Source organism: Cotesia glomerata, linkage group LG9 (genome assembly GCF_020080835.1).
Source record: "Cotesia glomerata isolate CgM1 linkage group LG9, MPM_Cglom_v2.3, whole genome shotgun sequence".
NCBI classification, from domain to species: Eukaryota; Metazoa; Arthropoda; class Insecta; order Hymenoptera; family Braconidae; genus Cotesia; species Cotesia glomerata.
The window spans coordinates 12,955,370-13,243,727 of record NC_058166.1 but is presented as its reverse complement, the minus strand read 5'-3'; the positions used below and the strand labels follow the sequence as shown (position 1 = coordinate 13,243,727).

Sequence of the window (288,358 nt, the reverse complement as noted above, 5' to 3'; positions counted from 1 at the left end):
GTTTTAGGTTTAAGATGAATCTTATGGCAATATTTATCAATCTTTGAAGTTTTTTTTTTTTTTTTTTTTTTTTTTTAATTTGTTTAAAGTCGCATAAACTACTAAGGTCATGAGCGACTACGGTAGGGGATAAACTTTTGAGATTGGAACTCGTTTTTATTTTTTGGGCTGAGCAGAATAATACACTTAAATATTGAAAATATTCATTGGTGTACGCCGGACTCGAACCCGGTCCAATGCTTTGGTAAGCAAGGCCGGATCCGATAGGGCTACTGCGCGCCTCTTGAAGTTTATTATCAAGCTTTTTTGATGAATGAAGTAGAACAAGACAACAATAGTCAATTATTGGTAAGATTGTGGAAGTGACCAACTTGCGTGCGTTGGTTGATAGGATGTTTTTCCTATGTTTTAGGCTACTTAGAACACTAAACACTTTCCGTGAAAGTTGTACGACATGATCATTCCAGGTAAAGTTGTTTGATAGATTAATTCCTACACAGTAAAAAATTTTGCATCAGAGCGTCAAAAAACTTAGTGTTAAAAATTTTTGTGTTAAATATTTAACACTTGTATGTGTAAATTTAACATTTATTCTGTTAAATCAACACAAAAAAGTGTTAAATATTTAACATAAAAATTTCTAACACAAAATCTTTTAACGCAATGATGTAAAATTTTTTACTGTGTAGATGTTTCGTTGAGTTTACGTATGGAATGATATTTTCATCAGTTATTATTGGCGGTAGGTCAAAATTTTCAAGAATTTTTAACTTTCTTTTGCTACTAAGAATCATGACTTTTGTTTTCTTGAAGTTTATCTCAATGTTGAGCTCTTTTTAAAATTTTAGAAGAAACTTGAGAAATTAAAAAATTTTATGATCAAATTTAAGAAGAAAAATTCTGAATTAAATATAAAAAATACAGAAAAATGATAAGAAAATTTGATTCTCTGTAAAAAAAAGGTGCTTATAAATTTTTTCATATTTTCAATATTTTAATTAAAATATCAGAAAAAACTAGTGAAACTGTATGTTTAAATTTTAATATCAAAATATTATTATAATTATTTTGTTAAAAAAATAAAAGTTGATTAATTAATATTAATAATAATATTTATGATAAAAATAGCAATAAAAAATTATATCAATAACAATTCAATCGTCTACAAAAGAAAAAACGCTATAAAATTTTTAAATTCCTTGATGTCAACCCAACATAAGAAATAAAAATTTTCAGCGATAATTGATAATTGGTAATTGTAGAAAAATAATAAACTCAAAAATTTTCCCTGGTAATTAAGTTCGATAAAAGGAATAATATAAGAAATAAGAAGGAAGAAAGAGAAATTACTCGATCAATGACAAGTTTTAAGAGATAATTCAAAGGATTCAGCCACGTGCCGTCTCTCTCGAAGCATCTCGCTCTCGTTATCTCGTATCTCGACAGCTTTTGAGTGCTCATGAGCGAGAAGAATAACTCTGGCCGTCGATGTGAACAAGAGAGACACACTTGCACCTGTCTGTCGCGGGCAAGGTGTCTGCAGACATCGGGGCTCTTACTCTACTGCACATTGCACACGCACGCGCCTCTATCTATATAAATATACCTCCGATCTGATATCCCAAGATCCATCAAGTGACTTACTGTATTATTTTCATAAATTACCCACCAAGACCCCATTTTCTTCATTTTTTCTAGGTTTCCTATTTCTTTAATCCGGGGGCCGACTTTTTTACGACTCAAATAATAATAAAAAGCATAAGAGTGTTCTACGATCGAAAAAAAAATTTTAAACTGATATTTCAATCATGATTAATGTTGCAATTTTCAAAAATTTATTTATTTAAGTGTTTAAGAAAAATTTCATTTTTTGATTATTTTTGAGAAATAATATTTTGAAAAGTATTTAAGTCATGTAACTTTGAAATTTGGAAACTCATTATTGTTGTTCAAACTGTCATAACTTTTGAACTATTGAAGATAAAAAATTGGGCCAAAATTTTTTGAATAGATTAGGTCATTAGCTTCAAATTTATTTTTGTAATCATCAACTTTCGACCAATAGTTCCTAAGATATAAAATTTTTAAAAATGATCTCCGCAAAAGTGAAAAATTTTTGGAAACTCATAATTAATCTTCAAATGATCGTAGCCTTTGAATCATTAAAAATAAAAAATTTATCCAAATTTTAAATTTTATCTAAACTTTAAATGTTTAAGAATAATTTCATATTTAAAAAAAAATTTTTTTATTATTAATTTTTGAGAAATAACATTTTGAAAAGTATCTAAGTCATGAAACTTTGAAATTTGGAAACTCATTATTGTTGTTCAAATTGTTATAACTTTTGAACTATTGAAGATAAAAAATTAGGCTAAACTTTTTTGGATAGATTAGGTCTTTCGCTTTAATTTCATATTTATAATAATCAATTTTCGACCAAAAGTTTTCGAGTTAGAAAATTTTTAAAAATGCCCTTCCTAAAACATAATTACAAGTTTTTGAAAACTAATTATTAATCTTTAAATAGTCATAACTTTTGAACCATCAAAGATAAAAAATTGAACCGAATTTTGTACGATAGATTATGCTTTTAGCTTTAATTTCATTTGTTTAATGATCAACTTTCGACCTATAGTTTTCGAGATATAGAATTTTTAAAAATATCCAAATGATAAAACTTGGAATTTTTGTAAACTTATTATTAATCTTTAAATAGCCATATCTCTTGAACTATCGGAGATAAAAAATTGGTTCAATTTTTTTTTGAACAGATTCGTCTTGTAACTTTAATTTCATTTTTGTCATGATCAACTTTCAATGAAGAGTTTTCGAGTTAAAAAATTTTTAACAATTCCCTTCCTAAAAAATAATCTAAATTTTTGGAAACTAATTATTAATATTTAAATAGTCATAACTTTTGAACCATTACAGATAAAAAATTGAACCGAATTTTGTACGGTAGTTTAGGCTTTTAGCTTCAATTTCATTTTTGTAATGATCAACTTTTGACCAATAGTTTTCGAAGTATAGAATTTTAAAATATATCCAAATGGTAGAACTTTGAATTTTTGGAAACTTATTATTATTAATCTTTAAATATCCATATCTCTTGAACTATCAAAGATGAAAAATTGATTGAATTTTTTTTGAACAGATTCATCTTGTAACTATAATTTCATTTTTGTATGGATCAACTTTCCACCAGTAGTCTTCAAGATATCAAATTTTTAAAAATAATCTTTATGAAAACTCATTAAAAATTTTTGGAAATTCATTAATAATCTTTGAATAGTTTTAACTTTTGAACCATTCTAAATTTATTTTCCAACATAATCGCTCCCGAATTAAAAAAAAACAATAATTACTTCTCACAATTCGGGATTTAATAAAAAAAAAGACAAAGTAAAAAAAATAAAAATTATAAATAAATAATTACGAATAAAAAAAAAGTTTTATTACTCGGCGAAAAGAACGAGAAGGGGTTTAGTGGCTCGCGCGGCGATAATAAGAATAAGCTCCAGCACACGCGACGTACGTGCTCTAAAATAAGTAACTCACTCTTATTTTTCAGTTTTCAGCCACGCCGCTCGTTTTTTATCCTTCCGAAATATAATTGGCGGTAAGATGCACCTGTCTCCCCTATCCCACTCCCAACTCGCGCTCAGGTACCGATCGAGGAGAAACCGCCACTGCATCAGACAGTTCTATTTTCCGAAAACAATAACAACGATAATAACAACAACAACAGTATCGAACTGAATGAATAAAAAATCGGCGACCCGACGCGTGCCATTCTACACTGAGAGACAATTTTATTTAATAGTAATAAAAAAGTTTATTTGGACTTGAAAAGAAAACTTAATTAATATTAATAAAATTATATTTCACATATTAATAAAATTTTATTAGTATTTAATAAAATTTTTTTAAATACTATATATGTTTATTAAAGTAGCCACGAGCATCGCTTTCATTTTCTGTCATATATAAATATATTAAGTCATTAAAACAAATCTAATCTCAAAAAAAATAAATATTCATCAATTAATGACATCCTAACCTAACCTACTTGTTTACTTCCCCTTCCCCTTTATTAGCCAAATAAACGTTTTATTAATCAGTAATAAAATTTTATTACTATTAAATAAAATTGTCTCTCAGTGTACCAGCTTTATTTGTTATTTTATATTCAACATTTAACATTTACCATTTTAGATTATTTCCTTATCGGCAGGCTATCTTGGTGTTTTCTCTTTATGCACTCACCCTGCGAAAGGCTGAGGGAAAAACAGGTGAAAGTATTATGCGCTCCCTATAAGACGTGAGTTATTTGTCTCAAGGTCTCTTCAAAAAAATGTAAATGTCTTTTTAACTGTCACTTATTGATCTTCCCAATTTGGGATCGATAGATTTTACGTCAAAAAATTTTTTAATGATCATTAACGATTTTAATCGAAGAGAAAAAAACGAATAAATTTTTAAAAGCAATAAGGTAAAAGCCCCTATTATGTAATGATAGGGCCTCCACTATTGACATCCTATTTAATTTTATTATTTCATTATTAAAATCTATTAATAATCACAATTTTTGATATTTCATGATTTTTTAAAATTAAAAAATAGTAAAATTTAATTTCAAGGTATAAACTATTTACCGCAAAAAAATTTCATTTTTTCAAGTAGACCAAAACTGCTTATACGTTTGTAATTTCTTAACAATATTGTTAAGAAAGACTATATTTTCAAATCCAGATTTCTCAATGTTATTTTTATGTAATCCCTAGCGGTTTCACCGCCACGGTTATAATATGGTCAATTCACGGTCAAACATTAGTCAAACATTAGTCTATATGAAGTGATTTGACGGTTTACATTAGGTTTCATTGTGAAAAATTTTGACGATTGATTTACCGACTGTAAATCCGAGAAATACCTCTTTCTGCGGGTGAACTTACGGTGATCTGACCGACAATTGACCATCAATTCACAATTCACCCGCATATAACTGACAAACAACTAGCTCATTACGGTCGATTCACCGTGTCATCGTAGGAATCCGATGAAAGAAAATAGGTGCATTCACCCAGAATAATCGATATTAAGCTCGTATAATGTTTGCGTATACGAAAAATTAAAAAAAAAAAAAAATGCAATGTAAAATCACTTCGCCCAGACCGGGGATCGAACTCGGATCATCTGATTGACAGTCAAGGGATTTTCCTGTAATGCTATCCCAGACGTGCATTAAAGATGCATTTTAATCACCATCTATTTTACGGATACTTAATTTAGTTTTGATAATTATTTCTATTCCATGAATTCTAAATAATAAATCATTCTGTGAATTTATCACCCAAAATAAATGCATTAAATTTTATTAATAAAAAAAAAAAATTTTTTTTAATTTCATGAAGCTATGTTGAATTTAAAATTTCATAAAAAAAAAATCCTGAAATTTCACAAAAATTTATAAAAGGTGTTTTTTTTTATAATATCAAAAATTATAGTGACTGAATCCTTTTTCAAATTATTTTTATTAACTATTTATTTATATTTTATTAGCCTCATATATTATTTTATGAAATTTTTTTACATTTACAAATAAAACTTCACCCAGCAATTTTTCAATGGATCGCTGGTATAAAATTTCTTCTTTACCGTTACTATCTTCTTAACCGCCATTTGACCTGAAATTCGCTCGCAGACTACCGTGGATTCACCACCGAAATAGTCTTTATTCATCGAATTTTTACTAGTCATTCACCGTTATATTTATGTCTGAAAACAATCAAGGGGTCGGAAAATCATAGTCATTGAGTAGGAAAAAAATGGAGAAAATCTTGTGAATGTTCATTGTATGAACCATGCAATCACCGTCAGAACATTTCACAACTTCACTTATTTTTCACCGTCGAACGACGGTTGTTCGACCACAAATAGACTTTCTTTCATCGGTAAAGTGAATTCACGGTGAATTCACCGTCGTTTGACCGTAGTTTGGCCGTCACCAGGAATCCACTAGGGATTGCATTGTTTAAAATTATTTTAGATTATTTATAGTCTAAATAACCATATAATCATTTATTCATACTTTATCGAGTTAAAATTAATTTTAAAATAGCGGATGTCAATGATGGGGACACAAAAATTAAATTGCGTCAATTAACGACATAGGCTATAATGTAAGGTAACCTAACCCCCTCAACATACATATCAACGTATTGATGTTTACATACTGTCATGTGATTTTATAAGAATCAAAGTATTTGAGACTGGAAAAAATTGCTAAAAAAAACCTGGTAAAAAATATAGAAAAGCTAGGTCTTAAACGAATTTCAAAATAATAAAAATTATTGATAGTTTTGCTTTAGTTAGTAAAAATGATTATTGTTGATATAAATTTAACTGTAATAAAAGGCCTGTCAATAATAGGGTCAATGGTATGTCAATAATCGGCTCTTTGAATTTTTTGCACTGCCAATAATACATACATTCGACCTGTTGGTTTTAAGTTGATGTAATAATTATTAAATTTATTGCTATTAAAGTTAATTCATTAAATTATATAAGTAAAAACAATGATTAAGGTGTCCTATAAGAAAAAAAGTTGACAATATTGATTTGAAACACGATAAAAAAATTCAAATATTCATTATCACTCTTATAGTGTCAATAATAGGGGCTTTTTACCTTATAAAAAAATTTTTGAGTCAAATTTTAATTTTTTAAAATTTATTATTATTATTATTTTCTTTAAAAAAAATTTAATTATTAATTTTAACGATTAAAAAATTGTAGATTTAACTTGCAAAATTTCTGACTAATATTTTTAAAAATTATATTTAATTCTCCCCACTAATAAAAATAAAAAATAAAATAAAAATATTTTGATTTATGGTTACGTCAACGAATTTTAGATTTGACCTACCGATAATATTTTGTCTTGTCTTGAATTTTGTGTTTGTTAGAAATGAAATATATATAAGCCGTTGATCAAATATTTTACTTTATCCAAAGAGTATTTTCTCAACGGATCCTAGTATTGTTCCCAAGGTATTCGTCACATTATCCTTTCAACATACTTACATTTCTTCTTAAGTTACAGTTACACCGATATTTCATTTTTTATTTTATAAATCAGGCGCTATGATAAATATTTTTCGGTATCGAATTTTGTTATTTTTAAGCGGTAAATTTTTCGACAAATAAAAATTTATTTCAATTTTAAATAAATGTTTGATAAATTTTCTTTGTAATGAAAAATATTTCCTGATCCTTAATTTAAAAAAAAAAAAAAAACGGAACCATAATTTAAAAAAATTTCATTAATTTTTTTTGAAAATCACATAAAGAATGACTGTTTAGTCATCCTTTCCAAACATCGATTAATTATTCCCGTAAATATACCTTGTCCCTTAGCGAGCCAAAAAAACTGAGGACGAAAACTTGTTTCACAAAAAATAAAACTTCCTCTGCCGGAAGTCAAAAACTTATTAACAAATAATTGAAACCAGCGGCAATCTAAAGCAAAAAAAGTCACAAGTAAAGTTTTTAAACTTTTAAGAAGTAAATGATTGAAGGAAAAGAATAATGCGGGTCTCTTTGAAATAATGATCCAGTCGTCGAAAGTAATATTACGAGGCCGACGACACCGACAAAACGTCAATGTGCCGAGAGAATCGAACGGATCGTATGTACATAACATATAACATTATATGGGGTAGGTCTACACACACAAAACACACAAAGAAAATATACAAAAATTGTTCTTTATTCTATCCGTCATTCGTCATAAGAAAACGCAGGATTCGAGACGGTCCCCGTGCCACTGTTCTCAGGTTATGGGCCGGGCTCGCGTCTTTTCCTTCGGCTTTAAGTTATTAAACTTCAGCTTTGGCTTGAATTTTTTATTTTATTTTATTATTATCCCGAGATTGTAAGAAATCATCGGTCCTTTCAATTCATTCACGTGTTTCATTCTTTGAATTTTTAAAAATCTAATAATAAAAAAAAAATAAGATATGGAGATTTATTTTCTGTGGCTCAAGATACTCTCTAGCAGGAGCAAGTGAATATAAAAATCCTTATGAATAAGATCAAGAAGATCCAGAAGTAAAGAGAAGAAAGAATTATTTTATTGTGAAGAATTGATCGTCATGAAGATCTAGGATTTTTATTATTCTTCGTCCTACACTCCGGTGATTTTTTATTGAATTTTTTTATCAGGTTGCGGTTTTGGAGACGAAGATTTAGACAAGGATCTTCTTTAAGTCTTAATAGGGGAGGGAAACTCATATGTGTCGTATGACCCTTCTTTTTAACTTATCATCCCTTTCTTTGTTTGTGACTTTAGTTTAATATTTTTTTTTTTTTGTTTAATATATTTACGCACATATTTTTTTTGGTTCAAGATTTCTTTTGTACAATCAAATTAATTTTTTATACGCACGAATTTTAATTAAAATTTTAACACTCTGTTCCATTGACACGCTTAAAAAATTTAGGAAGTCAAATTTTGTGGTAAAAATTGGAAAAATTTTGAATAGACTGTGAGTCCTTAGAGGTCACAGTACTTAGAATTTTCATAACAAACAGGAATTATTAAAAAATAGCCTTAGCCACAAAGCGCTCGAGGAATTCAGAGGACAAATGACAGTGACAAAGGAGTATGATTTATGAAATAGTAAAATAGAAGGATCCGGAATTTAAAGCAGAGCAGTCTATAAGCACGTGTACTATAATATAAATTCCTGCCTAATGCTCAAGTACTCATATTCATACTTATGCTCACGCGCCTATAGTTATAGTTATAGTTATAGCTGTGTATTTGTATTATAATGATAATAACAACAACAATGGCCGTAGTTATTATGGGTATAGCAGTAATAATTTATTCGCTGCATGTGACATGTCAAATGCGTAAGCACGCACACTACCCGAAAGCTAATCCTAATTTGCATTTGCTGTATGAATTAAATGCGTATAAGTATGAGCGTGATTATGATTATGATTATGATTGTAATAGCGAGGTTTATGTCGTAGAACAGTGTGGTAGAGACCTTTACCTTTTAATAAAATCTTACGTATGAATACACATATGCATACAGATGAGCAAAAGTGATATGTGTGAGAGAGAAAATTTAAAGTTTTCTATATCCGAACAAAACAGTTTCACTGTAAAAAGTCGCACCAAGTCCACGTTCATAAGACTATTAGGAAAAAAATTTTTTCTTTACAAAAGATACAAAATAAAAAATAAAAAATCCGAGTAACCGATATGATTGTTTATGATTTTCGGAAATTAAAAAAAATTTTTTTGTAAATTTAAAAATTAAAAAAAAATTTTAGAACGTATTTAGTGTGCGCGGTTGCAAAATATTTTACTTTTAATAAAATTCGTAAAATCTATTTACTAGGACTTTAAAAAAATTGAAATACACAATGACGCACACCAAGTACGTTCTAAAAATTTTTTAATTTTAAATTTACAAAATTTTTAATTTCCGAAAATCATAAACAATCATATTGGTTACTTGGATTTTTTAATTTTTTTATTTTGTATGTTTTTGTAAAGAAAAAAAAATTTTTTTTTTTCCTAATAGTCTTATGAACGTGGACTTGGTGCGACTTTTTTACAGTGAAACTGTTTTTGTTCGGATTTTAGTATTTTTTGTAATTATAATGAAAATTTACAATTGATAACAACTTAAATCTCGTGTTGACTGCATTTTTTACTGCAAACTATCCCCTTAAAGCTACAGTTTATGTAGATGTAATTCCAGTGCACCCTGGCGGCCATAGATGCAAGCTATGAATCACTTTTTACTGTAGTTGCGTGTCTATAGGAAGGATTACTACACATTTTTATTTTATCTAGTCTGTGGCGCTGATATTCCCCATCGAAAAAAAGTCAGGATCGAAATTTCTGGGCTTACTATAGTTTGTGCTGATAAAATTTAATAATTTTAAGTGAATTAAGTGTTATAATTGATTATAATTAATTAATATCAGTAAAATAAAGTATAAATTACTTTTATAATATATTATTTTGGAAAAGGAGAACCATATAATTAAATAAAATTTTGCAACCTCGAAATACCGTTCTGCTTACAGTAAACACAGTCGGTGGTCTGGCGCTCCGTTTACAACGGATTTGAAAGGAACTTGGCGCCAGATTCTACCGAATCTGTGGATGCATTCATGTTCACATGTGTAAATTTATTTATATGTATATGTTTCGTATGTGTTACGCGGTATCATGTGTTATATGTGTCATAAATGCTCATATGTGATTAGATATATCATATCATATATGATCATTAGGGTGATCCAAAAAAAAAAATTTTTTTTTCAAACAGGCTCAAAAGTTTCTTTTGGGTGTAAAAAAATTTCTGTGAAAAGATGAGCCCTTAATATTAATATTAAGATTGTCCTCATCGCATTTTTTTAATTCCCATAAAAATAACATGGAAAAAATTTTTTTTGCTTCTTCTGATTTTTGTACCGTTAAAACGACTGGTTGACTGATAAATCGCTGTTCCAATCTTTATGCTGAATTTATAACCATTATATCTTGATTTTGATCATCTTGTTGTGTTACAGTGTTATTATCAATAAATCCGAATCGATTTTTTTATCTTTGCCCGGCCAAGAACAACTTTTTCTCTTCATCAATGTATTTATCGACGTTCAGTTTGGCGATATCAAATAAATTTTTTAATTTTTGAGAAAAATTTGATTCTTTCTTCTTTTGTGCTACTGATTTTTTGCGCTTTCAATTCCTCTGTATCTTTTTGACTTCATCTAATAAATTTGAAAGTTTTTTTCGCGCAAATTGCTCGCCACACGTTGGAATACCAGCTTCGGACCACTTTTCTTGAACTTTTGTTATTGTCAAATTGATACTGTGTTTATGTTGAAATTTTAAAACTTTTTTCTGGTAGAAAAATACCGACATAACCTCTACCGAACTAGGAAGTTTGCGTCCACTAAAATTTTCAATTGGATCACTCACAATACGACTCAAGTAAACCATGGTCAACTTGAAATTAAGCTTAAATAATTTTTTAAATTAATATCATGTAATAGATAATAAGAACTGCAAATAACTCTGACTTTGTTAAAATAAAAATTCTAAGGACAAAAATTTTTGGTTCAGTATGTTTATCATAATAATAACATAGCTCTGAAGCTCTGAGCTCCATCTATTGGAAAATAATTTTTTTATCGACGGAGCAAGAAAATAATAGTGTTTATTGACTGAAAATTTAAAAGAACAAATTGGCCATTTGTATCTGAAATTACAAAAATTTTTTTAAAGATATTTATTTATTTATTTTCCATCTTATAGCAATGGAATAAATACTATTATTATTATTATTTTTTTTTTTCAGTCTATTTTTTCCGATGACCGCATGTATCAGAAGTCTAATTTATGTTTAACAAAAAATTTGATTTGTATTTTAACACTGAAACCAACAGTTTTGGTGTAATTTATAAAATTCGATCAAATTTTTGAAAAATTGAACTTGAATAACTTTTGAACGCGTGGACAAATCAAACAATGTTATCAGACCTTTTTTGTAGAGCGTTCAATTTTCTATAAAGATTAAAACAGCGATTTATAAGTCAATCAGTCGTTTGAACGGTACAAAAATCAGAAGAAGCGAAAAAAATTTTTCCCATGTTATTCTTATGGGAATTAAAAAAATGTGATGAAGACAATCTTAATATTAATATTAAGAGCTCATCTTTTCACAGTAATTTTTTTACACCCAAACGAAACTTTTGAGCCTGTTTGGAAAAAAAAAATTTTTTTTTTTGATCACCCTAATGATCATATGGGTCATAAATGCTCATATGTGATCAGATATGTCATATCATATAAGATCATATGTTTCATATGTGATCAGGTTTCATATATGATCATATGTTTCATATGTGACCATATGTTTCATATATGATCATATGTTTCTTATATGATCATATGTTTCTTATATGATCATATGTTTAATATGTGATCATATGTTTCATATGTGATCATATGTTTCATATATGATCATATGTGTTATATGTGCTTACATGTGATCAGATGTGGCATATGTGATCATATGTGTCATAAATGCTCATATGTGATCAGATATGTCATATGTGATCAGATGTAACATATGTGTTATATATGGACTCTGTTATGCAATAGTGTGTTAAGTACATAGGATTTCTATCGCACTGAACACATCAATACATAACTGTATCCATATGATCATATGTGTTATATGTAATCATATATGTCATATGTAACCATAATTCATCTTTCATCATAGGTTTCACATGTGATCATACGAGTCATGTGTTGTTATATGTGATCTTATGTATCATAGGTGTCACATCTGACCATTGAATATATGTGTCACGTTCGATCATATGTAACATAGGTGTCATATATGACCATTGATTCGGTGTCATATTCGATCATATACTTCATTGGTGTCACATGGATCATTTATCATATGTGCCATATGTGATCACCTGCATCATGCGTGTTCAGATATACTTTACATGTGTTTATGTGTATCACATATATTATCATAGGTGTCATGTGTCATGATATGTGATCATTCATATCATATATAATCATATGTGTTCATATAGATAGATAGATAGATAAAAAATTTATTCGGCTCTGGAACTTAAGCTCCCTCAAAGCCATCAATATTTAAATTACATTGGTTTACATAGGTTACAAGATTACATATAATTATATAAGGTATCAATATGTGTTCGTATGTCATGTTTGATCATATTATATGTGTCAAAAGTGATCACATGTAATCATATATCTTCAAGAATACAAATGAATTCATAGATCTTCGTATACATCATATGTGATCATATGTTTACATATACATTCATATGTGTCATATGTATTTATGTATGTTCATAAAAAAAGTATTTTTCTATGCATTCGTATGTGTTTTATATGATCATATGTTTATACCTGTGAATTTAGATGTATCCATGTGTGTAGACGTTTTCATACGTGTAAATATGTTCGTATGTGTTTTTATGTACACATATGTGAGACCAAAAAACCTGACTAAGGCCGGCGGGTTTTTTGGGCATTCAGGTGGCATATGTCGAGCCGCTCAACGTATGTCGAGGGGGTATAGAGGGTTTTGAGTACTACTACAGCTACTACTACTTTATAACCGTAGAGTGGAGAGCGGAGGTTCTGAGTAGATATAGAGTGTTGAGAGTAAAGTTGAGGGAACACCGACCCCAAGACCGGGGTCCTGAGAGTCGTTTTTGAACCCTCGGGTCCTGATCCGTAGTGTGTAGTGGGGAACCCACTGATTTTCAATGATAATGATAATCGGACAGTGGTTGTCATTTTTAATCGCGATTTTTATTGAATATATTCAATTTACAAAGTCAATTTCTGTTTTCGATTTGGTGGATTACGATCTGCAGGGGCGCAATTTGCGGGATTCAATGGAAGTAAAATGAATTAAAAATAGAGCAGGGTTGATTTTGAAATCTAAATCCAGTGCATCTGCAGTTTTAGTTTTTGTTTGCAAAGTAGGATGAAAGATTTAAAATAAGGACGAATTGTTTATTTGCGAAATGGGGATGGAGATTTAGAGATAGTTTGATTTTAGATTAGGGTTCATGTCTAGTATTTGTTCGTGAGCTATTGGGATTAAAGGGTGAAAATAATTGATTTTGAACTTTAGAAATTAAACTTTTAAAGATATGATTAACAAGTTTCGATCAATAGTTATTGAAATGTAAAATTTTTTAATTTCATCTTTTTGAAACATAATTATGAATTTTTATAAAATCGTTATTAAACTTTGGATAGCCATAACTTTTAAATTATCAAAGATAAAGAATTGGGCCAAATTTTATTCTACAGATTAGTTTTTTATCTTTAATTTCATTGTTGTAATCATCAACTTTCGACCAATAATTTCCAAGATATAAAATTTTGAAAAATGATCTCCGCAAAAATAAAAAAATTTTGGAAACTCATAATTAATCTTCAAATGGTCGTAACTTTTGAACCATTAAAAATAAAAAATTTATCTAAATGTTTTCGGATAGATTAGTCTCTTACCTTCAGTTTCATTTTTATAATCATCAACTTTTAATCAATATTTTTTGAACCAAGATAAAAAATTGTTCTAAATTTTGTTTAAAAGATTAGTCCTTTATCTTTAATTTCATTTTTGTGATGATCGACTTTCGACTAATAGTTTCTAAGATATAAAAATCTGAAGAAAATAAAATTTCCAAAAAATTATTTCAATAATTAAAAAAAAAATTGAGAGTCACCGTGTTACAGCAAAGGTAGTCGTATTTAAAATCCGAGAAGGTGAAATGGGCCGTTCTAGCTCGAGGGTAGGGGGAGGGGGAGAGTAGGCACCCTCGGTCGCACGAGCCTGCACATATGTGATATGTGGTACGTGTTATGTGTAAGAGCAAGAACTTGCTGCGCTCTAACTCTGCCCGGAACAATAGAAACGCCGTACAGTGGAGGAACGAGAAACTAGGGTGCGCTGGTGCGTGGAGGAGCCACGGGTCTTAGTTGTATGGGTAAGGGGACAATAGAATATCGTCGCATGCCACGTTAGGTTCCCTTCACCCTGCGATCCCCAAATAAATTTTCCTACGTTATGCTTGACGAGATTTGCGCAAGGTTACTACCTACACCTATATCCACATTCTACCTTCTACCTTTCTCATTTCTTTCTCTATTGTTGTTACTTTCAATACGCAGTCTAGTCTCAGTCCCCGAATTTATATCATTCAATGTACTCTATTCAAGTAATTTTGCATTTATTCACCCAATTTATATTTATATTTATTTCTATATCTATATACACCTCTATCAGATATACATTTCATTTTAGGATTTTTTTTTTATTTCTTTCAATTGATAATTTATTTATTTTATTGATGCGATGATTTTGATTTATACTCAAGTGTATATTTTAATATTTAATATATTTTTTATTAAATTTCCATATTATATAATGCAATATAACCGTATATACAACCTGATTTGGTCACATATAATTTTTTCACTAAAATAGTTCTTGAAACATCCAATAGATGGCGCATGGCCGCTGAATCTTTTCCTTACAAGAGAGTTAATTTTCAGAAATTAAATTATAAAATAAAAATTATTTTTTTTGCTCTATTACTCGACGACAAACTTACATTTACTAGTCATATTATAAAAGTTTGTCAAAAAACAAATCAAATCAAAGGTATCTTATACCCGCTGATCTCATCAACTCAAAGTAAATTAAGTATTAAAAATAAACTTATTTTACATAAAATGTTGATTAAACCTGTATTACTTTATGGATCTCCGATATGGAGGAACACAATTAAGACTAACATTAATAAAATAAGACTGTTGAAAATAAAATTTTAAGAATGATAAGCAATGTAAGCTCGGACATATCGAATAAAACTATAAGAGAAAATCTTAATATTAATGAAATTTATGGTGATATATTTAATCAAACTAAAATATTCTCTATCTATAACTAAAAAACTTTGGAATGTATAATAAAAACACCGCTTCATTTAAATTTAAGTATAAATTACCTCACAGTTTACTCTTAGATTAAGACAAAACCATCATAACTTTGTTAACATTGTATATTTTGTATATATTGTTAACTAGTCTTAAGTTTAGCTTGCAAGCAAGCCTCTGGCTTTAAAAATTCAAGTGGTTTTTTAAACTTTTCCCACAAATCCAAGTACAAATCATCTAAAAATACAAAAACATATTTTAATGATACAAACATTTGTTAGAATCTATGGATAGAAACAAGTATTTTTTAAGCTATTCTCATGTAACTTACTCATGTATTACAAATTCGTAAATAAAGATATTTTTAAATGCAAAAAAAAATGCATTTTTTTACTCTTTCAAGAACGTTATCTGACATTGATATTTAGTTTATTAATTATTTAATTAATTTTTACTAACAAAAACATGTTAATCAACGTACAAATTTATTTCTTTGTCATAATGAATAAAATAAATAAAATAATAAAATTATTGTTTCATTAGTATACATAGCCTAATGGGACCATACATGACCTTGTATAGCCATGTATAATGTAATATGGCCACATAGAAGCATAATCTGATCATATATAATTTTTTGAACAAATTTAGTTTTGAAAATTTCCAACAGGTGGTGCATGAGTATTGAATCTTCTCGCTACAGGAAAGTTAATTTTGAGATGATAAGATATGAAATAAAAATCCTGTTTTGTCGCTCTTAACGAGCTCGTCTGAAACTTATTTTCAGTTTAATCAATTATTTAGCCAACTTTTATTAAATATGACATATGACATATTAATTAACGTGAAAGTTTCTATAAAAAATAATAAATTAAAAGAAATGCTATTTTTTTCTGGTCATGCATAAGCTAATATGGCCATATTAGAAAAATTTTGTAGAAAAAATACAATATAGTTTTTGAATTCTTGTTCAATATAAAATTCCAAAAATTTAATACTTTTTTATTAATATATTTATTGTTCAAAAACTATGAGCGTTTCTCTAGTTTTTTTTTTTTTTTTTTTTAAATAAAATTTCAGTAATTAATAAAATACTAAACATAAATTAGAAAAAAATTTTGTCGAAAATAAAAGAATATTTTTCTCCCGTCAATAAATCCACGTGTTGAATCAAAAGCAACAGTTTTATGAAGAAAGTGCCGATAAAAGGAAGTTAAAAAAGGCAACAAGTGGTTGAGGGTGCTTTCAAGATATTTTAGGGGAAAAGTGGGTCTTGAAATATATTTTGGTCCATGCATAACATGTGTGTGTAGAGTTATGTGAAAAGAGAGTGAGAGAGAGAGAGAAAAGTGAGCCCTGAGGTTTTCGGGATGGATAGTGTGGGGTAAGAGCGGTACAGTATAGAGTGTACAGTTTATAGTACGAGCCAGTAGGGGAATGGGATTAAGGGTACGAATGAGTGAGGGGGGCAGGGGGTTGGAACCATCTGCCCGCATACGTTATCCCCCACGAGCGACACGGGCATCGCGTTGTAGATATAGATAAAGTGTATGGCCACAGACTTGTACATGTACCGTAAGTAAAGGGAACTGAGTATATATATATATATATATGGATAATGTTCGGGCGAAATTTTTATTTAGTTTATCGAGAAGGAAAGGGAACAGGGAACTGTTTTTAGACAGAGTCGGAAATGAACCTCGGGGCGGAACAACCACTGTCTGATATTGCTCTGACCATTGCCCCGTAAAAAAAAAAAAAAAATATGTAGCAAGTACAATTCGAATTTAATTATATATGACGGGTTTTTTATGTGTCATTAAATATAATTGATTTTTTCTAATAAAAATAATCATTTTTTTTTTAGTTGTTTTCAATTTTTTTTTCGTTTTAGTTTCTTAAACAAAATTTTTTTTATTTTTACTGAAAAATCTTAGTTTCTCTCGATTTTTCCTCAAAAATTTTTCATTCTAATTTTTCTAGAAATTTTCAATTTTCTAAAAAGAAATTTTTTCAAAATTTTCAATTATAAATTATAACCAAAATTTTAAAAAGTTTTTCGATTTTCCCTTAAAAATTTTTTCTCAAATTTTCTTCAGAAAATTAAATTTTTTTAATCAAAATTTCAATAATTTTCTCTTAAAGATTTTTCATTTTCTTGAAAAAAATTTTCTTTCGAGTTTTTCCTTTAAAATTTCAAGTTTCTTTACAAAATTTTCTCTTGATTTTTCTTCAATAATTTTTCATTTTCCCAATTAAATTTTAACTCGAGTTTATCCTAAAAAATTGTCTATTTTCTAATCAAAATAATAAAAAATTTTCAAATTTCTCAAAGAAATCTTTTCTATAATTGCACGCCTCATAGCGCGAAGCGCGTGAGGTTGTGCTTTATACTCGACTCGTCAAGGTCAAGCAATTTTGTGATCTTTAAATGCCTCTATCATAACCATATTACACTTATGCAATGATATAAGTAGATGTACACCGAAAAAACACTTAAATTAAACCATCTTTTACTTTCTAAAATCATTTCATGTTGCTATTTTGAAAACAAAAACGTTTTAAAAAAAATTTTACGTGGACGTCCGGATGTCACCCCATTTTGGATGTACCAACGATTACTCCCGAAAAAATTGATATTTCAAGACCGGACTTTTTTTATTAGTTTAAGAATTCGATGAACTGGGTCTGTATTTCATATCCGTGGCCTACTTTACGTATTTTTTTTTTTAATTAAATTTTTATTAAAATTCACTACGATACAACCGTACAAAGCCAAATGAACTTTTCTTATTTGTCACGTGAAAACTATGGCACCACTTGATCAAACTAGATTTTTTTAGACTGCGTGCGCATATAACTACAAAAAAGGGCGCCGATATTTAAAAAAAATAAAAAAATAAAAAAATACTCTAAGAAATTACTTAATTATAATTTTTTGTTTTTTTAATCAATCACACAATTAATTTTTTTGCTCGACGGGCAGAAAGCGTCAACTTTCGGCCCACTACGCTAAACGAAAGTGCCGCTTTCTTCCTTTGTCGAGCAAAAAAGTAGTATACACTCCACGGGAAGTAAATAAGAAAGCCTCAGATCACATGTTTGTCAACCTCGGCTTCGCCTCGGCCGACAATTACATGTGATCTGAGACATTTCTTACTTTACTTCCCTAGGTGTGTAATATACCATTTTTCTTAAAAAATGAATGAGTGTTACGAGGCATGCACTTTTGGATTTTCCAAACTTTTTTTTTATTTTCAAGCCAAAGATTTAAAAAGTTTCTTCTAAATTATTTAATTAAAAAAATTTTTTTAAATTTACAAGTGTCAAAAATCAAAAATGAAATTGTCAACACTTATCCAAACAAAGGATTGACAATTACCGTATTGTCGTTAGGAAGCAAGTAGATACCCGATTTCATTAGATCATCCAAACAAACGTACCATGAGAGATAGAAAAAGAAGCATAGACTATAACTGTGTACATAAGTACACATATGAGTATTTTTCGAAAAGGACCGACATAGATATATAATAGAATAGAAGACAAAACTGGTGAGTGCGTGAAAGGGGCAGTATCGGCAGCTGTTAAGCTCCTGCTCCTGCATCAGTTGCTCCGGGCACGCTTACACTTTCTTTCTCTCTCCCTCTCTTTATCTCATCAATCCCCTCTGCATCACATAGCATACATAAGAATAAGTATGAGTATGAGTAGTGGCCTCTTTCTCTGACAGACGCGTGCGCAAGGCACCTTATAACCATCACAAGGCATCCTCGATGGTAGATGGTAGATGGTAGATGGTATATGTACACTCGATACTGGTACTGGTCCTGTTGGTTGCTTATTCGCCTCACCTGTCCCTGTCCTCGTTCATCGCCGCTTTACTTCTATACATCTCGACAATAAGCACAACAGAGACGACACTTGGTCACGCTTTGGCCACGCGACTATCCCCAATCTGTATGTATGGATATGTTATGTATATGTTATGTATTTATTCTTTACTTCCGATTCATATTCATTATTCGTCGGAAAACTAGTTTTCATTAATTTTTAACCTTCATTAGCTTACGCGCTTTTTTACTCCTTTTTTCTGGCAAATTCTTGGTATTTTTTATGGAAATTTATTTTCATGCCTGATTGTAATCTCATTAGTTTTTAATTGCAAAATTTTAATTTAAAATAAAAATTTAAAATTTATTTTCATTTTTGAAAAAAGAAATTTTTCAATTTTATATCAAATTCTTACCTATTCACTTTAAAAATATCCATAACTTCAAAAATATCAATTTTATCAAAATCATAAAAAGCTAAAATTGTAGCCTAGAAAATTTCCTACAAAAAATATTTTTATACTATGGAGCTATCTTCAATATTTTAGGAGATGTAGCAACTCAAAATAGTGCTACTATAATAAAGAATAAAAAATCATTACCCATGTTTCAATAATGATAATCAGCTTATGTTGTTCTTGTAAATAAAATTTTAAAAAATTCTTGAAAATTAAGTAAACTTAACACATGTATTTGTAAAATAGTAGTCGCTAATAACCTTATGTAGTTGATGCGACTTTAAATAAATTAAAATAAAAAAAAAAAAAAAATCATTATCTAGTCATTGTAAAAATGATTATAACTCCTAAAATAATAATTTTTTGGAAAAATCATAAGCAGAGACCAAATTTGTAACTTATAACATTTTTTACAAAAAATATCTTTACACTATGAGGCTATCTTCAATATTTTAGGAGGTATAGTAATTTCAATAGTACTCAAATAGTTGAGAATAAAAAATCATTATTTAGTCATTTTAAAAATGATCATAACTCCTAAAATAATGATTTTTAGGAAAAATCATAAGAGACTAAAATTGTAACCTATAAAATTTTCTACAAAAATTATTCTTATACTATGGGGCTATCTTTAATATTTTAGGAAATATAGTAATTTAAATAACGCTAAAATAGTTAAGATTGAAAAACCCCGTGTAAAAATCATCTGATATGATGAGATTCATTATGAATATCATAATGAATCTCATAATTTGACACAAATATGAGATTCATATAAAAGCCATATTAATGTACATTTGATACCCGTAATAAGTAAAATATTTATAGGAACAAATTTTTTTTTTAACTAGATTATAAAATGTTTATTTTTCCTGTTAGAGAAAGATAATTTCTAGTAATTTAATAATGAAATCATTATGATATTAACATAAATTCATAATAAAGTGATGGTCATATCTGCATAAAATCATAATGATATCATAGTGATATTTTTAGCCTTTTTAAATCGTGATATAAAATTATTGAGATATAAATATATACAGGAAATAATGCAAATTAATTAAATTAAAGAAATTTTTAGGAGGATTTAAATTGTTTTGAAAATAAAAAATAATTATCTTGAGACAAAAAACTTTTTGTCAGTCAAAAATTTTTTCTAAAACAAAATAGTGTTTTTTGTAAAGATTCTTCTAAGTTAAGAAAATCAAGAAAGAAATTAAAGTAGTTCAACAGTATAGTGCATGATAAATATACTGCTTTTCTCAATTATTATACTTTTCCTCTGATTAGCAGAAAAAATGAAAATTTTACTAATCTACTTAAAAAAAATTCGTTCACATAAGTATTTTACTTATTACGATGATAAACCTCATCATGATATCAGATGATTTTTACACGGGATCATTATCTAGTCATTATAAAAATGGTCATAACTCCTAAAATAATTATTTTTGAGAAAAATAATAAGAATCAAAATTTTTAGCTTATAAAATTTCCTACTAAGAATATTTTTATACTATGGGGCTATCTTTAATATGTTAGAAGATATAGAAACTTAAGCAGTGCTCATTATTATCTAGCTCCTATAAAAAAACCATAACTAAAATATTTATTTAAGAGAAAAATATTATCAACATCATAATATAATAATATTAAAATTAATAACAAAATTCTTAATAGCGAACATCATTCCTAAAATACCAAAACAGTTTTTTACATTGAATATTTTAAGTAGCATCCGGTAAGGTCATTTTCTTTTTTCGGTGACGAAAAATAAATAAGTGATATGATATTAAAATAAGAACATGTGCTGGGTTCTTAAGTATATTATAGCAATAATAATCATAAGATTGATAGAGAGGAGAGGAAAAGATGATTCGACTAGTCATCGGCATTCTTTGTGGATTCGTTCATCCACGAACTCGATTTTTTTGGATTATCAAAGGCGCTGCATTGATTAATCGCGCTCGAGTTTAATTTACCAGAACTTTGAGCTTGTAATTTACTTACAAACTTTCTCAATAATAAAAAAAAAAAAAAAAAATTATATGACAGAAAAATAATTAAAAATTTTTTTTTTTTTTTTCAAAAGTAAAGTATCAATAAACTCTAAGAAAAATCCTGACACTTGAATAGACGGAAGAAGCCTTAAAAAAACTTGAAAAGTTTACTCAACACTTAGCTTCCTTTTGAGTAAATTTACCCGATCTGAGTAAAGTTTCGAGTTACTAAAAACTAGAGTACGTTTTATAAAATAAAATAAAATAATGTGAGCGTGTGACAAGATCTGGATCTCGAATGTGATGCAGACAGCAGACATATAGATTGTGAGATGACATTTAGATAGAGATATCGGAAGAAAGTTATCGATGCACCGAGTGAAGCGCATGTGGACGCAATACTTGAGCCAAATGTCCAGCACGTGGCATTACTTAAACTCAAAAAGTATTCTCATATATCTGGAATATGTATGTGTATTAAAAATTAAGTATAACGCCTCGAGTGATTTATTAAATCTTTGTAGAGATCACACGTGTTTTTAGACTCCTCACCGCCTTCCATCGTCTCCATCCGCTGTCTGTCTCATTACCGCTTTTCACTCCTCAATGTCTTTCACACTTTCTTTTATAACGCCAGTAATTAAAAAGTTTCCATTTTTATTTTATTTATTTTTATTAACTTTTTAATTAACATACATTTTTAAGAGATCTTTATCGATCTTTAGAGATCTCGTTTTTATTTATGTCGAGCTTAATACTCTGAATTATATAACTTCGATACATGAACAGAACACTGAAAAAAATAAAAAAAATTATTCGATTCAAGAAAAAGATTTTTTTTTTTATTTTGAGATATTTAGAGTGAATTATTTTTTTTTACAATTTTACTAATTCAATGAACGTAGTAATTATAGTTGATCTTTAATAAAGATCAACTAGATTTCAGCCAACTCAAGATATTTCCAACTTGTTAAAAAAATTGAAACAACCTTCCTATTTCTCTTATTTTTTATTCTGTCCGAAAATTTTGTTAAAAGTAGACGAAAAAAAGAAAAAATTTAATTACATTCATGAAACGGTACTAATTACGACACTGAAAAAAAAAATTAACTTGAATCAAACAAAATTTACTTAAACCAAGAAAAATTTCTTAGTTTATGAATTTTTCAACTCAAACCAAGAAGATGAAATTTTTCAAAATTATTTACTTGATTCAAGTAATCACACGACCAATGAAACGAAGCATCAGAGAGTGCTTTACGATCGAAAAATTTTTTTCGCCGAATTTCGGCAACTATTTTTATTATTATAGTCTTGTTAGTTCACGTAACCAATATATTTTAAAAAAAATGTTCTTGAATTAAGTATATAATTTTGAAGAACTTAATATTCTTGATTTAAGTAGAAAAATGTTTGATTTAAGGAAATTTTACTTGATTCAAGAATTTTTCTCTTGAATCAAGTTAATTTTATTTTCAGTGTACTATTGTCAAGATAATTAAATGGAGATTAATTTGACACTTTTCAAAATTTGACTTAGTGCAATAGAAATGGAAAAAATCATCAAAATAGGTCAAAAAATTTTCCTGTCGGTCATGTATACAGTAATTAGTATATTACAACCCAAGGCCAGAAAGTTGGATTTCCTGGCGTATGGGATATGATGGCCGAGGCGTAGCCTCGGCCATCATATCACATACGTCAGAGCATCCAACATTCTGGACGTGGGTTGTATACTATTTTTCTTGCACTCCAGTCGAAAGTACGTTACCCCGGGGAAGGGGTTTTGCTGGGGGTGAGGGGGGCGCCGCCCGACTTTTGCAAAGCCGAGGCGAAGCCGAGGTTTTGCTGGTCGGGGCGGGCATAACAAAAAAGTAAAAATTAATAAATAATAAAAACGCCATTCGGCCATACCCAAAATGGAAGGTAGATTTCACTGAATGAAATTCTTGATAGAATAACGTACATAAGTCGGTTGTACTACACATTGCCTAAAAATTGTTCAATTGCACTCTTAAATTTGAAAAAATAACTAAAAATGGTCAAAATGTCAATGTTATTAACGTCAAATTGAAGGCAATCTTATGAGCTTTCACATGAATTTATCAAAAATTAGCAATCTCTTTTCAATCGAAAGTTATACAACAATGAAGTCACCGAAAACGTGATTTTCACTATTTTGATAATTTTGAGAAGCTACCATTTCTAAACTTATTGACGAATTTCGCTCATTTTAGGGCTCATGCAAGCTAATTGTCCAAGGAATCTATACACTAAATTTCGTTAGGATCTGTTAAGAATTCTCGATAGAATAACATTCATAAGTCGGTTGTGCTACACATTGCCTGAAAATGGCTCAGTTGCACTCTTAACTTTGATAAAATAACTAAAAATGGTCAAAATGTCAATGTTATATACGTCAAATTAAAGGTAATTTTATGAGCTATCATATGAATTTATCAAAAATTAGCTATCTCTGTTCAATCAAAAGTTATACATCAATGAAGTAACCAAAAACGTGATTTTCACTATTTTGAAAATTTTAAATGGCTGCCATTTCTAAACTAATTGATCGATTTTGCTCATCTTCGAACTCGTTCAAGGTAATTACCCAAAGAATATGTGTACCGAGTTTCATCTAAATCCGTTGAGAATTGTAGACGCTATCGTGTCCACAAGCCGCGTTATATACATAAATATATAAACTTTTGAACCAATGCTAATTTTGAGCTTGACAAAATTCCATGTGAATTCCAACACAAGGACCAATGCAATAGATAGATTTCTACGAAATCTATCTAAAAAAAAAAAATAAGTTATTTTAAAGTTTACTAACAAATGCTCTGATTAAGAGAGATAACATGCACAGAACTCGTCACAAATATTTAAACCCGATTTAATAACAGAATTAATTTTTTTAAGTTTATTAAAAATTAGTTTTTAATTAGACGGCTAAGAAAGATTTAAATTAAATTATTAGAAGCTTGTAGAGTACATGGATTGTTTTATAAATATTGCTTTACTAGCTGTCAAAATATAAAAGAAAGCAAATAAAATCTACAAAACTTTTATATTTTATTTTCTAAAATTTTTATATAAATTATTTGTGCAATATTATTATTAAATAGTTCATTAACAATAATCTAGTTAGAAATTATTTTTATTTATTTGACATTTTTTGGTTAGTTTATGTGTTGACATGTTACATACAGACGATGTTGTGACTGTTATATATACAGTTGAAACTCGCTGTATAGGCCGGTCGCGCCACGAAAATACGAAAGAAAGCGAGGTTCTGTGCTGCCGGCCAGAAAATATGCGTAGCGTGCATGCGTTAGAACAAGCTATAAAAGTTGCTCTTCCTGGAGTAAAGTGCGTCCCGGAAGAGCGTACTTTCGGCTAGGAGAACAAGAAATAGTATATTACAACCCTAGGCCAGAAAGTTGGATTTCCTGGCGTATGGGATATGATGGCCGAGGCGTAGCCAAGGCCATCATATCGCATACGCCAGGGTATCCAACATTCTGATCGTGGGTTGTATACTATTTCTCTTGCTCTCCAGCCGAAAGTACGCAACTCCGCTGAAGGGGTTTTGCCGGGCGCGAGGGGGGCGCCGCCCAACTTTTGCAAAGCTGAGGCGAAGCCGAGGCTTTACTAGTCTGGGCGGACATAAAAAAAAAAGTAAAAATTATTAAATTAAAAAAAAAAGATAAGTTATTTTAAAGTTTACTAACAACTGTTCTAATTAAGAGTTATAAAATTCACAGAACTTGGCACAAATATTTAAACTCGTTCTAATAACAGAATTTATTTTTTTGAGTTGATTAAAAACTAATTTTTAATTAGTAATCGACGGCTAAGAAAGATTGAAATTAAATTATTAGGAGTTTGTAGAGTACATGTACTTATTGTTTTATAAACATTGCTTGACTAGCTGTCAAAATATAAAAGAAAGCAAATAAAGTCCACAAAACTTTTATATTTTATTTTGTATTTGTGTTATTATTAAATAGTTCATTAATAATAATCTAGTTATAAATTATTTTTCATTACTTTGACATTTTCTGGTTAGTTTATACGCTGACATGTCACATACAGACGATGTTGTGACTGTTAGACAGTTGAAACTCGCGCCACGAAAATATGAAAAAAAGCGAGGTTCTGTGCTTTTCTGGCCAGAAAATATGCGTAGCGCGCATGCGCTAAAACAAGCCACAAATGTTGCTCTTTCTGAAGTAAAATGCGTCCAGAAAGAGCGTACTTTCAGCTAGGAGAGGAAGAAAAAAATTTTTTATTAAAAAACATCATTTTGAAGAGCTTCATTTTTTTTAGTATGTATAAAAAAAGTTTCAGAAAAACATATTTCATTTTTTTGGTATTGTTAATAAAAAAATTGTTTCTTGAACCAACGACATAAAATTCTTGAAGAAAAACAAAATTATTGTCAATTTTCAAAAATAGTATTTGTCGATGTCGAATTTGATCGTAAAATCAACTTTTCAAAAACTTCTATTTTCAATTATCCCAAAATTTCCAAAACTTTGAGCGTCTAAAAATTTCTATCGCTTGCAGTGATCACCCAAACGTGTCTACTGACCGTAAAAGCGCTATGGCTCGTATAGTACCAAAAAAGTTCCTAAATCATGCTTCACGTTGAGTACAATTGTACATTTATGTAAAGATAATAATGACTATTTGACTAAGGTAAAGTCGGGTGTTACAAAAAAAATAACAATAATAATAATGATAACAATATACAGTAGGATATTTTAATAATACCTTCGGTAGTGAGTAGTGAGTTGGAAAAATGTAAGTGTACAATAAAAGAATCAGTAATCAGCAGATATGCCATAATCGATGATAGACATTTATATACATATATATAGGGGTGAATGACGTTGAATGTTTAATATCTAAAAGGGGAACGGGGAGAGACAGAGAAAGCAAATTTAGGAGTAGAGGGGGCGTAGGGTTCTTTGTCAAGGCGCGTGCCCGTGCACGTGTGCAAGTCCAATGCCTACGCACATATATTTATATATATATCTTTGTCTAGTGTTCTAAAACTCATATACTTTTTATTATTATTATTATTATTATTATTATTATTATGATTATTATTATTATTATATATGTTTGGTAGCTATACGACCTGTCTCAAACTAAGTTGGTCTTACGTCAATGCCGACGTAGGTGCCCGCTTTCAATTCAAAAAGGTAATTCAACTCGGAACATTGGACCCCACACTTTTTCTTTTTCCCTCTCAGTTTATATTTATGTAGAGAGTGGAGACTCAATAACGTTCATTATGCCAGGTCGCAAGAACGGAGACCGAATCCGGGGGTGGCTTTTATATACAATGTACTAAATTATACGCGATCGCGAGTGGAGGCTTTCAACGCTCCATTGCGCCGGAATTTTGTTATTTTTTTTTATCGACTGCACGTGTGTAAACTTAAATGTAGTTAGTAGTTAACTATAACGTTGCGGGGTGTATGCAATTATTTTTTCAAGGGGAGTATATAGTATATAATATAACAAGTTGGGCTACTTCGTTATAAATTGAAAATTATAAATCCGCGGTCGATATTTGGAAAAAAGTAAGGGAACATTAATTTTTATAAAAAATTAAACAAAAATTTTTTTCAGTAAATAAATGTTTTTAACCAATAATATTAACCGGTAATATTTAAAAAAAAAAAAAATTTACACAGTAAAAAATTTTGTATCAAAAATTTATTAAAAATATTTATTCTGTTAAATTTTTAACAATAAATTTTTTGATGCAATGACGCAAAGTTTTTTACTATGTGACCGAGTAAATGAAGCTTGTGCACAGAAAAAAATTTTCTTTAAAAATTACCGTTAAATTTACTGTAATCGTGGGACATAATGCGGCCTTTTTTTATTTTATCATTTTTGAACTAATAACACCGGCACACAAAAAAAAAAAAGTTGTCTGTACTTGGGACGCGCCACATATATTCCCATGTAATTTGACCCGCTGAACCCGAATTTGAGGTCCGTTTGGCCCCTACACCCTAGGATTTTGAGAAAACTGTAAAACCAACAGGAAAATTGGGGGTTTTGGTGATTGAAAAATTTTTTTTTTAGATTCTAATTCATGCATGATTTTCATGTATTTCGATCTGCTTTATACTGTATCTGAAGGTGTACCTTGGTACCAGCAGCCATTAAAGTCTAAGTAAATCCCGAAAACCCATGAAAAATTGCGAAAAAACAAAAATTCCCAATAGTTGTGATAAAAAAATGTATTGAGGCTAAATATATGATGATTTTTCATGTGGGGGTTTATCGACGACATATAAATCTCCAACTTTTATAACTCAGACGTCTCGAAACATCAAACAAATGCAAAAACCCCTGAAAATTGGAAAAAAAATCAAATGTAATATAATAAAAATCGAGTTATTATTCAAAAATAAATAAAAAATCAAGTATCATTCGATCTGTGGTGCATAAAAAAAGTATTTCGTCTTAAGACTTACCATTAATTTCGAAAATATCATCAAAACCCTTTGAGTTTGAATTTTGAATTCGTTCTCCGCTTATATCTCACCCTTTTTATCTTCAAAACGTCTGCATAAAGGGTTTCTCTTTCTGTTTCCTCTCTTCGGTAATCTCTTCAGAGGTCCAACAATGATCTACCATCATATTGACATCCACTTCATGTTTTGATGGAATGTTTCTTCTCTTTTTCTTCACTGAAATTACCAAGATTTTCAGGAAGAGTGTGTGAAAGATGAGATTGTAAATAGTGCAATTTTGTATTCACATTCCCTAAAAAATTTCGAGATACCTCCTTAAAACTTTTTCAAGCTGCTCTCTCAATCTTGTGCATCTCATACTCAAGATTAGCATCCCTTGAATTGAGTCCGAATTTGGGGTACATAAAAAATTCCTTCTTTCAATTTATTGTCACTTATAGTTGGAAATTTTTTCGTCCAAGTATTTAACACAGTTGCCATTTTTATCGAGATGAGCTTTGACAAAAATGCTTTCATAAGGTCAAGCTTCTGATATAAAGTGGTGGCAGCAAGTACTTGTAAGTGATTAATGAGAGAGATTCTCGCATAACGTTGTGAGTAGAACCATGATTCAAATTCTTTCTTGTTGGCCGTTCTTTTTCTACTGGTAGGGAATTTTCCGATCGTGACTATCCCACAAACATACAAGAAGGGGATATATTGTGAAACCAGATTGTTGGCTTAACTAGTGTAGCAATTTTCAGATCACCACAAACTTTTTTCAATGATTTTTGGTCAAATGAGTTACTGGAGTCGGTGCTTGAGACTTCGCTTAGACAAAGCAATGAAAAACTTTCACTCCTCGTCCTGAAAGAGGTGTTCGGCTTTTTAACTCATCAATCAAACTTCTTACATCTGAACAGTCCAATGAATTTTTTCGCCGTTTTAAAATGTTATCAGATTTTTTTTTCCCCTATCACGATAAAAAATAAGCTGTTGTATTTTTTAGTTAATAGAATTTTTTTTTCTTTTAAGCTGATGTTTCAGGGTTTTCACTTCTAGGAACTTTTTGGGCTCAGAATCGATTTCTTGCTTTAAATGCTTGTGCCTGTAACCAGGGCACCTCCACGTGTTGACGGCGGGCAACAGGACCGTCTGGCCTAGTCCCTGGGTTAACGGCAGCCCGAATGCCGTCATGGCAGGCACAAGTAATAAGTGTTTTTACGATGCAGGGACCCGGAATCCCCAGTATCGGCGTCTGGTCAGAGTGAGAAAGCAGGCTCGCAGGCGTCGTCATCATGCGACTGCAGCTCTTCATTAGTGGGTGACTTGGCTTCTGGAAGCGTTTAATATGACAAGAATTAATCTCCCTCACATATGTAACAAAAAACTCCAATTGCTTCTGTTACATATGTGGAGAATTTGAAGTAACGAAAGTCGTAGATCTTTTCAAACAAATTGAAAAAATGTCGTTCACGAAACCCTGCTTCGGCAGTATCCAGATTACGAACTGGGAAGCAACTTGATACCACATTCACTTTGCAATCGGTGTCACACGATGTTACTCGTTGGGAGCAGACGAAAAGTAAACAGTGCTTGAAATTTTCAAAACCTGTGATTTGGTCTGCTCCAACGAGTCAAAAACTGTTATTTTTGCACGACGGAGTTTTGAAGCCAGGTTTTTCTTCGACAACCAAACATAAAATTCAATATGCCAACGTAACATCAGTTGTGCCAGCAGAAAAAAGTTTTTGAATGTCGAAGAACCTGCAGCTCCCCTGGTTTAGAACCAGTGAATGAACATGAAGAGATGGAAGTTGAAGATAACTTTGAAGAAATCGATCCTGAACCCGAAGAGATCCATTCTGAGGATGAAGAATACATCCCGAGTGGTGTTCCTAGAAGTAAAGACCCTGAAGTCTTCGATCAACTTGAATTGAATAACCTTGTACGAGACTTAGGACTATCTAAGGTAAAAGCTGAACATTTAGCCTCAGCTTTAAGGAAAAAAAATTTATTAGCTAAAAATACAACGGCTTTATTTTTTATCGTGATAGGGAAAAAGAGTTCTGGAAGTATTTTACAAAAGACAGCGAAAATTCATTTGTGTACTGTTCAGATGTAAAAGGACTGATCGATGAGTTGAAGCCAAACACTTACAAAGACGAAGAATTGAGGCTTTTATTGACTCCTCTAGGCGAGAGTCTTAAAGCTGTGCTTCTTCATAATGGAAACTTATTGGCACCGATTCCAGTAGCTCATTCTGGACTAAACTAAAGGAGACTTATGACAATTTACAGGTTGTATTAGATAAATAAACTATTCAGTGAACATCAATGGAAGGTTTGTGGTGATCTGAAAATACTGTAACAATACCTTTCTGTATTGTTAGGGGGCCAACAATCAGGGTTCACAAAGTACCCCTGCTTCTTATGTTTGTGGGATAGCCGAGACCGAAAGAATCATTACATTCAAAAAGAATGGCCAACAAGAACAAATTTGAATCCTGGTTCTCACAATGTTACGCGACAATCTCTAATTGATCCTTCCAAGTACTTGCTGCCCCCACTTCATATCAAGCTTGGCCTTATGAAGCAATTTGTCAAAGCTCTGGATAAAGATGGAAACCGTTTTAAGTACTTAAGGCGAAAAAATTTCAGCTATAAGTGACGCTAAATTAAAAGAAGGAATTTTGATGGACCCCAAATTCGGACTCTATTCCAGGATGCTAATCTTGAATATGAGATGAACGTGATTGAGGGAGCCGCTTGGGGAAGTTTTAAGGAAGTATCACAGCAATTTTTAGGAATACGAAAAGTGATAACTACGCAACTTTAGTTGACGAGTTGTTATACAACTATAATACTTTTTAGGTTGCTTAATGAATACAAAATTGCACTATTTACATTCTCATCTTTCACACTTTCCCTGAAAATCTTGGTGATTTTAGTGAAGAGCAGAGAGATTCCATCAAGACATTAGTGTGATGGAAAAACGATATCAAGGAACGTGGGATGTAAATATGATGGCAGATCATTGTTGGACTCTGAAGAGAGATTTACCCGAAGAAGAGAGGAAACGAAAGAGAAACCCTTATGGAGGACGTTTGAAGATAAAAGGGTGAGATATAAGCGGAGAACGAATTAAAATTCAAAACCAAAGGGTTTTTGATGATATTTTCCGAAAAATTAATTTTTTTAAGTCTTAGGACGAAATACTTTTTTTTTATGCACCACAGATCGAATGATATGATTTTTTTTATTTATTTTGAATAATAACTCGATTTTTATTATATTACATTTGATTTTTTTTCCAATTTTCGGGGTTTTTTGCACATTTGTTTGATGTTTTCGAGACGTCTGAGTTATAAAAGTTGGAGATTTATATGTCGTCGATAAACCTACATGAAAATCATCATATATTTAGATTAATACATTTTTTTTTATCAGAATATTGGGAATTGTTTGTGTTTTTTCGCAATTTTCATGGGTTTTTCGGGATTTACTTAGACTTTTAATGGCTGCTGGTCTGAGTACACTTCAGATAAGTATAAAGCAGATCGAAATACATGAAAATCATGCATAGTTAGAATCTAAAAAATTTTTTCAATCCACCAAAACCCCCTTAATTTTCCCGTTTTTTCGGTTTTTTACAGTTTTCTCAAAATCCTAGGGTGTAGGGGCCAAACGGACCTCAAATTCGGGTTCAGCGGGTCAAATTACATGGGAATATATGTGGCGCGTCCCAAGTACAGACAACTTTTTTTTTTTTGTGTGCCGGTGTAATTAAGGAAAAATTCATTTATTTTATGGTAGACTTAATAAAATAAACTATGGTAAAATTTTTTGAAAAAACAAGTTAAAAATTATTTCACTTACAGACAAATGATTGTCGTGCCATCCGTTCTACGATTGCCATGAATTTAACGATAATTTTTAAAGAAAATTTATTTCAGTGTGGCTATGGAAGTGTTGGCGCAACGAGCAGAGAGTGTGTTCCGATACACTAGTACCAAAAAACTTATTCACTGAGTTGATACATAAGCAAATTTAATTAGTTAACGTAATGAATATAGTATTTCGTAAAATATTGGGATCAAAAAAATAATTCATTTAAAAAAAAAAAAAATTAGAAAATCCAAAAGTGCACGACTCATAATGCTCATTTAATGATTAAATATTAATAAAATAAAGTGAATGTGAAGAAAAATATCAAACAACTGAAATATGATGATAATCCTGTAGTGGCACCTTTAGTGGGATAAATGTATTAAATATATATAGATATACAGTCTTTTGAATTTTTTTTAATTTAATTAATTACAAATAAACGACTAAGTTACTTAGCCATTCGCATTCGGTGACCCAAATTCTTTCAATTGATTAAAAAAAAGAATTTGACTCAATCAATGGATTTTTTCGCAAGTTACAGTGTTTTCAGGGTTTCATATATGATGGACAGGAAAATTTTTTAAACTATTTTGATGTTTTTTCCGTTTTTATTCCACTTAATAAATTTTTGAAAAGTATGGAATTAATCTCCATTAAATTATCTTGACAATAATATGGAAATAATAATATCTTGATTCCGTGAACTAGCAAGAGTATAATAATAAAAATGGTTGCCGAAATGAAGCGAAAAAAATATTAGTTTTATTTAAATATTATAAAATTTAACTATTTAATCACGAAATTTTACAAAGTATTCGGCTAGTTAACCTGCCGATCACACTGATAAAAAAATTACCTTTATTCAATAAAAAAAAATCTTTTATCAAGAACATCACTATGAAGATTTTTTTTTTAATCAACCGGAAAATTTTTAAACTCGGAAATTATTCTTTGCTCAAGTAAAGAATTTTACTCTATTTAACCCTAGACTGGTCAACGTATGAGCGTGACGCCGCGCTCAATTATATTTTTTTTATTACATCTTCAATATTTACTAAAATTATTCAAAAAAATTTGACTTTGTTCCTTGAACATTTTAGAATATTTTAATAATTTTCTCAAACATCTTCGAAAATGTTAAATTGTTGAAAAAAAATTTCTTAAAAAAATTTGTAACAATTCGCGGGGCTTTCCTCATCACTTGGCAAGAGCGGTAAGTAGTATTTGTCCACAGCGTTGCCGAAAACACCTTTAGTCTTTGCCTGTCAAACGTATATGAACTGGCAACGCTGTACGCTCAAAAAGCATTGCGGCAAATCCCTCATCACTTGACCAAAGCCGTTAGGTCGCATTTGTTGACCAGTCTATGGTTAAAAATTATTCTGCTTGATTTAAGCCAACAATTCTTCAAAATTTTCTTGGGTCAAAAATTTTTAACTTCCCGCTAAGAAAATCAAAGATTTTCAAAAATCGGGAAGTTATTGTTTTCACCCCGTTTTGCAAAAATCGAGTTTTCATCAGATCTCGACGTTCAAAAGTCATAGGAAGCTTCCCTGACTACTCCCGTGAGGTTGTCACGGTGTCTGTATGTGTGTATGTATGTATGTGTGTGTGTGTGTGTGTGTGTGTGTGTGTGTGTGTGTGTGTGTGTGTGTGTGTGTGTGTGTGTGTGTGTGTGTGTGTGTGTGTGTGTGTGAAAGTATGTGAACTGCTTATAACTTTTGAACGGCTCATCCGATTTTATCGCGGTTGGTGCCATTTGAAAGAACTTAGCCAAACTTAGATTTTGAGTACAATTTGGACCGATTCGGATCAGTAGATTTTGAGAAATCTTAAAAAAACTAAGAAAAAAAATTGTTTCAAATGTGGTTTTTTTTTGATAACTTTTAAACGGCTCCACCGATCAATTTCAAAAACTAATCAGCTCTAGACAATGAAAAACCACGTTGATCGCCACCAAGCTGGTCGAAATCGGTTAATTCGTTCGAGAGATATCGTGAACGAAAGAAAACCGAAAAAAGTGTTTTTTCGAAATCTCCGAAATTTTTGGTTCGATCAATTAAACTCTGAAAATATTCTATAAGGCTAATAAAACTGCGTCGAATGCCGCCAACCGCGTGAAAATCGGTTGATCCATTCAAAAGTTATTGCGGTTTGAAAATTCCAAAAGTAGTGTTCTATGAAACTTCTATCAGACTTTTGAGCTCGAAGAGCTCAAATGCTTAGAAATACTATCTCTTTGAGCTCAGCGAGCTCAAAATATCACATAAATTATATTTTGAGCTCAAAAATCTCATAAACGTCATAAGTACAATTTTAAGCGCCCAGGTATGGAATTAGCGGGAAGTTGCAGGGATGGCCTTTAGGGTGAACCGTTTTACTAATTTTTTTCTTAGATTTTTTTATCAGTGCAAAATTAAGTCAAACTGGATATTTCGAATTAAAGCTTGAATGAAATTTTAAAGAGAATATTTTTCTACTCAACATGTAATTTTTTTCAGTGCCCTAATTGCGAGGTACAAAAAATGAATTTATATTCGGGTCGAGTATGAAAGGTTTATGAATTATGAATCACGACTATGATTGATCCAGGTGGTGAATCGATGCAATTGAAATCGAATTTATTGGGAGTACATTATTATTTATTATTTTTTTTTTTTTGGGAAAGAATCGCGAGCAAGAGACATCCGGCGGTATCTTCCCGTCTTTTATTTTATTATTTAACATGATCTGAGAAGAGTATGGCAGAGCAATATGAAATTGGTGATGGGATATGAGGGATGGGGATGGGCGGGAGGAATTCGGTTCGCCACGGAAGTCTCGTGTTACGGGGCGGAGATACACCTCTCGTGAAACTCAAAAGTTCCGGTCTTCAGCTACTTCATCTACCATCACCATCTCCATGCAAACATCACTGTCTACACAACACGGAGTTTATAATATTTTATTTTACACACATGAGACTATTTATTCTCCACGTGTATTATTCCTCGGTGTTTAGGTTCCCAGCGGGATTTTAAATTTATGTTTTCGTATGTGTTGCAAAACAACGATAGTTAATGGGATTTTTATATACATATGTGGTCACGTCTGCTTAATATATTGGAAAAGTCTATTATAGGCGGAGATTATGTTTGAGTTTTTGTTGAGAGGTGAGAAAAATATGGATTTCACGGGGCTTAATGAGATGCTTTTTATTTATTTATTTACTTGTTAATTTATGTATTGTGTTTTCTTCAAATGTAATATATGGTTTTTATACATCAGAGAAATTTTTTTTATGATTTTATTTATGACACCGATTCGTCTAATATCTGTAAATTTGTAAAATTTAAGATATAATTATATTGAATTTATAATTCACTGGAAATAATGCGCGAACGCAAATCCCGACTAGAATTTTAGTGAGGCATGCCGAAAAATCAGTTCGGGGCGAAGTTGGCTTTCCGAACTTAGGCTAGCCCAATTCGGATCTTATTTGTTTTAAATTAGGCAAGCCGAACATTGGTATGCCAAAAGAATTTCACATTCGATGTAATCTCGTAATAGTTTGGCACTGCCTAAGTTCGGCATGTCATGGATTGCCTAATTAGTACGAAATAACGGTAACCAAAGGCTTACCGAAGTTTAGTTCAGCAAGCTCGGGCTTACTTAGGCAAACCTGTGGAAATGCCTAAGTTCGATATATCATGGATTGCCAAACTGTTATGAAATAACAGTAACCAAAGGCTTACCGAAGTTTGGTTCACCAAGTTCGGGCTCACTTCGGAAAACCTATGGCAATGCCTAAGTTCAGCATTTCATGGGTTGCCAAACTGTTATGAAATAACGGTAACCAAAGGTTTACCGAAACTTGGCATACCACGATCGAGCTTCTTTAGGCAAAACTGTGGAAATGCCTAAGTTCGGTATGTCATGGATTGCCAAACTGTTATGAAATAACGGCAACCAAAGAGGCTTATCAAAGTTTGATTCTCCGAGCTCGGGTTCATTTAGACAAAACTGTGGCAATGCCTAAGTTCGGTACGCCATGAATTGCCAAATTGATACGAGATAACGGTAACCAAAAGCTTACCGAACAGTAACTAAAGGTATTCTGAAGCTTGGTCTATCAAAATTAAACTTGACTAGGTAAGTCTGTGGCAAGTTCTCACTTAGGTATAATATCGGAATTCCTAACTCGACCGTTGCAACGGTAACCGAATGTTTGCTGAAGTGTCGGGCTTATAAGTATCTTGAGGCAAGAGGTCGCTCATTATCGGCGTAGCGTCGCGGTATGGTATAGGGCTCTCGTGCGTCGGGTACAGTGTTCGAGTCTCGCGTTCGACATGTAAAATTTTTAATAATTAATAATTATTAATTATAATTATTCTTAAGGCGAGTGTGAGGTAAATTTAAGTGTTGTGTGTGACTAATGTATCTAACTCCATCATCTCCTTCCCCCTTGACCCATAAAATCGACCAATCAAAAAAAACTTCTTCATAGCAAGAAAAACCCTAAAAAGCGAAAAAAATGACAGAAAATATAAAAAAAAATAATACTAAATAAAAAAAAAAAACTTTTTTATTTATTTAATATTTAAAAAATTTTGTCCTAAAGTCGATATTTATATTTAAAAATTAAAAAGTAAATTAAAAAAAATAAGCATTCATTATTGTTAATTTTTGCTTTATAATAAAAATAGCTAAAAACAAAAAAAGGATTCAATTTGGATTCTTCCGTGCGAATTTAGTTTCTGAATTGCTACCTAGTTAGGTAGCCAAATTAGGACCGTATGAGGCTTGGCTAGTCACCACTAAGTGTGGTTTCCAAACCACCGCCTAAGTCGGAAGCCAAGTTAGGCCCAAACTCGCGACTGCGTTACTTCCGGGACGTGGGCCAACTTTGGCTTCCTGGTTCGGCGCGAACTTGGAATTCGGCATGCCTAATTCGAAACGAACCACCGCTGAACTTAAATTTCTGGTCGAGATCAAATTTAATGAAATTTTTACGTAATGTCTTTATCTGAAATTTGTGTTAAAGTTTCATAGAAATTTTTTTGAATTTTCTTCATCTTTAGATGAAGAAATTTTTATTCAAATTTTAACACCTTTTTTTGAAGCCCTTCACCTGCATGTAAAGAAATTATGATTTTAATATCATAATTTTTCTACTAAGTATCTTTATTTCCAGATGTACAAATTTTCATAGATATGTCCTAAATATCCTCATCTGCAGAAGAAGGAATTCTTGTTCAAGATTTATAACCTTTTTCTGAACATCCTTATTTGCAAATGAAGAAATTTTTATTCATTTCACGGATGTTTCAACTAGCGATGAGCAAAACAAAATCAAGACAGTCTTGGTATCGGTCTAGGTCTTACTTATCCAGTCTCAGTCTTGGTCTTGCTCAAATACTTGTAGTCTTGGTCTTGGTCTCGGTTTTGTATATTCAGTCTCGGTCTTGGTCTTGCATATTCAGTCTTGGTCTTGGACTTGCTCAAATAGTCTGCTATTTACTACTTACTTCGATTAGGAAATTTCTCAAGGCTTCTTATAGGTATAAATTATAAATGATAAACAATAACTATCTTGTTAGAAATAACTACTCAGGTATTGTTTAATTATTGTTTATTGATACAAAAGGAAAAATAAGTATATTAATTAATATTAAATTAGTTACACACTGAATTTAACTAAACAAACAATATTAAACGAGGTTAAACTGACAGAAAAAATAATGTTAAATTATTTGCAATAAAGTGACTCTAAATCTGGACAATTGACACTTGATGGTGAAAGAGTTCAGCTCGACTAACTATAACAGAAAAATTATTAGTTACATCTAGCACTCTCAGTACTCAGTATACTCCCACTACTTCATTAAGGGTCAAGGGGTAGTGGAAACATTACCAGGTATACAGGACTTTACAGTGAACTGTATACTATACAGACATGTATACATATCTAGGTATACTAAGTACAGTGACGTTGTCCTGTACAACTTTTCTCTAAAATAAATCTAAATATTAATTCTAACATATCTATAATTAATTAAGTTTTATTTTACATTAATCAAAAAATTTTACCTGAAAAATATCGTCCTAAGAAAATGGTAAGAATAGTTGTGAGAGTTACGAAAACTCGATCATTTATAACAATATCTTCATTTGCAAATAATAAAAATTTTTTTTTGCAAGTTTAATGACCTTTTTATATAACCTGCATTGAAAATGCGAGTTTCAATGCCTGTTGAGCCAACCGAAACTAGTCTATTTCCGACCAACGCGACTGTTGCCGGGCAGAAAATGACGATTTTCTGCCCGCGAGATGAAGTTGCAGCTTTATTTTCAATCCTATCAGAGTATCTTTTGTTTATTTTATACCTTTATAATTGTCATTCTAACCGTTAACTGTACTGACATATTAAAATTCTGTTACTAAGCATAAATAATAATGACAAAAGAAAACTATTCAATTTACGAATAATATTTAATAAAAAATAAACCATTACTTTCTTGAATTGTAGTTTTTAATTTTCTTAATAAGTTTTATAATAAAATAGTATTTTCGCTACTCGCCTGAAACTCTTTAGTTCTGGTTGGCTCCCAACATTAAAACTAGCATTTTAATGCAACTTATATAAAAAATATAATGTGTGACGCGGGATGAAACACGATTTCAGACCGAGTGATGCCAACTTCACTCGGGTCTGAAATCGTTTTGTTTCATCCCTAGTCACACAATATACTATTATCTTTTCAAGCTCTTTATCTACAAATGAAAAATTTTTTTTTCAAATTTCATTACCTTTTTCCTGAAAATCTTCATTTGCAGATAAAGAAATTTTTGTTCTAAATTCATTAACTTTTTCCTTAAGTTCCTTATTTGCAAATAAAGAATTTTTTTTTTTTTCACTTTTGGCCTTTTTCCTGAAAATCTTTATTGGTCAATAAAGAAATTTTCGTTCGAATTTTATAAATTTTTTTTTCTTATCAGCAAATGTAGAAATTATTGTTCAAATTTTATGAACTTCTTTTTAAAAACCCTCATATCCTTATTTTAAGATCCCCAAATTTCCTATAAATTTTCCTAGTCTTTTATCTTTATACTTTCATTTGCATTCTAAAAAATTCTTAATAAATTTGCATACCAAGAAATTCCAAAAAAATTTGCGTACAGACCCAAAATTATCTATTTAAATTTCCCAGCCTTTCTCCCCCAAACAACTAACCCAAATCTCCAGCACATAAACTAAGAACTACGCTCTGAATTCGAAATTTTCCAATAAAGAATTCCCAATGAACATAATGTAAAATTGATGCACTAGACAAGAGTCCGGTTATGATCTTGGGGTTTAAAAATATCCGGTGAGTTATTCTCCGGCACCCCGGATGTACTTATACCCATACTCCATATATTTAAAATTATTATTATTATAAATTCAGTCGAGCCCTACTTAAATATTGTATATTATATTTTATATTATATTATATTATACATGTTCCATATATATATAGGTGGTAGTCGGGTTAGGGCTTACGGTGAATTTAGCCGGGCTTAGGAACAAAACAGGATCCACTGGAACGAAAAGTTGGGCCCGGTCGTTGTCCTATCGGATCCATCCCTCTCATCTCTTTTTGGCATCATCTGAAATCCGTTTTCTAATGTTAATCACTGGGGTGAGATTTTGATTTATACGCGAGCATACCTACCCCGTCTACCTAGATTTTTTAATATTATTATTATTCTTATTTTTATACCGGCGACACAGGCTCTGATCTAATTAAAAAAAGAGGGAACAATAATATAAAAAAAATAAAAAAAGCTGAGATATGATAAAAAGAGGGTAAGAGACCGCATTATCGGGGTGCTAGTGAATAAATTTAAGTTTTAACCAGTCGCCGGTGAATGTGCCTTATATTCCTTTTTGATCATCCAAACTCGTTCATTCTCTTCTTTATAGTTGTTATATAAATTTTTTACGGACATTATTGTTATTATCCTGGAGGTTGTTTGCATCAATTCTTTTTCTTAAATATTCGCTTGAATTATTTTTACTTTTTCCCCTCAAGAGCCCTTTAAGATTAATTTTTTAAGTTTTGCAACGAATAGGTCTTGTCTGGCTATTTTTATTGTCATTTTTATTTTGTTCAATTATTTCATTTTTTATATTTATTCTTTTTTTTACAACAGACGGTTACTGAATTTTAAAGGGAGCTTTTTTTTGAGAAATTTAGTTTGAGGTTTGACGAGAGAAAATCTTACCCTGCTGTATCATCATTTTTCAAATTTTTTCCCGCCCACAGTTTCAACCCAATTTAGAGAGGGAAAAATGAAAATTCTAATATTAACTATTCATCAAACTGACAGGAAATTTTGGATTTACTTAAATCGGTAAACATTTCAGTGTCTACCGTAACATCTGTGACTACGACAAAAGCGCTTAGCTCCCGGGATTTAATTCATGAAATTTTGAAAGCAAAATGAAGTATGCTCATCTTCGGGCCTTATTTTGTTATATTTTATACGAAAGCGACTAATCGGATGTAATAATATAAATTTATGTTTTTTTTTTTTGCGATGAAACTAACCGAAAAAATATGAAAACTCCGAAGTTTTTAAAATATTAAAAATAAAATTTTGGCTAAATGGTAAGAGATAAGATAAAATCGATAAAGATTTTTTTTGTTGAGTATCAAATTTCCTACAAAAAAGGTAGAAACATACTTGCTTCAAACTACCAAATTATACAACTACTTACTCAGAGAAATCATTTCTGGTTTCGGTCATAAAATGTGGGAAAAACTACCAAGTGAAATTGTAAATTCAAGCAGCTTGGAAGTGTTTAAAAACAAAGTCTTCGACTATTTGTTAAACTTGGACTATTAATATAAATTGTCTGATAGTGCTCAGCTTAAAATCATCGATTATTAAATTATCATGTCATATTTTCATATTTTTAATTTCCCGCTAAGAAAATTGAAAATTTTCAAAAATCGGGAAGTTATTGTTTTCACCCCGTTTTTCGAAAATCGAGTTTTCATCAGATCTCGACGTTTTGAGGTCCTAGGAAGCTTCCCTGACTATTTCCGCGATGGTGTCTGTATGTATGTGTGTGTGTGTGTGTGTGTGTATGTATGTATGTATCTCTCATAACTTTTGAACGGCTTTACCGATTTGATCGCGGTTGGCGCCATTCGAAAGGGTTTGACTAAACTTAGATTTTGAATACAAGTTTGACTGATTCGGACCGATAAATTTTGAGAAATCTTAAAAAAACTGCGAAAAAAAATTTTTCAAATGTGGTTTTTTTTTAATAACTTTCAAACGGCTTGACCGATCAATTCCAAAAACTAATCAGCTTTAAACATCGAAAAACTACATCGATTGCCACCAAGCCGGTCAAAATCGGTTGATTCGTTCGTGAGTTATCGTTGACGAAAGAAATCGAAAAAAAAGTGTTTTTTTCGAATTACACCGAAATTTCTGGTCTGATCAATTTGTGTTTAGAAATATATCATAGAATTTGAAAAATTGCGTCGAATGCTGCTAACCGCGTGAAAATCGGTCCATTCATTCAAAAGTTATTGCGGTTTGAAAATTCAAAAAATAGTGTTTTATTAAACTGTCATCAGACTTTTGAGCTCGGAGAGCTCAAAACTACACGAAAATTATATTTTTAGAGCTCGAAGAGCTCAAAAACGCAATAAGTGCAATTTTGAGCACTTACTTACGAAAGTAGCGGGAAGTTGTAGGGATGGCCTTCAGGGTCAACCGTTTTCCTAATTTGTATTTTTTCTTGCTATTATAAAAGTGCTTAGGAATTTTTGTTAATTATAGTATCATTAATTTATTGAAAAATTATAACAGAGTAAATAATTAGTTAGATCTTTTGTATAGTGAAAGGAGTTTAGAGTTGAATCTATCGTATATTTTATTCTATACTTTATAATTATATTCATTATTATGTACTCTCATTTTTTAATTAGTATTTAATTTAAAAAATATTGTATACTTGTACCACGTACTTAAAATTTGCCATTTGGCCTGTGCCTTGGCATAATAAAACATTAATATAATCTAATCTAATCTACAAAAAAGGTTTCTTATTATTTTTTTGTTTCTTCAATATATTGGCCGAAATTAAAGTCAAAATTTTGAAAACAATATTGTTTATTGATTAAGAAAATTTTCTGACTTTAAAATTAAAATTCTAACTAAATTATAAGAGATAGTATAAAATTGATAAAGACCTTTTTTGTAGAGTAATAAATTTCCTACATAAAAGGTTTTTTATCATTTTTTTCTTATCTTCAATGTATTGGCTGAAATTAAAGTTAAAATTTTGAAAGCAAGACTGTTTATCAATTTAATAAATTTTACGGCTTTAAAGTTAAAATTATGGCTAATTGGTTAAAAATAGAGTAAAATTCACAGACATTTTTTGTAGAGAATCAAATTTCCTTCAAAAAAGATTCAATGTAATTTTTTTTATCTTCAATATTTTTCCTAGAAATTCAATTTTCAAGCTACGCATTGTCATCTTCATTATAATATTTCAAACTTTATACTTTAGTAGATTTATAAAAAAAAAAAGTTTTTATTATAATAAACTTTAATAACTTAAAACTTGATTTTTTCTTTTAATTTATGGTAAAAAAAAATTTACTTCAATCCTTAAAACCATAATCAAATTCCTTTTCAATTAAAAAATTTTAAATTTCTTAAATTAATTCCAAATAAATATCTCAAATCACAATTTTCAAGATAATATTTTTCTCAAACCAACAATTTTTTTTCCAGCTAAAAATAAAATTAAAAATTAGCCGATCTTTTTCTAAACTAACAAAACCCTCGTATACTTCCTCGAGTATCATCGACTAAATAAAAAAAAAAAATAATCTCCGTGTCAATTTAATTACCTTTCCCACCAAGTAAAAAAAGAAGAAAATTGTTCCGAAAAAACTGACATTACCCACGAAACTCGAAATAAAACGAACTCACCGACACAACCCTCCCATGTCTTGGTAAAAATACGTTGTACCATATGGTTTGCGCTCAACAACAATCAACCATCGGACACAAACACATACAACCCCAATACCGGAAAGAACAAGTAAGTATTATATGTTATATCCGACGTGCGACGCACATACACACTTTGGTCCCTTAGAATATAATACATAATATATAATATATATAATATATAAGAATATAGAAGGGCGAATACGCGGCGCGTGCTCCAAATCCCCTCTCCAGTCTCTCTTCCCCTAAGTGCTTCCTCTGTTCATGGATATACTTACACTTATTACACACACACAGACACATGCTTCTATAAATTCATATGTACGATGTACGTATAATTCGATGTGCATGGCGAAACCTAAACCATCTCTCTAGAGCTCACTCCGAATGTGGACGGCATGCGGCGCGTAGCACGCGACTATTTTTATATTTTTTATAAAACTTTGTGTTAGTGTTTTTTCATTTTTGTATTTTAAGTGTCAAGTGTTCCTGCATTTTCATTTCATTCAATATTTTTATAGTTTACTAAATTTATTTATCAACCGATGGATTAATTAAGTTTGTGCTTGATCAAACGGAAATTCTAAAAAGTGCACACCTTTAAATAAAATTAAAAATCAGTGACATAACTTTATAAAACATTTTTTTTTTAATTATTTGAAAATAAAAAAACTGATGTACGATAAGGTGAAATTTTTATTTTAAAAAATTTTTTAAGAATTTCAAAAAAGCACACCGTAAGAAAAATTTTTTTAAAATTATTAATGAAAAATAAGTGACTAGTAAATTCAGTAAAAATTTATAATATTGAATGAATTTTTAAGTTGTCAAAATTAGGAAAAATTTTAATTAGAAAATATTTTTGTAAAGCACACCAAAAGGAAAAAATTATCAAAAATTAATAGCAAGTCGTTTTAATTAATAGCAAGTGATTAATTTAATTAATCATATAAACATAATCAAATTTTACTATTGAAAAAATTTTAAAATGCACACCTCGAAATAAATTATTTAAATTATTATTAAAATACATGATAAGAATAAGAAAATGATTAATCGAAATTATATCAAAATTTTGATTTAAAACAAGAATTTTCAAAAGTGCTTGAAGAAATTATTGGTAATAATAAAAATAAAAACAAAGTGAAAGTTAAAATTTAAATGACAACTGGATAATACAAGTTTAAAATGGAGCGAATTATTCCCTGACACTTCTTGACATTAGTTTGGGACAGTCGCGAGTAAAAACAAAGAATTTAAATTGACAATTGATTTTGGTGCTCGAAAGCATTGACTGGTTAATATTTAAATAAATAATAAGCCATGACAACGATGGGCGTGACAGTGTACTGCAACAGAGTGCAGATAAACGGGGACCAGGAGCAGCTGATGCTGCTGAGAACCCTCCAGGACAACGAGAGCAACATCCTGGGAAGTTCGCCGCATCTGATCGTCCAGAAAGGTCTTAACATGAACATGAAGCTGAATCATGGAAGCAGCAACAACAACATCGTTCTCCCGCCTTACGACCCGACCAGACTAAAGAAACACGGGAAAAATGGTCAGCCTCCGCCAGTCGCGGTCGCAAAGAGGAATGCCCGCGAGAGGAACAGGGTGAAGCAAGTTAACAACGGGTTCGCGACACTCAGACAACACATTCCTAATTATATTGCTGCGGGGTATGGAGACCGCGGGAAGAAATTGTCAAAGGTTGAAACTCTCAGGATGGCTGTCGAGTATATTCGCGGGCTCCAGAGACTACTTGCGGAGGCCGATGGTGTGGAGTTTGATAGTGGAAGTCACAATATTCCGTCACCCAGTAGCAGTATTTCTGGGCACAATGGGGCGGGGGAGAGGGTCGTTTTTGAGGATGAAGGGAACAATGATGAGGAGGAACAACACCAAGATGAGGAGGATGAGAGAGTTACTAGGTATTATTTTTTATTTTTTATTTTTATCAAAATTTTAACACATGTGACCATATATGACCATGGTGATCATATGTGATCATACGTGACTTACATATATTCAAACAATTGATCATATGTGGCCACATATGACCATATGTATCTATGTGTAACCCATGTATGTAATCAATAGATCGTATATGACCATGTGTGATCATACGTGATTTACATATATACGAATAATTGATCATATGTAACCACATATGACCATATGGATCCATGTGTGACCCATATGACAATATCTATCCACGTGTGATCCATATATGTAATCAATGGATCATATATGACCACTAATGACCATATGTGATCAATGGATCATATATGATCACTAATGACCATGTGTGACCCATATATGTGATCAATGGATCATACATGACCACTTATGACCATGCGTGATCATACATGATTTACATATACACGAACAACCCGTGCAAAAAAAATTCTGATTCAAAATGAATTTAAGATTGAAACTCATATTTTGACAAAAAGTTTTGAGATCAATCCAAATTTCAGATTGATTTGTAAATAGCAATTCGTACGCCTGTAAAACTTTCGATCCTGATGCTTCAGAATTTTTGAAAAGACTTAAGAATATTTTATACATAAAATTTATCCTAAATATTCTTGTTTTTATTAAAATTCTGAAGCAGGATCGAAAGTTCTCCCGCCGTACGAATTTCTATCTACAAATCAGTATCAAATTTGGATCGATCTCAAAACTAATTCATATTTGTGTCAAAATATGAATTTCAGTCTTAAATTCATTTTAAATCAGAATTTTTTTTGCACGGGAATTGATCATATGTAACCACATATGACCATATGTATCCATATATGACCACACATAACCATATGGATCTATGTGTGTCTTATATGACCATTTCTATCCATGTTTGACCCATAAAAGTGATCAATGAATCATATATGACCACTAATGACCATGTGTGATCATACTTGACTTACATAATTACGAAAAATTGATCATTTGTGACCACATATATATCTATATGTGACCCATATATGTGATTAATAGATTATATATGATATGACCATAAATGATCATATGTGACCATGTGTGACTACATAAATCTGTGATCAATTGATCATATATGAGCACGGGTGACCATATTTAAATACATATGACCATGTGTGACTATGTGTGTGATGAATTTATCATATATGAGCACATGTGACCATTTTTGAACACATATGATAATGTGTGACCATATGTGATTCATTTTTCCAAGCTCACATTTATGGTAAAATAAAATTGTAGATATAATTAAAATTTATGTACTCAAAAATCATATATAATAATGTTTGTTTACATATGTGATGCATTAATATTATTTACACATATGTTGATCATGTGTGATTTTAAAAATATGAACGTAACATAAAACCATGGACATAAAAATATAATAATATGTGAACTATAATTTTAAAATAAAAGCAATAAAATATTGCTCTAAATAATGAAATATTTTTGTACAATTATCAATCACACATAAACACACATGGTTAGATATCATTAACTCAAATTACTTTTCGGATCTTATCAAAGCTTTGCATCAATTCAAGGCCATACATTTTTTTATTTTTTGTCTTTGACTCAATACATTTAAAATTTTTTATGGTCACTTCATCAAATAATTCTCTTACAATGAAGAAATCAAATTTTTCTATCTGTTATTTGTTTTCATTTTTACAACCAGACGATTTCTATTTTAAGGTCAAAGTATAAACCCCAACACGTAATTTTTTTTTTTTAACGGTTGTATATATTTTTATATTGTTACTGAAATTAATTCACCGATTCAAGTCTGTCCGGCTCGGGATTTAACAATGAAAAGAATCCTACCATCCCTTATATTAAGGGAATAACGCGCGAATAATATAAAGAAACTCCCCTATAAAATGATCGTATTTTCTCAGGATTTATTTTTATTTTATTTTCGGCCATAATTTAAATTTAAACTCACAAAAGCCCTGGGAGTTTAAAACTTAAACTTTGACTAATTATTTTCATAAAATTGCAGACTATCACCGGCAGCCGCGACGTCGCCGAAAAATTTGTACCCCGCGGGGGATGAAGAAAACTTGGAGCCCGCGATACCTGTGCAAAACTTTGCAAGGCTGTCCCCAAGTCTGGCGTCGCCTGCGACGGAGTACTACCAAAATGAGGAGAACCTGGAGCCGCAAATCCTCTCCCCGTACAGCGGAGCCGGGGATAGCGAGGAGGGTGGAACTATTTACGCGGCCAGTCCCGAGGGATTCGGAACCATTTACTACAAGCAAGAGATCTCCGACACCGGGGAGTTCATGGACGTCGTGAGCTGGTGGGAACAGGAACAGGGAAGACTAGTACACACTCAACCCCATACGCAACGGCTCACCCATGTGTAATTTTAATGTGTATAAAAACTGCCCGATAAAATAAACCGGTAAGTTCTCTATTTTTTTTATTTATTACGATGGGAGCTTTTTTCGCTTACTGATGTGCGAAAAAAAATTTCTTTAATTTTTAAAATAAAAAAAAATATTTAAACTTTAAATGAAAATTTTTATAATGGATAAAAAATATTTAAACTTTCAATGAAAATTTTTATAATGGATAAAAAATATTCAAATTTAAATAACGCCCGGACTTATAAATTTTTTATTATACTGTAATAAATCGGGGGTAAATTTAAGATTAAAGTACCGAAGTAAATTAACAAAATTTTTCATCAAGTATAATCTAAGTAACTATTAAAAAATAGTTATTTCTTATATTTCTTATCAATATAATTAGTCAATTAATTTATCGAAAAAATAAATTTAGAATCTTAATTACTATTCAAATATTTAAACTCTGTTTTTATACATACAATTTTTTTGAATTTTGTTAGTAATTAAAAAAAAACAATGTCCTAAAAGGTGAATAAGCTTTTGACAAATTTAAATAAAATTATTTCAATTTTGTAATTATTTATTCTGATAATTAATCTCAACAATTAATTAGATCACTCATTAGAGTCGTTTTCATTCTTATTGCCGGACTAAAAAAATTATTGATTAAAAATTATATAGTTACACCAATAATATTCGAAGAAATATCCGATGTTTTAATCTATACTTAATATTCTAAAGAGGAAAGATTTGATTGTTTGTTTACATTGAATTAGCTCCGAAGCTACTGAACCGATTTGAAAAATTCTTTTACTGTTGAGAAGCTACATAATCCCCGGGTGACATAGATTATATTATAATGAATTTTGAAATTTTTGTTAAGTACCCGTGCGAAGTCAGGGCGGACTGTTATAGTCATAAATAAAATATTTTGCAAACAATATTGAAAAAATTAAAAACACTAGCAACCTTGCAGTTATTATGTGACTGCCATGGCTTGTGAACTATGAATAAATAAAATTTTGCTTTATTAAATAATGAATTTTGTTAAATTGCACAGTATTTTTTTAACTATTAATATTTTTAAAGATATAAGCTCATCCCGATGTTACATGCATCAGGAGCTTTCATTTGAGTATCCACATGTATTTTGATATATTTTTCATTTATATAATATATATAAATATATGAAAAATTGATGTGGGTACTCAAATGAAAGGTCTTGATGAGTGTAATATCGGGATGAGCTTATATCTTGAAAAATGTCAATAGTTCACAAGATACAAAAGGTCATTTCTTAATTATGTATCTAGAGATAGAGCATTTTCGAATGCAGTCTAAATACTTATCATCATAAATTGACGGTGAGAATGATATGAAACCATGAAAAGGCACAACTCCAGGTCAAGACTTTTCCAACGATACCAAATTTAATCATAAAAACCCATTTTACCATATAAATACACTAGCCACAAAATTGTGCTTATTCTCTTAATAATAAAGATTCAATTTTTTCTATAAAAAATTTTTCTGCACTGAGAAAAAAAAATTTTTATTAAAAAAATTTTCTTGATACAAGAATTTATGTTCTTGAAAATTTTCAAGAATACTTATTCTTACCTCAAGAAATTGTTAAATTGATTGAAATAATTTTTACTTAATTTAAATAAAGCTATTCTTTTGTTTATCTATTATTCAACGATAAATATTGATGTTCTTCTCTTCAGAAATTAATAATTAATAATAATAAAATATTTGATCGTCAGCGAGTTTCTTGAGCCAAGAAATTGTTAACTGAGCAAAAGTATTTTTTTTTCTCCGTGTGACATAAGACTTGATATTAGGTCTAATATAGTCATATATACCAGGATATAATTTAATTACTAAATTTAGTTTCGAAAATTTCTAACAGGTGGCGTCTAATCGTTTAACCTTCTCGCTTTTAAACAGTTAATTTTTACGAACTAAGATAAAAAATAAAATATTCAATTTTAAATTCATTTAAAGAATTGCATCATACTTTGAATGGTTCCGATCGATATTTACTTCACTGTCTTTTAAAAAATATTCATTGTAGGCATTAATTAACAACCTTCAACTCAGTAAATATATGTACACGTGGCGGATGCGAGGAAGCCCCGCAAGTGGAAACTTGTGTTCTCAAAAAGTACACGTGGTTAAAGTGCCGTACACTTGTATGCATACATGTTAAAATAAACTCGAGATACTAAGACCACTTGCAGCTAGACACTGTAATGTTAAAAGCTAAATAAAGGGGTGAAACACCCTTCACTATTACTCACTATTACTCACTAAAGTTCCGTTTACACTTTCCGGGTCCAAATGAACCCAACCCTGTACTTTATGATCATCATACTGAATATTAAATACAATACAAATCTTCTACGACGTGCCAAAAGCTTCATCATTCTATCTCGATTCTATTTAAGATAGATCCTACACCCTTGTGCTCACCCTCGTCCGGATCCGGATCTCGATTTTGAATTTGAATTAAGCCAGAGGCAATTGTTTGAAGAACAACTGATTCGCGAATTGTAGGAGCACGTCGCTCAAAGGTAACCTTGAAGTCCTTTTCCTTTCCTTTAGTCCTAGCGAATAATATAAATAGCGACCGCGAACGGAAGAGGACTCCTACTGCCATGTGTCCGGAAACAAACGTCGAGATGTCTCTTGGTCTCTCGGTCGCCAGTATATTCACTTTGTTTTTTTATTTTATATTTCATTTTATGTGCATACGTATATCGGTGGTATTTGTAGTAGGCATTTGTTTGACCCTAAAAAATCATGCGGTTTTACTTCTTCCTTCTTTAGTTTCTATTATTCTTCTTCCGTTCGTATTCCGGCGAACAACTGCCCGTGAGACTGTGTAATGCTTCATTTTTTCAATCCGCCCGAAAATTAATTCGGAATTTTTGCGAGACTTGGAGGTAGAATGTCTTAAGTCGTCGGTTCAAGTGAAATTTAAAGTAATAGGTGAGGGATGTTTGGGATAAAATTAGAAATATTTTATTTAATTGACAAGTTTTAAAGTTAATCATTATAATGATTAAAGTTAATCATTAAAAATTTTTAATAATTTAAATAATTTAATAATTTAAACAAAAATTAAATTAAACATTTTAAAAATTGAAACAATTAGGGCTTATTTTGGTATAGTCGGATGATAAAAGGCCTACTTTAACAGAATTAAATAGTTTGTATTACAGTTTAGACATCTTTAGTATTTAAAGTAACTGTCATGGTACAATATTGTCAGAAAATTAGAGATTATACGCGTAGCAAAAGTATATGAGCTTGTAGCTAAGTAATCCATTGTTTTTACGCAAGACTGTACCCGTGGAGACGCAACCCATACAATTGTTTCTGTCCGACTCCGTAGATATATACTTTTTCATAAATTTTTGAACTTCAATCCGTTATTTATAAATAATTAGATGGTCAAAAATTTTTTTTTATTTTTTTATTAAACTCACAACAAATACATTGAAAGACTGTCAGTTTTTTGAAAGTTTCTGACAGTTAGTTTTTTTTTTTATAACTAAGAAACTGGTACAGAACTGCAGAGAGCGTATGCGATCAATGTTAAATAACCAATTTTTAATTAAATTTATCTCGGGTTATAGGTGGTTAATCGACTTCAAATTTAAAGGGTAATTGTATTATCATGTCTCTAATAAGTATACAAAATTTTAGAATTTTCTAACGCTATGGTTTAACCACGACAACTACCTTAAGATCAATAATCAGAGTATTGTTTCTACAATTAACATTATTATTCACCTCAAATACCAAAAGTATATTGACTATAATTGAATTATTTAAGTAATTATGCTAAACTCTTCGGTCTTATTACCTTGCTACACTTTAAATCTTTAATTTTGTTTTTGTTTACAGTAAAAATAACCATTTTGTTGTAAATATTTTTTATAAAATGTCATTAAAATTATTTAATGACTAATATCTAAATTTATGGGTAGTTTTATTTTAATTATAAATATCTGTTAAATAGGGCTTATTACCCGACAGGCGTTATTACTCGCGAGTACTTTAATTCTCTTATCAAGAACTTTAACTAAAATTACATCAATTTTCCTTAACTATTATTTTTCATAAATATATTTAGCAACAACTTTCATTAAACATTTCTGTTACTGTAAAAAATAATAAAAATGATTGGTACAATAAAATAATTTAATATTGATAAATAAACATCAGTTTTTTCTTAAAATCTCTGATTTGATCTTAATTTTTATCTAATTAAATCCATTTTTTGTATAAATTTTTTTTTAAATAGTCTATTATCCACTAATGCAGTAAAAATAATTTTCATAAATTTTTTCAAATAAACTAATGATAAAAAAAATATTTTTCATTAGGCTTGAGTTTTAAAGATATTAAAAAATTTTTTCTATCAATACGTAACAAATATCTCTTAATTAGGCTTTATTACCTAGCAATTTTTTCTCAATTAAAATTTTAATAATTAAAAATCATTTCAATACTTTTCAATTTCCTAATTTTTAAAAAACAATTAAATCCACAATTGTTTCCCTATTTTAAAAACAAACCCAAAAAGTAAAAGTACTTTTACTTTCTGAAAAATTTTTACCACATGCTTCGCAAACAATCGGTGGTTTTATTATTTCTGGATCCCCATATAAATATAATACTCTCATATATTTATTATATTTATAAAATATACACATACGCAATAAATACAACAACAGCAGAATAAAAGTTAGGATGAGTCGACTCTTGCTCTGGTCTTTAGTTTTGTCTGGGTGAATATAACATATACATATGTATATGTAGTTTAACTTGAACTTAACTCGAGAACCACATAACAGAATAACAGAGACGTGCCATATGGGCAGCAATGTGATCGAGCAAGTCCAAGTTGGTGCTTACCATATGCTCGCCCGCTCAGCAGACGGACCGATTTTCGTCTTTATTCTCCTCCACTCAATATCTATCTGTGAGAAACTTGCATCTTCTCTGCTGAGTACCGATTCTTCTTCTAAAAAAAAAAGAAAAAAAAATTAATTATAATTATAGGACGGTGTAATCTAATAACAACAATGACCGATAGAATACGTGCTATATCCAGCGAAAAACAGAATCTTAACGAACTAAAATGTCAGTTAGTTACTTACAGTTGTCTATTTTTATTTTTTATTTTTTTTTTGTTTTGCATTTCAAGTAATAAGGATAAATTTTAAGTACTTGCGCTTATGCTGGTAATGTTTATTGATAAGATACGCGTGGATCGTGTGCTAACGCCTTATGCGGGCGCGCCACCGTCATCATTAATATCTTTGTTTCCTTTCTAGGTTTAATAATTGTCTTTGCTGTTATTATTATTATTTTATTATTATTAAATTTCAATGTCACTTTTACAATTCGTGTATTTTATTTTTAAAACAAAAATTTATTTTTTTGCACGCCTCATAAGCGAAGCGTTACATAAAATATATTTCAATAACAATTATTTTGTTTAACATAGTAAATAATTCAACATTATTCGAAGATCGGTGATTTTAATTATTAAATAGTATTTATTATTTTAAGCCAACTTACCCGTTCCGATTTGATGGTAGACTATTCAATTTTTATTTATTAATTATTCTCATCACAACATTTGTTCGGTATGAGCACTCATACCACTCAGTAAACAATTAAATCTTTACACAATTTATCTTAAAATCAAAAATAAAAATTTTTAATTATTATTTATTCACCCGAAGATGGTATGAGTGCTCATACCGAAAAAATGCTGTGAAAATAATTAATAAATAAAAATTAAATATTTTACCATCAAATCGGGAAAGTTAGCTTAAAATAATAAATGCTCTTTAATAGTAAATAAAAACATTAAAAATAATCTTTCCTGAACGTCCGTGTATCTGTGTTTATAAATCCATGTATGTGGCAGGGAAATTGATCGAAAAATAATCCTACCGGAATAATTTTTTTTTTATTATCTATAAAGTAACACACTAAGGATTTTCTTAATTAATATGACCGTTCAATTCACTGTCGGTTTAATTATTATTTATAAAAAACTAATGTACGACTGTGTATTTGTATATCTATAGATACATTTTATTATAGTTTTTTTTATCTTAAATATTAACCTTAGAATTATGGCGCCACTAAACCATAGGAGAGTTTTCTGTTTTTTATTTTTTTGTTTTTTATTTTAATTAATTTTATTGTTGAAAATTATATTATGAGGCATGTCTTTTTGGATTTTCCAAACTTTTTTTTCAATTAGTCCATTTTTTCCATAAAATTAAAAATTTTTTTTTATATATTTTAGATTCTAATCCTCAATAATTAGTGACTAGATAAGTTACACAAGAAAAAAATGTGATCTTTCAGCAAAAATTACCCACAAAATTTTATTAAAATTCTAAGTTTTTTTTTTTTTAAACAGGATAACATGAAAAATTTCCAATAATAAGTTCTTAGTTTTGAAAAAATTTTTTTAAGGATTCATTAAGAAAAAATCAACAATTGTATACTGAAAATTAAAGCTTGAGAAAGGACTAATCGAAAAATTTTTGAATCATGAATCCAGAGTAATTATTTTTCAAGCCACAGCATTTTAAAAAAAAGGCCATTCGGCAGCCGAAATGGAAGTAGATTTTTCAAATAAAAAAAATTGATTTTTAATAAAATAATATAATAACACTGATAATGTATAACTTAATTCATGAATTAAAAACAAAATTCAATAATAAATTTAAAACTATTTACAACAAATTTTGGAAAAAAAATTATCTTGTGAATAAATATAAGATTTGAATTATAAATGTCAAAATTTTAAGTAACTGCTTAGAAACAACAGTTTTCAAGTTAATCAGAATGTTGCAACCGGATAAAATTTTAGTTGAAGAAAACAATGGTTAGAACTAATTTGTGACATATTTACTGACAACCTACCCGAAAACATTACACGAAAGACTGATCAATATCGTAATTATTGAATTTACATCATGATTAAGCTATGATGTAGACAATAATTCTAAAACGGCTGCAAAAGTAAAACTGTTTCATTAAACGAACTCTAAAAGGAGTAATATTGAGGCTACTATCACTTCTAAGTAGTGAAAATTGAAGCTTATTAAAAGAGCTTTACAATGCATTTTACCGAATTTCAATATCTTGTCTAGTTCAGTAATTATACCAAGTTGAAGTAGTAAAAACATCAATTTTTACGATTTTCAAAATTTCAAAATCCTGTCATTTCCAAATTACTCGCCCGATTAAGCTCATCTTCGAACTTAACCTTGGTCTTGATCGATAGATAAAGTATGCTGAGTTTGAGAAGAATCGGTCATAAATTGAAAACGCTATCATGCTGACAAGCCGCGTTATATCGTATATATATATATATATATATGTATATATATATATATATATATATATATATATATATATATATATATATATATATATATATGGTGCTGCTCCCATACATATATAAACTTTTGAACTATATATATTTTCTGACTCAGCTCGACAAACTAAGTCAGAAAATGGCTAAATTTTTTAAAAGTTGCGCCACGAGGACGGCTGCAATAGTTAGATTTTTATAAAATCTACTAACAAGACCTAATTTTAGTAAACTTTGAGGCGCTGAAAAAGGGTTATTGTTAAAATTTTGTATCTAAAAACCTATTGGTCGCAAGTTGACAGATATATAATGAAATTTTTAGATGAAGAGATAAGCTTTCGAAAAAAATTAGATTGAAGTCTCTGCTTTAAATTTTTTAGAGGCTATGACTTTTTAAAACTAAAAAACTGAAATTTTTGTTATCTGTTGGAAAAGAACAAAATTTTATCAATTAGTTCTCGGTTTTAAAAGTTTATTTCCGGAGATTTGTAAAAGAAAAATCAACAGTTGTATAGTGGAAATTAAAGTTTGAAAAAGGACTACTCAAAAAAATTTTAGATCTTGAATCTAGTGTAATTATTTTTCAATCTACAGCTTTTCTAAAATAATACCAAAATCTAGTAACTTTAAGGTGCTATAAAAGGGTTATTTTGAAAATTTTATATCTAAGAACCTATTGGTCGAAAGTTGACATTTATATGATGAAATTTTTAGCTGAAGAAATAAGCTTTCGAACAAAATTAAATTGAAGTTTCTAACTCGATTATTTTTAAAGTTATCACTTTTTAAAGGAAAAAACTCAAATTTTTGTCTTCTGTGGGAAAAGAACCAATTCGTAAAATAAATTTTTCCTAAAAAAAAAAAATGAAAATTTCTCAAAAAAAAAGGTGAAAATCATTAAAATTGACTCTTATGGTCACAAAAACTCGGTTAGTAAGAAAACAAGCGGACAAAATAATTTAAGAAATCCAAATTTGAAAGATTCCCACGATTCTTTCCCTGCGAAAAATTTGAAGATTTAATTTTTTCTAGTTCAGGTAAAAAAAAAAAAAAAAAAAAAAAAAACTTATAGTGACATGAATCATCGCTTTTAAACTGAGCTACTGTTCTTGATGGTACCTTGCTACCGGGTACTGTTATGTGTACACAGTGTAAATATATATCAAGCATTGTGGGACTTATATAACCGTGCTCGGGACAAAGGGCCTTGGACAATGAAAAAAGTATAAAAAGAGGATACAAAAGTATCTTTACCCTCCTATGGATATATCCGTGCAGTATCTACTCAGAAAGACACGCTCCACGTGCATCCCGATCAGATCCCCAGGGTCAGGGATATCGATCAGATCCTACCAAATAATTCGGAAGTACTTTTTTCGTACACATAAGTCTGTCTTAAGCCTCTAACGGTTTTGATCGATTCGCGCTTAAAAATTTTTTTTATAAAAAAATTTTAAAATAAAAAAAAATATTAGAGATGAGTACAGTCGACGCTCTCTGTATTGGACCTCTCTGTATTTGACCGCTCTCTGTATTTGACCACATTCTTCCTCTGTATTTGACGATTTTACACAGCTCTTATGGACAAGGACGAGTCAAATACAGAGAATGGTCCTGTACGGACGAGTCAAATACAAAGAGCATTGACTGTATGAGAAAAAATTGTTTTTATTTTATTTTAATAAATTAATTTATTAGGGCTTAGTTTAATTTGAGGCTTAAGTAGTTGGCTGGTGTATGGAGTAACTGACAGAAAGTCAAGAAAGGAATTTATTAAATTAATTTGCCGCGACGACGCATCTCATCGTAAAGTTTGTGGATGACCTCACTTTATAATTGTCATGAATTGCTGGGTATACTTACACAAACAACCAGTCAAGTCTATAAGTCTACTTATGTGTTATAAATTATATATTATTTAGTTTTATATTTGTTCTATTATATTTATAGACTTTTGTACTCTTCTTTTTTTCATTTTCATTAAGGAAGTCTTTTCCAAATGTATCTCCAGATGTAAGATACTAAAATGAGAACTGAAAAATATTAATCTTGATGTCTGTCCTCTGATATAATCTTTATTTAATATTATCACTGGATTCTACTGGGGCACTTGAGTTTTATCTAACGATTAAAATTTATTCCGACTTTACGGCATTCACGTGTCGCTTAGTTTTTTAAAGATATTTTTTTTATCTTTTAATTTTTAATTTGATTTAATATATAACTACACAAAAAAAAAGGTTCGCTTGAGCCAAGAAAATATTTTTCTTCCTAATTATTTTCTTGAGCGAAAAAAAATGTTTTTTTGACACAAGAAATTTGACTTATTCCAACAAAATTAATTCTCTTGCTTTGAGAAATACGTGTTTTGATCCAAGAAAATTTATTTAAGTCAAAAAAATCTTGTTGTTTTGAGAAAATTTAGCCTCTTGCTCCAAAAAATTTAGTTCTTGATAGAAATAAATTTTCTTGTCTTGCGAAAATTTCTCTCTTGCTCCAAAAAATTAAATATCTTGATAGAAGTAAATTTTCATTAATATTTTTATTGATTAACATATCAAATGAGAAGATCAAATAATATTGAATCATTTTTTTTTCATTTAATATGTATAATTGTACGCTAAAATAATATAAAATGGGAATCAAATATTCAAGAGAAAAATTTTCACAATGTAAGAAAATTTTTTTCTCAGCTAAAGTAGGTGGAGCTGCTTCCCTAAAGTATCTAAAATTTTGATCAAATATAAAAATTTATTGTATCAAGTAAATACTTGTCATAAATATGATAATTGGAATTAAGAAAAAATTACTTCCACCAAGAATAGAATTTCAAGAAAAATTTTTATTTCGGCCAACACAACTTCGGTCTTCCTTCAGGCACCCGAAAATTTTTTTGAGCCAAGAATTTTGTTCTCCAGTCAAGAAATTTTTCTTTCTGTGTTGAATTTCAGGGAAAAATTATTTTATGAGTTTGGATGATAGTTGTGCTTGAAGGGTGAAAGATACGGTAAAAATGAAGACCCTTTTTGTAGTAAATTAAATTTCCTCCCAAATACGTCCCCTATAATTTTGTCTAACTATTGACATTTTAACGAAAATTTGGATTTTTAACTTTTTTCAATTTGTTCAATTGCAAAAAAAAAAATTATTTTAGAAACTTTTGGTCCAAATTCTGTCAAAAATATGAGAAATACAGAAAAATTAATAAAATTTTTTTTTTAGAAAAAATAATTTCCTACAAAAAAAGGCTCTTATGATTTTTTGAAATTTTTGATATTTCACCAAAAAATTTGAGTCTCGCTTTATTAAATTTGTCCGACTGCAAAAAAAAATAATTTTCGAAACTTTAAGATCAAATTTTGTCTGACATATAAGAGATAGAAAAAATTTAACAGGAACTACGTAGTGGAAGTATCGATATCAACTAAAAAAAAAAACTAAACTCACTGTCGATAGCATAGAAAATTTTTCTACAAAAAAAAATAATTAAAAATTTTTTAATTTATAATTTTTAGTTATTTGTTTCTAATAAATTTTTTTTTGTTACAGATTCAGGTACATGTATACGAAGATTAAACAGACCAAGGGGACCAAAATGGATACTTAAAAGTCAATGACTTACTGAACAACAGATTTTTAAGAAAAAAATGAGAAGAAAAAGGCCATCAGTGTCTTTGAAGCAAAGAAATAATATAATAATCATGTGTCATATTCATAAGGTGCCTCGGAATAAATTTTCGCCAACATAAATTATTTATATATTTTATTATGAATTAAAAATTGATAATAATTAAATATTAATAATAATTGATAAGTAAAAGCCAAATGATATTAAATTTAAAAGCGTCTTTGTTGTCGCGTGATCTAATCAGGTAATTTAGTGCCTTTGATTAATGAAAAATTATATTTTATTATTAAAATTTTTAATTAATAATAATAGAAATTAATTAAATCCGTTTATATGAAGACAGTTTTTGATTAAATTTTTATTAAAAATAAGGCTTGAAAATTTTTAAAGAAGAAAAAATAATTCACGATTTTTTAATAAATTACTTTAAAAATTTTTTTTTATTATTAGTACCATGTATACTTAATATTATTATTCTTTATTATTAACCTTATTATTATTATTATTATTATTATTATTATTATTATATACTATATAAAATATACTTACAGTAAATTAGAGTACTTAAACTTGCTCAAGTTTTATTGTAATTCCATTTGTATTATACTTTTATAATTATTTTTTATCTAACGTTAATGAAAAAAGTATTTTATTAATTAAAAAAATTATTCCATGTATATTATTATTATTATTAATTGTAAGGTATAAAAAAGTGAAGAATTTACTAATTTAAATAATTCACTGAAAAAAAAAAATCAAAATTGTACATAAGACAGTGCCTTAAATAATATTCTAATAATATATTATAAATTTATTTATAATAAAAAAAAACCATGATAATTAATTATTAAGTGTATAGTAGTTAAAATAATCTAATTATTTTTGTAAGTACTGCGATACTATTTTTTGTACTTGTAATTTTTATTAGTATATTAAATACATTTGATATTTATGCTTAAAAATGTTTTCTTCTTTGTTACATTTAATATAATTAATATTTTTATTATTATTGTGTAATGATTAATGAAAAATGATAATTATAAATGTTAACAATATCTACTAGCTCACATAGTTAAAAATAGCTGTTTGCATCAACGCAAACATAATTCACTGCACAAAAAAACGCATGTGTAATCATACACTCTTCATTATTTAATCGTACGATGCAGAATATAAAATGGCCGCGGAAAACTAAAGAAAGTGCGAATGAAAATAATAACCGATGAGGCTCGAAGTTTGGCGGTAATCACCGAAGTTGATCGTCTTTGTTCAATGCTAAGTTGTATGACTTCACTAAAATTGTTATTGAATCATTTAAAATTATCATGACAATTATTTTTTATTGTTGTTGTGATTCATAATTAATTTGTAAGAAAGAAATTTAAAAACTGTAAATATTAAATTTATTAAGAGAAATTTTAATTGTTGACAATTATAAATGTAGTAAAAATAATTTTGCAGTATCTTTTTATTAAGGTAAATGTACCAGTGGTTGACCGATTAAGGATTTTTGGCATTTCAATAGATCGTAGTTTAATTATTATATCGACATTCTAATTAGCAAATTGTCTTACACCATCTTAGAGAATTTTCCATTTGTACGAAAATACAATTAATTCGAAACTTACTATCACTTTAAAAAACCATTAATATTTAAGGGACACAACCAGTGTGACAGCCTAAAAAAAGGCGATTTTTAGGAATTAAAATAAAAAAAACTTCTGTATGAATTGTTTGAAAATTTTAAGGGTATATTAATACATATTTTAAGAATATACAGTAAAATTTTTGAAAAAAAAAAATTAAATATTTTCCGAGTTACACGCGATCTCCGACGGCGCTAAAAAAAAAGGTCCTCCACTGTTGGAGTGATTCTGGCCTTCTCCATGGATGAAACCGAAAAAAAAAAATTCTCGTTAAACTAGAAGATTTTGTCCGTACAATGCCCCCCGGTCGAAAAAAATATCAAAAATTGACCAAATGGCGGCGTTTTAAAAAAAAAAAGTTTAATTTTACCTCAAATTTTGGTCGTTTTTGGCCTGCCTAAATTCGATTTTTGATCAGATCAAAAAACTGGAGGGTCATTATATGGAGAATTATATACAGAACATGCAAAAAAAAAATTGGTAGTAATCGGATCATTTGTCTTTGAGTAATCAGCCCAACAAATTTGAAAAATGCTGTTTCGTGAAAAACGCGTTTAAAGATAAAACCATCCTATTCTAACTGCCGAGCGGCTACTCTTTAAATGGCTGTAACTCAAAAACTATTTGAGATATCGATTTGAAAGTTTTTTGAAAATTCCACACTGGTTGTGCCCCTTAATAGAGGTATAATATTTTGGTTAGAAGCATTTAAATAATTTATAATTGGACTATTACTACATCAAACTGTTAAAAAAAAAAAACACCCTCTAAAAAATAAGGAGTTAGACCAATTGCTAATTAGACCGCCGATATGTTAGAATAAAATAATTCAAAGATTATTTAAGCTTCATATATTTAAGTTTTTAATATGTAATGTTATTTATTTGAATTATTAATAAAATTACATATAAATTATCATTTAAATGCAGGTAAGATGAAAACACCAGTAGTTAACCGGTTTGATCTAGTAAATTGACCGGAATGTTCCAGTAGTTGACCGATTATCGATACATTGGTTATTTTTTAAACTTTAATTAGTTTTGGTAATTATTTACAAGTGGGGTCAACCCCAAAAAAATATATCTATAAAATCAAATAGAAATTTCGGTTAAATAAATGAAAACTAAAATGATTGACCCCACTTGTAAATATTTACCTTAGTTTTTTATGTTTAATGCATAATGTTTTTATATTTATTTATTTAAATTAAATTTGTATTATTAGTAAACAAAATTCGTTTAGTTTAGAACAAAATTAATGATAGTAAAAACGTAATAGATTAGTAAATTAAACTTAGATTCAATAATGACAAGGGCAAAACATTTTGTTGAGGTGCATGCAATTATTATTAAAAATAATAACTATTATTTCAAATCAACAATTAATTACAGTAAATTTATGGCTATTATTTCCAATGTCAACAAAAAAATTTATATTTAAACTTGTCACAAATATAAACTTGACTCAGCAATCATATTATTTGAAACACATATAAATTTTTTTAAGTTTGTAAAAAAAAAATATTGTTAATAATTTATTATAAATTTTTTAAAATTATTTCTTATAATGCAGAAATGGATAATTTTTAATGCAGTAAAAAAAAAATTTATCGGTTAGTTTTAAATTTAAAATTTTAAGTTCTTTATAACACTCTGAATAAATTGAAAATTGAATTAAAAAATTGTGGAGTAAAAATTATTAATTAAAAAAAAAATAAACAATTAGTTAAATTTCTATTGTCTGATGTAGACATAAGTATAATGACAATAAACTGTTGAATAATTGGAATTTTCTCGAGCATTCTTTTACTAAAATTTTTTGATTAAAAAAGAATGACAATAATAATATGACTAATAAAATAATAACAGTGTTACAAAATAAAAAAATTCCATAACATCTCGACCCGATGAGCTTTATAATAATAATACCGGACGTTAATGTGTAAATATGCTTAAAATGAATTATTTATAATTGGTCGTAAAATAACACACAACTACTGACCTCATTATTGTTACGTGGTCACTCTTTTTCCGATTTATTCAAAATTTGTTCTATTTAGACGAAGCTAATCACTACACTAACATTTTTAGTGTTGATCTTGAACTTGTTTCGCGAAACGCCTTAAGTGGGTGGGCGTTTGAATTTTTTCCCGGTGATTTCTTCAGCAATGAGCAAGTGAGCCAACTGATGGCTTTTTTAAAGCAAAATTGAAGTATAAAATGAAAATTATAATTAAATAAATAATTAAGTTTATTGTTATTGTTATTGTGAGTAAGATAAGTTCGTCTAGCCGAAAGTGAATTAAAATTTCAGCAAAGTAACAGAAAGTTGGCTGATTTGAAATGCAAAACGTCGAGGGCAAGGTCTTATGCATTTCGATTAATAAAACCCCCAGAAATTTATATTTTTATTTTAATGAGCCGCGGTTATAAAAGTACCTGTGGAACTTTATTTGCTTACACTGGATGCACAACTTGTGACTTAAGTGCTGTTATTTTTTTTTTATAAAAACAAAAATATCTGTTTGTTTTTTTTTTCTTTTTTACAAGTTGTTTGATTATTAATTATTGGATTATTGATTACCTGGAAAATAAATTTTTTGAGTGATAAAAATGGACGTGGTACCAATTCCAACGTCTTCGTCTTACCTGCCGACGGGGTTTTTCTACCCGCTCGTCTTCATAGCAGCGACACTGGCGTTAGTTCATTTTTACATGGAAAATATGAGGATTGTTAAAATGGGAAATAAAATACCAGGTTAATTAATTAATCACTTTAAAAAATTAACAATTTTTAAATAATAATTAAGTTAGCCGACATTTTTGATTTTGCTTCATTTAATAAATTAGAACTAAAAAATATTGTTTTTACCGTTCTTACATATGATTTTTTTTTTTAATTTTTATGTAAGAATTTTTTTATAAAAAAAATTCTCAAAATTTTTTGATGTGGGCTAACTTTATTTCCATAATTTTTAATCATTACTTTAAACTTTAAATTTTATTGGATAATTACTTAATTATTGAATTTTTAAAACTGACCTTAAATTTTTACCTGACCTATTTTCGGTGTTTGATCAGGCCCCAAGACAGTGCCATTTTTTGGAAACGCCTTGATCGCGTTAGGAGTGCACCCGAAAGATGTTCTCAATACAGTTTTGCAATACTTGCATCACGGAAGAGTAATCAGAGCATTTCTGGGTACCAAACTTATCATTTTTATAATGGACCCACATGATGTAGAAATTATTTTGAGCAGCAATGTTCATATTGACAAATCACCGGAGTATAGGTAAATTTTATTTATTGCAAATTAATTATCAAAAAGAAAAAGAAATGAAACTAAATTAGCAAACGTCTATCATTTTTTAGATTTTTACAACAAATAAATTACTAAGAATACATTTTTAAAAAAATTGCAACAATAACTTTTTGACACATCTACAAGTGAAATTTTTCAATATAAAAAAAAATTTATTTTTTAATTTGCACATGTGTTTCTTTTAAATTTTTACGTGTGAAATTTTTTTTATTAAAATTTTTATGACACTAAAATTAGCAAACATATAACTATTTTTATGATTCTTTTTTTTGAAAAAATGATTACAAGAATATAAAAATAAAAATTCCACTTGTAAAAAATTAAAAAAACTATAAATACAATTTTTAAAAAATATTTTTTCAGTTCTAATTAAATTAATGAAAAAAATCTAAAAAATTTTTAAACGTCTGCTTATATCATTATTAGAAAATTTTTTCGTGAAAATTAAGTCAGCCGAAATAAAAAAATAAAAAAAAATTTTTTTTATTGAAAAAATTTTCACAAAAAAAATAAAAAAAAAATTTTCATTTGTAAAAAACTTGAAAAACTATTAGTGCAATTTTTAAAAAATATTTTTTCAGTTCTAATATAATTAATGAAAAAATCCAAAAAATTGACAGGTGTCTATAAATTTATATTAATAAAGTGAGCTGTCATTTTTGATTTTTTAATTTTAGTTAATTTATTAAATTAGAACTAAAAAACAATTTTAAAAAATTGCGCTTACAATTTTTGAAGTTTTTTAGAAATGAAAAAATTTTTTTTAATAAAAAAAATTATAAAAATTTTTAGATGTCGGCTAACTTCATTAATTTTCATATAAATTTCCTTATAATTTTTTACTACTCTAATTAAGATTTTTCAAACCATGGTTGGGTGAAGGATTGTTAATAAGTGGGGGTGAAAAATGGCGAACTCACCGTAAAATAATAGCCCCAACATTCCACTTGAACGTGCTGAAGACATTCGTTCCGCTGTTCTACGAAAACAGCATCGATTTGGTGAAAAGATTGAAATCTGAAGTGGGAAAGGAGTTTGACGTCCACGATTACTTGTCAGCTGTGACAGTAGACATTTTGATCAACACTGCGATGGGAGTTAGGGGCAAGAAAAGGGAAAACACTGGCTTTGACTATGCAATGGCTGTCATGGAGTAGGTTTAATTTTTATTTTTCTATCAGCATTGATTCTAGATCATTGATTATTAATTATTGATCAATGATTGAATTTTCCAGCTTATGCAACATCGTTCACCAGCGACAGTACAACATAATGCTTCGCATTGACCAATTGTTCAAATTCTCAAAATACGCTAGCCAGCAAGAAAAGCTTCTCAACACAATCCACACACTGACAGGCGGAGTTATCAAGAAAAAGAAGCAAGAGTACGCAGAAAAAGGGGAACTTGCGTACCCTGAAGAATTCCGTAAGATTTCAAACAACAACACTAGCAACAAAACATCAAAAGTTGAAATCGAAAAGATAAACGAATCAAAAATGCGATACGCTCGCGACGATTTGGACGAAATTGATGAAAATGATGTTGGTGAGTTTTCTTTTAATCAATGAAAAGATAAATTACGGGGTTAAGGTAGTTGTCGTAGTTAAGATATACTGTCAGAAAATTCCAAATTTTTGTATACTTATTAAGGACATGATGATACAATTACCCTTAAGGAGGTATTGCGGCAAGAAAAAGACACCAATAGGTTATGGCAATTTATTTCTGTCTCACACACTAGAGCTGCCACTCTTTACAGACTATCGCTCACTTACTTCTACTCACGTAAAATATCGGAAGTCACTAACTTCAAACATTTCTTATTAAAAAATGAATACCGCTCGTTTGTGTTATTTTTGATCAAAAATACTTGTTATAGCTTCAATTAAATATTCTCAGTTTTTCAAAAAAATCCTAAGAAAAGTATGATTGTTATTCAATAAAATGTTCACTCTAACTATACGGTCAAGATAAGGAATACATGTTAAATGTACGATTTTTAATTGCTAATATTTCGAAAATTAGCACCGCAAGGACTATTAAAAAAAATTTATTCGTTTAGAGGACACTTACACGGAAAAAAATTTATTGTTGCTACAACAGGAGGCAGTCATGTTGCAGCAACAGGAAAAAATCCTGTTGCAGCAACAGGATTTTCCTGTAGCTGCAACAGGAGGCAGCCATGTTGCAACAACAGGAAAAAATCCTGTTGTAGCAACAGGATTACTACTGTTGTTGCGACTTGATAGTAAAATATAGCTGGGTCAATCCATGTCAAGTCGACCAATAGTTGGAATCGACCCCTTTCGATTTGGATAAATTTTGGTCAGAAGTTTTCTTTTATCATACAACAAACTGCTGCCAAAGGAAAAAAATAAAAAAATTTTTTTCAAAAGATATGCAAATTCAAAATTTCGCGATTTTTCCAGTTTTTCAATTTTGTTTTTGTTATATCTCGAACGCTATTATAAATACAGAAATGGCCTTTCGTTTGTTTGAAAGGGGGCTATTGAAAAAAAGATATTTTGAAGAATGCCAAATTTGTTAAATTTTGAATTTTTGAAAATCGAAAAATGACGATCTATATCAAAATTTTGGCTCAATTTTTTTTTGTATAATACGTTGTACTGATCTTAAAAAATCCTGAAATTTTTAGAACTGTAATTTTTTTTTTCACTTTACTTCATTGAAAGTTGTCGACGCCACTTATCGTCTTATTAACATGGAAATGATTTGAAATTTGAGATTGAGCAACATTAATATGCAGAAATTTGTAAGTAAACAAGTACTCAAAAGAACGAAAAAAAATTGATATTCTCACCACATTATTTCTGATTGTTATTGGAAATTAACATTTGTTTGAGTTATTTGACGTTAAAAACTGTTATTGAAGTGAAAAAACGGACAAAATATATCATGCGTTAAAAAAATAAGAAATTACATCATGTGTTAAGCCTGACTTTAAGATTACGTTCAAAAAATAGAAAAAAAAGTTGAAATTAATTTATTATTTAATATTTCCACGTCGTGCATTTAACTTTTTAATGCTCAAAATTACAATACTATGTATCTGCATAACTTTACATTATTTAGAAGTTGCGAAAAACAAAAGAAAATTTTTTTTTGAAATTGAAAAATTCATATTTAAAAAAAAAACACATTTCTAAAAATTTCAGGATCTTTTAAGATCAGTACAAGATATTATACAATAAAAAATTGAGCCAAAATTTTAATATAGATCGTCATTTTTGACGATTTTCAAAAATTCAAAATTTAACAAATTTGGCATTTTTCAAAATATTTTTTTTTTCAATAGCCCCAAGTGTCCCCTTTCAACCAAACGAAAGGCCATTTCTGTATCTATAATAGCGTTAGAGATATAACAAAAACAAAATTGAAAAACTGGAAAAATCTCAAAATTTTGAATTTGCATATCTTTTGAAAAAAATTTTTTTATTTTTTTCCTTTGGCAGAAGTTCGTTGTATGATAAAAGAAAACTTTTGACCAAAATTTATCCAAATCGAAAGGGGTCGATTCCAACAATTGGTCGAGTTGACATGGATTGACCCAACTATATTTTACTATCAAGTCGCAACAACAGTAGTAATCCTGTTGCTATACAACAGAATTTTTTCCTGTCGTTGCAACATGGCTGCCTCCTGTTGCAGTTGCAGGAAAATCCTGTTGCTGCAACAGGATTTTTTCCTGTTGCAGCAACAATAAATTTTTTTCCGTGTAGAAGTACGCGTATTCAAAAAGTGAAGAATATTGTAAGAAAAGTGATTTTGCACAGTACCTCCTTAAAATTTGAAGTCGATTGACCACCTATAACCCGAGATGAATTCTCTTTATATCTTTAAAAATATTTAGAATTAAGAAATTACACTATCTCGTCACATAATGATATTTTAAAAGATATAATCTCATCATGATGTTATCCTTATCGAGACCTTTCATTTAAATACCCACATGAATTTTTTATATATTTTATATACTTTACAAATATCAGAAATATCATATATATAAAATATACAAAAAATTCATGTGAGTACTCAAATGAAAGGTCTCGATGAGGGTGACATCAGGATGAGCTTATATCTTTAAAAATAATAATAATAATTTAACAATTACATTGTATCTTGTCACCTAATGATAATATTAAAGATTTAAGGTAGTTGTCGTGGTTAAGGTATAGCGTCAGAAAATTCCAAATTTTTGTATACTTATTAAGGACATGATGATACAACTACCCTTAAAATTTGAAGTCGATTGACCACCTGTAACCCGAAATGAATTTAATTAAAATTGGATATTTGATATTGATTACATACGCTCTCTACAGTTCTGTACCAGTTTCTAAGTTATAAAAAAAAAACTAACTGTCAGAAACTTTTAAAAAACTGAAAGTCTTTCAATGTATCTGTTGTGAGTTTAAAAAAAAATTTTGACCATCTAATTATTAATAAATAACGAATTAAAGTTCAACAATTCATGAAAAAGTATATATCTACGGAGTCGAACAGAAACAATTGTATGAGTTGCGTCTCCACGGGTACAGTCTTGCGTAAAAATGATGGATTACTTGGCTACAAGCTCAGATACTTTTACGGCGCGTATAATCTCTAATTTTTTGACAATATTGTACCACGACAACTACCTTAATTAAATTGAATCATTAGAATAATTTGAACCTGAAAAATTTTAGGGGAAAAAAGAAGACTAGCGTTTTTGGACCTGCTTCTTGAATTGAACAGGAACGGGTCAACGCTAACTGAAGAAGAAGTCCGTGAAGAAGTCGACACAATTATGTTTGAGGTGTTAATTTATTTATTTATAATAATGCAATTTTGATTAAGACATTCTCATTTAAATAGTGATTATCAATTCATCAACTAAAGTAGCTCTCAAGATTATAATAGATGCAAATTATTCCAGGGTCACGATACCACTGCCGCTGGTTCTAGCTTCACGTTATGCGTCTTGGGAGTCCACAAAGACATTCAAGTATGATTGATTTGAATTAGATGTTAACTAATACGGGTTTGTTTGATTAATTGAGCATTTATGATGAAATGTTTAATGTTTTTGCAGGATAGAGTTTATGAAGAGTTGAACGAGATTTTCAAGGGCTCTGACCGGCCATGCACGTTTCAAGATACTTTGGAGATGAAGTATCTTGAAAGGGTGATCATGGAGTCGCTGAGAATGTTCCCGCCTGTTCCTGCTATTGCTAGGGAGCTAAAACAAGATGTTAAGATTGGTAATTGACAATCATAGAGTAAAATTTGAGGATCTTTTTAAGTTTTTTTAATTTGGTAAATTTGTTTGTATAGCCACTGGAGGTTATGTTTTACCACGTGGAAGTACGGTAATTGTGCCACCATACCAGATTCACCGTTTAGAGGAGTATTATCCAAACCCAGAAGTGTTTAACCCAGACAGATTTTTACCTGAACATACTCAAAATCGGCATTACTATGCCTACGTACCTTTCAGTGCTGGCCCAAGGTAATTTTCATTCATTTTTCGCGGTCAAGTAGTTCAATCTAGTTCAAGATGGAAGTATTTGAATAAACTAACCTTAAAACTGAATATTTACAGGTCATGCGTCGGAAGAAAGTACGCGATGTTGAAATTAAAAGTTTTAATATCAACAATAATCCGAAATTACCGGATTCATTCGAATTTGACGGAGAAAGATTTCAAACTGCAATTAGACATAATATTGAAGCGGACAGATGGCTTCAAAATTGAAATTGAGCCGAGAAATAAGTCGACCGTAACTGCATAATTATAACGCACTCATACTTTCATTCACAGTTCACTATTGCAATACAGCCCATGTACTACTCATAAGATATTTTTAAATAAAAATAAAGACCAAAGAAAATATTACAAAAATTATCAACTATTTTAATGTACATCCGATTAAGCTATCACATGATTGTCGGCATTTATGTTGCCGGTAGTATTAACAACTTTGTTTCTTCTTTTCTGCCGATAGTCCACCAGAAACTCCAACGCCCAGGGTACGATGAATGCGCAATTTAGCCCTACTAGAACGAGTTGTCCCACCTGGAAGCTGTCCGTTGCGTCTTTGATTATTCCTACGGACACCAATAATAAATTAGCCGATAAAGTGTTGTTTTTTTGTAAACTACATTTTTAATTGATTTTTCGGGGTCGATTAAGCGCTGAAATAAGTTTGTTTTTATTACCAACTAGTGGCCCAATAACGATCATAATAATTCCACTGATCAGAGCGAAAATTCCGTAGCAAGCCGCGTACATTTCAACGGGGTGATTTTCCACGACTACCAGCGGCTGCGGGACTATCAAAAATGTCCTTACGATTCCCATTGCCGCTGTGCAGATATATATCCCCATTAATGTGCTCTCGAAGTAGAGGTAAGCTGAAAAATAGATAATTAGTACCTGAAATCCTAAACTAGTTTCCTGACGATTTAAAGTGAAGTTGGTACCAAATCTGGCGAAGCCCATCACAATCATCGCCCCGAAGAAAACAAATCTAGCCCGACAATTTACTACCATAGTGAAGAGCAGGTAGAAAATCCTTGAGCCCAATTCTGCAGCAGCGGTTATGCTTATCGTACCAGCCGTTTCTGTGTTTGTGTACCCATCTTCCAGCATCGCCAGAGGAACTAGAGAAACGAATGTCGAGTCAGCTACAAAGACAAACGAAATTCCTAGGGTCATTATCATGAACCTCCTGTCTTTCAGAAGCGATAAGTCGAACAAGTCCGACAACTTGTGCCTGCAATAAAAAATTTCTCAATTTTTTTTTTAACTAAAATTATCAACAAAAATATTCACCATAAAGAGGAGTCTTCTTGACTGGTTACAGACTTCCTTTTAATGACAATTTTCTTCCCTTCAATTTTTTCATTACTATCCTCAGAATTGAGCGAAAGAAGAGGCTCCTGAACGGGACTGTCTTTGGAACTACCTTTCAATTTTCGTCTCTCCTCCAGAACTTCTTTTGGATCTCTCAGGTGCCACTCCACCGGGTGCAACAACATCATCCCCGGAATTGTGTTCAGACTGAGAGCAGCAATCAACGACACCATTCCTTTTAATTCACGCACCTTCGATCATTTCATTTTGAGTTTGAGAAAAAAGAAAATTATGTTGAGTTACTCACCTCGAAATCCGTAAATTTCCATCAGCGCATCGATTATCATCGGATATACTATTCCTCCTATGCCGATCAGTACTTGGGTCCCACTTACTACCTGTATTAGAAATTATTGTCTTTAATTTTTATGTTAAATGTTGTTAATTTTTGGGGTTTTGATGATTCAATCGAAATCCATTATTAAAAAGTTGATGTGACGTTTTCATTGTTATAGTTTTTCGTTGCTATAGTAACCACTTTGGCAACGGTTAAATATTAATGAATCGAATTTGTAAAAATATTGATTAATGAAATAAAATTGTCGATAATAAATATTTTGACAGAAGCGCGCTCGATTTTCTAGTATATGGGTGATTCTCTGTAAGGACGTCCTAAATCTGTACAAAATTGTCCGACCAAATTATTTTTGATTTTATTAGAAAAAAAATTAACAAGGACTATAAAACTATCAGCTTAATTATAATAAATAAACAGCCGAATTAATTTTTGCTTTTTCGATATTTGTGCATCTTTTGCCATATAACATAACAGGGGACTGCTTGCCAGGGGACTGTTTTTTTTTATCAAATTGAGAAAAATCAAGCAAACTATTTCAATGCATTCAACTTTTCGACTTCTCAATTAATGTTTACATTAATTAGAATAATATTAAGACTTATGGATCCAATTTTATAAATAAAAATAGCTGCCAGGGGACTGAGTTTTGAAGTGGCCCAGACACATATTTCCAGCACAAACGGTGCTTTGACACTAAATAAAACTGGCGATAAAGCGCTAACAGCCCTATGGTTATTAACTCAAGGCTAATTAGATCTTTATAAACCTGACAAAAGGTAAAATAACACGCTGGATTTTTTTTTTGGCTTTGAACTTCTGGCAGGGGACTGATCTTAAAATGCCTGGCACAAACTTTGGTTAATGAATTTAATGAAACAAATTAATTTTCAGTACTTTTTATTGAAGAAGATTGTTAGTTAACTAATTAAGATTATAAACATTATGGACCAAATTATATATTATTGACGAATAACTTAAAATTTAATCATAAAGTTTTAATTTTGGGAATGGGACAGCCCAGGGGACTGACATTTCGGTGGTTTACGAATTTATAGCAAAAAAAACAAAATTTATTTCATTTTAGTTTTCAATGCTCCAAATAGAAATGTTTTTTTACTTTCGTAATAAATTTTTTTAGTAACAAAATAACAATTTTTCTAATAAAAAAATGCCTGGGACAGAAAAAAAAATCCTTACAGAGAATCACCCATATGAAAAAATTTATGTGCGTACTCGAATAAAAGGTTTCAATGAGCGTAACATCAGGATGAGCTTATATCTCTAAAAATGTCAATAATTAAGATATGACGTTGTATTTTGTCCACTGATGATATTTTTAACGATATAAGCTCATTCTGGTGTTACACTAATGGAGACCTTTCATTCGAATCCGCACATGAATTTTTTCATATATCTTAAATATATATATGATACTTCTCATATTTGTGAAATATACAAAATATAAAAAAATTTTCGTGTGGGTATTCAAATAAAAGGTCTCGATAAGTGTAACACCAGGCTGAGCTAATATTGTTAAAAATATCATTAGTGGACAAAATACGTCATTTTTTAATTATTGATAGTTTCCAAGATATAAGTTCATCCTGATGTTACGCTTATCGAGACCTTTTATTTGAGTACGCACATGATGATTTCATATATTTCATATTTATGATATTTCTCGTATTTGTGAAATATAAAAAATATAAAAAAAATTCGTGTGGGTATTCAAATGAAAGGTCTCGATATGTGTAACTCCAGAATGAGCTTATATCGTTAAAAATATCATCAGTAAACAAAATACAACGTCATTTCTTAATTATTGACATTTTTCAAGATATAAGCTCATTCTGATGTTACGCTTATCGAGACCTTTTATTTGAGTACGCACATGATATTTTCATATATTTTATATTTATGATATTTCTCATACTTGTGAAATATAAAAAATATATAAAAAATTCGTGTGGGTATTCAAATGAAAGGTCTCGATAAGTGTAACACCAAGATGAGCTTATATTGTTAAAAATACTATAAGCGGACAAAATACGACCGCGACTATATATTGTTAGTTTTTAGTTTGAAGTTACCTTTAATTTTAAAGCCGAAAAACAACAATAAAAAAAAAAATTGATATTTTTTTGAAAATTTCAATAAAAGAAATATTATTAAATAATGAAAAGATTATTTTAAATAATAAATAAAAATAATCTTGAATAAAATTTTTAACTAAAAAAAAAATCCTAATCTGTAATTTTTTTCACTCACATAAAATTTACTAAAATTAAATTTCTTATCGTTTAATTATCTTTAAATTCTTTCAACATGTACAAGCAAAAGTGTAATAGTAATTAAACTAACTGGTAAGTTAACATTCTTATCTGTGAGGTCACAAGCACTATCATAAATCCAGTTTGTATTAAAATTTTCTCGATGATTTGCTCATAAATCATTGACTATCAAGTGTTCAGGTTATATCTAGACAGCATTGAAAGATAAAATTTGAAAATTAACTTCGTTAGTGCTGATAAAATTTATAAAATTAACACCGTATATATTTCATAAAGAGTAATCTGTTAATTATTATTATCAAAAAGATTCTTTCGAATCAAATAAATAAAATCACTGTTACGCTGTCAGTACACAAAGTAAGATGAATCACGCGCGATCATACATACAATTTACAGACTATTAATTCTGACCTAGTGTCCTAATTTTTCGCGAGTAACTTCTCCTTCCGAAGCTATTACTTTTAAAATAAACTCATCATTCAATTGCATACAATGATTTTATTCGTAAAGCCCAAACATAAAAGAAGAATTTCTTCTCCTTGAGAAGAAATAAGCTTTTACTTTAGGAAAATTTAATGATATATTTTAGGATATATATTTTCCATAAACAATGCGAAGCTCATAAAAATTATCTAAATACCTTGGCCCGGTTCTTAACAAAATACGCGTTGAGATTCGCACTGAGGATAGTGTCCATTAATCCAGCGCCAGTTCCTTGGATGAAGAAAATAATTCCCAGCTGATAAACATGTGTGGCGAACGCACACGACAAATTAGGGAGCACACAGAGAAGGGCCGCGGTGACGCTGACCAATCTTAAGGAATATTTCTTCAGCAGCGCGTTGGTCATAACACCTAAAGAAAAAAAAAACAATAGGTGCATTGTCTCAATAAATTCCAAAGATAAGACTTATATAACTGGGAAAAGAAAAAATGTCAACCTGCCAGCGAAAAACTTATCATATAAACGGAAGTTAGGATCGTCATCGCGGATCCTGACTGTCCTGTCGCTTCGAAGAAGTCCCCGAAGACTATCGAGAAGGAATTCCCCGGGACGAACGCCGTCACCTGTAATTAATTATTTAATGACACACTCAGCTGCTTAACATTTAACATAATTATAATAACTGGTAGCAATCCGCTCCTGCATAAATTCCTTATCAATTTATCAACCGGTCTAGATAATTATCTTAAATTATCTCTTGCATTAAATATCGACGGATCGCCTTCGACAGCCGACGAACCGGTGAATTTTAAAAGTCAACAATAAATAGTTGGTGCGTACTTACGTAAACAATAATCATAGCGAGGGCGCTCATCCACCCCCATCCGCCATCCGGCGCCAAATCTTCCAGCGTAAGTTCTTCATTTTGGTCACTAAAATAATTGGTTACTTCTTTGGAAGTAATCTTTGAGTTTTTTCGGTCCTCGGCACTCGGTCTATCACAGTCACTCATTGTTAACAACAAACTGACACTTTTAACGGTGATTTAATGCCGGCTTGGAGATAATTAAATACTCGTGGAAATTTGAAGACAACAACTGTGATAAGAAGATAAATTCAGCCGCTACTCGGATGTAGAGATCGCCATTGACTGAGACATTGATACTATCCTTGAAAATGCGAGATTGGCACGGCCACAGATGTCATCATATCAAACGCGCGTTGGTGCGATAATTATTGAGGGGGATCGTAAATATTGTAAGCACTAAAATTAATCCATTTTTTAAATTTAACAATAAATTTTAAAAGCTTTGATAATTAAAATACTATCAATATTTATAACTAGCATGCATGACTGGATGAATTTAACGCTTCTAGCTTGGTCTCATTTAAAATTCATAGTAGTATGAATTCATTATTCTTTTTATCTTTTTATTAAAGTTGACTTTGTAACACTTTATTACGGTTTTCATTGTACTCGTTGACTAGTTAATTGGTTAATTAATTAATTGTGTAGTTAGATAATAGAAAAATTGAATTGTTGCTTTTTTTAATTTGGTAAATTTGTTTGTATAGCAACTGGAGGTTAAATTTTGCCACGTGGAAGTACGGAAATTGTGCCGCCATACCAGATTCACCGCCTAGAGGAGTATTATCCAGACCCAAAAGTGTTTAACCCAGACAGATTTTTACCTGAGTATACTCAAAATCGGCATTACTATGCCTACGTACCTTTCAGTGCTGGCCTAAGGTAATTTTCATCCATTTTTCGCGTTTAAGTGGTTCAATCTAGTTCAAGATGGAAGTATTTGAATAAACCAACCTTAAAACTGAATAATTGCCGGTCATACGTCGGAAGAAAGTACGCGATGTTGAAATTAAAAGTTTTAATGTCAACAATAATCCGAAATTACCGGATCCACTCGAATTTGACGGAGAAAGATTTCAAACTGCAATTAGACATGATACTAAAGCGGACAGATGGCTTCAAAATTGAAATTGAGCCGAGAAATAAGTCGACCGCAACTGCATAATTATAACGCACTCATACTTTCATTCACTGTTCACTATTGCAATACAGCCCATGTACTACTCATAAGATATTTTTAAATAAAAATAAAGACCAAAGAAAATATTACAAAAATTATCAACTATTTAAATGTACATTCGATTAAGCTATCACGTGATTTTCGGCATTTATGTTGCCGGTAGTATTAACAACTCTGTTTCTTCTTTTCTGCCGAAAGTCCACCAGAAACTCCAACGCCCAGGGTACGATGAATGCGCAATTTAGCGCTACTAGAACGAGTTGTGCCACCTCGAAGCTGTTCGTTACGTCTTTGATTATTCCTACGGACACCAATAATAAATTAGCCGATAGAGTGTTGTTTTTTTGTAAGCTACAGTTTTAATTGATTTTTCGGGCTCGATTAAGAGCTGAGATAAGTTTGTTTTTATTACCGACTAGTGGCCCAATAACGACCATAACAATTCCATTGACTAGAGTAAAAATTCCATAGCAAGCCGCGTACATTTCAACGGGGTAATTTTCCACCACTACCAGCGGCTGCGGAACCATCATAAATGTCCTGACGATTCCTATTCCCGCTGTGCAGATGTATATCCCCATTAATGTGTTGCCGAAATAGAAGAAAGCTGAAAAATAGATAATTAGTACCTGAACCCTAAACTAGTTCCCTGATAATTTAAAGTGAACTTGGTACCTAATTTGGCGAAGCCCATTACGATCATTGCGAAGAAGAAAACAAATTTAGCTCGACAATTTACAAACAGAGTGAAGATCAAGTACAAAATTCTCGAAGCTAGTTCTGCAGCTGCGGCTACTGTTATTGTAACAGCAGCTTGAGAGTTTGTGTATCCATCATGCATCATCGCCAGAGGAACCAACGAAATGAATGTAAAGTCACTTACGAAGACAAACGAAATCCCAAAGCTCATTATCACGAAGGTCCGGTCTTTTAGGAGTGACAGTTCAAACAAATCAGATAATTGTTGCCTGTAAATATTTAAAAATTTTATAAATCCTTGAACTTCTTCATTTGCAATCAAGCATGAATGCATACCAAAAGTCAGGTTCTTCTTTTTGACTGATAATCGACTTCCTCTTGATGACCACATTTTTATTTTCATCGTGATGATCACTCTTGTTATGACCATTAATACTATGACCGACAGGTGTGTTTAATTCCTTCAGTTCATCAAGTGAAGCTTTAGTGATCAAATCCCGTCGATGTTGAGCTTCTACCAAGGCCCCGGTGATGTTTCCGATGCTGGAAGCCGGCAGCAAAGACAGACTATTCGCTAGCTGCATCTTCATCGAAATCGACTTGGACCTAGGTCTCATGTCGGGGTCGAGGTCCACACTGATTGCTTCTACTGTCTGAAAGAAGAAATGTTCAGAATAGTAGAAACAGATAAAATGTTTATTATATTACTTCAATGCTGATAAAAAATTAGGAAAACGGTTGACCCTAAAGGCCATCTCTGCAACTTCACGCTGATTCCGTTAATACATGGCCGTTTTTTTTGAGCTTTTCGAGCTCAAAAATACAATCTGTGTGTTGTTTCGAGCTCAAAATGATACCTTTTCAATGCTTTTGAGCTTTTGAGCTAAAAAATCTGACAGAAGTTTCATAGAACACTATTTTTTGAATTTTCAAACCGCAATAACTTTTGAATGAATGAACCGATTTTTACACGGTTGGCGGAATTCTACGCAGTTTTTAAGCCTCGTGAAGAATTTCTAAGTTTCAATTGGTCAAACTAAAAATTTCGGAGTAACTCCGAAAAAACACTTTTTTCGGTTTTCTTTCGTTCACGATATCTCTCGAACGAATCAACCGATTTTGACCGGATTGGAGGCGATCGACGTGGGTTTTCAAGGTTGAGAGCTGATTAGTTTTTGAAATCGATCGGTAGAGCCGTTTAAAAGATATTCCAAAAAAACTACTTCTGAAAAAATTTGTTTTCCTATTTTTTTTTTAGATTTCTCCAAATTTCTCAAAATCTATCGGTCCGAATCGGTTCAAATTTTTGGGAAATCTAAGTTTGGCGAAGCCCTTTCGAATGGCACCAACCGCGATGAAATAGGTTGAACCGTTCAAAAGTTATAAGAGGTTTACATACTTACACACACACACACACACACACACACACACACACACAGTCATAGTGACGCCCTCGCGGGAATAGTCAGGGAAGCTTCCTAGGAGCTCAAAACGTCGAGATCTGATGAAAACTCGTTTTTCGAAAAACGGGGTAAAACCAATAACTTCCCGATTTTTGAAAATTTTCAATTTTCTTAGCGGGAAGTTAAAAATTAACTTGATTTAAAAGAAGAAATCTTAAGCCAAAAAAATTACTTTAAAAAATTTGATTTATTTGAATCAAGAAAAAAAAATTTTTAAATAAAAAGTTGTTTTTAGCTCAAATAAATTTAACTTTATTACAGAATTTTTATGTTTAATCCAAGATAGTTAAATTTTTTTAAATTATTATTTTTAATAATAAAATGTGTGATTATGGTAGAAGTACCATTTTTGGCTACCTTAGCACCGTTTTTGGCCAGTTAACATTTGAATAAATTTATAAAAAAATTATAATATTATAACCATATTTTTGTTGAGTTTTAAAAAATTTATATTAAAACAAATTAAGTTCGTAATGGTTTATTAATATAAATTCATTTCTATCGTTTATTTAAACAATAAATGGCCATAAACGGTACAGTGGCCACAAACGGTACTTCTACCCTATCTATTGAATTTAGATACTTAATGCGTTATATTTCTTCTGGTTATTTCAATCTGATTAAATTTAATCATTTCTTTATTTTATTAAAATTAATTAATATTCATAAAAAGTTTGGAAAATCCAAAAGTGCACGCCTTATGATCTTATTTTCCACAATAAAATTGATTAAAATAAAATCCAAAAAACAAAATAATAAAAAACAGAAAACTCTACTATGGCTTAATCGCGCCATAATTCTAAGGTGAGGAAAAAAATACTATAATAAAATGTACATGAAGATAGACAAATATACAGTCGTATTTTAGTTTTTTATAAATAATAATTCAACGACAGTGAATTGAACGCTCATATTCATTGAGAAAGTCCGCAGTGTGTTACTTTAGATGATAAAAAAAAATTATTTTGGTATGAAAATTTTTAGACCAATTTTCCTTGCCACATACACGGATCCATAAACACAGACACACAGAGGTCCAGGAAAGATTATTTTTAATGTTATTATTTACTATGTTAAGCAAAGTAATTGTTATTGAAATATATTTTATGCGCCTGACAGATTATTTGACTTGATATAGTTGCACTCATATTATCCTGTAAGTGCGATATAAGTAAAAAAAAAATTAATTTCAGTTTCGAGAAAACTGCTTTTTTGACATGTCGAGAATAGAGCACTACCTCAACGCTTCGCTTATGAGGCGTGCAATTAAGCTATTGAACAAAATGATTGAAAATAATTTCACGTGTTATACCCCCATAAGAAATACGATTTACATTATTTGATAGGATTAAAAATGATTAAAAAATTAATCATAAAATTATTTTGTCCAAACAGAGTTACTTATAAGTGTTTGAAAAATTTTTGTACACAGTTATATCACTGTCAAAATTACTTTACCTTTATAATTATTATATATTATATAATATATATATAATTTGCGATTTGGCCAATTGGCCTTGACTTAAATAAATTATCTATTTAAAAATGATCTTCTTGCTTTAAAAAATTTTCTTTTGAATCAAGTTAATTTTTTTTTTTATCAGCGAAGACTTACTTTGGAGTTGATAAAAAAAAGAGGTTCCTGACATCCAGGATTGTCCTTAATATTACACAAACTACTCCACCTAGTAGGCTCCATGAAATCTTGGGTGCAATGGATCGTCGACCGGCGGTCACTCGAACTAAGTATTTTAACTTTGTTGAGTGCAGAGTGGTTGCGTTCGGATTGGGGCTGCGGGCCCTTTAGTTGTCTTCTTTCTTCCAGCACCTCATTTGGGTCTCTCAGATGCCATTCTACCGGGTGCATCATCATCATTCCTGCTATCGCGTTCAGACTCAGTGCGCCGATTATCGCTGCTGTTCCTTTTTTTCAAAAAACATTTTTACCATCAATTTTTTTTTTTTCTTGGAAATTATTAAAATTTATCAATTACTTTTAGAAGAAACTCACCTCGAAATCCGTATATGTCCATCATTTTTTCAATTATCATCGGGTATACTATTCCTCCCAATCCAATTATCACTTGCGCTGCACTCATTACCTTCAATAAAATTTTTTATATAATTTTAAATCCTTTTTTTTTTTATTTACACCTCAATTTTTTTCAAAATTTGACGGAGTAAGAACTCGATTTTTAATTTATGACTTCTTTTGATTTTAAGAGGGTATTCTGGTTTAGAAATTTCAAAAAATTAATTTTTTTTATACTTTCAAAGCTTAACTCTTCCCGTTATATATAAATACATATATATGATGTGTATCATAAATACATATATATGATGAGGATCATTTTAATGTGAGTTTATAGAATATGCGAGAAAAAATTATTAGATAGCTCGGACTGGGATTCGAACCCAGAACCTTCCGAAGACATGTCGGCTACTCTACCATTTGAGCTATCCGGTCTATACTAAATTTCCTTTCGCTTATTTTATATACATTAAGCCACACCGTCCATCTTACGGCAAGCATTTTTACAAATATAAATAATGCTGTGAAGCGGGAAAGAATGTCTTTAGGAGTATTTTAGAAAATTCGAATCATTTTCGAAGATATGGCTGTTTTGCTGGCGCAGCCGGAACTAATCTGCGAGAAACTTTACGCGAAGCTGTAATCGTGTTTTTCTTGAAACTGTCTTTTTTAAAACAATACCCACGATTTCTCAAGTTCTACTGAACCGAATTACTTGAAATTTGATGTAAGTATTCTTTATAGACTTCTCTGAAATTTGCGGATGAGAATAGTTCATGTGATAATGTTTATTATTTTTAAAAAATTCGGAAAACTCAAGAAAAGTGGTGCAAAAATTAATTTTTAACTTCCCGCTAAGAAACTGGAAAATTTTCTAATAAAGGGAAGTTATTGATTTCGATCCGATTTTCGGAAGTCGAGTTTTCATCGGATCTCCACGTTTTGAGGTCCTAGGAAGCCATTCTGACTACGGAAGCCGGGTTGACTCATTGGTGACTGGTAGACTAGTGGCACCGCACACGGGCACGCGTGCACATGTTGGAAGTGCCCGTGTGCGGTGCCACTAGTCTACCAGTCACCAATGAGCCAACCCGGCTTCCGTATCTGACTATTCCCGCCAAGATGTCTGGCCGTGTGTGTGTGTGTGTATGTGTAAATAAATTTTTGTGGTATGGTTTCTTAAAAACGAATTAACCGATAGAACTCTACGACACGTCGTTCGAAAGGATTTGCCAAAAATTAGATCTGATTAGATTTGAGAGATAATCCATCGAGCCATTCCGAAGAAATTAAAAAAAAAATTTGAATTTTTATGTTTTTTTAAAATAACTTTAAAGCGTGCGAAAAAATCATAATAAAACCATGCATATAGTTGTTTAAAAATTCACAAAATTTTATTTTTCGGTATTTTTTTAAGATATCTTCCAGATTTCTTAACCAATCAATATAAACCTCGAAGAGCTTAAAAAGCTCAAATATTAACCAAAAAACACATTTTAAGGCGCTTCAAATTCATACTTAGTGGGAAGTACTGGGGTTGGCCTGCGCGGTCAACCGATTTCCAGATTTTTTTTTTAGGCAGTTGCCATTTTCTAAAAAAATTTTTTTTCAACTTTTATTTCATTACAACGGTAGCGGCATGACTCTAAATTAATAATCTTTTTTTTCCCAGATTGCTAGGAGAGTTGGAATCGTGGGTATGGTCACGTGCCAATTTTTTGAAACCCTCCACTTCATCAACTACTAACTTTTTGAATTTTGAATTATTTCACTTTTTTTTTATGTATTATTTAAATATTAATAAATATCTTATAAAAAAAAATGAATAGTAAAAATATTGATTCCCTTTTTTTTACGACGCTTCAAAAATTACCTTAAATTCAAGCTTCTAGACCAGAATACACCCTTAAAAATCATCTACTGATTAAAAAAATAATAATAATTTATTAACAAGAAAATTATTTTGAGGAAGACTAGTCGTGGTTTTAAGAATTTTTTAGGTTTGCAAATCTGATTAAAAACTTTGAATATCTCATCGGTAACAAAGATTTTATTTAAAACTACGTCACTTTAAATGAAAATAATTAAATTCTTCAATTAAAAGTTCTCTAGTTAAAAATAACTTCATTTCTTTTTTTAAGAAAAATCTAGCCACAATGAATTACAGTTAAATTTTGTAAAATTGTGAAAATTTGGATAACAATTATTATTATTATTATTATTCTGTAAAAGTTTCCGGATTTCTTTTTTAAAAAAAATTGCACTTTTCAAATTAAAAATTCAAAACTCGACAAAAGTTTTTTTTTTTTTTTTAATGATCCGAAACTCTCTCAAACTTTTATTTTTATATTAAATCATTCAAGAAAAAAAAGTTATAAACTAAAAGAAAAAAAAATTATAAACAATAAAGTTATATATCGAATGTTTAAATTTCTTCCTTAATTAATTAATAGATTATTTTAAAAAGTGTTAATCTTTGTAAATGGATCATCAATAAAGATTAAACATCTTTCATATCAGAATAACAAAGGAAAATTTTCAATAGTGACTTAGAGGTTCAATAGACTCCCCAAAGTACCTTTGCCCGTTTCTTAACAAAAAACGCGTTGAAACTGGCGCTGCTGATGGTATTCATCAGCCCGGCGCCGATTCCTTGAATGAAGAAAATAACCGCGAGTTCATAAACATGCGTAACAAACGCGGACCAAATGTTAGGTATCGCAAAGAGCAGCGCCGCGCTGACGCTGACCAATCTCAAGGAGTATTTCTTCAAGAGTGCATTTGTCACAACACCTGAAAACAAACACCCAATAAGTAAATTCAAAGATAAGACTTAAATAACTCAGCGACAAAAATTGTTTACCTGATAGCGAAAAACTTATCATAAAAACGGAGTTGAGGAGCGTCATCGCGGATCCTGATTGGCCTTTCTCCTCGAAGAAGGCCCCGAAGACTATTGCGAAGGAAGCTCCCGCGCAGAATGTCGTCACCTGTAATTAATTATTTAATGACACACCCAGCTGCTTAACATTTAACATAATTATAATAACTGGTAGCAATCCATTCCTGCATAAAATCCTTATCAATTTATCAACCGGTCTAGATAATTATCTTAAATTATCTCTGTTTGCATTAAATATCGACGGATCGCCTTCGACAGCCGACGAACCGGTAAATTTTAAAAGTCAACAATAAATAGTTGGTGCGTACTTACGAAAACAATAATCATAGCGAGGGCAATCATCCACCCCCATCCGCCATCCGGCGCCAAATCTTCCAGCGTAAGTTCTTTATTTTGGTCACTAAAATAATTGGTTACTTCTTTGGAAGTAATCTTTGAGTTTTTTCGGTCCTCGGCACTCGGTTTATCACAGTCACTCATTGTTAACAACAAACTGACACTTTTAGCGGTGATTTACTGCCGGCTTGAAGATAATTAAATGCTCGTGGAAATTTGAAGACAACAACTGTGATAAGAAGATAAATTCAGCCGCTACTCGGATGTAGAGATCGACATCGACTGAGAGATTGATTCTATCTCTGTAAATAATGCGACATTGTAACAGCACCTAACACTAGATTTTATAAATATAAATAAAGAACGCGCTTATCTTACGATATTATTTTGGATGTCATATCGCACGTGTCGCCTTGTCATTCTAATTATTGTTGTAAATTATATTTTATTATTATATTACACTTCAAATACGGAAAATTAATATTTAAGCTCTATAAATATTTATTAGTTCAATGCAACTGTAATTTTAACTAAACATGACTTGGAACATTTTAATTAAAACTCTTGATCTTTTAAGTTTTAGTCTTAAGTAGTTTTTTTTTCTTTTGTTATTATTGTTAATTAATTATTATTTATTTTTCTTTTCTTTTCTTCCATTAGACAGAAATAGACTAATAACCAGATTGGGTCCAGACTATTTTCAGTCGAAATATTATTTCGTAACAGACAAATTTTATCTTCACTTCCAATTAATTACTTACAAAGATAATGGTAATAATAACATAAATAAAACAATCAAAGAATTATTTTTTAATGTTGCATAATTTATAGCCGTGGAAAATAACCGCGGTTGGTCTCTAGTTGTTGACTCGAAGATTTGGTTTTGTATTTATTGTATTTTTAACAAGTATACCTCTGTTACATTATTGTTAATTACTGAAGAATCAAACTGAGACTGAAGTTGAGTTTTTTTCGAGGCGTACCTGTTTTTGTTTTTCGATTTAATATTAAAAACGAAGGTTGTGTATGTTAATTAAGTTATTGATTTAAAAAAGATAATGAGATACGTTATCTGCTAACTATTTGAGAAAAATAAAAAGATAAGTGTCGAAAGAGTGTAAGTGTTCGACGTTTTCAGTGTTGGGTTTAGGCGTGAGTTTGAAGGTAGAATTTTTTTATTAATAGTTATCTTAATCATCATTATATTAATAATAATAAAAATTATTGTTATAAAGATAGTAATAGAAAGGAAAAATTATAAAGGGAAATTTAAAATGTCGAAGAAGAGTCAGGAAAATGGTGATCGGCCTAAAGCGCCTGATGGTGGCTGGGGATGGTTTGCTTGTCTTGGCAGCAGTTTTATTACGGTAATTTTTTTTATTACTTAATTATTAAGTAATATAAAATTATAACTTTTTTTATTTTTGCACACATTACATAACCTTTTTTTATTCATTCAGAAAATTTTTTATACTGACAATTAATTAATTAATTATGAAACTGAATTTAGAACACATGTGATAATTTTTTTTTTATTTTTATTAAAAACGAATCATAAAAAATTATTAATGTTTTATTATTTAAGTAATATCAAAATAAAATTTTTTTATTTCCTGCAAATTTTATAACTTTATTTTTAACCTTAAAAAATATATTTTAAATCCATTTAGAATTTTTTACTACTACCCGTGTAAAAAAAAAATTTCCTGAAAAGTTCCGGAATAGTTCCTAGTCCGGAACGTTCCTATGATAAGACAATCCGGAACATCCCCGGAATACTTCTGCAATGTTCTCGAAATAGTTCTGGAACATCCGTGGAACACTTCTGGAACATTTCCGAAAAATCTCCGGCAGATTTATAGAACATCGCTGGAATACTTCCAGAATAAATTAGAAATACTTCCGGAACATCTCCGGTACACTCCTGGAATATTCCCGAAATACTTCTGGAACAAATCGGGAATAGTTACAAAATATATCGGGAATACATCGGGGATATGTTTAAAATATTCCTGGAAAAATCCTCGAATACTTCTGAAACATTTCCGGTAAACGTTTGGATTATGTTCCGGAAGTATTCCTAATTTATTCTCGAAGTATTCCAGCGATGTTTTATAAGTCTGTCGGAGATTTTCCGGAAATGTTCCGGAAGTGTTCCATGAATGATCCAGAACTATTTCGAGAACATTGCAAAAGTATTCCGGGGATGTTCCGGATTGTCTTATCATAGGAACGTTCCGGACCAGGAACTATTCCGGAAACTTTTTTTTTACACGGGTAGCAATTAATTATGAAACTGAAATCAGAAGACATGTGACCATTTTTTTTTATTTTTTTAAAAAACCAATCATAAAAAATTAGTAATTATTTTTTTTATTATTTAAGTAATATAAATTAAAATTTTTTATTTTTATGCAACTTTTATAACTTTACTTACAACCTTAAAGAAAATTTATTTTAAATTCATTTAGAAATTTTTAGTACTAACAATTAATTATGAAACTAAAATCAGAAGACATGTGACAATTTTTATTATTTTTATTACAAATCAATCATAAAAAAAAAAATATCTTAAAAAGTAAGTAATTTTTTTTTAATATCTAGATGTGAAATTTTTTTATAAAAATTTTTACATAGTAAAAAAAATTATAAAAAAAATTATTACATATGTACTTTGTTGATTGTTACTTAATTGTTTATTCAGAGTTTAAAAAATTTGTGTTAAGATCACATTCAATATTTACTTTAATTTATTTATTATGAAATTATAATATATTACATTATATTTAACAGAGTTTTATCGGCTTTATACTGTCTGAAAAAATTAATCTCAAAAATTTCATGAACAAGTTTGAAACTACTTACATAACTTTGTAAATTTTTTAATTTTAATTTCTAGTTTACATTTACCGTTATCAATTTTGCTTTCTCAAAAAATCTTTTTTTTCAATTTCATTTAATAATTTATCATAAAAATGTTTAAAAAAATTTCAATTACTTCTAAAACTTTCAATGTAAATTTTTTTGTTGCAAAAATTTTTCTAAATGAAAAATCAAAATTAAAAAAAAACAATTTCTTTATTGCAAAAATTTATTTTAATGAAAAATTGACATTTAAAAAAAAATTATTCTATTTTTAATGAAATTTAAAAAAAATGTGATTGTCAAAAAAAAATTCTAAATAACAAAAAAATTATTACTATTAATTTTATTTTATAAATAATTAAATCATTAATCTGAATTTTAGTTGTCACTAAGATCGCTGGAGCCATCCTTTGGGTTGATCTTCCATGATCTACTGACAGATTTAAAAATCGACTCAACAAGGATGTCGACATTCCCAAGTGTTTTCGATGCATGTTCAAATTTCTCAGGTACTCAAAATTATTAAAAAAAAACTTTAATTTTTTTTACAATTATAAATACTAAAAAATAATTTGTTATTTTTCCAGGAATATTAGTCGGACCACTGCTGAATAAATTTTCCTACAGAAAAGTTGCAGTTTTTGGATCCTTGCTATGTTGCACTGGACTGACACTCACAGCGTTTGCAAAGAGCGCCACGCATATTATTTTAACCTACAGTATTTTAAACGGTAAATATTTAAAATTTAAAAAAGTAATTACTACCGATTAATTACATTTATAACTACTATTAATTTCAGGTATCGGCAACGGTTTAGCACTAGCTTCAGCTTTCATAGCATTAAACACATACTTTGATAAAAAACGCGGCCAGGCTGTCAGTTACTCATCAGCGGGCACTGCAATTGCAATGATGATTGTCCCCCAGGTAATTTAAAATAAAAAGCGCCATTCGGCCAATCCTGACATGGATAGCTAGATTTATTTAACGAATATGAAATAGTTGATAATAAAGATGAAAGTATTTTTCAAATTTTCAAAGCCACGAAAGAAATTAAAAAAAAATTCAAAAATCAACGAATTGTAGTAGCTTAAATTAAAGATAATTATATAAATTTGACGAGTAATTTAATAGATTTTAGCTTTTTTATGCGGCTGACACGATGTAAGACGATAAAAGCCAAAAACATGTTTATTAATGAACTAGCTGTTACTCGTCCGCTCCGCTGGGCGCATTATAGAATTTCATTTTTAGATCTAGACTTGAAATTTAATTAAAGTATTGTTTTGACATGCACAAATTCCCAATTCTATCGAATTGGCATGCACCTTACAGTAAAAAAATTTACACCTACAATAAAAAAATTTTCGTCAAATTTAACACAAATATTTGTGTTACTGACTGTTTTTACACAAACTAATGTTAATTCTACATTCTAGTGTGTTAAATCAACATATGAGAATGTAAAATTCTACACACTAGAGTGTAATTTGCTACACAAAAATTTTTACACTTTACACATTGATGAAAAATTTTTTACTGTGCAATAATTTTTATCGTCATTGTGCATCATAATAATTTTTTTTTCACATCTAAAATTGTTTTTTCTGAATTTTTAAGTTCTCACTACAAATAAATGATTTAAAAAAAAAAAGTCGGGAAGTCATTGGTTCCATGCCACTTTTCGAAAATCAAGTTCTAATCTGATCTCCACATTTTTAAGGTCCTAGGAAGTAGCTCTTAATATTCCTACGAGGATTTCTATCAGGGTGTGTGTGTGTGTGTGTGCGTGTGTGTGTGGATGTATGTAAACCTCTCATAACTTTTGAATAGCTTGACCGATTTGATCGCGGTTGGTGCCATTCGAAAGGGCTTGACCAAACTTAAATTTTAAATATATTTTGGAACGATTCGGACCGGTAGATTTTGAGAAATCACCAAAAATTTACAAAAAAAAATTTTTTCAAAAGTGGTTTTTTTAGAATAACTTTTAAACGGCTTTACCGCTCAATTCCAAAAACTAATCAGCTCTTAACTTTAAAAAACCACGTCGATCGCTACCAGTCCGGTCAAAATCGGTTGATTCGTTTGTGAGTTATCGTTGACGAAAGAAAACCGAAAAAAGTGTTTTTTCGGAATTACTCCGAAATTTTTCGCTCTATCAATTTAAACTTGAAGATTCTATATGAAACTTGAAAAACTGCGTCGAATGCTACCAACCGCGTGAAAATCGGTTCATTCATTCAAAAGTTATTGCGATTTGAAAATTTAAAAAATAGTGTTTTATCAAAATTCTATCAAACTTTTGAGCTCAAAGAGCTCAAAAGCATACAAAAGCTATTTTTTGAGCTTGGAGAGCTCTAAATAATACACAAATTGTATTTATGAGCTCGAAGGGCTCAACAACGTCATAAGTGCAATTTCAAGCGTTTAGGTATAAAATTGGCGGGAAGTTGCAGGGATGGCCTTCAGGGTCAACCGTTTTCCTAATTTTTTTTTTTAATCGAAATAAAATTGCAAATGTCAATAAATAGGCCTTTTACCTTATATTTGACAGTAAAAATATTGTTTCGATAAAATTCACAAAACTAAAAGTTTTCAAATTCCCACAACTCTGAAATTGACTGGCTGATTATGCTCATCTTTGAACTTAACCTCCGTACTGATCCATAGAATAAGCTCACAAAGTTTCATAAAGATCGATGAAGAACTGTGAGCATAATCCTGCTGACATGGCGCATTATATCACATTGAGGCAATGCTATTTTTCGGCATAACTAGACAAAATAAAACATATGACTAAATTTCCTTTAAATTCTAACATGAGACCGGCTACAATAGTTAGATTTATAAATAAATCTACATAAAAAATTATAAATTTTAATTAAAAATTATGACATTTATGTAACAGTAACTTGATAATTTTTTAATTTTATTTAACAAATAAATTTGTTAAATAAAATTATTTTTAAAAAATTGCACTTTTAATTACTAAAAATTTTTACATGTCAATTTTTTTTGCTATATGATTTATTTGTTAAAAATATTTTTTTAATTATCAAATATCTGCTTAATTAATTTTAATTTAAAAATAAAATTTTTTAACAAGGCAAGTCACTTTTTACTTGGTCGCTACGGCTTCCAAGGCACCATGATGATAATCGGCGCCTGGACGATGCATTCTATTGTCGGAGCCTGTTTACTTCGGCCACTCAAATTTCCTAAAAAGATTATCGAAGTAAGTCAAAAATTTTCTAATAATAAATCTTTGATTTAATATTTATTTATTTCTTACAGACAGAAATGAAGAGCAAAGTTTCCGATGAAACAGAACTGCCGCTGATGGAAAAGACACTGAATGAATCTCCGAGTAAATTAGACTCAAAACCTGAAAACGAGTGTCTGAATTTTCTCAAATCATTTACGGACATATTTAACTTAGATTTACTTAAAAATTTTTCGTACTTAAATGTCATCTTCGGGCTGAGTCTCTTTGCCGTTTCTGAGGTTAACTTCAAGTTGGTTACGCCATTTTTTTTGCGTAACAGTATTGGTATTCCTTAATACAAATTTAAAACACATTATTATCTGAAATATAATAATAATAATAATTAACTAATTAATACTTTTTTAACAGGAATGACTGAAGGTGAAGTTGCGTTTTGTTTATCATTGACAGCATTTACCGACATCTTTTCGAGATTAATGCTACCGGTTATTTATGATAAGTTTGGGTTTAAAAAGCGACGTATTTTTTGGGTTAATGCGCTTTGCCTCGCAATTGGAAGATCTAGTAAATTTTTTATTATTATTATTTTTCTTCTTTTACATTGTTGATACTGAAATTAGCTGACGACTAGTGATATGAAATGACCGTCATTTCGAGTTTTGGTCACAAGACGGTCTGCTGACGGTCTTATGACTGACGGACTTTAATGACCGCCTTTTTCAAAGGTGAAATGACCGTCACACAGTTTTTGGCCAATGTCCGTCATTTCATGATCGTCAGATATTTTTTTGTCACAAATTTGGTCATTCACATTTAGCTAAATGAACTAGATAACAATTTGTGACCGTCACGGAATTTTCGTCACAAATTTCAGCTTGGTCACAAATTTGGTCAGTCACATCTAGCTAGATGATTCCTGGCGGTTTTTTTGAAAAAAAAAAAAGTTTTGCCATTTAGAAATTTAACTATTGAATTAGACAGTTGAATGAAAATTTTATGAATAAAAATTAAGAATCATTAAAATGAAACATCTTAATGTAGTTAACGCTTTACGTCTAGTATAGTTAGCGCTTTACTCCAAAATCAGAAGATATCGCCACAATTGTGACGGTCCGTCATTTATGAAACGGTCAGTAGACAGTCTTATGACCGTGACGTGACGGTCAAAAAAGGACCTGACGATCAGGCTCACATCACTACTGACGACTATCAATTTTTTAATTTTTCTAACGAATCAATTTCAATAAAAAATGTTAAATAATTTTGGTGGCAAATAAATTATAGCAAAAAACATTGACTTGTAAAAATTAAAAAAAAATTAAAAATGCGATTTTTTAAAAATAATTTTTTCGAACAAATTTGCTCATTAAAAAAAATAAAAAAATAGTCAAGTGACTACTAATTTTATTGTCATTCAATTTTCATATGTAGAATTTTTTAATAATAATTTCATTTTTATAAAATTCTAAAAAAATTTCTGTCAGTTAACTTCGGTGTCTTTATTGGAACGCATACTTGGTTCAAGTAACGACCGTGTCTCTAAAAATTATAAAATAAATTTCTGCTTGCAGTTTTTGCGGAACAAACAAAAGGAATGTGGTTGTTTGCAATCCTGTTAGTAAATGGATTTATTCGGGGAGCAGTCATCCAAAATTTGAATCTCTCTGTCTCAGAAACATGTTCTTTGAAAAGTTTACCTCACGCTTATGGATTTTTTATGGTGTTCAAAGGAGTATCTTCGCTTTTATTAAGTCCAATTGTTGGTAAGTAATTTTCGGCTATTTTTATGAAAATATAATTAGCAGACATCTGACAATTTAAAAAATTTTTCTTATTAAATGTGATACTGAAATTAGCAGACATCTGATGAATTTTAAAATTTTTATAACCATTCAAGTATTAGAAAAAAAAATTCGCACTTTTCATTTTTTTTAAATTTATACATATGGGTTTTTTTTTTGTTAAATATTTTTCATTATAATTTAATTGTTATAAAAATCTAAAAAATTGATAATATTAAAGTTAGCCGACATTTTTGATTTTTTAATTTTGTTTCATTCATTAAGGGGGATGGATACTGTGAAATTGGCTACTGTGAAAATGGCCACTGTGAAATTTCAAAATTCCCGAAAATCACCTATTTTTTCGATCGTCACAGTGGCCATCCCCCTTATTAGAACTAAAAAATATTTTTTTTTTAAATTGCACTTACAGTTTTTCAAATGAAATTTTTTTTCAATTTCTAGAATTGTTTTTATTGAAAAACTTATTACAAAAAAATTTCAATTGTAAAAAATTTGAAAAACTGCATGTGCAATTTAAAAAAAAAAATATTTTTTTAGTTTCAATTTAATAAATTAAGCAAAATCAAAAATGTCCGTTAACTTTATTATTGTCGACGTTTTTAATTTTTTTTCATTCATTAAATCAAAACTAAAAAGTAATTTTTTAAAATTGCACTTAGGGTTTTTCAAGTTTTGTACAAATGAAAATTTTTCTTTATTTTTTTATAATAATTTTTTCAATAAAAAGAAATTCTAAAAATTTTTAGATGTCGGCTAACAATTTTCGTAAAAATTTTTTAATATTTGTTAAATCCAATATCTTCATTAAAAAATTATCAAAAAAAAAAAAATAAAAAGAAAAATTTCACATGTAGAAGATTTGATAAACTATTAATACAATTTTTTAAAAATATTTTTTTAATTCTAGTTTAATTAATGAAATAAATTTTTTAATATCTGTTATTTTCAGTGTTATTACAGTTTGCAACTAAATGTTTAATTTATTTTTAAAATTTTAGGATACATCAGAGACTACAGTGGTAGTTACAGAATTTGCTTGCATGCGATGAACTTTTTGGTGGTGATATGCTTTATAAGCTGGAGTTTAGAATTTGGGTGGGCTGCTGTAAAAAGCAGAAGGATAGCAATGAAAATCAACCAGTTTTAGTTAGTTAATTTATTATTATTATGAATATAAATGAATTAGTTAATTGATCGATTGAATCTTAAAAATGATGTTTGTTTTGGTTTTATATTTTTGTTTTTAATCTAATTATTTAATAAATTATTTTATTAATACTTGGCTTAAAAAATTTTTTTTTTGTAATTTTAAAAAAATTTGAAAATATTAGTAATAGAATTTTCCATGATAAGATTGTTAACAACTTTTATCCAGGTCTAGTCGGTAGTTTTTAAATCTCAGATAACATTATAAACATTAGCAATAATTCACTAGTTGAATATTTTAGTACTTTCATTGGAACTTCGAGTAGTTTCAATAAAACAATTCATCAATCACTCGTGAATCCAGTTGATAGATAAAAAGATAGATAAATAAATTATTTAAACATATAATAAATACTTATAAACAAGCAATCAATCGATAACAAAAAATTTATATCCAACGTAATTCATTGTGCATGAGTGCCTGGATTTTATTGAGTGTATGATAAGCCACGTGCTTTAAAAATATAATCTTTAAACTATCATTACCACTCTCAGTTCTTACACTCAACTCATCACGTTAACTCTTGTTGATGTAAATATTTTTTTTGTGAAGCTATCTAATGCGTAAATACATAAGAAAAATTATTAATTTGAATTAATTCATTAAGTTAAAATGCAGCTTAAAAATAATCATTTGAAAAAACCTAAAAATACTTTGAAAGATAATTTTTTACCACCTGATGGAGGGTGGGGTTGGGTAATTATTTTTGCATCTGGATTTTCTAATGTAAGTATAAAATTTTTATTTTTATTATTATTATTAATTTTATTTTGTTCAATATGTGGTGTGAAAATCGGTGTTTTTACTCAATATAGAGTTAGTTATTATTTTTGCCAAAGTGCCCGATCTGATTTGAAGACTATTCAATTTTTTTTATAATTTTTTTTAACTACAACATTTTCGGTATGAGATCTTATACCACCCTGACGGATCCAAAGTGCGGTAAAGAACGGTATTGTGCGGCAAATTTACGGTAGGGTACGGTAGAGTACAGTACGTACGGTGATTTACCGTAATACAGTATGACACCGTAAATTACGGAGATTGTACAGCAAAGTACCGCGATTGTACAGTAATTTACCGTTATTGTACGGTAAAATACTATAATTATCCGGTAAAAAAAGTACTGTTTTCGTACGCTAAAGTACCATAATTGTACGGTAATGTACCGTAATTGTCCAGTAACTTATCGCTAAAATAAGGTATATTTGACGGTAGGTTACTATTGGAATACTGTAGTGCGGAAAGTTCAGAAGTATATTTTCTACCGTATTTTCACCGCACGATACCGTAATTGCATCGTAATTTTACCGTTCTGTACCGTATTTTCATCGTTCTTTACTGTACGTTACGGTGTTTTACGGTTTTTACTGTGCAAGTAGAATACTACTGTATCTACGGTGGCCATACCATAAATCGACCGTATTATTACCGTATAATACCGTAACTCTGCGGTATTTCAGATCAGCTAGGGCATCCTCGGATGAAAATACAATAATTAAAATTTTTTATTTTAAAAACAAATTTTTAGAATTGTTTAAAGATGGAATTTTTATTATTATTATTTTAATATTTATTTCTTCCTAAAGACTAGTTTTTAATACTTTTGCACGCCTCATAGCGCGAAGCGCGTGAGGTTGTTCTTTATACTCGACTCGTCAAGGTCAAGCAATTTTGTGATCTTTAAATGCCTCTATCACAACCATATTACACTTATACAATGATATAAGTAGATGGGCACCGAAAAAACACTTAAATTAAACCATCTTTTACTTTTTAAAATCATTTCATGTTGCTATTTTGAAAAAAAAAATGTTTTGAAAAAAATTTTACGTGGACGTCCGGATGTCACCCCATTTTGAATGTACCAACGATTACTACCGAACTAATTGATATTTCAAGACTGGACTTTTTTTATTAGTTTAAGAATTCGATGAACTGGGTCCTTATTTCATGTCAGTAGCCTAGTTTACGTATTTTTTTTTAAATTGAATTTTTATTAAAATTCACTACGATACAACCGTACAAAGCCAAACGAACTTTTTTTATTCGTCACGTAAAAACTATGGCGCCACTTGATCAAGCTAGATTTTTTTAGACTGCGTGGGCATATGACAAGAAAAAAGGGCGCCGATATTTAAAAAAAAAATAAAAAATACTCTGTAAGAAATTACTTAATTATAATTTTTTTTTTTTAATCAATTACACAATTAATTTTTTTCTTAAAAAATGAATGAGCGTTATGAGGCGTGCACTTTTGGATTTTCCAAACTTTTTCGATTTTCTGTTAATTGGCTATCCAGTCTAATACAACAATTTTTATATTTTCGTAATATTTTTTAGTCTGTATTTCCATCCAGGAATACTGAAAATCGAAAAAGAAATTATTATTAATTTTTTTTTGTTTAGTTTTGTTTATTGGCATTAGTACAATCATTCGGTTTATTATTTCGGGATCGATTGAAACAACTTGGAATAACTTCTTCAGAAACTACAGTAATCTTAAATGTTAACCTGGCCATGATTGCTCTGATAGGTAAAAAAAAAAATTAATAAATATTTTTTTATCAAGATCAACCATTTTTATCTGATAAAAAAATATTATACTCTTCACTGCATATTTTTATTATAAAATTAACAAAAAAAAAAAAAATATTGTAAACATCAATGAAAATGAAATCGACAAACATTTGTAACGCAATCTAATATTTATGACACTTATTACAAGTTTGCAAAATAATTCTAAACTTAGAAATATAATATGTAATATGTAAAATATACATTAGTATTAGCATTAGCATTGCTTATTATCGCTAACAAGAATAAATACTTGATAAATTTAATACAATCTAGGTCGATTGTTATCAAAACATACGATGCCGTCTCATTGTTATTCAATGTTTCTCAACTATCATGTAAATGATTTACTAATTGTTAATTATTGCTGCGCAATTGTTTTGTTTTTAGATAATTAACTGATACTTCAATATTTTTCATTTCTTCTTTGATAATTAAAAAATTTTTTTTTTTTTAATAATTTTGCTTATTTTGAAAGTATTATTATTAATAATAATAAAAAAAAAAATTAAATAGGTTTAGCAAATGGCCCAATATTTAGAAAATACACATTTAGAAAAGTATCAATAATTGGCGCACTAGTAACTTCAATATCAATAGCAATTCTATCAACCATTACATCTTTCACGGGAATTCTTATCTCTTTTGGTATTCTCTACGGTAATTACCTTCTCTTACTTTCTTTCACTGAAAAAAATAAAAATACATACTTTAAGGGGTTACATGAGTTTCACGGTTTCAAAAAATCGATTTTTTTATTGTCTTATACAATTCTACAACATCTCTATAATATTGTTCTGAAGTTTTAAATCAATTCGAGTAATAATTTTGGAGATACAATTTAAAAAAATTATGCGCTCAAGGCGCTGTTTCATTTTCACTCAAAAATTTGAACGCGTTTTTCTCAAAACTGTGTTTTCAAAGACGGTTGTCAAGATTTCTCGAGTACTAGCCAATCGATCTTGATGAAATTTTAGACAGGTCTCCGAGATATAATTTACAAGGACTTGAACGAAAGATTTTTAACTTCCCGCTAAGAAAATTAAAAATTTTCCACTAAAGGGTAGTCATTGATTTCTTTTAGTGGAAATAAATTTTTGTCGTACGGTTTCTCAAAAATGAATCAACCGATTGAATTCTACGACACGTCATTCAAAAGAGTTTATCAAAACTTAGATCTGATTAGATTTTAGAGCCAATCCATCGAGCCATTCCGAAGAAATTAAAAAAAAACAAAAAAAAAAATTTGAATTTTTATGTTTTTTTAAAATCACTTCAAAGCGTGCAGAAAAATCATAATAAAACCATGTATACGTTTTTTGTGCTTAAAAAATTGCGTCGAATGCATTTTTAAAAAAGAAAATCGAACGACGCATTCAAAAGTTATAGTTACTTAAGGTAGTACCTCCGCGACAATCCAGATCAAAAATTTTGACTCGCTATCCATGTTATACGTATCGACAGAGCTAAGGTTGTAGGTTAAGATTTTTTAACGTTACTGTACTCGTCACTACTATATTCTCTATACATATACACACACACTACGGTTTCAGTGACTAGCGGCTGTTTTTTGTACCCCCTCTCCTAAAAATAATCCTCTAAAAGTGAAATTGATTTTAATTAATCTCGAAAACTACATGGTAAAAAATTTTCATTTTTTTTTTAATTGTTCGAAATATCATATTCTTCAATCTACTAGTTTTTTGATAAAGTCTTGAAATTCTTTCGATGGAAAAAATTAAAAATACTGTCATTTTCCCACGCTTCTCCTATGTTACATGTACAAAAATGTCATTTTCAATTGCAATTATCTCGAGCTTGGTGTGGTAAATCGTCTTCAAATTTTAACAGCATATGTATTATGTATTTAATGACTTATATTCAAAGTTTCGAGGATTTCTTGAAATATTGCTTTCATAACCGTACTACCTTAATGAATACACAGAAAAAAAATATATTTGAATCAAGTAAATAATTTTGAAGAATTTAATCTTCTTGATTTAAGTAGGAAAATTCTTCAACTAGGAAAGTTTTCTTGGTTTAAGTAAATTTTACTTGATTCAAGAATTTTTCGTCTTGATCCAAGACAATGAAACTCTTCAAAATGATTTTCTTAGTTTAAGAATTTTTCTGCTGATCCAAGTTAATTTTTTTTCTGTGTACATTTTGAGTTCGAAAAGCTCAAAATGTGAAAAACGGTGCTTTGAACTTGAAAAGCTCAAATATTAATCAAAAAACACTTTTTAAGGCGCTTCAAATTCAAACTTAGCGGGAAGTTCTAGGCTTGGCCTGCGCGGTCAACCAATTTCCAGATTTTTTTCAATTACAACTATTTAAGGAAAAAAATACCGCAAAATTTGAACCAAATTTTTCATTTTTTCGTAAAAATCTCTGCCAAAAATCCAATTTTCATTTTATTTCTTTTGTCCAAGTTCTAGTTTAAAGTCTTAACTATGCACGTATTTTTTTTTTTTTACTTCAAATGAACCCGCTAGGAGTTCTGCTGTCAACGCAAAAGTATCTTTTTTCCGAGGACTCGCCGAAAATGACGTCACAATGGCAGAATTTTAAAAATTTTTTTTCAAAAATTTCAGTAATTAGTTATTAAATATATATATCTTTAAGCCAGTAAAAAGTGTGAATTAAATATTTCATTTTTTGTATTAAAAAAAAATGAGAAAAACGGTAGACCCTGAAGGCCATTCGTGCAACTTCCCGCTCATTTCATACCTAGGTGCTTAAAATTGCACTAATGATGTTTTTGAGCTTTCCGAGCTCAAAGGTCTGATAGAAGTTTGATAAAACACAATTTTTCAAATTTTTAAACCGCAATAACTTTTGAATGAATGAACCGATTTTTACGCGGTTGGCGGCGATCAACGTGGTTTTTTTATGTTAAGAGCTGATTAGTTTTTGGAATTGATCGGTAGTGCCGTTTAAAAGTTATTCCAAAAAATGTCGGAGTTATGTTAAAAAAACACTTGTTTCCAAATATTTCGTCGAGGATATCTCTCGAACCAATCAACCGATTTTTACGTTCTAGGCGGCGATCGACGCAGTTTTTTAAGCTCTGAAATTATTCTATATCATCAAAAACGATCCGATAAGAAATGTCGAAATGTGAAAAACACTGTTTTCGGTTTTCTTTCGTTCACGATATCTCTCGAACGAATCAACCGATTTTGACCGGATTAACGGTAATCGACTTGGTTTTTCAAAGTTAAGGGCGGATTAGTGTTTGGAGTTGATCGATCGAGCCGTTTAAAAGTTATTCAAAAAAAAACCACTTTCAAAAATGATTTTTTTCTTATTTTTTTTTGAGATTTTTCAAAATTTCTCAAAATCTATCGGTCCGAATCGGTTCAAATTCTCAGGAAATCTAAATTTGAGAGGAATCTTTAGAACGCCGTTTAGTTAGTTCCGATCGGTTTAGTCGTTCAAAAGTTATAAGCGATTCATATACTTACACACACACACACACACACACACACACACACACACACACACACACACACACACACACACACACACACACACACACACACACACACACACACACACACACACATAGTGACAACCTCGCAGGGATAGCCAGGGAAGCTTCTTGTGACCTTCAAACGTCGAGATCTGATGAAAACTCGATTTTTGCAAAACGGGGTGAAAATAATAATTTCCCGATTTTTGAAAATCTTCGATTTTCTTAGCAGGAAGTTAAAAATTCTTAAAAATAGGCCATTTTTTCCCGGAAAAAACCCATGTAACTCCTTAAAATAAAATTTTAATAAAATAATTGATAACTAATATTATTAACTTACTTATATTAACACTTAATAATACTTCATATCTATAATCTATAATCAAGCTGGCGGATTAGGAATAACAATGTCAGCAAACGCTCTTGCGTTAAACACATACTTTAAAGCTAAAAGAAAAATAGCAGTTGGTTTTACTTGGACTTGTACTGGATTAGGACCAATAGTAATGCCTCAAGTATACTTACAATTTTAAATTAAACTAGCCATCTTCAGTTACTTGATTGATAATTAATTAATTAATTGACTGGTTTTTAACGTAGCTGATCACGGCTTTGATGCCAATGTTTGGAGTTCCCGGAACTTTGCTTATTCTAAGCGGAATTTGCATGAATGCAGTTGCATGCGCGTTACTTCTGCAACCAGTCATGTGGCATGCAAAAAAAGTCACCAAGGAACCGGAAGAAAAAGAGCTGCTGGAAGATAAGGCTAAGAACAAAATTTTGGAAAGAAAAATTAGTAAATTTGGAAGCCAGTTTCTTTACTATGATGATGAAGCTCAAGGAATTGACGTTGTTGATCCTGGAACGCCGATGATGTCGCGTTCTAATGACGGATGGTAAGTTCAAATGATGCTGAAGATGATTTTGAGAGACATCTGATAATTTTTAGAATTTTTTTAACAAATAAATTATAGCAAGAAAAATTCATTAAAAGAATTTTATCTTTAGAAGCTCTAAAAAATTATGAATCCAATTTTTTTAAAATAATTTTTTGGATTAAGTTTTTAAATACGTTTCTTGAAGAAAAGTAAAAAAAATTGTTAAGTGTCTGATAATTTAGTGTCATTAAGTTTATTTTTTTTTTTTTGTGGCGACTTTATTGGTTCCTTTGTCAATTTTTAGGTTTTCGAAGAAACAAACTTCTGTAACTTCTTTGTCGAATAGAAATCACGATGAAAATTCAAGGCCGATGAGAGTTTCTGTGATTTCTAGTAAGAATTCTAGTGTTTTGACGCTGAACAATGAGAATATCAAAAACAATAACAGGTAATTTAAATAAATTTCAATTTTTAAATATGATTTACTTTTTTTTCATATTTTTAAAAGTTTGTCTATTGAATTTATTTTTTTGAAGAAACATTTCAAGAATTTTTGAGAATTGATGTAAGAATTTATGAAAATAAAATTAGCCGACATCTGAAAATTTTTAAAATGTTTTCTTTTGATTGAAAAAATTGAAACAAAAATTTCACATGTAGAAGATTTGACAAATTATAGGTGTATTTTTTTACTTGTAAATTAACTGATAAAAAAAAATTCTTGGACGTCGGCTAATTTTAATATTATAAGAATTTTCATGTCTTCATTTTTTGAATCTTCCGGGGAGTCAGAATACTTATTTTTAAATTCATTTTTCCTGACATGTTTGTGACACTTAGTTTTCTTAGCTTTTCCGTTAACTAAAAAATAATTTTCAATAATACAAATGATTATCAGTATATTAAAATTACAGAAAAGTATTTATAAAAATTGAAGAAAGCTTACCAAGAAAAATTGATAAAAATTAGCATATGTTATTTAGCATATATTTAATGTTTTTAAAAATTTTATAACAAATGAATTACGGCAAAAAAAAATTGACTTGTAGAAATTCAAAAAAATAAAAAATGCAATTATTTTTAAGTAATTTTTTTTTTGTTAAACAAATTTAAAAATTGTAGTGACTGCCAACTTTCATGTCATAAAAATTATTTAACCAAATAGGAGCTTTTATTATTATTATTACAATTTTTTAGATTTTTATTTGAAAAAAAAATTCATAAAAAAATGCTGCATTTAGAAATTAAAATTAGTAGTCACTAAACCAATTTTTGAATTTTAATTTACAAAAAAATTTGCTTCAAAAAATTATTCTTAAAAAATTGAATTTTTTATTTTTTTTAATTTTACAGGTCAATTTTTTTTGCCATTATTTATTTTTTATAAAATTTTTTAAATTATTAAATATATGCTAAATTAATTTTCATAGAAATTAAAGAAAAATTATGAGTGCGAATTTTCAAGAATATTGTTTTTATTATTATTGATTTGTTATAAAAATTGTCAGAAGATTACTGACTTCAGTTATCATTTCTCATTTAGATAACAATCACCTATCATTCCATTCTTTATTCTCTGTGTAAAGTAGCGCGGTGAGAATTTCGTGAACTATAACAAACTCTATTAATAACCACCATTTTAACAGTCGATAACAAAGAGCGCATCTAGTTACCACAAAAATTAAAAAAAATTTTTTAATTTTCAGCGAAAACGACTCGAACAAATATAAATTCACTGAACAACCAATTCCATTAATAATAGTAACAGAAATGATCAATGGGATGAATGTAGAAAAAGAAGTAGAAGTGCTGCAGCCAATATGCGAAATGGATCCATCGGAGGTGAGAAATAGCTGGTAAGGGACTTAACTAAATTTCTTTCCAGAAATTACATAACTAATCAATTATAATTTTCAGGGAAAATCTTGCTTAAAAAATTTTCTTCACTCTGTCATAGTATTCTTCGACTTTGACCTCCTTCGGGACCACGTTTTCCTCAACATAATCCTGGGAATAAGCTTAGCGAACTTCGTTGAGATGAACTTCGCCATGTTGACGCCCTTTATTTTGGCAGATTACGGGCTCAGTAAGCCCCAAGTTGCTACAGTGATGTCAGTGTTGGGTGGAATTGACGTTGTAGCAAGATTTTTTGTTCCTTTTGTGACTGAAATTATAAAATTGAGCAATAGGACGTTTTTCTTGATTGGTATCGCTTGTATGGCTGCTGGACGAATAAGTAAGTACCTTTTTTATGACACTGAAGTTGACAGATATTAAAAATTTTTTTAGAATTTTTATGATACTGAATTTAGCATACATCAAGGCATTTTTTAGATTTTCATAATTAAATTTAGCAAAAAATTCCATGAGTAGAAATTTGAAAAATTACAATTCGAAAGGAGTTGGCCAAACTTAGATTTTAAATACAATTTGGACCAATTTGGACCGGTAGATTTTGAGAAATCTCAAAAAAATTACGAAAAAAATTTTTTCCAAATGTGGTTTTTTTAGAATAACTTTTAAACGGCTCTAACGATCGATTCCAAAAACGAATCAGCTCTTAACATCGAAAAACCACGTCGATCGCCACCAAGTCGGTCAAAATCGGTTGATTCGTTCGTGAGTTATCGTTGACGAAAAAAATCAAAAAAGTGTTTTTTTCGAATTATACCGAAATTTTCGCTCTTATTAATTTGTGTTTGAAAGTGTATCATAGAATTTGAAAAACTGCGTCGAATGCCGTAAACTGCAAGAATATCAGTTCATTCATCCAAAAGTTATGGCGGTTTGAAAATTCAAAAACTAGTGCTTTATTAAACTTCTATCAGACTTTTGAGCTCGAAGAGCTCAAAACCACACGAAAATTATATTTTGAGCTCGAACAGCTCAAAAACGTAATAAGTGCACTTTTGAGCGCTTAAGGAGGTATTGTGACAAATAAAGATACGAATAGGTTATGGCTATTGGTTTCTTTCTCACGCACTAGTGCTGCCCCTCTTTACAGACTATCGCTCACTTACTTCCACACGGAGAAAATTTTATAGTAGAGATTACTATCTAGTTATGGTAAAATTTATTAACTGAATTCGATAGTAGTAAATATTATTTAAATAATTATGTAAACCATCTGAATTGTAGTAGTTACCATCCTGATGGTTACTACTACTATTATGATGGTAATCAGTAATAATAGCTATTATTATTTTAACTAGTTACTACTATTATCAAAATCGTAATTCCTAATATAACCTGATGGTTACAGTTACCATCAGTAATAATAATAGCTACTATCTAAGCTAGTAAAAAATATTTAAAAAATTAAAAATTTGCGTTAGCGTTGATGCATTTCTGAATAAACTAAAAACAGTTGTAGCGCAGTGCAGTACACAAAAAATCGGGATTAAATTCGGATTGAATGTATATCCGAACAAAAACAGTTTCACTGTAAAAGTCGCGCCAAGTCCACGTTCATAAGACTATTAGGAAAAAAAATTTTTTCTTTAAAAAGATACAAAATAAAAAAATTAAAAATCCAAGTAACCGATATGATTGTTTTTGATTTTCGGAAATTAAAAAATTTTATTGTAAATTTAAAATTAAAAAAAAAATTTTTAGAACGTATTTAGTGTGCGTGGTTGCAAAAATATTTTACTTTTAATGAAATTCGTAAAATCTATTTTACTAGGACTTTAAAAAATTGAAATAGACAATGACGCACCAAGTAATGTTCTAAAATTTTTTTTTAATTTTAAATTTACAATAAAATTTTTAATTTCCGAAAATCAAAACAATCATATCGGTTACTTGGATTTTTAATTTTTATTTTGTATCTTTTTAAAGAAAAAAAAATTTTTTTTTTCCTAATAGTCTTATGAACGACTTGGCGCGACTTTTTACAGTGAAACTGTTTTTGTTCGATTTTATATTTTTTTAATTATAATGAAAATTTACAATCTGTACCAACTTAAAACTCGTGTTGACTGCATTTTTTACTGCAAACTATCCCCTTGAAGCTACAGTTTATGTAGATGTAATTCCAGTGCACCCTGGCGGCCGTAAATGTAAGCTGTGAATTACTTTTTTTAACTGTAGTTACTTATCTATAGGAGGATTACTACACATTTTTATTTTATCTAGTCTGTGGCGCTGACCTTTCTCCATAAAAAAAAAGTCAGGATCGAAATTTGTGAGCGAGCTATAGTATGCGCTGATAAAATTTAATAATTTCAAGTAAATAAATTGTTATAAGTGAATATAATTAATTAATACGGTGAAGTAAATTATGAATTACTGTTATGATAAACAAATTGGATAAAACATGTACCGTAGAATTAAATAAAATTTCGCAGCCTCAAAACCGTTCTGCTTACAGTAAACATAGTCGGTAGTCTGGCGCTCCGTTTACAACGGATTTGAACGGAACTTGGCGCCAGATTCTACCGAATCTGTGGATTCAAATTTTTATTTGTCTAAAGCAAGTTTCAACGCCAAATTTTTCAAAAAAAAAAAATTGAAATTTCCAAAGAAATCAAAATTTTCAATAAAATTAAAATTTCAAAAAAAAAATTTTAATCTTACAAAAAATTTTTAAAAAACATAATCTGGGGCTATATATGATTAAATATAAATCTATATATGATTATATCTGATCAGATCTAACTGATATACACTGTAAATCCAAGTGTTTTAACAAAACACACATAAAGTGTTTTGTTTCTATCTTAAAGCATTGTAGTCACTTTTAAAACACTTCCATGTGTTTTGAATTTCCTATGTTAAATGCCCATTTGTAGTCACTTTTAAAACACTTGGATTTACAGTGTAGGACCATGTATATAATTAAACGTAAAGCTATGTACATAATTATATCTAATCAAATGTAAATTATAAATTTACATTTATTAATACATAATAATATATAATTAGATGCAGCATTTTTTAATGATTATATATAATAAATATTTTGTTGAGTGAATTTGTTTCACTTGCAATGTCATATGATATGAAGATTGCTTATAAACAAAAATCATCTTTATAAATTATTTTCATTAATTATATTACATTGTAATAACGTTTATTGTAACATACCGAATTCTATCACAGCTCATAATTATCTTTTAAATTTTTAAATATTAAAAACGTTAATTTATTTAGTGATTTGAATTATTATCATGTGTTATATATACAGTTATGTATTCCAGCTGTCGGGTTATAAAAAATGTCAAAAGAAAATTGCTATTTTTGCTTTTGATTTTAAATAAATATTTGTTAACTGTTAACAAATATTTATTAACATTTAATAATAGTATATCGTGCCACAAGGGACGAAAGCGTCAACATTCTGTCCCGCGTATGTGATTGCCACCCGAGCCGAAGGCGAGGATGGCAAACACGCGGGTGAGGATGTAGTACTTTCGTCCCGTGTCACACATACTATTTTTCTCCTGCCAAGCCGAAAGTTCGCGAATCTTTTAATGCAATAGCATCGTAGGTAATCATGGAAGGGGTCCAGGGGCGAAGCCCCGGTGGTTGGGGCGGAGCCCCCAGTCAAGAAAAATACAATTTAAAAATTATTATTTAAGTAAAGATATTAAAAAAAATAATTAGTGTTATGAAAATAACAGAATAATTTTTATTATAACTTTAAATAATCATTTTGATAAATATTAATAGTAATTATAAGCATTCATTTAATAATAATTATGGATAATCTTAATGATAATATTAGATGATAATTTTAATATAAGAATAATTTTAGTGACTTAATTTAAAATTATCATAACTAATAATTTAAAATTATTATTTAAGTAAAGATATTAAAAAAATTAATTTTGTGTTATAACTTCAAATATTCATATTGATAAATATTAATAGTAATTATAAGTATTCATTTCATAATAATTATGGATAATCTTAATAATAATATTAGATGATAATTTTAATATAAGAATAATTCTAGTGACTTGGTGATTTAACATATTTTATGTAAATCAACCTTTTTTTGGTACAATATGATAATTTTTGAAATTTTCAAACTATAACATTATCACTAAATTTTCACTAAACATTATCATAAATCACATTATCACTAAATTACATTATTTTTATTATAATTATAGTATATTGCACTAATGACGCAACATGAAGTGCTGACGGAAAAAGTATGTGTTAAAGAGAAGAACGTACAATGCGTGAGAGCCGATGTAGGCACTATTGCGCGTGCGCGTTCATTTATTCCGAGGATAGAAACTGCTGCTTTATTCCGGCTGCAAGCGGAAGGTATTTGAACTTTCGGCTTAGGCAGGAGAAAATAGTATATTACACACCTAGGGGAAGTAAATAAGAAAGCCTCAGATCACATGTTTGTCAACCTCGGCTTCGCCTCGGCCGACAATTACATGTGATCTGAGACATTTCTTACTTTACTTCCCTAGGTGTGTAATATACTATTAATAAATGATTTATTAACTGGTTATAAATATATATTAAATCCCATGATGTCAAAAAATCACTTATTAACAGTTAATAAAGCTCATTAAATATAAACAAATCCTTCTATCAATATCAGTGTAACTATACGGAAATCATATATAATTATATATGAATCATATATAACTATATATGAATCATATATAACTATATATGAATCATATATAATTATATATGCATTTTGTGACAGTAAGTCTCGTAGGTAAATAGGTAGCGTGTTAGTCTCTAAGCGGGGGTTTTTTGTAATTTTCCCACCGCTATTTAATAAACAAGAATATATATCCTTCATGGAAATTTTCGAATAAATATTTAATTATCATTAATTACTACACTGATAGAAGGATTTATTTGTATTAAAAAATATTTGTTAGTAGTTAACAAATCATTTATATTATTAGAAACAACTTTTTAGTATTAAACAAATATTTCTTAGTATTTAAAATGATTTGTTTGTATTTAATAAATCTGATATTCATTTATTAAATATTAATAAATCTTTTTAAATACTAAGAAATATTTGTTAAGGACTAAAAAGTTGTCTCTAATAAATGATTTGTTAAATATTAACAAATATTTTTAACTATAAACAAATCCTTCTATCAGTGTAGGGCTCTGGGGACCAGACCCACATGTGAAATAGATATGAGTAGCTCCACACGCGGAGACTAATATCTAATTATCAATAAATTTAATATAATGGCTAGTTTTTAAGTTAATTTGCAGCCGAAATTTTTTTTTGTAAAACCTATGTAATTAACAATAAGCAAATAAACTTTTTTCAAAAAAAAAAAAAAAAACTAGCGTGTTAGTCTTTAAAGCGTCAGGTCCCCGGTTCGATCCACGCTCACGGTGAATTTTTTTTTATTTTTATAGAAATAATTATATCTAATTATATATGATTATACAGGGTGTCCCAAAAGTCACGGATGCCATTGTAGCATCTGATGAAAAAAATAATTCTGAGACGAAAAGTCCTTAGCCATTTTTCAATTAACCGCATAGATAATTAATTATTAATTAAAAATAACGTCTCTTTATTTGTTAGAGAGAGAGCGCCAGTGTTCAGTAAAGTATGTGCCAAAGAAAGACACAACTAACTGTATGACTAACTAGTTTCTATAGCTAACGTAGTCACACATATTTACTTACACATTCACACGTGCAAGCGTCTTTGTTGGAACGCACTTGACTTGGCACTAGTGCTCTCTCTCTAACGCATAAAAGGACGTTATTTTAATTAATAATTAATTATCTATGCGTCTGATTGAAAAATGGCTAAGGACTTTTCGTCTCAGAATTATTTTGTTTATCAGATGCTACAATGGCGTCCGTTACTTTTGGGACACTCTATATATGATTAGATCTGGCCAATTTTTAGGTCTAATTATATATAAGTGATTATATATAACTATATATGATTAGGCAAATTCATTTTTTCCCGGGTTGTTGAAAAAGTTAAAAAAAAAAATTACAGTTGTTAGCTAACTTCAGTGATGAGAATTAAATTAGCAGACATTTGAAAATTTTTGTGATTTATTTTATTGAAAAATTATTAAAAAACAATTAAAATAAAAAATTTCACATATAAAAAATTTCAAAAATTATACGTGCAATTTTTTAAAAATATTTTTTTAGTTCTAATTTAATTAATAAAAAAAAAAAAGTAAAAAATTGTTAAACGTCGGCTAATTCTAGTATCATATTTTTTTTTCTAAATAAATAAATTAATTAATTAAAATGGCTTTTTTTATAAATTTGTAACCAGTTTTAGCTCACGTAACCTCTTACGAAGTGATTCTAAGCATCGGAGTGCTTATAGGCTTCGGAAAAGCGCTGAGAACAATTTTTATGGCGCTAGTTGTCCCGGAACATGTTCCTTTGGAAAGATTACCAGCGGCTTCAGGACTTCAGCTGATCATTAGTGGCCTACTATCACTAATCTTGGGCCCAATTATTGGCCTGCTCAAGGACATTCTGGGAAATTATTCATCTTTACTTCATATTATTAATATTATAAGCTATCTAACAATTTTTGCGTGGATCGCCGAAATGCTTTTTCGGAAATTTAATTTTAAGTGTTAGAGATAAGCAGCAGATAAAGTTGTTATTGCTGTTAAATTAAATTAATAAACAAACAAATAAAATTATTGTTACTAGTTATTTGCTTAAAGCAAAACAGAAAGCATATATTATGGAAAGTTATTATTTAGTGATTAGATAAAAAATTTTAGTCTTATCTCAGTAACAGTTGGTCTTCAGTTTGTGAACTGAACTCCGCTGCTGCGGGTCGGTATCTAGTTTTCTGTTACACTAAGGCGTGGTTTTATATCCATAATTATTTTTATTATTATTATTCTTGTATGAGTAGAGAGAGAAGAGATTAAATAATTCCTTTATTGGCCGGAAGACGTGGCTAATGTCTGCTAAGAAAGACATCAGTTCATCTTTATCAGTGTCACTGCAGCACGTATTATTATTGAGCACATAAATTGGCTCGCGACATGCGGTTTATTTTTAACACATGTTGTTTTAGTTTTATTTTATTAAATGAAGTTTTTTTAAGTGTATTATAAACAGCTTGTTGAGAAGATAAGATGGAGGGGATGTTACCCCCTGATGGAGGCTGGGGGTGGATGGTCGCTCTTGCTTTTGCCTTGAATAATGTAAGAATTTTTTAGTTTTATTTGAATAAATATGATAATAAAATAAATTATAAGTTATTTTTAATTTCTCTTATTAATTATGAGTCGTTTGATAATTGACTTTTGTTAGTTTATCGCCTGATCAGGGAATGTAGTAGTTATCTTGAAGACAATTGTCATTTAAAATATCCATTAGTAAATATTATATATTGATAAAATAATTAAAATACTTTTTTGAGTTTAGATAAGAAAAATGAATTACTACTATTAAGAATTATATCTTTAAACAGTTGTAAAATTATTTTTTTTTTTTTTTAGTAATTGCAAATTTTATAATTTGATAAATAAATTTTAAAAAATTTTGCTTATTATTTACAAGTGATGTCAAATCTCATTTTAGGCCATAACTAGGTGAAAAATTACGACTTTTTAATTTTTTTTTTATTCTGCTTGTTTTTACGACGCATCTATGATAAAAAATGTCGTGAAAGGAAAAAATAAAGATTTCGATAGCTTTTTGCCTTTAAAAGTTGAAAAAAAAAATTGGCTTTCATGTTTTTTGATAAAATTTATATTTTATCTTTTTTTAATGTTTTTGATATATATATATATATATATATATATATATATATATATATATATATATATATATATATATATATATATATATATATATATATATATTTTTTTTTTTTTTTGAAAAGTACAAAAAAGAACGAAAATTAAAAAAAAATTGATCAATTAACATGGCCCAGCATGAGTCGACCCCACTTGTAAATAATTACCCAATTTTTTTAACATAATGAAAAACAATTTTTAGAAGTCTAATTTTAATATAAAAAAAAAAGTGTCATTCGGCAGCCGAAATAGAAGTAGATTTATTTCTTACTTCAATAAAATCACAATACTAATAATACAAATACTTCAATCACATTGATGGATTCCCTTCCTTCTAAGTTAAAACGAATGCAATAGTAAAATTTCATCAAAAATCTTCAGACGAACAGGTTATTTTCAGTTGAGCAGAATAACAATAAAATGGCATTGAATTTAAAGCTCATTTAATGGGCTTAAAAATGTAATTTACAAAAATTCGATGTTATTTTATTAAAAAGTTATCCGTGAAAGAAACTGCCAAAATATGAATTTTTACGATTTTGAAAATTTTGAAACCCTGTAATTTCTGAGCTAATTGACCAATTAAGCTCATCTTTGAACTTGACCTTGGTACTCGTCTAAAAAATAAGTATGTTGAGTTTAGAGAAGATCCATTATGAATTAGAGACGCTATCGTCCGGACAAGCGGCGTTATATCGTATTTATATATTTACGCATATATAAACTTTTGAACCATATGTATTTTCTGAATCAGCTCGACGAACTGAGTCAGAAAATAGCAAAATTTTTCGAAAGCTTCACCATAAAGACAAATGCAATAGTTAGATTTTTATGAAACCTACTAAAAAATTTTTTGATTTATCCTTGATACACAGAAAATGAAATTTACTTGAATCAAGTAAATAATTTTGAAGAATTTAATCTTTTTAATTTAAGTAGAAAAATTCTTAAACTAAGAAATTTTTCTTGGTTTAAGTAAATTTTACTTGATTCAATAATTTTTTATCTTGATCCAAGACAATGAAACTCTTCAAAATTATTTTCTTGGTTTATTAAGAATTTTTCGTCTTGATCCAAGTTAATTTTTTTTTCTATGTACTCATTGTTCATATTTTTAGATTGTGATGGTCCCGCTGATCACAGGAATGAGTTTAGTGTTCATAGATGTCTTCGCTTCTCTAGAACTCCCACCTACGAGCGTATCAATAATAATGAGCACAAATATGTCATTCGGTATGGCGATGGGTCTATTACACGGGCCGCTTCTTCGAAAATTTGGGTACCGGAAAGTAGCAATCACCGGAGCTTTGATGTTCTTCATCGGAATATTGCTCACTGCTTTTTCTTACAGATTTATCCATTTTTTAATAGCCTACGGGCTTATGACCTGTAAGTATTAATTCATAAAAATTTTATTAATCTCTAAAAATTATTAATTAATAATTTCTTCAGCTATGGGCGTTGGTTTGTCAATGGCAGCCTTTTCTTTGGCTCTTAACACGTACTTTTTGGAAAAAAGAGGACGAGCGATGGGTCTTGCGATGACTATTACAGGTTTTGGGCCCATACTGATGCCACAATTAATTTCATTACTCTTGTATATATACTCAGCTCAGGTATTTATATCATTTTAGTTGTTTTTTTTTTCTTTTACAATTAAACAGTTATTTATATCTTCTTTAAAAACATTTATCTTTTAGGGAACAATAATTATTCTCGGAGGAATAACAATGCATACATTAGTGGCAGCGTTATTGTTACAACCTGTTAAATGGCATGCCAAGCGCCCGGTTACTGAACCCAAAGATAATGAAGGTGAATCATATAATAAAGTCTGCTAGAATAGTTTACACTCATTAAATAAAAATCGATTAATCATGACATTAATTTTACAGATAAACAAGATGATAAAAAATTAATAATAGAGTCTAAAACTAAAAACATGAGCTTAGAAACTGTTAAGCTTGATGTTAGCTCTAATAATTTTGAGCTAAAAAGGACTCTCAGTATCTCAAATTTAAATATTGACGATAAAGATTCACAGAAGGAAATTGTAGAGACTGAAATTTTGACTGGTAATTTTGAGTTTTTTTTTTTTTATTTTTAGGATTAGTAGCTTAGATTTAGGAAAAATCTAACATTTATTAAATAAAGTTTTAAATAGTTAATAGTCGGAGACGAAGTATTTATCACTCGCAATCGGCTTATGATATCATCGAGGCTGGTAAAGATAAAAGTTTGATTAATGAACACGCTCACAAATGGTGGACTTCAGGTAAGTTTAATATTTTTTTAATATTAATGATAATAATGATAATATTAATTATGGATTTTTTTTTTCTAAGGAAAAAGTGTAAATTCAATACATTTAGGAAGTTGTCCGATGATTTTCGACGATACAATGATCTACGGAACGGTTTCAATAGATAATGTTGATAAGAATGAAGATAATATAAAACTAAATAGAAAAGAACTGAAAAAAATTGACGAAGAATCAGGATTGAAAGATAAACAAGACGAGTGAGTTGTTATAAATTTACATTTGTATGAAAAGAAAAAGAAAGAAGATATGGGACATTCCACTACAAATCGACCATTTTGACCCCTATTCGATTTGGGTGGAAGTTTTTTATTATTTTCTACTTTACAAAATTTTTTTTTTTCGATAATTTTTTGAAATTTTTTTACCCAACTAAAAAAAATTATAAATTTTTGAAAAAAAATTTTTTTTTTTCGAACTAAATTTAAAAAAAATTAAATTTTTTCAAAATTTTTATTTTTAAATGTATTCAAAAAAAAAAATTATTCAAACCTAGCTTTATCATGATTTTTAATTTTTGAAAAAATGTCTTGATAATTACCATCTTTGAATTTTTTTATTATATTAATCTTTGACATTTTCTGTAAATCCTTAGATTTTTAGAGTAATATTTTTTAATTCTTCTTTGTTATAAATTTAGATTTATGTGGAAAGAAAAAAGAAAGAAGATATGGGACATTTCACTACAAATCGACCATTTTGATCCCTATTCAATTTAGCTAGAAGTTTTTATCATTTTTACTCTACAAAAATTTTTTCTCTAGAACTTTTTCAAATTTTTACCCAACTAAAAAAAATTATAAATTTTTGAAAAAAAATTTTTTTTTTTCGAACTAAATTTAAAAAAAATTAAATTTTTTCAAAATTTTTATTTTTAAATGTATTAAAAAAAAATTATTCAAATCTATCTTCATCATTATTGTTTTGATTTTTTTTAAAAAATCGAAAATTTCTTGATAATTACCATCCTTGATTTACTTTTTTATTATATTAAAGACATTTTCTGCAAATCCTTAAATTTTTTTAAAGAAATATTTTTTCAATTCTTTTTTTTCAATAAAAAAAAAATAGAAGATTATCTCGTATAAATTTTTTGTATTTGATCAAAAATAATTTACTTAATAATATATCGAAAAATTGATCAAAGTTTCTTTGTTTAGAACTTCAACTTCGTAATATAATAAACTAATTAAATGAATAAATATAGTAATTATAATATAAGTCAGAGTAAATAAAAAATTATAATTTCAGATCCAAAAGTGAACAATCGGGAAAGTCGGAGGTCGGTGGATGTTGTGCTCGTTTGACCCGCGTTCTGCGTAGAATCGTTAATGTGCTCGACTTGCGTCTGCTGTGCGACCCGATTTACGTCAATCTGATGCTCGGGCTGTCAATAGCAGCCTTTGCGGAAATAAACTTCTCTATACTGATGCCGTTTATTTTGGACGAAATTCAGTTCACTAAAATACAGATCGCTGCTGTAATGAGCACGATGGGCTTCGTCGACTTGATGATGAGAGGAGTGTCGCCATTCATTGCCGAGTGGCTCAGACAGACTCCGAGAAAAATGTATCTTGTTAGTTTGCTGATGCTCATCCTCAGTAGATCAAGTAAATTAATTATCATATAGAAACAATTCACAATTAAATTTATTAAATAAACAAAAATATTTTTTTCTCCAGTCGTGACAGTTTTCTCTGACTTTACTTCCATGATAATTATGGCGGTTGGCATAGGATTTGCTAAAGGATCACGTTCTGTATTTATGTCGCTTGTGGTACCTAGTTATGTTCCCATAGAAAGACTTGCTCACGCTACGGGGATCCAAATTTTTGTCAACGGCGTTATTATTGGCGCACTTAGTCCTGTACTAGGTAAATTAATTGTTCAATTTTATTTATATTAATAATAATAATAATAATAATTTTTAAGTTAATTTTCAATAATACTGACCGGGGATGATAATTGTTCATTATCATTAAAACTTTTTTTTTAATTTTAATTATTTCATATACACGGAAAGAACAAGATGACACTGGATATCATTCCAGATTATACTGAGTGAAAAAAATTTTTAGATAGTAGTTAGTATAATCCAGATATCACACAGTATAATCTGAATTTTTTCTAGCTACTATCTGAAATTTTTTTTCACCACAGATATCACTGAGTATAATCTTATTATACTCTGGGATGAGATTATAATCTGGGATGATATCCAGTGTCATCTTGTTTTTTCCGTGTAGGCAGCCCAATCTTTTTTTTCTCTTGTAACTTTTCCGGGAGTCGTCAAATTAGAACACGCGCCGGCTACTAGTTTATTATGTTTTTTTTTTTTTATTATTTTACGCTTTTTTTTAAATTTTATTTTTATTTTTATTTATTTATTTATTTATTAGCTTCTCCTGTATGTTTGTGACTGACTCCTTTGGACTTGATTTTAACCCACTTTAAACGGTCAGATTTCATTTAAACTTCGTAGACTTATCGAGGACCGATGACAATACACTAATTTAATAAGATTATTCCATTATCATAATTAGGATCGTCAGGATTAAATTATTTTTTCACGCATCCTTTACGTGAGAGCAAGAGAGCAAGAGATAGGGCAAGCGCGTAGTCTTGCGCATGCGTTCCTTTCTGATTCAAGCACTCGGCTCGGCATAATAGTCAAAGCAATAGTCATAAAATTACTGTTACTAATAGTATACTAATTATAATTACGAAATTAATAGTAGATTAAAATAAATAATCGTTTAAAAAAAACTAAAAAATACGCTTTTTATAAAAAAAACCAAACTAAAAAATAGAAAATAAATTTTAATTAAGAATAGTGTAAAAATTTTTAATAAATATAAATTAATAATAGTATAAATAAGAAAAAAATGTATTTTATTTTAAAAAAAGCGTGGGGTGCTTTTTAAAATATTATCGAAATGATAATCATTCTACTCATATCTGCCAATAAAATATTTATAACTATTGACACTATGCACCCCACACTTTTTTTTACAATAAAATAGATATTTTTCTTATTTACACTATTATTAGTTTAAATTTATTGAAATTTTTTACACTATTCTTAATTCAAATTTTTGTTTTTTAAACTATTATTTTCAAATTAGTTTTTATTATTTTTGTGATCTTTAAATATTTATCGTTCAATAATCCGATAGAACATCAAATAAATTTTCTTGGAAACTCAAAGAATGACTTCGAAAAAATATAGAGTTTATGAATCAGACTTTTTCAAAGTCATTCTTTGATTTTCAAAATTTATTTGATGTCCAATTGGAGTATTGAACGATAAATATTTAAAGATCATAAAAATAAACTTAAAAAAAAAGACCGGACTGCCTATGAAATAATTAAAATTATTAAAAAAAATTTTAAAGATAATAATAATATTTTTTAATTAATCATTTAATTATGTTAATTTTGTAGGAATAATCCGTGAAGCTAAAGGTAATTATGTGCCATGTATATTCCTGATAAACTTAATGTCAGCGGTGACGATAGTGATGTGGTCAACAGAAATGATCATCAGCAGTCGGAGAAAGAACGGAAAGAGCAAAGAATACAAAGCTGTGACAAATACTCATTAATAAATTGTTAATTAATTTACTAATTTATTTACTTTTAATTATTGATCCTCAGGCGATAATTTCTTCTTCGAATTGAAAAATTAAAGGAGAAAATTCAAAGTTTTCAACTAAAATAAAAAAAATAAAATTCAAGTATTTATTATTAAGTATATAAATATCGAGTTAATTAAAAAAAATAATTGGAATTTAATTTCACCGTTCGCACATTTTACATTCGCTTCCTCATTAAGGTCGCGTCCTTGTTTGATCTTTCTCTCGACTCTTCACTGCAACATGTAACTCATTTTTTAATTACACATGAGTATGAGATCACGGGTCTTGTATTTGCTCTCTTTTAACCAGCGACAATGTGTGTATATAAATATATAAATATATACATATATATGGAGCAGTCTTGTTATGGAACCAGCCACTGAGTAATCCTCGACGGTATCACCAAACAATGGAAACGCTTTTCCACACTCTTCCATCCGGCATTAACATTATTCACACGGTTCATGACTCCGTGTCAAGTTTAATAGTCTTTCATTTCTTCTTTCTTTTTTTCTCAAAATCATCGACCCCGAAAATAAACACCGCTTCTCTAAATTCTTCAAGTTCATTCAGTTAAACCAAAAAAAAAGCAAAACAAATAAACATTTTTTTTTTTTATCAAAAACAATGATAAATAATTACCTACTCTGAACGATTTTCTCCGGGCTTAATAAATATTTATTGTTTATACAAAAATAACAACAACAAAAGTATTGGCAGTGACCCAACTAAACGGTTTAACGAAATCAGCGAAAGCCGAATAGAAGGTGAATCACTTTTTAAAAATCTATTAAAATTGTTACCACGTCTGGGCATTATTTGCATTATTTTCTCCTTTAAATGCCACATGATTTCTATTTCAAATTCTGTCGTTTTATTTATTCATATAAATGTAATTACTAATTCTGATTAAATTATGATCAGCAATTACATTAAAATTAATATAATTTATTAAAATTAAGCGCCCAAAACTGGCCATATTGTATCACTGGTCGCGTTTCTGAGCTTAATTATTAATTAAATTTATTAAATTACTTATATACTTATTTAGACTAATTATTATGTTAACTTATACTAAGCACGTAAGATAAATATTTATTTGGCAGTCTATAGAAACACGCATGAGCGCACTAACTTCTTGCATGAGACACCTGGAACATAAATATATGTTTTCATTATTCTCCATCTTAGGTTAGCATCATTAATCATAATCTATGAAATTAAATAATACTGAAATTATCAGACATCTGAAAATTTTTTTTATTTTTTTTGTTGAAGAAATGATTGTAAAAAAATTTTCACATATAGGTTTAAAAAAAATGTTTTCTTACTTTTAATTTAATTTATCAAAAAAATAAAAAATTTTTTAACTTCGGCTAATTTTAGTATTATAATTTTTTTAAATATCTAAATGTGAAATTTTGCACGCCTCATAGCGTAATGCGCGTAAGGTTGTGCTTTGTACCCGACTCGTCAAGGTTAAGACTGCGTGTGCACATTAAATTAAAAAATAATAAAAAATACTCTGTAAGAAATTACTTAACTATTAATTTTTTTAATCAATTAGACAATTTATTTTTTTCTTAAAAAATGAATGAGCTAAGGCGTACACTTTTCCAAATTTTTTTCATTGAATCTTTTTTCCTAATAATTTACGACACTAAAATCAGCAGACGTTTTAAATTTTTTTCATTCATTAAACAAAAACTAAAAAAATATTTTTTAAAAATTGCATTTGTAATTTTTCAAATTTTCTACCTGTCCAATTTATTCATTTATTTATTTTTGTAATAAAAAAAAATAATCCTAAAATTAGCCGACGTTTTTGATTTTTTTCAATTTATTAAATTAGAACTAAAAATTTTTTTTTTTAAATTGCACTTATAATTTTTTAAGTTTTTTACAAATGAAATTTTTTTTTCAATTTTCAATTTTTTTGTAATAATTTTTTCAATTAAAAAAATTCTAACAATTTTTACATATCAGCTAACGTTATTTTCATTGAAAAAAAAATCCTAAAAATTGTTAGATGTCTGCTAATATTATTTTTATTATTATTCAATTATTATAAAATTAAAAAAAAATTGACAGGTGTCTAATAATTTCAGTACCCGTAAAATAAAAAATAGAAACAAACCTTTGAGTGACCTGAGTATAAAACCAGAGTTTTTGGTGAAGTTTTATTAAAACTCGCGTACTCTTCATGCTCCATAATACCCCACAGTGGAACAGTAGCAGGCCCGGTTGACACTACAGCGAGATTATTGACGGCCTGAGGTAAAACTTGATACGATTTTTCAATCGAGTCAAATTTTACCGTCGAATTTGCTGATGTTGAATTTTTAGCATTGTCTAACTTACTACTGCTACTATTATTACTATTATTATTATTATTAATCTTATTACTATCATTGCTGCTATTGAAAGCCGCAGGTTTCAATGCAGTCTGTGGCGTAACAACGTACACACGTTCATTACTCAACGGTGAAATCGAGACCGGAAGTTGTTCCCAAGAAACATCTTCATTAGAACCATAACTAATGTCACTTGGGATTGTACTTGACTCCGATGATTCCAATGAGTTCGATGAAACGTCACTCTGAGAACCAAAAAAAAAAAAAAATATTTAGTAACTCAAAACTCAAACTAAGTTAGTTGCGCCAACTTTGGGCGCCACCTCTACCTGGCAGCTCATTATTGTTTAAAGAAATTTTTGACACTGAAAGTAACAGACAATATAAATTTTTTTAAATTTTATAGCAATGAAATTATAATGAAAAAAAATTTAATAAAAAAATTCCACATGTGAAAATTAAAAAAAATTATTAGTGAAATTTTTTTTAGAAGCATTTTTTTAATTGTAATTGACGTTATAAAAATTAAAAAAATTAAAAGCTGTCAGCTAATATCAGTATCATAAATTTACATAGAATTTACAAAGAATGAAAATTAATTTAGTATATATATTCAATAATTTAAAAAATTTTATAAAAAATAAATTATGGCAAAAAATTGACAAATAGAAATTTTAAAAAATATGAAAATTAATTTAGCATATATTTAATAATTTTAAGAATTTTATAACAAATAAATTATGGCAAAAAAATATTAGAAAATAAAAATTGAGGTGTAGAAATTTTAGAAAATAAAAAACGCAATTTTTTTTAAATTATTTTTTTGAACAAATTTTTTTGTTAAATAAAATGAAAAAATTTTCAAGTGACTGCTAACTTTAACGTTATTTAAAAAGTAAAAATTTTAGAAAATAAAAAATGCAACTTTTTAAAAATAATTTTTTTGAATAAATTTTTTTTTTTGAGTAAAATTAAAAAATTGTGAACTAACTACAAATTTTAATGTTATGGTTAAAAATATCAATAACAACAATTTTGATACTAAAATTAACAGTAATCTGTTGATTTTTTGAATTTATACATTTAAATTATTGTAAAAAAATTTTTATTAAAGAATTCCTTATCTACAGATTGAAAAAAAAATAAAATACTGAAGTTAACTGAAATTATAAATTTTTTTAGGACTTTATTGCAATTTACTAAATTGAATTTTTTTTTATTTCTGTCAATTTTTTTTTCTTATTTTTTTTTACTATAATTTAATTGTTACAAACATTTTCGAAATTATCAAATATCTGCTAATTTAACTTTCATTGTTAGTTAACTTCAATATTATAAAAAAATGATATGTAAATTTTCTATGAATTTTTTTTTTGCAATATATTTGTAATAAAAATAAATAAAATAGTCAGATCTCAGCTGATTTCAGTATCATTAATAATTACCTGGACATTTGAAAAATCAACGCGACTGCTGGCAGATCCCTCATGCTCAAGATCATTGAAATTGAACCCCTCTAAAATATTCCCAAGACTCTTTTCTCCTCTAGACTCTGGAACCGGCTGTTGAGCCTCGGTGGTTAAATATTCATCAGGAATTTTCTTGGACTGCAACAGCTGGTGAGAATAAATCGGCGTGGAAGTAGTCGCGGTAGTCCCACGTGAGTATTCCTAAGAGAGAGAAAAGCGGATGAGAAAATAACTAACGACTCGCTTTTTCGCCAGGTCACCCCGGTAAGAGTAACCCACATCCATGTCTCGCATAATTTACGATCTCATCAGTCATCACCATCACATAATTTACTACAACATATCATCAACCTTGGACATGTATTTTATTCAGACTTCTTCTCACTTCACACTTGCACGCTTCCCTGAGAACTCTAAATCCATTCATAAATTCATAATCTCATGTTATATTATTCAATTCAACGCCAGACATAATACTAACCTGGATTGTCCAATTGTCTATGTTCTTCTGCAGCCTCAAGACGTCTATCGAGGTGTTGGCTTTCGCCGTCGTGGGCTTCACTGTCGATTCTTCCTTTTTCTGCGTCCATGAGGCATTGAACAATTTCTTTAAATCCTCAACTTCTTCCAGTTCTTCATCTTCTTCTTCTTCCTCTTCAGAATTTACATCTCCAATATCTTCTTCTTCTGCTTTGAATTCTTGATCAACAGGATTGTGATTATCAGGCATCACCGACCTTTCTTGTGCCCTGGATATATTTTCGTCGCTGGACCTATGAGTGTGGAACGGCGTTGGCATGTGGTCAGAAGTGTAAGGAATTATTATTTGTACCTGCAAGAACAATCTTCATTAAATTACTTAAACAAAAAAAAAAAAAAAACGCCATTCGGCCACACCCGAAATGGAAGGTACATTAACGATTATTACCCTAAATTTTTATTAAAAAATATTTCATTATTACAAAGTTATTAACAATCTCGTAGAGCACTAAAAAAAATTTCCCCCTCCATGATCGGTTCGATAACTCAAAAACGGATCATCTGAAAATACGAACCCAAATTGATTTTTAATCAGTAAGGATGTAGTTATCGTCGTACGTACGGAATTTTGAAAATTTTAATTTAAAAAAAAAATGGCGACTGATTGAAAATTTTCTCTCTATTCTTACTGTTTTTTTTTTGTTTTAACCCGGCTAAAAAAATCTTTAAAATAAAAATTTTTTTAATTCCGTACGTGCGACGATAACTACATCCTTACTGATTAAAAAGCAATTTGGGTTTTTATTTTCAGATGATCCGTTTTTGAGTTATCGAACCGACCATGAAGGAGGAAATTTTTTCTAGTGCTCTACGAGATTGTTAATAACTTTGTAATAATTAAATATTTTTTAATAAAAATTTTGGGTAATAATCTTTAATGTACCCTTAATAAAATAAAAAAAATCCGATCCCCAAATTCCTTTATTTTCCTTGTCAAAAAAATTCCCGAAAATCACCTCTTTTTTTCGATCGTCACAGTGGTGTTCCCTCTTAACTTTGATAGAATAACTAAGAATGGTCAAAATGTCAATATTATAAACATCAAATGAAAGGTCATTTCATGAAATTTCACATGAATTTATCAAAAATTAGCAATCTCTTTTCAATCGAAAGTTATACATCAATGAAGTTACCGAATACGTGATTTTCGCTATTTTGATAATTTTGAAGAGCTACCATTTCTAAACTTATTGACGAATTTTCATTTTAGGGCTCATGCAAGCTAATTGTCCGAGAAATCTATATACTAAATTTCACTAAGATCTGTTGAGGATTCTCGATAGAATAACATTCATAAGTCGGTTGTACTACACATTACCTAAAAATGGTTCAATTGCACTTTTAACCTTGATAAAATAACTAAAAATGGTCATAATTTCAATGCTATATATGTCAAATTGAAGGTAATTTCATGAGATATCACATGAATTTTTTAAAAATTAGCCATCTCTTTTCAATCAAAAGTTATCATTACTTCGGTGATGATAACTTTATCAATGAAGTGACCGAAAACGTGATATTCACTGTTATAAAAAAATTTTAAATGGCCGCCATTTCTAAACTAACTGATAAATTTTGCTCATCTTCGAACTCGTTCAGGTTAATTACTCAAAGAATATGTGTATCAAGTTTCATTAAAATCCGTTGAGAATTGTAGACGCTATCGTGTTCACAAGCCACGCTATGTTATATATATATATAAACTTTTAAACCAATGCTAATTTGGAGCCTTTCTCGACTACATAAGAAATAAAATGACAAAATTCCTTGTGAATTCTGACACAAGGGCCAATTCCATAGATAGATTTCTACGAAATCTACCTAAAAACACCAAAATCAATCAACTTACCTTATTTTTCCTTGTTCCAGCTTGTCGATCAGTGGACCTCGGCGTGAATTCCTGAGACTCTTGACTCAGAAGCGAAATGGTTGAAAATTCCTTTAGGTTCAACTTCCTGTTCCCGTAACTCTGTCCCCGATCAAGGGAATTGATCTCTTTTTCAAAAGTATTATAAGACTTGATGACAGATTTGATCAACGACTCAGTTGTCCTTTCAGCGGTTCTGTAATTATTGCTAGCACTGCTAGCAGCAGAATCAGTGAGGTTTAAGTTGACATTCTGAAAAATCTCCGGAGCTTCGTTGGAAGCCTGAGCTGATTCTGCAGACCAAATCCGGGAAGAATCTCCGTTGGGCCAGGTTGCGTTGATTCCGTAAGTACCATCCGGGTTTTGAAGAATCACTGGTGATTCCAGATTCTCGGAATCTTCTTTCGATAAGTCTATTACGGGAGATTGCTCCACGTGGATGATGTGTCCTGATGGTATTTCGAAGCTGTGAGGCTTTCGAGTAGGACTTGGGGGGTCAGAAGTTTCGATTTGGGCCGAAGCAGAAGCTACTTCTGAGATTTGGTGGGTTGAGTCAAATGCTGATGAATCTGAGCCAGAAACTTCAGCTCCTGGGGGAAGAACGTCTACGTATCCAGAGTTACCTGATGGTCCTGATGGCTGATCAAAATCCTGGGAGCCTTGGAACTGTTGGTTTGGAACTTGATCATATCCTTGAGTCTGATCCTGGAACTGATTAGAACTTTGAGAATGTTCTTGGAACTGTTTGGAACCATGAGTCTGTTCTTGGAACTGATTCGAACTTTGAGTATGTTCTTGGAACTGATTGGAACTCTGAGAATGTTCTTGGAACTGATTGGAACCGTGAGTCTGTTCTTGGAACTGATTGGAACCATGAGTCTGTTCTTGGAACTGATTAGGCCCTTGACCGAACTGATTGTTCCTCTGATTTTCAGTGACATGTGCCTCAAAACTCAAAGAAGCTACTTGCAAATTCTGACCTGAATTTTGATTCCCTTCAAAAGGAACCACTTCTGGACTGACCCCAGAATCAGCAGAATGCGTATCAAAGGCAGTAGCTTTAAACAAAGGTGGAACAGCTCCTGGGTACATATGAGGATTCGAAATCGCTCCGTTAGGAACTCCGTAACTAAAATCCGGTTGCTTGACATCCAAAGGTGGTGCTACATGAAGATCAGCTTGGACTGGAACATTATGATGTTCTGGACTCCCATACCCTGGATTTACTTGAGGAACATCAACGTTCTGATGGATTGGAATCCAAGGCACCGTATTGCAAGGATCGCAACTTCTTCCGAAGATGTTCAGAGGTGGTGAGTAAGCTTGACCTGTTGAAGGCGATGGCGCTTGAGGTCTAAATTTAAAATGAAATATCTTGGAAAATTATCTACACAAATTTATAAAAAATTAAATTTTTTAGGAAAACTTACGGCTGATACTGAGGCAGCTGGACCGGTGGAGGTTGAGGCACTGTAGGAGCTGGAGGACCGTAATTACTAGAAGGAGGCGGAGGAGGTTGGAGAAATCCTCCATGGATGTTTCCATTCTTCTGGGCTGGTCTTGGAGGCTGTTGGTCTCTGAAGGGGTTGCCCAGGTACCCCATTAGTTGGGAAAGATATCCTGGAGACTCAGTGCCCTTTGTTGGCTGAGGGGTTAAGATTTTTCCATGCCTGAAGTTGTTGGCTGGACGATTTAGAGGCAATAGTGGCGCCGGAGGCGTAAGAAATTCGCTTGGCACCGCCCGTCGAATGTTCCGTCGAGGCATTGGACGTCCATTTGGGCGTGCTGGGGCTACATTTGATGCGTATGTAAAGAGGATTAAATACGTGAGGCCCTGAAAAGATATTTAGCATTATTAATGTGGAAAATCCACATTTGGCTGGCCAGACACTTCTAACTACGGAAATATTTTCTGGTCTGAAGCCACCTAGTGGTGATTTTTAGAACTAAATTTTTTTTTTGTTTTTTGGTACGTTTTAATTCTTCTGAGCTTTGAAAAATTATTTTTTTTTAATTTTCGAAGATATTTTAGATATTATACGCATTTAAAATGCTTAAAAAATCATTTTTTGAGTTTTTATTAAAATTTGCTGAAAAAAAAAAATTTGATTTGATTGAAGAGAAAAATTATTGATCAAGTAAAATTTACTTTAATTAAAAAAATAAAATTTTTCAAAATGATTCTCTTGATTAAGTTAATTATTTTTTCAGTTTATGTAAAAAATGACACATTTATAAAATTTATACAACGCAAATTATAAATATATTATTAATATATTAAATAAGTATATTATAATTTGCTTTATATGAAAATAACAAAATGTTTATTCACCATAACCATAACTAATGTATGTTAATTCAAATAATTAGCGTTAACGCTTTAAATTAAAAAATCACAATTAAATTAATTATTTAAACTATAAATTAATAAGCTACATAAATTACAATAAATTAGAGCAAAAGTTTATTTCTTATATAGCGCGGGAAATAATTTTTACTTTAAATTTTTGGGAAATTACAAAACCCGTCGAGTCATCGGAACTAATGCGGGTGTAAATTAAGTTAACTGAAATTAAATTAACACTCAGAAAAAAAATACACTTGAATAATATAATTGAAATTGGTTTGTAGTTTATGTTAATGAATAATTTTCGAGTGATAAAAATTATCTTTGGCTTGCGGGACAATGTTTATATGAAAAGTTTTACTACTGTAAGAAGGAAAGAAGACAATACTAACGATTTCTCTTCTTTGGAAATCTCCGGGCATGAGCACGCATATTCATACGTACAAATATATATATATATATATATTTATATGCGTACAAATATAGATACAATCGCAGGCAAATAAAATAATAAAAAGAGACCATTGAAATTTTAACAATTTGCTAAGTATTACATAGTAAAAGTCTAATGCGAAGTTATAATTAAAACAACTTTCAATTTGTCAATATAAAAGTTGAGTGTTTACATATTTGAATGAAATCAAACAAATTGTTTGGCTTTTTAAATTTATGCGACTTTCACGGCTAGTATTGGGTGACTGAAAATTTTAAATTTCTTGTCGTGTGTCTGAATAATAAATTATCGAAAATTGGCAATTCTTTAAGCTGCTTTAGGAGGCGTGTAAAAAATTACTATATTGTTTTGAATAATGAGTCCAATTATTGGTAGTCGTAAATCTTCAAGGTTATTTGCGTTTTTTTTGTTACGTTAAGCGGGGTAATATAACGAGTTACTCATATGAGATTTTATGTACCAGGGTACTCTGGAGAGTACGTATAATTTAAGTAGTGTAAGTTCGAGGTTTGAACTCAGTCAATGTCATGAGAATAAGTACGACGAAGACGATACGAGGATGAGGAAAACGACGACGATCACTCTTAAGTAGGCCAACGCGTGAGAATTATTTTTTACCTACGCGGAACGAACTCGCACTTGGTCTTCGTTAAAGAAAATTTTATATTTTATTTGTTATTATTGTCAAAATAATAATAATACTAATTTTTTTTTTTCATTTATATTTCAGGAGTTATGGTCATTTTTATAGTGATTAGACAATAAGCATTACTTAGTGTATATCCTAAAATACTGAAGATAGCTTCATAGTATGAAAACATTTATAATAGGAAATTTTCTAAGCTACAATTTTGGATTCTTATGATTTTTTTCATTAATCATTATTTTAGGAGTTATGAACATTTTTATAAAGTAACTAGGTAATGATTCTTCATTCTTCACTCTGTGAAGACTATTTACTGATAGAAGGATTTATTAACTATTAATAAATTCATTTATTTGAAGACAATTGTTTAATTTATTAAATTTTAATAAATATATTTTAACATTCAATAAATATTTATTTGGGAGGAAAGTACATTTCTTAATAGTTAATAAGTATTTATTAATATTTAACAAATATTTATGAACAGTTAATAAATATTTTGTTGAGTGAATTTGTTTCGCTTGCAATGTTATATGATATAAAGATTGAATATAAATAAAAATCATCTTTATGAATTATTTGTATTAATTATATTACATTATAATAACGTTTTATGTGAAATACCAAATTCTAACACAGTTCACAATTATCTTTTATATTTTTAAATATTAAAAAGGTTAATCTATTTAGTGAATTTAACTATTATCATGTATTCCAGCTATAGGGTTATAAAAGTGTCAAAAGAAAATTCTTATTTTTGCTTTTTATTTTAAATGAATATTTGTTAACAGTTAACAAATATTCATTAACCATTAATAAATATTTATTAACAGTTAATAAATTGTACTTAATAAATTACATATTAACTGTTAATAAATATTTGTTAACTGTTAACAAATATTTATTAACATTTAATAAATCGTATTTAATAAATAATTTGTTACTGTTAATAAATATTTAATAAATCCTATGATGTTAAAAAATCATTTATTAACAGTTAATAAAGCTTATTAAATATAAACAAATCCTTCTATCAGTTTTTAAGTGACTATGTCTCCTAAAATATTGAAGATAGCTCCATAGTACTCAAACATTTTTTATAGGAAATTGTCTAAGCTACAATTTTTTATTTTTATGATTTTTCCTAGAAATCATTATTTTAGGAGTTATAAACATTATTACAGAGTAACTAGAAAATGATTTTTTATTATTTTCTATGTGAGCACTATTTAAGTTACTATATCTCTTAAAATATGGAAGATAGCTCCATAGTACGATAACATTATTCATAGAAAATTTTCTAAGTTACAATTTTGATCTCTTATGATTTTTTGATAAAATTAATATTTCAGGAGTTATAGCCATTTTTAGGGTGACTAAATAATGGCTGGTATTTAGTTCAAGAAAATTTTTCATTAACTTAAAGAATAATAATTGACAGAAATTAAATTAAAAAGTGTGATTTAGATAAATAAAAGAAATAAATATAAGCGAGAGTTAATAATTGTTAGCGCCTTAATACTCCGGAAACTATCTCAGAGCATGTATTATTAATATAATAATAATTATTATTATTGTTGTTTGTTGATGTGTTTTACACTGAATTCGTTACAAGAAAGTGAAGAAGGAACAGTACTAGTTAAGTGCTCACGAAAGACATGAATTTCCGTTTTGATTCATCTACGTAAATAATGTAAACTCACACGATTTTCTCTAGTTCTCCGCTATTCTACTTCCACCTTCATCCGAATAAGACTTACTCGACTTGGAATCTCGATTATTTTAGTTAGATCTTTATCTAGAATTCCTTTATTTATTTATTTATTTATAATTAATTTTCATTTGAAATTAAGAAAAGAAGAAATTGACAAATGTAACAATTAATTTTTAAATAAAACTAAGAAAAGAAGAAATCTAATAATTTATTAATAATTAAGTTTCTCAATGAAGCTAGAAAAATAAGAAATTAACAAATTTAATAATAATTAATTTTGAAATAAAAATGATGAAAAAAAATTAAATAAATTATTGATAGTAAATTTTTAAATGAAACTAAAGAAAGAAGAAATTATAAAATTAAATAATTTATTAATGATTATTTCTTCAAGGAAACTAAAGAGAGAAGAAATTGATAAATCTAATTATTGATTGATAATAACTTTTTAAATAAAATGAAAAAAAATAAATTGACAAATCTGATAATTTTTTTTTTAAATAAAACTAAAGAAAGAAGAAATAGACAAATCTAATAATTTGTTAATAATTAATTTTTAAATGAAAATGAAGAATAAAAAATTGAAAAATTTAACAAATTATTGTTTGTGAATTTTTCAATGAAATTAAAGGAAAAAGAAATTAACAAATTTAAAAATTTTTTAACAGAACTGATATAAAAAACAGAAAATGACAAATCTAATAATTTTTTATAGATTAATTTTTTAATATAATTGTAGGAAAGGAGAAATTGACAAATCTAATAAAAATAAGGCAAAAAAAGTTTGAAGCAAAATAGAATACTAAATTTTCAAAAAATTTAAATTTTGCAACAAAAGTAACAATCGCAATCTTAATTATAACAAAAATAAAAAAAAACTATCTGTATAATTAACATTAATGATCCACGGAACACACTTTAACGAAATTAATGATTTTTAAGCTCTTTCAAACGAAAAATGCCGTTTGCCGTTACCCTCGTTTATTTATGTAACGCTAATTACGAATTATTTCCACGGTCAGTTGTGTCCATACGTCGAGTACACAAATAACCCAGAAAGAATATGCCGATAATTGATTGTTTTTATTTATGTTTTATTTTATTTTTCTTCACTATATTAATTCAGAATAGAAGAAAATTAACGCTTTATTTAATGACTAGAAAAGGACAAAGCTTTTATTTATTAGATTGTTGAGCGAGGATGATTCTGAAAGAAGATGATAATGGAATAGTAGAGCAGTACAACGTAATATAATATAAATTCGCGGTTCACTACAGGTAAGTATAGGTATATAAATATATAAAGAGACGAGTTGGTATATATAAATTTTTACTGGTGGTTAATGTAGGTAAGTGGGCTGTGGGGATTACACGAGGACTGAGGACTGAGAGCCAAACTCCATACGACTTGTGTATACATATTTATCTCCAACCTACTGATCAAGATGCTGTGTCATTATTTAAATGTATACAATGTATATATAAACATTAATGTGAGAAACGTAATAACTTTATTTAATTTAGTCTTGTTTTATTTTTATTATTAAGTGGATAATTTAGAAATTTAATAAAATTTTTATTTCTTTTGCTATTTACAATCTTAATAAAAATTATTTGTTTAGAATTTGAAAATAATTTTTTTTTATTTGATAGAAAAAATTCAAAATTTAAATTGTAGGTAAAATATATAACATTTGAAAAAACTATAAGAAACATTTTTTATAAGAAATTTAATTCTTTACAAAAAAAAAAAACCTGATCAATTTTGTCATATCTCCGATACTTAAGTCAAAATTTGAACCAAAATTCTTAAAACATAATTTTTTTGCAGTCAAAAAAATTTTCAAAAATGTAAAATAAGAATTTTAGATAAAATATCGAAAATTCGAAAAAAAATATAAGAAGCATTTTTTGTAGGAAATGTAATTCTTTACTAAAAAAGTTCTTATCAATTTTGTCATATCTCTGATACTTGAGTCAAAGTTTGAACCAAAACTCTTAAAACATAATTTTTTTGCAGTCAAAAAAATTTTCAAAATTGTAAAATCGGAATTTTCGGTAAAATATCAATAAATAAGAAGCATTTTTTGTAGGAAATTTAATTTTCTACAAAAAAAAGTCTTTTTAAATTTTTTCATATCTCTACTTTAGTAAAAATTTTAACTCCGTTTTAAAAATAATTTTTTTGCTATCGAAGAAATTTTCAAAATTTTGTAATTAAAATTCGCGGTATTATATCAAAAATTCGAAAAAATTATAGGAGATTTTTTTTTGTAGGAAATTTAATTCTTTACAAAGAAAGTTTTTATTAATTTTGTCATACCTCTGATACTTGAGTCAAAATTTGAACCAAAATTCTTAAACTTTTTTGCAGTCAAAAAATTTTCAAAATTGTAAAATTGGAATTTTAGATAAAATATCAAAAATTCGAAAAAATTATAAGAACCATTTTTTGTAGGAAATTGCTTTACAAAAAAAGTCTTTTTCTATTTTTTTGTATCTCTGATATTTTAGTTAAAATTTTAACTCAAAATCTTAAAAATAATTTTTTTGCTATCGAAGAAATTTTCAAATCTTTTAAATTAAAATTCTAAGTAAAATATAAAAAATTCGAAAAAATTATAACAGATTATTTTTTAGGAAATTTAATTCTCTACAAAAAAGGTCTTTGTAAATTTTTTGATGTCTCTGATATTTTTGTCAGAATCTTAATTTTAAGAAATGAAGAATATTTAATTAAAAAATTAACACAAATAATAGTAATGATTAATATATATTAACAAATTTAATAATATATGATTAAAAATTAAGCATGAAAGGATAATTCGCGTTGAAAGTGATGATTTATAAGCGTAAGGTCAATCGAAGAAGCGATTGGAAATTGTAAGGTCAGTCGTGAGTCTTTGCTTCTAAATCTTGATAAAGAAAGTTATATTGTGCTGATTTCAATACAATCCTCGTATTATTTTATAACCGACACTGAGATAACATGTCAATGCAAATATAAATATTTATACTGCATTATCAGATTAGAAGTCATATAAAATCTAGGTATCAGGATTAACTAGAAAAGGAAATAAGGTAAAATAGCGGAGATTCGGTGGTGACTCGCCTCTAAAGGTACAAGGTAAGTGTCGCAGTGTTAATAGGTCAACGGGTAACGAACCGTTCTCGTGTTATCTACGAACTATTTACTGAACCGCATAGTTAAGTAGTCTAGTGGTTTATTTTACTCAGCCTTTAACACTTTAACACAATGAGTAAACATGAGTGAGTAAAAATAAGGAAAGAATAGAATGAGCATCATTATATGATATGGGAATAGGAGAGATCAGATCAGAGGGTCCTTTATATTATTATTCTATATTCTTCGAGGATAGTCGTCTTTAGATAACCCGCCCTACGATTATCTTATATTATTTTTCATTATTCGAAACAATAGTGCCCGGAGAAAAGGAAAAACTGTGGGAGGAAAATATAACTATTTTTAAAAAGCAATTAAATATCTTTTACTTTTCATTTTTAATAATTTTACTTTCTTATAAATTCAAACGCAAATTTTTATTTCGACCGTGAGAATGCTAAAGTGTTTTATTTTATTCTAATCTTTTAAGTTAGGAGCCATAAAAATTAAATTGTCATGGGAATATTTTAATATTTAATTTTTTTACTGCTTTTAGTTTACTTAATTATCAATAATAAGACCGTTTTGCATCTCAGACAATGTAATTTTCTCGTTAAATTCATTTTATTTAAACAAGAACCATAAAAATACAGCATTTTAAATTTATTTTACAAATACAGAATTTTATTTTATTGCAAATATTAATTTAATTGTCTTGTTTGCTAAATTTATTACCAGGAAGTCAAAATAATCTATTTACTTAAAAAATTTCTCGCGTTACTTATACTAATTTTTAATTTTTCTGCAAGCGAGAAAAAAAAATTTTGCAAGCCGCCTGGCGGTCATTTTTAGAACTAAATTTTTTGGCGGGAAATTTTAAAAGTTTTGAATTATTTTATAATAAAAATACTTACTAGTCGTAAGAACATTTCTTAAATATGTCTTTTAAGTATCATCACACTTTTTGGCACAAAAAAAAACCCACAAAAATCCACGAAAGTAAACAAAACTTATAAATAACAACAATATAAACCCATAACTTTTCACTTTCACGGTAACTTGGTAAAAATATCCAGCTAAAAAAAAAAATTTTAAACTAAAAATTCGTAAATTGAGATGCTTACTTGACCAGGGTCAAAGAGAGAGTCCACGAGCCAGAGCATGCAGGTAACTTATATTGAAGAGTTCTCTCTCCAGTTCCTACTGTAATCCGCCTTCTTACTGGATATAACACTGAAACTGGAAGTGGAGATGGCTCCCCATACAATACCATAGTTCGCCGGTATTGTACATTCTTCCGTACCTAATAACAATAACAATAACAAACAATGCGTTAGCTCGAATATATAATTGTAAGCAAACGGCTAATACCTGATTACTTTTTATTCAAAATATTTCAGTGAATTACTTACCAATCATCCGTTAAATTTTCTTCTCCTTTGCTTTAGTCCAGAGAAAATCCGGAAACTGTAAAAATGCAACCACAGGTGTTCTTTGATGAGCAAAGTGCCAGATTGAACGAGAAAACGTAGATAGAAAATCTGTAAATATAGCAACGCTTTAAATTTGTCAATTCATTGTCCCATATAAAATAATAATATTAATATTAATAACAATTCAGTATCGAACTTGTCTTCATAATTTTATTAAAGTGATATTAAATCATAAGAGATTAATTAATTATTTTCAATCACGTTTTATTAATAATTTATTTTGGACTCTTAAAAATTATAAGAGGATCTGTGAATTATCCTTGCACCAGATACATAAAAAAATATTGAAAATGAGCAATAACAATAATTCAATACGCAAATGCGTGAAACTGCATATATTTGTAAAAACCGCGCCCGGTGCATCATTTGTTTTAAAAATACCATGTATGACCGACAATGAGGAAGAAATCGAGGGTGAATCTGTGGAATACAAAATGGATTTGCAGAAAGCGACGAGAAAGTCAATGTGACCGGGTTTAACGTCCGCATACGTGATACTCGGCCTTCGATTTATTGCCTACCACTTTACTCGGGATTATTAAATTCTTATTCATGGATACCAAATATCTCTTGTTTGCAGGTAATTAATTTATCAATTTAAAAAAAATAAGTGTTAACTCTGGAAGCAAACAACATATAAATGATATCTAGTAACATTGCTTGTTATCTAAGTACTTTAAGTCCTAACGACCATAAATTTGTCAGACGTGATCATTCGCTAGCGAAAGTATATAAAGATGTTTAATACCAGTTTTCTTTAAAGAGTTATCATTAATCAAAATGATTAGATTATTCTTGTACGCTGGTTTTGGTTTGCTGATACTCGGTTTTTGTGAAATTGGTTACTCTCAAGATGTAACAGATCCGTCATCTTCAAATCCTACTGAACTTCCTTCAGCATCAGGAACTTCTACTGAACTTTCATCAACATCAGGAACTTCTACTGAACTTTCTTCAGCATCAGGAAGCTCTACAACGAATCCTTCAACATCAGGAAGTTCTACAACGAATCCTTCAACATTAGGAAGTTCTACATCGAATCCTTCATCAAATTTTCCTGATCTTCCTTCAACATCAGAAAGTTCGACAACTTCAAAAACTTCAACGATTTCTTCTAGTTCAACGACAATTTTTCCTGTTTCATCAACAACAATAAGTCCTTGTCAAGGCCTGTATGGCACAACAGCCAACACAACTGACCCAACATGTCAGGCGTACATGATCTGCATACCACTAGAATCCGGTTACAAAATCTACAGAATGAAATGTCCCAACAAACTTGTCTTCAGGCCATCCACGCGTACATGTGTCACAACTGCAATGTATCCTTGCACCCAAACAGGATTGTTATGAAAGGATAATCAGCAAACAAGTTACCAAATTGTAGTATTAAATCATTTATTGATAAAATGTACAATAAAGGTTAATCATTAAAATTCTTAAAAAGAGTAAGTTCAGTTGTTCTATGAAGCTGCTTACCCGACTCCAATTTCATGAACCTTTCATTAGACCAGCTCCCCAATTTTTCAATCCCTTCGTTAATCGACCGCTTGTTTCTAGCTCTGCGTCCTTCCTTGTGCTGACCAATTGCCTCGGAAACATCATCGATTAACTTATTAAAGTCCTGCTCTGATTCCTTGCGATAGGTCGTCTTCTCCGTGCTAGTGATGTCCTTGGAAAACCTGTCCAGTAGAGAACAATTCAAGATTTCTTTGATCGCTTCCAAACTGTCGCCGGATCTGTTCAGCGCGTCTAGCTGCTGTATAAGACTGTTGTTCCCATGATCAGAAAGAGGTTCTTCTAAGGTAAGGTTCCTTTCAATATCTGCGATCTTGTGGGGATTTTCACTGTCGATCTGTTCAAGAGAAACTTTTATCTTCAAGGCGAGTTGGTGCTTCTCGCCTTTTTCGTCGATTATAGAAGAGTTAATGGGCAACGTGCTCTTCCGGGTTTCAGATGTGGTTCTCAGTTCATGCGATCTTCGCTCCACGTCAACAATATTCGGCTCAGTGACGTGTATTACCAGTGGGACCTTGACGACATCAATGTCTGCTTTGTCGATCCGAGCATGGTCGTCGTTTGGTTCTACAGGGATCCCTCCGTCAGTTACGGTCTCTTCGGAACAGTCTCCAGAGCCGGTTTCTGAGTAATCTGGGTACGAATAATCAGGAGAAGTCGTTTGTAAGTCTTCTTTTTGATCATCGCTCTCTAACGTCTCTGGAGAGACCTCTAAAGATTTGGTTACAGGTTCCGTAGGTTCCAATAAAATAGAAAGTTTCGTTGAACTGCTAGCTTCATAATTTTCAGCTAATGAAGTCTTGATTGTTTCGGTAGAGTCTAAAATTGTCGTCGAATCTGGAATTTCAGTTTTCGATGATTCTTCAAGCCTTAGAGTGCTGGAAAGAGTTGTTGAAGACGCACCAATAGAAGACGCTTTATCATCTTCGATATCATCGTAATGCTTTACATTGCAGACTTCTTCAGAACACTTCTTCAAAAGTAATTTTGGCGTTTCTTTGCTTTCCTCACAACCTTCAGGTTTCTTAGTCAGAGGACTGACTTTAATTTCAATTCTCTTGCTTTCATTCTTTCCTATTTTGAAGACTTCTCTAGTCACGAGCGAGCCTACACCACATTTAATCACCTTAATCTGCGTAACATCAAGATCCCCTTCACGGCTTCTAGTGGTCGTGTTTATTAATCTGCTTTTTCTGGTGTCTTGATCGATAGTCGAAGGGAATTTAGAGTCGCAGATACGGCTGTCATCTGAAATTTCTCCTTCCATTTTAGAGCACTCTATGTATTCATCAGGAATAGTCGCTGAGTTCTCAAACGAAATCGCGTATTCACGAATTACCTGCCGATTTGGTGATGCTAATAAGCTGTTTTCTTTTATTGTCGTTATCTCCGTCCAACAAACAGTCACGTCTTCGCCTACATAAACTTTGGTTGATTTACTCGAATCCGGATCAAACCTACCTTTCAAATCATCTTCAAAAGGAAGCGACGAAATATTTTTGGCAAAAATCTTGATAATGTGATTTTTGTTTTTTGCATTTGGGCAAGTTGCTGTTTTTTCTTCTTCTTCATTCGTTTTATGATCCAAATGGCTTTTCTCGGGTGAATTTGAATCATTTTGATGATCAAGTTTGAAAAAACTTTCAAAATTGAGTTTCGAAGGCGTCAAATTTTTCTGAATTTCTGAAGATTGATGTTCTGAAGCTAGATCAATGTTTTTACTGTCACTAGATTCGTTCTCCTTAACAATGCTTTGAGGAATTGCATCATCTTTCTCTTCGGTTTTCAAAAGTGTGTTTTTCACCAGATCAGATGAAGTTTTAGGCTCCGAAGCTTGATAAGGCGTTACTATAGCATCACCAATGTGTTGATAATCACTCTTACCTTCCGAACTCAGCCCATGAAAACTTAGCAATTGATCGTTTGCATCATTTTCATTATTTTCAGGCTTTTCTGTACCAACACCTCCATTTTCGATTTCTAATCCTTTCTCCAGTAAGCTTGGAGACTGAATATCAATATTTTCATGCCCTGCTTCATTCTCTAAATTTGGTCCTTCAAAATTAGGCAAATGGTTGTTAACAATTTTATGACCTGCTATTATATTATCTGCTTCATTGTTTACACTTGATTCATGAAATTTTGGCAAGTGCCGATTATCAACATTTTTATAATATTCTTCATTTTCTAACTGTACTCCTTCATTGTAGAGACTAGGAAGATTATTTTCAACAGTTATATGGTGATTTGCTCCATTTTTAACGTTCAAATCCTGAAAATGACGTCTTCGATTTGCATCAGCTGGGGTTACCGTGAAATAATCCTCATCAGTCAAATGTTTCCTTCGAGTATCACCATTTGCGGCCGCGTTATTAAAACTATCTGAAAAATCTATAGGAATCACTCCAGGAATATCATCAGGATCAGTGCGACGCTAAAAAAATTAAAAATTATGAATTTTTAGTTTAAGAACAGAGCAATTGAAGAAGAACTATTAAGAACTATTAAAGAAGAACTATTGTAAATATTTACCTGCCAAAAAGCAGACCGTTGGTCGTATGGAACGGCGCTAATGCAGCCAATAGTCTAAAATAAATAATATAATTGAAAATAATTGTAAAGCGTTTTAAGTTGGTATTAAAAACAAAATTCTTGTGATTGTCGAGTTAACGATCGCAAGCCTGGGCAAATCGAATTAATTTCACGATGATAAGCCAGTAAGAAATAATAATAAAAACAGACTAGAGCGAGGTATTTACTGTATGTTGTTGAGAGAATAATGACTTTAAAAATTTTATTGTGTGCGATATAATAACGGTAAAATAACCTTATCAATTTTCTTTTTAATAATAAAAAAATCAATTAAGTATACCATAGATTGTTACTTTTAATTTAAATAGTTTGAACTTGAGTTATTTTATTGTTATAATTATTTAGAAAAAAAATGAAAATTACAATGAAACTCACCGCAATAATTAAGTATAAATATTTAGGTGACATTGCGTAGCTGTCTCTTTGCAATTATTTATCTAATTTCGTGAAGATTTTCTCATGAATTTATTTCTGGAAATTTTTCAATCATCAATTATTGACAGTAATAATAAAATAATTTTTTTAATTAAAAAAACTTACGATAAAAAAATTATAATGGTATTTTAGTCCAAGGCAATTTTGAAACAATTATTTGGAACTTTAGCTGAAAAAAAATAAAAATTATGAATTGATAAAAATAATGGAATAATTTTGATGAATTTAAAGAAAAATATAAACGTACAGTAATTAATGAAGTTAATATTGATATTAAGATAAATATTTTGTATCCGCGTCCAAACAGGCGGAGGACCGTTGAGCCTGAAGGAATAACTGCGATTCCTCGAGCTCGCGACCTCTTTATCATTTCAGTGAGTTTTTAGCGCCGACTGTGGAACAACTATTAATAACGATAACCAAAATTGCCGGTGTTGTTCCAACGGCGTTTAATGCCGACATTAATAAACCCATTATAGATTAGCCTTGATGCGAAAAAAATGATTATTTGATTTTTATATCCCGTGGATTGTTAGTCTAGTATGTATATTGCATCACAGGCAATTTGTTAATATTTTAATAAAATTCATCACGAGATTAGTTATTAAAATTATTTTATGCCGTGTTACTATTATTTTATTTATTACGGTTTACGTTTGATGGTTTATTTTTTTTTAGTTATAGTTAAAGTCACGGGAAAATTTGATAAGATATTAACTACATCTTTTTTAACTTTTATTGCTGTTTAAACAAGGCTCTATAAAGTTTTAATTCTGAAAATAGTTTATTACCGTTCCAAATGATGATAATAAATTTACAACTAAATTGATAGGATCAATTTTCATGTAAATTGTATTTTCTTCGATAAAATCCTTTACAATTTTTCTGGATCTTCAATATTTTTCTCAAAATATGGATTCAAACTTTTCATCTAAAACTTTCTTTACAAAAATTTTTCTTCGCTCTTATATTCTTGTTGTACCTATAGATATATTGTTGAGTTAAATATTTAACACTTTGATGTGTAAATTAAAAACTTTTTTGTATTACTTCTCTTAAGTTAACACAAAAAATTGTTAAATATTTAGCGAAAAATTTTTTGACGCAAAATTTTTCACTGTGTAGTTGTAATTTGCAAAAAATTGATTGTTTTGCATTTTTGAAATGTACACGGAGAGAAAAATATGGAAATCATTCCTATAATTTTAATGAAATGTTTTCCTATACTATTTTAGAAGCGATTACTTAAATTATGGGCATTATACCCATAATTTTTGGGAAATGTTACTATAATTATAATTAATTTGTGTGCCACCGGCACACAAAAAAAAAAGTTGTCTGTACACCGGGCGCCACCTATCTACGGGCATGTTTTTCGACCCGCTGAACACGAATTTCAAGTCAATTTAGGCCGTCCAGCCTTCAATTTCGAATAAATTGCAAAAAAACCCCAAAAAATAGCGAAAATTCGATTTTATGGCAAGAAAAAAATTTTTGAGATCTAAGGCAAGCATAATTTTCATGTATTTTGATCTGTTAAATACTAATTTCGATTGTACTTTAATCATAAACCGTTTTAAATCTAAAAAAATTGTAAAATATCCTTAAAAATTGCAAAAATCGTGAAAAATTGGGATTATCTTGTTACAGAAAATTTTGTGGACCCGGATTGACGAAGATTTTCATGTAATTTAATCTGCTTGATCTGATTCTGCAATAAATTTGGCCCATAGTCCCCTCAAACATTCATAAAACTGCAAAAGACTATGACCCAAATTTTACTTTTTGTATTTGAGTATTTTAGTTTATTTTTTATTAATTACTTAAAAATTAATAGAAACAATTATTGTTATTAGTACGGCGATTATTATTTAATTATTGTATTTATTTAGTTAATAATTTTATATTATTGTTACCGAAGGTATGATTAAAATTAAGAAATTAAGCGTGTGAGAAATTATTACGAAGCCGAGCGAATTAATTGCAAAAGAAATTAAAAGACTGAGAAAATTATTCTAAGTTCCGAACAAGATTTAGTATAGGAAAGCGATGAATGGATATAAAATGAAAGAAATGACGATTATTATTTTGTAAGAAATAATTTAGGTAAGCGAAGATTTTATAAGTCCCGAGGACAATTTAGTATGGAAAATCAACGAATGGATATATAATGAAGGAAATTGCGATAATAAAAGTTACATACCCAAAAGGTGAATTTAATAAATATTCAACGTATGTATTGTAAATAAATAATTTGTTTTAAAAATAAAATGAAATTGTAAAAATAAACAATGAATTTCCATATCTACTTTGCTCCTCTAATTGTATCGTAACAGGGTAAATTACCCTGTGACGGTAAACCCGCACTCGTGCGTTAATTAGTCGACGCAGCACTGACGAATCTCGGTCTTCGGGACCCGACTAGTATTAAGTGGGGGAAATTTTGGGTTTCTTGGTCAGTTGAGTAGAGGCAACAAGTCAGAAGTAGTGCAGTCCCTGATTAAACAAAATGATTTGAAATGATTAATTTTTTAATCATTTTTAATCATACCAAATCATGTAAATCATTCTTAAAATTTCACAATTAATCATTATAAATCATTTCAAATACTGAGAAATTGACAGAATATAAAATGATTAATAATAATTAAAAATTTTTAATCATCTCAAATCATTTCTAATCATGAAATACTCCTTGAATTTCTGTCACCTCTTATGATTTAAAATGATTCAATTAGGATTAAAAATTTTTAATCATACCATATCATTTCCAATCATGAAATACTCTGTGAATTTCTGTCACCTCTTATGATTTAAAATGATTCAGTTAGGATTAAAAATTTTTAATCATGTCAAATCATTTCCAATCATGAAATAGTCTTTGAATTTCTGTCACCTCTTATGATTTAAAATGATTCAGTTAGGATTAAAAATTTTTAATCATCTCAAATCATTTCCAATCATGAAATACTCCTTGAATTTCTGTCACCTCTTATGATTTAAAATGATTCAGTTAGGATTAAAATTTTTTAATCATACCATATCATTTCCAATCATGAAATACTCTGTGAATTTCTGTCACCTCTTATGATTTAAAATGATTCAGTTAAGATTAAAAATTTTTAATCATACCATATCATTTCCAATCATGAAATACTCTGTGAATTTCTGTCACCTCTTATGATTTAAAATGATTCAGTTAGGATTAAAAATTTTTAATCATGTCAAATCATTTCCAATCATGAAATAGTCTTTGCGTGACCAATGCAGTAACATCGCTAGCCAAAACAGTCCAAAGAAGGAAGCCTGAGTTTCCAAAGCACAAAAATTACACAGGTATTGAGACTTTGATTCCTTTGATGAGCCAAGGGGGTCATATACCCGGCTCATCAATTTTACTACTTCTCATTATAAATTAATTTTTTTGATAATTCAATTGTTTATAATAATTTGTCAAAAATAATTAATTATTTTAATTAATTTGATTCGCTAGCATTGTGAGCATTCCTCCTGAGGATCTTATACCCGAGAAATGTTCTAGGCCTCTTGGGTTTGCAAGTCATGAATAATTAATTTTATTAATACAGCTGGTTAATAATTATTAACATCTTAGATTGGTTAAAATAAATCTATTTTATATTAATTAAATTCTGAACATCGAGAAGGTCCCAGTCGACACGACATAGTATTTGGTACCCGAGGTCAAAACGTGCTACGCAGTTACGAACGCCGGCGTCCATTTTTGGCGCGCAAATTCCTTGTGAATTTTAGTACGCAGTAAATTGTGAAATTAACAACTGGACCATTATTACAATTTATACAATTGAATTATCATTTATTAATATAATTTATTATTGAAAATTATTTATATTTATATTGTAATAATTTTGGGAACTATTTTATTACTGGAAAATTAATTATTGAGAAATTGCGACGCAATTCGAAATTGAATTACCCGTGAATAATTTTTGGAAGTTATATTTTACCTCGAGATAAATTATTGTTAATTAATTATCCAGTCAACAATAACAATAATAACAATTATCTAGTCAAAAATTACACGGGTCATTTTGATGAAAATTAATTAAGAACTGTAATTTCATCATCTTGGAAAAATTCCTTAGAATTTAATTAATTACGTGGATATTAATTTCGGGAATTTATCATTAGCTAAATCAATGGATGGAATTTTATAATATTTTATACAATCAATAATTAAATTTCGAGCAAAAATTGCATTAAATTATGCGTCGAACGTTCTGAAAAATTTGTCAATAACTTAATATCATCATTCCGATAAAATTCTTTGTAAAACTATTTGTCAGTGTGGATTACGTCCGAGAAAGTTTAATTTTATAAAGAATATTCTTAGAATTAATTTAATGTGCTGAGTATTAAACTCGTGATAATTTCGAAATAAGTTTAGGCGTCGATTTTAATACGGAGTTATCGAGAAATTGTTTTATTAATTGTGCAAATAATTCATAATTTAATTGCGTGCTAATGACTGAAAATTAGTAGTAAAAATTAATGTTGTCATTTTTGGAGTTTAATTTTATAAGTCAGAAGTAAAAAGTAAAGTAGAGTCAGGGTGTGTGTGAAGATGCGTGGGTTATGTATATGAAGATCGTGCGGGTTAAGTGTGTGTGAGTGTACGCGTTCTCTGCTTGTTGGTGAATTGCCGAGTAGAGTAACTCGTACAGTCCTAGAAGCCGTTGTATAGACGTCAAGTGGGGCACAGTGGTAGTAAGTTAGAAACCGCAGTATAGACGCTCCGTATGAGGGTACTGTGGGATTAGGAATTTTTTGGACGACCCCTACTTGTTGATGAATTGCCGAGTAGGGTAATCGAGTCTTGGTGCGACGTTTTCTACTTGTTGATGAATTGCCGAGTAGAGGACTAGCACTGAGTTGAGGCGACGGTTTTAGCCCGAAATCCTCCGGTAGTTATAAGCGGTAGTGTTAAGTTAGTTGTAAGTGAGTGGTGTACGTGCAAGGGCACGAGTTGTTATTCTATTTTGTTGTTAAATAAATACCGGTCATTTTTGTTAAATAAAAATTTATTTCTTTCAGACCACCTTCCTCCACTTTCTCTCCCTGTAGGTTATAAGCTCAGCTCTGGTTTCCGGTTCCAGGAACCGAGTTACAAAATCCTGGTGACGCCGTTGTTAATTTAGAATCATTTATTTATTATATTGCTTTTATTTAGATTAATAAAGGGGCCAATGAGCGGTAAGTAAAAACAACCCGTTATACTGGCGCCCAACGTGGGGCTTTCTGAAAATAATTCAATTTCAAAATAAAATTTTCACCAAAATGAATTTCCGAAATAAAATTTTTTTAAGATAAGTTATTAAATTCAAATTATTTTGGAATTTTTATTTTAAAATTTATTCTCAAGAATTATTTTGAGGAATAAATTTACAAAATCATTTTGGCAATTATTTCGGATTTATTTTGAAACTATTTTAAAAATTATTCTAAATTATTTTTGGAACTTGAATTTAATCTTTATTTCTTTTTGAAAATTTATTTTGGTATTTTATTTTTAATTTAGAACATTATTTTGTAAATTTGTGTTATTCAACAAATTTATTTGAATTCAAGAGTTTATTTATAATTTATTTAATTATTCAACCAATTAATACTTTTAATTTAATTGCGGGTTAAATTTTATTGCCAATATTTTTTCGGATAAAGAATTAAATTTACATTTTGATAAAATGATACCACCGACTGGAGTGAGAACCAGGTCTCAAGGACTCGTTGAAGAGCCAGAAGCTGACTCTCGTCGAGTTTCTTTCGGAAGAGGCCGTGGTACAATGTCACCATTGACCACAGTGAACCCCGGAACCAACCAACAAAGACCCTTGGGGGAGCGTACTCGTATACCCAGGTCAAGCGTAATGCCTGTACCTTCGGGGGAGTCGACTCAATTACACCTGGGTCTCAACCAATAAGATTCTGCGGGATTGACTCAAATACCCAGGTCAAGCGTAATGCCTGTACCTTCGGGAGTCAACACAGTTAATCACGAGTCTCAATCAACAAAGATCCGCAGGAAACACACAGCCGGTCCAAAACAATCGACAAGTATCCATCAGCACAACTCCTGGTACTAGTGGTACGGCATTTGCTCCTGTTATTGCTCGCACATCCAGATTCAGTGATATATTTACGAGGAACACAATTACACCAACTCCAGCGGGTTCCTCGGATTCCTCGTTGCATTTTGGAGAAGTCGCAGACCGAATGAACAGTATCATAGAAGGTATGGACCAAAATATGTCTTGGCTACAACACAGACTTCGAGGTGACCCTGAATAAGAAAAAGAAAAATTTTAGTAAGCGGATTAAATTTTATAATAAGTGAAGAATGCTTTACTAACGCGTTGTTACCAAGCGCGCGAAGACAATGCCAAAAAAAATTTTCCGAACTAGACAAAGGCGCTGACATCACTAACCTCGGTAGCGTCGTGTAAAATTTTGTTCGAGTAACTTTTCGACTTTACTGCGTAGAAAAATTTCTATTGCAAGGTGTTAATTTTTACCGAGTTTTAATTTGTAACTATTATTATTGGGCGCCCAGTTCAAGAGGGAATTTCTAAAGACTTTTGGGAGTGCTACGACTGACCATCAAATGATTCTGGACATTAGTCAGATGAGGATGAAACCTGAGGATAGTCCCACAGAATTCGTACTCAATGTCCAGCAGAAGTATCGAGCAATGGAAATCCCTCCACAAATCCAAGAGCAGGTAAATTGCATTAGAAACAACCTAACAGACGAGCTGAGAATTATGGTATTTGCGAGACAAGTCTCAACGTATGAGGACCTTCTAAATGTGCTACACGAGGCAGCCAGGTGTACAAAAAATACGAGCAGCAAAACACAGACTGTGAATCAACCTAAGAACCCGGAGAAACCTCGCTTTGGGGCGATTCAACAGCCAATTGAAGAGATGGAAATCCTGGAGGAATACGTCGAACTTCCTGAATTCAATGCTATGCAATTGAACTCAGGAGAGTACGACAATCGCTACGGAGTATTCAGACGTGCCAGCAACCAGTTTTCTACAAACAGACAATATGTCCGTAGAGGGTTTTATCCGAGACAACAGCCTGCAGCTCAAAATACTAACCAACAAACACCAACACATAATTCACATCCTAGAACTACAGAAAAGGAGTGCTTAGCTGTAGTCTGGGCGGCGAGGAAGCTGAGATGCTATCTCGAAGGTGCTCCGTTTACGGTGGTCACAGATCACGCTTCTCTTTTGTGGCTGCGCTCACTGAAAGAACCAAACGGACGCCTGGCGAGATGGGCAGTTGAGCTATTTTCTCACCAAGTTACTATCAAGCATCAAAGAGGTACGACAAACGAGGGCCCAGACGCTCTTTCTCGGCTATATGAGGATGATTCTCCAGAGGATTGGATGGAAATAAAGGACAGATTACAAACTGCTAGATTTGTCCGCATTCAAACATCAAACTGGTATGACGTTAAATTCAATAACGTCAGAAAGCATCCAGAGAATTTTCCGGACTGGAAAATTTTGGAGGATCATCTTTATTATAGAAGACCCGATCCCCTTAAGGAGATCCTGGGTGACGAGGATGAGTGGAAAAAGGTACTAAGAGACCACGAAATACCAGAAACACTAAAAAGAAATCACGAGGAACCAGATGCTGGTCATCTCGGTCGTGATAAAATGTACGAACGCATTAAAATCAAGTTTTACTGGCCAGGCATGTCGAAAGATGTTGAAGACTTCGTACAAGCCTGTGATACTTGTAAACAGGTCAAATATAAGCAAACCTCCTCGAAAGCTCTACTTCAAACGAGACAACCGATTAAACCTTGGGCGGTCGTGGCAGCTGATGTCACAGGTCCCTTTACAAGATCAAAACGGGGAAACTGTTACATTTTGGTTGCCCAAGACCTCTATACCCGGTTTTCGGCATTCTTTCCGTTACGACAACACACGGGTAGCTTTGTACTACAGTGTTTTAGATGGGCATTCACGCTTTGGGGATACCCACTGTTCCTGGTCACAGATAACGGTAAAGAATTCATTAACACTCTAGTACGGGACTACTTACGTGAAGTCGGAGTGAAGTTTTCTCCAATAGCCGTTTCACACCCTTAGGCTAATCCAGTAGAACGCATCAATCGTACCTTGAAACCAATGATAAGAGCTTTCATCAATAAAGACCAGAGAGAGTGGAATGAGCACCTGGGCGAGTTTCAACTGGCTTATAATAGTGCCTTCTACTCCTCCCTAAAACTGTCACCGTATTATTTATTTCATGGCCAAGAACCGCGTCAAGCGGGTCAGACAACTCACTTGGAGTTAGATGATCTTGAGTTCAAAAACCCAGAGTGGGCCAAAAGGGTACAGCGTCTTGATGAGCTCAGACACAAAATCGAGTCTGTCATGAGAAAAGAAAATGAGCGACAGGAGAAGTACCACGGGATGGATTTAAAGATCCCGGAGGTCTCTGTTGGTGACAAGGTTTATTATCCTAATCGAAAACTGAGTAATAAAGCGGCCAGTTACAGCGCGAGTCTTGGGGTTAAATATTTAGGGCCTGCGTTTATTGCTAAGATAATAAGTCCGTTAGTCGTAGAATTAAAAAATGAGCGCGGAAAATTGTTAGGCCAACATTATATACCCGACTTAAAGCTGCCGCGACGCAGTGATCGATTAGCTAATAAAAATTAACTAAGTTAATAATTATCACTCTAAAAAAAAAAAAAAAAAAAAAAAAAAAAAACTAATAAAATTAAGAGAGAAAATTAAAAAAAAATTAATAGCTGTGAATACTTGAACTAATTTAAAAATATTTTCAGAGTGATGTGTAGAATTTTAAAAAAGGTCAAGGCCCGGAGAGAGGGCCAGCGACAACCAGAAGCGGCTTTAACACCTCGTGGCCAGTACGTCGGTCAGAGCAGACAGTGTTCCATCGGCTTCACGCCGAGCGGATGTTGTTGTGGCTGATGTACGGGTTTCGACGACGCCAGCGACCAGACCCTCGGTCCTTGACCGATTGGGGGCTCTTGGAACTGGTGATAAGCCAAAGGAAACTGACAATGGAAAACGCTCGGCTTCGGGCCGAGCGAGACCGAAGAGAGCCAATCGGAGCTGTGGGAGGGGCCGCAAGGTTTACTCAGAGGGCTCCATATGGTGCGGGCTCAACGAGAACCAGTCCAGGTTGAACAGACGCAGAGCGAAGTTCAACCTGTTGCTGGGAAACCCGGGGACACCCAAGAACACCCTATGGAAAGCCTGGAGGAGAGCCACTACGGAGGTTGAGAAGAAACAGCACAAGAAACCTAGGCCTTTGGAACTCATGACGTTTTGAGTCTGGGCTGCTCGAACGGAGATGGGGTCGGAGATGTCTCCTACGCCAGTCCGGGTCTCCATTCGACTCACGTCGTTGAAGACACCACCACCTGTGTCTTCTCCAGGTCTCGGTCCACCTCTAGCTACGCCAAGACCACCTTCACCAGTGCCAGGACCTTCGTGGAGGCCAGACACACCGGTGCAACCTATAACAGAGATCGGAGGTAGTGGTAATATACCCGGGCACGTCCCTGACGTGTCCAAGGGGGCCATACCTCGTCGACCACCGGCAACGTACGTGAAGACCAGGGTCTTCACGAGATCTCAACCACCAGCAACGAAGCCCAGGAGAAGCTCTGTCCTTCCTGTAACCGCTCCAGCCCGCACAACACCTGCGGCAACGGCCGAGTCCACGCCTATGGAGGTGGAGAAGGCTGCAGCGCTCCCCACTAAGAGCCAACATGCTGCTAACACTCAGGTAGCCTCAACATCCACGTTTAAGCTTCCTGAGTGTCCACCTCATTTGACACCAGCCTTCGCCGCCTACAAGGAGGCACTGGAGCGGGCTGCCAAGACGGGAGTACAGGAGACTGGCATCCCTCGTGCTGAGGAGATACCAGAGCCAGTTCCAACCAATGTTCCCGTCCGCCGGAGGACGAAGAAGAAGAAGAAGAGGAAGAAGGGGGAACTGAGAGGGCCTAATTGGGCGGCAATGGAGTACTTCGGGGGCAGTGCACCGCCTGTCTCCGAAGACTCTGGTATCGGTGACGGAGAGGACAGCGACGACGACGTCCTGGAATTGGACTACGATGGAGACTTGTAGTCCGCCAATAAAACATCTTTTTATAATTTTGATAAATCCTTGTATAATTTTATTTCATGTGTCCCCTGAAGGGAGCTGAAGATCGAGACCACCAGTGCTGGTCTGGCGGGGAGAAGTGTAACAGGGTAAATTACCCTGTGACGGTAAACCCGCACTCGTGCGTTAATTAGTCGACGCAGCACTGGCGCGTCTCGGTCTTCGGGACCCGACTAGTATTAAGTGGGGGAAATTTTGGGTTTCTTGGTCAGTTGAGTAGAGGCAACAAGTCAGAAGTAGTGCAGTGACCAATGCAGTAACAGCGCTAGCCAAAACAGTCCAAAGAAGGAAGCCTGAGTTTAATATTAATAAAAATTAATATAAATTTTAATAAAAATTAATGTTGTAATTTTTGGAGTTTAATTTTATAAGTCAGAAGTAAAAAGTAAAGTAGAGTCAGGGTGTGTGTGAAGATGCGTGGGTTATGTATGTGAAGATCGTGCGGGTTAAGTGTGTGTGAGTGTACGCGTTCTCTGCTTGTTGATGAATTGCCGAGTAGAGTAACTCGTACAGTCCTAGAAGCCGTTGTATAGACGCCAAGTGGGGTACAGCGGTAGTAAGTTAGAAACCGCAGTATAGACGCTCCGTATGAGGGTACTGTGGGATTAGGAATTTTTTGGACGACCCCTACTTATTGATGAATTGCCGAGTAGGGTAATCGAGTCTTGGTGCGACGTTTTCTACTTGTTGATGAATTGCCGAGTAGAGGACTAGCACTGAGTTGAGGCGACGGTTTCAGCCCGAAATCCTCCGGTAGTTATAAGCGGTAGTGTTAAGTTAGTTGTGAGTGGTGTACGTGCAAGGGCACGAGTTGTTATTCTATTTTGTTGTTAAATAAATACCGGTCATTTTTGTTAAATAAAAATTTATTTCTTTCAGACCACCTTCCTCCACTTTCTCTCCCTGTAGGTTATAAGCTCAGCTCTGGTTTCCGGTTCCAGGAACCGAGTTACAAAATCCTGGTGGCACCCTTGTTAATTTAGAATCATTTATTTATTATATTGCTTTTATTTAGATTAATAAAGGGGCCAATGAGCGGTAAGTAAAAACAACCCGTTACAGTATAGTGAAAAAATATCCCTTTTATTAAAGAAACTTTAGAATTGCTACAATATTTTTAACTTCCCGCTACGAAAATCGAAGATTTTCAAAAATCGGGAAGTTATTGTTTTCACCCCGTTTTGCGAAAATCGAGTTTTCATCAGATCTCGACGTTTGAAGGTCACAGGAAGCTTCCCTGACTATCCCCGCTAGGTTCTCACAGCATCTGTATGTGTGTGTGTGTGTGTGTGTGTGTGTGTGTGTGTGTGTGTGTGTGTGTGTGTGTGTGTGTGTGTGTGAAATAATGTGATCCGCTAATAACTTTTGAACGGCTTGACCGATTTCATCGCGGTTGGTGCCATTCGAAAGAGCTTGACCAAACTTAGATTTTGAAAACTATTTGGACCGATTCAGATCAATAGATTTTGAGAAATCTTCAAAAAACTGAAAAAAAAAAAAAATTTTTTCAAATGTGGTTTTTTTGGAATAACTTTTAAACGGCTTAATAGTTCAATTCCAAAAACTAATCAGCTCTTAACCTCAAAAAAAACCACGTCGATCGCCACCATTCCGGTCAAAATCGGTTGATTCATTCGAGAGATATCGTGAACGAAAGAAAACCGAAAAAAGTGTTTTTTCGGAATAACTCCAAAATTCCTAGCACGATCAATTCAAAATTTAAGATTCTTTGTGAGGCTTGAAAAACTGCGTCGAATGCTTCTAACTGCGTAAAAATCGGTTTATTCATTCAAAAGTTATTGTGGTTTAAAAATTCAAAAAATAGTGTCTTATCAAATCTCTATCAGACTTTTGAGCTCGAAGAGCTTTAAAGGATAGGAAAGCAATCTCTTTGAGCTCGGAGAGCTCAAAATAACCCATAAATTGTATTTTTGAGCTCGAAGAGCTCAAAAACGTCATTGGTGCAATTTTAAGCGCCTAAGTATGAAATTAGCGGGAAGTTGCAGGGATGGCCTTCAGGGTCAACCGTTTTCCTAATTTTTTATATTATCTAACACAATAATAACTGAGTTGGAATAAACAATTTAAGATTAAGTACACACGTGAATAAAAATTATGAAAAAGAAATTTTTTCACTCTAATGAAAGATCAATTTTTATTTACAAAAAAAATTTATGAGCAAAAAAAAATGTAATAATTACTTTATATTTTTGATGTGATTGCTTCATTATTATGAACATAAACATTTTTCTATTGTTATGTGCGTCATTCCCATAATATTATAGGAACCATTCCTATAATATTATAGGAACCATTCCTTTATTAATATAGGGACCATTTCTATAATATTATAGGAACCATTCCCATAATATATTGAAGCTATTCCATTATTGTATAGGAATGTTTCCAATAAACTATAGGTATGGTTCCCATAATAAGCATAGGATTGATACCTATAATGATCATTTTATTATAGGAACCATTCCCATCATTTTTGGAAAGGTTCCTATAAATTTCTCTCCGTGTATGTATATTTGAGTATATTCTCTAAAAATTTCAAATGGATCCGACAAATATTCTTGAAGATAAATCCATATTTGTAAATGAAGCGTAGAAAAACGCGTTTTTCCCAAAAAGATCTGTTTTAAGCCAGTAAGCATAATTCCTACAAAAAAGCTTGACCGATCGGTTTCAATATTTTACTCGACCTTTTTAGACACATTCCCTAGATATTTGTTGAAAGAATAAGATTTTTGACAAATATTTCTATTTTTTAGACCACTTAAAGTTGGAAATTCAAGTAAATAAATGTAATCTAGTCTAAAGTCCAAGAATGTGAATGTAATTATAATTTTAACGAAATTTTTTTTACAAAATAATTTTAACGAAAATTCATTTAGAAAATAAAAAAAATAAAATCTTAATTTTTGAAGTTGAAAGTAAAATTCTTCAATAAATTTTATCTTCATCAGAAGAAAAAATCAATAAAAATTCTTAAGTATTACCTAACTTTCACATGATGGCAAAGGAAATAAAACTTATTGCGTTAAATTATTTCAAAGCAAGTACTCATTTTTTTTTTTCTTCTAAATAGCAAGACAACCACAAGTACAGCTGTGATTAAATCGCAATCTGCAGCCTAAGTGAAAGGTTGTCTTTTTCTTCCCGCAAATCTCTCGTCTTCGCATATCGCATAAATTAGTTTTTACACGACACGCTTCAGTTTAGATTCTACACGCTAAGATAAATCATCCTGAAAAATTAATATAAATATATCATGTGGTTAATACTCTTAACAATAGTAATCATCACAGTGATAATAACCTGGAAAATTTTGGTGGACTGGTCGCGCCCTTCATTATTTCCTCCAGGTAAAATAATTTTATTATTAGTTAAGATTTACTTTTTAAAACTTTGGAATAATATCGTTGTTAGATACTTTCAGGACCCCCAGGATTGCCGTTTCTAAACAACATCTACGACTTGAAGCTGCTGGTCAGAAGAACAGGTTCTCATAGTAAAGCATGGTGCGAGTTGGCCAAAGAATACGGCGCTGTCGTCGGTCTGAGACTGGGTCTAGCTGATCCGATGATTGTCGTTTCTGGCCGCGAAGCTGTCATGGAAATGCTGGGAAGGTCGGAATTTGATGGACGGCCTAATGGGTTTATTTTTACTCACCGAACTATGGGAGAAAAACGCGGAATTTTGTTTACTGACGGCAAAGTTTGGGCTGACCAGAGAAGGTTGGTTATGTATCCTATAACATTGTAGTTAACAGACATTAGAAATTTTCTTATAATTTTATAGCAATTAAATTATTACGAAAAAAATAAAAAAAAAATTCCACAAGTGAAAATAAAAAAAAAATTGATATTAGAAATTTTTTAAAACATTTTTATTATTGTAATTGATTTGGTATGAGAAGTAAAAAAAATTGATATTTGTCTGCTAACTTCATGACACTGAAGTTGATAGACACTAAAAATTTTTTTTTAATTTTATATATAAAATTGCTATAGCAATGAAATTATAATGAAAAAAATTTAATAAAAAAATTTCACATGTGAAAATAAAAAAAAATTAATAGTGGAAATTTTTAACAGCATTTTACTTATCATTATGATTAATTTATTGTTATAAAAATTCAAAAAATTTACAGCTGTTAGCTAACTTCAATATCATTATGTTTTTAAATATTTTTAGATAAAATTGTAGTACCTTGTGGAAAAATTTCTCTGAAATAACTGTGAAAAAATTTATATAAAGATTTTTATTTTCTTAAAAAGTCCGAAAAAGTCTTACTAAGTCGGTAAAACTCTTCATTCGACTTAGAAAGTCAGATTTTTTGCAAAATTTGGGACTCTGCCAGAAGAGTTATTAAAACTTCTTTTAAGAATCCTTGTGGAAATAATTCTCTGAAAAAACTCTTGAAAAGTCAAATTTTCCCTGCAATTTGGAACTTTTCTAAAGAGTTGTTAAGAGTTGATGAGAGTTATTCAGTTTTACAGGAGAAGAAAAGAATATTTCTTTTCAAAAAACTTACTGATCAAAATTGGAGAAAACTGAAAATTAAACTAATAAAAAGAATTAATGCATGTTTTGTAAAAATTTTTTTTTAATATAATATTTTCATCACGAAAATACTTTGATGCGCATCGAATCACTCATAGATAAGCTAGTCAAAACATCAACAGCAAATAAAGTGCACTTGCTGTTGGAAACAGATATTACTCTAAGAGTAATTCCGATCGGTTTTCAATTTGGACTATCAAATATTTTTTTTTTCTCTCTTGCTGGGTTATTTTCTCAGCTGGCCTCTAGGTTGTCTCGTACCGCCGATGGTTGTGTGTGAGTATCAAATATTTAATTCAACTTTCTAGGTAGGAAAGAATTTTCTTACCACACGCCATCTGCTAGAATTAATTGATACTAAACATATTTTAGTCCACGAATTTACAGTTAGAATCTTTGAGTATTCTTAGTTTCTAATAGATTGCGTATTATAAAGTACGTACTTTTTAATGACACTTAAATTAAGTGACATTTAATGATTTCTAGGATGTTATTTAACCAATTAAATAAATAAATGTATTTATTTAAATAAATAAATGATAATAAACTATTTTTTTCTAAAAAATTCAACTTGTAAAAGTTTCAAAAATTTACTGATGTACTTTTTTAAAAAATGTTTTTTTATAGTAATTTTTGTAAAAATCCAAAAAATGACAGATGTCTGCTAAATTTAGTTCTATTATTTTTTTTATTGTTGAAGGTTTTCGTTGATCAATTTGAAAAGTTTTGGATGGGCAGGACAAACTATGGAAGAACTTATTCTTGAAGATGCTGAAAATTTAGGAAAGATAATAGAAAAAGTATCTCAAGAACACGGAGGAATTGTTCAAAATTTAAAAGAACTCACTGCGCTGGCTGTTCTTAATAGTCTTTGGTCATTGTTTGGTGGTTCAAGGTATATTTTAAATTTATATGTATTTTTATATTCTAAAAAAAAAAAAAACTATTATTTCTTCATTCATTTGTTCTTATAAATTAAAGGTATGATATTGGAAAGTGCGAGCCAAAATTACTGGAAACTCTGAGGATGTTGAACGATTCTGTAAAAGAGTCGAATGTTTCGGGAGGACTGTTGAACTATTTGCCGTTTTTAAGACTTCTGGCTCCAAAATTGTCGGGTTATGAAGCTATTCATGATCGATTGTTACGAATGTGGGCGTTTTTTGCAGTAAGATTATTTTTAATTATTAATAACAATAATTTATTTATTATATTAATGGATTTTTGATAAATTACAGAAAAAATTGTTATTGTTTTCAGGAAGAAGTTAAGTCGCATAAAAAAACGAGGAAGGAAGGCATTAATCGGGATTTAATAGACGCGTATCTAGAAGAAATAGAAACACGCAGAAAGAATCCAGATTCAACTTTCAACGGTAATTGTTTTGGACCATTGATCGTTTATCGTTACTTTTAATTAACGCAAAAAATTTAACAAGTGAATTACTTGTAGAAATGCAGTTGATCGCCTTATTGAAAGATTTTTTTGCCGCTGGAGTCGATACTACCAATAACAGCATTGGCTTTACTATCGGGTACTTGACATTAGTTCCAGAAGTTCAAGATAAAGTACAAGAAGAACTCGATAGAGTAATCGGTAAAGATAATTTACCTTCATTGAGCTCCCGAAATTCGTAAGTTTTTATTTTAAAAATGTTTTCAATATTAATTGTTTAACTATTCATTGAAAATTTAATGACAAAAATTGATTACTGTTTTGTATAGTAAAATAATGACTCAATTAAGTCGTAAAAATATTTATTAATGTACTTTCAAATTGCGATGCTTGTCATAAAAAATTGTGCGTCATAAATAAGTGCCATAAAAGCACAATTATCAGCTGTCGTTATTTTATAACTCATTGAAAGATAAAGTTTAAATAATATTTGTCAGAGAAAATAAAATATAGCTATTTTGTTAAATTTCAGGTTGCCATATTTAAATGCGACACTTGCAGAAGTTTTGAGACTTGCTAATATTGGCCCGACGACGATTCCTCACCGAGCGACGAAAGACACACTATTAAATGGGTATGTTATTAAAAAAAATTATACGATTCTCGCGAACTTGATGAGTGTTCACCAGGACGTTGATCATTGGGGCGATCCGGAAGTATTTCGGCCAGAAAGATTTATTGATGCTAGTGGGCAATTTATTCCTGATGCATGGGTCATACCTTTTGGATCAGGTTTTTAATTTATTTCATTCATTCACTGGTAATTAATTTTTTATTATTTATTCATTTTGGTGATTTTTATCTTTGTTTGGTAGGAAGAAGAAAATGTATCGGAGAAACGTTGGCTAAGAACAGCCATTTTCTTTTCATCGCATACTTACTTCAGAAATTTAAATTTGCACTAGCTCCGGGACAATCTCGACCTTCGATGACTGGAATGGATGGATTTGCTCTTGCACCACCGATTTTTAAAATTTTAATAACTAAACGATAACAATTCAATACAGAAATCGGCAAAAAAATTCTTATTTCCATCTTTTTAATTTATGTAATGACTATCGAAAAATTTTTTATTTTTTTTAAATTAAATTTTTTCATTTTCCATTCCTTAAAAAATGAATTTTTATGAAAGTAGTTAATATTGTTAAATAGAAAGTATTTGTACGCAATTCTATCGTTTCCAAGAGGAAACTGTAATCCATCTTACTTAAGAGTAGAATTTTTACTATTTCAATTGTTAAATTTTCCGAGTGTGAGACCTTACCCTTCTCCTTATAGTATAAACTATATATTGAAACAGCAATTTTTATTGTTTGAAACAGTAATTTTTTAAGATGAGAGAGTTGTTATTTACTATCGTGACAGCTACTAATCACTTATTTTCGATGTTAAATTATAAATTGTGGCTTTTACATTTTCTACATTAAGTTCTGTAATATTTATATTTTTGTCACCCCGATGTCCGCTTTACTATTTGAAACTATAAAAATTAACCGGAATCCGAGTGAATTTGACAGCTTACTTTTTTCCGTGCATGTACCGTGCGTTAAGGGTAACTATCCCTAAAATTGTACGTAAAATTTATAAATAAATAAATAGAACGTATCTAATTAATACAATAATTAAATTTTTCCCAAAATTCAAATTTTTCATTGCCATCAAAATAATTTTTTTTTTATCAAAAATATTGATAATTTAAAAATTTTGAACTGTTTTTCTCTATAATTTTTTACCCAATCATTAAGGTAGTTATTTATAAATAATTAGACGGTAAAAAATTTGTTTTTAAACTTGCAACATATACATTAAAAAACGGTCAGTTTTTTTAAAGTTTCTTACAGTTTTTTTTATAACTAAAAAACTGGTACAGAACTGCAAAGAGTGTATGCAATTAATGTTAAATATCAAATTCTTAATTGAATTCATCTCGGGTAATAGGTGGTCAATCGACTTCAAATTTAAAGGGTAATTGTATCATCATGTCCTTAATAAGTGTTCAAAAATTAAGAATTTTCTGACGGTATGCCTTAACCACGACAACTACCTTAAACGTAAACAAATCATGTGTAAAAAACGGCTAAATTAATTTCGATAATTCACTATATTAATTATAATCTATTTCTTCATCATAGATTCGGTCAATATTTCGATATTTAATTAAAAATGAAAACTAAAATGTTATAATAATTAACAAAAAATTTTAATAACCCATATTTTATTAAAACATCGATAAAATATATTTATATAATTTGTACAATTCCCAATTTAAAAATTCTATAAAATTATTTCGACAAAATTATTTATCAAAAATGAAGTATATGTACAAAATGCGAGTTAAGCTTGAATTTTTTCCTGTAAAAGTTGCTCAAGTTTCCGCATGTCAACGGCAAACTTGCGGATTCCATCGCTGAGTTTGTCAGTGGCCATTTGGTCCTCGTTCAACATCCAGCGGAATTGAGCTTCGCTGAGAGAAATTTTCTTGAGATCGGCTTTCTTGGCAACCTCGGGAGCCAGCATCTTGCGTACCGGCTCGTGACTTTTCTCTAAATCTTCAAGTAGCTTTGGGCTGATTGTAAGAAGATCACAACCCGCAAGTTCTTTGATTTCACCGACGTTACGGAATGAAGCGCCCATTACTACTGTCTTGTAGCCGAATTTTTTGTAGTAGTTGTAGATTTTAGTGACGGAGATTACTCCTGGATCTTCTTTTGCTTCAAATGACTTTTTGTCTGTATTGGCTACATACCTACGCAAAGATATCAACAATTATTTAAGAGAAGAATTACTTTTTACACATATTTAGAAACAATTATAATTATAAGTACATTTTTTTTATGAAAAGAAAATTTAATTAAAAAAAAAAAATTAAAGAAGAAATAGAAACCAACAAAACTTCTAAATAAAAAAATAAAAAATATATATTATTCTTATTAATCAAGAATTTAAGTAAATTTTTTTTTTATGAAAAGAAATATTTAATAAAAAAAAAAAAAAATGAAAGAAGAAATATCAACAAACAAATTTTTTTAAGAAAATAAATATTTAGTTAAAGAAGAAGGAGAAAGATTTGTTTTATCTGCTGAAATGCGAGGGGGTATATAATGAGATGAATAATAATGAAAAAGCTATGCCAGATAAATGGAAAGAGGTAGATGGTGAGATGAAGGAACTTAAAATGATAGAGATATTAAAGGGAGAGGTTAATGTGAAGATGCGCACGGTCTTTAGAAGAATTGAAGAGATCCTGAGGAAAGAAGCGGGATTACGGAGTTTGGTGTAAATGAACAACCACCGCGACAATTGACAAAATTAAAAGAAAATTAAGGGGTTATATGGGTTTCACGGTTTAAAAAAATCGATTTTTTTATATTGTCTTATTAAATTCTACAACATCTCTAAAATATTGTCCTAAAGTTTTAAATCGATCCGAATAATAGTTTTGGAGATACAGTTTTAAAAAGTTAGGCGCTCAAGGCGCTGCTGTATTGTCACTCAAAACTTTAAACGAGTTTTTCTCAAAACTATGTTTTCAAAGACGGTACCCAAGATTTCTCGAGAACTACTCAACCGATTTTGATGAAATTTTAGACAGGTCTTTGAGATATAATTTACAAGGTCTGGAACAAAGGATTTTTTTTTTCAATTACAACTATTTAAAAAAAAATGCCGCAAAATTTTAGCCAAATTTTTAATTTTTTTGTAAAAACCTCTGCCAAAAATCCAATTTTCATTTTTTTTTCCTTTATTCAAGACCTAGTTTGAAGTCTTAACTAAAGCACATATTTTTTTTTTTTCATTTCAAATAATCCTGCTAGGAGTTCTGTTGATCACACGGACGCATCTTTTTTCCGAGGGTTCACCGGAAATGACGTCACATTAGCAGAGTTTTTAATAATTTTTTTTTAACATTCCAGTAATCCCTTATTGAACATGTATCTCTAAGACCGTAAAAAGTTTGAATAAAATATTTAATTTTTTCTACTAAAATAAAATTGTTGAAAATAGGCCATTTTTTCCCGGAGGAAACCCATGTAACTCCTTAAGAAAAGTTAAAAATAAAATTAAAAAGAAATTTGAAAGGTATAATTAATATATTATATAGTTATGTAAAAACTTTGTAAAAGATACTAGTCATGCAAATAAAATTATATTATTATTATTATTTAATTAAAGAAAAATTTAAGAAGAAATAGCCATAAACAAAACTTTGAAATTTATAATTATTTAATATTGTTTGTAATCTTGAAGTCGCTCGTGACTATGCTGTTTATGCGACTATTAAATAAACTAAAATAAAAAAAAAAAAACTTTGAAATAAAAAAAAAATATTCTTCTTACCAGTCAAGAATTCTCCCAACAAATGGTGAAATTAAAGTGACACCAGCTTCAGCACAAGCAACTGCCTGAGCAAAGTTAAACAACAAAGTTAAATTGCAGTGAATTCCATACTTTTCTTCTAATTCCCTGAAATAAAACTTCTCAATAACTAAATCCAATTAATTTAATAAAAATTTAAATAAAAAACATACTTAGCAGCCTGAATTCCCTCCCAAGTAGAAGCAAGCTTGATTAAAATGCGCTCTTTGCTAATACCAGCTTCTTCATACAGCGTAATAAGCTTCTTAGCCTTCTCAATGCTAGCTTCTTTGTCGAATGACAATCTGGCGTCGACTTCTGTAGACACACGACCGGGAATGATGTTCAGAATCTCCTGGCCGAACAAAACACAGGTCATGTCAATAGCTGCTTCTGTTTGTTCTTCCAAAGTGCTGAAGAATCATCAATAAAAAATTAGTACTTGAATGATTTAAAAACTTCTCTACTTTGAAATTTAGATTCTTTAAAATTACCTGCCACTTTTCTTTCCATATTGCACAGCTTTGTCCAACAGGTGAGCGTACTTCTTCTGGTTGGCCGCAGCTAGGATCAATGATGGGTTAGTAGTCGCATCAGTTGGCTTGAACTGCTCCATTGCTGGAAAAAAAATAAATTTGTTAATTGTTTAATAAATTTTTTAATTCGCGGGTAAATTCTAATTTGCCGGTATCACGTGCTCTAGCCTCTGGCAAATTTTATTTAATCTCAAGACATTTTTGGAGTTATAAAAATACATTTTTATTTTTTAATGACTAGATAAAGAGATTAAATAATAAAATGAGAATAAAAACATCTGATAATTATTTTTGTGGTGAGAATTGCAACGAAATAAAATAAATAAGTGATTTCTGAAGGTCATTCCCACTCCTCAGCATTTACCTTCCCCTATGACCTGATGTTATAACACACATATTGAAAATTATAAAAATTATCATATCATGTCATACTTAGGTGAATAAAATAATTGTTACCTTGAAAATCTCCAGTATCAGCTACAACGGTGGTAAAAGTTTTTAATTGCTCGAGAGAGCTCACCATTTTTTGCTTTTTGCCGGCTGGAGATCCGCTCATTTTTTTTTTTTATTTATTTTTGCTAGGTGATACAAGTTAAAATATCATCCAGAATCAACTGATCAGTGATCACTGGTGACGAAATCCCCCCTATGGAATTAAAAAATGGAAAGTTAAGTGAGACGCCAAGCGAGTGTAGAAGAAACTAATAGCTTCGCGGGAAAATTTTAAATTAAAATTCATTTAGCAAATGCTTGATAATTTTTTAATGAAAATTAAGTTAGCCGAGATCTAAAAATTTTTATAATTTTTTTTCATTGAAAAAATTATTACAAAAAAATTGAAAAAAAAAATTTAATTTGTAAAAAACTTTAATAACTTTAAGTGCAATTTTTAGAAAATATGTTTTTGTTCTAATTTAATTAATGGATAAAAATAGAAAAATTAAAAACGTCGGCTAACTTTAGTATTGTATTATTTTTAACAAATAAATCATGGCAAAAAAATGAAAAAAAAATTGATATCTATAGAAATTAAAAAAAAAAATGCAATTTTTAAAAATAATTTTTTTGAACAATTTTATTTGTTAGATAAAATAAAAAAATAATCTAGCGGCTGCTAACTTATATGTCATAAATTAAAAAAGTAGTGATGACAGAATTTGAAAAAGTTTTATTAAATTTTTCATTTTTTAAAGAAAAATTTATAGGTAAATTTTTATGATACTGAAATTAAATGACATCTGTCAATTTTTAGGATTTTTATAACTAAATTATCATTAAAAAATTTTAATAAAAAAATCTACAATTAGAAATTTAAAAAAAAAATACAAGTGCAAATTTTTTAAAAATATTTTTTTACATAATTAATTTTTTATAACAATCAATAAAATTATCAGATGTCTGCTGATTTCAGCATCATTAATTTTTTATTATGTTATGATTATGATAAAAAAAATATTTATTTTATAAAAAAAAAAAATTCTGAACATATGCAAAAAGCAATGATAAAATTTCAATACATAATTGAATATTTATGAATTAATTAAAAAAATATTAAAATAAGAACTTTACTAACAAAAGAATTTCATTTTATTAAACTACAAAATTATTAAAATGATTAATTCTAATATTATTGAACATTCAAAGTTGGGTAAAAAAAGAAGATATAAAAAAGAATATTTTATATTACAAACGAATTTATTTAATTAAAATACATCACAATTTTAAAGTAATACAAATAAATGCCATCATATATTTTGATTAAACATTAAAACAATAATTATTTGATCTAAAGTATAAATACTTTTTAATTATTTGTATAAAAATACTCAATCTTGTCAGATAAATTTGATTATCATAATATTAATATAAATAATGAAATATCCATTAAAATACTTACAATTCGGTGATTGATACTAATTCTCTTTTTTTTTTCTTAGCTAATTAATTCTCTTATTATTCAAACAACAACAATTATACTTTCATCAACGCTCTTAAAATTTAATAAATCACCAATTAATTAAACAAATTAAATTTTCTCAAGTATAGTATGTTTGTCGACATTTTTGTTCTCTACTTTGGGCTGGTGGCCGTACATGAAAATCGAGCATATTACAAAAACTACACCCAGGGTGAACCGGAAAGTCATTTTGAAGTCAAACAAATAAATAGACGCGATGCAGGACAAAATAATGGCCAAGGAAGTCGCGAACCCTTTCAGGATATTGTCTGCGTGTTTGACCACCAACGCGACAATCAAACCACCTCCAGCTTGCAGTAATACCAGGTAGCAGATGAACCAGTCGTATCCAAAGAAGAATCCCTGCTTGCTTATCAGCTCGCCGTCGGTCGCGTAGCAACTCATCAAGCCAAACGGCACTGAAAGCAAACTCAGCTGGACGTTTCTCATCCACACAGAGATATCCGAGCCCTTGAGAATTTTTTCAAAGTATATTCCTGCAAAACCCGACAGGAAACAGGAACCCAAGGCAGCTGCAAATCCTAAAAGATGATTTTGCTCTCTTCCTGATGGCACGTTGCTCGTTCCGTCTTGGGCTAATTGCACTAAGACTACTCCAATTAAAAGGAGTATTAATGCTCCCCATTGTACTTTTAATAATGAACGACGGAGAATTACTACAGCGAAAAATGCTGTGGTCAGTATTTTTAGTTGATAAGTTACCTGGAAATTTTTATAAGATTAGATTTCATATCAATATTTTTAAATGTCTGAGAAAAAAATTTTAACCTACTTGTGTAGAAAAAAAATCGTCTAAAATTGTCTTTTGTTTAAGATCTTAAACGTGACACAAATCAAGACTCTTTTAAGACGCCAAAAAAAAATAAATTCCAAAAGGAGACCTTTGAAATTTGGTTTTCGAATTTGTTATGACAATTAATTTTTAGACATTTTTTAGACGATTTTGCGAGTTTTTAACCGCAACATTTTTGAGTACGCTCTTTTCAAATTGAATTTGAAATTGTTCAAAAATTATTATCCGACAATTTTAAGACTTTTTTAAGACGCTCCATTTGAATGTTCGAAGCTCCGTCGCTGAAAGCTCAATTAAAAATAGTCTCTAAATTTTTTTTTAAGATTTTTTTAACACTATTTTAAGATCATTTTAAGACTTTTTTAAGACGCTCCATTTTAATGTTCTGGGGCTCTGTTGCTGAGAGCTCATCTTAAAATAGTCTCTAATTTTTTTTAAAGAAACTCGCAAAATCGTCTAAAAAATATTTAAAAATTAATTTTCATAACAAATTTGAGAACCAAATTTCAAAAATCTGCTCTTGGATTTTTTTTTTTGGCGTCTTAAAAAAGTTTTAAACAGTCTTGGTTTGTGTCACGTTCGAGATCTTAAACAAACGACAATTTCAAGACACTTTTAAGACGATTTTTTTTTACACGGGTAGTTAAATTCTAATTATTCATGATGATACCAAAATTAGAAGACGTCTAACAACTCTTGGAATTTTTGTAACAAATTAATTATTAAAAAAACTCAAATGTAAAATTTTTACATGTGGAATTTTTTTGGTAAATTTTTTTTATTGCAATTTAATTGTTATAAAAATCTAAAAAATTGTTAGATGACTGTTAAATTCAATATCATTATTTATGACACAAAAATTAGCAGACAATTGACAATTTTTTGATTTTTTTTTTTTAAATAAACTAGGTCCAGAAAATTATTTTTCTGCCCTCCGGCCGGAAAGTGGCAACTTTCTGGCCGCTGCGCTAAACAAAGTTGCCACATTCCGGCTACGTCGAGCAGAAAAATAGTATACACACCTTGGCCAGTAAATAAGAAAGCCTCAGATCACATGTTTGTCAACCTCGGCTTCGCCTCGGCCAACAATTACATGTGATCTGAGACTTTTCTTATTTTACTGGCCTAGGTATGTAATATACTATTAAAAAAATTGCATTTATAATTTTTTAGAGCTTCCAAGTATGGAATTTTTCAAGATAAATTATTCTTGGTATAATTAGTTTATTAAAAAAATTATTAGATGTCTCTCAATTTAAGTATCATTATTATTTTTAAATATTTAAAAAAATTTTTTTTCACCTTCAGTTTTAAATAAAAAATGTAAAATAATAAAAATGATCTTTTAAAAAATTTAATAAGTTTCTATAATCATTTCAAGAAAATTAAAAGAATTATTTTAATTCAGATAATTAAATTAATAAAAATAAATATTAAATAGGTAAAAAAACTAGTAGAGTTTTTGAATAATTATTATCAAGATAAAACTAAATTATCGTCTAAAATAGATAAAAAAAATTACCTGATAAGTAGCAGCATCCAAATTAGATGCTGACACATACAATAAATTATTTTGTACTAAATAAACAATAGACGGAACACATACTTTAAGCGTATCTACGGGTTGCTTAATAATAGTCGTATGCAACGAATGGGTGAATTTAGCAAAACTACCCTCTTCTAAGTACACCAGCACCAAACACGTGGCACATTTAACAACCTCGGCCATCACGACAGCTGAAAGAATTTAATTTATTATTCCGCGATTCATGATTTAATTAACCGCTTTAATGTCAATAATGCATTACCAGTTGTCGAGAGAAACATGTCACCGGGTCGAATGCGTGCGTAACGCATGCTGAGACCCACCAATGCATTTTGCAACGTCAGAGTTATTAAACTTACATATTTCAGCGTCTGGTTGCCTGGAAAAATTAAAATGATTAGAAAAATTGAAAAAAATTAATTAAATTCATTTGACTTACTTTGCAGAGGTTTATTCATTTTCATTTTGAAATTATTAACCAATGCGCTAAACTACTTGCTAAGGTTTTAATTTTTCACTCCATTATCTGAAATGTTAAATAAAATTAATTATTTAAATATTTAGAATCTTTTTATTTTTATGTTAAAACTGAAATTTAAATACTAGTTTGACGTGAAGATAAAATTTGTTTGTAAACACTTACTCAATTATTGAAGTTGATTATTTTAATAAAAAAAAAAAAATAATTGTTGTCAAAAAATTAGCCTGCAATATGTCAATTGTCACGTGTATACGCCGCAACAAATTAGAGTTGAGTAACCTATAAAATTTAACTGACCCTAAAAATGTATAATACTGAAGTTAGCTGACAGCTGTCAATTTTTATAATTTAATTTTAAAAAAAAAATTAATTTTTTTTTTTTTATTTTGACATGTGGAATTTTTTAAAAAATTTTTTTCTTAATAATTTGATTGCTATAAAATTATAAAAAAATTTCTCTAATGTCAGTCAACTTCAGTGTCTTGAAAATGGTCTTGATTTCTAGTACTTTTTCACTAGATTCTAGTGACAGAAATATTTAAAAATTTTTAAATTAAAATAAAAATCTTATTACTGAAATTTATCAATTTTTAAATTAACATTTCTTCACTCGTAATTTTAAAATATTAATTCTTGAATAAATTTTCAAATTTAATTTCCTTTTTCACAAATTTATAAAAACTTCAGTGCTGCCAAATTAATAACAAAAATTAAATGTTTTGCTCCAAGTTTTGCACAAAAAAATTTCAAGAAAAACTTTCAATTAATTTAGTATCAATGTTAAATAAAATATCTAGTTCTTCTATGAACCTCAAACAAGTAAGCTTCTTTAATTATTTTACAATTATATAGAATAATAATTTCTTTTTTGTTTAAAAAAATCATAATATTTACTTAAGTTTTTAGTCCGACAGCAAGTAATAACACTCTACAGGAATATTTTAAGGACTATCAGAAAAATACCTGCAAAAGAAGACCAAAATTATTTTCTTGACTGGGCCAGATCCGAGTTCAAAGCTAATAAAAGTATAACTGATGAGGTAAATTACTTAAAATATAATTACAATAATGTAATAACCTATACAATAATTAAATAATAATAATAATAATTTTTTTAGTTTGCAATAAAGTCTCTGATAGTCCACGGAGAAAATTCGATGAAGGAGCTGGAAAAAAATTTAAACTATTCGAAGTAATTTAAAATTTCTGTAAATAATGTATATATTTACATGTATTTCTTATTAAAAAAAATAATTATATGACTCAGTACATTTTGGTTAAAGCGACAATCAAATTAATTATGAAAACAACACTTCCAGAGCACGTAATAATCAAAGCGATTGAATTTCGTGCGCTTTTTTGTCTGACTATCGACCTGAGAGTGCTTTGAACAAGAGATTCGATTATGTATTGACCGTCGAAAAAAAAACAAGGGATTATGTTTATCACAGCGAGGCCTAAGGACAGTACGGTCACGTACTTGCAGAGTGTTTCTAGCCCTTCAGGGAGACTGGGACTGAAGAGCTGGTACTTCGGAGTCCAGTTCGATGTCTCGACAGTACGATAAATTTCTGCCGCATGGCCTAGAAACAAGACATTTCCTTTATGCGTTGATAACTTTACAATCTGTAAAATAATTCCAAAATACTGTCATTATGATAAACTATTAATTTATTATTTTATTATTGAAAATAAGTAGACTTACTTTTGTTACATTGTCAACAGAAGGTTTGATACAATGAACATCTGATCCTGAACAGTCAGAAAATAATTGACACATTTTTTCAGATTTTTCAATTATTTTTCTAGCTGGTAAACAAAAATATGGTGGCAATTCTAAAGGATCTTGCGAATTTTCAACATACTCAAAACATAAATTTCCATCGTTTTTATTTTTACAGCAATTTGTTACCCCATTTTCGGATATCCATGATGGAATTGATTCATCGTTTTCCTAAAAAATAGTAAAATAAATAAATAATAATAATAATTTTTCAAACCAATTCTGGTCTGAGTCGTACGAATTATTTTTTCAGTCAGATTTATCTTTAATGACAAATTTAGTTATGAATTGTGGCTAAATTATTCATGCCTAGAGGAAAATACAGGCTAACAATATTGCGAAAAAATAAAAATTGGAAAAATTGTATTTGACTGGATAGCCAATAAACTGAAAAAATATAAAAGTGTCCCTGATTAAAAAAAAGTATTGAGACAAAGAAAAAAGTATTGAAAAGAATTGGATTGACTAGAAAACCAATTTTTTTCAATACTTTTTTTTAATCAGGGATTATAAACCAGTCTTTAGAATTAAATAAATATTAAAGTATACCATCGGCTTTAAAAAATGTATTTAATAATAATAATTTAATTTAATTATTGCATCAATTATTGATATTAATGACTGGGAATGATGAATTTTCAATATTTTAAAATTTAATAGGCGATCTAGTCTCGTTTTAAACTATCTTTTTTAGCAGATCTCATAGAAATCTAACTATTGCATTGATCCTCATGACGAAACTTTTGAAAAATTTTGCTATGTTCTGACTCGACTAGCTGAGTCAGAAAGTACATCGACGTTCTAATTAGCGAATTATCTAACTCCATTTTAGAGAATCTTCCATTTGTACAAAAAAACAACTAGTTTAAAATTTATTATTACTTTAAAAAACAGTTTAATATCTAATAGAGGTATAGTATTTTGGTTTGGATCATTCAAATAATTTATAATTGGACTATTGCTACATCAAAATGTTAAAAAATCACTCTCTAAACCCTGCATAAAAATAAGTATTGATACAAAGAAAAAAGTGTTGAAAAGTATTGGATTGACTAGAAAACCAATACTTTTCAATACTTTTTTCTTTGTCTTAATAATTTTTTTTTATCAGGGAAAAATAAGGAATTAGACCAATTGCTAATTAGACCGTCGACATATGATTCAAAAGTTTATGTATGCATGTATATACAGTGGAAACTCTATATAACGAAATTCAAGGAACCGAATACCTTTTTACTTTATAAAGAGTTTATAAAAGAGTTTTCGTTACACGAAGAGAAGACGTATAACAACTAATATTCGAGGAATAAGTACTTCAATTCTAATTAATTTCACAAAACGTCATGAATTTTATTAAATAAACAATACACATAATAATATACAAAGTGCCTTCTACCGTTTTAAAAAGTCGTAATCAGTTATTTTAGCTTGCTGTTTTTTATTTTGCCAATACTTTAACTGAATTCTTTTTTGTATTTTATTTATATCTTGCGATATTGTCGGATCATCGTCATTGAATAAGAAAAACTTTTCTAATAATTTAGTGGCATTCAATGCTTCATTAATACTCGGTTCAACGTCAGTTGGTTCTTCTTCTTCTTCTTCTTCTTCTCCTTCATCATCTTGTTTTTCTTCTCTTGCTCTCACTGAATCTAGAATTTCTCTGTCAGTAAGAGTAGCTGTAACGGCTAGATTTTCATCAACTTCGATGTAACTATCCAAATCTATGTAACTGTCCAAGTCGAATTGTCGACTCCATTCGATCAGGGAATGCTCATGGTTGGTGTTACCTCTTCCCAGGCCTTGGATAAAAAATAAACAGCATGCAACATAGTGATCGAAGTTTTTCCATCAAATTCTATGATCTCCATCAATAACCTTTTTCTGTAATGACCTTTGAGACTTTTAATTACACTTTGGTCCATTGGCTGTAAGACACTAGTTGTATTAGCTAGAAAAAATACCAACTCAATATTACGAAGATCAGATATACAGGTATGAGCTGGACAGTCATCGACAAGAAGCAAAACTTTTCGTCCTATTAACTCTGCATCCCATTTTCGCAATTCTTCCTCGAAAATTTGACTTGTCATCCACGAAGACTTATTTGCTTCATAGGTAACTGGTAGTCGCTTAATATTTCTGAAACACCTAGGGTTCCTTGACTTTCCTATCACCATCAGCTTCCTTTTATCTGTACCACTCATGTTCGCAGCGACTAGAACAGTAATTCGCTCTTTTGAAAATTTGTCTCCCACGCATTTCTCACCTTTGAATTTCAAAATTTTGTCTGGAGTCAACTTATAAAAAATCCCAGCTTCGTCCGCATTATAAATATCATTTGGACCATAATTTTTTCTTAATTCTGTCCATTTGTTATTGAGCCAATCATCAGTAACAAGTGAACAGTCTTGTCTACATCTCTAGCTTCTCCGTTCAATTGACCGAAGTTGATGTTATGGCGTTGCTTAAATTTTCCGAGCCAACTTTCAGAAGCTTTAAAGTCACTTATATTCAATTGTTTTGCGAATTTTTTTACTTTCTCTTTGAGAATGGGTCCCGAAAACGGTAAATTATTTTGGCGCTGTGAATAAAACCAAGACAGCATTGCTTGATCTAAATCTTCAAATTTTGGCCTCTTCAACTTTTTAACAAACTTCCCGTCAATTTCTGCCTGAAGAATTTTTTCCCTATTGGACCAAATAGTCGAGGCAGTAGATGCACTAAAACCAAACCGCTTTCTAACTTCACTTTTTTTTTCACCATTTTCGATGGCTCGAATCACAGAAACTTTTTTATCTACACATAAAGCCTTTCTTTTAGCAGCCATAATGAAACCTTGAAAGTTTGAAAGCAATTAACGCTGTAAGAATGTAAACGAAAAGTGTAGAAATCAAATGACACTATCTGTTTATAGTAATATACATTTGCTTTGGTAATTAGAATACTGAATTTATAATATTTCCTAGAAATATTTATGACTTTGAGTCGATTGAGTGTTTAAATATAGAAATAATAATGCAAACCAAACAAACTTTGGTATTTTCTACGTTATATCGAGTTTTTCGTCAAACAGAGCTTCCACATATTTATATATATATATATATATATATATATATATATATATATATATATATATATATATATATATATATATATATAACATGACTTGTCACGACGATAGCGTCGCCAATTTACAACAGATCTTTGCTAAACTCAACATACTTATTCTACAGATAGATACCGAAGTCAAGTTCGAAGATGAGCTTAATCGGTCAACTAATTTAGAAATGCCATGATTTCAAAATTTTCAAAATCATAAAAATTCATATTTCTTCACTTTCTTACTTGAATAACTTTTGAATAGGATAACTTATTGAATCGTTGTAAGTTGCATCTGAAAACTCTTTCAATAAGCTTCAATTAGAGTAACATATCATATGTGTAATCTCAAAATTATGTCCTATTCCACTATGCCAATTATGAAATTTGCTGTTGCACTGGTTTTTTTTTTTTTTTTTGTACACAATTCTAAGGTAAAAGACGCAGTTATTGACACTGGCCTAGTTATTGACATTTGCAATTTTATTTTAATTAATTAAAACAAATCAACTCTAATAAATTAATAAGTATAATTTTTTAATTATAAATTTTAAGAGAATTGGTTTTTTGAGAACATTTTATTTTTTTAATTATAATAAAATTTCAAGTGTCAATCAACTAAGTCAGTGTCAATAACTGGGTCTTTTACCTTAGTAGTTTTTTTTTTTATTCATTATGAAATCTACTTCCATTTCCGCCTTTTTTATTTTTTTTTTATGATCTTGAAATATTTTTTGTTCAACGCTCCAACTGATTTTCAATAAAAATTTATTTGATATTCAATCGGAGCATTGAACGAAAAATATTTTTAAAAAGGTACTGGATTGTTTATTAAATATTAAAATTTTTTTAAATAATACTAATAATAATAATTTAAAAGAAAAAAAAATTCAAAATGTATTACTTCGATAATATTTTGCTTAACACAATATCCAGGTGTTGGTTCTTTAATTGTCTGCAGTAAACAATTATACCAGTCATCATTATTTTTAACTTCGCAATTATTTATTTTAAAAATAATATTTCGAGCTTCTAAGCCTCTTGCTCCCAGTAGCGGTGAATTCTAAAAAAAGAAAAAAATATGAATAATAAATGAAAATTCCTCAACTTCAAGAAATTGAAATATTATGAGACTCACCATCGCAATCGATGTTACAAAAACTCCAGAATTTGAAACAAACAGAGGGATCCAAATCCACGAGTTCAAGTAAAAAATAGCAGCCGCTACAGCAGCCAGGACAATATTGTGCCACACTCCAGCACAAAGAATCCTCAACTGACCTGGTACTTTAAGCGACTTCAACTGCTCTTGGTTTATCGAGACATACGCAATTGGCAGAACCAATGCCAAGATAAAACCAACTCCGTAGATCTGGACGTTTTCATGAGATGCTGCGACAGCGTGACCTAGCTCATGGAACAGGCTGCAAATTCCTAGGGTTATTATGTAGTACTGGATGTCAGACACTGGTACATTAATTCCAGGGATCTAAAATTAATCAATAGATTAATTGATTGCAATAGAAAGTTAAAGATGATAAAAATTACCATGGGTTCTAACTGCCAGTTGACATCAGCTGTATCTCCAGTTGATTTATTCACAAAATTAGACAATGTCATCTTGATCAACACTCCCAAGGCGATTGGTAGCAAAATTATACTGATAATCACGCCTAAATTGAACCACAGAGATAACAGTTTTGTTTTTTCCATTGACCATTTTATTATTTTTCTGTTGAAAAAAGAAGTGAACCAAACTATTCTGAAGGGCTTTATTTCAAGCCCGGTATTTTTCATGAATAAAAAATATGGATAGTGCAGACATGACTGAAAAATAAATTATTTTTTAGAACTTTATTTTATATTACACTAAAGTTAACAGACATCTGTCAATTTTTTATAACAATTAAATTATTCTAAAAAAAAAATTTGCTAAAAAAATTTCACATGTCAAAATTGAAAAAAATTTTAAGAGCGAATTTAAAAAATAATTAATTTGTTATAAAAATCTAAAAAATTGTCAGATATCTGCTAATTGTAAAATAATTATTTTACAGTACTTATAACTATAATGTGAATAATAAATAATAAAATTACCCGAAATAGGATGTTGATAAAAAATAAAGAACAATGAATAAATCCGATAACTATCAAGAAGTCAACTGCACTCATTATTAATTTTTTTGTTTTTTATTATTTATTAGTAACTTTATTTATTCTTCAATAATAATCGCGATTTGTTTACATTAAGATTCTATTTGTTTACAAACATAGAACATGTGATCGCCATGTTTGAATCCAGGAATCTGTTGAAAATTCCACTCTGTCGTAAGTTTTTTAAATTTTCGCTCCATTTCTTGCGCTTGCGCAAACACGTGACAGAAGTTCGATGAAAACGCGCTTTTGTGATTTAAAAATTGGCATCATCATTGTGAGGATTACAATAGTGAATAATAATTGTCATTCCCTGCATTTACACAGAATTTAAACAAATATACCACTAATTATTCAATAATTTTTTATTTAAAATAAACAAAAATGGTAAGTTAGTTCACAAACTAATTAATTAACGTCAAAATATTCTTCCATTGAGTAGAAATTTTTTTTACACTGAGTAAATAAGTTTTTAGGTTAGGATATTGATATTATTTTCACAGGAAAATAATAATGATTTTTAATTTATTGTTTTGTTACTCAGAGTTTCAATTTGGGATCTTCTCACGAGCAGACAGAGAGTTTTGACATGCCAACTGGTGCTTATGGTGCTCCGGATCCAATGATTCATGGGTATAAATTTACTATTCAATTTATTCAAATTGTATGACGATTAAGTTACCAGACACTTGACAATTTTTTTATTTTTTTTGAAAATTAAACTAGGTCTAGAAAATTATTTTTAAAAAATTACATTTATAATTTTCAAAGCTTCTAAAAATGTAATTTTTTTTTAATAAATTTTTCTTGCTATAATTTATTAGTTAAAAAAATTCTAAAAATTATCATGTCTCTTAATTCCACTTTCATTAATTTATTGGTCATTCGATATTTATTTTAAATTAATTTTCTTTTTTTTTTTATTTGTAGATTGACAAACCCACGTCAAAATCTTGGAGTCAGTCATCCTCTTGAAACTTCAGAACGCAATGTAAGATTTATTTTTTTCTCTAAAACCTGTCTTAAAAATATAGTACTAAAGTTAACCGACGTTTTTTAATTTTTAATTTTTTTTTTTATTTATAAAAATAGAAATAAAAAATATTTATCAAAAATTGCACTAGGGTAAAAGACCCCATTAGTGACGGGGATCCCATTACTGACACTTTCTTTGATTTTGGTACTTATTCAATTAATTAAGTCATTAATTTCTATTTTGAATATATTATTTCTAATCTTTAAGGTAGTACGAGCGCTAGGCGGGGTGTGGATAGGTATCGACTCTAACGCGGTAAAGGGAGAGCAGTAACCATATGATTTTTCTCAATATATAGATATTTATATTAGATATATATAGATATACATTTGACATTAACTAATGCCGGCATTTATTTTTCTTTTGATTGATACACTTTAATTAGTCTGGCAAATGTAAATTTTTTTTAATTAAATTTATCACTAATATATTTACTTTCATCCATAAGTTTTTTAAAAATATTCACCGACAGTTTTATGAGAAAAATACAGAAATGTATTAAGGGGTTATATACAGTTAGAATTTTCAAAAAATCGATTTTTTTATTTTGTTTTCTTAATGTACATATATTTAAGAATACACACAGAAAATTTCATATCGTTCCGGTGAATATTTATGAAGTTACACGCAAATAAAAAAAAAAATTTGTATCCTATGTAAAGTGCTTTTCAAACTTCAAACGCGTTTTTCTCAAAATAGTGTTTACAAAGTCGGTGACTAACATTACTCGAAAACGGCTAAACCGATTAGTCTCAAATTTTAACACGAGCTTCTTAAATATATTTTTTAGTAATTAATCGAAGATTTTTTCTCACCGATAAATATTTTTTTTTCATAAACAATTTAAGGCCGAAATTTTGGTCAAAAATCGATTTTTTTTTTGAGAAACCGCCATTTTGTCAAAAAAATTTATTTTGCTTATTCCTTCGATTAATTACTAGATTTAACATTACTTTAACGAAATCTGTTCGGTTTTTTAATTTCAGAGGATTTAGTTCAGAGATATAGTAGTCACCGCAAAACGTCTTTTTTGAAAGGAGCTCCCGGAGATCAGTTGTAGCTCCTTTCCAAATAAATATTTTTACTAAGACTAAGTCTTAAAATACAGTTAAAAGATCTCATAATATGTGCACAAATTTTTAGATCAATAAATTTAAAAGTTTTCTCAGAAAAAATTCTGGAAAATTCGCTTTTTTTCGGCCTTCTAACTGTATATAACCCCTTAATGTTTGAAGGTTACCATAAGACCAACGTTAAATTGCTCAACTTTAAAGTTAATTATTTATTTAAATAATCGGGCAATTTCTTTCAAATTTTCGGAATTTATTCAGACATATTTAAATTTCATATTAAAAAAAAATCAAGCTCATTATCAAAAGTTGCCTTGGTGCTCATACTACCTTAAGATCTTTAGATCAAAAAAATTTTTAATTTTTATTCCAAGTAGAACATTTTTTCATTGAAAGAAAGGTGCCACTAATGGGGTTTTTTACTTAAATAGTTTTTCAAGTTATTTACAAATGAAATTTTTTTTGTAAAAATTTTTTAAATAAAAAAAATTTCTAAAAAATTTTAAGTGACAGCTAACTTAATTTTTATTTTAAAAATTGACAAGTCATCATCAAAATAAAAAAAAATTTTTAATTATTTATAACAATTAATAAAAAAACTTTAAAAATAGTTCCATCAAAATCGTTTACAACGTGAAATGGTCTTAATGAGAAACATCCAGGGTCTTCACGCTCCAATCCGTCTAGCAATGGAACTGAAAGCCGCTGACCAGGTTGGCCGACACCCATTCTTGCCATCGTCAAACGTTATGCGTGATGTTTTGCTGGCACGTGACGAAGAAATTGGGTAAAATATTTAACACTATACTTTTTTAAACAATTAATAATAATTATTATTAGTTTATTAATCAATTAATTTTGATTACAGATTTGAAGATATACTGAACCCAGTTGAGTTTAGAGAGCAAATGCTCCAGCCTCACGCAGTTGTGGAGAAAAAATTGAGATTGTTATAACTTACTATTAATAATTAATTGATAACTTGGTAATGTACCCCTTATATATCATACATTACATCAAAATAAAATTTTTCTTAATTGATAATTAATCAAGAATAGTCAACCAGATCTTTCAAGCGCAGCTTGCTTATTTTTTTGACTTCTTCTATTGCGATACCCAACTCGACATTTCGCGGATTCTTCAACCGCGATTCAACAGATGAAATTATCGAAGCTATAGAGTTTTCGCGTACACAGATAACAAATGGGTACGAATATTTATTTTTGTACCTAAAAAAAATAGTATTTTTTAATGATGCTGAAATCAGCTGACATTTGACAACTTTTTTTATTTTTATAAAAAATCAATTTTAAAAAAAAAATTTGTTTTCAAAAAGTTTACACTTGTAATTTTTTTTTTAATTTTTTTCATCGTAATTTAATTGTTATAAAAATTAAAAAAATTAATAAATGTCTGTTAACTTCAGGATCATTATATTTTATTATTATTACTTAAATAGATTTTTTTTTACTTACAATTTATTGAAGTTATTAAAAACTATTTTTTCTTCCGTAGTCATCTGATTAATTCCCGCGATCTTCTGCTCATTTTGAGACTCTGTTGTCAAAATTTTTTCATTGTAAATTTCTCCCGTCAACTCTGGATGATTTTTTAAAATAATTTCTTTTTCTATCAGAAAATTAATCATAAAAAAGATTAAAAATAATAAAATTAATTTACAAATTAAATTAATTACCAGAGTCATCGAGATATTCAATAAAGTTACAAAATAAATTTTCCAACTGGCTGACATGCTCAAAAGGCCTCAACTCTTCAATTGCTTCAGTCGCTTCTGATGAATGTTCTACAATATTTCCAAATATTTTACAAAATTCAATCTTTGACATTGAATTGATTTCTTCAATAGTAAGCTTAGTTTCACCCATTTTGAAGTTAAAACTCGACTGATTATCATTTATTAAAACAACGGAGGTCAAGTCACTTATCTTTTATCTCGATAAAAAAATACAATGGGACAAATAAATGGATAAAACAATTATATTTATAATTATAATTGTATTTTTATTTTAGAATATGACTAGACATCAGGTATTAAAAATTTCATATTAAATATCACGAATATATTTATATATATTTTTATATATATAGTTATCTTTGTTTAGTAAAATGTATTAATCAATCCCAACGTATTGTGCATATACTTTGTATAAATTTCTTTTTTAAACTGTTCAAATTGTCGTCTGTTGATGATGTTTTGTCTTTCACGCCAAACTGACCGACTTTTTCTCGTCTGCAAGCCCCAATGTATTGTGAAAACTGGTGAGAGGACTTTGAATTGATAACCAGCGATAAACATTTCATAAACCTAAAACAATAATTAATTTATTGCAAAAGTTTTATAAATAGAAAAATGAAACTGGGAATAAATATAAATTATATAAGATCTAATAATTAAATTTAGAATTCAAAATAACAAACTATGTTTTATTTTTTATTCAATTATATTCAAGATATTTTATAACTTAAAAATTTTTTTTTATTATTGATGACTAGCGTCAAAATTTTAGCCGCAAATTCAAAATAATAATTTATAATTAATGGTTCAAATTTTTTATATTATGACAAAACTATTGGACCTATAAAAATTTTTTTAAAACAAAAGTTGTTTGAAATTAAATTTTATAAAAAAAAGTCTCTTATATTCGTTCCTTAAGATCAATAATTTCATCATAATTTCATAATAAAGTAAGATTCATAATTATTACACCATTTCAACCTTTCATTATGAATCTTAATTTTGGAATTACAGCAAAAATAATGGTTTTTTTTAAAAAATCATGAGTATTTTTTTTTTTGTAAAATTAAATTTTGAACAACTATTGTTTTATAAATTTTTTTATAGGACCGATATTTTCGTCGTAATATTAAACATTTGAACGATTTATTTTTAAATTACGGCAAAAATTTTAGCCCTATTGATGACTTTTTTTAAATTATGGATCATTCCATGTCAAATCGACAAATAGTTGGAATCGATCCCTTTCGATTTGGACAAATAGGACGATAAGTAATGTCAATAACTTAAAATAAAGTAAAAAAAGGACAAATAACGAATTATTTCATGCGTTAAGAATGACTAAGATAATATCGAAAAAATGAAAAAAAAAATTGAAATCAATTTATTATTTAATATTTCTACGTCATGTATTTAATTTTTTAATGCTCCAAATTACAATACTATGTATCTGCATAACTTTACCTTAATTAAAAATTGCAAAAATCGAAAAAAAAAATTTTGGAAATTCAAAAATTTATATTTTTGAAAAAAAAACCATCTAAAAATTTTAGGATCTTTTAAGATCAGTACAAGGTATTTAACAAAAAAAAATTGAGCCAAAATTTTAACATCGAACGTCATTTTTAACGATTGTCAAAAATTCAAAATTTGACAAATTTGACATTTTTCAGAATTTTTTCCAAAATATTTTTTTTTTCAATAGCCCCAAGTGTCCCCTTTCAAACAAACAAAAAGCCATTCCTATATCTATAATAGCGTTAGAGGTATTACAAAAACAAAATTGAAAAACTGGAAAAATTGCGAAATTTTGGATTTGCATATCTTTTGAAAAAAATTTTTTTATTTTTTTTCCTTTGGCAGAACTTCGTTATATGATAAAAGAAAACTTCTGACCAAAATTTGTCCAAATCGAAAGGGGTCGATTCCAACTATTTGTCGATTTGAAATGGAATGACCCTTATCGATTTATGATCTTTCTTTTTGGTTTATTGATTATAATTTTATCATTAATAAAACTATCATTATTATATCTTACTTGAGTATTGCGCGTGTATCCATAGCCCATAAATCTTTCGTCATGTGGAGGTACAATATCTTTAGCAATATAAAAAGGCTCGTAAAGAAATTCAAAGTCAGTAACATTATGACTTATGTACGCTTTTCCAGTAACTATATTTTTATAGTTCTTAGACTCTGGTGCTACATCTAAAACCCATCTGAAAAATTTATTAATATAAACAAAAAATATCAAATTTAAATAATGATAATTAATAAAAAAAAAAAAAAAATTACCTTGTAAAATTAGTAGCGTATTGATTGTGAATAAAAACCTTCCAATGAAAAGGTCTAGCCAAACCTTTGCGGGCCAATCTGACCAACTCAGTTTTATTTCCAGGAAATCTGACCCTGGTATCTATTTCATAAGTAGGAATAACGTAAGCACACTTATCACAGCGTTCAGTATCACGTAAAAATAAATTTATCGAATTGGCAAGCCCGATACTGGGAATAATATCAATATCCGTAAGAAAAACCCAGTCATTTTGGCAATTTTTCCTGGCGAGGTTTCTCATATGATTCTGCGGATAAACATTCCTCACTCGCCAGTTGGTGTGTTCCTTGGAGATCTTGTTCACCAGGTCATTCAAAGTCGCCTCGGGTCTGGAGCACCCGAAGTCCATGGGAGGCTCGAAACTGCGGGGCTGCTTCGAGGGCAGTTTGCTCCTGGGCATCGCTAGAGAAAAATTAATACGCTCGAGAACCGGCGTGTAGCACTTCCTCAGGTACACGATGTACTTCTGGAGAGCTTCGAACTCCTCGTCGCCAGCAGAGTAAAGAGCGACGGAAATCGAGCCGGTCCAGTGGTGGGCAACCTGGACCAGCGAGTGCAGCTTCTCTAAGGAAGTCTGGGTCGCCAGACAGACCAAGTTTGTCGTCGACAATTCCGCGAATCTGGTGCCAATCAGCACCGTGTCGAAGGTCTTGAACAGTCGCCGGTTGTCATACCTTCCCAAGCGAATGTCCAGGTTGAGGATGTTCTCTTTGGAGTGGGAGGTGTTGATTAGATTCATGTTGGGGTTCAAGTACGTGTGAGGGGGTAGGCACTGGGTTGACTTGTTGTCTTCCGGCTGCGACTCGACGTCCCATGTTGTCACAGCCTCGTATTTTAATTCCTCGGGGATCTCGCTCGGGTCGCAGGTCGGGGATTGAAGTAGAAAAAAGGTCAAGGTTATGTTTATTATACATAAGGCTATCACACTTAATAAACTTACAGTTCGTGAATGATTACTCATCTGAAATTTGATAATGTAATTAAAATTATTTTAATTAATTGTTGAATTAATTAAAGGATCATTCTGGTTTCAAAGTGATCAGACCACTGTAACTATATTGTTATACATAGCAACATATTTCTTTAAATTATTACAAGTAGATAAGCCAACTTATTTGAGTGAACAATTTATCGATATTCATTTTCGACGATCACAAAGATTTAGCTTACAAATCAAATAATGTTAACTTTGAAATTCCGCATTTTGCATTAAATTATTATGAGAACTCATTTGTTATCACTGTTATTCGTCTTTGGCAAACACCACCCCCTGATATTATTTATGCTTCCAGTATTGAGGTCTTTAAAACCAAATTATTTGGTTATTTAATGGAGCTAGAGACTTAAATTAAGTTACTTATTATTATTTCCTGTGTTAATATTAATAACATTGTTATCGTTATTGACTTTTATATCTACAGTTATATCAATTCACCTACCCTAGTTAAATCATATTGAAATTAAATTTAAATCATATCATAATTAATCATAAGTATCTTTATTGTTATCTTCATTGAATCGTAAATTTTTTATTATTTGTATCCACTATTGCAAAAATTATTTGGTAACGGCCTTGGCATCATTAAATAAATAAATAAATATTATTTTACAATGTTTATGTGGATTTTCGAGTGGAAGAAAATCAAATTCTTAAAAAGACTGCTGCATGGATTTTGTATGCTCCCGGCATTACTGATTGACTTTAGCTAAGATTTTTTTTTTAATTAAAAAAACTTTAAACGCGTTTATCTCTGAATTATGTTTTTCTGGTTTACGTACATAATATCTTCAGATCGACTGATCCGATCTTAATAAAATTTAAACCACATATTCTTCATAGTAGTTATTGCACCAGCTACAACCAAATAAAAATTTTTATTTTTACTATTTTTTTAGGACTAAAAACTGTGAAAAAAGCCTCATTTTTCAGTTTTTTTTTTTTTTTAATCCGCTATTTTGTTATTTATCAATAAATATTAATCTCCGTAGCTGATGCAATAGCTACGTATATATTGAAGGTAAATACTTTTTGTTTTGTATTTTAGATGAGCTATTATCAAGTTATCACGTACGTCAGTGACATATCAACTTTTAAAGGAGCTCCGTTCACCTGTTGTTTATTCATATAAAAAATATTGAAAAAAATAAAATTAGATATTTTTTGTGTTATTCAAGAGTGTATGTGTTGAACTGAATAAATTTTATATTAATATCCATAATAGTTTCTATGTATAAAAATAATGAATATTTGCTTTTTTTCGAGTGCCGGAACCAGAAATGATCCCTTATAAGATAATTTTTTTAAAAACAAAAAAATTAATGAAATATTCTTACCTGAACTTTTTGAAAATTCCGTCTATCTTTTACTAAAATTATTGAATTTCTTCAAACAAGTTCTAGGTCTAGACACTGGATAACTATTACAATCCAATGCTAATAAATGACATGCTGGTGTCATTATTCCAAGTGATAAATTATTATTTATTTCGTGTCAGACTACTCGAACTGTCTTTCATTCCGTGATAAATATTTACTCACGTGTTTCAAAATCAACTGTCATCTTTAGTTATCTCAGACTGTTTTAAACTCCGACTACAGGTCCACGAGATTTAGAATTTAAGTTTCTTTAGTCTAAGGTTGTACAAAAAAGTGTGATTTATAAAAAATAAGGTTTTTTATAAGCTACAGTTATAGTTATAGTTAGTGAAGAATATCCTTCTATTGGGTTTCTATCAATACTTACGGAATATTATTCCACCCATGTCTTGGACATGGCGCGCGCATCCTGGAGCGATCGATTACTTCAAATATAGCAATCTATGCAATGCCAAATAATGTAATGAAGGAATGCCAGCAATTACATTACTTATTCACCATTTACTCTAGGACATGTCATACTTTTCTTCAGTGTAATTTATTATAAATTTATATGCATTAAATTTTCGATACTTTATCATCCAAATCCTAAAATGTTTATTATTTTTTGAACCTGAAAATATTTATTAAAATTAATTTAGCAGATATTTGATAATTTAAAAAATTTTTTTAAAGATAAATTATTAAAAAAAAAAATATTTACATGTATAAATTTTAATAAATTAAAAATGCAATTTTTAAAAAATAATTTTTCAGAACAAATTTATTAGTTAAATAAAATAAAAAAAATGGTTAATTGACTGCTAACTTTAATATCATTAATACTTTGAATTAATTTTTGAATAAAAAACTACATGAAAATTAATTTAGCAGATATTTGATAATTTTAAGAATTTTTTTAACAAATAAATTGTGGCAAAAAAAAAATGGAAGAAAAAATTGACATGTAGAAATTTAAAAAAATAAAAAATTCAATTTTTTTTTAAATAATTTTTTGGAAAAAATCTACTTTTTAAAAAAAATAAAAAAATGGTTAAGTGCCTGTTAACTTTAATGTCATAAAAATTACACGATAATGAAATAAGAATAAAAATAAAACATACGCTCTCTCAGCTGTGATTTTTTTTTTAATTTCTTTAATTCATTTCTTCTTTCAATAATCTTCATTTTTTAATTAGAAAAATATTTTTACAAACTTCACGTTTTCCAAAATGTCAATTTATGTTAAAGATTCGTACATATTTTAATAATTAAATTATAAAATATAAACATGGCGTTAAAATAAACACAGAAGAAAGTAATGGCGCGAAAATTCAAATCCAGCCAATCAGTGAAATTTATTAAGTCAACAAAAAAAGACTAGAAACTTGGGCCTAAACTTTCACCCGAGTAAACGTTTCAATTTCCATTATCCATTACTGACATCAGTTACAATATTATGCTCTACCATGTAGATGCTCGGGTGAAATAACTTTATTTAATTTTTGTTTATTTTTTTTATTTTGTCCGTCTAAAAAATAATATAATACTCACTGATAATATACTCAGAAAAATAAAATCTAAATATGTATCTGAAGATACTTGTACTGTTTTTGTGTCTAGAACTGGGTATAACCTTCAACCAAACTTCTGAAACAGTAATTAATTAATTGATCACTAAAATTTATTGTATTTATATTTCCTTGCAATCAATAAATATAAATAATAAAATTTTTCTAGCCGAAAAAACTCTCGAAAAGCAACGTGACCGTAGCAGAAGGAATCACCTTGACCAACGCATCCTACAGTAGCTTAGACACCAGCAATAAGTCGCTAATTGAACAGCGCAATGTGAAGCCACGGAAAGGAGTAATTAGCAAGACAATTGTTGCGCGAAAGGGAGTTGAAACAGCTGAAAACAGTTCGCATTTAAATTCTTCACATTCTTTAAGTGAAATCTCAGACAAACATGACAATAATAAAAGTGTAAAGCCAAAACCAACTGTGACAACCGTTGACGATCTTGAAGAAGAGGAAAAAGTCGTTAAAAAACCCCTAAAATCTTCGGATACTTCTAATAAATTAAATTATATATTACCTGTTGTTGCAACGATATTTTTATTACCGATTGTTATTGTTTTTATAATGTTTATTTATAATAATTACTGCGACTGCTGGGAAAAGCGGCACTATCGTCGCATGGACTTCCTCGTTGATGGAATGTATAATGAATAATTAAATTTAATTATCAAATTATAATTATTATTTTTATTATTTATTTAATTAAGAAAATAAGAAAAATTTTATCTCCGGCGTATTTATAAGATGAAATGAATTTTTTTAATTTAATTGAACTGAACTTGTGCCTTTTCCATGTTTCATATGTTTTTCAGCAATAGTTAATTTATTATAATGTTTTCGAAGGTAAAAGGCCCAGTTATTACCACTAGCCTAGTTGTTCGACACTTGCAGTTTTATTCTAATTAAAAAACTAAAATGTTCTCAAAAAACCAACTATCTTAAAATTTATAATTAAAAAATTATATTAATTAATTTGAGTTGGTTTTTTTTTTTTTTTTTTTTTTTTTAATTAAAATAAAATTGCAATTATCAATAACTGGATATTATTACCTTATAAATAGATCAGAATTTCGCAATAAACAAAATTTGTTTATTTATTTATTTTGTTTTGTATAAGTCAATGTGGTCATATGTCAAAAACTAATTTATTTGAGAGACTAAGAAAAATTTTGCAACGGGTTTATCTTTATCGTAAATTGGTTTTGATATTTTTTCAGCAATAGTCATTTATAATTTAAATAATTGAGAACGTAAGGAAAATTTTGTGACGAGCAATTATTATTTTTAAAGGAATTTTTGTAGTTTAATTTGGTATCGTCAAAAAGGTCTTGATAAGAATTAGTGCTTTTTGGTTTTATATATTTTTTAGTAGTCAATTTTTTATGCCAAATTTTTGGAAGAGTTTTAAATAGTTTGTTGGTTACATAAATTCCATCAGATGTGTGATCATAAAATTATTTGTAATTGATCCTGTGATAGCACAATTATTTTTTAAATTTATTTAAAAAGTACCTAAACTACGTATAGGGTAGAAGTACCGTTTGTGGCCAGTGTACCTTTTTGTTCACTTTATTTTCAAATTTTTATAGAAATATTTCTATGAGCGCAAGATTTTATGAATTCAATTTGTATAAATGTACTAATTCATAAATTCTATAAAAATTCTACTTAAATAGTTAAATTTTTTACAAATTCACTAAAATGTATTAAACATTGTAATTATTAAGGGGGAACACCACTGTGACGATCGAAAGAAAGAGGTAGTTTTCGGGAATTTTTTTGACAGAGAAAATAAAAGTATTTGGGAATCGGATTTTTTTTATTTTATTAAGGGTACATGGAATATTATTACCCTAAATTTTTATTAAAAAACATTTAATTATAACAAAATTATTAACAATCTCGCAGAGCATTAGAAAAAATTTCCCCCTCCATGGTCGGTTCAATAACTCAAAAACGAATCATCTGAAAATAAAAACCCAAATTGCTTTTTAATTAGTAAGGATGTAGTTATCGTCGCACGTATGGAATTTAAAAAATTTTTATTTTAAAGATTTTTTTAGCCGGGTTAAAACAAAAAGAAAACAGTAAGAATAGAGAGAAAATTTTCAATCAGTCGCCATTTTTTTTTTTAATTAAAATTTTCAAAATTCCGTACGTACGACGATAACTACATCCTTACTGATTTAAAATCAATTTGGGTTTTTATTTTCAGATGATCCGTTTTTGAGTTATCGAACCGACTATGGAGGGGGAAATTTTTTCTAGTGCTCTACGAGATTGTTAATAACTTTGTAATAATTAAATATTTTTTAATAAAAATTTAGGGTAATAATCTTTAATGTACCCTTAATAAAATAAAAAAAATCCGATCCCCAAATTCCTTTATTTTCCGTCAAAAAAATTCCCGAAAATAACCTATTTTTTTCGATTGTCACAGTGGTGTTCCCCCTTAACCCTGTTAATGGCTTGACTGTTGGGTTTGTTTATTTAAATAAAATAAAATAAAATAAAATGTCAAGTGGCCAAAAATGATCCTAAGATGACCAAAACCGGTACTTCTACCCTAGTATCAGAAATATCAAAAAATCATTAAGATAAAGCTTTCTTATTCATAAACCGTAAATCTCGGCAGTCACATCGTGACTGCAGGTTGCTAATTATTATTACTTCAATTATTGATAAATGTTATATTTATTTTGTACTTTGTATTAAACATCACAAAATCAATGCATTAGCAAAATTATATTTTAAAATAATTGACTTTAAGTTGAGGTAACTATTTTTATTAATATTGATTGGGATATTTAATTTTTTAATTTTTTTTTAAGCAGGGAAGCAGATCAGCTATTGAATTTATGTAGTAAGTGGGTACCAACTCGAGCTCGCTTGGGTCGCTCGATTTCTTCCACTTCTCCAAATGCTCGACGGTACTTACGCCAGTCAATACTAACAACGTTTTATAATTGCAGCGTTTGCCGAGCAAAATATCGGTGTTAGCGCGGTCCCCGATCATCAGAGTACGTTCAGGATTTATCTGATAATTTTTTGATAACATTTCGGAGACGTAAGTCGAAGGCTTGCCCATCACTGTTGGCTTGCGCTCTGAACAGGTTTCTACACATCTCACGAGACTTCCAGTACCTGATTAATAGATTAGATAAGATAATTATTAATGCTTTAATTTTTATTAGGTAGTACAATTTTGAAATTAGAAAATAAAATGTAGAAAAATCTTTACCCGGTATAGTAATGTTATTGATACCAGGAAACTGTTCATCAGTATTAGTAGCGATAAATTCAACATCTTTGTTATTTAAGTACGTAGCAGCTTTTAATACTTTGAGGTAATTAAAGTGTAAGTCGAATCCAACAACAACGGCTCCGATATCGGATTCTGGCTTGAAGTATTTGAATGATAAATCGTCTGACGTTATCGGGTCTTTGCCAAGGCCAACGTGAGCAATACCGACTTTATCAAGTTCTTTTGCAATTCCTAGAAATATTTATTATTATTGTTACTATTTAAACATTTGGAGTTTGTTAAATATTTTACAAATTTATGATCATAGAAATTTTTATTAATTAATTCATTTAATGAAAAAAAATGCTTGTAAATTTTAATAATAATGAAATTCAGAAATTTAATGATTTTATTTATCAATAAAATTAATTATAACCGGTGACGTTAGCCAAGTCGTCTAAGGCGCATGGCCTATAGAGAACTCGGACTAACTTACCGGCCAGGCGTGGGTTCGAATCCCAAGCTGGTCTTAGAAACCAACTTGGTTGATATTCGACCCTTGCCGCGTAGGTTAAGATTTACACAACCCAAAAAGACCCAACGTACCACTCCCAACAGTTAAAAGTCGGCGATATGACCACACCAGTTAAAACCGACTCTAAATAATAATAAATAAAAAAAAAAAAAAAAAATTAATTATAGAAAATTATTTTTAAAAAAATTGCATAGTTTTTTACAATTTTTATGTTTGATACAAATAATCAAATGTCATGAAAATAAAATTAGCAGACATCTGAAAATTTTTAGGATTTGAAGTAGAGAGACATCTGATTTTTTTTTGAAATTTTATAACTAATAAATTATAGCAAGAAAAATTTATTTAAAAAATTTCATCTTTAAAATCTCTAAAAAATTAAAAATGCAATTTTTTAAAAATGATTTTCTGTACCTAGTTTATTATTAAAAAATTGTCAAGTATCTGCCAATTTCAATTTCATGAAAAATTATACATGCAATTTTATAAAAATATTTTTCTATTTCCAATTAAATTATTAAAAAAAAAAAACTAAGTTTTTTTATGTCTGCAAATTTAGATATTATCAAGTCTTATAATTTTATAACTTAAAAAAAATTACCTGCAGATCCAATCATATAAACTTTCTTCTGAAAATTTTTATTCTTAAGATACTTGGCAACTAAGTATGAAGTGCATAAAATATTATCTTCATGCGCAGGAAATTTTAAATTGTTAAATTTCTCAAGGAATTCTTCGCAAGACTTGGTGCTGTTGTTCGTGATGTAGAATACTTTTTTTCCTAGACTTACAAAAGAGTTCATAACCTCGGCAGCTCTAGCTATTGGGTTGTTGTGGTGCCAAAGTACCCCTGCAAAATTTTTTTGATGACAAATAATTATTTTTTTTTCGTAAGCAATTTATTGAGTTGAGAAAATTATTTGAAAAATAATTAGCAACTCACCGTCACAATCAGTCAAGATGTAATCGAATGAGTCCATTATTTTACTCAATTCATCGTTGTTTAATGTATTTAAATTAATGGGATTCATCTTGAATTTGTATTTTCAAAGTTATTAATTAATGATATATGAATAATTAATTTTAGTGTTGCAAAAACTCCATAAACTTGATCTGTTGTTTGACAAATGTCAATTTACTGTTCAGAAGGTCAAGCCTGCGATACAGAAAATAGATGCTAGTGCATAAAAATTCCGCTAGGCTTAATAGTTAAATTTTATAATAACAATGAAGTTAGCGTAAATTTACTATTTTTGTGATAAATAAATTTTTTAGAAAATTTATAAAATTTTTGTTTGTTAAAATTTATAAAATTTTTGTTTGTAAAAATTCAACAAGTTTTTAAAATACTTTTTTTGTAGTAATTTATTTGATTGAAAAATTACATCATGAAAAATTTTAATTTTTCAATTATCTTGAGTTTTAATTGTGCAAATAAAAAATTTTGTTTTAATGAAATTAATATTTATGAAAATTAAATATGCAAATAGTTTTAAACTTTTAAAAACTTTTTTAAACAACTAACTGAAAAATAGTTAAAATTAACCAGTGGCTCGCTCAATGGCGAAACTCAATATTAAAATATATAAATGACTAATCTTTGTATCAAAACACAAACAATTCAAGAATTTTTAATAATTCAACGAATGTAATTGTTCAAAATACTTCTAATCTTCTAGAATATTTATGAAATTTTTAAATCAAAACTTGTCTACCTTATCAGTAAGTAATCATTTTTTGTTAAAATAAATCAATAATCACTGAAAATTATTAATATCAAACTGAATTTATAAAAAATTTTTTTATTTAAGGTTAAAAATATTTTCTAATGACAATTTATCATTTGTTAGGTATGACAACAGTTAAAGTACACGGAGGTATTGACATACGGCGGTTACCTGTCAACCAAGAGGAACATATCTTTCCTCCCTGGCAGATAAAGTACACTCAGTCCCATATATTGCACTCCAAGTGCTCCAAACATGAAGAATCTTGTCCTGCTGATAGTGATCCTTGTCAATTTTGCGAGTAAGTTCACAAAATTTTATGAATTTTAATTATAATTCCTTTTTTTATTGAAATTTTTTTTGTCTTGACTATCAATAATTTTTGCAGGTACAACAGAGCGTTGGAGATGCCTCACATGCCGGACATGGTATTCCCCAACAATATTTTGACTTTGAAGCATCATGGAAAAGCCGAGCTTAACTTCAATGCGCTTGATGCGTTAAAACTTGTCGCCAATGGGAACATTAATGTGAAATTGGCTTGTGCTGATGCTTGGCAAGAATCACGGTATTTATATTTATGAAAATTAAATGATACTGAATTTGAGAAACATCTGATAAATTAAAAAATTTTTTTTAATATATAAATTATAGCAAGAAAAGTTAGTATAAAAAATTTCATTTTTAGAAGCTTAAAAAAATTATAAATGCAATTTTTTAAAAATAATTTTCTAGATCTAGTTCAACTTTCAAGAAAAATAAAAAAATTGTCAAGAATCTGCTAATTTCAGTGTCATAAAATTAAATTATTAGACACTTGACAATTTTTGGGATGTTTTTGTTAAAAAAATTACAAAAAAAAAAAAAATAAAATAAAAATTCTACATGTAGAACATTCGAAAAATTATAAGTGTAATTTTTAAAAATTTTAATTTAATTAATAAAAAATATTGTCAGATGATTTCAGTATCATATTATATTTTTATTTTTTTTTTTTAACGGGAAGTTATTGTTTTCACCCCGTTTTTCGAAAATCGAGTTTTCATCAGATCTCGACGTTTTGAGGTCCTAGGAAGCTTTCCTGACTATTTCCGCGGTGATGTCACCGTGTCTGTATGTGTGTGTGTGTGTGTGTTGTTGTTGTTTTTTTTTTTTTTTTTTTTTTTAAGGGGGGGGGAATCCTTTTTACGGATTATTCATTATTACGGCTATATTAGGGATTCCGTCCAATCCCAGAGCTTTATTATTTCCTACCCGATTACAGGCCTCCAACAATTCTTCTTCAGTGACAGGTGGAATGTCGTCCAGTTCATCTTGCGTTGACTGATAATTGAGACTGTGTTGCTGTGGAAACAGCGCAGTGACGATTTTCTGAAGGAGTTGGGGACACGTAGGTGACGGCATTTGTTGTTTCTTCAGGTGCGTCATGACCACCTTATACGGCCGACCCCACACGTCTTTGTCGACCTCGTATATGAGCTCTTTCCAGCATCTTCCTTTGCTCTCTTTTATGGCCTTATTAAGTTCACGACGAGCTTTTTTGTACTCTGCGATCAGCACTGCAGAGTTAGGTCGTTGATAGCCACGCTGTGATATTCTTCTCTTTCGATGACACTCTTTACGGAGGTTGCTGATATGATCATTCCACCAGTGTACCGCAGGTCTTGAATTCATAACACGTTTGCGAGGCATACTGGCATCACAAGCTTGTGTTACTCGCATCATCAGGGCCTTAGTATGTTCTTCTGCACATCCAGTCTCTATCGGATCACTATCGAGGGCTGTTAGCAATACTTCTGGGTCAAGAGATTTCACCTTCCAACCGACGGTGTTAAATTGCTTGAAAGGCCCCCTGAGGTTCTGGTCGTTTGACGTTTCCCAGATGTCCAGTAGATGTCCAGTACCTTCCATTTAGTGTTACCTTTAGCAAGGCTGGTACTGACAAAAGTGACGTCTACAATCGAGCTTGCGTCACCTTTGGTGTAGGTCGGCGTGTCACCACTGTTGAGCAAGACTACATCTAGTGTAGAAAGAGCTTCTAGCAGCTCTCTTCCTCGTGCATTAGTCTGCTTACTGCCCCAGTCCACTGCCCAGGCGTTAAAGTCCCCGGCTATCGCCACTGGATGATGTTGCTTCGCGTCCTCGGTCAGTCGATCCAAGAAGTCAGTAAACTCAGCAATTGAGAGGCTAGGTGGTGCGTAGCAGCTGTAAAAACGGATGCAATCTACTGATGCTGCTACAAAGCCAGCGCTGCCATTGGTAGCTACACTCTGGAAAGGGAGCATACCACAAGCCCAGATCACAGCTTTCGTGGTGATATCCGTCTCCCAAGGTTGTCCAGCTAAATGTTTATATGGCTCCGATAAAAGCACAACGTTGAGCTTTAATTCCCGTACTGTCTGCATAAGCAGGTCATGCGCAGCTTCGCAGTGATTGATGTTAAGCTGCAGTATCCTCATGTTCATTTATTTGTCAGCTTCTGGAGTGCTTCTTGGAAGACTGGGCATCGGCCAGAACCAGACCGGTGAGCAGTGTCCTGAGAGCCAGGTTTTTCCGCACATAACGCACATTTCACTTTATTTGGGCATTGAGCAGCTTGATGACCTGTTTGCCCACATTTGATGCAAAGCCCAGATCGGTCGACTTCGCTTTTACATTGGGCAGTAGTGTGCCCAAAGTGCCAGCACTTATAGCATCGTAGTGGTGTCTTAACTGCTCTGACACGGCAATTTACCCAGCCAATCCTTATTTTGCCTGTCTTTCCGAGTATCTTCTGCACTATTGCTGCTGGCAATCGTACCGAAGCAGTTTGAGTACCTCTTCTCTGTAGGCCGGACGAATTTTAATGACATCTTCAGGTATTTCGTAGTCATTTCCAGCTGCCTCCTGTAAGGCAGTTTCGTCGTCAATGTCCCGGATTTCAAGCTGTTCTTCTGGGCCTTTACAGATGACTTGTGCTTCTTCTTTAAGGATGCTCTTGATGGTCTTCAGCAAAGCTTGTCCTTTGTCTGCGGTCTTTCTGAAAAGCGTAATGAGCATATTCCCATCATTTGTCTTTTGAACCTTGTCAACGACGTCACGGGTCTGATCTGGTGGGACATCTTTTTTAATCCGACGCAGTATCTCGGCATATTTTGCCTTCTCAACGGGTCGAATAATTAAGGCATCTGGTTTGGTGAATTTTCGCGGTTTTTCCCGCTTAGGCTCCGGCTGAGATTTGTTCACCGGTTGTTTTGGTAACCGCTCTCTCGCTTACTCCTTCTTCTCCTTCTTGGATTGGACCTTCTGTCATTCAGTCACCTCTTTTTTTCCGGCGTTCTGCACTGCCGTGTTTTTCGGAGGGCTTGGTTTCAGGTCCTTTTTCTTCACAACTTGGCAGATCGTTGGGTCGGGAGAAGATCGATCTTTTCTCTTAGTTGACTTGCTGCTAGTTCTGCTTCTGTCTTCCGCGACTGATTCACCGTCACCTTCGGCTCCAGTGTCCATTGCTTCTTCATTCACGACAGTTGCTTGAATGCTTCTCTCCGGTGTAGTGCGAGAAGTGCGTCGTACTGTTAAACGCCATTCTTCATCAAGTTTCTTGAATCTCTGGAGGGCATTGGCTACGCTGGTCGTCTTGGTCACTGCTTCAATCGCTGCTTGTTGGGCATGAGACCCGTTTTCACTATTGTTGTTTTCCTGAATTTTACTCATACTTTTAAATTCACCAGCGCATCGTACGGAGTGGAGCGGGTTGTCATAACTAGGAACAGGTGTACCCTCGGAGATAGTACTCCTACCCCAGTTCTCTGAGGCCTAGCCGACACTTAGCCAGTCCCGGAATACACGGACGGACTAGACTCGCTCGGAGCGGTGAAGATTCCGATCTCTAACACTCACTGCGTACTTCCTGATCAAGGCCCGAAGTGGCTGGCTCCTGATCCACTGCTGCAGCTTACACCTTGGCAGAGCAAGCTCACATCAGCCGTGGCCTGCATCGTCAGAAACTACGACACGAGGTTCCGGTCACTCCCAGTGGGTCACAGCAGGGAACGATCGTCTTGTTAGGTCAGTTAGTGTGACCAACCCATTAAAGGGGAGTTTTGTCCACGGGAACGTATTTTATTTGGCTCCTACCCTCTGTACCAGGTACAGCGAGCGTTCTCCCATCCGCTACGGGGAGACGCGCCTGGTAGCAGTTTCTCCTCTGCCCCAAGTGTGTGTGTGTGTATGTAAATCTCTCATAACTTTTGAACGGATCATCCGATTCGATCGAAATAAGCGGCGTTCTGAAGAGTTCATTTGCCCCTAAAATTCTGATACTAATTTACAAAATTTAAGTCGATCAATTTTGAGAAATCTTAAAAATAAGCGTTTACGCTTAAAGATTTTCCAAAGAGCTCAAAAAACTGCGTTGAATGCCGTAAACCGCAAGAAAATCGGTTAATTCATTCAAAAGTTATTGCGGTTTGAAAATTAAAAAAATAGTGTTCTATAAAACTTCCATTAGCCTTTTGAGCTCGAAGAGCTCAAAAGCACAAAATAACGATTTATTTGAGCTCGGAGAGCTCAAAATTACACATAAATTATATTTTTGAGCTCGAAGAGCTTAAAAAATAAGTGAATTGTTGAGCACTTAGGTATGGAGGTAGCGGGAAGTTGCAGGGATGGGCTTTAGGGTCAACCGTTTTCCTAATTTTTTTATGAGTTTTATTTTAATTATTTATATGTTTAAACCTACTAGATCAAATTGCAAAGAATATCTTCAAAAGAAGGTAAAACCATTTGACTGGACTTTCACCACCGAATACATGGGCACTTGTAAAGGTTTTCAAATTGAGGAAACTGATGAGAGAATTGATTTGGAAAAGCTCAAGAGGAAGGATAAAATTTTGTTTTATCATGAGCTTACACTTTTTGAAGATGAGCTTCATGATAATGGAATAGCTTCTTTGACAGTAAAAATTGTAAGATCAATAATTTTATTTTTTTTTTTAAAAATACATTGAACCCTACAGCAAAGCCATTAAGTAGGTTCCATTAGAAAAAAAATAACAGTTACATTATATTTAATAATAGTACTTATAAGTAATATTAATAGTAATAAGTCCGTATTTAGTGTAATAAGTAAGTATATAAAGTGTTCTGACTCAGTCTCTATTTGATAAACATAGTTTCGAGAAACAATCAACATTATTTATCTGATAAACATCAAAGCTGTTATCAATTTTATAAAAATTGTTAAAGGCATTCATTAAACGATATAGAGGAGCAGAAGAGATTAAAGTTTAGTTCATGGTGTTCAGGAGAGTAGCGAATAAGTTTCGTTACTTTTTAGTGACTCCACAGAACAATTTAAGTTAGAAAAAACCAAATCAAGACATTTATCATGAGAATTATAAATAAAATTAAACTGGTTGAGTTTAAAGTGTTCTTGTCAGGAGCGTATAAAATTAGATTTTAAATCACATACTGATATTCCATATCGATTCACAAAACACGGGGAATTGAAATCGAAATCACCAAGCACCATAAGATGAATAATGAATAACATAAACAGTATTATCTAATTAAATAATTATTTAAATATTTATCTTGCAGAGAGTAATGCCTGGAAGTTTATTCATTTTATTAAGATATTTTCTGAGAATCGACAATGTAATGATGAAAGTCAATGACACCAGAATATACCATGAATTCCATAAAAAATATTTAATACGTGAATATACGAGCAGAGAAGCTGAAGTGGAAGAATTGACGGTAAAATAAATAAATTAATAAATATTAATAATAACTTTTATTTTAATACGGTTCAATTCCACATGAATAAATAACAAAATATCAGGATCACGGGTATTTGGAACACACAAGTTAAATCAATTTAGAGTCATTTAATTGCAACTAATTTTTATATTATTTTCTAGAGCTTGATGAAGTCTTAAGAATAAAGACGAAACGTTGCAATTCAATGATTGTTTAGATTGATTTAACTTGTGTGTTACGAATACCTGTGATCCTGATATTTTGTTAATAATAATAATTACTATTATATTTTTAATTTAACTTAACTATTTCTTAATTTTAAAAATTATCCCCAGGTTCCTTATTCATTATTTGTGGATCCAAGTCAAATAGCGCCTCATCTACCTCTGAATATTTCATTATACCATAAACTAACGATTCCTGAGGCCGATTCTTCGTCTCAATCAAAATCATCCAGCGAACCAGAGCCTAAGCAATCAAACGAAGCCAATCATGAGACTTGAAGTAGAACAAGAATAATTTCTTCGCAATTAAATGTCTTCAAAATTTTTGTATAAAACGCCCAATTGTAACAAATGTCTGGGTGAATAAATAATTTTCTGCGTATTTTATAAATTAATATATTTTAAAAAATAATTTACATTCTGGAAATTGGAGTTATGTTTAGAATTTCTAAAGCATTAGTGAAAACTATTTGGAGGGCTTTTAATAAATAGATGCGTCTCATCATTTCTTGTAGCAACTGTGAACGTCCATCCTGTGATAAGAATTCATTAAAATAATTATCAAATAAACTATTTGATTTTTATAATTTAGTAATTAAAATTAATAAAATAATTACTGTCAATATTCTACATCTTCGGTAATAGTTGCTGAATTTTTGGCAGAGGTTTAATAAAAACGCGCTGAGAAGTTGTGGATGTATTTTACAGTGACCATTAGCTTCTATTTCTATTATCCGTTTTAATATAAATGGATAATCATAAATATAATTATAAATAAGATTCCATTCTTCCTGAAAGTTTAATTAATTTTTTAATAAATTTTCTTTTATTAATTCTAATTATATTATGCTAGTTCTTTAATTGTAATTTTCTTTTGCTGTATAAATAAATAGATACCTCTGAATCCAATAAATGTAAGTCAACTTTATCAATATCCCACAACTCTGGATACTTTCCAGAGTCAACTTCATACTGAAACTTGTTTAGAATTTTAGTGATCCTTGCCAAGTTATACAAAACAAAAGTCCCTCCACGGTTGCAAGTGCCAGCTTTATCAGCATCCGAATCGACTTTGATGAAACAAGGATGACTAGGTTTGACACTCATGAACTCAAAAGTGATGACAGCTTGTGCAATCATCTCCAACTGCTGGTCCTCGATTTCATCAACCGGCCGAGAATCGTTGGCTTCTCTAACAAGCTTTATCTTCTGTTCCAAATACTGAGAGTAACTCAGCCCAGTTTCTTTTGCATTACTGACAGGATTCTTGACAACTCCACACAGACACCTGTCAAACCCATTTTCAATTTTTCCTTGTGACTTGGTCGTCAAAAACAACTTATGCTCCGCGTTCTCTTCTATCGCGTATCCAAGAGCCTTCAGAACATTTTCGCAGGTATTTTTCAGCAGCCTCAATCGCGTTGTAGTCAAACTTGATTCTGTGTCTTCATTTATCTTGATGAAAAAATTACCACCGTCGGTTCTTTTTCCATAGAACTCGTTTAATTTAATTGCATCTCTGATTACGCTGTTAATTAAACAGCTTTTGTTTAGTTTGACATAAATTTCGCCGTTGCCCAAGGTTAAATTTTCTATTTTGATTTCCCATTTTTCAGTTTTGATCCATTTCAGCGCCTTTAAATTTAAATGAAATTTAAATTAGCAGTTACTTGACAATTTTTTAATTTTATTTAATTAAAATTAATTTAGCAGATATTTATTTAATTTTAATAATTTTTTTAACACTTAAATTATGGTAAAAAAAAAATTGACATGTAGAATTTTAAAAAAATTAAAAATTAAATTTTTTTTAAATTATTTTTCGAAACAAATTTGTTTGTTAAAAAAAAATTATCAATTGACTGCTAACTTTAATGTCATTTTTATATAACAAATAAGTTTGTCCCAAAAAATTATTTTTTAATAATTGCATTTTTAGTTTTTTTAAATTTCTACATGTAAATCTTTTTTTTTAATTTTTTCAGTAATAATAAAATTAACAGACATCTGTCAAATTTTAAGATTTTATATTGACTAAATTAAGGTAGTACCTCCGCGACAATCCAGATCAAAAATTTTGACTCGCTATCCATGTTATACGTATCGACAGAGCTAAGGTTGTAGGTTAAGATTTTTTAACGTTACTGTACTAGTCACTACTATATTCTCTATACATATACACACACACTACGGTTTCAGTGACTAGCGGCTGTTTTTTGTACCCCCTCTCCTAAAAATAATCCTCTAAAAGTGAAATTGATTTTAATTAATCTCGAAAACTACATGGTAAAAATTTTCATTTTTTTTAATTGTTCGAAATATCATATTCTTCAATCTACTAGTTTTTTGATAAAGTCTTGAAATTCTTTCGATGGAAAAAATTAAAAATACTGTCATTTTCCCACGCTTCTCCTATGTTACATGTACAAAAATGTCATTTTCAATTGCAATTATCTCGAGCTTGGTGTGGTAAATCGTCTTCAAATTTTAACAGCATATGTATTATGTATTTAATGACTTATATTCAAAGTTTCGAGGATTTCTTGAAATATTGCTTTCATAACCGTACTACCTTAATGTGAAAAAATGTTAATAAAAAAATTACCAGTGCAAATTGTTTAAAAATATTTTTTTTTTATAATTGATTTGTAACAAAAATAAAAATAAAATATCAGATTTTTTTTTTTACTTTTTTTGACATAATTTATTTGTTTCAAAAATTCTAAAAATAGTCAAATATTTGTTAAATAAATTTTTATAAAATTAATATGACACAGAAATTAGCAAACACAACAATTTTTTTATTTGTTTTTAAAAATAAACTAGGTCTAGAAAATTATTTTTAAAAAATTGTATTTATATTTTTTTAAACTAAATTTTTCTTGCTATAATTTATTTGTTGAAAAAATTCTAAAAATTATCATATGTCTCTTCATTTTAGAATCATAATTTCAAGGTTAATTTTTTTTATTAAATTAAATTAATTACAATAAAAAAATTTTTCTTCAAAAATTAATTATACTGAATTCAGCAGACATCTGACAATTGTATTGATTTTTATTAAAAATTAATTATAAAAAAAGAAAGATTTTTTAAAAATTTGCGCTTTTAATTTCTAGATGTGGAATTTTTTTATTAAAATTTTTTCATAATAATTTAGTTGTTATAAAAATCTAAAAAATTGACAGATGTCTTTTAATTTCAGTACCAAAATTAAACTGACCTCAGTGTACTGGTTTTCTAAACCAGAAATATTTAATGACTGTTTTTTTAAATAATAATCCAAGATATTTGTACTTTTATCCAACAACTTATCATCTCTGTCAATCAACGATCTCCATGCAAGAGGATTTAAATTAATAACAATATCTTTATTCTTAAAATTACTTTTTTGCTCTACTATTTTCACAGCTTTTGTTTTTATTGACGTATTTTTATTGTTTATTAACTCTTCTATTAAATACTCCGCGATGTGTTTGTCATTCATTTTGACACGTGTTTATATTATTTACTTTCTACATTCAATATGGCTGACTTTAATACTGACAGAGTCGGTATAGTAAGAAATTTTTTAAATTGATAATTTTATTTATTATGATGATAGTAATTAGCAAACTAAAAAAAATTTTACCCTCTATTATTCTTCAATTTAAATAAATTATTTATTGAAATTTTCTAAATTTGATTGAAAAAAACACAACATAATATATGAATTAATTAAATAATAATTTTTATTATTACAATGTTATTTTTTTGACTAGTATAAAGTATTAAATATTAATAAGCTTATAATTGTGCATTAAGGTATTTTAAAATAGTTATAAACTATTTAATTAAATATTTATAATAATAAAGGTACATAATTATGGACAGATTCACATGGAATGTTGATACTTGACATAAGCTATTGCTGCTAATTCCTTACAAAATTCTTCCGTTATTATAATACTCTCGTACAAAATATTATCTTTTATTCTGCAACAAAAAAAAATTATCAATTAATCCATTTGCACTAGTTACAAAATTAAAGGATATAAAAAAAATTTTTAATTTTTGTACGCTGTGTGTGTAAGAAGCGTAAATTCGACCGAGTCACCTCCACATGGTACGCTTTGTTTCATTATTTCTTTGTTACGCTTAATTTCTTAAAAAATTTATCTTTTTGATTGAAAAAATAAAGATTTTTTAGAAAAAAAAATTTTTTTTCATTGAAAAAATGAATGAAATGGAAGCCGAAATGGAAATAGATTTCAAGCCGAAATGGAAGTAGATTTCATATTGAATAGAAAAAAAAACTTCTAGGATTGTATACAAAAAAAAAAAAAAAAAATTAGAAAAACGGTTGACCCTAAAGGACATGCTTGCAACTTCCCGCTAATTTCATACTTAAGCGCTCAAAATTTCACTCACAACGTTTTTGAGCTCTTCGAGCTCGAAAATATAATTTTAGTGTCATTTTGAGCTCTCCGAGCTCAAAAATAAAAACCAGTGCAACAGCAAATTTCATAATTGGCATAGCGGAATAGGACAGAATTTTGAGACTACACATATGACATGGTACTCAAATTGAAGCTTAATTAAAGAGCTTTCAGATGCAATTTACAAAGATTCAATAAATTATTCCATTCAAAAGTTATTCGAGTAAGAAAGTGAAGAAATATGAATTTTTAGGATTTTGAAAATTTTTAAATCCTGGCATTTTTAAATTACTTGATCGATTAAGCTCATCTTCGAACTTGACTTCAGTATTTATCTGTAGAAGAAGTAAGTTGAGTTTGGTGGAGATCCGTTGCTAATTGTAGGCACTATCGTCCTGACAAGTTGCGTTATATCCCATATATATAAATACATACATAAATGAACTTTTGAACCATATGTATTTTCTGAATCAGTTTGATGAACGGAGTCAAAATATATCAAAATTTTTTAAAAGTTCCGTCATGAGGACCAATACAATAGATTTCTCTGAAATCTACTAAAAATTGCTCATAATAGTGATTTTTGCAAAAATAAAGAATTTGAAGCTTCGGGGTACTATGAAAAAAAAATCGTAGTACTTTGAATTTTTCAGGGATTTTAGGGGACACTGAAGTTGAAAAATTACTGATGATATCCTTCGTTCATTCATTTAATGCAAAGTTATACCAAGTTATCGAAATATCCTTAATTATGCGAATTTTTGTCTTTTTTTCAGTCAAAGTTTTCAATTAAAAAAAAATGTTTTCGTCAAAAGCCATTCACGGTATCTTATAGAAAATATTGTGTACTTTTCAAAACCTTCCTTTGATTTCCTATACGATCATTATTCCCAGAATTATTGATTATCAAAGTTAAAAAGAATTTTTTTGCTTTGATTGACGATAACTCCGCGGTAAATCATCGTACAGGGTTTTTGATGACGTCAAATTGAAGGGCGATAAATTTTCTAAGAGCGTTCGAGTAAAATAATGGAAAAAAATTTTTGAAGCCCGTAGACTTTTTTTTAGACGAGAAAAAATTTTGAAAATTTTTATTTTTTTGTAGCTTTCTTAGGATTTCTCCAGACCCAAACATAATAAAAAATTTTTATGGTCGTATCTGGAAACTAGACACTTGGAGCTACAATTTGCTTTTTTTTTTATTACAGCTCATTAAAAATCACCCAAGATTTAGGATTTTTTTTATATCCCTAACTTTTGTGACTAGTGTAATAATAATTATTATTATTATTATTCTTAAAATAAATAAAAGAATAAAAATTAACTTACAAATCTTGTGAAGATTCCTGTAATAATTTTTTTCTAGTTTCTCTTAAAGCATCTTTATATTTTGGCATTTTAATAATATCACTAACTAATTGTTTAATGACTTTTTGTAAACAATTAAAGAGACTCTTGGTACCAGGAGTCAGAGGTACTAATGGATTGAGTAAAAACTCATGTAAGTACGGATGAGGTAACAGAGCAAGCTTTGAAATCACAACAGTCAACTGTAAGTTTATTTCGTATTTTTGATTAGGAATGTTTGAAACTTTGTCAAGGAGCATGGCAATAAAAGGGCCCGTGTAGAACCTAGATGAGCAATGATCAGCTTCAGGTCTCGAGTCATAACTACCAGAGTCATCAACAGAGACAGCCTCCAAAGGCCAAGCAAACAATGAACATTCTGCTTTCGCGCGCTGGTATTGCTTCTCCCAGTCACCCATATAACGTCCGTAGTCGTCTTCACCGGAATCACTCTGCAGTTGTCGCGGTACCAAGGACAAAAAGCAGTTTATTATCCGGTGAATATTGCTGGGCGCCAGAGTCCGGCTGTGAGTTTGTTCCTGACAAAAATCAAGCGAGCCTTTTTTCTCTCGCTCTCGCTCATCTTCTTCGTCGCTCCAGGAAGCTATTGCGCTGTCTGCTGCTGATGTGTCATAGTAACCCCGAGATGTTAGGTATGAGAGGATCATACAATGAAATACGTGCTCGTTTCGTGCTTCTAGGATCGCTTCAAATAGTTTAAGTGTTTCTAGAGTTAAGTCATCGCTGTCTGAGTAACAATTTTCTATCAGGCGTTCTATTAGTGAAGTTTCACAGACATCTGCTACTGGAACTCGTTCAATGCCAACTAACCAGTATCCAAGCTCTGAAATAAATTTTATTATTAATAATTTATAATTATAATTAATTTATCAGATATTTAATAATTTTTTTAAAAATTATTATGGCAAAAAAATGAGAAAAAAAATTGCCATGTAGAAATTTTACAAAATTAAAGATGCAATTTAAAAAAAAAAAATGTTCGGAACGAAGGCCCTCGCCAGACAAGTCTGGATAAAATGCCCTCGTTCCAATCGGGTTAATTTTTTTTTCCTGAAATACCTTATACTGTGGACAACATCTCAACTTTAAAATATCAAGCATTTTTGAGTAAAAAAATAAAAGTTTTTTTTTTTTTTCAAATTCATTATTCTCTTAATCTACTTGATAATATTAAAAAAAGTGCCTATGGGTTTTAAGATATCACTAATTAGTATTCCTAGAAAAATTTTCTCGATAATCGGGTCAGTTGGTCATTGGTAAAAATGCGATTATATTTAAAAAAAAAAATTTTTTTATGTCAAAATTGTATGGTACACCTTAACTTTTTTTTTGCACGTATTACTCTTACATTGACCTACAATATATATATTTTTTTAAGATTTTTCAAAATATTAGGCCACAATTAAGAAAAAATACAATATTCTTAAGTATGTTTTACTCAAAAACGCGTGATATTTCAGAGTTGAAACTGGGCTGAAATGTTGTCCACAGTATAAGGTATTTCAGGAAAAAAATTAGCCTGATTGCAATGGGAGCATTTTACCCCGGCTTGTCTGGCGAGGGCCTTTGTTTGTTAAATTAAATTAAAAAATAGTCTCCTGTGATCTTTAGTTTCATTAATTAATTAATTAATTAATACTATGCAAAAACTTCTTAATACCAAGAAGAAATGTTAAATAAAAAAAATTACCACTATTAAAAACACTTCCAGTAATTTTCTTAAGCGTTTCAGTCACCAAAGCTGTGATTAGCACAACATGATGATCACTCAGCGCTGGTGTCAAAACTTTTTCAAAAAACAGCAACCTGATAGCCTTGGCAAGAGCAGCGGCAACTTCTGGATGTGCTTCTTTGATCAACTGGTCACAGTAATCCAGCCACATAAAATAAGCAGCGACCTGTCTACACCCTGGAAACTTTTTTTCATTAGTCCAGAGCGGTGAGTCAAGTCCCCACGTGAAGTCTATCTCATCTATCTCCGCAGGATCTACATGAGCTGGTATACAATTAAACAAATTCTCTAATCTAGCACTAAGCACCCTTGATAAGTCACTTTGTGCCATTGTACGGGCAAAGGCTGGTTCTTCAAGCGTCGCTAGTACCATTATTCCTTCACAGGCTCTTACTCTCACTGTATTGTCCTAAAAAATATATTTATTAATGAATAATAAATAATTATTAATAAAAATTAATTTTAAATGATACTGAAATTAACATCCGAAAATTTTTTAGATTTTTATAACAATTAAATTATCATGAAAAAAAATATTTTTTTAAACTTTAAATTGATTGATAAATTTAAAATTTATAAATTTTTTGATATACTAGCTATTGTAACTATTAACCTTGTTAATGGCTTAAGCTGTTGGGTTTGTTTATTTAAATTATTAAATAAATAAATTCTTATTTATAATTTTTTTCAATTTCTGCATGTGGAATTTTGTAACTAAATTTTTGTCATATTCAGGGTCAAAATGTTTGCCGCAGTTTTAAAAAATAAATTGTTTAAATGTTTAATATTACAGCGAAAAATATTGATTCTATAAAAAAATGTACTAATCAAAAGTTGTTCAAAATTTAATTTTGTATAAAAAATGTTTATGATTTAAAAAAAAAAACCCAATATTTTTGCTGTAATTCCAAAATTAAGATTCATATTGAAAGGTTCAAATTGTGTAATAATTATGAATCTTACTTTTGAAATTACGGTGAAATTATTGATTCTAAAGAAATAACATAAGGGAAATTTTTTTATAAAATTAAATTTTGTTCAACTTTTGTTTGAAAAAAATTTTTATCGGACCAATACTTTTGCCATAATAATAAAAATTTGATCCATTTATTATATGAACTGTTATTTTGAATTTGCGACAAAAATCTTGGCGCTAATAATTATTTGTGATAAAAATCTTTAAAATTGTAAAATGTCTGCTAGTTTCAATATTATTATTTTAAAATACTTACAGCACTGTTCAAATAACTTATCAAGGCATCCAAGAGTAGATTTGAATTCTCTGGATCAGGTGAAATAGACTCTGCTAAACTCTGACCTTTCTCATCAGCATAATTGTTATCATTTAGCAATCCGTTCCCGCGGTAATCATCTAGTCGCAACTCTTCAAGATCCTGGAGTTTCGCGTCAATATCAAATACTGAAGAAGAAACACGGTCAGACTCTCTATCACAATTCTCGTAATCACATTGATCAACGATAGTCTCCAAGGCAGCATCTTGAATCTTCTCAACCGGACTAGAACACCTTGAAGAGTTTTCCGTGTCTCTTGACGACGTCGACTCATTGGACCTACCAGAGACTTTTCTCCCGGTCTTATTACAGAACTTGGCCGACTTCTTGAACCTTTCGGTGCAAATCGAGCGTCTCTGGTGGTGATCGCAAGCAAAGAGGTTCGGATTCACCAGAGTTATCGCTTGGGTGTTTAGTGGCTCGAACAAGGGATTGATCGAGTGGTTCGTCCGCTGTCTGCTGGGAATGTACGTCACCGACTGGACATCCAGTCGCTCAGAACCTTTGACCACACAGTGCTCCAGGCGAACACTGCTACAGTCATTGACGATGTTCGTCAGGTGAGGGTATCTGCATATTAGGAAGCAGAGCGTCAGAAGGAATTTTACCTCTTCACCCTCGATCGGCGACGGAATACTCCCGTTGCAGAGCCCGATCAACCGCAACACTGGGCCATATACAGCGGCTTGATGCAGAAGTGGGAACTTTGTTCGCGCCAGGAATTTTTTGAAGAATATCAGACAGACTAGCCGCATTCCTGGAGGTGTTTCTGCGCTGGCCAACGTTGCCAGCCAATCCAACAGCTTATGCTGGAGCAAGTATTCCAAACATAACCCGGGGTTGTCACTTTCTTTTTCTTCAGCAAGAAGAATTTCTAGTAAGCGGTTCAAGTGCTGGGGAATGCCTGTGTTTTCTATCGAGACCTTGCAATTTGTTTTATGACGGGAGTAAAATTTCATCAACTGCTTCCAGTGGTAGATAAAGTCCTGGATTGGTGTTGCTGGTGGAGCTATCTAAAATTCAGATACGTAACAGGTTATTTTTTTTTAATATTAGTTAGCGATTACTTGACCATTTTTTTATTTTATTTAAGAAACGAATTTGTTTAGAAAAATTATTTTTAAAAAATTGCATTTTTAATTTTTTTTTTGCCATAATTTATAATGAAAATTAAGTTAGCCGACATCTAAAAATTTTTAGAATTTTTTTTTATTGAAAAAATTATTACAAAAAAATAAAAAAAAAATTTCATTTGTAAAAAACTTGAAAAACTGTAAGTGCAATTAAAAAAAAAATGTTTTTCTGTTCTAATTTAGTTATTGAAAAAAAAACCAAAAAATTAAAAACGTCGGCTAACTTTAGTATTATTAATTTATATGATATTGAGGTTAACTGACAACTACCAATTTTTTCGATTTTTGTGATAAATTAATTAAATAAAAAAAAAAAAATTCTAAAAATTTTCAGTAATAATTTGTTAAATTTTTAAATGCGAAATTTTTATTATAATAATTTTATTATAAAATTTTAGAAAAAATTTCCAATGTTTATCAATTTCAATGTCATTAATTTATTTGTAAAAAAAAATCCTAAAATTATCAAATATCTGCTAAATTAATTTTTATATTTTTTTATGCTAATTTTGGTGGTACTAAAATTGACACACTTGATGATTTGTAAACAAATAAATTGTGAGAAAAAAAATTGAATATTGACAATTAAATAAAAATGAAAAATGATCAGGTGTCTGCTGATCTAAGTGTCATTAATTGTGAATATATTATGATATAAATTACTTACAACGTCAATGGTATTTTTCAAGGCTATTTGAAATCCACTGATCATTTTTTATTTTTTTCCAGCACTAAATTTGCCACAAAAATTAAAGAAATTGGAATGAAAATCAAGTGGTGATTGCAAACTCAATTTTTAATTTCTTCTTTACATTATATTACGTTTGAAAGGTGTTACAGCACACCTGATTGCTTTCAAAGTATCACGACGTAATCATTACAATAACAGTCAACAGTGATAACACGTAAGTATGTAAATATGATACACTGCTGTATAGCACATATATTGTACGTTGTATTTGTATATATACAGTTGTCGCAACAAGAGTGTAGCTCGGGTATTTTCGGAATGGCTTCTTCTACTCTTACACAAACGTCATTGCGCACGTGCAAATTGGAAAAAGTCCGAAACATTAATACGCGCATTAATAATAATAATAGCATTAATACGCGCGCGGTAGGTTTGAATTTGATTTAATATTAAATTAATATTTTTCGACACTAGAAAGCGCTTAAAGATAATTTCCATCTTAACCGCAAGATTTAAATTCAATTTCATAAATCGTTTAAGAACGTTCATGCGTAAGACTTAATTTGCTCCACTGGTCGATAAATTTTCAATTTGACAAACACAACTACTCTTGCTGAGTTAAAAGAAAAATTTTTATTAAACTGTCAGTTTTATTTATAAATAATTGAATAATTTCAATTAAAAATTTATATATTTACTTACAACGAGTGTCTACAAAAAGACATAACCCATCGCGCGAGGTAATAATGTGACGATCAGGCGTCAAGACCGGCTTGAAATTTTGCAGATAACTCATAATTTTATTTTAATTTTAGTTAGTAAAAATTAAAAAAATAATTATTTATTTATAATAAATAATTTCTGAGATTAATTAAAATAATATATTATAGTAATATGTATACACAAAGAAGTAAGAGCAAGTCAAATAATATAGAATTGTAAGCAGTGCAATCTATTGTAAAAATCACAAATTAATTTTACAAAATAATTATTACATCAAATATAGTAATCGATATGCCATCTCGTGAAATATTTACATATTGACATGTCAATATCAATAATGAATAAAAAAAAAAAATCAAAATCCGTCTATTCGTGGTTAGGTTAATGACAGACTGATTATATTTACATTTAGAACTGTTTCACTTTGGAAACATGGACACCTCATGTCATTTATATTTAATTACTATTTGAGCATTGTAGAACTCTAATATATTTATTTATTTTTCTGGTTAAGAATTTTTAATAAAGTGACAAAAGAAAAAAATAAAAATCAGTATGTACAAACGTACAGAAAAGAGTGGGAACTTGACGTAAACTTCAAAGGTAAATATATAAAATTCTAATATGAACATTCTTTGCACCAAGAAAAATCACATCAATAAGAATTCATCAATCAACAATCATAATTACATGAATAATTTATTTTTAATATTAATTTGCTCCATTTAATATAATTTTTTTTTCAGGTTGGCTTTCAGAAGTACCCGGTGATTCACAAGCAGCCCACTGTAAATTATGTAAAAGTAATCTTGAAGCTCATAAAAAAAATTTAAATCATCATCTTAATTCTACAAAACACAAAGAAGCAATAAAACGAGATAAAACTATAGTACTTAACCAAAAAATAGACACTTTTATTAAACCTACAATTTTAGAAGAACGCAAAATCGTAGAATTACGAATTGCTGCATTTATTGCAAAAAATTGTTCAATCCATGCCGTTGATGAATTAAGTGTATTAATCAACAGCTTGGATAAATCGAATAAAACTTTGAATGACATCAAATTGCATCGCACAAAATGTACATCACTCGTACTCAACGTCATTGCTTCTTGTATGCTTCAAGAATTAATTGAAGAAAAAAAAAATTATGTGTATCATGATCCGCTATTTCAGCAAAAGTAAACAGAAAGTTATTACTTCTTTCTATAAATTAGTATTAGTTGAATCTGGCGAAGCTGCAGCTTTATATTATGCATTTACTAATAATATTAAAGATAGTGGATTGAATTTAAATAACCTTATTGGCATTGGCGTTGACGGAGCTAATGCTATGGTTGGAGCACACAATTCTCTCGCTTCTCGTTTAACTGCTCCAATAGCTTCGACATCCGAAATTTTCGCGGTTACTAGCATTTCAGATAAAAATAATTAGGAAAACGGTTGACCCTGAAGGCCATCTCTGCAACTTCCCGTTAATGCCATACCTGGGCGCTTAAAATTGCATTTTCGACGTTTTTGAGCTCTTCGAGTCAAACGTGCCGTTAGTTGATTCAAATGTAGGACCCTCGCTCGCGTTGTTGATTATCTCTAACTCGTGTGCGTCAATAAATTGCTCTAACTTTTCGCCACGCGCGTCGTCAATCTCGGATCCCGATCTCTCGGATTTCGCGTTCGCGTCCATTGATATTAATACCCGTTTCCCTCTCAGCGCTCGGACCATCTTCTCTAAGTGCTTCAAGTGCACGTCTATTTCGTCTTTATACTGGAAATATGCCGAGACTACGAAGAACGATGTGTCAGGTCCCATGATCTGAGCGTATACGCAGTGAGTTGTACTAAGTTGTAATAAAACCAGCAATTGGTATTTAGGATTTGTTAAGCAAATGGCCGCATATGGCCTGGACCTGGTTTCGGCAGCCACTTGTATGCCGCAACCGAACCCAAGTATTTTGAAACTATTATTACTATGTGCTGCGTATGGCTCTTGTAGAAGGAGAACATCAATACGTTTTTCCTCCCACAACTGACTCGCCTCCAGAGTCCCAGCTCTGTCGTTCCGCAAATTCGCATGCAAAACTCGAAAACCTTCAACCCCCATTCCCCGGGTCACGTGCGGAGACTTTTGATTTGATCTAACGCCCGGCGCGAGCCCATCTAAGTTTGCCGAGTTTGCGGACCCTCTGAGGGTGTTTTTGGTCGTCCCTAGGCATCTTTGCCGGTCGATGCTTCGCAAGCAAGATTCTGAAACCCCCCTTCTACTTGCATTTACCTCTTCTAAATTCAATCGCGTGAGTTTAACTAAACAGGGTCGCGTAGCTAGAGGCATTAGCTGTTTTATACGTATTACTTTCGCGGGCTTACACGAACGCGATCGCAATCCCGGATTCGCGGGTCGGCGATGAACGGGAACGTCAGATAGCAGCTCGTTCGGAGGAACGCGGTTGGCTATTCTGGCGCTCCGTCGAACGGTCGGAAAAGTTTGGTGACCACCGAACGTGGGTGCGTCACCTATCCGAGGCTGTTCCGTATTGTCTTGACCAACTTATTTAAGTTATAGGAGCTGGTAACATCTACAATCGAAAGCGCAGAGGCAATTTTTGGTTTGGGGTAACGCATCGAGGGATGCCTTTCAATGTTACCTTACTTATGGTGGGACCCACGAAAAGGGAATTGCTTGCTTAGCTATGTTCTCTTAAGTTCACTCTCGCTCCCTTAAGAGAGTCATAGTTACTCCCGCCTATCTCTCGAACGAATCAACCGATTTTGACCGGATTAGCGGCGATCGACGTGGTTTTTTACGGTCAAGAGCTGATTAGTTTTTGGAGTTGATCGATAAAGCCGTTCGAAAGTTATTCCAAAAAAACCACTTTTGAAAAAAATTTTTTTTACAGTTTTTTTCAGATTTTTCGAAATCTATCGGTCCGAATTGATCCAAATGGTGTCTAAAATCTAAGTTTGGACAAGCCCTTTTGAATGGCGCTAACCGCGATCGAATCGGTCAAGCCATTCAAAAGTTATCAGAGGTTTACATACTTACACACACACACACACACACACACACACACACACACACACACACACACACACACACACACACACACACACACACACACACACACACACACACACACACACACACACACACACACACACACACACACACACACACACACACACAGACATAGAGACACCCTCGTGGGGATAGTAAGGGAAACTTCCTGTGACCTTCAAACGTCGAGATCTGATGAAAACTCGATTTTTGTAAAACGGGGTAAAACCAATAACTTCCCGATTTTTAAAAATCTGAGATTTTCTTAGCGGGAAGTTAAAAAAGAGCAAGCAGCATGCTTAGCCTTACATCGTCACCATCCATTCATCCAATCATTTATTCAGAGGTTGCAGTGGGACCATTATAGACGAGGAATGGATTCTAACAGGTGCTTACTGCGCGGAATGGTACGAGTTAAAAAAAAAATCGATTTTGAAAATGAAAGTTTGCCTGTCTATTTTTTTCAATAAATGGAGAAAAAATAATTACAAAGAATAGTAATAAGTAGAAACAAAATGTTTCTTTCTTATACTGTTGCAGTAATAGAGCATTGGGAGGCGTGTAATTATATCAATTTAAGCGATATGTAGAAGTAAAAAATAGTTTAATTGAATTATTCTAATACTCAATGTTTTCTGCAGCCATCTTGAAAATTACAATAGAATTTATACGGAAATTTTCAGGCATTCGACATGATCGCCGATGACTCAAACGAGTCGAGTAGAGTTTGTTTTTCATCAATCAAATATCAGCGTTTGGTCTGGAACCAACAATATCGCATTAATTGAATTGGATGAACCACTTAAATTCAATCCACAGATTCGGTAGAATCTGGCGCCAAGTTCCGTTCAAATCCGTTGTAAACGGAGCGCCAGACTACCGACTGTGTTTACTGTAAGCAGGACGATATTTTGAGGTTGCAAATTTTATTTAATTCTACGGTACTTTTTTTTTCTAAATTGTATATTATAACAGTAATTCATACTTTATTTTACTGACATTAATTAATAATAGTCGATCATAACAATTAATCTGCTTGAAATTATTAAATTTAATCAGCACAAACTATAGCAACGCAAAAATTTAGATCCTGACTTTTTTTCGATGTAAAAAGTGACATGCCACAGACTAAATAATTCGAGAATACATGGTAATCCTCCAGTAGATGGGAAACTACAGTTGAAAAAAGATATTTCAAGGCTTGCATCTACATCCGCCAGGGTGCGCTTGAATTATTTTTACATAAACTGTAGCTTCAAAGGGATAGTTTGCTATAAAAAATGCAGCCAACGCGATACTTAAGTTGGTACCAATTGTAAATTTTATTATAATTACAAAAATACTAAAATCCGAACAAAACAGTTTCACTGTAAAAATCGCGCCAAGTCCACGTTCATAAGACTATTAAGAGAAAAAAATTTTTTTCTTCACAAAAGATATAAAATAAAAAATTGAAAAATCCTAGTAACCGATATAATTGTATACGATTTTCGAAAATTAAAAAAATTTTGTTGTAAATTTAAAAATTAAAAAAATTTGGAACGTAATTGGTGTGAGTGGTTGCAAAATATTGTACTTTTAATGAAATGCGTAAAATTTATTAACTAGGACTTTCACAAAAATTGAAATACACAATGACGCACACCAAGTAAGTTAAAAAATTTTTTTTAATTTTTTAAATTTACAACAAAATTTTTTTTAATTTTCGAAAATCGTATACAATCATATCGGTTACTTGGATTTTTCAATTTTTTTATTTTATATCTTTTTGTGAAGAAAAAAAAAATTTTTTTTTCTCTTAATAGTCTTATGAACGTGGACTTGGCGCGATTTTTTTACAGTGAAACTGTTTTTGTTCGGATAAGTGTATTCCTAAGAACAGAAAGAATGAAAAAAAAAATTTTAATAATTCTATTTTAATTTAGTAATTTCAAGAATCACTATTGCATCGTTGGTGAAAAATAAAACTCTTTACCAATGAAGAAACGGAAATCTCTCTTTAATAAGAGTCACCGGGTTTTAGCCTAAACAATGTGCTGACGAGAGTTGTAATCTGACGACGTCTCTTATTAACATCGAGTCACCTGAGATGTGTCGTTCCTGTTTTGATTATTTTATATTTTATTCTCCTGCGTTCAATTTAAATTATATTAAAATACATATTTAATTAAAATATACCCATGCAAATAAGAATGTCATGTGAAATTCAAAATTTTGGATCAAAGATGACTTGACAATGAACTGAGCATAAAATAATTGTAATTAATTACAATATTATATTTGAAGTCAATAAATAGTATTTAAGCTTTTGTCTCATTTCATTGTTTATGCGTTTTTTACACTGAAAATTCTATTTAAGAGGAAAATTTTTGATCTACGGAAATCTTTTTAGAGCTTCATATTCTTGGTATAATTAGAAAAATTTGTGAGTCGGCAATTTTCACTTAAATAAATTTTACTTCAATCATGAATTTTGTGTCTCAATTTATCATAGAAAAACCCTTAAAAATGATTTTATTCTTTCAAGATTTTTCCTTTAGAATCAAGTTTTTTTTTTTTTTTAACTGCTTCGGTGTCCTCGCTTACGGAGAATCTAGCGGCAACAACGGTATGGTATAAAGAGCATGTAAATTAGTATTATATTGATTACTGTGGCGTTTATTACCGAAACACGATATTCGTAATAAGAGCATTGCACTGATCTTCAATGTGCTAAACACGAACTTGAAGATTTCCACTGATTCAAACAGATCTGAAAATTCGTTGATTGAGCACTTGTGATCTCATGAAAGCGATGGAGAAAAGAAGTTGAAACTGCTATCTGAATTTTAATTGAAATTGACTAATACATCTTTTGCGTAGGAATCGAGAACTGACCGGAATAAATTAACTACTGTTGATTCAGACGTAAGCTGCGGATTAGTCTGTCTTGTTTTTGAAACTCATTGTTTTGTCTGAAGATACATATCGATAGTCAGTAACTCATCGTACGTGATAAATTACCTAAGCACGTAAGGTTAAGGTTATCGACTGTTATCGATCTTAATTTTTAAAGTAGACCACAAAACATTTTATATATTAGATATATAAGTTAATAATTTCGCTCTAATTTTTGAAAACCAATTGATTCTTTTTCAAGATATCGTAGTCGAAAAATTCTGATAATAAATCTTTTTTTAAAATAACTTCTAAATTTCTTGCACGATTCATATTTTTGACTTTACAATTTTTTTTTGCTCAAGAGTTCTAAAAGCTCAATTATTTACGAATATGTAGATTTTCGAGCGTTTTGAGCATCATGGAGAAAAATTTCAGGAATGAGCTGCAGGATCAAACGTTTTATAGATTTTTGTTGAAGTAAATGCTAAAAATAGTATCTTTCTTTATTATTTTATCAAGTACCAGTAAAATTTTTACTAAATTCTTATCTTGTATCTCATAATATAATTTCTTAGTTGCAGCTTAATACACTTACAAGAGATTAAAAAAATTATTGCTTCTGACAAGTAATTTGAGGAAATGAAATACTTTATTGAAGTAATAAATATTTAAATAATATTGAAATCCAGTCTACCAAAAATTAATTATTCAACATTTCAAACAAGTAACCTATTTTTGAAAAATATTTTTGTCCCTACTGGATCTAATCATAAATAATCAAAATTTCAAATATTCTACACTGATAGAAATAATTTCTTTTAGAAAAAATGGGCATTGTTGTGACAAGAAATTAATTTATTGAAAATTTTCAACGATTTTATTTCTTAGCTGAAGAAATAAAAATTTTTCTCACAATATAACTTTCTTGTTATTTTAGATGAAAATTCGCAAGTTATCTATTTAAAATTGTTTTTTTCCAAATTAAAAAATTTTTTTTAACAAGAACGTTACTGTGAGAAAAATTTTGATTTCTTCATCTAAGAAATAGAATTTTCAATAAATTAATTTCTTGTCACAACAATGCCCATTTTTTCAAAAAAAAAATTTTTTTTCTTTATGTATCCCTAAAAGATAAATTACAACTCATTACACCAAACCAGAAATTACCTGAGTTCAAACATCTCTTGGAGATATTTAAACTCTTATTGCCTAGTCAGTCACTACAATCTTAAACTTTCATTAAAAATATTAATCTTATTATTTATTTATATCAAATAAATTCCATTCAGAAATAATTAATAACTTACAATGATAATTAAAATTAGAATTATGCTTTATGATTATTTAACACCCGATTAAAACAAAAAGTATATTAATAACTATCAGTGGTTGACGTGACGAATCGATTGATAGTACCGTTATGCAAGATATACTTCTTCCTCTTTTACTTTCTCTTACAGACGTTAGAGAGGCTAGCTGCTTGGTATAGTCAGCGATCGAAAGTGTCGGTTAGTGGTCACATCGGTCGGCAACCTCATTTCTTTCGACTGTTTACTTAGCTTTAAAAAAATTCTAAGATAATATTCTTAAATATCTTTATTCTTACAACAATGTCAAGTTACTTTGTGAATTTTCAATCATGAAGAAGAAAAAGAGGAAGAAATCGGGCTAAAATCGATCAAATTCTTTCGCTACCGACGATTAAATACAAAACTGAGTTACAAATAATAATAACTCAATTAACAATGGTTAAAATATATCAACAGTTAAACTTAATGTGAGTACCTGCGAACAAATGGGATACATGAAATCGGTAACAACTCAGCGGAATGCGACTTACGAAATATGCTACCAATGAGCGTGCATTTAACTCAAGGAGAACGAGAGTCTCTTTTTTTTAATGGATTTTATTAAAATTTTTATTGATAAAATATTTTTTAAACTTATTAATCTAATTAAAAAATTAATTTCAAAGTGACTTTTTACAAAAAAATCTGAAAACAACTTTTGTTTAAACAACTGGGACAATTTTGAAGATAATTTATTGATGATTGACTTAAATTACAGCTTGAAATTTAAAATTACTTGTACAGTTTTGTCCAGTGTTAAAAATTGAATGATTGTGACCACGTGGGTCGTCGGGACCGGCGAGTATAATTCAAAAGAAAGAATGTAAAACAAAAAATAAAGCTAAAAATATATATATGGAGCAATGTAAAAGATGAAAACAAAAATGAATTCAATTGGTGGTTCATAAAATAAATGAAATTAATCAGCTTGAATCTCGAGTACACCCGTCAAATGCAGAGTGAGAGAAAGATAAAAAAGAATAAGAACAAACGAGAGCCAACGATATGTTATAACTCAGTAGAAGGAGAAACTGTAAGAATTATCCAGTTTCTCGTGTTGATCTGGACTAACATCATCTGTTTATTTTTTAAATTCTCCGGTGACTTTCTGTTGTGTGTACAAATTATCTTCACATTTTTAAGTTATTTTACTTGTAAATTTTTTTAATTAAAATAATTGTAGAAAAATAAAGGTAATATTTTTCAATGGAAAAATAACTGGCCGTGAATAAAAAATAAAAAGTTTGAATTACATTGTTACTAGTTATAAATTAAATTTGCTGGTGTCTTTGTTCGTACATTATACACACGAGTGTTTATTCACTGCACGATCATATCAGTTGACTTATTACATTAGTCATAATCAGTGAATATATTTTGTGTTCATTATCGCTCGTGTTTTAGCGTAAGGTCTTTGGACTATTTTTTTCGAGTTTTAATTTAGAATAATTTTGGTTTAAACTTGAAGACTTTCCATAGTATTGTATAATAGTTTTAATATAATATAAACTAGTGTGACATCTGATAAGAGTATTTCATTGTTCACCACAGGAAAACAGGTGGCTGTTATCGCTGTGAACTTTAATTGTTATTGTTATTGTGATGAGGAAATTTGATAATTATGATTGAATAATAATCTAAGATAATTAAATAATCTTCAGTGGTCAAGGGCGTATTTTTCGTTTTATTTAATGATATATTTTAATTAAGTGAAGAGTATTTTGAAGGTAATGATTATTTTGTATCGATATGACATTATTATGAAATTAATTAATATAATTAAAACAGTTATGTGATTTTAGAATTATAATAGTTTCATAATAACTAATGATTGAATTGAAATTAGTAGGAATAGTTCGTAAGTATTATAAGGTAAAAGACCCAGTTATTGATACTTGCAATTTTATTTTAATTAAAAAAAAAAGCCAACTCCAATAATTTAATAAATACAATTTGTGAATTATAAATTTTTAGATAATTGATTTTTTGAGAATATTTTATTTTTTTAATTGGAATAAAATTGCATATGTCAAACATTTAGGCCAATATCAGTAACTGGGTCCTTACCTTTTACCTTATGTATATTCTGAATACTTTTTTTTGTTTAGTAATGAATTATAAAGCTAAAAATTTCTTCATGGAAGCTAAGAATTTTGAAAAGTTAAATTAAAAAAAAATGTTCTAGTTGTTAATTTTAAGTTGTTTTAACAGAAAATGTTAAAGTTTTTTAAATTTTATTTTATTTATCGATCAATTATCATTTAATCATTTGTACTTGTAATAAAAAAAAATGATTATCAAACTATAAAGTTATGTAAATAAAATTAGAAAGAATACCGCGAAAAAATTACAACCGCAAAAATGTATTAAGGTAGTTGTTATGGTACAATATTGTCAAAAAATTAGAGTAAATACGCGCCGCAAAATTATATGAGCTTGTAGCTAAGTAACCCATAATTTTTACTCAAGACTGTACCCGTGGAGATGCAACCCATACAGTTGTTTCTGTCCGATTCCGTAGATATATACTTTTTTATAAATTGTTGAACTTTAATCCGTTATTTATAAATAATTAGACGATCAAAATTTTTTTTTATTTTTTTTAAACTCACAACAAATACATTAAAAGACAGTCAGTTTTTTTAAAGTTTCTGACAATTAGTTTTTTTTATAACTAAGAAACTGGTACAGAATTTTATAGAGCGTATGCAATCACACAGTAAAAAATTTTTCGTCAAATTTAACACAAAAATTTGTGTTGATGACTTTTTTTTACACAATCTGTGTTGAATCAACACTCTGTTGTGTTTAATCAACATACTAAAATGTTAAATTTTATACACGGAAATGTTAAATTCTACACAAACATTTTTACACTTTAAACAATGACGAAAAATTTTTTACTGTGCACTGCTAAATATCCAATTTTTAATTGAATTCATTTTTTTTTTGAAAAGTAAATTTTATTATTTCACACAAAATACATATCAAAAATTTTAACAAGTATTTAAATTACTTAAAAATAATTCAACACATCAATACTTAATGTAATTTTTACTAACTGGCTACGAGCTGTAGATCTCGTTAGTTGTAAATATTAAATAAGATAATTTTATTATAACGTAGTGTAATGAGTATGAACATTCACTGTTAACAGATTAGGTTTTTAAGATGTAAAAAACTATGGTATGGAAAATACATCTGATTTTAATTGAATTGATCTCGGGTTATAGGTGGTCAATCCACTTAAAATTTTTAGGGTAATTGTATCATGTCCTTAAGAAGTATACAAAAATTTAGAATTTTCTGATGATATATTTTAACCACGACAACTACCTTAAATAAATTTTTTTGTTTTTCTTATTTTTTTTTTGAAAATATTGGTTTAAGAAAAAAAAAATCATTAGTCTCAAGAATCCTTAAAAATTTTTTCTCAAGATTTTTACTTGTACTAGTTTTTACAAGAAATTAAAAGAAAAAATTTTTAGTGTAATCTACCATTTAATTTTTCTTTTATCCTAAAATTTTCCAATACTTTCGTAGTACTGTACTAATGTGAATTCCATGTATACTCGTAATGACAAAAAAAAAACTACGTTTAAGTTATCTCTTATAAACACCATCCACTATCGCGACTTATATAAGTATATCAAGTATATACATAATTAGGCAGAAGCGCTTTTAAAATATTTTAGAAAATTCTTCGAAAGTCGATAATCAATTGAATTATTTTGATTTAATTTAGTTATTCCCGGAAAAATTAACTTACAAATTGACCATATAAAACTCCAACAAAACTCTAATTAGTCATTGTGTTTACGGTATTTTATTAGTCACAATTCTACGCCTTAGCTACGTATACGGTTTATATATATTTTTTATCTTATTGTTTTCCTTGGAAGTAACAAAAACGCAGTAGATTTATTATCGCTTTAAATTTATTATTATTAGTTAGTACTTATTAATATTTTGTGACAAGAATATCTTCAATTCCATAAAATTATTATTAATAGAACAAACAAATATTTATTTAAATTAAAAAATAAGCAACAAACAATTCTTATATCAGGTTTTTTTTTTCTTCACATTTTTCATTACTATCGATGTATTTTTTTCATTAAAAAAAAAATCAATAATTTATCGGCTTTCATAATTTAATCTGCTAACTGAGAACCTATGATATCATTGTAGCAGTGATATTTAGCCTTCGAAAACAAAAGATAAAAATTAAAATCAATAAATAAATCATCAAGCATCTTATCATGTAGATGCGAAGAAATAATTTGTTTTGCGTATATAATAATAGTATTTATTATCATGAGTAGCTCTACACGTGTTAACGATCTCGCGAAAAATATGTTTTGCGTTGTGACCCTGGATAACGATTACAATCATAAGTGGCCCCCTTATAAGCCTCTTCTCCTCACTCGGCCGTCAACGAGTAAACAAAATTTCCCCCACTTGACTATTCTTTTGCATTTTGTGCCAGAGCCTTGAATAAGTCTCTGTTAGAACTGTCAAATTTATAAACTAAATTTATTATTAATTAAGTAAACTGCTTATTTAATAATTGATTGATTGTTAATTAAAAAAAAATTAACATATGACTACGTGTTTACAACGATAAAATGAAATAGGCTTGTAATAAAGAATGTGGGGACGACAAAATTAATTGCACAGTAGTAGGGATACAAAAATTTAGGGAAAAATTTCTCCTACATCCCCTAGACTAGGCTCATAACTCGGTTGTAAGGCTAAACATCCATCAGACTGCACGCGCTGTAAAAAATTTGTTGGACCCGGTGGTGTTTAAATGACTCGGTGTAAAAATTACACCAAACATTGTGTTAAATTTGAATTTTTTCTTGAAATTTGAATTTTCTATACTGGCAACATTTTAAAACTTTATACAAAATACAATCAGTTACAATCAGTGGTTGCACTAACGTTGAAAAATAATTATTCAAGTTATGACGTAGTATTCCAATAATTACATTTAATTTCTTAAGGGGGCGTCCATAAATTACGTGAGGCATTTTTGAGAATTTTTTAACCCCCCCTCCCCCCTTGATAAGATTTCGTAAGATTTTCCTCAACTCCCTCCCCCCTCCCCTAATCTCACGCGAGATTATTCAAAATTTATGTTTTGGCTGTAAACGGGTTGGATTATTGAGAAAAAAAGTGCCATTCGGCTACACCCGACATGGATAGGTAGATTTCTTGTTTGAATATTGAAAAACACGTTATTAAAAGGCCGCAATGTCCTAAAATTTATTTTTATTATATTTTTGCAAATAACGATATGAGACTGACTACAGCAAATAGATATTTAAAGACATCTACCTAAAAAAATAGGATTTTTACATATAAAAGTCATTTGATGATAAAAGCTAAAATTTAATTTATTATTGATTTTTGAATTTTCTCAACTACGAAATAAATTGAAAAAAGTATTAAAAGTCGACGAACAATAGTTTAAATTGAAGATAATTAAACATATTATGACAAAATTGTATTAAAATTACGACATGAGACCGGCTACCACCGATAGATTTCTAAAGAAATCTATACCTAAAAAATTAGTGAATCCTATCGATCAATAATCAAATTAAACAATCGAGCGCTACTTTGCTGCTCTGCAGGGTTCAGACGAATACGACAAACACTATTGTGTCAAATTTGGCCATATTTTATTATAGAAATACTTTTTCACGCAATTTTACACTGTTTTCTGCTAGAGAAAAAATTACGTGATATTTGTTAAGATCCCCCCCTTCCCCCTAAGTGAGATTTGGTAAGATTTAGCATGATCCACTCCCCCCCTAGAACACCTCACGTAATTAATGGACGCCCCCTAAGGCAAAGTTACTACAAATTATACATTTACATGTTTGACAGTATAAAAGTTTTCAATTGATATTGCTCAAATTTAACACGATATTTGGTGTAATTCTCACAGCAAAATTTTTACATCGATACATCAGGTTAAAAAAATTTTTTACTGTGCGTGTATCTATCGAATTATCCCTATCATAATAAAAATTTTATTGAAACACAGAAAAAAAATGAACTTGAATCAAGTAAATAATTTTAAAGAACATCTTCTTGATTTGAGTAGAAAAATTCTTGAACTAAGAAATTCAAGTAAATTTTACTTGATTCAAAAATTTTTCTTCTTGATTAAAGTCAATTTTTTTTTGGTGTATCAATTGATAATATTCTAATTATTGGATCTAATTTCAGCCAAGAGTGGTGATTGAATGGATTTACGATTGTCAACGGGGCCCAGAGCCCTTCTCACTCTCTTAATTTTGATCATTGTAGAACTTCCGACTGTACAAATGGCTTATAACATTGGAACTGGAATCGCTGATACAACTGGTCCGATAGCGGAAATTGTTTTTGTAATTATTAATTTATTTAATTAAAATTAGTAATTTTTTTTTTACATTCAATTATTTATTTATTTAATAAAACGATTAATTTTTTTAGATGGGGTACGCAAAAATTGATCAAAAAGGAGCAGGACTTCATCTTCGGACTTTTGCTCGCAGTTATATTATTGACGATAGCGAAGAAAGATTTGTTTTTGTCAGTGTTGAGAGTGCAATGATTGGACATGACGTCCGCGCTATGGTAATTTTATTTTTTATTTAAAAGGGGAAAAATGCACTTGATTATTTTAAATGGTAGTTATTTTTTTTTTTTGGCGTAGGTTGCGCTAGTTTTTATTTTATTTTTATGATATTTTAATATTACACGCTTCGATAACGAAAGTGTAGGATGCGAATTACTGTCGAAAAGCCGTCAGCCTTGCACTCACTTTAAATTGTTCCTGCCATTCATGCAAAGTAATCACTTTTTTAACCTCAGCTCAGCAAAAAATTTATAGAGAGTAAATTTAAATAATATTTCTATTATGAATATTTTTGATCGACCTTGGGGAACTTTTTTAACCTTTGTCCATTTCAATTGCGTAAAATTTTCAAACTTTTTTTTTTTTTTTAATTATTTTAATTCACAGTGAATTTATGATAGTATTATTGAAAATTTTTTTACATAAATTTTTTAATTATTTTTAAAAGGTTTAAAGTTAGCCAAAATTTTTTTGTGACTGAAACTATTGATAAAATGTGTCTACAAAAATCTAGCTATTCCTAGCATTGTTCTCCGTATTTCATACGTAATAACTATTACACACATTTTTAAATATAATAATTTTTTTGATCGATTCAAAAAAAAAATTTTTTTGTCAATAAAAATCTGATATTTTTCAATTATCCGATTTTTGAGAAATTTGAAGAAAAAAAATATACTATTGTTAAAAAAAAATTCAAATACGATTCTTAATGTGACGAAACGTTGGAATTTTTTATTTTTAGGCGCTACATGGAAAATAGAAAAATGGAAAAATTACATTATATATTGTAACGTGGCGCTTCATATAAAAAACTGGAAAAATGACAGATTGTAATTATTACAGATTTTATAAGAATTACATTGTAAAATGTAAATAGTACATTGAAAGCTCTGAAAATTAACATTAAAAGTTTGAATTTATAGCCTGAACTTGAAACTCGACTTGATAGTAGAGATATTATATAAACTCTTACTACAAACGATGTTAATACATATGTAAGTAATTGTAGAAGAGTTTTGCATCTGTATAGACCTGTATACTAGAAAAATAAATTGCACGCCTCATAGCGCGAAGCGCGTGAGGTTGTGCTTTATACTCGACTCGTCAAGGTCAAGCAATTTTGTGATCTTTAAATGTCTCTATCACAACCATATTACACTTATACAATAATATAAGTAGATGTACACGGAGAAAACACTTAAATTAAACCATATTTTACTTTCTAAAATCATTTCATGTAGCTATTTTGAAAGAAAAAAACGTTTTGAAAAAAATTTTACGTGGACGTCCGGATGTCACCCCATTTTGGATGTACCAATGATTACTCCCGAACAAATTGATTTTTCAAGACCGGACCTTTTTTATTAGTTTACGAATGCGATGAACTGGGTCCGTATTTCGTATCAGTAGCCTAGTTTACGTATTTTTTTTTTAAATTGAAATTTTATTAAAATTTATTACGGTATAACCGTACAAAGACAAACGAATTTTTCTTATTTGTCACGTGAAAACTATGGCGCCACTTGATAAAGCTAGATTTTTTTAGACTGCGTGCGCATATAACAAGAAAAAAGGGCGCTGATATTTAAAAAAAAAAAATACTCTGTAAGAAATTACTTAATTATAATTTTCTTTTTTTTTATCAGTTACACAATTTATTTTTTCTTAAAAAATGAATGAGCGTTATGAGGCGTGCACTTTTGGATTTTCCAAACTTTTTTATTTTTTTTAGTAAAAATGTCAATACTCTAAAAAATTAAATCACACGCAAAAAAGAAAAAAAAATTACATTATAAATTAATTACATTACATTACATTAAATTACATCATAAATAGTAGTAAGTGACGCTTCAAATTAAAAAGACTAGAGAAGTTTCGATTAAAAATAACATTTTTAAAATTTATTAAACTTTGAATATTAATTTTCACAGCTTTAAATGTCATATTTACATTTTACAATGTAATGTCTACGAAATCTGTGAAAATAACAATCTGAAATTGTAATTTTTCCAGTGTAATTTTTTTTTATAAAGCGCTACGTTGCATTACATAATGTAATTTTTCCCTTTTTCTTCTTTCCGTGTATCAATTTAACAATTAAAACATTATTATATAAGTGTAAAGACAACTTCAATATATCGATTTTAAAAAAATAAAAATTGATTCTAAAATTACTTACATCATTTGTAGTAAGTGTAAATTTATGTTTAAAATGATATCTTTATCATCAAGTCGGGATTTCAGGTTTACTCAGCTTAAAAAAATTAATCAATTTTAAAACAATAATTTGCATACTGTGTTTCCTTTTTATAATTATTTAGATGATAATAATTTCAAAAATTAATTTGCAAAAGTTCAAACCCTTAGAAGGAAAACTCTGAATGAAAAAAAAATATTTAAAAGTTTATTGTGTCGTATATATTCTTCCGGATCAAAGAGTCACGTTTTAATAACGTTGGGTTAGTGACTATTTTATTTTTATAGTAAAGTCTTTTTGTAAAGCGCTCATATCCTATATCTTGTATGCGAAATTTTTCACTACATCAAAGTAACTTTTCCTTAAAAAGCTCAATACCATGTGTCGCTCTATTAAACGTCATTCATTTTATCTATTCGTTGAAACCTTCTGCATAGCGGATATCAAAATCCAAATCCTTGAAACTGTAAAAACTAATGAATAGAAAAATGTATTTTTTCGTGTTTTCAAATCGAACAATAAGTGTGGATAAAAATGAATTCGAATGCATATTGTTCGATGCGTAAAAGTTGAGATGAAAAGTTCTGTAAAAATAACAACAATGCATTTAAAAAAAACGCCATTCGGCCACACCCGAAATGGAAAGTAGTTTTTACTGAATGAAATTCTTGATAGAATGACGTATATAAGTCGGTTGTACTACACATTGCCTAAAAATGGTTCAATTGCACTCTTAAATTTGAAAAAATAACTAAAAATGGTCAAAATGTCAATGTTCTAAATGTCAAATTGAAGGCGATTTCATGAGCTTTCACATGAATTTATCAAAAATTAGCAATCTCTTTTCATACATCAATGAAGTCACCGAAAACATGATTTTTACTATTTTGATAATTTTAAGGAGCTACCATTTCTAAACTTATTGACGAATCTCGCTCATTTTAAGGCTCATGCAAGCTAATTGTCCAAGGAATCTATATACTAAATTTCGTTAGGTTCTGTTAAGAATTCTCGATAGAATAACATTCATAAGTCGGTTGTACTACACATTGCCTGAAAATGGTTCAGTTGCACTCTTAACTTTGATAAAATAACTAAAAATGGTCAAAATGTCAATGTCATATACGTCAAATTAAAGGTAATTTTATGAGCTATCTCATGAATTTTTCAAAAATTAGCTATCTCTGTTCAATCAAAAGTTGTACATCAATGAAGTGACCAAAAACGTGATTTTCACTATTTTGAAAATTTTAAATGGCCGCCATTTCTAAACTAATTGATCGATTTTGCTCATCTTCGAACTCGTTCAAGGTCATTACCCAAAGAATATGTGTACCGAGTTTCATCTAAATCCGTTGATAATTGTAGACGCTATCGTGTACACAAGCCGCGTTCTATACATAAATATATAAACTTTTGAACCAATGCTAATTTTGAGCTTTACTCGACTACTTAAGAGATAAAATGACAAAATTCCATGTGAATTGCGACACAAGGACCAATGCAATAGATAGATTTCTACGAAATCTACCTAAAAGGAACTATAATTTGCAAAAAATGTCTAGTCCATTGTCTAGTTTCAATAGAAATTTTCAATGTAAATACTGATGTACCCAACATGTATTTCAATGCAACTGCAGTCATGCATTTGTTAAATGTTTTTTGTTACTACATACAACAATTAAATTTATGCATCAATAAAAAATTACACTGCCAGTTAACTGCTAGATAAATATACTTCATTCAACGAAATAAATATTTCGTTTTAGTTTAGTGAGTTAATTCTTTTAATTGCACGAGTTATGATGCGAAGCATAAGAGAGTGCTTTACGATCGAAGAATTTTTTTTGCCTCATTTCGGCAACTATTTTTTCTGCTATTTACCATTATACTCTTGTTAGTTAATAGAATACAAATATTTTGCATACTACTGTGAAGATAATTTAATGGAGATTAATTCCGTACTTTTAGAAAATTGATTTAGTGTAATAAAAACGGAAAAAAACGTCTAAATAGTTTAAAAAATTTCCCCGTCTGTCAAGTATGAAACACTGTCACTTGCGAAAAGATCCATTAATTGAGTTAAACTTTTTTTTTTAATTCTTTGAAAGAATTGTAGGTTCCCTATCGCGAATGGCTATGTAACTTAGTGTCGTTTAAATGCAATTGATAAAATAAACAATTCAAAAGACTTTATATATTTTATGTAAATTTATCTTACTAGATGTACCTGCACAATAGCTTATAATACACTGATAGAAGGATTTGTTTATAGTTAAAAATATTTGTTAATATTTAACAAATCATTTATTAGAGACAACTTTTTAGTCCTTAACAAATATTTCTTAGTATTTAAAAAGATTTATTAATATTTAACAAATGAATATCAGATTTATTAAATACAAACAAATCATTTTAAATACTAAGAAATATTTGTTTAATACTAAAAAGTTGTTTCTAATAAATGATTTGTTAACTATTAACAAATATTTTTTAATACAAATAAATCCTTCTATCAGTGTAGCTGTTTTATATTTTTTTTTTCACATTTTTTATATTATTATTTCATATTTAACTGAGCATTATGAGTCGTACACTTTTGGATTTTCTAAACTTTTTTTAAAATTGAACACTTCAATAAAACTGATATTTTAAATAAATATTGAATTTTTTATATTCTAATCATGTTTTATACTTTTCCAGGTAATCCGTAAACTGCAAGAAAAGTACGGCGATTTGTATTCTGAAAAGAACGTGATGATAAGCGCAACACACACTCATTCAAGTCCGGGCGGATACAACTTGTACATGCTCTTTGATCTCACGACATTTGGATTTATCAAGCAAAGCTTTAATGCTCTAGTCAATGGAATTTTTGTGGTAAAATTCTTTTGAATAGTTTTATCTAATTACGAATCTCATTATACTTGTGAAATTTTCATTATTTAAAGATTAACTTTTCAAAATTATTGTTTTTTATTTATCGACACTATTGTGAATTTTAATCTAAAATAATGACTCTTATGCAAACTACTTGTTACTCCATTAAATCAAAATTATTATTTGAGAATTGAGTATTGTTTATAAATATTTTTTTTTTTTAAGTAATAAGTAGTTTTCATAAAAATACTTATTTTTAGATTAAAATTTACTAAGCATAATTAGAAAAAAAAAAAAATTTTTTTTAATTGCATGTTTTATTACACTTGTGAAAGTCTAATTTAAAGATTAACTTTAGAAAATTAAAAAAAATTATTTTTGTTTTCTATAACTGCTTTACAGTAAATTTCAATTTAAAAATAATTAAGCTAAAAATTTTATTCAAAAACAATATTAAATTTTGAATTAATAATTTATGATCAAAAAACCGAACAAAAACAGTTTCACTGTAAAAAATCGCGCCAAGTCCACGTTCAAAAGACTATTAAGAAAAAAAATTTGTTTTTTTCTTTACAAAAATATATAAAATAAAAAAATAAAAAAATCCAAGTAACCGATATGATTGTTTATGATTTTCGGAAATTAAAAAAAATTGTGTTATAAATTTAAAAATTAAGAAAAAAAATTTTGGAACGTATTTAGTGTGCGCGGTTGCAAAATATTTTACTTTTAATGAAATTCGTAAAATCTATTTACTAGGACTTTAAAAAAATTTAAATACACAATGACGCACACCAAGTACGTTCCAAAATTTTTTTCTTAATTTTTAAATTTATAACACAATTTTTTTTAATTTCCGAAAATCATAAACAATCATATCGGTTACTTGGATTTTTTATTTTTATTTTATATATATTTTTGTAAAGAAAAAAACAAATTTTTTTTCTTAATAGTCTTTTGAACGTGGACTTGGCGCGATTTTTTACAGTGAAACTGTTTTTGTTCGGATTTTAGTATTTTTTGTAATTATAATAAAAATTTACAATTGGTACCAACTTAAATCTCGCGTTGGCAGCATTTTTTATAGCAAACTATCCCCTTGAAACTACAGTTTATGTAAAAATAATTCTAGCGCACCCTGGCGGGTGTAGATGCAAGCTGTGAAATATCTTTTTTAACTGTAGTTTCCCATCTAATGAAGGATTACCATGAATTCTCGAATTATTTAGTCTGTGGCAGATCACTTTGCCCATTGAAAAAAAGTCAGGATCGAAATTTTTGCGTTGCTATAGTTTGTGCTGATTAAATTTAGTAATTTCAAGTAGATTAATTGTTGTAAGTGAATATAACTAATTAATAACAGTCAAATAAAGTATGAATTACTGTTATAATATACAATTTAGGAAAAAAAAGTACCGTAGAATTAAATAAAATTTTGCAACCTCAAAATACCGTTCTGCTTACAGTAAACATAGTCGGGAGTCTGGCGCTCCGTTTACAGCAGATTTGATGAACGGAACTTGGCGCCAGATTCTACCGAATCTGTGGATTTTTAATATTGAGTTGCAGGAATAAAATTTTTTAATAATTATAAAATATACTCTTTTTTTTTTTTCAATTTTTATTGATTATTTTGAATTTTTTTAATTAATGAGAATAACAATAATTAACTGATATTTATTTTCAGAGTATTGTACGAGCTCACGATTCCGTAGTACCAGGAAAGTTATTTGTCGGTCATGGTGAAGTATTAGACGCAAATATAAACCGCAGCCCAATGGCATATTTGAACAACCCCCAGTTCGAGCGAGACAAGTAAATTAATTAATCTTATCGATTAGACAATTACACAAACTATTTGCAACTAAAAAAAAAAAAATAACAAATACGGGTAAATCTAATTACTTTGTTTTTCTATTCATCTAATTATTTTCTTTTATTCAGATACAATTACGATGTCGATAAAAGCATGACCCAATTGCAATTTATTGCAGCTGACGGTCATCCTATGGGTGTTATCAATTGGTTTGCAGTCCATCCTACTAGTATGAATAACACTAATCGACTTGTTTCAAGTGATAATGTCGGCTATGCTGCTGTATTGTTTGAGAAATATATAAACAAAGATGCTCCTATTGGGAAGGTACTATCTGGTTTTTAAATTATATATTACAAATATTTTTTCTTAATTTTCAAGTAATTAATAATCAAGATTTTAATAAATTAAAAACATGTACCTGTACTGAGATATTTTGTTACAAAAGCTCTAGTTGAATCATTTTATTCAAAGAAAGCAATTTTTAACAAAATTAATCAATTTTGTTGATGATAATTTATTCTTAATTTCAATGAATAATTTTTTTTTTTTAATTTAAAGAAGTGCATTTATTACAATGCAGAAATAATGATAATTGTGAGAATTCAAAATTAATTTAAAAAATTATTATAGATTGATATTTTGATAGAAGAACTAATGTGATCGAGGAAAATTTATCTTGAAGCAAGAAAATTATTATGAAGAAAACTGATTATTTTGCTTCAAAAATTTCTTCTTTTGGTTTCTAAATTCTTAGATTAAAATCTTTATGTAAAAAAAAGCCTGTTTAAAAAATCCCTCATTAGGAAAAAATGAACTAAAATATAAAATTCTCTATATTTAAAATTTTTCAGAAACAAAAATTCTATATTTTACTCGAAATAATAATAATAAAAAAGTTAGAAATAATAATATAAAAAAGAAATTTTATTCAAAATAATTTATTAAGGTTACTGTCGTGGTTAAGACATACCGTCAGAAAATTCTAAATTTTTGTATACTTATCAAGGTCATGATGACACAATTACTCTAAAAATTTGAAGCCGATTGACCACCTATCACCCGAGATGAATTCAATTAAAAATTGGATATTTAACATTGATTGCATACGTTCTCTGCAGTTCTGTATCAGTTTCTTAGTTATAAAAAAAAAAAAAACTGTCAGGAACTTTAAAAAACTGATAGTCTTTTAATGTATTTGTTGTGAGTTTAAAAAAAATTTTTGACCGTCTAATTATTTATAAATAACGGATTAAAGTTCACCAATTTATGAAAAAGTATATATCTACGGAGTTGAACAGAAACAATTATCCACAGATTCGGTAGAATCTGGCGCCAAGTTCCGTTCAAATCCGTTGTCAACGGAGCGCCAGACTACCAACTGTGTTTACTGTAAGCAGAACGGTATTTTGAGGTTGCAAAATTTTATTCAATTCTACGGTACTTTTTTTCCGAAATTGTATATTATAACAGTAATTCATACTTTATTTTACTGTTATTAATTAATTATATTCACTTATAACAATTAATCTACTTGAAATTACTAAATTTAATCAGCACAAACTATAGCAACGCAAATTTTCGATCCTGACTTTTTTTCGATGGGCAAAGTGATCTGCCACAGACTAAATAATTCGAGAATTCATAGTAATCCTTCATTAGATGGGAAACTACAGTTAAAAAAAAGATATTTCACAGCTTGCATCTACACCCGCCAGGGTGCACTGGAATTATTTTTACATAAACTGTAGCTTCAAGAGGATAGTTTGCTATAAAAAATGCAGCCAACGCGAGATTTAAGTTGGTACCAATTGTAAATTTTTATTATAATTACAAAAAAATACTAAAATCTGAACAAAAACAGTTTCACTGTAAAAAAATCGCGCCAAGTCCACGTTCATAAGACTAAGGTAAAAGACCCAATACCGGAACGACGAAGGGTACATGACTGGTTTTTATTACTTAGAAAATATTCAAATGGTTCATTAGTAAGAATAATTCATCCAATCATATAGAATAAATATGTAGTTATACGAAAATAATTAAATTTATCAATTTTGTCGAATTTAATACTAAAAAAAACATGATTTTTGAAAAAGTCTAAAAGACCCAGTATCGGAACACCTTAAATGCCTAGTCCCAATACCGGAACGATAAATAAAACTAATTTTTTTAATCTAAAGAGTCTGCTTTTCGTAAGCTGAATAATTATATAATTAATTAACAAATCATAATACTTTATGTGAATTTTTCTGAATTTATAAAACTAATTTATAAAATGTTATCTTCGACTTAACTTTCGGCATCCTACTACTACCTATAAAAAATTAAGCAGTTAATTCAGAATTCAAATGACATGTATGCATAGTGAAACTAACAATAATTATTTAATATTAAAAAATCAAATAAATTTTTACTAAAAATCAAAAAAAAAAAAATAAACGATTCGTGGTTATACTTGACGACACTTATGTAAAAAAGAAAATTTCAAAACAGAAATTTGCTTTTGTTCTTCAGTTAAAATTTACGAATATTTGAAGCAATTTTTATAATAAAATTACTTTCTGTATTAAATGTTATTTCACAAAAACTTTTGTTGTTGTGCTTGATGTAAACAATCAACACAGTATATCGTGAATGTCAATAAATAATATCAATATGGCTGACTGTTCCGATACTGGGTATTAGCTCATTTCGGGTGTACCAATAGACGAACAGTAAATTTTAAATAACAATAGGTTTTTTTTTTGTATTATTAATTAATTGGATCGAATTCTTAGTATTTGTATTAATACATAAAAAAAAAATTTTAGTGAAAAGTATTTCCGTTAGGTTTCTATGAGCTTAAGATCATCAAGTGATTTCTTAGCAAAACCATTAAGAGACCTTGATAAGTCAGAAATCTAAGACTATTGACATCATTAACATTTTTTTTTCAATATTTCCAATATAATTTAAAGTTTCATTCATATTTTATTATGTAAAAAAAAGATTGAGGTTTCTAATAAAGAAAAGTTTGTTTAATTTGATTGAGTACGAGATAAAATATAAAATAATAATTGTCAAATCGTTCCGGTATTGGGTCTCGTTCCGGTATTGGGTCTTTTACCTTATTAAGAAAAAAAAATTTGTTTTTTTCTTTACAAAAAGATATAAAATAAAAAAATTAAAAAATCCAAGTAACCGATATGATTGTTTATGATTTTCGGAAATTAAAAAAAATTTGTTGTAAATTTAAAAATTAAAAAAAAAGTTTTGGAACGTACTTGGTGTGCGTCATTGTGTATTTCAATTTTTTTAAAGTCCTAGTAAATAGATTTTACGAATTTCATTAAAAGTAAAATATTTTGCAACCGCGCACACTAAATACGTTACAAATTTTTTTTTTTAATTTTTAAATTTACGACAAAATTTTTTTTAATTTCCGAAAATCATAAACAATCATATCGGTTACTTGGATTTTTTAATTTTTTTATTTTATATCTTTTTGTAAAGAAAAAAACAAATTTTTTTTTCTTAATAGTCTTATGAACGTGGACGGCGCGATTTTTTTTTACAGTGAAACTGTTTTTGTTCAGATATGGGTTACGTCTCCACGGGTATAGTCTTGCGTAAAAATTATGGATTACTTAGCTACAAGCTCATATACTTTTGCGGCGCGTATAATCTCTAATTTTTTAACAATATTGGACCATGACAACTACTTTAATAATTCAAATTCATTATTTTTGTGATTTAAATAAAGAACACTCATGAATTTAGCAAAATATAAAGCTTTTATTTCTGAGAAATCAATTGGTGAGGGATTTTTTAAGACGGTTTTTTTTTAAGATGTAAAGAAGACATTTTAAGATATAAAGAAATTCTATGAAGAGATTAGATGTGTTACATAATTTCTATAATTCTGTTTTAACTAATAGTTTTTGGAAGTGTAATCACATAAAGCTAAAATAAGCAATCTTTTTTTAATGAAAATGAATATTAGCTTCAATAAATTTTGAAAAATTTTTAAAACTTTTTTTCCATACAGAAAGTTTCAGAAATCTGATAATTTATTATTAAACAGCAAATTTTTAACTTAACGGTATAATCTTAAATAAATTTTTCTGTTTAGTTTTATACAAGAAGAATGAATTATTAACAAGGATATAAATATATTTCGCTTATTGTTTGAAAACAGCAAAGTTATTTGTAGTAGAAAATTCTTCTTGAAAATTTTCGCTTTTCATACGAATCAAATTTAAATAATTCAAACCGAAAGTGAAATTTTAAAGATAACATTTTCATGATTCAAATAGTTTTTTTCATCATCAAAATTTGTTCTGAATGAAATTCTCTTATTTTTACCTTTACGGTGTACTTTTACAAACAGCCTAATCTAAAATAATGACATGATATTTAAATGCATTGTATTAAAAAAATATGTGTATATATTTTAGGGTGACTTTGTAGCAGCTTTTGCGTCGAGTAACCTGGGAGATGTTTCCCCCAACACCCGAGGTCCCAAGTGCGAGTTTTCAGGTGATGAGTGCTCCTCTTCGTACACTTGTCCCGGGAAGAGTGAAATGTGTTTCGCATCCGGTCCCGGGAAAAATATGTTTGAGAGTACGAGTATTATTGCGCACAAACTTTTCGACGGATCAATGGTAAGTCTATTCATTTTTAATTTTATATTTTATCTATATAATTGAGAGAATGAGGAAAATTTTGTTTCCAGCGTCTTGTATGATAAAATAAGTTTTTGTAACACCAACCGCGAAACTTAGATTTTCGAGCTATAGTTAATAGGAGGGGTAAAATGATGGATATCTGGCCATCTATAGTTGAGTCAACTTTTCACGCACACGTAAGGATAAGTGATATCTCTCTCTTTATCTGTCTCTACATTTCCGCATGGATGCTAAAAAGTACTAAAGGATATTTAGTTTCGTTTATTTCCTACAATCCACCGCCAGGGAGAGTATAAATCGAAAAAAAAAAATCTTGGCGACAAGTCGATTCTTGTAAACAATTTTACTAATATTTTAGTTTGTCATTTATTTACGTGTGACAGTTCATAAATGAATAAAATTTTATTTGCATCCTCTCAAATCCGAGTTTCGCCGTTGCTATTACAAAAAATTTTGTTCGATACAAATCCGCAAAAGTTGGCATTTTGGTAATAAACTTGAAGTGATGACACTCGTCTGAGATTATCCGGAGACACGACAGTGTCTCGCGCCGAGTACATGTCCAACATATGGCGAGAGACACTGTGTCTCTATTCTCTAATCATATGTCAACATAACCTCCTCATATATTTAGCTCTATATTTTTCTATTATTGCTAAGAGAATAACACTTTAGACCATTGTTAATAAGTTTCTTTTAACGAATTATGCATATATTACAAAAAATTATTGGGTTTTAACAATTATTTAATTTATCTCAAGTTTGAAAATTTTTGCTTGCGCCTGTTTTCGATTCTACGAGAGATTTTACAAATTTAGGGCGAATATTGTTATTTCGAAGTTGGCACTACTTATTAACCTGTTATTCTACCATCAGTAGTTAGTATACTAAATATACTAAACTTAGCGCTCATAAGTAGTTGGTATTTAGTTTAGAATTTCGACATACGACAGTAGGTAGAGCCGCAAAACCATTACCACTGTATTTTAAAAATCTTAACTGTAGTGATAGTTTATATGTAAGGTAAAGGACCCAGTAGTTGAGCTAATAAAATATATATGGAAATATCAAAAGAATTGTAACATATTTTGTTTTGTTTAATATTCAAAATAATACTATCAATATATAATATGTTCATTTAAAAATGAGAAATATTTGTATTTAATTTTTTTAATTACATTTTTTATGAATGACAAAGCAAATTTTCAATTATAAATAAAAAAAACTCAATTCAAGACGTTCAATAATTTTCAACTACACAAATTTTTAGCTATAAAACTCATTAAATTTGCAGTAATTAATAAAAACCATAATGCTGATCACTCGTTTATAAACCTATTAGAGATGAGAGTGCTGTTAAAATTATACGGCCCCAGCTTGTTCAAGTTTTGGGTACCACTTTGAAAATCTGGAGGTATAGTTAGACGCTAAAATTTAATATAAAAATCATAGCTTATGTCTTTGCAAAAAATACGTATTTTTTAGAAAAGACTATTCATTAGGTGGTACAATGTTTTTTACTTAAAATGATGATATACCGGTTTTTTTTACTGATTGTTCGGTTTACGGTTTAGTATACGGTTAAGGTATACCTTTTTCATGAAAAAAAAATAGCATCTATCGGCTAACTAAAATATAATTGTTCTGATATATAATTGAAAAAACTTACAGAAATGAATTATTGTATCATTAAATAATTATAACATGCGCATATTACTTATGATAAATATACGGATTTTGTATTTCAACAATTCCAAAAGTCTGTTCAAGTACTAGTCCTATTTTTATGAGTGTTCAAGTACTGGGTACTTTACCTTACGATACAAATCATATTATCAATAGAAGCTATTAAAAAATTCAAAAACAATACAAAGATATCACATTGGTCAGTCACGCTAGTCATTCAAAGTAAAAGTATTGTAATAATTTCGTTTGTTTCTAAATTATTACAAAAATTCATGAATAAAAAATTATCTGAATTATTTAAGGGGTACATATTTGGAATTTAAAAATTTTGATAAAATATGTGATTATGTCACTTAATATATTCTTGACAAAAAAAAGAGATATCCTACAAAAAACAGTTTCACTGTAAACCGTCGCGCCGAGTACACGTTCAACTATTGTTACAAACTATAATGATTTGATTTTTACAAAAATTATTAAATCAAAAAAAAAAAAACCAAGTACAAAAATTTTTTAGATTAAAAAGCGCCAAAGACAGTAAATATTAAGGAAAAAAATTTAATGTACTTGGTGTGCATCATTCGAATACTTTGATTACCCACAGTTTTTCAAATTGATATTAGTAGTGTGAATTATAATGCACACCAAGTACATTAAATTTTTTTCCTTAATATTTACTGTCTTTGGCGCTTTTTTAATCTAAAAAATTTTTTGTACTTGGTTTTTTTTTTTTTTTTGATTTAATAGTTTTTTGTAAAAATCAAATCATTATAGTTTGTAACAATAGTTGAACGTGTACTCGGCGCGACGGTTTACAGTGAAACTGTTTTTTGTAGGATAAATACATTCTCAACAAAACCTCGTACGTTTTATCTGGTCTCGCTTCGCTCGACCGATAACAACGTACTTGGTTTTGTTGAGAATGCACTCATAATCTCAGCCTCGTGACGTCACTTCAAGCTTACCAAAATACCTACCTTTGCGCATACGTATCGAAAATAACTATTTTAAAACTATGTAAAAATTATTTTTTTGGTTCAAAAATTTTTCTCTTGATTTCAACCAATTTTTTTTTTCAGTGTAGAAACTGCAATTTTCTAGTCTTTAAAAAAAATTTTTTTTTATTCAGTCGATAATAATGATACTTCAACGTGAATTTAAATTATTTTCATTGTTATGGTTATTTTTTAACGCAGAATTTAAAACTGTTAAGTACTTTTAGGTGTCAGCCATCGATTATATGAAAAGTTTTTTTTTACTTGCGCTTACTACATATAATTTATAAGCAGATGTAAATAAAAATAAAAAATTAAGGAATTAGGTAAGAAATAAAGTAATTGTTTATTTAAGTAAAATAATTTATTCAGTGATAACTTTAATTGATATAAATTTAAAAGTGAGAGTATTCTTTAATAATTGGATGAACACATCTGGGCCAGTCGAAATTATGCAGACGAGCTGATGTAATTATTTTACTTAATCAAGTTAATTAAATTTAATTTAATGTATCCTAGTATCCGTGGTGAGCATACGCGGGGGCTACGTATTTCACTACGGGAACTGGGGCAGGGTGGACAGCGTGTCCGATCTTTTTTACTACTGCGTTGAATCCATTGTGAGGATCCGCGGTGTACTCGACAACGCGGATGGTGCCGTCGGGTTCATTCAGGCGGTATGACCCTTTAACTACATCACCCTCACGCACTTCTTCTTGGCTTTTTACGTCACCGGTGTGGGGGTCGTTTACTCCGTAGTTGAAAGCGTACTTCGCTGGTGCCTGTTTTATCAACAAGATAATTATATTTTACTTTTATTTCAACATTTTTTATTTTTTAATTAATAACAGAATTTAGATTGATTTTTGATATTGTTTAATTAATTTATCAATCTTTCGTAAATGTATAATTATTAATTGTACGTGATGAAATTTTTGTTATTTTACGGACTATATTAAAACGATTTTAAAAATTATTTTAATTTGTAGTAAAATTTTCTAATGGAAAAACAAATATTAAAAAAAGTTTACGTGAAAAATTATGAGTTATTTATAATTTTCAGTATCAGAAATTCCTTTAAATATTTGATAAAAAATTATTTAAAAAATCTATTATTTAAAACAATGTTTTATGTAAGCTAATTAATTGTTTTCAGAGATATTTTCTAGCTTAAAAATTGAGACTTATTAAAAAATAAACTTAATATTTTATTTAAATAAAATTTTGATGTTTCACTTTTTTAAATTTAACAAAATTAAAAAAACTTTAAATATTAATTGAAATGAATTGATAGTTGACAAAAAAAATTTTGGTACTCAAAAATTTTTTTCTGATTATTATCATTATTATTCAAATTGAAAAAATTAGGTCTTGAAAATAATTAACTGAAAAAGAATCAGGTGAAAATACCAAATTATAAATTTCACTTCATTCTTTTTTATTTAATTATTATTATTATTATTATTATTATTATTATTATTATTATTATTATTATATGGCAAAAAATTCTTGAATTAAAAAATTTTATAATTGAACAAATACTAATTAAAAAAAAATAAAAACGTAGAATATATTTACAAAATTAAAAATTAAAAAATTGTTTTCTGTTGATCATTTCAATGTATATTCACAAAAAAATTCTTGAATTAAAAAATTTGATAATTCAACAATTGAATATTTATTAAAAAATTAATTTTGAAATTTTTTCACTTAGATTAATAAAAAATAAAAGTTATAAATATGTTTTGAATTATATAAATAAAAATATTAATCAAAAAGGACTGACAGTAAAAAATGAAATAGCAGAACTAGAAACTCACATAAGTATCATGATGGTTCAATCCATGATCATAAACATTGTGTCCCTCGTAATCGTGTCCATCGTAACCGTGTCCATAAACTCCGTGTTGGTAGTGAGCATCAGCGACTACAGGTGCAACAAATGTCTGATAAGATCCATCGTGTCCGTGTCCAAGTCCATAGTACGATCCATATCCAACATTGGAGTTAACATAGCCGTCGTAATCCGCGTAGGAAGCCTCACTGGCAACAGCCAAAGCAGCCAAAACGAAAAGCTGCGCAATTCAAAAAAATATTAAAATTTCAAAATTTTAATTTAAATGAAAACCAAAAACTCAACAACAAAAATTAATGAATAATTACTATCATACACTTTGAACAATTACCTTAAACATTTTAAAGTTAATGTATGATCTCAGTAGCGAGAAGTAACTGTTTAGTAACTGATACTTTAGTACAAAGTTACCTGGTCTTTTATACTCCCTCAGAAAGAACTTGTAGATGGTAGTAGCAGGTAAAGTTACTCCTAGAGACACCCAATAAAATGCGTAATCTCAAGCTTACCCCCAATAAGTGTCCATCGGTTGTGTAATTCAAGGTCTCCGTCATAATCATAAGTAATTTCATTTATGTTTTTTCCCACCAAGCTAGTGCTAGTACTCATTACCGAATTAAATGTGGCAGCGGGAGTGTCCGGCTCTCGAAGGCCGGTTTGGTTACACACAACAATATCGCGCACAATAGTAAAAAAGATTTTCTGAGAGGGAGTATTTTCACTTTTAATATTTCGGCTCGAATTTAGAGCACGCAGGCGTTTTTTCACGGTCTTTTATTTAAAGTAAAAACTCCAATCCAGATGACGTAAAAGTAAAAATACATGAGCCCGGTAACGTATCGGTAATAGTAAGAGTGATGGTAAAAAAAATTCATGACAAAGCCGGTGGCCTAATGGATCAGCTGATGACGTAGACCTACTGCCACTTTTTTATAAAAATTAGTTGTAAGGATCTTGTTACGGGCGATGGGCGGTTCCAAGGTGATCATCAATGGAATGTTGATTAATCTCTGAGTCATTTAAACTCTGGTGACCAGTATCCTCAATCAATAAACACGTAAATAGAGTATGAATGCTAATTATTTATAATTATTTTTTTTACTTGGCTGAACACACTGACTTTTGCTTTAGGTCTTCTGTGTATCTATTGTGTACTTCGTGGACAGTTAATGAGTTAGTTTTCTTTTGAAATAAATTGAAAGAAAAAATTTATTTTGAGAAAAATTGGAATTGTGATAAGAAATTAATTTGTTGAAAATTTTAAGCAATTTTATTTCTTAGTTGAAGAAATTAAAATTTTTCACACAGTAACTTTCTTGTTACTAAGAAAACAATTTTAGATAAATAACTAAAATTGTTTTTTCCCAAAACTAGAAAACTTTTTCTTAACAAGAAAGTTACTGTTGGAAAAATGTTTATTTCTTTAGCTAAAATATAAAATCGTTGAAAATTTTCGTTAAATTTATTTCTTATTACAACATTGCTAATTTTTTTTTAAATACATTTTTTCTTTGTGTATGAGAAAGTGTTTTATTAAAAAATTGATGAGGCTTTTTTATTGTTATTACTTTTCCACGATAATTAATGACCTTTTTTCAATTAACATGGAAACTGTTGCCATGATAAATATTGTTATGATAATTGTTGCAAAGTAATAGGTGACTTAATTGTAATGAGAATTTAAGAATTAAAAAACGGCCATTCGGCAGTCGAAATGGAAGTATATTTCATACTTCAATAAAAATAAGTTTAAAGGAGATGGCTATCAGCTTATACAGTTCAGAGTAATGCTGAAACTTTTCGACTCGGGAGTTTAATCAATTAAAAGTTTAAAAATTTCAGTAATTTCGGGGAAAAAAACCAATGCAACGGTAAATTTCATAAAAAGATAGCAGATTTGAATGTAATTTTTATTTGACATATACAATAACATATAAAAATTAAAGCTTATTCAAAGAGCTTTCAGGTATATTTTTACAGAAATTCAATACAATGTCGCATTCAAAAGTTATTTGATAAATAAACTGTAAAAAAGTGTATTTTTAGGATTTTAAAAATTAAAAAATCCTGTAATTTTAAAACTGCATGACTGATTAAGCTCATATTTGAACTTGACCGTTGTATTTATCTGTAGCATAAATGTACTGAGTTTCGTAAAGATCTGTTGTGAATTGTAGACACCATCGTCGTGACAAGCCGCGTTCTATCCCATATATATACGTATATAAATACATATATAATGCATATACAAACTTTTGAACCATATGTATTTTATGATTCAGTTCGTCGGGTTAAATCGGAATACAGCAAAATTTTTTAAAAGTTGCGTCATGAGGACCAATGCAATACAGTAGCGCTCATAAGTATTTTCACAACATTATGCGTTAGTTTTCTTCAGCAATGTCAAAATACTTTGGTGCTACCATTTTCCTAATATTTTAAAAATTAAACTTTCTTTTGTTACGAACAAGGACCACTTTGACACTATTCAATAGATTATTCAAAAAGCTGTTAAAAAATAAATAAATGATTATTGTGTTTCATATTTATTTTTAATTAAACCATTAAATATATTTGTCAAAATACTTTTGAGCGCTACTGTAGTTAGATTTCTATATGAAATCTACTAAAAAGAGATGAATTATGCGAATCTGGTGTTATACACAGCTATAATATTGACGTTTATTCCAGTAGTGGTATCAACAATATTTACTTATGGATACTATGTAATCAGTTCAACAATATTAATTATTAATGTTAACTTTTAAAGTTTAAATGTTCGAAAAAAAAAATGTTAATTAACACTCGACGTTGCTATTTTTATCTTACAATTCTTTTTTTGATTTATAAATTAATATTTTGTTTGCAGATATGATTCAATATTCGTAAAAATTGCCCTGAGTTTAAGTCAGTGTATTTTTTTACTACATTACAAAAAATTTCTCCCTAATTGGGAAGGTAATTAATTAGTTGTGACGAAACGAAGATGAAAAACTATATAGATTTATTTATTAGTATAGATACTAATAAATAAAGATAGTTATCGTAAATAATTATTCCGGACAAACTATTGTTATATCAAATAGTCACTTTCGTAATGTGAGTGTCGCAATATATTCGAGGGCAATACTTCAGTAAGGGCAAAAAATAGGAAAAGTTTTATAATATAGGATTGTGGGACACGTCTGGTCTGATAAATATTTGTTTGGTTATTAGTACGAGAGCAGATTGTTTTCGTTGATTAGAAATCTTATGTTTGAACAATTTAATTTCGTTCGAAAGAAATGTCTTTCCTTTTAGTTTTATTTAATGCCTGTGTGCAATCGACGCAATGACAAATGACAAATGATATGATCTAGTTGAAATATTTTATTGACAACTCGGTTTGTAATGTATGTTTATTGATATTGAATGAAAGTTTTTTAATAAATTAATGCTGATTGATTATTAATATTCGTCGATGTGGAAATTGATCGATCTATATTTGAAAGAATGATAGCTTGTTTATTATTTATGATATAGAACAGTTATACAATTGTTACTGCGGATTTTTGTTAGTTTAGAAATTTGTCACGTTTTAAAGGGATTAATTTAAATTGGGTGGCCCTTTATATAAGTGACCGGAGATAGAGATACTTTTATTGTAAGATTACGGTGAAAAATAAATGTATTTTCAGGCCCTTTTAATATTAATGGTAGAATTTTAATGTATTATAATAATTTATAATAGATTTACAGTTTAACATTGTAGATCTTTATCCGATAAAAAATTTTTGAACTTTTTAAGAATAATCAAATTCAAATTTAAAAAAAAATATAAATCGATCATTTTTTTTTGTAAAAAAAAATTGATAAAGAAAATATAAAAAAAAATAATAATAAGAAAACATTAGAAAATATTAAGAGAAAAAATTTTTCTCTTAAATTTTTTATGATTAAACAACGGGCGAACGGAGCTCCTCCAAAAGTTGGTATATCGCTGACGTATATGATAACTTGATGACGGTTCATCTAAAATACAAAAACTAAAATTATTTACGTTCAATATATAAGTGGTTATTGCATCAGCTATGGAGATTAATATTTATTGATAAATAACAAAATAGCGGAGTTTGAATTTAATTTTGGTATATAATAAAAAAATTTATTGTTAAAAGTATTTTTTATTTATTATAACTTGAAGAATAATTAATGAAGACATTTGTTAATAATTAAATTCAATGAAAATAAAATTGAAGAATATTAATTGAAGTATTAAACATAAAGTTAAACGTGTTAATTACGCTTATAAATTGTTGAGAAATGATATGAATCTCGTGGAGTGTATATCATAACATCAAAACTAATTGGTATAAAAAATCATCATGTTAATGGTTCGGTAATTAATTAGTAATTTATTTTAATTAAATAAGCAATTTGTCGCGGTAATTGAATGATTATTATCAGAGCAAAATGATTGCATAATTTTAAAACAATTATCCACTACTGAAAAATTGGATAATTATTTTCTCAAAATTTCTTTTATGTTAATTAAAGACGAAATAGGCAGACAACATGATTAATTGAGCAAGTTCTTCAGAAGAGAGGCGCGAGATATTAAATTGAATTTTTAATTTCGATATATTATTAAAAATAGATCATATTAAGTGGTGAGTTGATGACACTGATTAATATCTTCATTTTTCATGAGTTAAAATAATGAAACCAAACACTTTTCTGGTGTATTATTTTTGGTTTAAGAATTTGTTAGATGAAAAATTCGATACGGCAAGAGAATGTTACGTTGAAGAACGTTCATTCAGTTTTTAATAAAATAAAATTTCTAAATTACAAAGTAAAACAGGAAAAAGAAAAAAGATCTTTGATAACTGATAAAAAAAAATTTTTAATTATAAAAAAAACAAAAAATGTGTCGTTTTAAGAACGTGTAAGAATAATTATACAAATAGTGACGTAATTTTCATTTCAAATGTTTTGCATTTTCCCTGCTCAGATGATAAATATAAAACGCATGTACTAAAACTATAAATCAATTGATTAATAACACACATAAGCGGTCTGAGACTAAATATTATTTATACACAAACGTAGACACACAAAAAGTCTCAATATTTTATTTTTTTTTATTAATTATAACTAAAAAATACCGAATAAAATAGCTATTTTAAAACAGCTACTGTTCGGAGTCATTCTAAAACTGATAAAAAAAAGGGTGTCAATACATCAAATATTTTGACAGCTAAAGTGTTTACAAAGAAGACACATACAAACAGACTAATTGACATCCATTAAATTTTTTTCAAATAAATCAAACAAAATGTTGTTTTTTAGTCATCAGATGTGTTTATGTTTTATTTTATCTTAATAATTAATTAATTATCCATCTTTATGGTCCTACCAGTGAAATAAAAATAGAGACAATTTTCGTGAAAAAATTTTCTAATATGGGCTGATATCCATATATGGCCATATTAAAAAATTTGATTATTCCATGTATAGCCTGATATGGTACTATATGCCCATACATAATTTTGCGCCCAAAATAGTATTGAAAATTCCCGACAGGTGGTGCATAATCATTGAATTATCTCTTTTGTAGAGAATTAAGTTTGAAGTCTTGAATTTAAAAATGAAAATTATTTAGTTTTAGGGCTTTCTTAAGGACCCGACTAGAAATTATATTGGGAATACTCAAGGTATACATCTGGGCCCTATTGGGTTCCAATGGGGCATGCCCAATAGGGAAATCCCAATGAGGACCCAACGAAGAACCCAATTGGGAAATCCCAATTGAAAACGAAATAAATTATTGTCAATTTCTCTAGTTGGGATTCATATGGGATCTAAATGGGAATACCCAACGTGAAAATAAAAAATTTTTGGCACTTTTTTCCAGTTGGGATTCATGTGGGACCAAAGTGGGAATGCCCAATGTGAAATTAAAAAATTTTTAGAACTTTTTTTCTAATTGGGATTTATGTGGGATCTAAATGGGAATACCCAACATGAAAATAAAAAATTTTTTGCATATTTTTTCTAGTTGGGATTCATGTGGAACCAAAGTGGGAATGCCCAATGTGAAATAACAAAATTTTTAGAAGTTTTTTCTAGTTGAGATTCATAGGAGACCAAAGTGGGAATACTTAGGGTGAAAATGGAAAACTATCAGTTTTTCAATTCATCACTTGCAAATGCATTATGTGAGCTATATTATAAGCATATATTTGCTGTAAATTAATTAAAAATACAAATTAAAATTAGCCGTTAAGTATAGAAAAGAATTAGGAAAAAAATTCATTCAACATTGTTAAATAAAAACAATAAAATTAAGTTAAGCTTTTTCAAATTTTACATAACTTTATATTTTGAAAAATTTAGTTTTACGAGATTAAAAATAAATTGTAACAAATTGGGATGAATTGGAAGAAAATTTTAATCCGAATTGAAATTTAATCCCATTACTCGGAGTTTCGGAGTGAAGTAATTAATCAATTCGCGCACGAAGTGAATCCGGAGTTTTTTTAGCAGAGTTATCCCAGATTAATTTGGGATCAATTTCAGATTAAATCCAAATACTAAGTTGTTCGACTAAAATACACTTTTATGTTGTTAAAACAAGATTCATACGTGAAATTTTTTCTTCTCACTACAAAAAAGAATTTTAATTGAAAAAAATTTTTATTATCAATATGTAAAAATTCAATTTTTGAAGAATATCCAACTTTTGAGAAGATTCACATTTGCAAAAGAATTTATGTTGTAAAAATAATTAAAATTTTTTATAATGAAATTTTTATCCATATAGGAAAATTTGGTAATTACTAACAAGTGAGGTGAACCCAAGCAAAGCTGTGTTAAATTTTTTTTTTTTCATCAAATTGAACAATTGTTTTTTAAATTGTTCGTTTTTTTATGTACTTTAAAAAAAAATCAAAAACATCAAAAAAAGATAAAATAGAAATTTTATCCAAAAACATGAAAGCCAAAATTTTTTTTAAGAATCTGTGGAAACAGTAGCGCTCAAAAGTATTTTGACAAATATATTTAATGGTTTAACTAAAAATAAATATGAAACAATAACCATTTATTTATTTTTTTAACAGCTTTTGAATAATCTACAGAATAGTGTCAAAGTGGTTCTTGTTCGTAACAAAAGAAAGTTTAATTTTTTAAATATTAGAAAAATGATGGCACCAAAGTATTTTGACATTGTTGAAAAAAACTAACGCATAATGTTGTCAAAATACTTTTGAGCGTTACTGTAGATTTCATACTAATTTTACCATATTTTTCTATACTTCTACGTGTAATAGATGCGTTTTCGAAAATTAATTTCTCAAAAACGGTGAGGTGAATTGATCTGAAATTTTGGTGGTCAATTATTAACTTATTTATCGTTCGATAAAAAAATTTCATGATTTTCTTGAAATATGCCTTATACGACCCAACTACCTTAAGTGCCTATATTACAAAATTTTTTCACGGATTGTCAAAATGAAAATTGCTCAAACTTTGATAATTTTTGATAAATAATCTTTATTTTTGTATACAATTAACATAAATTTCAGTACATGAAGATATAAATAATGAATTTTTTCTTTATCATTAAATCGAACTAATTAACAAGATTAATCTCTTGTATTAGATAATTATAATTATTAATTAATAAAGATGACGATAATAGTTGAATGGGAGCTGAATAGGAACAATGGGTTGGTATTTAGCAACAGAAGAAATGGGATGTACAGCATGTCCAATTTTCTTGACAACAGCGTTGAATCCGTTGTGATTATCAGCAGTATACTCGACAATCCTGATTGTTCCATCCGGTTCATTTATACGGTAAGATCCTTTGACAACATCACCATCCCGCACTTCCTCCTGGCTCTTTAAATCCCCCGTGTACGGATCATTCACTCCGTAATTAAAAGCGTACCGAGGATGAGCCTAGCGGGGAATCAAAGTCCTATATTAGGTCATAATTAAGAATTAAAAAATTAGTTGCGTATTATTATATATTATAATATGTTCGCTTTTGCTTAACAAAAACTCAAGCTCATAAGATATATTTAATTAGACTGCACTTACGTAGTTATCGTGTGAATCATATTCATAGCCTGAGTATCCTTCATCTGGGTATGATTCTTCTTCGTAACTATTCTCAGAGTCTTGATTGTATGAATCGTAGTCATCATAATTTTCATACTCAACTGGTGTTGCTTTACTTTTTATAATGAATATAAAAAGGATAACCATTAAGAGCTGTAATGTTAATTTTTTTTTTCAATTGTTATTAACAATAAAATAAAAATTTTTTTTTATCAATATTTTAAATTTAGCTTAATTCATCAATATTGAATTAAACAAATATATTAGTTATATTTGAAAAGTATTTGATTCTGCTGAGCAAAAAATTTTCTTTTGATTGAAGTAAAAAAATCAATTTATCCTTTTTTTAATAAAAGTTTTATAAAGAATAAGATAAGAAGTTTTAGCTTATCTGAGCGCAAACTTCTTATTCCGTCTACGCCTGTTCTTTCCGATGAATAATAGTTTTAAAAACAATATTTTTATTATAATTACTAATTATTAAAGAAATAGTAAGATTTCCTTGATCAGAAGCTAGAATTTTAAGTTTAAAAGTAGAAATTAATAATTTAATGATAAATCGTGAAAATTTTGAAACAGCCAAAAATATATTTCTGTTCAAGTAAAGTAATAAAGCTTAAATATGTTTCATCGGATATTTTTTTTTGTGAAAGAATTAATAAAATTTAATTTTGCCGACAAAAATTGAAAGAAAATTATTATTTTTTATTAAATAAAATTAATACTTCAATAAGAATTAAAAAATTGCAAAGATATTTCGTGAATTAAAAAAAATTGTTTTTGGATTCTAAAAGTAAAAAATTTTATAAATTTTTACATTTGATGTTTTTATAAGCTTCGAAATATTCAAATTAGAAAAAAGTTGTGTCTAGATGCCCAAATCCTGAATTTAAAACGCAGGAAGTTGAATTCAGTTTCTGGCCCGAGTAAAAAAAAAAATAATATCAAATTGTTAACAACACTAGTTTTAAGTTTTACTTGTAAAATTAATAAGTAATTGACAAAATTGTTTGGAAAAAAGGTAAAATTTGTTATTTTAAAAAATAAATTAAGATTTGTTTTTCTTACCTTAAGTGCGTACATGTTGATAGTGTTAATAGATCAATTAGACTGATAACTTCAGTATAGATTCCATCCATATTTCTAGGGTATTTATACTAAATGAAAATGGTCATACTAGAGTGATTATCGGTGCTTCGACATTGAAGTGTTTCTAAATTGCAAGGACACGATACGAAATTTTTTTTTTTTCTGGGAACATAAATATTTACACTTTTAATGAAACACATTATACGCAAGAGCTTGATATATCACGAGATTTAAAGTTAAGAAATATGGAATAGAAGTAAATGTTCGTTCATACAATCAGATTTCTTTTGTCTAGACTCTCTAATAGTTGTTAAATGTTCTACTCATCGTTCTTAAGAGTTTCACACTAGCGAATATTTTTTTCACATTTTTTTTTAAGAAGTCTTCTATACTTGCAATAAATCGCTCGTGAAAATGGCTCTATACTGATGCAAAAAAAAAACGTCGACAAAGCTATAATGAACAAAGGCGTTATGAATATGTAACGACTTTTTCTTCCTTATAAGTTTCATTTCTTCTTGTAAATGTATTTTTTTCTCTTTTATATTTTAAACGTCGCATTTACTTATTAATTACTGTATTTAAGTGTATTGAATTTTATTTTTCGTATTTATTATAGAAAAGTCAAGGCGAAAGGCTTTATCTCTTTCACTATTTTTATTTTTTTCTTAACTTTAAATATTAAATCTAAAATTATATGTGATAATACGCTGATACAACTCTTTTGAACTACTTTCGTAATTGTTACTTAAATATATCATTTACTTTTTATGTACATTGGATTTTATCTTGTCATAAGGTTAAAACTTTCTTGTTTTTGTATTTTGTATGTTCATATAGCGGAAAAGAATGTTCACGAAAAAATATGCGTCGTCATTGGTTTTTATTATTCTTACCATTAAATGAAACTAACTTAAAATCAGCAGGGTTTAAAAAGTTTTAATTATATTTGAGTTATTGTTACTAAAATAATTAAAATTTTTGATAGTTTTTTATTAATTTTGAAAAAAAAAATTATGTAAAGCTTTAGGTTGGCAAGTGTCAATTTTGAATAGAGTAATTATTCAATATATTCTTACAATTGAAAATTTTTCGTCTAGTTTTTTTTTAATAAATTCAATAACATTTTTTAAATCTCGAGATAGAAAGAAAATTTTGAAATTTTAAAATATAAACTAATTTGTTGAATTGGAATTACAGACACTTTAAAGAATATTACAATAGCATTTGAAAATTTTTACAAATCTCTCAATCTTTAAATTTTTAGTACTTATTTTATGCACTTATGCAACTACAATTATGCGAAAGCCAAGGCCAAATGGCAAACATAAAATTTTAAATTATTGTGCAGTTTTAAATCTGCATGAATTTAAAGTATTTTACATCAAAAATAATTTTAGGGTAGATAATTTTATTAATATAAAGATAAAATAAAAAACAATGAAAAAAAAAATAATGAGAATATAATATTGAATTAATATTGAATCAACTGACAATTTAACCCTTTAATGTTCTGGAAGCGCAATGAATCTCAGTGTGAGCTGTTAGGGGAGAGAGCCAATCATAGTCGGTTATGTGGTTGTGTGAAAGACGGTTTAGTTGTAGTAGTGTGTCCATGCATCCCTTTCTACTACTTTTCTGGCCCCCTCTCTAGAAAAAAGACTATAGCTCTCTCACTCAAAGAAAAAGACATATGACTTGAATTAAGAGTGGGGATTCAAGGTCGAACATTAAAGGGTTAAAGAGTCTTAGAGATAAAAGTGAAAGAAAAAAAATTAAATTATGAAGAAGCTGCAACGTATAAAGTTCACTAAGACTAACAATAAAATTAAGGACTAACAATAAAAATAAGTGAATTGAACAATGGTTAAAGATCATACATCAAGATTAAATAAGTAATTAAACATCATGTTTTTAAAAACTTTCAAGCTAGACGAATTTATAATATTCTCTGGTAATTCATCCCATAGTCGTATAACTGTAACAACGAAGGAAGATTCATATTGAGTTGTAGAGAAATTCGGCATTTTAAAGAGGATATTTTTTTTCTTGGCTGTTAGTTTCTCAGAACGTCTTACAGAAAAATCTTCATGGAATAATTCACGTAAATAACAGGGTTTACCAATTTCTAATAGTTTATAAAAACTTGTACTATATATATCTGTGTATATACACTGTATAATTTTACGATTTGGCTGTTGAACTTTGGCATTTAAATTAAATAAATTAATAAAAAAAAAAAAAATCAACAGTAAAAGCTTAAAAATTGTTTTTTTTTTTTTTTTTTTTTTTTTACCTTAGAATCACGATTTTATGTATTTTGCTGTAAAAAGTAAAAAAATCAACATAATTGAATTTTTTTTTAATAATCATACATTCTTTTGGTTAAAATGTATCAAAAATAAAATGATTTAATGAAAATAATTTTTTAAAAATTAATTTATTGGTTAATAGAAATTTTTTTTTTTCAGTCATAAAATTAAAACATTGAAATTTAAAAAAAAACTAAATGTGATCAAAATTTTGAGCTATAGTATAAAAAATAGGTGTTTTAGAATTAAATGTAGTCAAATAATTTTGATTTTTGATAAATTTATCAATTTACATTCTACAATCTTACGGCCAAATTGAAAAAATTGAAAAGTATAAATATTTTCGAAAGAAATCAAATCTTTGAATTTTCTAATGAAATAATTCCTTCAAATGTCATTCACGGTTAAAGTTTAATTTACAATAAACTTTTTCTTGTATCAAGGTCTTGTGAGTGTTAATAACTACTAAAAGACAAAACACCAATTAAATTAATTGTAATAAACATCTGTCTCAAATAAATTTTTCAGTGTTTTAATAAATATTTTATTACATTTAAATAAATCCCATCAATGGAAATTGTCCTTGCAGTTAATTTTCTTATTCATTTTGAAAATCAATCATTGTCACTGTAAATAATTATTCATACGCAACAAATATCATACTTCTTTTTATTCATACAATATACATGAAAAAGTAAAAAATAACACGAATATACAATAAAAAAAAAACTTTTCATAAAAAAATATTGGAACACATTTTGGAAGTAGCCTAAAAATAAAATAAAAAAGAAATACTATTAATTAGTAAATTCTCAAAACAAACTTTTCATTGGCATTGAGTCGTATAATAAGATTGCACATGTTCTTATGAGATTTTCTTCATCTCCGGAAGTACATTAGCCGTCTGATTTTTAAAATTTTTTACATTAGTTATTAATTAAGCTCTAAGAAATACTTAAATAAGATAATATTTATAAACATATAAAATAAATATGTTTATAATAATTATATTAAGTGATGTTTATCAAATTCATAGCCGTAGTAATCGGGACCCGCGGACACGTATTTCCCGATATGAACTGGCGCAGGAGCTGGATGATGATGAGCGACAGTATGATGATGAGGTGCCGGGTGCAAAGAAGGCTCAACTTTCTTAACAACCGCGTTGAAACCGTTGTGATCATCCGCTGTGTACTCGACGATCCTTACACTGCCGTCGGGCTCATTAACGCTGTAAGAACCGTGTACAACATCGCCGTCACGTATTTCATGTTGTGTTTTAACGTCTCCGGTATGTGGATCATGTACTCCGTAGTTGAAAGTATATTTTGGGTGTGACTTAATTAAAAAAAAAACTAAATTTTAATAATAATAATAATTTAAAAATAATTAAATTAATTCACCAGGAAAAGAATAACTTTTTCCTTAATGTAATTTTAATTACAAAGACTTACATAGTAGTCATGATCTTCGCTATGATCGTGATGCTCAATAGGAGCGTGATGCTCAATAGGAGCATGATGCTCAATAGGAGCGTGATGTGGGTGGAGATCGTGGTGATGAATATCGTGATGATTGACAGCGTGGAAGGGAGCTGCTGAAACGGCGTGAATTGGGACTGAAACTGTCGGTAGAACGTGATGTCCTTCGTAATCGTTGCTTACTCCTTCGTAGCCAGAGTAGTCAGGATAGAAATTACCGTGCCCGCCGTTGTGCCCTATCAGCACCGCGCTACACATCCCTGACGCTAGTAACAAACTCAGTATCTGCAATTATCGGATTTTTATTATTTTAATTATCAGCGATTTATTGGTTAATTTTATTCTTAATGGGATAAGAATAAATGTCACAGTTTGTGGAAGCCAAGATTTATTCATTTAAGATTTATTTATGTTATTGAAAAGTCCGTAGTAAGATTGACGCGGAAATGAGTGAATGGGAAAGTATATGTGTTGAGACGCACTTCCTTGTCATTTATAATAGTAATAGTATATTTGTACTTTCGTTGTCAAGTTATTTTAGTTTCAAAGAGTTACACTTATATATTTATACTCTTTTTATTTTTTTTTATGTAAAGAGTCTCGCGAGTGTTTTTAAATACTCATCACTTTCTCAGATAAATTACAAAATAATCGATAGTGTGATTAATGATTATTTTAGTCCGTTCAAGATTTTTTTTTTAACGAGTAATAATTTTTTAACATGTTGAATTATGAGAGGAAATTTTGAATGATTTTTAAAATTTTTTCATAAAAAATTTTGGGATTCAAAAAAGATGAATTAATTCAATTTTTAAATAAAATTTTTTCAATTTTTTGTACACTAAAAAAATAAAATTCTTGACTGAAGGGTGAATTTTCATGGCTGAAGAAAATAATAAGGAAGATTGAAAATTTCTTGAATGAAGTCAAAATTTCTTGAGCCAAGAAAATTTTTTCTTGCTCCAAAATAATTTTTGACTCCCTTAAAATTTTCTTGCTGCAAGAAGTTTTTTTTCTGTGTACTAAAATAATTTGTTTAATATTAAGCAATAAAAATTTTGAAAGTTCAAAAAGTTGAGTTATTTTATTTTTATGATTTTCTATGATTTTTTTATGCTTGAATATTTCCATTCTTTATCTGACTACAATTCTTCGAGATGATTTTATTTTATGACAGAAGTAAAGGAATTACGTAACAGCATTATGCAAAATTCGCGTGCTTGCGCTGTTTGATAAAATTTAATTTTCTGATATAAACAATTAAAATTTTTTTTATTGACATTAAAATTTGATAAATTTTTCTTGATAATCAATTTCAATGTCAATAATTACTTTCAATAATTTTTAAAATTCCAAAATGAATAAATTGCATTCCTTCGAATATTTATTTTTTTCCATTTAAAACTCATGAACTTTTTAATTTAAAAATTCTGTAAGTTTACATAAACAATCATTGCAATTTTTTTTTAAATAAAATATTTTTACATTGCATTTTTAATAAAAAAAATAAAAAAATTTTGAGTATGAATTTTCGACTACTCATTCCAACATAATATTTTTTAAGTTCTTAAGAATTAATATTAAAATATGAATCATTAAGTACAGCAAATAAAAATTTTCACATAAAAAAATAAAAAACCACTTTGATAAAAAAAAAGCACTCGCGTACCTTAATCATGATTTACAAAACCTCTATAACTTAATTACAGAAAAAAAAATAGTAAAAATATAAAAAACAAGAGTTGTTTCTATTTCACTGACGTACGAGGAGCAAGAAGACACTGATAGTCATCATCCCTGTCTGATGGTCTTATATCCATCTCCCACCGTAACTATTCGTTCCGGCTTAAAGACACACCATACCAGGTGGATACCCTCCTCCGTACCAGTACTTAGCAATGGACTAAGTACACACGACATAACATCCCGCGATTCTTCAGTAAACTCTTGTGTTGCTTCAAGCTTCAAGGTTTACACTCTTTCTCCTCATCCTCTCACGAGAAGATACATACGTAAATTTAATTCATTAATAAATCGGAGCACCTAAGCCCAAAAAGTAACACATTAGTCACGGATTTAAGAAACATTCGAAAGTTATTACTTACTTATTTATTTTGAGTAAATTATATTTTATCATGATTTCTTCTTCGTCATTACTTACTAGTTTTAGTTTTTAATATAACATTAAAGTATTTTTTCTAATTTACAAAATTAAGTCATTTATTTGAGTGGAGTTATGTAAGAGAGTCTTTAATTTTTATTACCCTATTCAATTTATTTTTATCGATTTATCAAATTATTTCTAACCGTTTTAATAAAATAAAAATTTATTGCCTCACGCAAGTGTTTTTTTTTTTTTTTTAATTTTAGTTTTCAATTAAACCACATGCATTATTAATGATGACAACAATTAAATAACAAATATTAGTTTTATGATTTTGTGTTACAGTAGTGAATGTCCAATTGATATTGCAATCTGCAGAATTTTTATCAAATTTTGAATAAACATTATAAAATGTGTTTTTTCAAGATGAAAAAAAAATTTTTTTTTTTTATTTTACTGCTCGCGTAATGTCGAAAAAATATTGACAGTGCACTTAAAAAAAAAGATCAGGTTATTAAAATTGTTTCATAAAAAGGTGAAATAAAAATTTAAAGAGCTTCATTATCATTGATCGATTAACGAATTTGTACGGTTGTGTCTTTTTTTGACAAAGATACTGATTGTTTTTCGACTTTTAAGGATTCAATTTCAAGCAATGCAAATATCGGGGTTAATTAATTAAAAAATCGTCATTTTCTTCGTTGATTGTGGTAACGATGTAATGCACGCATTATAATTACAAAATAAATTTTTAGCTTATTAATTTTTTAAAATGTTTATTTTAATTAAAAGTTTATACTTTTTTCTTTTATTGCATTGCAATATCTCCAAGTACTTATTCATTTTGTCAATGATCTAAAGAATTTCCACGTCCATAAAACAGTTAACAAAACATTTATTTTTTTTTTTTTTTATTTAAGGTAAAAGCCCCAATAGATGATCATGTACCAGTATATGATCACTCCATGTATTTGTATACCTATATTTGTGAATATAGATATACAAATACATGGAGTGATCATATACTGGTACGTGATCATCTATTGGGGCTTTTACCTTATTTCCTTTATTAACATTAACATTGTGTAAAATTATTTTTTACTAAAAAAAAAATATTATTCATAGCTGAATTTTTATAAAATCTTTTTAAGTTTATTGAACTTTATAGAATTTTAATTTTTTCATTGATTTCAAATTCTATGTGTCATAAAATATTGAAGAATCTTACTATCATAAAAAAAATTTATCATATATGGCCTGATAGGTATATAATTTTTCTCACTTTGTCCGTACTTGGTTTAATATGAAAAGAAGCTATACCAGGACATATATGGTTGAATGTGTTTAGATATGACTCGATACACCCAAATCGAGTCATATATGTTCATATATACTAATATTTAATTTTTCGATAAAAAGTAGTCGAAAATATGCAAAAAATCATTTTTTTCTCATTTAAGAAGCTTATATGACATTAATTTTTAGTTTAATCGGCTACTAAAAAAATTTTTATTTCATAAAACAAGTTCATTAACGTACAAACTTCTAGAAAAAATAAAAATGAATGATTTTTATATTCATATGCGATCAGATCGGGCCATATATGTGAAAATTGGCCACATATAACCATATCAGAACATTTTTAACTTCCCGCTAAGAAAATTAAAAATTGTCAAAAATAGGGAAGTTATTGATTTCGTTCCGATTTTGGAAAGTCGCGTTTTCATCTGATCTCTACGTTTTGAGATCCCAGGAAGTCATTCTGAGTATTCATAGTAGTTTAAGAATTCACGAAATTTTTTTTTTCCTATTATCTACACGGAAAGAAAATTATGGGAACTATTCCTATACCATTATGGGAATGGTTCCCATAATGCTATAGGAATCATTCCTATACTATTATAGGAATGGTTTCCATAATTGTGCCCCAATTTTTTTTTTTCCGTGTATATATTATAGGAATTATTTCGAACTCACTCCGCACGAAGATTTTATCTTTATTTTATTTTGAGAATGATTCCCATAATGGTATATAGGAACCATTACTTCATCATTATGGGAATATTTCCTATAATATTATGGGAATGGTTCCTATAATTGTATAGGAATCATTCCTATAATTATAGAAACCATTCCTATACCATTATGGGAACCATTCCCATCATTATAGGAAATTTTCCCATAATTCTGGGAAAATTTCCTATAATTATGGGAACAGTTTCCATAATTCATGGGAACAGTTCCTATAATTGCCTGGGAACTGTTCCCATAAAATTATGGGAATAGTTCCCATATTTTTCTTTCCGTGTAGTTAATTTTTTCAAGATATTTTCTAAATTTTTTAACCAAACAATTTGAACCTGTACAATTTTTTTGAGCTTTAAAAATTGCGTCGAATGCTTTTTTAAAAATGAAAACCGAACGACACATTTAAAAGTATATAACAGTTGTTTAAAAAACACATTTTAAGGCACTTCAAATTCAAACTTAGCGGGAAGTTCTAGGGTTAATCTGCGCGGTCAACCGATTTCCAGATTCTTTTACGAGATTTTAGTACAAAATTTTATTAATGAATATTATTACTTGGGTACTGTCGTTTTTTATTTTTTTCAAGAGTCATTAATTACCAGACGTAATAATTTTCCCTTAAGTAAGTAACCTCTTTAATGAAAATAAAAAATTTCTTTGTAAACATTCAGTTTTGTCATAAGTGAAATGTCCACATTATCAGGACAACAGGCATGACATCCTAATATGTAATGTAACATTTGCACCGATATATCGGCGGAACTACGGAGTTGAATATGAACATACATTTATTACCAAGTCCCAGGATCCATATGTATAATGTGAATGCTATACGCTTAAACACATATATTTATATTTATATTTATATTTATGTGTGGTAATATTGTTTCGTAAAAGTTGTTAAATATTTTACTAATGTAACGTCAACGACATAATACTAGACAGCCGGCATATTATAATAACAAAAATAATAATCATAATATCAACGAAATCTCGAAATATGTAAAGTGAGCTAATTAAAATAAAAAATTTTACTTGATAAATAGTCCTAGAGTAAAACAATAAAATAAGATCGTTTTAACAGATATATTATTTTAAGTAAATTAAGAAGTTATTTAATTAAATAAAATTATATGAAGGCGATAATTTAGATTGAATAATTTAATAAAATAAAATTATTTACTGTAAAATATTTCGCAAGATCCGTGGGATTTGTACATCTGCCATTTAAAATCGAAGTGCATGGTCGGTATCTAGAGCATTCACTTTTATTTTGTTCCTAAGTATTAGTATTGAAGAGCCAATATTATTATATGTATATTCTGTGGATATGGATCAAGCAAATGAAAGCATTTCGATAAAGGGTTACGGTGTAGGTTTTCTTTACCGTAATACACTTGGATAATTTCTTATATTTATAAGTTTGTGTAATGGCTAACGATTGTAATCTAAAGGTTCCGACCATCTCGCGGAGAAAAGTCATGTCATAATATTTTCTTCTGTTGGATAACAATGTATATCTATGGAAGTGTAACCGCACACGTGGTTTAATGATTTATTTTATTGCTGATGGAATTATTATTTAATAAATCTCACTTTTTATGTGATTTATCGCGGTACGGAAATCGGTTGCTTCAATAGTTTTATTAATTATTAAAATACGTTCATTGGTTTGATAGACAATTAAATTTTTGACAAACTTTTAGTATTAGAAATATTTTACAAAAAGTTTACAGTATTGAAAAAATTTGGTAATGTTTAAGAAATATTTTACTATCATACCATTATTTAATATTATAACTTTCTGACATAAAAACATGACTACGCTTTTTCAAGAGAAATTGAAAAATTAATATATGATCAAAGATGATTTATCAACAATTTATAGCGTAATTTTCAATAATTTTATCTATAAACAAAATAGAAAACAAGATATTTATCCCGAGTAATCAGTGCCGTCAATTGACTGTTTGAATTGTCGTAAGCGCGATAACTATCTAATGACATTAGAAATTGGTCCCATTTTTTTTTTACAATTGTTTAATTTTCTAAGTAACAACTGTATTGAAAATGACTATCTAAATGCGTAATGTTTTTATTTATTGTTTGCTTTTATTTATTTTTTCTAACGTTAAACTTTTATAGTTTTTATCACTGAGAACATATAAAATGAAATTAATTCGTTAATTGAATTTAAACAATCTCAACATTTGTATTCCAAACTTTCTTTGTAATCTTACAGTATATATTAACTTGTACTCACCTTAGAAAACAATAATTAAAAAATAGTAAGACATTAAAGTAATTATAAAAAGTGCGATAACATTAAGTATTACATGACAATAAATTAAATAAAAATAAGAAATGTAATTAATTAAACAATAATCACGCATACGAAAGAACAAAAAGAAAATAAGAGAAAAGGAAAATGCTATTTATAAAAAGACAATAATGCATTGCAATTGCATATTGTCGCGGGTGTGGAAAGACTCTTTAAACTCTCACGCTCAACTTATATTATACATGACATGGTGAGTATGAGGTGAGCTCCATGAGAGTAAGTTTTGTACAAGAGATACAGAGGATCACAGCTAAACATGAATGTCTCTTTCTTATCCTCAATAGTCTTCAGTTTAGTACTTAAGTAGGAGAAGTGTTCTGCAATACTTACAGAAAGTAAACTTAACGCCTTGCAAAAAAACTACCAACCATTAAAAAAATTTTCTAAACTTATTTAATACATAAATTAATAATTCACCAAAAATTCTAGCTTTTAATTATAATGAAATAATTCATTAAGATTTTTATATATTTGCTCAAATTGTTTAATTTTCATTTAATTATATAAATTTAACAAGCTTATGCATAATTTCTTCAATAGTAAATGCAAATTATTCAATTAAAAAAATATTGATCGTTTTGTGCTGGGATCGAACCGACGACTTTTCAAATCTCCATAAGACGAACACTCCGCGCAACTCAGTAGATCTGCGCAAACTTGCTGCGCGTAGTATTTAACCTATATGTGCCTGAAGAAATATTCTGCAAATAATTTGACAACTGTTTGAAGTTAATATTTAATAATTTGTAATATTTTTAATTAAACAACAGTAAAAGCATTTTTTTCTGATTAATAAAGTTTAAGTTAATAATTATTAACTTATATAAATTATAATTAATATAATTTATAATATAATAATTATAATTAATAAATTAAGAGTACAATGAAAGAAATTTCACTAAAAATAACTCTTTTGTTTTACGATAGATTTGTAATCTTCGCACTCCGTCATTTTGATTTTTTATTGCGTAAATAATTTACGAACAAAAAAAACTGATTACAGAAAAATAATTCGCCTCGCTTACCTATAAGATAGCGGACTAGCACTTTTTGTAGATATTCTTTAACCTTAGACTAGTGGTGTCACTTTAAGGTAGTTCCTTCGTGCTATAGTGAGGTAAGAGAGCATTTACTATTGACGTTAGGTTGATACTATAGTCAAATTATTATTTATCATAGAAATACCATGTCAAAAAAAAATGTTTAAATTATTATATCTCGTCAAAAGAAACGACAAAGTGCTACTTTTTTTTATGAATTATTTTTATTTTTATTTATTCAATTTCTATGCCAAGGAAAATAGCCGAATGGCAAAAGTATACATAAGTTTTATAATAAAGTACACGTGTATCAATATTGGATATAAAATACAGACAGGATCAAGTTTAAGAAACTTTATAATTAGAAATGAATTTAATGATATAGATATAAACTCTGTAATATACTAATGATGCGTGAAAGAGAATAATGTCTAATAATTGAATTAACCAAAAAAATATTCCTTTTTATTCTGCTAGTTTTTTTTTCTAATTCTGTCGAGAAAATATTTTAATATAACTGAGAATATTTGGGTAGTCAGAGAATTTTACATGTTTGAAATAACAAGTAAGTCTGAAAATCCTATGAATTTTATTAATAAATATTTTTCTTTCTAAATGATAAAAAATTCTAAAACTTCGAGATTTATTAGGAAACGTTATTCTTAAATGTTAAAATAAAAAAAAGTAATTAACAAAATCTGTCGAAAAGTAATCTCACGAAGGAAATACTTTAGTAATTAATTTCATTACTATTGCAGCGCTTCTTCCCTACCACTCAGTTTGCAAATCCTCGATCTTTACTTCATCTTATTTTTATCCACGTTAAATATACGCGATTATTTATCATTTATTTGTATACAAACCACCCGGTGAGATTGTAAAAATACTGTCCTGTAGCATGTCGCACTCGTGTCAATCTCGAGTTGCCATACTCCACTGCCCGAGTTATGCAATGTATTGTTTACGAGTTGCCATTTCAATACAATCATGTGAAACGAAACACAGACTGCAGTACTATACCGAGTAATAGTAATAGTAAGTACAGTAGGTATTTCAGCGGACAAACTTAAGAGATGATATGAGAATAAGAAGCAATAGAACTTCTCCATGTTCCCGCGTCTTTATTTTTTTACCATTATTATTATTTTTATATTCTTACAAAAAATCTCATATCATCATGTGCAGTATATAGTATACATAGTAAGAAGAGAGTAGATTAAATAAAACTGCGATGTTATGTACTCACTACGTACCTATATGATATGTAAGCATACGCGGTTAATGATGGGTAATGTTAGTGGTTGAGGATAACATTAATAAAGGAGAAATGTCTTAATGTGTATAATGTATCCTTGGCACGTACGTATGTGCAGATATAATCACTTTTATTTCGGATCCACTTGACTTTTAATAAGACATTAACTGGACTGCATAATTTCTTTTCGTCAGCATTTTTGTTCCTCTAAGAATTTTAATAAGATTAAAAAAAATTTAAGACTAAATTTGGTTGAGTTTTAGAAAATTACGATGATAATTACTGCTTTAATTTGAATGGATAATTAATGAGGGTATATTACAGTGGACAGACATTACTTAGTGTCATTGCCGGATAATGGAGCCTAGCTTTTGAATGGGTTACTGCGGACATAGTAATTAGCACTTGGCGTGAATTTTTAATCGAGTGTAGTCTAGCGTGGGAACATATTGTGTATGCAAGTTGAGAGGAAGCAGGAGAGATTGACTGAGATGAAGACGAGTTAGAGGTAGAAGATTGACGGTAAATAAAAGTGAGAGTGAGGAGGAAAATAACGTTCTAGTTTTGCAGCTACGGTGTACTTATTTTTACTACTATTACATTATATGCTAGTTGTTGAAGTTGGGTGTGTGGGTAACTACGGTGTTTATGTAGTACGTAGTGTAATCCTAGAGACGTTCAGCCTTACCTTACCTCTTGGTTGCATAATATACCAGGTTATAATATCCTGCTCAATGTAGAGTTCTGTGGCAAATTAGCATCCTAATTAGCTCAACTATATTCTGTCGTGATTCGTAAGCCATTTACTGTTCAATGTCTTTGTAATATTTAATATTTAATATTGAGGATAATTGAGTAAAGTATTAAAAAATTTTGTTATTGAATTATGGAGTTTAGCTAAAGGGTACGATTGGTAGAGAGAAGGTGTAATTCTTTAAAAAATTAATCAATATAATCATTTTATGATTGGTTGTATAGATATCATGATTTATAATAGGGACGAGAATATTTATGTACAGAAAAGAAGTTCTTGTTTTTTCTTCTTATTCTCATGGACTTTAAAGTGAATCTCTATTGATAGGACACTTTTTTTGGAGTAAAAAAAATAATTAATTTTTGTAAAGTATTTTGTAGTAGTTTTATCCTACAGCATACTTATTTATTAACATGAAAGTACGCTTTTTTTAAAGTTACAGAGTTTACAATACATGTATTACATCAGGCAACCTGTTAGTAAAATTAAATTTGCATCGCAAAAACTACTACAAGCAAATCTTTCTTACTCTGTGAAAATGACACACAAGACTGTTAAACATTTAACATTCAAATTTTAATACTGTTTTCAACATCTTTTTAATTTTGAATTTAAATCGAGCAATTTTAATCAAATTTTTAGTATTCTTCGTAATCTGAAAAAATCACCGTTTAAAATTTACAACTTCACATACACTTTTCTTAAAATTTTTTGATCACGATATCTCGGCAATCCCATTTAAAAACACTGCCAAATTTTTGTCCACTTGAATATTATGTAAATTTTATATTTTAAGCTATCATGTAAATTTTATATTTTTATTATGTATGTATTAGCTGTACTTATGTGAAGTATAACTTTATATATATATATATATATATATATATATCATTTTTGCCATTCGGCTTCGCGCCTTGGCATTCAAACCTAATAAATAAATAAATAAATAAATAATTTCCATCTCTAAATAAAATTTTTTATCAATTTAGCGGGTAAACTTATCTTCTAAACTGCAAATTAAAAAAAATCTAAGAAATGTCCGTTCCTGTATGTTGAAATAAAGAAGTCGATCTCTCGAATAAATCAACCGATCTTGATTTGGATTACAACATTTGTCGCAGTTTGTGGCGAAATTAATCTAAACAGATTTCGGAATTAATCGATTTTTTTTTATTTTCTCCGAATCTATTGGATCAATACAGTACTATCCCAAACTTTAAAATCAAATTCAAATTTAATTTTTTCTTCGCAAAAATGTCAAATAATATCCTGCATAACTTTTAAACTTTCTTCCATTATCACCTCTTAATTTATCACTTATAATTGTCACCATGAAATCACTAGAGCTGATAAATTATGTTCCATTAGATAAATTTCTAATAAATGATTTACATAAATACTTAAAATACACATTAATTTTTCTAGTTAAAATAATACCTTAATAATAAATATCTGACGTAAAAAACCGTATGACGCAAGTTTGCGACTTCACGTCATTATACGAGATTACCAAATCTTTTAGGATTTACATAAGGGTTAGGCTAGACGTATATAATACGATGTACGATAAATAAATATAATATCCGGAATGATCTGAAAAGTTGTTACGAACTTTCTAAAGCACCGATCGGATTAATTTGCAAAGGACTTTTATACTCCCAAGTCTTTCAAGATTATAAGTTCATTAAACGATTGTATATGCTGCATACAAATGGGCATATATCGTGAAAGAACATCCCGCTCTTATAATAATGATAATAATATAATAATGTAATGCGGCAATAAAGAGCTTAGATGAGTGCAAAGTATAAAGATAATAGTAATAGCTTACGGCAAAAAAATTTATATAAAAATGCAGTGTCTTAAAACCTCAAGGACGTACTTTCTTGCAATAAGTAAAGTGTTTCCGGTGACTCCTGTTCGACAATTTTGTGGGTCTTTCGCACACACCACACACGATAAAGATCCAATTGTTTTGTTAAGACAAAGAGGTACAACGTCCTCGTGATATAAAAACATTTTCATTAATTCTCTCATTCACTTGGCATTGAGTTTTTAAATTGTTTTGTTTTCTTTTATTTATTCATTTGTTTTGTTTACAAGTATACTCTACGATTTATTCTCGATACGAGTTGAGGTTTTTTATTACTTCATTTAATTTAATGCGAATTTAAACGATTCTTACTTTATTTAATTAACAAAATTCAATGTAAATAAACTGTTAATAGGTCAATAGTTTTTGGCCGTTTGGTTTCACTTGATATAATTATGAAGCGATAAGAGAACTGAGTACTTTAATTTTATTTGATACAGAATTGTGTTGTGTGTTTCATGATCATTGCGTCATGGATAAATGGATCGAGGTAGGTTACAGGAGAACAGAAGAAGAGTAAATAACCATTTCTCCTGCATTAGCTATACTACCAGTTCTGTTATGTTATAGCTTGCTATCTGCTTTAGTTTAGTTTCGACTATTATCTACTTTGAAACTTTTACAAACGTATATATCTATATTTATATACATTTAGATATAAAAGTTTCTGCAGTGTTCTTGATGATACAAACATTCTGAAGTAAATGTGCAACTTAAACTGGAAATAAGATATAAAACATTGAAATGAGATTTACTCAACATTAATTGGTAATTGCCGTGTGAAATTAAACTACCATTTTATTATTATATTGATTTAATAATTCTATAATTAAAGTATTTTTTAGTTTTGATTTGTTTTTAATTTAAAATTAATAATAGTTATTAAAAGTATTTGAAATCGAAATTATTTCAGTTTAATATTTAGAAAATTGAAGAGAGTCATTACGATATAAAAATTCAATGTGATTAATAAGGAAATGCCTTATATAATACAGAGAGGAATCATTTTTTTAAAGATGAGATAAAATAGTTTTTAAATTTACCGCCTTTCATCTAGCGCCGCTGATGGTATTAGCGTCTGACAATAACAATCGCGAATATACTATGTTACCGGTTTTAACATTATAATGCTTGTAATTATCTAAGTATAATTTTAATATTCATTTTTTGTAAAGTTATTTTTAGTATCAGTTTGAAACGGATAAAAAATTAATCGAGTTAATTTGTTAGATATTTTAAGAAATATCGTCGATATCATTTCTAGTTAAAAAATAATTGTAGTCGTGTGGGGCAAGTGTGCTCACTTTTTTTTAATGCCCTAAGCAGACTGATTTTAATAATACTTGCATAACTTTATTGAGTAATAACATAACTTTAAACGTTATGCTAAATAAAAAGCTCAAATATACTATTGACATTATTGAGTTTAATATAAATTACAATTTATTGTATATTTTTGATTATCGTTGATTGATTTGTATGAAATATGACTTATTTTTGAAATTATAACTCATTGCAATCTTATAAATAATGAATTATTCTTTCGTCATTCATTCGTGGTTTAATAAACATAAAAAAATTTAACTACCATTTAATCCAATTTAATTTGAATAATTCATAAATATCACGGATTAATAATACCAAATCCTGGCTTAAACAAGCAAATAATTAATAATTGAGTTTTACAATAATTCCATCATTGATTATGACTGTTCAATTAATCACGCCAGCTTATTACGTGAATATTATTTTTAAATTAATAAATAATAGAACTAATAACAGAAAAGATGAATTAATTTTTAATTTATTTATGATCGGCCGCTTCGAAAGTATAATTTTGTCCCAAAATAAATATTTCGTTTTTAACCATCTTTAACGTCGACAAATTGAATAAATATTTTTTTTCTATTAAGAGCACTGAAAATAATAAGTATTTAAATCAAAAAGTATCGATGTTTGAACAATAATTAAAATACTCGAGATAACAGATGAAACACCTGGATTTGTGGTGAATAGTTTACTATTTTATACTTTCTTACATGGTAAATATTAGATCAGATAATTTTTTTTTAGAACGAACATTATGTAATTTATATTGTGTGACAGCTATTAATAATTTTCATATTAAAAAAAATATAATCATCTGTGATATATTGCTAAAAAATAAAATATTAACGTTAATTTTTTTTTGTCAAGCAATTTCAAGATAAGCAAAATGTATCATATTACAATTTCACCAGAACTTAACCGAAAAATTTAATTTTTTTATTTTTAATTTCAATTGCACGCCTCATAAGCGAAGCGTTGAGGCAGTGTTTTACTCTCAATATGTCAAAAAAAGCAGTTTTCTCGAAACTGAAATTGATTTATTTTTACTTATATCGCCTTTACAGAATAATATAAGTGCACTTATATAAAGTCAAATAATCTGTCAGGCACATAAGATATATTTCAATAACAATTATTTTATTTAACATAGTAAATAATAACATTAAAAATAATCTTTCCTGAACTTCCGTGTGTATGTGTTAATGAATCCGTGTATGTGGTAGGGAAATCGGTCGAAAAAATTATCGTAGGGGAGAAGGGGGTCAACTGAACCAAAAAAAGTTTAGCAATTTTTTATTATTTGAATTAAAACTAAATAATGATTTTTTTTTCTTGGAATGGTAATTCATTAAGTCTACTATCATTATCAATACATAAACTAGTCAATAAACAACGTGAATTTTTAAAAATTATTAATTTATCCAAACGCGTCGAATCATTCAATTGACCCCTGCTCGGGGGCATTTGAACCACTGTTCGGGGTCAATTGAACCAATAATATTTAAACTCAAACCTGAACTTTTGATAAATAAAATATTAATTGTTGCTTGCTAATATTACTAATGCACATTTTTAATGCACATATATTATGTTAAATATATTAAAACTAAATTTAAAAATAATTTTTATTATAAATTCAGTTCATCAAATTGTTATTTCTCTGAGTATTTTTTACATAGAGTCAAGATGCGCGCGCATGTTTCATTCTTCTTCGTGGTTCAATCGTCCCCGGGACTGATGGTTCAACTGACCCTATTTAATTTTATGACAATCAATCGTAAATAATAAATAAATAAACTATTATATCACTAAAAGCGAAGTTGGGGATTATAAAGTATAAGTATATACAACTTACTACAATTCGAATTTTATTAATTCATTCAAAAATTAAAATATTACTAAACAATTTGTCACCAGCCGAAAAACAAATTTACATACCTAAAAATACAAAAATCTCAATTTTTCAAAATTTATTAATCGCAATGATTTCAAATTCTGATCGTATCAGAGTTTAACATATGATAATCTAGTTTTAAGAGCATGAAGCATTTTTTCAATTTTTTAAGTCGAATGGTTCAATTGCCCCGTGGTTCAATTGACCCCCTTTTTCCCTATCGGAATAAATTTTTTTTATCATCTAAAGAAACACACTGCGGACTTTCTCAATTAATATGACCGTTCAATTCATTGTCGTTTAATTATTATTGATAAAAAACGAAGATACAACTGTGTATTTGTATATCTGTATAGACATTTTATTATAGTATTTTTTTTCTTCACCTTAGAATTGTTGGTGCCACTAAACTATTGCAGAGTTTTCTGTTTTTTATTATTTTGTTTTTTGTATTTTATTTCAATCAATTTTATTGTGGAAAATGAGATTATGAGGCGTGCACTTTTGGATTTTTCAACCTTTTTTTTAATTTTGTTAAAACATTTCAAGCTTATTTTATTTGACAAGATTAACAACTTCTTCCGAATTTTTCAAGAAGCATATTCACTTCATTGAGAATGAGTGATACGACACATAACTCAGTCCTAGTATTGTTCTAAAGAAAATGACGATTTTTCTCAACTCTTAGATGTCTATAATTTGAGAATACGAGTGCAAAAAATTTACATATTACTCAGTTCTTTGAAAAAACTTTTTTCATTTGGATACGCTTCTTACTTTAGTCATTCTTTAATTTCCTCGTAAAACCTTCTATGCAGAATAAACTGATGAATAAAGATCATTCTTCTCATAAAAATGCAATGATTTAACAGTCATCGTAAAACTACGGACTAGATTATTATATTATATTATGTTATGAAGAATGTTTTCAATGTCGATCATTACCATGAAAAACTGATGACAACACAAATGTGACGCGTGTGAACGTAGTAAGATGTTTGCTCCCATAATAGGCCACCGACTCAGTCATGAATACATCTTATAGATTAATCGGCTGTCGATTCAAATACCATCCGATATACTTTCGTAACAGCCCTTAATGAAGATTGACTTATTGTATTCTCTTTATAACAATATTTTTACTTTAAAACATTATTTATCAGAGTGATTATTTAATTTTTATTAAGAGAAAAAATTTTGAACTAATAAAATCATTTTGAAGAGCATTTATAGTCAAAATTTATACACAGAAAGAAAGATTTCTTGATTCGTGAACAAAATTCTTGGCTCAAGTAAATTTTCAGGTGCCCGAAGGAAGACCGAAGTTATCTTGGCCGAAGTAAAAATTTTTCTTGAAATTTTATTCTTGGTGGAAGTAATTTTTTCTTAATTCAAATTATCGTAAATACTTGATACAATAACTTTTTATATTTGATCAAGATTTTTAGATACTTTGGGGAAGCAGCGCCACCTACTTCAGCTGAGAAAAAAATTTTCTTACCTTGAGAAAATTTTTCTCTTGAATATTTGATACCCATTTTAGATTATTTTAGAGCGCAATTGTACATACTGAATGAAAAAAAATGATTCAATATTACTTGATCTTCCCATTTGACATGTTAGTTAATAAAAATATTAATGAAAATTTACATCAAGATATTTAATTTTTTGGAGCAAGAGAAAAATTTTCTCAAGACAAGAAAATTTACTTCTGTCAAGAACTTAATTTTTTGGAGTAAGAGAGAAATTTTCTCAAAACAAGAAAATTTTCTTGACTTAAATAAATTGTCTTGGATCAAGATACGTATTTCTTGAAGCAAGGAATTAATTTTGTTGGAATAAGTGAAATTTCTTGTGTCAAAAAAAAAATTTTTTTTCGCCCAAGAAAATAATTCGGAAGAAAAATATTTTCTTGGTTCAAGTGATCCTTTCTTTCTGTGTATCGTACGTAAGACGTGTATTAAACATTGGAATCATAATTCGAACGTATTGGACGTTGAAATCGTAATTCAAACGTATTAGACGTTGAAAACCTAAACTCAAGGTATTGAACGTTGAAAACATGTTTTGTACATTGAACGTAAAAAAATAACTTTAAAATAAAAAAAAAAATTTTTTTTTAATTTATTCTTTCAGTCAATTGAAAACGTTGAATTTACTTTTTTTACGTTCAACATATTAGCCATGTTTTTTAACTTCCAAAATGTTGAATTTACGATTCAACGTTCAATACGTCCGACTTAATTAAGATTTATCGTCTTATTTAAAAGTACTCTAGACGCCCAACAGATGGTGTATGCACGCGAAATTGTTCGTGCTTAGAAAAGTGTCTTAGATGTGATATCCTTGAAAATTGGTTCCTATCTATAACCTACACTGAAATGTATTTTAATACGAATTCTCGGTATTAAAAAAAAAAAACCAAATCTAATAATGACTGAACCTTATTTAATTTATTTACTATTTTGTACTGGATTCTGCGTTTTAAAAATATAATGCTTCGAAAATTACTCCTACTTTTAAATGTGTTTTTCGAATCCTTTCAACTGTTTCTTTCTTCAACTTATCTTAATAAATATTAACTTATTTTATATTAAGCAATTATATATTCATATCGATAAATCGAAATCTTTTACATTTTTTGTAATGGTTTTTAAGGTTTCAATGATTATAAAATTCATTTTTTTTTTTATTACTACTTTAGATTGAACATTAGCTTCCAAAAGTAATATGTTGCCGTTGCTATATTCGGGTATTTTTGATTTTGCAGATTATCTCTTTTTTTGTAATAAAAGCCACATTCTTCCTAAATTTTTTGAGTTATCAATTATGCGTACAAAGATATTGGAAAAATTTTTTTAAAATTTTTATACACAGAAAAAAAAATGTTCTTGAATCAAGTATATAATTTTGAAGAATTTAATATTCTTGATTTGAGTAGAAAAATTCTTGATTTAAGGAAGTTTTACTTGATTCAAGAATTTTTCGTCTTGATTCAAGACAATTACCCTCTTCAAAATTATATTCTTGGTTCAAGAATTTTTCTCTTGAATAAAGTTAATTTTATTTTCAATGTATACACTTCACTTCGTACTATTAAAGAAAAATAATATTAAATCTGCGACGGTTTCGTCAGATTTGCAAAATTTAAATTTCTATAGAATGTAACATATAATTGATTGATTTTCTAGCTACGATCAAAAATTTTCAATTACTTTGACTTAATTATTAAAGATTGAGAAAAACATTTATCTTTAGAATTCATTTTTTCAGGTCTTTACTTTAGGTCAGAGCTACCTAAAGTTTGTGCTTATAAAAATTTATCTGGAATACAAAACTTACTCTTCTGCAGTGAAATCGATTTCATATTAATTCTATAACAAATTTAATTTAAAAACAATTTCACTTTCTAGCGACCATAAATTTAATTTAATCTTTTCAATAACTAAATTAATTTTACCAATGCATTTTAATTGAAAATTATCAATAGTTGAACTGATTAAATAATTCCAATACATAATTACATTTATCATTTGTAAAACGTATTACCTCTAATATAATAATACATTAATGTCGTAAAATATCGAATCATTGAGGATAAATTAAAATATATTGAATCATCATCGATTCGAATAATCGTTAACAATAATAAAATGATAAAAAACACCAGAATGATTAACAGACGTTCGTCTGTAGTCAACCATGACATTTGCACGTGGATTTTTTTATGGTTGACAAGGATACTGAAATATAATAAGCGCAGTAATAGAATAGAAAACCATTGCTAAAGTTATAATAACATTGGTGAGTCCTTAGTCTCATTGAAAATTCACGTAACTAGTTACAACCTATAGACATCATGAATGAATGTACTTTATGAAGCAAATATCCAACATCGTTTTCTAGCTTATTTCCTTAACATCAAAGCCTCTCAGCGTGAGTCTAATTTTCTCTCCAATACCACATAAACAAACCCACATTTACGCACACACGCTTATAAATTTACACAGTCATACACACTGCCTCCCAGCACGTAGAACCGTAATAATCGAACTAGCTTTTATACAACTTTCCAAGTTACGTAGTCTAAATTAATTGTCACTTTTTTTAATTACTTAATAAACTTTATGCGCAGTTAATTGTTCTGTGCGATAACAATGTCATTTTATGATTTAATTACCTAGCAAAATTAGTAATATACGGACTTTGAAACTCTATCTGTGTACTTTCAGTCAATTTAAATCTTGTTAAGTATAAAAAATTATAATTATATAAATGTTTGTCGCTACTGTAACTATAGTTAGTGAAATTGTGAAAATAAATAAAATTTTTTTCAATGATCTTCAATTTACAAGATTAGAAAAAAATTATTATTCTGTTTTTTTTTAGCAATTTTCTTGCCAAAAAATTTAATTATTTTCAATCTGTTCATTTTATTTTTTTAAATGAAAAATTGGTGAAGGATTTATGAAGCTTTACTACTTGGCAATGTTCCAAGGGTACAATTGTATTAATTGATATTCAAAATTAATAATTCAATTTATTTCACTGATAATTTTACTATTTATAGAAGAAAAGTTATAGTAAGAGTATGTTTATTTTTTTATAAATTAATTTTGCAGTATAAATTAAAAGTGAGCTTAAATAATATTAGTTTTAGGATAAATCTTATGAATAAATGAAACTAACGTTTAATTTTTCATAAAAACTTATTTAATTATATTACATTACGTGCATGAAACTTGACATGCATACTAGTTATGCGATGAAAGTAAAAAATCTCAGTGTACTTCGACAATAACTTTAGAAAATTTTCTAAATATTTTTAGATAAAAAATAAAAATTTCGGCTCGTAAGTTGAAAATGAAAAAAAATTTTATGATTTTTATACGAAATTGTAAAACGAAAAAAAAGGAAAAATTTTGCGATGGTGAAACAGGCATTGACTTGTCCACCATTGCCCATTAGTATCTCGGTGATTATTCAAGCGAGAAAATTTATTTTTGGTGGTAAATTTGTTCCTTTTTTGTCACTGATTGGTTTCTCCAATTAGAATTTTGTTACTTGATTAGATTCTGAGCTATCATTAATAACGTCAGTCAATGTTGGATTGAGTCAATGCTAACTTTACAGATGTAAAAATCTTACAGGAATTAATAAAGAATTAATAAGGTGTGTTGACTCTGGAGGAGAGGAGAACTTGCTCGTCTATATTATTTGTAAGAAAGTTGCTTACAGGTCTAGTAGACAGTCCTAGATTATTGCAGCAGGTACCAATATTGTTACCATCGTGTAATTTAAGAACAACAGATTTGTTTTATTCACCTACAGTCAAGTCAGTTCTGGCACAGACTTCTCCTATTTATAAAATGTTAAACCTTTGAAATATAATTGTAAAAAATAGCGTCCATGAATGCGACTTACTAGGATTTACTCAAATATTAACTACCAATGACCTAGCATCAATTTTAGTGAACTTGCGCAATTAATTCCAAATTAATTCAAAATAAATTTTTAATAACAGCATAGCAATTAATAAATCAGATTACATTTTAATGAATATGTTATGTTAAATAACAATATTTATCTGTGTTAACTATATTTATGTGCCTCTCTTGTGTAAAACTCATTGTAATTAAAATTTTTATTAGTGGCCCTGTTAATGGCAACTACTGTTGGGCCTAAGTGTAAATAAATAAATAAATAAAAAAAAAAAAAGTTTGGAAAATCCAAAAGTGCAGGACATAATGCTCATTTAATTATGAAATATTAATAAAATAAAGAATGTGAAAAAAAATATATAAAAAAGCTAAAGAGCACGATAATGCGCAAGCACCTCTAGTGGGATAAATGTACACAATATATATATATATACAGTCTTTTTTGTTTTATTTTATTAATTGTACATAAACGACACTGAATTACCTAGCCACTCGCATTCGGTGACCTACAATTTTTACAAAGAATTAAAAAAAAAATTTTAACTCAATTAATGCATTTTTTCGCAAGTTACAGTGTTTCCGGAGTTTCATACATGACAGACAGAAAAATTTTTTGACCTATTTTGATGTTTTTTTCCGTTTCTATTGCACTAAATCAATTTTTCAATTAATCTCCATTAAATTATTTTGACAATAGTATGCAAAATATATTGATTCCGTGAACTAACAAGTCTATAATAATAAAAATAGTTGCGAAAATGAAGCGAAAAAAATTCTTCGATCGTAAAGCACTCTCTGATGCTTCGCATCATGAGTCGTGCAATATTAGCACGCATCTGTCCTTTCTTCAGTGCTTTAAAAATCGAAAAAAGTATTTCAAACTTTAAAATATATTCTAAATTTGAGTAAGACTATAATTAATAAACTCTTCTAAAAATTATAGAAAAAATTTTGAAATTTTTCGAACTCTGAAAAGTAAAAATAAAAATCAAAGACTCAGTAGAAATTGTATAAGCATGGAAAATACAAAATTTTGATATAAATAATTCTCCAAAACCTAAAAAAAAAATCGACATTCCTATATTAAGAAATAAACATCAGTCATAGTCATAACTCACGACTCATGACCAATAATAGATAATAGATAGTCCATAATAAATATTAACTGAAGTTCCTTCTTAAATAAAGACATTTAAATAACTATATACAATTAGCAATATTAAAAACCCTCACTTTTACGCGCAATTCCGGCGCTTTCCCTGTCTACAGTATGTCTTAATGCATAACAACCATAACACGTGCAGTAAATAAGTGAATAACTATTACACGCACATCTACATCATATATAATATATAGTACATAGTACATACATGCATTACGTAGCATGCTCTGTACAACAAAATACCACACTACATATATAGTATGCATGATACAACCCACTCTTTTGCTGGGCTATTATAATGCTAATACCACACATTTATCTGCATAAAAGAATTTCTGCACACACCGGAATATAAAGATCCCCATATACATCAAGTATGTAAACGTGATATAGATGAGACTTCGTCACGGGTCCTGGCCACGTGAACGTCTGGATCTCGTCTTTATTTAATGGTGCAGACGCATTTTTATTTGAGATACTGATATGTATTTTACTGCTGGTAGACTCTATGCATGGGTACACCAGAAGCCAGTCTTCCGGTTAATTGATGTGATGGATCTAAAAGAGTTTTTATTGCAACAAAAATTTTTTATCAAAATTTCATTCCAGTGTTTTAATTTTTACATTTTTCTGTTTTTTATTGGTAGAAAATTTTACTAATGAGAAATTTTTGACATTGTTGCAGAATATTTGGAATGATCGATCAGCGTTGACGGAATTGAAAGGTCCTGTACGAGTGGTTCATCAATTTGTGAAAATGCCGGGGCAAATGGCGGAATTCTTCAACTATACCACAAATCAACTGGAAACGGTATGTATACTTGACACTTTTTTTTTTGAAAATTCATTATTATTATCTATATAATTAAGAGGGTAAATAATATTCAGTCTCTGGCGTATTTATATGATAAAATGAGTTTTTTTAATTAATTTTACTATCATTGGAAAGGTCTTGACCTGAATTTGTGTTTTTTCAATGTTTTATATGCTTTTCAAAAATAATTAATTTGTTGTGATAAGTTTTCAGAGTAGTTATAAATAGATTCGAATTTCAAGCAAGATAAAATATGTTCATTCATTTATTGTGTTTGATACATATGATTGTAGTTATAAGCCAAAAATTTATTTATTTCAGTAAGATAGTTGTCATGGTTAAGGCATACCGCCAGAGAATTCTAAATTTTTGTATACACAAAAAGAAAAATTTCTTGACTGGAAAACAAAATTCTTGGCTAAAGAAAATTTTCTGGTGCCTGAAGGAAGACCGAAGTTGTGTTGGCTGAAGTAAAAATTTTTCTTGAAATTCTATTCTTGGTGGAAGTCATTTTTTCTTAATTCAAATTATCATAAATACTTGATCAAAAAATTTTTGTATTTGGTCAAGATTTTTAAATACTTTAGGGAAGCAGCGCCACTTACTTCAGCTAAGCTGAGAAAAAAATTTTCTCACATTGAGAAAATTTTTCTCTTGAATATTTGATACTCATTTTATATTATTTTAGCGTGCAATTATACATAATAAATGAAAAAAAGTGATTCAAAATTATTTGATTTTCCTATTTGACATGTTAATCAATAAAAATATTAATGAAAATTTACTTCTATCAAGATATTTAATTTTTTGGAGCAAGAGAGAAATTTTCTCAAAACAAAATTTTCTTGACTAAAATAAATTTTCTTGGATCAAGATACGTATTTATTAAAGCAAGAGAATTAATTTTGTTGAAATAATCGAAATTTCTTGTGTCAAAAAAAATTTTTTTTTCGCTCAAGAAAATAATTAGGAAGAAAAATATCTTCTTGGCTCAAGTGAACCTCTTTTTCTGTGTACTTATTAAGGACATGACGATACAATTACTCTAAAAATTTGAAGTCGATTGACCACCTATAACTCGAGATAAATTCAATTAAAAATTGGATATTTAACATTGATTACATACGTTCTCTGCAGTTCTATATCAGTTTCTTAGTTATAAAAAAAAAAAACTAACGGTCAGAAACTTTAAAAAAACTGACAGTCTTTTAATGTATTTGTTGTGAGTTTAAAAAAAAATAACAAAAAATTTTTGACCATCTAATTATTTATAAATAACGGATTAAAGTTCAACAATTTATGAAAAAGTATATATTTACGGAGTCGGACAGAAGCAATTGTGTGGAGTGCGTCTCCACGAGTACAGTCTTGCGTAAAAATTATGGATTACTTAACTACAAGCTAATATACTTTTGCGGCGCGTATAATCTTTAATTTTTTGACAATATTATACCCTAACTAACAACTACCTTAAGAAAATAAGAAAAATTTTGTGATAGGCATATTTTTAACTTCCCGCTAAGAAAATTGAAAATTTTCAAAAATCGGGAAGTTATTGGTTTCGCCCCGTTTTTCGAAAATCGAGTTTTCAACGGATTTTGACGTTTTAAGGTCCTAGGAAGCCTCTCCGAATGTTTCCGCGATGATGCCCGTACGTCTGTATGTGTGTGTGTGTGTGTGTGTGTGTGTGTGTGTGTGTGTGTGTGTGTGTGTGTGTTCGGAGAGCTCGGAGAGCTCAAAATGATACGAAAATTATATTTTTGAGCTCGAAGAGCTCAAAAACGTAATAAATGTAGGTTTGTGCGCTTAAGTATGTAATGAGCGGGAAGTTGCAGGGATGGCCTTTAGGGTCAACCGTTTTCCTAATTTTTTTTAAATGAATTTTTGGAGTTAAATTTAATATTTAATTTTTTAATAATAAAAATTAATTGAAAATAAATAAAGTAGACCTGTAATTTTTTCCGATAAATTATCTATAGGTAACGGCATGTTATCCAGCAATGGGTTACAGTTTCGCAGCAGGAACAACCGACGGACCAGGTTCATTTTCTTTCGCCCAAGGCACGACAACATCAAATCCCATGTGGAACGCCGTACGTAATTTCGTAGCTGCACCTACGGACGAGGATATAAAGTGTCATGGTGCTAAGCCAATACTTCTTGCAACTGGGAGGGTAAGCTTAACAGTTTGATTCAGTAGTTTAATGTCAACCAAAAGGTCTTGTGTTCCCATACTCTCGACACAATAAAGGTCAATTCTCGAACCTAGATTACAATATTATGCACATATCAACACATGATATATTATATCCTATATCATACTCTACACCAGCAATCGACACTCCTCTTCTCGTTACTATGTTCCCTTTTCACGTTATTTATCATTTTCATTTTAATTGTATCCTCACATCGATCTTGAATATTGGATAGATGTGGTTACCGTATCAGTGGCAACCACAGACTGTTTCCACTCACCTGGCGATGATAGGCGACTTGGTGATTGCTGGTGTTCCAGGTGAGTTTACTACCATGTCCGGCAGGAGAATGCGCGAGACTATAGCATCTACCGCTCAAGAGATCACTAAGGCGCAGCCAACTGTTGTCATTGCTGGACTTTGTAATACTTACAGCGATTACGTCGCAACTCCCGAAGAATATGAGGTATTTTTTTTTTTTTTATAACATACTAAAGTAGAACAAAAAAAAGTTTTTTTTTAGCTCAGGGGTAGAATTTGTAGCTTATGAAAAGAATTTATTACTCAACATTTTTAGGTGGCTCAATCAATTTAATTTTTTGATTTTAATCGAAAATTTATTTTTGACTGATAATTTTTGAAATTATCTAAGAATTGACAAACATGATTGAGTTTTCAACCTAATACAAAAAATAAGAAGGATTACAATTTTTTAACTTTTCTTAAAGTGGCACTGATAGTCAGAAATAGTTATTTTCGATACATATGCACAAAGGTAGGGATTTTGACGGCTTGAAGTGACGTCACAAGTTTGAGGCTATGGGCGCATTATTATCAAGACCGAGTTATTTATCCAGATGAGCGTAGCGAGTCCGGATATATTACGAGGTCTTGATGAGAATGCATCCATAGCTTCAAATGTGTGCCTTCACTTGTAGAGCCAAGTTTGTCAGGGTTTGAGCATAAAGTATTGAACATAATTTTTTGTCATATCAATTGCGGAAGTTGGATTTGAGAGAATAGTCAAGAATGTTCAATTACTGTTTATTTTATTTAAAAGCACAAGAATTATGTCACACGAGATTAAATAGCGATGGATTAAACGAACGTATATGTTGAAGTTGTTTACAAGATTCAACTGTCGCTAAGACTCTTTTTGTGATTTTTATTCCACTCAGCGGACGTTTGTCAAATCAAAAGATAATTCGACTCATCTATAGTGAATTTTAGCATAGTCGTGCAGAAATGTAGAGACAGATAGAGAGAGAGGAGTTACTTTTCGATACTAGTACGAGGTAAATTAATTAAACTATAGATTGCCAGAAATAGTATTCTTTACGCCCTCTGTGTGTTGCTCGAAAATCCAACTTTAGCGATTGATATCTCAAAAAAATGTTTTTCATTTATAACTTTGAACTGACTTCGAAGGAGATGATACAGTTAGTTTTTACAATTGTAAAACAATTACACGAATTTAATGTTAAGATAGTATCACAGATACCACAAGTGTCTAATGTTTCATACAAAGCCTTATATGATTTACGTGGTTGATTTTCCTATGTAAGGCGCATTAGAGAAAGATAGATGGAGATAATTTGTTATTCAGTTAAGTATATCATTAAGATTATTAAGTTTTTTATTAATTATTACTATTACATGCTCTGAATCTGTACTTTTAACTACGGAAAGTTTTCAATATGTTATTTTTTTTCATCACCTGAATTTTTATTAAAATTCGAACATCATTTTTTGTAAAATAAAATAAAAACTGTCATTACTTATAAGACAATGTTTAACCCTAAAACTTTAAAAGCTTAATATTTATTGGATGGTTCTATTGAGCCTTTCAAAAATTTAGTGGGCTCATTATCTTACTATAATTTACTTATATATCAAATTTCATCAAATTCTGAACGGCAAATCTCTAATCGAGGGTACTACTTTAAAACTAAAAAATTAAATTTATTATTGATTCGAGAAAATCAGTGGGCTACCTCAGAATGTTTGATAAGAAAAAAAAATTTTATTTATAATTTTGTTTTTTAAAAGCGACCAATTCTATCCTCAAGCTAAGAAAAAAATTTTTTTGTTTAATTTTGCTCTATGTACATCGAAAATTCTAAAATATCAATTCCTAACAAAATTTAATTACCAAACTTTTAAGTTTAAATTATATCTTTAATTAATTTTGTTTTATTACTTAACATAAAGATACAAAGATATGAAGGAGCTTCAACGATTTTCGGGCCTCATACTTTGACTGTTTATTTACAACAATACAAAAAACTCATTACCGCTGCTGTCCATGTGAGTATTCATCTTCTTTATAAATGAAAATTCAGCTTTCGTATATTCGTATAGTCAAAACTCTAGAACTAGTTGATGGATTAACTTAAAATTTTTGCACAACGTTGCATTTTAATAGAAGAGTGTTTTTATGAGCTTTTTATTTATGGTAAATTTTATACACTATTTATAATAAATAATATATCGAAAATTAAAAATATGATTTAATAGCAAGCCAAATTAAAAAAATAGAAAAAAAAATTCGTTTATCGTAATAAAAGTGTGGAGTATTTGATATCGATTGTGATAAATATTTTATTGATAGATTATTTTAAACTGAAATAATTATGAAAATATCTTATAAAGAATCCTGCACTTTTTTACAATAAAATAAATTTTTTTATGTCATTACAAATATTTCAAAAAAGATTATTTTTTTTTTTTTTTTAATTTTGTACCAGACAAGATCTAGTGTGAAATTCGATTGTAAAAAAGTTCTGAAGTATTCAAAATAAATTAAAAAATAAAAAACTATGTTTCAAGGTTGATGTTCTGAAACATTTATTGCGGGCGTAATTCACAATCTTGTCAATAAATATTATAAAGTTACGGAACAAATTTCATAAAATTAATTTTTAATTACTAATTTTCAATTCTTTCGTTGTTAACGAATTTTTAAATTCCAATAAAAACAGTCCCAAAAATATTTAAAACTTATTGAAAAATGTTTAAAATGCATTATCTGAATATGTTCAATTTTTTATCAGGTGTCCTTAAATAGACTCTAATAATGTTACGTTTTAACGTTCTAATCTTTGAACATATTTTTATCCGGGTAATGACTTTATTTTTATTCTTATTTTAAACTTATTGAAAATTATTTCTTACTTTTCAGTTTGGTTTTCAATTGAAACATGTTTGGTTTTTTAAAGTACTATTCATTTTCAAGCTTTTTAGTCTAATTAAAGACTAGAAGCGTTAGGTTGTGAAATAGAAATAAAATTAATCAATCCAACTGGATAATAAAAATAAATTCAATATTAGAACATAGTTATTTTATGTAATGTGAATAACCTCATTAAAAGCTTTTTTCTGATCCAAATAAGATTCATAAATCACGCAGTTTGTTAAATGTTATAAATGTTCCTAAACTTTTTTTTTTCATAACACCAAACTTCGAACTTATTTTTTAAAAATTAACTACTAAAATTTCTTTGATTTATTTCAATTTTTTTTGAAACATTTTCTGGTTGGAATATTTAGTATAGGATTAGAAAATTTTATTTTTTCATAATGCAGTTGAAATTATTTTAATTATTATGAAATCTTAAAAATTGAATAAGTATTAAATTTGTTTTCATTTTCATTTTGGAAGAAAAAAAAAGTAGACCCAGGTCCATTTCCAAGAGATCTCACCTCGGAAAATCTCATAACCCTGCAAACTCCAGTGGTGTATGATACAGCAAAATGGGGAAAACACTACGGCGATTGTATCAAACAGCCGGATAAAATAGTTAATCCCGATGAAACTGTGTCTGCCATTTTTGTAAGTATATTTTTTTTTATCTTTCTATTTTTATTTTCTGTTGTATTCAATTTAATCGTCATTCCGGTGGTCGAATTCGTTTAGTTACGGACTTTAGACTGAAATAATTGGCAATAAATGTTCGAAAATCGATACTGCAACTAATTGTTGCAGCAATATGAGAAATTCCAAACTTAAATTAGCATTCAATGGTTGTATAAATTAAAAAATTCAACAGTTTGAAATATAAATTTCTTTCGATACTTGAAAAATTAAAATGCTAACAATAATCTTGTGCGCTCAACTACTTCCCAATAATTAAATATTATTAAACAATAGTGAGACTAGAAAAAAAAAACTAGGAACAAATGATCAAATAATTGGAGAATTACATAAGAATAATACTGTAATACACATAAATGTTGCATATAATTTAGTTGCACAATCGTCTTCCGAGCAGTTTCATTCAACGCGTGATAATAATGTTACACATTATTGTGTATCATATCTGTATAAAGTATACATTTAAACGCACTCTAGTGAATTACTTTTATAGATATTACCAAATATGATTATGATTATTAAAATTTACTACCTCAGTTCGTATAAATTTAATAACAATATTTAAATGCATATACATTTACTTGAATTACAAACGAGACTATCAATCTTGCTCGCCTCGCTGGCCGCCAATTTGAGAATTTATTTGTTACTAGCTTTCACGTTTACTATTAAAAGCTATTTTTCAAAAATTAAATTTTTCTCATTGTCACTCGAGGAATGGTATATTACACTACAAGGGCCGAAAGTTGAATTTTCGGCCTTGCACGAGATTTCAACTTTTGGGCCGTGTACACGTATAAAAATGATTTTGTTGAAATAACAAAAGACGGGATAACTGAAAATATGTTCTGGTAACAAATGAGTTTAGTTATAGTAACAAATCCATTAATCGCATTAACAAAATGTTTCAAGTTGTACTGACAAATCAATCTGTTAAATGACCAAATCAATTTGTTAACAATATTGTCCTAACGAAATAATTTTATTGCAATAACAAAACTAATTTGTTGCTAAAATATTTTCCAAATCAGAAATCACTGATTATAGCATATTTTTAAATTATGGATTCTTATAAAATTTAATGTAACATTTAATGTAAATTTATTTGTTATTTTAATAGAATAATTTTGCTGTTTCAACAAAAAAATTTGTTATACCAACTAAATTATTTTGGCGAATCTACTTAAAGATTTTGCTATAGTAACCAAATTGTTTTGTTGTTATAACAAATCAATAACTTGCTATAACCTAAATTTTGTTATTTTAACATATAATTTGTTATCCCTATGTTAACAAATGCATTTGTTACTAGAACATATCTTAGGTTATTTTAACAAAATTTTTTTCTGCGTGTAGTGTATACGATTTTTCTTCATAGCCGGTCGAAAGTACGTTATTAATTTTAATTTTTTTAACTTTAAATGTTGATAAGTATGTTTTTGACGCCTGCCCTGACATTTGCGGCACGAGCGAAGCGAGTACTGCTGATCGTGGAGGCAGGCATCAATTACATTCGAAGAGTCAAGTCTGGTCATATTTTTTAATACACTGAGAAAAAAAAATATTATTAGTACGTAAAATAATCAATAAATAAGAATAATAAGTTAAATGTAAATTATATGGTAAAAAGTTTTACGAAGTTCAAAATTTTTAAATATGTAAAAAATTTAAGGACAACTTAAAGTTGAATATTGCTATGATTATTATGTATTCGTTTGAATTTATTTTTCAAAAACCAATTCTGGCATCTGACTGATCAATTGAAGTGTTGAATCACGCAAAAACTACTCAAAATTTGGAAATGTGACCAAGAAACTTTATATTTAGAATCGCCAATTTGTATATCATTATACTTTTTTAATTTTATTTCCAAACTTTTGACCTAAAATTTTTAATCATGATATATCTTCAAAATTCAGTGAAAAATTTTTAACTTCCCGCTAAGAAAATTGAAAATTTTCAAAAATCGGGAAGTTATTGGTTTTACCCCGTTTTTCGAAAATCGAGTTTTCATCCGATCTCGACGATTTGAGGTCCTAGAAAGCTTCCTTGACTATTCCAGCGAGGGTGTCATTATGTTTGTATGTGTGTGTGTGTGTGTGTGTTTTTTTTTTTTTTTTTTTTTCCCTTAGGGGGGGGGGAATCCTTTTTACGGATTCTAGGCATAGTTGTTTGGCCTGGATATGTGGCGACTCGACGCAACGTCATACTAAAACTCGACACTAACGCCCCTACCCACTAAACCCTAAACCCCTTTTCCTTCTTTCCTCTAATCCCTCATGGAAACCGCCGTCAGGCATTACTTCGTGAAGGGAGGATCTAGCTACTGCTCTTCCTTCTGGTGGCTAAGGTGTTAACTAGCTTCCTTCTATCTTCTGCTATTTGCTCTTCGTCTTTCGGTGGAACGCAAGTCTTTAAGGACTTCTGTTGTGTGTGTGTGTGTGTGTGTGTGTGCGTGTGTGTGCGCGCGCGCGCGTGTGTGTGTGTGTGTGTGTGTGTAAGTGTGTAAGTGTGTAAACCTCTTATAACTTTTGAACGGTTAAACCAATTTCATCGCGGTTGGTGCCATTCGAAAGGGCTTCGCCAAACTTAAATTTCCTGTTAATTTGAACCGATTCGGACTGATAGATTTTGAGAAATTTGGAGAAATCTAAAAAAAAAATAGGAAAAAAAATTTTTTCAGAAGTGGTTTTTTTGGAATAACTTTTAAACGGCTCTACCGATCGATTTCAAAAACTAATCAGATCTCAACATTGACAAACCACGTCGATCGTTAGCAATCCGGTCAAAATCGGTTGATTCATTCGAGAAATATCATGAACGAAAAAAAACCGAAAAAAGTGTTTTTTCGAAGTTACTCCGAAATTTCTAGTTTGACTAATTGAAACTTAGAAATTCTTTATGAGGCTTAAAACTTTATGAGGCTTTATGAACTCAAAAAAAGCGGCCAGGTATTAACGGAATTAGCGGGAAGTTGCAGAGATGGCCCTTAGGCTCAACCGTTTTCCTAATTTTCTTTTTTTCATGTAAATATCCGGATTTAGGTTTTAAGTTTTGAATAAATAAAATTTGAAAAAAAAAAGAAAATTGTTTTTAATCTAAATTGTGTTCATAAATTGAACAACTCATATCTTGAATCCATCAAAAAAAGAAATGGAAAAAATTTTTTAGGCTCTTATAGAACCTGTAAAAATTCATTTTATAAAATATTTGAGAAAATTAAATGTTCTAGCTGTTTGTCGATAAAATAATCCTTGACATAGATCTTAAGAAGACTACGTCCAACAATTATATAAAATTTTTTGTTAAGTGAAAAAAAAAAAAAAACGAAGAAAAAAATAGATAAAAAATCTAGAACCGATGCAGTCCATTAGACATGCTGGAAAGTACCTACTGCGACCCCATAAACTCGGATTATCGTCATTTTATCCTTGGAGGATTCATATAATACTACATAGTTATTGGATTTATCTCAAAGTTCACTATCTACTAAAATATTCTTTTTTATGTAATAAGTAATAATATCACAATCTCCTTAAATATAATGATATAGTCATGTTTTAGTCCTTCAAAAATTTCTTACAGTAATCGATATTTTGTATTTAATTATCAAATATCATTAAAATATAATAAATCAATGACCGACTTTTTCAATAATGAAAAAAACTTTTAGGTTTCAGGACATCCAAGAAACAATTTAATGACTGGTCGTACTTTTTTGACCGTTGAGAGACTGGAGAACAATACTTGGATTGAAGTTGCGACGGATGCTGATTGGGAAACAAAGTAATTTTTATTTATTATGATTTTAAGGACGTTCATGCGCTACGCTAGAGTCAAATGAGTACTAACTTTTTATAGAATTTATTGGGGTCTGAAGAAAAATTTTAAAGTTTTTCAATAATCTTATGATTGATAATTTTTTTTATTTTTCTGAAATATTTTATAGACATATATTTTAAAAAATCAGTAAATATACATTAGTAGTTGATTTACCGTTCATCTTTATTGTTACTAGCAACCTGCAGTCACAAATTATGAATAAGAAAACTTTAGTTTAATGATTTTTTGATAATTCTAATTACACTGTACTTACTTGAATATTTACTTATACTTGAGTATTTTTTTTAAATATTTGTACGAGGATTATGGATTAAAAATACAATTTTTCTTAACGAGATAGGAAAATTGATTTTTAGGCCCCAGCAGAGCTATGCCTTGGCACGTTCGCGCTTAAGGCATGCAATAATTCATTTTATCAAATAAATACGGCGGAGATCAAATTTTCCTCATTTTTTTAATTGATTAGATAATTTTTCGAAATGATCGATAGTTTTAAATTTTTGAGGGAAGATAAGTATACGATTAAATTTGTCAAAACTTAAAAATATAAATTTTTATATACTATCAAATCTCATGCATGAACGTCCTTAATATAAATTGCAATGAATAAATCATCGTTTAATGAAATTTAATTTTTTTTTTGTTTTATTGAAGATTGTACTGGGTTAGGACGTCAGTAGTATTAGGAACAAGTCAAGTTGAAATCACGTGGGAAATACCATCTGACACGAAACCTGGAAAATATCGAATCGGACATTATGGATCGTACCAATATATATTTGGTGGCAAATATCCTTATGAGGGTTTCTCGAATTTATTCGAAGTAAGTATATTTCCTTTTTTTTACTTTATTAAAGTAAGGCTGAAACGATGTCATTTGAAAAAAGTATTTTTTTTTTTTTTTTTTTTTTTTTTTTTTTTATATGAATTTTAGGACAAAAACTAATTTACAAAAAATTTTCATAATCAGTAAATTTATATTTGGTGTAAAATAAATGAAAAATTTAGCAAATTCAGCACTATTTCATTTGTGGCATCTGTTTCGCCTTAAATTTACTATTTATTATTTTCCTCGCATATATTACACCTAATTAATGATTAATTATTTGTCTAGGTTAAATCACAAGGGAGTGCGTAAAGTAATTATTCGGCTTTCTCAGTTCTCCTATTCTAATGTTATATCTAATAATATGTATGTGTACAGTATGAAATCCAATACTCATGAAGAGAATACACGATAAGTTTGTAAAATTAATTAATCAAGTATAATAATTTAATTTATTAGTATAGTACAGTGTTATATCTTAAGAAAATTTGTCTTTTTTTATTACATATAAAAATTGCATATTTATAAATTGTATCATGTAGATTAAAAAATACTAGAAGTTCAAATCATGCGCTTTAATTTTAACCACTCGTAATAGTATATTGTGCAACAAGTGCGACAACGTCGCACGAGTTGCACATACTATTTTGTATTACAAATGCGGCGATAGATGTGGGTACAAAATTGGGGTCCAGGGGCAAAGCTCCGGCGGGGGATTGGGGGAGGGGGTGGAGCCCCCCCCCAGTCCATAAAAACAAATAAAAAGTTAATAAAGAAACAAATATAAATCACATAATAAATGCAAAGTCACTAATATTAATTAACAAAAAATAAATTTACACATTGAAACAATCAACACATAAAATTAAATGACATTAAATTTAGCTGTCACTACAATTTTTTAATCTTATTAAAAAAACAAAATTGTTCCAAAAAATTATTCATAAAAAATTGCATTTTTTATTTTATAAAATTCCTACATGTCAATTTTAAAAAAAATTTTTTTTTGACATAATTTATTTTTTACAAAAATTATTAAAATGATCAAATTTCTGCTCAATTAATTTTTATCACAATTAGCTCAATATTAATTAATTATTTTTACTTTCGTTAAAAGTATGAACTTTGTAATGTCAACCTCACTTCTTTAATATTGACAGTTAGATTGTGTTTTTTTTTTGTTATTTATTTTAATTTTAGCAATTTTCACAGTCAATTACATGCGACAAGGATAATTTGAGTGCGCCAAGAATAATTTACGTGCGACAAGTAAACTTGTTGCACTTAAATAACAGTTTCATTTATGAAAAAACTCATGCGTAATTTTAAAATGGGCAAACAGCTCTTTTTCAACCGCAACAGCGAGCGCCAAGATACTACTTTTCCCGCATGAGTAATACAATAGTATATTGTGTGACTAGGGATGAAACAAAACGATTTCAGACCAGAGTGAAGTTGCCTGCCCGAGCGAAGCGAGGGCTGGCATCACTCGGTCTGAAATCGTGTTTCATCCCGCGTCACACATATTTTTCATATAAGTTGCATTAAAAATGCTAGTTTCAATGTCTGGAGCCAACCAGAACTAGATAGTTTCAGACAAACAGCGAAAATACCATTTTATTATGAAACTTATAATAAAATAGAAAGTAATAGTTTATTTTTTACCAAACATTATTCGTAAATTGACAAGTTTTCTTTTATCATTCTTATTTATGCTTAATAATAGAATTATAATATGTCAGTACAGTTAACGGTTAGAATGACAATTATAAAGGTATAAAATGAACAAACAATTGATAGGATTGAAAATAAAGCTGCAACTTCACCTCGCGGACAGAAAATCGTCATTTTCTGTCCGTCGGGAAGAAATAATTGATACCTGCCCGGCACAGTCGCATTGGTCTGAAATTGTCTAGTTTCGGTTGGCTCAACAGGCATTGAAACTCACATTTTCAATGCAGGTTATATGAAATAGTATATTACACACCTAGGGAAGTAAAGTAAGAAATGTCTCAGATCACATGTAATTGTTGGCCGAGGCGAAGCCGAGGTCGACAAACATGTGATCTGAGGCTTTCTTATTTACTTCCCGTGGAGTGTATACTATTTTTTTGCTCGACGAAGGCAGAAAGGGGCAACTTCGTTTAGCGCAGCGGGCTGAAAGTTGACGCTTTCTGCCCGTCGAGCAAAAAAAAAATTTTCTAATACGGCCATATATAGCTTTGTATGGCTATATGCGGCCATATTAAATTATAGATGAGAGTAATAAAACAATTTTCCACTTTTTTTTTAGAAATTTAATCGTCAGTTAACATACTTTATTAAGCAAACATTAATTGAATAGTTGATTAAACCGAAAATTAATGTCAGTTGAGTGCCTGGAGAGTCTAGCTATTCTGACTATTCCATAACATGACTTTATTTGTAGAAAAATGAATTTTTTATCGAAAAGTTTTCATACAACCTTGTTGTAAAATATGTGTTCTAAGAGAAAAATGAAAAAAATTATTAAATTTGAGCAAAAATCGACTTAAAAATTTTTTAGTGGTGAGACTGTTTAGAGAACATAAATTAGCTACACAGTAAAAAATTTTGCGCCATTGCGTCAAATAACTTAGTCTTAAAAATTTTTGTGTTAAATATTTAACACTTTTATGTGTAAATTTAACACTTATTGTGTTAAATCAACACAAAAAAGTGTTAAATGTTTAACATAAAGATTTTTACCGAAAAATTTTTTGACGCAATGACGCAAAAATTTTTACTGTGTATGGAAACTTTTAAAGAACAAAGATTTTTCGACAATTTCCACCTATGGCTGATGAAGTAACATTGGGTGTCGTGAAGTTATAGGTAATTGAAAAATCAAAATATAATTTACGTGTTACTTAAATGGGAAATTTTCAAATTAACTCAGCAAGTTTTTAGAATTAAAATTAAGCCTATTTTTTGTAAGAAAATTTTTTAACATGTTTGGAGTAATATTTTATGGATAGAGTGAAAAAAAATTAGAAAAACGGTTAACCCTGAAGGCCATCCCTGCAATTTCCCGATGTTGATGAGCAGCCGCTGAGGTTGGAGGAAGACATGCTAACTGCACTTGTTTTTTATTTCGAGGATTTTTAACGAAACATGCATATCTCAACTTATCTAAGCACGTAATTTTTTTAGGAGCTCCGTACATAGAGAAAAGAAAGCGAATTCTGTTGGTGTTAACTTTTTGTGGAGTCGAAATACTCTTTTTAAAAACTTCAGCACATTGAACTAAATCTTGTTTTTCAAACATTTTAAAAACAGTTGTTTTACCTCTTCTGAAAAATGCAGATGTCGTATCATAGCCAGTTATTGCATGTAAAACAGTGCATGATTTTGACACTTTGCAAAAGTAGATAAACTTTTTGATGAATAAATTACCGATTGACGTCGAGATTTTCCAGACTTAAAAATAATAGTTTTTTCGATTGGAGTTCGAACAGAGAGTAATACGAGTAAGTCTACATCTTCACCTACAACAACACTTCTACTGCTGTTTCAATTATTATTATCTCAGCATCGTTATTAGTTTGTTTCACCAATATATTTTCAGCAGTAAACTTTTCTTTCAACATTGGAATGAATCGAGATTTGTTGTGAGTATTCGCAAAAAATTTCTATTGACTGCTAAAAACTGTCATAGATTGATCAAATAAAATATCAGAAGATGAAGATGTTGCTGAAGTTCTACGACGTTGTTCTGCGGCTTTAATATTTCTCGTAAAGTCATTGTAGCCGGTAACATAACATACAATTCGAGGCCATTATATCCGCGACATTATATCCGCGCGACATAAAATTCTTGGCGTTATATCCATGCTATAATATCTTCGTACCATTATTTCCGCGATGTTATATCCGTGAGGACAGGAAAAAAATTAGACGGGGTCCCGAGGTGCAGCCCCGGTGGGGGTTGGGGGGCGAAGCCCCCCAGTTGAAGAATGGTGACGTTATATATGAATGATGATGATGGTGATGATGATGATGATGATGATGATGGAGATGATGGTGATGATGGTGATGATGGTGATGATGATGATGATGATGATGGTGATGATGATAATGATGATGATGATGATGGTGATAATGATGATGATGATGGTGATGATGACGATGGTGATGATGATGATGATGATGATGATGATGATGGTGATGGCGATGATGATGATGGTGATGGCGATGATGATGATGGTGATGATGATGATGATGTTGATGATGATGATGATATTGTGGCTTAAAGATATTATGTCACGCGGATATAATCTGTACAATTTTTATTTATTCATCAGGCTATAATCTAATTTTTTATTGTTTTCTCGTTGGGCCAATAATTGCACGCCTCATGAGCGAAGCGGATGAGGTTGTGCTCTACACTCGCCTTACAAAAATCAAGTGATTTCTTGAACTAAAATTGTCTCTATTTATTTTGAACTATATAAGAAAAATTTTAAACAAAAAAAAATAGGAAAACAGTTGACCCTAAAGGCCATCCCTGAAACTTTCCGTTAATACCATATTTAAGCGCTCAAAATTGCACTTATTACGTTTTTGAGCTCTTTGAGCTCAAAAATATATTTTAGTGATTTATTTAATGATTTTTGACAGACTGTATTTCGTATGGAATATGACCTATATATATTGTTTACTTATATAAATATACATTATTGAATAAATAATATAAAATTAAATTAAGTAAAAATTATTTCCATCAATTCAACAAATTCTTAAGGCAAAATTATATATATTTTGTATAAAGAAAATTTTTTTCATAAAAGTATTTATTTTTGTCACTGTAACTAGATGTTTTCCCAGCGCATCGCTGGATATATCATGAAATTTAATTTTTTAATCTTGAATTAAAATTTGAATAATTTTTTTTGACTAGCTTATAGATTCAAAATTCAATAACATTTTTACTTACTTTTTATTTATATAATAATTCTTCTTAATCTTTAATGTACAACTGTTGTAAGATTCGAATCATCATCTTACAATAATAAATGTTAATTGGTTTGAAAAAATTATTTCTTTGGATATAGCATTGAAGGTGTTAGTTAAATTAATAGCTTGAAAGTCTTGTAAAAAGTCAATAAATCAAATAATTAAATATCTTAGAAATTAAAAGATCAAAGTGACTAAAAACAACTGCAAAAAAATTTTTTAATATGGTCAAATTTTCATGACTGTTAACAATTAGAAAAATTTTATTCTACGCTGTGGAAAAATTTCTTAATTAATAATAGTAAACAAAAATTTTTTAGAGTTGTAAGGATGAATATAAAATAAAAAATTACAATAGTTATGATTAAATAGCTAATTTTTATTATTTACATTAAACAAACTAAAAAATATTTAATCTAGAATATATTCATATATTTACAATATTATTTCTACATATTATACAATTATTTACAGAAAAATCTTAAATCAAAGTCACTCAAATAATTGAAAATATTTCTTTCAACTAAGGAAGGTAAATCCATATAAAAAATATCGTATAACTCTTCTGCATTTTTCAGCAGCTCTTTTCTGTCAAACGCTTTTCGTAATTTTTCAAATATATAACTACCATATACTGGAAATTCAGCTAATATTTCGTCCTTATCTATACAGTATAAATTTATTAAACCTAGCTGTAGGTGTAATCTATGTACATTTTTCTCAAATACACTGAAATAATTTAAATTTGAGTTGTTTATTTTTCTCATTTTCATTTCGCTAATTTCCTTTTCGCACTTCTCACGAAATAATTGGAAATGCCCGTCATTCACAGCTTTTAAATATTTTTCATTGACAAATTCACCAGCTGCAGACAACTTAATAATGTGACCATGAATTATCTTGATCATTTCCGAAGATGGATCCTGCCTCTCTTGATTGAAGGTCAGGTCAGCCAGGTGGATATTCATTTCTATGGTGATGTCAAGCAAACACATTGAATGGCACGGTGAAGTGGCGGCAACCTCTCGTAATGACTTGGTCTTACGTTGACGTCAGCTCCAGAATAAACTAACTTTTTCACTACCTCAAGGTTCTTCTCCTTGATGGCCACGTGGAGCGCTGTCCCCAAGAAGACAGTGCTAGTATTCAGCTCTAGTATTCAGCTAGTATTCAGCTCGTTGTTCTTCAATAAAAATTTGGTGAGTTCCTCACCCGAGTTCATGATAGCGAACTGGAGCACACTTATTTCTCGGTACTGATCACAAGGAAATACTGAGTTGATATTCAAATCTCCAGATTTCACTAACTTCTCAATCATTTTCAAATCACAAATTTTCACTGCCATTTTTCTGCTTGAGTGATTGAATAATACACAATTGTATGTAAGACTTATGTAAGGAGTGGGGAGTCCATAATTTGAACGAAACTTAGCCAGGTAAAAATTAGCAAAATTTACCAAGTCATTAATGATCCTTTAAGGCTAATTGATATTTCTTTGAAATTTATAATTAGTTTTTATACACTCTTAATGAGATCTTAAGTGCAGATATTTACTCAAATCCAAGAAATAAATAATGGCTCTCTAAATTTAATATCCTAAAGAATATAATAATACAGTCGACTCTGTCTAAAGGTTCCACGTCGGGACAGGACCATTGTCTAAAGGTTCTCTTCCCTCTCTGAACATTGCGCGTAATGGGTGCGCAATAGAAAACATTATAATGTTTTTTTACAGAAAATTTATTACGGAGGTATCTTATAGACCGGATAGCTCAAATGGTAGAGTAGCCGACATGTCTTCGGAAGGTTCTGGGTTCGAATCCCAGTCCGAGCTATCTAATAATTTTTTCTCGCATATTCTATAAACTCACATTAAGATGATCCTCTCCACATTGCTTTCTCAATCCTTTCCTACCAATATCCTGTTACGTGAATGTGGAACGCTTCACGTAATAATTACCGTAACTCCTATTCTTTCCCGCTTCACAGCATTATTTATATTTGTACAAATCAACTCCAAAAACTAATCAGCTCTTAACATCAAAAAACCACGCCGATTGCCGCTAATCCGGTCAAAATCGGTTGATTCGTTCAAGAGATACCGTGCAGGAAAGAAAACCCAAAAAAGTGGTTTTTCGGAATTACTCCGAAATTTTTAGTTTGACCAATTGTAACTTAGAAATTCTTTATGAAGCTTAAAAAACTGCGTAGAATGCCGCCAACCGCGTACAAATCGGTTCATTCATTCAAAAGTTATTGCGGTTTGAAAATTCAAAAAATAGTGTTCTATGAAACTTTTATCAGACTTTTGAGTTCAAAGAGAAAAGGTATCTTTTTGAGCTCGGAGAGCTCAAAACAACACATAGATTGTATTTTTGAGCTCGAAGAGCTCAAAAACTTCGTAGATGCAATTTTAAGCGCCCAGGTATTAACGGAATTAGCGGGAAGTTGCAGGGATGGCCTTTAGGGTCAACCGTTTTCCTAATTTTTTTTTAAGTGAATTTCACATTTTTTTAATGTCATTATTACATTGAAAAACTGTAAAGTTAACAGTTTTAGATTGACAGTTTTCACAATGTGAAAATAATATTTTTAACTTTGTAAAATTGACATTTTTGGGTTGACAGCGGTAAATCTGTAAATTTGACAGTTTTTTTCTGTAATTTTGACAGAGTCTTTTTTCCGTGCCTATAAAGACTATAGCCTTTATGGGCATTCAAAACGCGCGCTTAAATTATTACCTTTGATTGGTTATAGACTATACCCCGGTACTATAACTTATAGTACTCAAGAGTAGGGGAATATCCTGGAACCTTTAGCGAGCGTATCCGTGGAACCTTTAGACAGCAGGAACCTTTAGACAGAGTCGGCTGTACACCTTTAATGCCATTGTAATATTTTGATACCTAGGTATGAAAAGAATTCTATGGAAATTTTACTTTAGTTGAACTTTTTTCTATTTATGAAGCCTAAAAAACAATGTCACTATCTTCAATGTGAAATTAAATATGTTGAAGTAAGTATTCGAACAAAATGTAGCTGATTGTAATGTATGTGTTCCAAAAAAATTACTTTCTGGGTTAAACTTATTAATGAAAAAAAAAAAAAAAAATGTCTAGGGATCATTAATTCCATAAAAATCGTATTCTCGTTTTTAAGTAAGTACAATCACCTCATACGTATATATCTTACGTAACTTAGTTTTTAAAAATTTAATAATCCAAGAATAAAATAAAAAATGGCATTTGGTCGCACCTGAGATGAAAGACAGATTCCATGAAATAGATAGGGGTAAAAATTTTAAAAGTAACGGTGTTACAGGTCAAATTGAACGGAATTTCACCAACTTTGCAGTGGTGTTTTAAAAAATACGTTATCTTTTCTGAGTCAAAAGTTATTATCAAATACAGTCACGAAAATTACGAGTTTTTACATTTTGAAAACCTTAAAGGGCCACTTTTATAATTGTAGGCACTACGGTAGACATAGCATTGACGTTATATTATATATACATATTTATGTACACTGAAAGAAAAAAATTCCTTTTGAAAAATATGGGTATTTTTGTAACAAGAAATTAATTTGTTGAAAATTTTCAACAATTTTAATTCTAAACTGAAAAAATCAAAACTTTTCTTACAGTAACTTCCTTGTTGAAGAAAAATTTTCTAAATTTTGAAAAAAAAATGCTTGATGAAAATTTTCAAGTTGTTTATCATCATAATCATCATCATTATCATTAACATAATCATCATCGTTATCATCATCATTATCATCAACATCATCATCATCATTATCATCAACATAACGATGACTCACGAACGAATCAACCGATTTTGACCGGCTTGGTGGGGGTCGACGTGGTTTTTTAATGTTGAGAGCTGATTCGTTTTTGGAATTGATCGGTCAACCCGTTTAAAAGATAAAAAAAAACACATTTGAAACAAATTTTTTTCGCAGTTTTTTTGAGATTTCTCAAAATATACTGATCCAAATCGGTCCAAACTGTATTCAAAATCTAAATTCAATCAAGCCCTTTGAATGGCGCCAACCGCGATGAAATCGGTCAAACCGTTCAAAAGTTATGAGAGGTTTACATACATCCACACACACATACATACATACAGACACCATCGCGGGGATAGTCAGGGAAGCTTCCTGAGATTTTAAAACGTCAAGATCTGATAAAAACTCGATTTTTGCAAAACGCGTCGAAATCAATAACTTCCTGATTTTTGAAAACTTTCGATTTTCATAGTGAGAAGTTAAAAATTATTCCGGTAGGATTATTTTTTCGACCAATTTCCCTGCCACATATACGGATGCATAAACACAGACACACGGACGTACAGGAAATATTGTTTTTAATTTTATTATTTACTATGTTAAACAAAATAATTGTTATTGAAATATATTTGATGTGCTTGACAGATTATTTGACTTGATATAAGTGCACTTATATTATCCTGTAAGTGCGATATAAGTAAAAATAAAAATAAAAATTATATATGGATATATCAAACTGTATCAGGTTAAAAATAAACACAAAATTTTCTAATATGAAACCATAAGGCCATGTCAAAAAACTTTTTACGGATAATTAACTTCATATTGATTAATTAATTTTATATATAAAAGGATATTTTAATGTTAATTTAAATAATAATTTATTATATTGTATAATGTCAATTAATTTCTTACGCTTGGAAAGACCAGGATTACTGAGTAATCACGCGATTGAAGGGAAGACCTTACGAAACTAATGTCGATCGCTACTTTTCACATTCGCACGGTTTCACTCTCATCATTAATGTGAATAAGAGAAAAGAGAAGTACGTTGATGTTCGTTCAACATCGCAATCATTGCTTATAGGTGCATATAGAACATGGAACATGGAACATAGAACATGGAGGTATATTTACATCTTGAGAGTAATCAACTACTTCTAGTGTCTTCAAATTTATCTTTTTAATTTAATTGTCTGTACTTACTTGTTTTATTGAGCTGACATTACGCTCAATTATCAGTAATTAAAATAATTTGAATTTTACCGAAGTAATGCAATTGAAGAGAAATAGTTGTTATTTAGAAGTGCATGGAGAATTAGAAATTATACTTTGATTGTTTTTGTTGATCATCAATGTAAAGGTTTCATTGATCAATTTTTGATTAATGGTTTTTCTCGCTGATTTTTTTCTGAAAAATACCTATCGATATAATACAATTTATTAGAGTTTGGATTTAGGGCCTGTTTTTCAATCTGGGATAAAATTTTTTGTAATCCTAGATGTATATTTGTATTTGACGGATATAGTTGTAACATGGGTGGTTAGCCCGGTCCAATTGGTCACCCCTTTTCTCTTTGAAAAGGGCGCCACTGGGATTTTATACTCGGTGTCCCAGGAACCGGGGTAGCATGAGAAGGGAAAGATCGGGTCGTGAGAAGTTGAGAAAAGGCTGTAAATAAATGCTGAGAAACAATTAATAATTATAATTATTTATTCCAATTAAACAATTTAAAATTAACAAATTTTTTTAACAATATTACCCTTAAATTTAACCTAACAATTACTTAATTGTGAGAACCTCTCACCTACGCAGGCACTCGCCAAAATCTTACAAACTAAATATCATCTAGCTCTTTTTAATCATAGACCATTACGCATTTATACTAAATGAACTCATTATTAGCTACGCCAACCTGACAATAATTAACAAAAGTTTATTTCAACTACCAGAACTAATTTCACGTAAAACAACCTCATCTACCTGACGGAATACCATATTATCTTACCAATTTCTATATAAGATCATCCACCGGACGTTAACTTAATTTCCCGAAATTCTCAATTTATTCATACATCTTAATTACCAATAAAACTGAATCTCAAAACTACGCATTCTCCAAAATTACCAAAATTACGCCTAACAATTACTTAACACAAAATTCCGACCTTCGATTTTAATTCATTAATACATCTTCTTAACTAAATTCATTTTCAACTTACTTAACCAAATTTTCTACTAAAGTTATCAATCAATTTATTCTACTAAACCCACTGATTTATTTCATTTCTTGATCTCCACTAAATAATCTTTAACAAAGTTCACTACATAATTTTCTTAACAAGTTCAGTAATCATTTTCTAAATTCACTAAATTTCTCAATAAATACATTCGCTAAATTAACTAAATTAATTAAATTTAGCCCACTGGCATAAATTTAATTTACCACAATTTCTTAAATTCAACTACTGTAATTCTAAAGCGTCTCAACAAGATTTACAACCATAGAACATTATAGAATGATCTTCACTAACTTAATTACGCATTTTCATTTCTTATTCAA

At 29.4% G+C, this 288,358-nt stretch overlaps 27 protein-coding genes and 1 long non-coding RNA gene across 36 annotated transcripts; 13 read left to right on the top strand and 15 right to left on the bottom strand.

Annotated features, from left to right (window-relative positions):
• Positions 1–39,224: 39,224 nt before the first annotated feature.
• Positions 39,225–52,887, bottom strand: LOC123271272. Of its 2 annotated transcripts, none has more exons than XR_006510815.1 (3): positions 52,757–52,887; positions 52,312–52,620; positions 39,225–39,846 (listed from the first exon to the last, which is right to left on the bottom strand). It is a non-coding gene; the product is annotated as an uncharacterized LOC123271272 (long non-coding RNA). The 2 variants fall into 2 exon arrangements; XR_006510814.1 differs by lacking the exon at positions 52,757–52,887 and adding an exon at positions 52,698–52,750.
• LOC123271259 lies at positions 44,293–58,862 on the top strand. The gene is made up of 3 exons (XM_044737536.1): positions 44,293–45,155; positions 47,231–47,635; positions 58,552–58,862. The coding sequence occupies exons 1-2, from the start codon at positions 44,548–44,550 to the stop codon at positions 47,595–47,597; spliced, it is 975 nt and encodes a 324-aa protein (XP_044593471.1). The 5' UTR covers positions 44,293–44,547; the 3' UTR covers positions 47,598–47,635; positions 58,552–58,862.
• Positions 58,863–62,763: 3,901 nt separating this feature from the next.
• On the top strand, positions 62,764–69,417 carry LOC123271250 (cytochrome P450 4g15-like). The gene is made up of 9 exons (XM_044737521.1): positions 62,764–63,033; positions 63,357–63,567; positions 64,454–64,750; positions 64,833–65,143; positions 68,305–68,414; positions 68,535–68,603; positions 68,691–68,859; positions 68,933–69,107; positions 69,201–69,417. Exons 1-9 carry the CDS (start codon positions 62,889–62,891, stop codon positions 69,388–69,390), a joined length of 1,677 nt encoding a protein of 558 aa, XP_044593456.1. The 5' UTR covers positions 62,764–62,888; the 3' UTR covers positions 69,391–69,417.
• Positions 69,418–69,489: 72 nt separating this feature from the next.
• On the bottom strand, positions 69,490–83,570 carry LOC123272259. The gene is made up of 18 exons (XM_044738956.1): positions 83,407–83,570; positions 83,005–83,330; positions 82,654–82,780; positions 82,369–82,583; positions 79,770–79,860; positions 79,374–79,681; positions 76,632–76,948; positions 76,272–76,564; positions 76,009–76,203; positions 75,721–75,897; positions 74,393–74,592; positions 74,045–74,171; positions 73,744–73,958; positions 70,762–70,852; positions 70,434–70,689; positions 70,082–70,374; positions 69,818–70,012; positions 69,490–69,706 (listed from the first exon to the last, which is right to left on the bottom strand). Exons 2-18 carry the CDS (start codon positions 83,170–83,172, stop codon positions 69,528–69,530), a joined length of 3,447 nt encoding a protein of 1,148 aa, XP_044594891.1. The 5' UTR covers positions 83,173–83,330; positions 83,407–83,570; the 3' UTR covers positions 69,490–69,527.
• Positions 83,571–83,642: 72 nt separating this feature from the next.
• LOC123271254 (monocarboxylate transporter 12) lies at positions 83,643–92,150 on the top strand. Its single transcript, XM_044737529.1, has 10 exons — positions 83,643–84,192; positions 84,264–84,395; positions 86,276–86,402; positions 86,481–86,624; positions 86,694–86,821; positions 89,004–89,132; positions 89,192–89,447; positions 89,532–89,687; positions 90,695–90,886; positions 91,927–92,150. The coding sequence occupies exons 2-10, from the start codon at positions 84,303–84,305 to the stop codon at positions 92,073–92,075; spliced, it is 1,374 nt and encodes a 457-aa protein (XP_044593464.1). The 5' UTR covers positions 83,643–84,192; positions 84,264–84,302; the 3' UTR covers positions 92,076–92,150.
• Positions 92,151–92,320: 170 nt separating this feature from the next.
• LOC123271249 (monocarboxylate transporter 9-like) lies at positions 92,321–107,698 on the top strand. The gene is made up of 9 exons (XM_044737520.1): positions 92,321–92,861; positions 94,545–94,671; positions 95,229–95,372; positions 98,575–98,702; positions 98,788–99,083; positions 99,370–99,513; positions 100,772–100,907; positions 100,983–101,301; positions 107,320–107,698. Exons 1-9 carry the CDS (start codon positions 92,748–92,750, stop codon positions 107,634–107,636), a joined length of 1,725 nt encoding a protein of 574 aa, XP_044593455.1. The 5' UTR covers positions 92,321–92,747; the 3' UTR covers positions 107,637–107,698.
• Positions 107,699–107,838: 140 nt separating this feature from the next.
• Positions 107,839–114,762, top strand: LOC123271247. The gene is made up of 10 exons (XM_044737516.1): positions 107,839–108,217; positions 109,933–110,203; positions 110,267–110,430; positions 110,515–110,629; positions 110,710–110,889; positions 110,979–111,089; positions 111,160–111,334; positions 112,386–112,744; positions 112,817–113,008; positions 114,579–114,762. Exons 1-10 carry the CDS (start codon positions 108,149–108,151, stop codon positions 114,737–114,739), a joined length of 1,797 nt encoding a protein of 598 aa, XP_044593451.1. The 5' UTR covers positions 107,839–108,148; the 3' UTR covers positions 114,740–114,762.
• A 670-nt stretch (positions 114,763–115,432) lies between these two features.
• LOC123271243 (putative uncharacterized protein DDB_G0279653) lies at positions 115,433–130,444 on the bottom strand. Of its 4 annotated transcripts, none has more exons than XM_044737512.1 (8): positions 130,202–130,444; positions 122,433–122,836; positions 121,755–122,356; positions 120,985–121,694; positions 119,077–119,427; positions 118,572–118,796; positions 116,910–117,371; positions 115,433–115,923 (listed from the first exon to the last, which is right to left on the bottom strand). In XM_044737512.1, the coding sequence occupies exons 1-8, from the start codon at positions 130,214–130,216 to the stop codon at positions 115,903–115,905; spliced, it is 2,790 nt and encodes a 929-aa protein (XP_044593447.1). In that variant the 5' UTR covers positions 130,217–130,444; the 3' UTR covers positions 115,433–115,902. The 4 variants fall into 4 exon arrangements, with proteins under 4 accessions (XP_044593447.1, XP_044593446.1, XP_044593444.1 ...); XM_044737511.1 differs by having other exon boundaries at positions 120,985–121,793; positions 121,824–122,356; positions 130,202–130,443; XM_044737509.1 differs by having other exon boundaries at positions 120,985–122,356; positions 130,202–130,443.
• Positions 130,445–131,523: 1,079 nt separating this feature from the next.
• On the top strand, positions 131,524–132,133 carry LOC123271263 (cell wall integrity and stress response component 4-like). Its single transcript, XM_044737540.1, has one exon. The coding sequence runs from the start codon at positions 131,561–131,563 to the stop codon at positions 132,131–132,133; it is 573 nt and encodes a 190-aa protein (XP_044593475.1). The 5' UTR covers positions 131,524–131,560.
• Positions 132,134–132,163: 30 nt separating this feature from the next.
• Positions 132,164–135,711, bottom strand: LOC123271244. The gene is made up of 5 exons (XM_044737513.1): positions 135,573–135,711; positions 135,431–135,494; positions 135,266–135,361; positions 134,831–134,884; positions 132,164–134,732 (listed from the first exon to the last, which is right to left on the bottom strand). The coding sequence occupies exons 3-5, from the start codon at positions 135,296–135,298 to the stop codon at positions 132,204–132,206; spliced, it is 2,616 nt and encodes an 871-aa protein (XP_044593448.1). The 5' UTR covers positions 135,299–135,361; positions 135,431–135,494; positions 135,573–135,711; the 3' UTR covers positions 132,164–132,203.
• A 9,000-nt stretch (positions 135,712–144,711) lies between these two features.
• LOC123272258 (mucin-2-like) lies at positions 144,712–145,494 on the top strand. Its single transcript, XM_044738955.1, has one exon. It carries the CDS (start codon positions 144,712–144,714, stop codon positions 145,492–145,494), a length of 783 nt encoding a protein of 260 aa, XP_044594890.1.
• A 3,109-nt stretch (positions 145,495–148,603) lies between these two features.
• LOC123271251 (methyl farnesoate epoxidase-like) lies at positions 148,604–152,574 on the top strand. Of its 2 annotated transcripts, none has more exons than XM_044737522.1 (8): positions 148,604–148,901; positions 148,976–149,273; positions 150,803–150,997; positions 151,084–151,270; positions 151,363–151,477; positions 151,555–151,735; positions 152,030–152,289; positions 152,373–152,574. In XM_044737522.1, the coding sequence occupies exons 1-8, from the start codon at positions 148,808–148,810 to the stop codon at positions 152,549–152,551; spliced, it is 1,509 nt and encodes a 502-aa protein (XP_044593457.1). In that variant the 5' UTR covers positions 148,604–148,807; the 3' UTR covers positions 152,552–152,574. The 2 variants fall into 2 exon arrangements, with proteins under 2 accessions (XP_044593457.1, XP_044593458.1); XM_044737523.1 differs by having other exon boundaries at positions 148,767–148,901; positions 148,966–149,273.
• Positions 152,575–153,782: 1,208 nt separating this feature from the next.
• Positions 153,783–157,099, bottom strand: LOC123271258 (transaldolase). The gene is made up of 5 exons (XM_044737535.1): positions 156,906–157,099; positions 156,408–156,531; positions 156,087–156,326; positions 155,896–156,021; positions 153,783–154,303 (listed from the first exon to the last, which is right to left on the bottom strand). Exons 1-5 carry the CDS (start codon positions 157,003–157,005, stop codon positions 153,892–153,894), a joined length of 1,002 nt encoding a protein of 333 aa, XP_044593470.1. The 5' UTR covers positions 157,006–157,099; the 3' UTR covers positions 153,783–153,891.
• A 1,081-nt stretch (positions 157,100–158,180) lies between these two features.
• LOC123271257 (UDP-galactose translocator) lies at positions 158,181–161,564 on the bottom strand. Of its 2 annotated transcripts, none has more exons than XM_044737532.1 (5): positions 161,410–161,564; positions 161,206–161,292; positions 161,029–161,145; positions 160,743–160,957; positions 158,181–159,129 (listed from the first exon to the last, which is right to left on the bottom strand). In XM_044737532.1, exons 2-5 carry the CDS (start codon positions 161,228–161,230, stop codon positions 158,476–158,478), a joined length of 1,011 nt encoding a protein of 336 aa, XP_044593467.1. In that variant the 5' UTR covers positions 161,231–161,292; positions 161,410–161,564; the 3' UTR covers positions 158,181–158,475. The 2 variants fall into 2 exon arrangements, with proteins under 2 accessions (XP_044593467.1, XP_044593468.1); XM_044737533.1 differs by lacking the exon at positions 161,410–161,564 and adding an exon at positions 161,360–161,378.
• Positions 161,565–161,924: 360 nt separating this feature from the next.
• Positions 161,925–162,661, top strand: LOC123271271 (LYR motif-containing protein 2). The gene is made up of 4 exons (XM_044737547.1): positions 161,925–162,066; positions 162,147–162,287; positions 162,366–162,439; positions 162,567–162,661. The coding sequence occupies exons 1-4, from the start codon at positions 161,962–161,964 to the stop codon at positions 162,589–162,591; spliced, it is 345 nt and encodes a 114-aa protein (XP_044593482.1). The 5' UTR covers positions 161,925–161,961; the 3' UTR covers positions 162,592–162,661.
• Positions 162,441–168,425, bottom strand: LOC123271252 (membrane-bound transcription factor site-2 protease). 2 transcript variants are annotated; one of them, XM_044737524.1, is made up of 6 exons: positions 168,230–168,425; positions 167,681–167,959; positions 167,271–167,621; positions 167,037–167,195; positions 162,953–163,201; positions 162,441–162,873 (listed from the first exon to the last, which is right to left on the bottom strand). In XM_044737524.1, the coding sequence occupies exons 1-6, from the start codon at positions 168,302–168,304 to the stop codon at positions 162,511–162,513; spliced, it is 1,476 nt and encodes a 491-aa protein (XP_044593459.1). In that variant the 5' UTR covers positions 168,305–168,425; the 3' UTR covers positions 162,441–162,510. The 2 variants fall into 2 exon arrangements, with proteins under 2 accessions (XP_044593459.1, XP_044593461.1); XM_044737526.1 differs by having other exon boundaries at positions 162,701–162,830.
• Positions 168,426–168,538: 113 nt separating this feature from the next.
• Positions 168,539–171,440, top strand: LOC123271270 (proteasome maturation protein). Its single transcript, XM_044737546.1, has 5 exons — positions 168,539–168,673; positions 168,831–168,919; positions 169,217–169,277; positions 171,004–171,179; positions 171,261–171,440. Exons 1-5 carry the CDS (start codon positions 168,671–168,673, stop codon positions 171,346–171,348), a joined length of 417 nt encoding a protein of 138 aa, XP_044593481.1. The 5' UTR covers positions 168,539–168,670; the 3' UTR covers positions 171,349–171,440.
• Positions 171,441–172,425, bottom strand: LOC123271266 (2-oxo-4-hydroxy-4-carboxy-5-ureidoimidazoline decarboxylase-like). Its single transcript, XM_044737544.1, has 3 exons — positions 172,089–172,425; positions 171,868–172,021; positions 171,441–171,621 (listed from the first exon to the last, which is right to left on the bottom strand). The coding sequence occupies exons 1-3, from the start codon at positions 172,276–172,278 to the stop codon at positions 171,441–171,443; spliced, it is 525 nt and encodes a 174-aa protein (XP_044593479.1). The 5' UTR covers positions 172,279–172,425.
• Positions 172,426–172,471: 46 nt separating this feature from the next.
• Positions 172,472–177,468, bottom strand: LOC123271253 (beta-1,4-glucuronyltransferase 1). 2 transcript variants are annotated; one of them, XM_044737528.1, is made up of 5 exons: positions 177,227–177,468; positions 176,818–177,114; positions 174,444–175,444; positions 174,187–174,367; positions 172,472–172,718 (listed from the first exon to the last, which is right to left on the bottom strand). In XM_044737528.1, exons 3-5 carry the CDS (start codon positions 175,442–175,444, stop codon positions 172,512–172,514), a joined length of 1,389 nt encoding a protein of 462 aa, XP_044593463.1. In that variant the 5' UTR covers positions 176,818–177,114; positions 177,227–177,468; the 3' UTR covers positions 172,472–172,511. The 2 variants fall into 2 exon arrangements, with proteins under 2 accessions (XP_044593463.1, XP_044593462.1); XM_044737527.1 differs by lacking the exon at positions 177,227–177,468 and having other exon boundaries at positions 176,818–177,220.
• Positions 177,469–178,248: 780 nt separating this feature from the next.
• Positions 178,249–179,094, top strand: LOC123271264. The gene is made up of 2 exons (XM_044737542.1): positions 178,249–178,496; positions 178,579–179,094. The coding sequence occupies exons 1-2, from the start codon at positions 178,425–178,427 to the stop codon at positions 179,071–179,073; spliced, it is 567 nt and encodes a 188-aa protein (XP_044593477.1). The 5' UTR covers positions 178,249–178,424; the 3' UTR covers positions 179,074–179,094.
• A 2,000-nt stretch (positions 179,095–181,094) lies between these two features.
• LOC123271260 (glycerol-3-phosphate phosphatase-like) lies at positions 181,095–183,371 on the bottom strand. The gene is made up of 4 exons (XM_044737537.1): positions 183,142–183,371; positions 182,800–183,048; positions 181,661–181,915; positions 181,095–181,563 (listed from the first exon to the last, which is right to left on the bottom strand). Exons 1-4 carry the CDS (start codon positions 183,227–183,229, stop codon positions 181,235–181,237), a joined length of 921 nt encoding a protein of 306 aa, XP_044593472.1. The 5' UTR covers positions 183,230–183,371; the 3' UTR covers positions 181,095–181,234.
• A 395-nt stretch (positions 183,372–183,766) lies between these two features.
• On the top strand, positions 183,767–190,282 carry LOC123271261 (TIP41-like protein). Its single transcript, XM_044737538.1, has 6 exons — positions 183,767–183,920; positions 184,049–184,226; positions 184,314–184,493; positions 188,649–188,871; positions 189,506–189,664; positions 190,003–190,282. Exons 2-6 carry the CDS (start codon positions 184,051–184,053, stop codon positions 190,168–190,170), a joined length of 906 nt encoding a protein of 301 aa, XP_044593473.1. The 5' UTR covers positions 183,767–183,920; positions 184,049–184,050; the 3' UTR covers positions 190,171–190,282.
• On the bottom strand, positions 190,207–193,438 carry LOC123271255 (DALR anticodon-binding domain-containing protein 3). The gene is made up of 4 exons (XM_044737530.1): positions 193,115–193,438; positions 190,789–191,526; positions 190,509–190,682; positions 190,207–190,424 (listed from the first exon to the last, which is right to left on the bottom strand). Exons 1-4 carry the CDS (start codon positions 193,376–193,378, stop codon positions 190,305–190,307), a joined length of 1,296 nt encoding a protein of 431 aa, XP_044593465.1. The 5' UTR covers positions 193,379–193,438; the 3' UTR covers positions 190,207–190,304.
• A 164-nt stretch (positions 193,439–193,602) lies between these two features.
• On the bottom strand, positions 193,603–200,820 carry LOC123271245 (FHF complex subunit HOOK interacting protein 2A-like). Its single transcript, XM_044737514.1, has 5 exons — positions 200,503–200,820; positions 198,642–199,715; positions 197,368–197,818; positions 195,639–196,500; positions 193,603–193,866 (listed from the first exon to the last, which is right to left on the bottom strand). The coding sequence occupies exons 1-5, from the start codon at positions 200,545–200,547 to the stop codon at positions 193,767–193,769; spliced, it is 2,532 nt and encodes an 843-aa protein (XP_044593449.1). The 5' UTR covers positions 200,548–200,820; the 3' UTR covers positions 193,603–193,766.
• An 8,913-nt stretch (positions 200,821–209,733) lies between these two features.
• Positions 209,734–277,782, top strand: LOC123271246 (neutral ceramidase). Its single transcript, XM_044737515.1, has 16 exons — positions 209,734–209,936; positions 210,083–210,258; positions 214,775–214,935; positions 215,024–215,167; positions 220,072–220,248; positions 221,936–222,063; positions 222,193–222,391; positions 226,504–226,710; positions 266,168–266,293; positions 268,276–268,470; positions 268,727–268,957; positions 270,703–270,798; positions 272,153–272,323; positions 276,039–276,151; positions 276,863–277,031; positions 277,323–277,782. The coding sequence occupies exons 3-16, from the start codon at positions 214,792–214,794 to the stop codon at positions 277,344–277,346; spliced, it is 2,124 nt and encodes a 707-aa protein (XP_044593450.1). The 5' UTR covers positions 209,734–209,936; positions 210,083–210,258; positions 214,775–214,791; the 3' UTR covers positions 277,347–277,782.
• On the bottom strand, positions 229,761–231,749 carry LOC123271265 (adult-specific cuticular protein ACP-20-like). The gene is made up of 3 exons (XM_044737543.1): positions 231,602–231,749; positions 231,236–231,490; positions 229,761–230,197 (listed from the first exon to the last, which is right to left on the bottom strand). The coding sequence occupies exons 1-3, from the start codon at positions 231,608–231,610 to the stop codon at positions 229,931–229,933; spliced, it is 531 nt and encodes a 176-aa protein (XP_044593478.1). The 5' UTR covers positions 231,611–231,749; the 3' UTR covers positions 229,761–229,930.
• On the bottom strand, positions 238,912–240,970 carry LOC123271267 (cuticle protein 19-like). The gene is made up of 3 exons (XM_044737545.1): positions 240,448–240,970; positions 239,359–239,532; positions 238,912–239,217 (listed from the first exon to the last, which is right to left on the bottom strand). The coding sequence occupies exons 1-3, from the start codon at positions 240,460–240,462 to the stop codon at positions 238,933–238,935; spliced, it is 474 nt and encodes a 157-aa protein (XP_044593480.1). The 5' UTR covers positions 240,463–240,970; the 3' UTR covers positions 238,912–238,932.
• On the bottom strand, positions 243,436–246,070 carry LOC123271262 (cuticle protein 8-like). Its single transcript, XM_044737539.1, has 3 exons — positions 245,931–246,070; positions 244,235–244,546; positions 243,436–244,118 (listed from the first exon to the last, which is right to left on the bottom strand). The coding sequence occupies exons 1-3, from the start codon at positions 245,937–245,939 to the stop codon at positions 243,786–243,788; spliced, it is 654 nt and encodes a 217-aa protein (XP_044593474.1). The 5' UTR covers positions 245,940–246,070; the 3' UTR covers positions 243,436–243,785.
• Positions 277,783–288,358: the final 10,576 nt, after the last annotated feature.

What these genes read in the sequence shown, in the direction of transcription:
- LOC123271254 (XM_044737529.1), top strand. Translation starts at nt 84,303, where the DNA reads ATGTCGAAGAAGAGTCAGGAAAATGGTGATCGGCCTAAAGCGCCTGAT. An exon ending in AACCTACAGTATTTTAAACG is followed by an intron (nt 86,625 to 86,693) that starts GTAAATATTTAA and finishes TATTAATTTCAG; the next exon opens with GTATCGGCAACGGTTTAGCA. An exon ending in TTCCTAAAAAGATTATCGAA is followed by an intron (nt 89,133 to 89,191) that starts GTAAGTCAAAAA and finishes TATTTCTTACAG; the next exon opens with ACAGAAATGAAGAGCAAAGT.
- LOC123271263 (XM_044737540.1), top strand. Translation starts at nt 131,561, where the DNA reads ATGATTAGATTATTCTTGTACGCTGGTTTTGGTTTGCTGATACTCGGT.
- LOC123271260 (XM_044737537.1), bottom strand. Translation starts at nt 183,229, where the DNA reads ATGAATCCCATTAATTTAAATACATTAAACAACGATGAATTGAGTAAA. An exon ending in TTATATGATTGGATCTGCAG is followed by an intron (nt 181,916 to 182,799) that starts GTAATTTTTTTT and finishes AAATATTTCTAG; the next exon opens with GAATTGCAAAAGAACTTGAT. An exon ending in CAATAACATTACTATACCGG is followed by an intron (nt 181,564 to 181,660) that starts GTAAAGATTTTT and finishes TCTATTAATCAG; the next exon opens with GTACTGGAAGTCTCGTGAGA.
- LOC123271251 (XM_044737522.1), top strand. Translation starts at nt 148,808, where the DNA reads ATGTGGTTAATACTCTTAACAATAGTAATCATCACAGTGATAATAACC. An exon ending in GAATGTGGGCGTTTTTTGCA is followed by an intron (nt 151,271 to 151,362) that starts GTAAGATTATTT and finishes TATTGTTTTCAG; the next exon opens with GAAGAAGTTAAGTCGCATAA. An exon ending in TCCAGATTCAACTTTCAACG is followed by an intron (nt 151,478 to 151,554) that starts GTAATTGTTTTG and finishes AATTACTTGTAG; the next exon opens with AAATGCAGTTGATCGCCTTA.
- LOC123271246 (XM_044737515.1), top strand. Translation starts at nt 214,792, where the DNA reads ATGGATTTACGATTGTCAACGGGGCCCAGAGCCCTTCTCACTCTCTTA. An exon ending in TCATTACCGCTGCTGTCCAT is followed by an intron (nt 270,799 to 272,152) that starts GTGAGTATTCAT and finishes TCATTTTGGAAG; the next exon opens with AAAAAAAAAGTAGACCCAGG. An exon ending in AAACTGTGTCTGCCATTTTT is followed by an intron (nt 272,324 to 276,038) that starts GTAAGTATATTT and finishes AAAAACTTTTAG; the next exon opens with GTTTCAGGACATCCAAGAAA.
- LOC123271266 (XM_044737544.1), bottom strand. Translation starts at nt 172,278, where the DNA reads ATGGGTGAAACTAAGCTTACTATTGAAGAAATCAATTCAATGTCAAAG. An exon ending in TGAATATCTCGATGACTCTG is followed by an intron (nt 172,022 to 172,088) that starts GTAATTAATTTA and finishes ATTTTCTGATAG; the next exon opens with AAAAAGAAATTATTTTAAAA. An exon ending in TTTAATAACTTCAATAAATT is followed by an intron (nt 171,622 to 171,867) that starts GTAAGTAAAAAA and finishes TATTTTTTTTAG; the next exon opens with GTACAAAAATAAATATTCGT.
- LOC123271252 (XM_044737524.1), bottom strand. Translation starts at nt 168,304, where the DNA reads ATGAGTGCAGTTGACTTCTTGATAGTTATCGGATTTATTCATTGTTCT. An exon ending in ACTGGCAGTTAGAACCCATG is followed by an intron (nt 167,622 to 167,680) that starts GTAATTTTTATC and finishes GATTAATTTTAG; the next exon opens with ATCCCTGGAATTAATGTACC. An exon ending in TTGTAACATCGATTGCGATG is followed by an intron (nt 167,196 to 167,270) that starts GTGAGTCTCATA and finishes TTCTTTTTTTAG; the next exon opens with AATTCACCGCTACTGGGAGC.
- LOC123271259 (XM_044737536.1), top strand. Translation starts at nt 44,548, where the DNA reads ATGACAACGATGGGCGTGACAGTGTACTGCAACAGAGTGCAGATAAAC. An exon ending in GAGGATGAGAGAGTTACTAG is followed by an intron (nt 45,156 to 47,230) that starts GTATTATTTTTT and finishes ATAAAATTGCAG; the next exon opens with ACTATCACCGGCAGCCGCGA.
- LOC123271253 (XM_044737528.1), bottom strand. Translation starts at nt 175,444, where the DNA reads ATGAGTAATCATTCACGAACTGTAAGTTTATTAAGTGTGATAGCCTTA. An exon ending in TACGCTACTAATTTTACAAG is followed by an intron (nt 174,368 to 174,443) that starts GTAATTTTTTTT and finishes TAAATTTTTCAG; the next exon opens with ATGGGTTTTAGATGTAGCAC. An exon ending in GATACACGCGCAATACTCAA is followed by an intron (nt 172,719 to 174,186) that starts GTAAGATATAAT and finishes TTATTGTTTTAG; the next exon opens with GTTTATGAAATGTTTATCGC.
- LOC123271271 (XM_044737547.1), top strand. Translation starts at nt 161,962, where the DNA reads ATGTTTTGCTCCAAGTTTTGCACAAAAAAATTTCAAGAAAAACTTTCA. An exon ending in CTTCTATGAACCTCAAACAA is followed by an intron (nt 162,067 to 162,146) that starts GTAAGCTTCTTT and finishes TATTTACTTAAG; the next exon opens with TTTTTAGTCCGACAGCAAGT. An exon ending in ATAAAAGTATAACTGATGAG is followed by an intron (nt 162,288 to 162,365) that starts GTAAATTACTTA and finishes TAATTTTTTTAG; the next exon opens with TTTGCAATAAAGTCTCTGAT.
- LOC123271265 (XM_044737543.1), bottom strand. An exon ending in TGAACCATCATGATACTTAT is followed by an intron (nt 230,198 to 231,235) that starts GTGAGTTTCTAG and finishes TTGATAAAACAG; the next exon opens with GCACCAGCGAAGTACGCTTT.
- LOC123271257 (XM_044737532.1), bottom strand. Translation starts at nt 161,230, where the DNA reads ATGAAAATGAATAAACCTCTGCAAA. An exon ending in AATGAATAAACCTCTGCAAA is followed by an intron (nt 161,146 to 161,205) that starts GTAAGTCAAATG and finishes TAATTTTTCCAG; the next exon opens with GCAACCAGACGCTGAAATAT. An exon ending in CATGTTTCTCTCGACAACTG is followed by an intron (nt 160,958 to 161,028) that starts GTAATGCATTAT and finishes AAATTCTTTCAG; the next exon opens with CTGTCGTGATGGCCGAGGTT.
- LOC123271270 (XM_044737546.1), top strand. An exon ending in CCGGATCCAATGATTCATGG is followed by an intron (nt 168,920 to 169,216) that starts GTATAAATTTAC and finishes TTTTATTTGTAG; the next exon opens with ATTGACAAACCCACGTCAAA. An exon ending in GCACGTGACGAAGAAATTGG is followed by an intron (nt 171,180 to 171,260) that starts GTAAAATATTTA and finishes TTTTGATTACAG; the next exon opens with ATTTGAAGATATACTGAACC.
- LOC123271255 (XM_044737530.1), bottom strand. Translation starts at nt 193,378, where the DNA reads ATGAATGACAAACACATCGCGGAGTATTTAATAGAAGAGTTAATAAAC. An exon ending in TACATTTATTGGATTCAGAG is followed by an intron (nt 190,683 to 190,788) that starts GTATCTATTTAT and finishes TTAAACTTTCAG; the next exon opens with GAAGAATGGAATCTTATTTA. An exon ending in GAAGATGTAGAATATTGACA is followed by an intron (nt 190,425 to 190,508) that starts GTAATTATTTTA and finishes TTCTTATCACAG; the next exon opens with GATGGACGTTCACAGTTGCT.
- LOC123271245 (XM_044737514.1), bottom strand. Translation starts at nt 200,547, where the DNA reads ATGATCAGTGGATTTCAAATAGCCTTGAAAAATACCATTGACGTT. An exon ending in TGGAAGTGTTTTTAATAGTG is followed by an intron (nt 196,501 to 197,367) that starts GTAATTTTTTTT and finishes AATTTATTTCAG; the next exon opens with AGCTTGGATACTGGTTAGTT. An exon ending in CAGGAATCTTCACAAGATTT is followed by an intron (nt 193,867 to 195,638) that starts GTAAGTTAATTT and finishes TTTTTGTTGCAG; the next exon opens with AATAAAAGATAATATTTTGT.
- LOC123271247 (XM_044737516.1), top strand. Translation starts at nt 108,149, where the DNA reads ATGGAGGGGATGTTACCCCCTGATGGAGGCTGGGGGTGGATGGTCGCT. An exon ending in GCTCATCCTCAGTAGATCAA is followed by an intron (nt 112,745 to 112,816) that starts GTAAATTAATTA and finishes TTTTTTCTCCAG; the next exon opens with TCGTGACAGTTTTCTCTGAC. An exon ending in CGCACTTAGTCCTGTACTAG is followed by an intron (nt 113,009 to 114,578) that starts GTAAATTAATTG and finishes TTAATTTTGTAG; the next exon opens with GAATAATCCGTGAAGCTAAA.
- LOC123271261 (XM_044737538.1), top strand. Translation starts at nt 184,051, where the DNA reads ATGACAACAGTTAAAGTACACGGAGGTATTGACATACGGCGGTTACCT. An exon ending in GATCCTTGTCAATTTTGCGA is followed by an intron (nt 184,227 to 184,313) that starts GTAAGTTCACAA and finishes TAATTTTTGCAG; the next exon opens with GTACAACAGAGCGTTGGAGA. An exon ending in CTGAAGTGGAAGAATTGACG is followed by an intron (nt 189,665 to 190,002) that starts GTAAAATAAATA and finishes AATTATCCCCAG; the next exon opens with GTTCCTTATTCATTATTTGT.
- LOC123272259 (XM_044738956.1), bottom strand. Translation starts at nt 83,172, where the DNA reads ATGAGTGACTGTGATAAACCGAGTGCCGAGGACCGAAAAAACTCAAAG. An exon ending in TCGCTATGATTATTGTTTAC is followed by an intron (nt 74,172 to 74,392) that starts GTAAGTACGCAC and finishes AATTAATTACAG; the next exon opens with GTGACGGCGTTCGTCCCGGG. An exon ending in TTGTTAAGAACCGGGCCAAG is followed by an intron (nt 70,853 to 73,743) that starts GTATTTAGATAA and finishes TTTCTAATACAG; the next exon opens with GTAGTAAGTGGGACCCAAGT.
- LOC123271243 (XM_044737509.1), bottom strand. An exon ending in CAGCTGCCTCAGTATCAGCC is followed by an intron (nt 122,357 to 122,432) that starts GTAAGTTTTCCT and finishes TTTTAAATTTAG; the next exon opens with ACCTCAAGCGCCATCGCCTT. An exon ending in TAGACAATTGGACAATCCAG is followed by an intron (nt 118,797 to 119,076) that starts GTTAGTATTATG and finishes TCTCTCTCTTAG; the next exon opens with GAATACTCACGTGGGACTAC.
- LOC123271250 (XM_044737521.1), top strand. Translation starts at nt 62,889, where the DNA reads ATGGACGTGGTACCAATTCCAACGTCTTCGTCTTACCTGCCGACGGGG. An exon ending in AATTGATGAAAATGATGTTG is followed by an intron (nt 65,144 to 68,304) that starts GTGAGTTTTCTT and finishes GAAAAATTTTAG; the next exon opens with GGGAAAAAAGAAGACTAGCG. An exon ending in GAGTCCACAAAGACATTCAA is followed by an intron (nt 68,604 to 68,690) that starts GTATGATTGATT and finishes ATGTTTTTGCAG; the next exon opens with GATAGAGTTTATGAAGAGTT.
- LOC123271258 (XM_044737535.1), bottom strand. Translation starts at nt 157,005, where the DNA reads ATGAGCGGATCTCCAGCCGGCAAAAAGCAAAAAATGGTGAGCTCTCTC. An exon ending in TGATACTGGAGATTTTCAAG is followed by an intron (nt 156,532 to 156,905) that starts GTAACAATTATT and finishes TTTTTTTTCCAG; the next exon opens with CAATGGAGCAGTTCAAGCCA. An exon ending in TATGGAAAGAAAAGTGGCAG is followed by an intron (nt 156,327 to 156,407) that starts GTAATTTTAAAG and finishes ATGATTCTTCAG; the next exon opens with CACTTTGGAAGAACAAACAG.
- LOC123271249 (XM_044737520.1), top strand. Translation starts at nt 92,748, where the DNA reads ATGCAGCTTAAAAATAATCATTTGAAAAAACCTAAAAATACTTTGAAA. An exon ending in TTGCATCTGGATTTTCTAAT is followed by an intron (nt 92,862 to 94,544) that starts GTAAGTATAAAA and finishes TTTTTTGTTTAG; the next exon opens with TTTTGTTTATTGGCATTAGT. An exon ending in GACCAATAGTAATGCCTCAA is followed by an intron (nt 98,703 to 98,787) that starts GTATACTTACAA and finishes TTTTTAACGTAG; the next exon opens with CTGATCACGGCTTTGATGCC.
- LOC123271244 (XM_044737513.1), bottom strand. Translation starts at nt 135,298, where the DNA reads ATGTCACCTAAATATTTATACTTAATTATTGCG. An exon ending in ATTTATACTTAATTATTGCG is followed by an intron (nt 134,885 to 135,265) that starts GTGAGTTTCATT and finishes TATTTATTTTAG; the next exon opens with ACTATTGGCTGCATTAGCGC. An exon ending in AACGGTCTGCTTTTTGGCAG is followed by an intron (nt 134,733 to 134,830) that starts GTAAATATTTAC and finishes TAATTTTTTTAG; the next exon opens with CGTCGCACTGATCCTGATGA.
- LOC123272258 (XM_044738955.1), top strand. Translation starts at nt 144,712, where the DNA reads ATGGGGTCGGAGATGTCTCCTACGCCAGTCCGGGTCTCCATTCGACTC.
- LOC123271264 (XM_044737542.1), top strand. Translation starts at nt 178,425, where the DNA reads ATGTATCTGAAGATACTTGTACTGTTTTTGTGTCTAGAACTGGGTATA. An exon ending in TCAACCAAACTTCTGAAACA is followed by an intron (nt 178,497 to 178,578) that starts GTAATTAATTAA and finishes AAATTTTTCTAG; the next exon opens with CCGAAAAAACTCTCGAAAAG.
- LOC123271262 (XM_044737539.1), bottom strand. An exon ending in GCGAAGATCATGACTACTAT is followed by an intron (nt 244,119 to 244,234) that starts GTAAGTCTTTGT and finishes TTTTTAATTAAG; the next exon opens with TCACACCCAAAATATACTTT.
- LOC123271267 (XM_044737545.1), bottom strand. An exon ending in ATGATTCACACGATAACTAC is followed by an intron (nt 239,218 to 239,358) that starts GTAAGTGCAGTC and finishes ATTCCCCGCTAG; the next exon opens with GCTCATCCTCGGTACGCTTT.